A 288358-nucleotide genomic window follows, 5' to 3' on the forward strand; every position below is an offset into this window, starting at 1 on the left:
AAAAAAAATGGGCAAATACATATAAATATAGATAGTTACAGAAATAATAGTGAACCCATATTTGTGATATTGGGAGAGCTATGCAGTTTCCAGTTGGGTGAAAGGGTACACAGAACTCTGGTAGGAAAGATGTGGAACTATACCCCTGTTATCTTATGATTTTGTGAATCAATATTAAATCACTAATATAAAATTTATGCTTGGGTTAAACATAAATTGTTGTGGGTGTAATACAGAAGATATTATGTAACGGAATTTCACCTGAGATACCTACCTCTAATTTGATCATGCTTAAAAGATCAGTGTGTTGTTTTTATATTTATATTCTGTTATGCCTTCATGATCCTTATCTGCTCTTTGAAACTATTTACTTGGTTTCCTAATATCTTTACTAGTCAAATAGAGAACTGAGAATTATTGAAAATTTGAAGTCTCTTTTAGGATAGAGAGTTTTATCTAACTATCTAAATGTGTGTGTTAGGTACGCTCAAGTGATTTCATAGCTGAAGTTTGTCAAACCAGAATATAAAAGACAATCTAAAATTAACAAGTCCTGGGAAATTCCCAGGTAGTTAGGGATTTTTTTTCAGGTGGATAACTTGATTGTATGCTGTCTAACATGATTTTTGAAAGAATAATGGACAAATCTTTTCTGTGACAATCTACTCTATCAACCCACAAAACTTGAATCTACTGATAGAATTTTGTCAGTAAACAGTAATGAGCTGGTTTTACCCACAAAGGGTTTTTTCCTCCCAAACAGTTATTGCAGGTGTGTTGTCCCATATACAGTACGAAAGCAATTTTATGCTGTGTGATTAGATAAGCGTTTGAAGGTCTCTGTATCAGAAAGGAAGTATTTTGCACTATGGGCCTTAAACTAGTTAGAAACATTAATATGAAATGTGTGATTTTATCTAGAAACAGTCTCATTTATATTTAAAGTCTTATAACCTATAAACATTTAAGTGATAAATATATTGTGTCATATATTAGCATTTTGGTTTCATTGTTATTACCTATAAGAAAAGAATCTTTCATCCTGAAGCTTGTAATTCTGAAAGCATTTCACCCAGCCCTTCCCACATTGATGGAGGCTTTGGTGCTGTGTTCTCTTTCACACTCCAACTCTCTGCCTCTATCTGAAACAAACAAGAAATAAATAAATATTAAATAACAAAAATTGCTTCAAAAATTCGAATTTTTTTTTTTTTTTAACTTAGTGAGATGGAAATAATTCCTGCCTGGTATGTATACCCTTTTCACTATGGAGAGGATAAGGGCACTGTCTATGTACGCCTTCAGCTGGCCAAATCAAAGCACATGACCCTGGGGCAGGGAAATATAAACCTGCTACAGGGCAAAATGATCAGACACATAGAAATGGGTGTGAATTGAACATCCTTTGCTAAGGAAGGGGGCAGATCTCTGTGAGCTATAATACCTACCACCTACAGCTTCCCTAGAAATTACCAGAGCACTCTCCCTGGATGCCACGGAATACTTTATTTCAAATTCTTCACGTGTCCTGTTCCTTTCCTGTGCCGCTCACCTTCTACTTTGTGTGTGAATTGGTGTTGACTGCCTACACTACCTGAACTGCAAGACACACTAGTAGTACCATTTAGTTACTAGTACATGTCAGGTAATGAGAGAATCTTTAGACCATTGTATAACTTTTATATATATATATATATATATATATATATATATATATATATATATATATATATAGCAACCTTATGGAAACAGTACCACTTAAAAAAATTAAAAATATTTATTTATTCCCTTTTGCAACCCTTGTTGTTTTATTGTTGTAGTCGTTGTATAGGACAGAGAAATAGAGAGAGGAGGGGAAGACAGAAAGGGGGAGAGAAAGACACCTGCAAACCTACTTCACCACTTGTGAAGCAACTCTCCTGCAGGTGCTCAAACCGGGATCCTTATGCCGGTCCATGCGCTTTGCGCCACCTGTGCTTAACCCGTACTGCCACCGCCAGACTCCCAACAGTACCATTTTTATGTGTAATTTTATCTAAATGGCAGAAGCCCTAGTACAATGCAGACATGGCCAAAGACATCACAATGAAAGAAAACTATATGCTCCCTAACAATCATGATTGATTGCTGAGATCCTCAACAAAATCTCAGCAAACAGGATTCAATGTCATATTAAAAAGATTGCATGTCGTGCCCACATGGGACTCATCCTGGGGATGCAAGGATGGTTCAGCCTATTGTAAATCAATGAATGGAATCTACCACCTAGACGTCTGGAAAAACAGAAATCACATGTCTGTATCAATAGAAAGAGAGAAAGCTATTGACGTTATGCAAAACTCGCTTATGATTCAGAATTCCGCAGAGCGTGGCGAAGAAAAGACACACCTTAACACACAGGAAAGACCATTTACAACCAACCTAATGTCAGCCTCAGACTTATTGATGTTATTGTTCGACAGGACAGAGAGAAATGGAGAAGGGAGGGAAAGACAGCGAGGGGGAGATAAAGATAGACACCTGCAGACCTGCTTCACCACCTGTGAAGCGACTCCCCGGCGGGTGGGGAGGCTCGAACCAGTTCCTTAACGCCAGTCCTTGCGCTTTGGGCCACGTGCGCTTAACCCACTAAGCTAGCGCCTGACTCCCACCATAGTGTTTTTTTTTTAAGATGAGGAGACATCTCAAGAATAAGTTCAGACTTTTGTGAACAGGAACTTTTACCCTCACCATCACTGGTTACGGCTGGAAGGGGGTGGGGGCACATATCTTTGGTGGGGGGACTGGTGTAGAATTATACCCATTTTCTTACAATCTTCTAAGTCACTATTAAATCACTTAAAAAAAAAAAAAGAATGTTTCAGGATTTGGGCGGTAGCGCAGCGGGTTAAGCGCACATGGCCGGAAGTGCAAGGACCGGCTTAAGGATCCCAGTTTGAGCCCCCAGCTCCCCACCTGTAGGGGAGTCCTTTCACCAGGGGTGAAGCAGGTCTGCAGGTGTCTATCTTTCTCTCCCCCTCTCTGTCTTCCCCTCCTTTCTCCATTTCTCCCTGTCTTATCTAACATCGATGACATCAATAACAACAACAATAATAACTACAACAATAAAAAACAAGTGCAACAAAAGGGAAAATAAATAAATAAAAACAAATATTAAAAGAATGTTTTAGAAAGCTATAAGTATCTATGGAGATTTCAGTTGTGCCCAGCTGTGCAGTTTGTGGAGTCATCCTAGATGGAAATAATAGCCACCACATATACTTTTTCTTTCCTTTATTTTTTCCTTCTTTTCCCTCCTTTAAAAATTAATTTATTATTATTATTACTATTATTTTGCCTCAGTGGTTATCAGTGAGGCTCAGTGTCTGCCCAACTCTACCTTGCCTAGTGATCATTTCCTATAGTTGAGGATGAGAAATAGAGAGGAAGAAAGGACACAGGGAGAGACACAACAGTAACACTTCACCACTCACGAAGCTTCTCTCTGTGCAGGAGCCCAGGACTCAAGCCTGGGTCCTCCTCGCACATGGAAGGCATACACTCTGCCAAGTGAGCCACCTCTAGTACTGGCAGCTTCCCCTCTCCCTTCTCCCCTTCCCTCCCCCTTCTTCTTCCTTTCCCTTCCTCTCCCTTCCCTTCTCTTTCCTCCCCTTCCCCTCGCCTCCTCCTCCCCCTTTATTTAATTGCCTCCAGAGTCATCACTGGGGTTCAGTACAGACAATGATTTCTTTGCTCCCTGCAGCCATTTTTTCCTTTTATCTTTTTTTCCTAATTTTTTAATAGATAAGATAGAAATTGAGAGAAGATGGGGAGAGAAAGATGGATTCTGCAGCTCTACTTCAACAACAATGAAACAAGGGCAACAAAAGTGAAAAAAATGGTTTCCAGGAGCAGTGGATTCATGGTGCAGGCACTAAGCCCCAGCAATAAGCCTGGAGGCAAAAAAAAAAAAAATCTAGATCTATTTCCTCCATAACTTGAGGCCAGACCCCAAAAACCCAATACCAGTTTGGATACCAAAAATGACACTCAACAACTGGGAGAAAGTCTAAGCTCTTCAGATAAAGAAGTGACTACAAAAGCTGGATAAGGGAAAGAGACCGGCTTACTTAATGATGGTGTTTTTGGCCACTATCAGGCCACCCCATCACCCAGGGTCCTAGATAGGGAATCACTGGATTCCCAAATAGATAATATGGGTGTAGACCTCTAGTAGATCCCTCTCTCTATTATCACTGGTTACACCCATTGGGAATGTCACCATAAGCCCTGCTGCAGGCTTCTTCATGTTGTCACTGTGAAACAGCGCTCTCTGAAGGGAGGCTGAGTTAGCCTGCCCTGCCATTCGAGGAAGACTGATTCTGAAATGATTGCAGCCTAGAATGTTCCCAGCTGTGACTATGGACTGTGACTCAGTCTGACAGGGATCCAGAGGTTGTACAGGCACCTGTACTAAATATGAATAGATATGGACTCCAGGTCAGATCTTTGTGGTAAACAGTTAATTGTATTTATATATTTTCTTCAAATTTGTGAGTAACTCTCTGCCCTAATCCTGATTCCTAGTTGTATTCTCAACTCTGACACCATGTTCCCAGACAATATTTCTAGTCCACAACCCTGTTAACTATTAAGCTCAAGCTAAGATTAAGACATAGGCCCCTAGCAATATTCCTAAAATAGACTTACTAGTTCCCTTCTACTCTAAGGTTCCTATTTCCATCTGCTCTTTTCCTATTGTATGGTGCCTGCTGATTAAACATTTTGTCTTGCTTTCCAGTTTATTACATTTTAGCCACCAAGTTCCAGATGCTATTATGATTTTGTCCTGATTTCCCTGGGCAGATGACCTCACCAGTGCTTCCTGGAACCTCACCTTTCCAGAGCCCTACTCCATTAGGGAAAGATAGAAACAGGCTGGGGTGATGAATTGACTTGCCATCCTCATGTCCAGAAGAGAAGCAATTTCAGAAGTCAGAACTCCCACCTTTTGACACTCCCCCCCCCAAAAGAATTTTGGTCCATACTCCCAGAAGGATAAATAGTAGGGAAGTTTATAATGGGGGAGATGAGACACAGAACTCTGGTGATGGGAACTGTGTAGAATTACATTCCTACTATCTTACAATTTTTTAAGTCACTAGTAAAGATAAAACATAAAAAATTTTTTGATATATTTCACCAAAGTAAAGGACTTTGGTGGGGGGACTGTTCAGGTCCTGGAACATGATGATGGAGGAGGACCTAGTGGGGCGGTTAGAGTGTGATGTGGAAAAATGAGAAATGTTACACATGCACCAACTATTTAATTTTACTGTTGACTGCAAACTGTTAATCCTCACAATAAAGTAAAAAATAGCATAAAACAAAACAAACAATCAAAAAACAAAGAATGCTTGGAATCAGTTTGGGTAGGTATACAGGCTTATATATTATAGTCTGAATCTTTACAGAAAAGTTTGCTAAGCTCTGTTTGAGACTCTTATGGTTTGGCCCCAAGTGGCTGGTGTTACACAAACCATACTACTTAAATTATCTTCAGTCTATCACTATTTTTGTCTGGAAGGCCTAGTTCCATCCAAAGTTCATTTTATGAAACTTCTTGGCTGGTTTTTTATGCTTATTTATTTATTTATTCAAATATATACCAGAAACCCCTTGTGGAGTTTCACTATATCACACTAAAATTTAAGTTAGATCTGTATGAACTTAAATTAATTTGAAAAGAATTTATGATTTTACAATCTTGAGTGAGTTTATTTGGGAACACATTATTATTCTCCTATTTCTTAAAATCTGTTTTTAGGGAGTCAGGCAGTAGCTCAGTGGGTTAAGCGCAAGTGGCGCTAAGCCCAAGGATCTGTGTAAGGATCCTGGTTGGAGCCCCCGGCTTCCTACCTGTAGGGGAGTTGCTTCACAAGAGGTGAGGCAGGTCTGCAGGTGTCTTTCTTTCTCCTTCTCTGTCTTCTCCTCCTCTCTCCATTTCTCTTTGTCCTATCCAACAACGACAATAAAAACAATAATAACTACAACAATAGAATAACAAGGGCAACAAAGGGGAATAAATAAATAAATATTTAAAAATCTGTTTTAAGCATCAATAAGCCTTTTTCAAATTTTAGTATGTAAGGGTTATTTTGTTATTGTTTTATTTTATTTGCTTTCAAATATTGTGATAATCTAAATTTGTATGATTATCTCAACCCTTTTATTGCTCTTAGGAGAGTAAAACTGTCTTAATGTACTTAATACTAAGTGTTAAGTACACATTAAAAGAAGTCATAAATGAAAAAAAGGTTGAATATGTAAAGAAAATGCAGCATATACACACCATAGAATATTATTTAGTCTTGAAAAAGAATGAAAGTCTGTCATTTTCAGCAAGATAAGCAAATCTAGAATATATTATGCTAGTGAGTGAAATTAATCTGGCACAGAAAGACAAATACTACATGCAAATACCACTGGTATGAGGACTCTAAAAAATAATCACTCATAAAAGTATGGAGTAGAATGGCGATTGCTAGGAGGTTGATAGTGGAGTTGAGAAGAGGTATTTGTCAAGACACAGGGTTTCAGTTATGTGGAGTGAATTTACCCTAGAGATCCACTGTGCAGAAAAATAACTAATGTTAACAATAGATATTGTATCCTTATAAATCTGCTGAGAGGGCAGAGTTTAAGTACTTACAAAGAATAATACCAAAGAGCAGGAAATAGACTGTAGTGATGGTCAGTTTCATAGCTATGTATTCATCAAGGTGTACGTATGAAATACGTCCAGTCAAAAGTGGCTTAAAATTAGTTAAAAGGCTGTTTTGAGCACAATTTCTTTTTCTATCTTATACCAAGGCAATATAAAAACAAAAACAAATGAAAAATACCAAAAACTGCACTAAGAAAGAAGTGATGCAGAGTCCACACAAGCAAACACCAGAGCAAGTAATGTCTCTTTGACGTTATGCAACACAATCAGCAGAGGATGCTGTTGTAATTTCACAAAGCTCCCTGTCAGAGAGGTCCAGGGCTCTGACCCTTTAGTGAGGGGCAGGGAAGGAAAATGAAAGTTAGTTGTTGAGGTGGGGACTGCCTGGTGAGAAGGATTCATGCAATTTGACTTCCTGCCGGGCAAAACAGCAAGGACAGAAAAAAAGAAAAAGACTATGAAAATGCAGGGGAAATTATAAGCAGATGAGTTTTTGTCCCAAAACTGTCCTGAGTCTAAAGACAAAAATCTATGTAGTTGAGGTGCTTGTAGGCTGCTAGCTTCTTCAATATAAGATCTCATCATCACAGAGGCCGACCATTCTTGGGCTTCTATAAGTTTGTTCAGACAACTTTTGATTTACTGCTCCATTGTTTTTTGACTTTTTTGGCATGATCAAGTGTGGGCACTACCATTTGCAGCGTTCTATTCCTGGCTCAGGTGGTAGATTTCTTTCACTTATGCATGGAGATGTGACTTTGAAAATAAAAATAATGAAGTAAATCAACACAGACTTAAAAATTTTTTTTTAAATTTTTTATTTAAGAAAGGATACATTAACAAAACCATAGAATAAGAGGGGTACAATTCTGCACAATTCCCATAACCCGATCTCCATATCCCCTCCCCTCCCCTGATAGCCTTCCCATTCTCTATCTCTCTGGGAGTATGGATCCAGGGTCGTTGTGGGTTGCAGAGGGTGGAAGGTCTGGCTTCTGTAATTGCCCACCACCAGCTCTCTGTATCCCATCCCCTCCCTTGATAGCTTTCCTATTCTTTATTCCTCTGGGAGAATGGACCCAAGGTCATTGTGGGAAGCAGAAGGTGGAAGGTCTGGCTTCTGTAATTGCTTCCCCGCTGAACATGGGCGTTGACTGGTCGGCCCATACTCCCAGTCTGCCTCTCTCTTTCCCTAGTAGGGTGGGGCTCTGAGGAAGCAGAGCTCCAGGACACATTGATGGGGTCGTCTGTCCAGGGAAGTCTGGTCAGCATCTTGCGGGCATCCGGAACCTGGTGGCTGAAAAGAGAGTTAACATACAAAGCCAAACAAATTGTTGAACAATCATGGACCTAAAGACTGGAATAGTGCAGATGAGGTGTTGGGGGTATTCCCTGCATGTTCTTGTGAACTTCTGCTTTCAGGTATATATTTTTCACCTAGTTTATGGGCACGGGTGAACCTATGCTCTATCTCAGGGGACCTGGACTATATCTAGGTTTTGGGACTTTACTGGGGAGTGGAACACCTGGAATGGAATTAGAGAATACTATGAAAGGAAAGGTCTCACCTGAGTGATGGAGCTAAAGGATTGTCATTCCACACCTGAAGTCTCTGGTCACAGTCTGAAGTGAAGTGTGCTGTGGTGGCACTCCTTGCGTTGATTAGGTTGCGATCTGCAGATGCAATATTATTTGATTTGAATTGAGAGCAGCATGCAGAAAAGGGGGCCCGACCCTAAGGTTCAAGGACTGGGGGAAATATAGGCTCTATAGTGGAAATGTGAGGTTCCTGTTGTCTTAGGGTTCAAGAAGACAATGGATAGTTATTGTTACCATCACATTATTTGGTGATAGGCTTAACTTTGGAAAGTCCCTTTGATAGGGTGTGGGGTATAATACCCAGCATCTTGTATATAGCTGTGCTACTGGTTGCTTCTGTTCTCCCTGGTGTAGGCTTTTGGGAGAGACAACATATCAAAGACAGCCTATATATTAAAAAGACTCAGAACATAGACTTTTGTACAGGGCTGGAGGATACTCAAGGTGGGACAGTCATATGGCTGGGACTAACTGCCAGCTGTATGCCCCTATTTTACTAAGTGACACTGTTCCACCTCTCTGAATCTCCCATATTTTGGTCAACTTCACTGTAATGGTTTATGTATTGTAGACGTCCATGTATGCTAGCTATTATTATAAGTTATGTTCATTGACTAATTTGATTTATTATGAAATGGGAGTGAAATCACCTTGTTCAACTTGCAAGCATGAGGTTCTGGGTTCAATCCCCAGCACTGAGAATACCAGAGTGCTGTTCTGGTTCTGTCCTTTCCTTCTCTCATATTAATAAAGAAATGTCTTGTGAATGAAAACTCCTGGTAGCAGGCACAATGAGCCTTAGGCACACTGAAGTGTGAGTTTGTATTTTCAGAGTTAATATAAGATTATAAGCTAATGGATGAGGAGTTAACATAGTGGTTATCCAAAAGACCTTCATACTTGAAGGTCTGAGGTCCCGGATTTAATCCCAAGCACCCACAAAAGCCAGAGCAGAACAGTACTCTGGTTAAAAAAAAAAAACAAACAAATAAGGTACAAACCAATGAAAAAGCAATGCTTTCATGAAAAAAAAAAATGCCTATCCCCAATCCACTGACTCCAAACATGTATTTCACAAGATCTCAGGAAGACTGATTTGACTGGCAAGGCATTAAAAGATATCATCTAGTAGTTGGAAAACTTTTCTTTAAATAACCAGAAAGCACTTTGTCTTCTCTGGTGGTTCCTTTGTAGATTAAAGTCTGAGAAGTTCAGGTTAATTCATATTTTCCTCTCCAATGAGGGAGGGCAGAGTCTGATGGAGCAAGGTCTTGCAGGCATTTCTCTTCTTTTGGGCAAGTCACATACTTATAAATGCTCATTTTTGTTTGAAAACAAGCTACTCTCACCTGGAAAAGCACCTAGATCTGTGACATCTGGAATTCTGTCTGAGTGGAAAGTATCTTAATCCAGGTTTGCTTTTGCCACCATTTTATAGTTTATTATTATTATTTTTTTATTTAAGAAAGACTTAATTAACAAAACCATAGGGTAGGAGGGGTACAACTCCACACAATTCCCACCGCCCAATCTCCATATCCCACCCCCTCCCCCGATAGCTTTCCCATTCTCTATCCCTCTGGGAGCATGGACCCAGGGTCATTGAGGGTTGCAGAAGGTAGAAGGTCTGGCTTCTGTAATTGCTTCCTCGCTGAACATGGGCGTTGACTGGTCGGTCCACACTCCCAGTCTGCCTCTCTCTTTCCATAGTAGGATGGGTCTCTGGGGAAGCTGAGCTCCAGGACACATTGGTGGTGTCTTCAATCCAGGGAAGTCTGGCTGGCATCCTGATGACACCTGGAACAATAGTTTATTTTTTTATTTAAAATTTTTTTATATTTATTTATTTTCCCTTTTGTTGCCCCTTTAAAAATTGTTGTTGTAGTTATTATTGTTGTTGTTGTTGTTAGATAGGACAGAGAGAAATGCAGAGAGGAGGGGAAGACAGAGAGGGGGAGAGACCTGCTTCACCACCTGTGAAGCGACCCCCCTGCCGGTGGGAAAACAGGGGCTTGAACCAGAATCCTTAAACTGGTTCTTGCACTTGGCGCCACGTGCACTTAACCCGCTGCGCTACCACCTGACTCCCCTAGTTAATGCTTTTTAAAATTCTTAAATATGCCATAACACACTAAAACAGGAAGCTTAAACCTAAAATCAGGTTCACCAGGTCAACGGAAAACTCTTGATAACATGCAGATGGGATTCACCACAGGTGGTGAGTGGTAGTTTTACATAAAGCTCATAATCCACCTTTGAAGCCTCTGCTCTGAGATCCTGAAGCAGAGGGTGAAGAGAACTTGGGAGGCCCTGACCCCAGCCAGTGCCTCTGCAGCTGGATTGGTTACTGCTGGTAGAGGAGCTTGAAGGCGGTCTTGAGAAGAACTGGCAGTGGAATTTCCAGTCACGCTCCTTTCTTTTTGACTATTGACCCTAACTTCCACAAGTCCACAAAATGGCTGGATACATCCACTAGAGGTCATGCTTGAGTCTAGGCAAGACCTGGTTACACTGGTGCTTTGGAATTCGGGGTTCTTTAAATTCTCAAAAATTGATGAAGATCCCTAAGAAGCCTTTTGCTAAGCATTTATTTTGCACACATATGGATATGGATATTTATGCATATATATGAATGAAATGCATGTAAATTTCAATACTAAAAACGCAGTGAATTAATATATAGTGTATAATAAATATAACATGTAATTAGCACACCTATTATCAATATATAGACTATATAATTGATTGATATAATTATATATAGATTTAAAAATAATTTATTTAAAATATGTATTAATATAATGTTAAATAACTATACTAAATCATTACATATTTATATAAGTAGTTGATTCTTAAAATTATTTAGTTTTACTCTTTCTATTTTTTTTAAAAAGATTTTATTTATTTATGAATGAGAAAGATAGGAGGAGAGAGAGAAAGAACCAGACATCATTCTGGTACATGCGCTGCCGGGGATCGAACTCAGGACCTCATGCTTGAGAGTCCAGCGCTTTATTCACTGCACCACCTTCCAAACCACAATTTTCTAATTTTTACTGACTGAAGAAATGAAAGTAACATATTTTTTCATCCACATTCTCAGACATTCACCATTTAGCTTCAACTTTCCTTTTCAATACTTAACTGCCATCTCTCTACTATCTGAACTGTACAGTTAGAGTAGTTAATATTCATCATCTTTATTTTCTTACTCTCCAGTTTTTGCTCTTGTATTCTTTTGTCTCTATCTCCTCTCTTGGGTCACCTTCTGTAATCTACTAATCCTTACTGTATCAAATATTAGACTGTTAACTTTAAACATTCTAATTTGAACTTTGTTTATTCAGAAAATGTTGTCTCAAGATCAGACAACAAAACACAAGTAGAACCTGAAGTGGAGTTGGTGTATTGCACCAAAGTAAAGGACTCTGGGGTGGGTGTGGGGGGGAGAATACAGATCCAAGAAGGATGACAGAGGACCTAGTGGGGGTTGTGTTGTTATATGCAAAACTGGAAAATGTGATGCATGTACAAACTATTGTATTTACTGTCAACTGTAAAACATTAATCCCCCAATAGAGAAATTAAATGTCTCTTCAGAAATGTCTTTCTTGCTTTGCTCTTGTGGCTCTTAGATGAAATTATAATGAATACTGCTTTTTGTTATTCAGACCCATTTTATTTCCCTTTATTAAATGAAAGTTCTTTGTGGGAGCTGGGGTATAGGCAGCCCCGTCGAGTGAGTGCTTTACGAAGTAGGACATAGTGGGTTCCAGTCCAGTACAAGCATCTCAAGAGAGCTCTATGGATTACACTGGAAGTGCTTCGTGGATGACAGACAGTGCAGAAGTGTCTGCTCTGTCTGTCTGTCTCCTCTTCCTCTGAATAAAAGGAGTGAAAAAACTGGGTCTGCAGACAGCTCACTGGTCTCACCATGGGGACCAAGGCCCTTGAGCTGCACTAAAAAAAGTTCTTTGTGAAATTTTTGTGTGCTGTGAGGATTGCATTTGATGTAGCTTTCTTTCTTCTGCATGTGATGGCCAGTGTTATTTTAGATAATAAATGTAAGAATTATATTGATTTGTTGTATGGATATACAGCTATGTAAGCATTTTGAGTGAACTTTCCAAAAAGTCATACTCTCTTTATAAAGAGAGTAATACTCTCTTTATAAAGTCAGCATTTCAGCAATCCAAGAGAACTGATCTTTTTAAAAATTTATTTTCCCTTTTGTTGTCCTTTTTTTTAATGTTGTTGTAGTTATTATTATTGTTGTTATTGATGTCGTTGTTAGATAAGACAGAGTGAAATGGAGAGAGAAGGGGAAGACAGAGGGGGCAGAGACAGACACCTGTAGACCTGCTTCACTACCTGTGAAATGACTCCCCTGCAGGTGGGGAGCTGGGGGCCCGAACCGGGATCCTTAACGCTGTCCTTGTGCTTTGCAACATGTGCGCCTAACCTGCTGCGCCACTGCCTGACTCCCTGAGAACTAATCTGAAGCTGGTAATGCTCACAGGAAGTCAAAACTGATATTTTTTAAAATTTAAAGTGTCACTTAATTCTCAAGATCCTCATGTGGCAAAACATGACAAGCTAAGAAATAGAACTAAATTCTATTGTGACTTAGCTGAAGTTTATGTAGAAGTAGTTTTAGGTGAATGTTTCATGACCTTGAAAGTATACTTTGTTTAATTTTCATTTATAAAATGGAGATATTGACAAGACCATAGGATAAGAGGGGCACAATTCCACATAATTCCCACCACCAGAACTCCAAATCCCATCCCTTCCCTGGAAAATTTTCCTATTCTTTATCCCTCTGGGAGTATGGACCCAGGATCATTATGGGGTGCAGAAGATGAAAGGTCTGGCTTCTGTAATTGCTTCCCCGCTGAACATGGGCATTGGCAGGTCAATCCATGTTCCCAACCTGTTTCTCTTTCACTAGTGGGGTATGGATCTGGGGAGGCAGGGATCCAGGATACATTGGTGGGGTTGTCTGCCCAGGGAAGTCAGGTTGGCATAATGCTAGCATCTGAAACCTGGTGGCTGAAAAAGAGTTAAGATAGAAAGCAGAACAAATTGTTGACTAACCATCAACCTAAAGGCAGGAATATTGCAGGTGAAGACTTGGGGGTCTCTGTTTTGGAAAAAGCTAGTATGTCTATTTTAGGTCTATTCCAAGTGACTCATAGCTTTACTAGTTTTTGCCTGAGCCTGACAGCTAACATGCAGGCGGACCCAGGTTATTGTCTGAGGAGATGGTGTCATAGTTGGAAAAAGGACTAGAAAACTGGATCAGGGAAGAGAGTAACTCCCAAATATGGGAAAAGTCTATAAATATTGTTAACTGTAAACCCCATTGACTTGATCTGGGGCCCATACTCAGCACACGAGCTTATGTAACTTCTGCATCCCTGTAGGTCTGAGCTTGCATTCTGTGGTCACTGCTAGGATCATTCCAGCCTGCACTAATTTCAGCACCCATATTCCTTGGATGGTAGGTAGAGTATGTTGTCCAATCTCCCTTCAGAGAATGGGGCAGTCCCTACCATTGTTGATCCACATTGAGGGCAAGGTCTTATAGGGCCCCACAAAGGAGTCAATTACGTTATTCTTGATGGAGATGACCAGTGACAGTGGCAAGAGGGATCTGTTAGAGGTCTAGGCCCATCATGTCTTGTTGGAATCCCAGGATTCCCTGACTAGGGCCCCAAGTGATGGGGTGGCCTGGTAGTGATTAAAGAGTCATCATTAAAGTATGCTAATCTCTTGCCCTTATTCAGCTTTTGTAATCTTTACTTTGTCTGACAAGGTTAGTTTTGGAGTGATTGAGGGAAGTGAAATAGGAAGTAGGTGAGGAGGGTATCTAGGTCTAAGTAGAAACTATTTGATTTTATGGTGTCTTTTGAGAGGTCTTTCTACTTATTTGCTGCATTTATTGACTCACTGTAAACTATTGTGCCCTTTTGCTTTAAGATACGTATTTTCCCCTAACTTATGAATACACATGTACATATTACCTATTTCATGGGCCCTGGTCTATATCTAGGTTCTGAGGATTTGTTAAGAAGTGCACCACCCAAAATATAATTAAGGAGTCCTATGAGCTAGGAAAGGTCTTACCAGAGTAATGAAGCTAGAGGGTTGACATTCCATGCCTGATGTCTCTGGACACAGTCCAAAGTGAAACATGCCAAGCTGGTACTGGTTGCCTTGAGAAAGTATATTTTAGAAATAGGTTCTGAAAACAAGGCATATGGTTTATGGTGATTTTCTTTTTTTACTCAAACCATATAGAAAAATGCTTACAGACAATTCCCTGTTTATGTATATTTCTCCACATGCCTGAGGGACACATATACAGAGTTTCTCTATGTGTTTTGTGGTAATATCCATTAGGCTGTCAGTCTGAAAAGTACCAGTTCTAAACATATTTGAAACAATCAAATATGCCCTTAGCAACTCACAGAGAGGAAAAATGAAGTCCTCATCTTCTACATTGTTGTTTTAGTGTATCTGACTATAAGGGTTTCAGTTGTTAACTTCCAAATTTGAATTTTTAGGTAATAGAATATATTCATCCTAAACATTTGGATCATTGAAACTCTTTTCCCCTGGTTAGAACCAAGAAAAGAATGGGATGTACATGAAAATGTTCATTCAATCTAGCTGAACTTCTTTTAAAATGTCTATGTTAGGGAGTCGGGCGGTAGCATAGCGGGTTAAGTGCACATGGTGCTAAGCGCAAGGACCAGAGTAAGGATACCGGTTCGAGACCTGGCTTCCCACCTGCAGGGGAGTCGCTTCACAAGCAGTGAAGCAGGTCTGCAGGTGTCTATCTTTCTCTCCCCCTCTCTGTCCTCCCTTCCTCTCTCCATTTCTTTCTGTCCTATCTAATAACAACAATAATAATAACAATTACAACAATAAAAAACAAGGGCAACAAAAGGGAAAATAAATAAATATTTTAAAAAGTCTACGTTAATTTTCTCTTAGAGTAAATTTTTAACATTCAACAGGTCAGAATTGAAATTTCAGTGGCTTATCTTTGGCAAACTAGCGCACATTTCTGAGAAAGGATCCGCGTTTGTTTAAAATGATGAAATACTTTTAAAATTTACTTTGGGAAATTATGATCACTTTTTAAACTGCTGGTATGATTCTGATACATTTTATATGCATTAGTTTACTTAATCCTTACAACAAACATGGTGTAACTACTGTGATTTTTCCCTCTTTAAAGAAATATTGATTATTTTCTTAATTGAGGGATTACTGTTTTACATTCAACAGTAAATACAGTAGTTTGTACATGCACAACGTTTCTCAGTTAAGAAGTACTGATTTTTAAACAGCTCTTTATTTTTATTGGGACCTAATTACAATAACCTTAAGATCTTAGAGTTCAGTTAAATGGGTTTTGACAAAAGTATATATTCAGTAACCAACCCCCAACCAAGGTGAGCAATTTATTGAAATCATGATTTCAATTAATTACTTAAGGCAGCAACAGTAATTTCTGATCTCAGGTTATAATACTAGACATTCGGGTTACAGAATTCACTTTTTTTTTTTTTTAATATGGCACTGGTGAATGAATCCAGGGCTTCGTGTATATGCAACCCTTCTACGGAACCTCCCCAGTCCAACTTTTTTTTTTTTTTTAATTCTAAATACTTAAAGAAAAAAGAGCAGAGAAACTCCAAAGCATTGCTCAGTCATCTGTGGAGTTTCCTTACCCATGCATGATAAGGTATGTGTTCTTGCTGAGTCACTCCCTAGGTCTTACCCATGCATGATAAGGTAGTGTTCCTGCTGAGTCACTCCCTAGGTCTTACCCATGCATGATAAGGTGTGTGTTCCTGCTGAGTCACTCCCTAGGTCTTAACCATGCATGATAAGGTGTGTGTTCCTGCTGAGTCACTCCCTAGGTCTTACCCATGCATGATAAGGTGTGTGTTCCTGCTGAGTCACTCCCTAGGTCTTACCCATGCATGATAAGGTGTGTGTTCCTGCTGAGTCACTCCCTAGGTCTTACCCATGCATGATAAGGTGTGTGTTCCTGCTGAGTCACTCCCTAGGTCTTACCCATGCATGATAAGGTGTGTGTTCCTGCTGAGTCACTCCCTAGGTCTTACCCATGCATGATAAGGTGTGTGTTCCTGCTGAGTCACTCCCTAGGTCTTACCCATGCATGATAAGGTGTGTGTTCCTGCTGAGTCACTCCCTAGGTCTTACCCATGCATGATAAGGTGTGTGTTCCTGCTGAGTCACTCCCTAGGTCTTACCCATGCATGATAAGGTGTGTGTTCCTGCTGAGTCACTCCCTAGGTCTTAACCATGCATGATAAGGTGTGTGTTCCTGCTGAGTCACTCCCTAGGTCTTACCCATGCATGATAAGGTGTGTGTTCCTGCTGAGTCACTCCCTAGGTCTTACCCATGCATGATAAGGTGTGTGTTCCTGCTGAGTCACTCCCTAGGTCTTACCCATGCATGATAAGGTGTGTGTTCCTGCTGAGTCACTCCCTAGGTCTTACCCATGCATGATAAGGTGTGTGTTCCTGCTGAGTCACTCCCTAGGTCTTACCCATGCATGATAAGGTGTGTGTTCCTGCTGAGTCACTCCCTAGGTCTTACCCATGCATGATAAGGTGTGTGTTCCTGCTGAGTCACTCCCTAGGTCTTACCCATGCATGATAAGGTGTGTGTTCCTGCTGAGTCACTCCCTAGGTCTTACCCATGCATGATAAGGTGTGTGTTCCTGCTGAGTCACTCCCTAGGTCTTACCCATGCATGATAAGGTGTGTGTTCCTGTTGAGTCACTCCCTAGGTCTTACCCATGCATAAGGTATGTGTTCCTGCTGAGTCATTCACTGCACATGGCTCACCCTGCTGTTTACTTTCAGTTGCTTTTCAGTGCAGTCTTGCAGTTATGAGATAAAAAGCGCTCTTGGCTTTCATCTTTTCAGACTACAGTAGAATCAACGTAATGATCAACAACAAACAGAAAGCTGGAGAAAATCTTAAAATGTAGCAACTAAACAGTGTGCCAATTAGCAACTACTGGGTCAATGAAGAAATAAAAATGTTTCTGGAAATAAAGACAGAAACTATCGGAATTTGTGGGACACAGCTAAAGCAGAATTAAGAGGGAAATTCATAGTCATACAGACACACATCAGGATACAAGAAAATGTTCAAATAAACAAAATAACATCACACCTGAAAGTCCTAGAAAAGGAAGAATAAAGAAAGGCAACAAGAAGTAACAAGAAAAGAGTGAAATTACAGGTTATAGCAGAAATAAATATCACTGAAAGTAAAACAAGCAAAAACAATATAAGAGATTAATGAAATTAAGAACTGGCTCTTCAAAAGGGTAAACAAAATTGACAAAATCTTAGTTAGACTCACAAAAAAAAAAAAGAAAAAAAGGAGGAAGACAACCCAGATAGAGTTAATGAAAGGTGAGAAATCACAACATATCAGGTGCATGTGTATACATATTAAATCTAATGGGTCGGTTTAACAATTTTTTATACCATTACTTTCTATTTTCTTTTCTTCTAAGGTTGTTCAATTCTGAGAGAACTGTCTTAAATCTACTGTAAGTTTATGATTATTATTTTAAAAAAATATTTCTTAAAAAATTTTTTAAAAATCTTTATTTATTTTCTGTATAGAGACATTCAGAAATTGAGAGAAAGAGGCTGATAGAGAGGGAGAGAGACACCTGCAGCCCTGCTTCACCACTTGCGAAGCTTTCCCCCCTGCAGGTGGGGGCCAGGGGCTCGAACCTGGGTCCTTGTGCACTGTAACCAGGTGCGCCACCACCTGCCCCCTTAAAAATATTTCTTAATCTTTATTTATTTATTATTGGGTAGAGACAGAGAGGAAATGGGGAGAGAGAGAGAGACAGAGAGACACCTGCAGCCCTTACTTCACCACTTGTGAAGCTTTCCCCCTGCAGGTGGGGACTAGGGGCTTGAACTTGGGTCCATGTGCACTATAATGTGTGCACTGAACCGGGTGCACCACCACCTGGTCCCAAGTTTATTATTATTATTTTTATCAAGGTCTGCATTTATTTCTGACATTTCTGTTTTATAACTTCATCCACTTTTACAGGAAGGATATGCATGGCTTACGACTTCTAGTTAACACTTGATGCTGTTTCCTATTTGATAATTTTACCTTTAAATTCTACCTTACCTACCACTAATATTGCCATCTTTGCTTCTTTTTGTTTGTACTTGTCTGACTAAGTTTTCCCATTCTAATATGTTCATATAGTTAGTATTACTTGGATTTTAATACATTTCATCTAAAAAGTATGTGCTAATTAAAAAATCAATCTCCTAGTATCTGTTAATAGGGAATTTAATTTCTAAAAAATGTTAATTATCTTTATTTATTTATTTATTGGATAAAGATAGCCAGGATTTGAGAGGAAGGGGAGATAGGGATAGAGAGAGATAGAGAGATACCTGCAGCACTGCTTCACAACTTGTGAAACTTTCACCCTGAAGGTGGGGACTAGGGGCTTGAACCCAGGTCCTTGAGCATTGCAACCTGCGCACTTAAGCAGTTACGCCACCACTCAGCCCCAGGGGATTTAATTTTTTATTAATTTATTTATAAAATAAAAAATATCAATAATACTGCAGGATAAGAGGGTACAATTCCATATAATTCCCACCACCAGGGTTCTGCATCTCATCCCCTCTCCTGAAAGCTTTCCTATTCTTTATCCCTCTGGGAGCAAGGACCCAGGATCATTATAGGATGCAGAAGGTGGGAGGTCTGGCATCTGTAATTGCTTCTCCACTGAACATGGGTGTTAAGTAAAGCATTTGGTTTTATTTCTGCCCTCTATATTGCTGTGTATTTGACTGTGCTATTAACTTTTTTCTCCTTGCAGATTGAGAAGTTTACTCTGCTTGTGGTTAAACTCAATTCTGTTTGCTACAATAGGATAAGGTGTTACTGCTACAAAGGAAAGGATACAAAATGAATTATTTTTATTGAAAAATATCTTTAAAGGGGTAGAATGTAAATGGTGTGACTAGTGAGGATTGCAGATTCTATCAAGACTGTAGACACAGCCTTTGCCATTATCATGAATGGCTTTCTTAGTTTCCCTCACACTGAGCTGATCTGAAGATGACTAGTGAGGATTGAAGATTCTATCAGACTGTAGACACAGCCTTTGCCATTATCATGGATGGCTTTCTTAGTTTCCTTCACATTGAGCTGATCTGAAGATGGCTAGTGGGGATTGAAGATTCTATCAGACTGTAGACACAGCCTTTGCCATTATGGATGGCTTTCTTAGTTTCCCTCAAGAGCACCCTCAGCAGATTCAGACTGCAGAATGTCTGACACTTGTCCTCACCAACCGTTCTGTCAATGCCGCAGGTCTCATCTCCTTTTCTTATTCTCTTTCTTTTTCTTTCTTTCCTTCGTGGGTTCTTTGTTTCCTCAACTTATTATTTTTCACACCTCAGCTAACCTACAGGGAGAAGGGTGGTGTGCTGGTTAAGCATCTCAAAGCTTATGCTCATTATTAATAGAATGGTTTGTTTTCTTTGAACCACCTCCACTTTCTTTAAATTTGAAAAATGTCTTTATTGGGGGATTAATGGCTTACAGTCAACAGTAAAATACAATAGTTTGTACATGGGTAACATGTCTCAGTTTTCCACATAACAATTCAACTGCCACTAAGTCCTCCTCTGCCATCATGTTCCAGGACCCGAACGCTCCTCCCCACTCCAGAGTCTTTTATTTTGGTGCAATATACCAACTCCAGTCCAAGTTCTGCTTAGTGTTTTTTCCATTTTAATAAAAATTGAGCAATGATAACTTGACTGTGACTATTAATTACTTTTCTATGATATACTGTATATTTTCTGTCTTTTAAAGAAGTACGTGCCATTGTGTGTGGTGGTGATGGTGGAAGGTGGCCTGCTTGGTAGAGCACACAAGCTGAGAAGATGTGTGAGGAGCTGGTTGGAGCTCTGTGGCCTCCATGTGGGAGAGTGTATGGAGGAGAAGCTTCAGGAGCAGTGGAGCAGTGCTGCAGTGTCTTGCCCTCTATTTCCTCCTCTCTGTTCCTCTGGGTTTCTAACCTTCGTTTTTTAAGGAGAGAAAAAAAAAAAGCACAGAGCTGGGAAGGGAGGAACTATGATGGCACCAAGTCCCAGGGATAACACAAGTGGCCAAAAACCAAACAAATAAATGTAAAAGAGTATTATGGAAAGGAAGCCTATCACGGACTCAACTGGATTCAGTTAGCCTCCACTTATCAGAAGTTCATCATCAACTTCCTAATTCCAATTCAAGTGTGTTTCTTACTCACTTTGTTCCAAGATCTTATTAAAATGCTTTCTTGCATTACACTAACTTTCATATACTATGCTAAAGTAAACCCAACAGTATGTTTATATTCCCCTAATTTTGAATTCTCCTTCCAGTGATCCTCAGGGTGGTTCTATGTGTGTTGCTTTCAGTAAGCTTGCTAATTTCCATGAGGAAAATAAAAAGGAAATCCTAATCCCTCTGTGCAGCCCTCCAGATACTACACAAACTAAGAAAACATCTCAGAGGGCATCTTCTTCAACAGGCAAGGGAAGGGGGGGTGGAGTTTAGGGGCAAACAGACAACATCAGACTTTATTTCAAAGTCTCTTGTAATTTTTCATGCTCATGATCATTAAAGAAATTTAAAAAATTATCTCAAACAAAATTTTTTCAGCTTGTTCCAGTTTCTTAAAGACTTTTGTACTATGGTAGATATTATTTTTTAAAAAAATATTCTATTTATTTATTAATGAGAAAGATAGGAGGAGAGAGAAAGAACCAGACTTCACTCTGGTACATGTGCTGCCAGGGATTGAACTTGGGACTTCATGCTTAAAAGCTCAATGCTTTATCCACAGCACCATCTCTCAGACCACAGTAGAAATGATTATTAATAACGCCATAACCCTCATTCTGTCTCAGGCCCAGTACAGTCAATTGAGAATGAATGCCAGGGGGGCCGGGTGGTGGCACACCTGGTTGAGCACACCAGGTCGCGTGCACGTTACAGTGTGTAAGGACCCAGGTTCAAGCCCCCAGTCCCCATCTGCAGAGGGGAAGCTTCACAACTGGCGAATCAGGGCTGCAGGTGTCTGTCTCTCTCCCTCTCTGTTTCCCCTTTCCTCTCAATTTCTGACTGCCTCTATCCAATAAATAAATAAATATAACTTTAAAGAAAAAGAATCAATGCCAGGAAAGGCATAATCAAATGGATATCAAGAAATGTCAGCAGCATTTATAGCTTTGCCCAGGGTTCAAAACAGGACAGTTTTTTTTTTTTATACACTTCTCAGAAAATAAAAATTCACTTTTTTTTTTGCAGATTTTTTTTTAATTTAAGAAAGGATTAATTAACAAAACCATAGGGTAGGAGGGGTACAATTCCACACAATTCCCACCACCCAATCTCCATATCCCACCCCCTTCCCAGTAGCTTTCCCATTCTCTATCCCTCTGGGAGCATGGACCCAGGGTCATTGAGGGTTGCAGAAGGTAGAAGGTCTGGCTTCTGTAATTGCTTCCTGGCTGAACATGGGCTTTGACTGGTTGGTCCATACTCCCAGTCTGCCTCTCTCTTTCCCTAGTAGGGTGGGTCTCTGGGGAAGCTGAGCTCCAGGACACATTGGTGGTGTCTTCAATCCAGGGAAGCCTGGCCGGCATCCTGATGACACCTGGAACCTGGTGGCTGAAAAGAGAGTTAACATACGAAGCCAAACAAATTGTTGAGCAATCATGGACCCAAAGCTTGGAATAGTGGAGAGGAAGTGTTAGGGAGGGTACTTACTGCAAACTCTAGTGTACTTCTGCTTTCTTACTTTGGTGCCATACTCCAAACTCAGTCAATTTCTGCTTTGCGTTTCTACTTCTTTTTTTTTTTTTTTTACATGCATAACATTCCCCAGATTCCCATTTAACAATACAACCCCCACTATTTCATTCATCATTTTTCATGGACCTGTATTCTCCCCACCCACCTACCCACTCCAGAGTCTTTTACTTTGGTGTAATACTCCAATTCCATTTCAGGTATGACTTGTGTTTTCTTTTCTAATCTTGGTTTTCAACTTCTGCCTGAGAGTGAGATCATCCCATATTCATCCTTCTGTTTCTGACTTATTTCACTCAACATGATTTTTTCAAGGTCCATCCAAGATCGGCTGAAAACGGTGAAGTCACCATTTTTTACAGCTGAGTAGTATTCCATTGTGTATATATACCACAACTTGCTCAGCCACTCATCTGTTGTTGGACACCTGGGTTGCTTCCAGGTTTTGGCTATTACAAATTGTGCTGCCAAGAACAATGTGTACACAGATCTTTTTGGATCGATGTGTTGGGTTCCTTAGGATATATCCCCAGGAGGGAAATTGCAGGGTCATAGGGTAGGTCCATTTCTAGCCTTCTGAGAGTTCTCCAGACTGTTCTCCACAGAGGTTGGACCAAATGACATTCCAACCAGCAGTGCAGGAGGGTTCCTTTGACCCCACACCCTCTCCAGCATTTGCTGCTCTTACCTCTTCTGATGTGTGACATTCTCACAGGAGTGAAGTGATATCTCATTGTTGTCTTGATTTGCATTTCTCTGACAATCAGAGACTTGGAGCATTTTTTCATGTGTTTCTCGGCCTTTTGGATCTCTTCTGTGGTGAATATTCTGCCCAAGTCCTCCCCCCATTTTTGGATGGGGTTATTTGTTGTCTTGTTGTTGAGTCTGGCAAGCTCTTTATATATGTTGGTTATTAAACTCTTATCTGATGTATGGCATGTAAAGATCTTCTCCCATTCTGTGAGGGGTCTCATGATTTGGGTAGTGGTTTCTTTTGCTGTGAAGAAGCTTTTTAATTTGATGTAGTCCCATAGGTTTATACTTGCCTTAGTCTTCCTTGTAATTGGATTCGTTTCATTGAGAATGTCTTTAAAATTTATGCGGAAAAAAGTTCTTCCAATATTTTCCTCTAAGTATCTGATAGTTTCTGGTCTAACATCCAAGTCCTTGATCCACTTGGAATTTACTTTTGTATTTGGTGAAATATAGTGATTCAGTTTCATTCTTCTGCATGTTTCAACCCATTGTTTCCAACACCATTTGTTGAAGAGATTCTGCTTTCCCCATATAATAGTCTGGGCCCCTTTGTCAAAGATTAGATGTCCATACGTGTGGGGCCTCATTTCTGGGCTCTCAATTCTATTCCACTGGTCAGTGTGTCTGTTCATGTTCCAGTACCAAGCAGTTTTGATGACAATGGCTCTATAATACAGTTTGAGAACTGGCAGTGTGATGCCTCCAGTTCTGTTCTTTTTTCTCAAGATTGTTTTGGCAATTCTAGGTCTTTTCTGGTTCCAGATAAACATTTGTAGCATTTTTTCTATTCTCCTAAAAAATGTGCTTGGGATCTTGATGGGGATAGCATTAAATTTGTAGATGGCTCTGGGTAATATATTCATTTTGATGATGTTAATTCTTCCAACCCATGAACATGGAATATCTTTCCACTTCTTTGTGTCTTTTTCAATTTCTTTGAGTAGTGACTCATAATTTTCAGTATACAAGTCTTTCACTTCTTTGGTTAGGTTTACTCCTAGATATTTTATTGTTTTTGTTGCTATAGAAAAAGGAACTGATTTATGGATTTCAATTTCTTCTAACTTAGTGTTTGCATAGAGGAATGCCACTGACTTTTGAATGTTAATTTTATAGCCTGACACATTACTGTATTTCCTGATGATTTCCAAAAGCTTCTTGCTGGATTCCTTAGGTTTTTCCATGTATACTATCATGTCATCTACAAATAAGGAGAGTTTGACTTCTTCTCTTCCAATCTGTATGCCTTTAATTCCTTGCTCCTGCCTGATTGCTATGGCAAGAACTTCCAACACTATGTTGAATAGTAATGGTGAGAGTGGGCAGCCCTGTCTAGTACCTGATCTGAGTGGAAATGCTTCCAGTTTTTCACCATTGAGTATGATGTTGGCTGTAGGTTTACTATATATAGACTCCGCTATCTTCAGGAATTTTCCATCTATTCCCATTTTTTGTAGTGTTTTGATCATAAAGGGATGTTGTATTTTGTCAAAGGCTTTCTCTGCATCTATTGATATGACCATGTGGTTTTTGGTCTTGCTTTTGTTGATGTGGTGGATCACATTGATTGATTTATGTATATTAAACCAACCTTGCATGCCTGGGATAAACCCCACTTGGTCATGATGAACAATCTTTTTGATATACTGCTGTATCCAGTTGGCTAGAATTTTGTTCAATATTTTCGCATCTATGTTCATCAGAGATATTGGTCTGTAGTTTTCTTTTTTGGTTGTGTCCCTGTCTGCTTTTGGTATCAGGGTGATGTTGGCTTCATAGAAGCTGGCAGGGAGTATTCCAGTGTCTTCAATCTTCTGGAAGACTTTTAAAAGTAGAGGTATTAGTTCTTCTTTGAAAGTTTTGTAGAATTCATTTGTAAAACCATCTGGTCCAGGACTTTTATTTTGGGGAAGATTTTTGATAACTGTTTCAATTTCATTAGCTGTGATGGGCCTGTTCATGTTATCCACTTCCTCTTTACTTAGTTTTGGAAGATGGTAGGTATCTAGGAAATCATTCATTTCTTCCAGGTTCTCTAGCTTGGTGGCATACAGTTGTTCATAGAAGCCTCGCATGATATGTTGAATTTCTGCAGTGCCTATTGTGATTTCTCCTCTTTCATTTACTATCCGATTTATTTGGGTTTTCTCCCTTTTTTGTTTTGTGAATCTGGCTAAAGGTTTGTCGATTTTGTTTACTCTTTCGAAGAACCAACATTTACTTTTGTTGATCTTTTGTATGGTTTTCCTATTCTCAATGTTATTTATTTCTGCCCTAACTTTAGTAATTTCTGTCCTTCTGGTTGCTTTAGGATTCCTTTTTTGTTCTTCTTCTAGGTCTTTGAGATGTGCAATCAGGCTGTTTATTTGTGCCTTTTCTTGTTTCCTAATGTGTGCTTGAATAGCTATGAACTTCCCTCTTAGGACTGCTTTAGCTGTGTCCCAAATATTTTGATAGCTTGTGTCTTCATTTTCATTGAACTCTCGAAACATTTTGATTTCTTCCTTGATTTCCTCTTTGACCCAGAAGTTGTTAAGAAGTGTACTGTTGAGCTTCCACATTTTGGGACTGTTACTAATCTTTTGTTGATTGTTAAGTGTTAGTTTAATTCCACTGTTGTTTGAGAAGATGCTTGGGATGATTTCAGTGCTCTTGAATAGGCTGATGCTGTCTTTGTGGCCTAACATATGGTCTATCCTTGAGAATGATCCATGTGGATTTGAGTAAAATGTGTATTCCAGTTTCTTGGGATGAATGACTCTGAAAATGTCCAATAGTTCTAGTTTATCTATCTCTTCATTTAGCTCCCTTATGTCTTTACTGATTTTCTTCCTGGATGATCTGTCAAGTTGAGATAGTGGGGTGTTGAAGTCCCCTACTATGATTGTGTTACTGTTAATATATTGCTGTAGCTCTTTGAGTAGAAGTTTGATGTATTTAGATGGCTTCTCATTGGGTGCATAGATATTAATAATTGTTAAGTCCTCTTGATTGACTGATCCTCTGAGCATTAAGTAGTGTCCATTCCTATCTTTTTTAATCTTATGTATTTTAAAGTCTATCATGTCAGATATGAGAATAGCTGTTCCTGCCCTATTTTGTGGACCATTGGTTTGAATGATAGTTTTCCATCCTTTCACTTTAAGTCTGTGTTTGTCTTGTTGCGTTAGGTGAGTTTCCTGTAGACAACATATTGTTGGGTTATGATTTCTGATCCATCTTCCTACTCTGTGTCTTTTAATAGGTGAATTCAGGCCATTGACATTTATTGATATCAAAGATTGAAGATATTTTAACGCCATTCTTGTAGAGTTTTAGAGTGTTTTGATATATGTCCTATTTGTGGTGGTCAGGTTGTTTATAGGAGACCTTTCAGAACTTCCTTCAGGGCAGGCTTGGTGATGGTTGCTTCCGTTAACTGTTGCTTGTCTGAGAAGGTTTTGATGCTTCCATCTAGTCTGAATGACAGTCTAGCAGGATATAGTATTCTTGGCTGAAAGCCTTTCTCATTGAGCACTCGATAGATATCTTGCCATTCTCTTCTGGCCTGTAGTGTTTGTATGGAGAAGTCTGCTGCTAATCTTATGGGTTTTCCTTTGTAGGTGACTCTTTGTTTTTCTCTTGCAGCCTTGAGGATCCTTTCTTTATCCTTATTCCTTTCCATTCTAAGTATGACATGTCTTGGTGTCCTTAGGTCTGGTTTAATTCTGTTTGGGACCCTCTGGGCTTCTTGAATCTTTATGTCTTTGGTGTTGTCTAGACTAGAGAAATTTTCAGCTATTATGGCCTGGAGAATGTTTCCTTCCTCTCCTTCTCTTTCTTCCTCTGGTAAGCCAATAATGCATATATTGTTTCTTTTGAAGTCATCCCATAGGACTCTGTTGTTGTTTTCAACATCTCTTAATCTCTTTTTGAGATCTCTTACTTCTTTTTTAGTTGTCTCTAATTCATCCTCAATCTTGCTAATTCTGTCTTCAGCCTCATAGATTCTATTCTCTCTGCCCTCTACTGCTTTCTGGAGTTCATCTATTTTGTTGCCTTACTCTGATACTGTTTTAGCTTGTTCAGCTAGTTGCCTTCTTAGTTCATCAATTTCAGCTTTCAGCTCTCTAATAACCATGAGATAATTAGAATTTTCTTCCATTTTCTCATTTGTTGTTCCTGCATTTCTGATTACAATTTTTTCAAATTCTTTACTCACTCCTATTATTATTTCCTTAGCTAGTGTTTGGATGTTGAACTCGTTGTTTTGTGCTTCGCCCTCTGGTGGACTTTTAGCTGGACTCTTGTCCTGGTTCGAGTCTCCAATATTTTTTCTTGTTGTTTTAACCATTTTATATATTATGTTATGAGTTCCCTTTATCAGTACTTTTCAAATTATTGATCACTATTGCCTGGATTGACTTGTGTCTAAGTAATTTAATTAAAGGGTTTACCGTGGTGGAAGTTAACAGTTTTTTTTTTCAATCCCTGAGTTGAAGCTCAGTGGTGTAAAAGCCTCTTTTTTTTCTTCCCTGTAGGCTATGGGAGCCTGAGGGCTTTTAAACTATTAATAGGCTTCTTCGCTTAATCACTGACTCTTAACCAAGAGATAAAGCAGGGTGTGGCAGAGATAATCCAGTGGTTATGCAAAGAGACTTTCACAGCCCCTCAGCTATGCCAAGGAGGTATAGGTCTTCTCCTGAGTTTCCCGGTTAGATCTCTGTACCCTGGTGTCCCTCCCTGTTGCTGCTCCAGATTCTGAGGGTAGTAGCAATGGAGACTCAGAGTTGCACTTGGTGAGTCTCTGGGGAGTCCTTTCCTCCCTTCAGCGGTCCCCTTGTTGGTGGAGCTGACTGGAGGTGGTGTCTCCACTGATAAACTGCTGAATGTTAGCAGTCACTTAATCTCTCCTTAGTCCCCTCTCTCCTCTCTGTCACCAGCCACGCGTGTTTGTACTCACGGGTGATTTACTGGGTTCCTGTGGTCATTCTAGTCCTGTCTTGTTTCGGTCCGGGTGGTCTCCTTTGGTATTCCTAGTTGATCCGGGAGAGGAGAGGAGAGGAGAGGAGAGGAGAGGAGAGGAGAGGAGAGGAGAGGAGAGGAGAGGAGAGAAAGGGATCTGCTGCTCGTAGCTCCGCCTCCTGAAGTCGAATCCACAGGACAGTTTTTTGAGGTCTCAATATTTGTCTGTTTCTGTGTTTCACCAGAGGCAGCTCATAAAAGGCATGGACACGCTTAAATTATGTACAGCTGTGGATGAAACCACCCACAGAGAGTGAGGTTCTAACCAGGTGTGAGGAATTGCTTTTAGCAATTCCCAAAGGGGGTTGTAAAAGGTGAGATCTTGAACCATTCATCCTCCCTCTCTTCCCCTCAAATACCCCACCACCATCCTTCCAACTTGCCTGTTCTGCAGATTCTGACTACTTGCCTGCAGTGAAGGTCAGCTTTCTAGAATACCCTTTCTCCAACTCCACATCCCCTTGTCTTTCTGATGGTTGTAATCAAACACACACTTCTATATCCATCTGCCAAAATAAGACAGTGACCCACTGCCCGACACTCAGAGGTGTTTTTGTCCCCAGCTGTGTGTCTCATCACCAAGACCAAAGCACAGGACCCCTTCACACGCTCCCTCGCTCTCAGAGAATCGTTTTCAACTATAGGACACTCACCCTCCCATCACCCCACTAGATCTTGTTAAGCCTTGCTATTCAGTTCTCTCTCTTTTAAAAATAGTGTTATTATGTTTATTTATATATAATATATAAAATAAAAGTATATATTTATATAATAACACATTATCTCTCTCTCTCCCCCCCCCCTCTCTCTCTATATATATATATATATTTTTTTTTTTTTTTTTTAAGGTAGAGACAGAGGGACAGACAGAAGCCATAGTGCCAAAGCTTCCTTCAATGTGCTGGGAGTCAAAGTCAAACATGGGTAAGTACACATGGCAAAGCAACACATGTCCACGTGAGCAGTTTTGTCAGTCCCTAATCAGATATCTTAACACACACACAAAAAGAAACTACAATTTTATAGGCTTCCATATGATACATATATTAGACATCCCATTTGCTTTTTTTTTTTTTTTTTTTACCATTCATTTAGTTACATGTTCTAAGAATCTATATAGTGTTTCACTTGTAGTTTATTAGTTAGAACTAGGTCTTTTGGGAGTCAGGTGGTAGCACAGCAGGTTAAGTGCACATGGCGCAAAGCGCAAGGACCGGCTTAAGGATCCCAGTTCGAGCCCCCGGCTCCCCACCTGCAGGGGAGTCCCTTCACAGGTGGTGAAACAGGTCTGCAGGTGTCTATCTTTCTCTCCTCCGCTCTGTCTTCCCCTCGTCTTTCCATTTCTCTCTATCCTATCCAACAATGACGACAATAATAACTACAACAATAAAACAACAAGGGCAACAAATGGGAATAAATAAATAAATAAATATTTTTTTAAAAGAACTAGGTCTTTTTTCTTTTCTTTTTTTAAGCTTCTTCTATATTATGACAACGTGAGATAGTATACTGGTTGAAAGTCAAACACTAGGTTCAAATGTTAGCTCTGGACTCCTTAACAGAATAAGCACTTAGTGGAGCCCTGCCACAATTGTGTAATCATTGGTGAGATACTGCAGAATGTGGGTATCAAAACAAAGTGCTCCAGATATGCCTGATATTGAGAGAGAATTACAAACAAGCTTTACTTTAGTCTGAAGCTAAAAAAAGGTACAAAATAATTATTGATGGATTATTTTTTATCTTGCCTGATTTATCTGTTCATATATAGGACTTGTGATACTCTGGAACCCAACTGCTGACCCGCTTCATCCTGAGACTTTTGTATAATCCAGAGCTCTTAAGAAGTCAACTCTATTTGGTACTGATAACCAGGGGGAAAATGATTGTTCTGATGAGGTCTAGCTAAGGATTCAAGACATCATTAACTTCAAGGAAATGGAAAATGCAAATAAAGGCCTCGAGAAACTCCATGTTGTTTATGAGTGGAAGACAGATATAAAATGTTAATTAAATAAAGATCCCCTTTAGTCATTAAATTGTAGAATGTAGAAAATGCTCTGTGACATGTCCCTGCTGTTTTGTTAGAGCTGTTTTGTTTCCACTGTGCAGAAAGATGGGATAGGATTCTAAGCAAATATTTACACTATTTCAAGAAGAACTCTAAAGTCACGTGTGTGTGTGTGTGTGTGTGTGTGTGTATGTGTTTGGGAGAGTGGGGGGGCATGGATGATGTTGGAGAAGGGAAAAATTATCTCTGTCATAAATGTGTAGTAATCTAAAATGAAAGTCCATGAGAACACTTAATTAAGAAGTTATATTAAGGGTAGGTTTGAGGCTTGGTGGGTGGTCAATTAAAAGAGAAGAAAACATGAGAAACAGATAAGAAACAGAAATAAATCCACCCTCCACCAAAAAAAAAAAATTCTGGAAAGAGAAGAAAACATTAAGGAGCTAAATATACAATGAACACATTGGTGAATGGATCAGGTAAAAAAGCCTCCAGGGGAGCATGAACAAAGACATCAGTGGAATCTCCTGAGTCTCACTGCAGACACCTAGATTTCCTAAACCACACTGCAGATGCCACTGAAAATAAGATGACCAGGCTGGCTGTAGCACAGCGGGCTAAGCGCACATGGCGCGAAGCTCAAGTACTGGAGTAAGAATCCTGGTTCTAGTCCCCAGCTCCCCACCTGCAGAGGGACCCCCTCATGGGTGGTGATGCAGGTCTGCAGGTGTCTGTCTTTCTCCCCTCCTCTCTGTCTCCCCTCCTCTCTTGATTTCTCTCTGTCTCATCTAATCAACAGCAATGACAACAACAATAATAATGACAATAACAAGGGCAACAAAATGGGGAAAATAGCTTCCAGGAGCAGTGGATTCATAGTGCAGGCACCAAGCCCCAGCAGTAACCCTGGAGGCAGAAAAACAGAAAACAAACAAACAAAAAAACCCCCCCAGGTGTCATCCATTATTTTTAGCTTTACCACTTGATATTATAGATTGATTGACATACAAGTGAAGGAAAGGATGGTATAAGGATGACCTAAAAAATTCCTGGAGCCAGACCTTTAACAGATCCCTCTCTCCACTGTCACTGGTCATCTCCATCAGGAACAGCATAGTGGACCCTCTTGTGGGCCTCTACAGCACCTTGCCCCAATGTGGGTCACCATTGGTAGGGACTGCCCCATTCTCTGAGGGAGGTTGGGTCAATGCACTCTGCTACTTGAAGAAGATGGGTCCTGCAATGAGTGCGACCTGGAATGTTCCTGGTCGTGACCACAGAATACGAGCTCAGACTTACAGGGATGCAGAGGTTACACAGGCTCCTGTGCTGAATATGGGCCCCAGATTAAATCTATGGGGTTTACAGTTATATTTATATACTTATATTACATTTATATATTTACATACAGTTCTATTTATATACTGTTCCGGTATTTGGGAGCTACTCTTTTCCCTGATGCAGCTTTCCAGTCCTACCTCCAACTCTGACAACATCTCCCCAGACGATACCTTTAGCCCACCTGCATTTTAGTAGTGCGCCTCAGGCAAAAATTAATAAAGTCATGGGCCCCTTGGAATATACCTAAAATAGACCTACTAGCCTTTTCCAAAATGGAGACCCCCAAATATCATCTGCTATAGTCTTACTTTTAGGCTCCTGATTATTAAACAATTTCTCTGCTTTATATCTTAATGCTTATCAGCCACCAAGTTGCAGATGCTACCATGACTTCACTGGACAAATGACCTCACCAATGTGTCCTGGAAACCCATCTCTCCAGAGCCCTGCCCCACTAGGGAAAGAGAGAAACAGGCTGGGAGTATGGATCAACCTACTAATGCCCATGTTCAGCAGAGAAGCAATAACAGAAGCCAGACCTCCCACCTTCTGCACCCCATAATAACCCTGGGTCTATGTTCCCACAGGGATAAAGAATAGGAAATCTTCCAATGGAGAGAATGGGATACACGACTCTGGTGGTGGAAACTGTATCCCTCTTACCCTATGATCTTGTTAATTATTATTAAACCAATAAAAAAATTCCTGGAACCCAGATATATAAGAATGATCAACACACTGTAGTCAGAAAGCACAAGACCTGAGTGTGGGGTCAGAAGTTCAGTTTCCAGTACGACATATGCCAGAGCAGAGTGGTACTCTGGCTTAGCTTTCAACATCTCTCTTTCTTTCTCTCTCTCTCTCTCTCAGTAAGTCTTTTAAAATGTTTATTTATCTTGTTTTTAATGAGAGAGAGAGAGAAAGACAGAGAGAGACAGAGGGAGACAGAGGGATAGTGCCCGAGAGGAGACTAGCACTGCTTGGTGTTAGTATATGAGGTCTCAGCATGAAAGGCTCATATACAGACCACTGTGTTGTCCTCCCAGCCCTCACGAAATAAATTTTAAAAAGTAAGAATGACCAGTAATGACTAATCGAGAACATCTGGTCAGTGTTGGAATCACCAAGAATTAAGAGTTGCCTTTTAAGTCCCAGTTGAAAGAATAGATCCTATCATGACTTTGTGGTTTATAAGATCCTTTTAAAAAATTGAGTGGGTTCTTGGTCTGAAGACCAAGACCGTACCAGAAAAAATCTTTTTTGCAAAGATGACTTACAAAAATAGGAACACATGAAACATTGACCTGAAGGTTCTGGACAATGAATAGAAGACAGATCTCCTGTGAAGTTTGCGCTTACTTGGAAAAAAGAATCTGGGTGGGGAATGTGGGATATGTGGGTCGTGGTGGTGGTGGTTTCCTTCAAGTAAGTCCCCATCTTAACAATTTTTTTTTTAATCCTGGGCTATCTGTTATCCCACGAGCACACATAGGTTAAGGGTTCATGGAGAAAAACCCAGACCCTCTGGCCAGGGGACTAGCTACATATAAACACAAACACAGCATGCCAGTCTGCAGTGGAGTAGCTCACTTGGGTAGTGCGCTGTTTTGACGTGTGTATGATTCAGGTTTGTGACCAGTTCCCACTGCACTGAAGGGAGCTCCAGTGCTGTGGTTTCTTTCATTTATTTATTTATTATTTTTTTAATTTTCCCTTTTGTTGCCCTTGTAGTTATTATTGTTGTTGTTACTGATGTCGTCATTGTTGGATAGGACAGACAGAAATGGAGAGAGAAGGAGAAGACAGAAAGATGGAGAGAAAGACATCTGCAGACCTTCACCTCCCCTGCAGGTGGGTAAGCGGAGGCTCGAACCTGGATCCTTACGCTGGTCCTTGCGCTTTGCGCCATGTGCACTTAACCTGCTGCGCTACCACCCAATTCTCTAGTGCTGTGGTTTCTTTCATTCCCCCCCTTGCTTCTCAGCTCTTGATCTTGCTCTTTCCTCTGTCTAAAAACAAAACCAAACAAACGCCATGAAGAGAACAGGTAAACCTCACAAGGGGAAGAGTCTAAAAAAGGTGTCCCCCAATTCTGTTTACCACATTTTTTAAATAAATGTTTATTTGTGAGTTAATGATGATTAACAAGATTGCAAGATAACAGGGGTATAATTCCTACCACCAGAGTTCCATGTCCCACCCCCTCCATCAAAAGCTTTCCTATACTTCATCTCCCTCTGGGAGTATGGACCAAAATTCTTTTTGGTGAGCAGAAGGTGGGAGTTCTGGCCTCTGTCTTTCCCTAGGGTCCTGGAGAGATAAGATTTGGGGTCACATTGGTGAGGCCCTCTGCCCAGGGAAGTCAGGATGGAATTACAGTAGTGTCTGCAACTTGGTGACTGAAAGGCATGTCTACCATGCTTTTGACAGACTTTTGAACTATTGGATTCTGTATGAAACAAACACAAGAAGATAGCCTAGCTATAGTCAAAAGACACTGGAGCACCAGAGCTTCCTCTGGGGTTAGGCCACTTCCATGTAGTGCTGGGGGTTGAATCTGGGTGGTAGGCCTGGCAAGGCAAGAGCCCTACCAGGTGTACTATCCTTTCATGGCAAGACCCGGAATTCTTCAGGTAGGAGGCACATTACATTTGTTATGTAACGGTGGGAATACATAATTGTTCAAAAGGACGATATAGTGTTTACCACACAATGTAAGTATATAGAAAAGGGGACGATGTGCAAGAAAATGTCTTTGTGCACCTAGGAAATGACTGCACAAGGCCTCATCCTTCCATCGGTAGCTTACAACATTTGAACCTCAGTCAAGGAGCTTGAAGTGAATACATGCATGCATATGTTTGATAAGACATAAGGTGCATTGCAGAATCTCCAGGAAAGAAAAAGGGCTTGGGCAAAGTAAAAACCCTGGGCTGGGGAGTTGGGCGGTGGCGCAGCGGGCTAAGCGCACGTGGTGCAAATCGCAAGGACCGGTATAAGGATCCCGGTTGGAGCCCCCGGCTCCCCACCTGCAGGGGAGTCACTTCACAAGCAGTGAAGCAAGTCTGCAGGTATCAGTCTTTCTCTTACCCTCTCTGTCTTCCTCTCCTCTCTCCATTTCTCTCTGTCCTATCCAACAATAACGACATCAATAATAACTACAACAATAAAACAACAAGGGCAACAAAAGGAAGTAAGTAAATTAAAAAAAAAAACAAACCCTGGGCTGAGGGTGAGGATGGATGTTTGGCTTCACGGGGCAGGGGGTGGAGTGGGGTGGGACACAGTCTTTTGGTGGTGGGAATGGTGTTTATGCACACCTATTAATTTGTAGTCATATAAATCACTAATTAATATGAGAGGGGAAATTGATAGAATGTCTCAAATGTTTTAAAGCACAGGCAGTCTTTTGAATACATAGGCTGAGTCTTTGATATGTTGACTCTCTTAAAAGCTTAGACCAGGGAGAACAGAAGCAACCAGTGGCACAGCTATATACAAATAATGTCAAAGGACAAAAATTATGGTGATGTTGTGTATGATACAGCAAATCCTAACAAAGAGATTTTTCAAAGTGAACCCAATTGCCAAGTAATGTGATTATAGTAATAATTATCTATTGTCTTCTTAAACCCTAAGACAGCAGGAACTTCCTGCTTCCTCTATAGAGCCTATATTTTTCCCAGTCCTGGAACCTCTAGAGTGGGGCTCACTTTCCTGCATGCTTATCTCAATTCATATCAAATGATATTGCACCTGCTGATCCCAACCTAATCAACGTAATGAGTACCACCCCAGTATGCTTCAGACTGTGTCCAGAGATGTCAGTCATGGAATGTCAACCCTTCAGCCTCATTACTAGGGTGAGACCTTTCCTTTTACAGTATTCTCTAATTCCAATTCAGGTGGCTCACTTCCTAACAAAATCCCAAAACCTAGATATAGACCAGCTCCCGTGAAATAGAGCATAGGTTAACATGAATCCATAAATTAGGGCAAAATATATACCTGAAAGCAAAAGTATACAATAGTCTACAGTGAGCCAGCATAAAGTTCATAATGAAATAGTGTCTACTTAGACTTAGATACCCTCCTCACCTATTTCCTATTATACTTCTCTCACTTACTCCAAACCTAACCTCATCAAAGCGAGGAGTACAAAAAATGAATAAGGGCAAGAGACTGGCATACTTTAAAGATGACTCTTTAGTCACTATCAGGCCACCCCATCAGCTGGGGCCCTAGTCGGGGATTCCTGAGACTCCCAAACAGATATGATGGGCCTAGACCTCGAATTAATTCCTCTCTCCATTGTTACTGGTCATCTCTATCAGGAACAACAAAACAGACCCCTTTGTGGACCCCCATAGGACCTTGCTCTCAACTTGCATCCACAACAGTAGAGAATGTTCCATCCTCCGAAGGGAGCCTGGACAACATACACTTTGTTCCACCTGAGGAAGATGGGTCCTGATATTGGGGCAGCTTGGAATGTTCATACTGATGACCACAGAATGTGAGCTCAGATCTACAGGGGTGCAGAGGTCACATAGGCTCCTAAGCTGAATATGGGCCCCAGGTCACATCAAATCAATGGGGTTTGCAGTCAACAATATTTATACCCCTTTCCAATATTATGAAGCTACTCTCTTCCCTGATCCAGGTTTCTGGTCCTTTATGCAGCCATGACATCATATCCCCAGACAATAACTTGGATCCACCTGCATATCAGATTTCAGGCTCAGGTGAAAAAAGAAAAAGGAAAGCAAAAAACAAAGCAAACAAACAAACAAAAAACTAGTATAGCCACAGGTCCTTTAGAATATAACTAAAATATGCCTACTAGCTATCTACAAAATGGAGGACCCCCAACTCTTCATCTGTAGTATTTCAGCCTTTAGGTCCATGATTGTTCAACAACTTGTTTGGCTTTGTATATTAACTCTCTTTTCAACCACCAGGTTCCAGATGCTGGCACAATGACAACCAGACTTCCCTGGACAGACAACCCCACCAACGTGTCCTGGAGCTCCGCTTCCCCAGAGCCCTTCCCCACTAGGGAAAAAGAGATACAGACTGGGAGTATGGACCAACCTGTCAACGCCCATGTTCAGTGGGGAAGCAATTACAGAAGCTAGACCTTCCACCTTCTGCTCCCCACAATGGCCTTGGGTCCATACTCCCAGAGGGTTAAAGAATAGGAAAGCTTATCAGGGGAGGGGATGGGTTACGGAGTTCTGGTGGTGGGAATTGTGTGGAGTTGTACCCCTCTTATCCTATGGTTTAGTTCAATGATTCCTTTTTATAAATAAAAAATTTAAAAAATAAATAAAGAAAGAAAAAGGGTTTGGGGTGGTGGTGGGGAAGCTCTAGGGTGAAGTATGATTGAAAAATAATTTATAGTTGCTTCTCTCTCTGGAGATTTACTAGCCACAACTCCAAGATTCATGGCAATTTCAAGCCTATTAATATTGCCTTTCAGCAGGCATTTTTTTGAGAAAAACAATAATGAAAAATTTGGGTAATGCCCAAACTCAAGGTTATTAATTTTAAAGTCCTGACCAGCTGTTAATTACTATTAGCAATCCTTTCTTCCTAGGAGGCATGTGACTATAAATCAGGGGCGGTTAGACTGTTGCCTGAGTGAACAGGCCTTACCAGTTGCATAGCCATGTGAACTTGAATGAACATTAAAGATGCCTAAATAGTCTCCACTAGCCATCTTCTACTTTAGTGGTAAAAATAAAACCAGCTCTTCAAAGACAAGGCGAGATCATACTATGCAGGTCACACTACTTAGCAAAGTGGGATTACTAATAGGACAGTAGTAGAGAAAAGTCAACACTATAAATACACACCACACATTCAGTGAATTACTAAGCTCCATTGATTCTGATCTCCAAATGTCATTAGTATCTCTGCTTTTTTCCATATGTTTTGTGTCTTTAATTCTGACCTTCGTTGCTGTCAGATTACCAACATGCTGAGTTTGCGAGCTGTGTGCAGTTCAGGTGAGGACGTACAGTGCAACAGTTAAGAATGTGGATCCTATGTAACCTCTCTGCATCCCTGTAGGTCTGAGCTCACATTCTGTGGTCAGAGGTTACATAGGCTCCTGTGCTGAATATGGGCCCCACATCAAAAGGATGGGGTTTACAGTAACAATATTTGTTGGGCAGTATGAAAGCTTCCCCCTACTTAACCCTGCGGTCTATTTACATAACCACTAGAACCGCCCTGCCTGCAGGGCATTGGTTTAATCCTCACTGGTTAATACTCCCTTTTTGCTCCGCTCCCTCTCCTAGACACACCCTGATTTCCACCACTTTCTTTTTGCTCCACCCTCTCTACCGTCACATCCTGTTTCCACCCTACTTGGTGAGTATAAATTGGCGAGCTGCTCTTCTGATAAACACACTTGGGATTGCCTTCCGGCTTTGAGAGTCCCAGAGTCTCTCTCCTGCGACCCTAGACCAGCACGAGTTCCTGATCCCTTTCCCATCCAGCATTCTAGGTTGGCTCTAGTTGAGTTCTCTCCAACCCAGAGAGCACTTGCTCGGGAAGAAGCACCCACAGGCTATCCCGGCAAATATTCATATTTTCCATATTTGGGAGCTACTCTCTTCCCTGATCCAGCTTTCCAGTCCTTTTTCCAACTATGACACCATCTCCCCAGAAAATAACCTTGGTCCATCTGCATACTAGATGTTAGGTTCAGGCAAAAACTAGTAAAGTCATGGGCCCCTTGGAATATACCTAAAATAGACCTACTAGATTTTTTCAAAACAAAGACCCCAAATCTTCATCTGCAATATTCTTGTCTTTAAGTTCATGATTAGTCAACAATTTGTTCTGCTTTATATCTTAACTCTTTTATAGCCACCAGGTTCCAGATGCTACCACGATGCCAACCAGACTTCACTGGGCAGACAACCTCACCAATGTGTCCTGGAACCCTACCTCCCCAGACCGCTACCCATCTAGGGAAAGAGAGAGACAGGCTGGGAGTATGGATTGACCTGGTAACACCCATGTTCAGTGGGGAAGCAATTACAGAAGCCAGGCCTCCCAACTTCTGCACCCCATAATAACCCTGGGTCCATGCTACTAGATGGATAAAGAATAGGAAAGCTATCAAGGGATTGGATTGGACATGGAGTTCTGGTGGTGGGAATTATGTGGAATGTACCCCTCTTACCCTATGATCTTGTCAATACTTCCATTTTATTAAAAAAAAAAGGTTGTGAGTCATGAACTGCAGATAAACAACTGAAGAAATGTGGAGAAGTGCCATTTGAAAGTCATTTAAGTTTCTAAGATTTGAGGATTTTGCAGTCTTTATAGTACTTACAAGAAAAACATTTCATTGCACCAACTGTATAATTTAGATTGTCATTTTAATTTTTAATCTCTGAAGATTTATGAAAATAGTAATTTCAAAATTGGAAGATAGTCAGAATGGTTGAATCATTTCTATTGTGAATGGCCTACCTGAATATTTCCCAGTAAACTGTGTGCAGAAATGAGTAAATTTGGGGCAGATAAAATGGAACATCAAAACTCTTGTATGTAATGTAGCGTATCCAAGGATATCAGTCTCAGTTCCCATGGCCAGTGTCCAGAAGAACATTAATAAACCATCAAATGCACAGTGGATCTAATTTCTTACCCAACTTTAAAAGTCACCATTGACCTCTGAGTCATAAAAACATGAAGTTCATTTGAAAGTTTCCTCAGGTTATGTTCTCCCAGACTGTATTTCTAATAAGTATAGTCAGGGCAGCCAGTGTCTGTGCTAAAATGATTGAAACTTTCTGTTTAACACGTCTCAATAGTGTTAATTATTTGTATTCATTAAATCTTTTAGATAAGGATTTGTTTTATATAAATGAACATTTCTAGACTTAGTGAAGCACTGGTGGAGAATATCATTTTCAGTAAGATTTTTGTTTTGTTTTGTTATCTGGGTTTCACTGAGGCTCAGTGACTGCATGACAAATACACTGCTCCCAGTGGCCATCTCCTCTCTCTCTCTCTCTCTCTCTCTCTCCAAACTATACCAAAAATTAAGGTACTGATCTGAAATTCAAGATAAGGGGTATGGCTATGCTAAAAAAATTAAGTTATTTGTTTGAAATTCAAAATAACTGGTCCTCTTTCTAAGATAACTGCCAATTTTGAAATCGTACTTTAGAATCAAACTAGTCAGGATATGGCTCTACTATTAGGTGACTTAAAGAAGTATTCCCCGTTCTAAACTTCAATATCCCCAACCATAAGTGAAGTAGCATTTGCAACAAAAACGAGCATACAAAAATGTCAAGATCAGTGACTCCCCACCCCACCCCATTCCACAAGAACCTGCCGGGTTGTCAGAAAAGTCATGATGTAGTGTTTCTATGCAAAAGTGCCTCATGACTGTTCTTATTGAATTATCTGGAAGATTAGATAATATTATTATAATCTAGTTTATGTACAGAATACCATGTACACAGTGTATATGTATACAGCGGATAGTTCTTGGCATATATTGAAAGTTCAAGAAGATGTAACTTTTATTATTGGTTTTATTTTAGTTTATTATTAGTGATTTAATATTGATTTACAAACTTATGGAATAACAGAGGTATAATTTCACATTGTTCCCATCACCAGAGTTCTGTGTCTCCATTCCCTCCACTGGAAAGATCAGTAGTTCTCCCAACATCACACATATGGGTTGGCTATTATTTCTATTACCATATGTCTATATTTATATATATTTGCACATTTTCCCCCACAGTTATGCCAAACTATTTTTTTGCCTCCAGGGTTATTGCTGGGCTCGGTGCCTGCACCATGAATCCACTGCTCTTGGAGGCCATTTTTCCCCCTTTTGTTGCCCTTGTTGTTGTAGCCTCGTTGTGGTTATTATTATTACCATTGTTGATGTTGTTCGTTGTTGGATAGGACAGAGAGAAATGGAGAGAGGAGGGGAAGACAGAGAGGGGGAGAGAAAGATAGACACCTGCAGACCTGCTTCACCGCCTGTGAAGCGACGCCCCTGCAGGTGGGGAGCCGGGGGCTCCAACCGGAATCCGGGATCCTTACTCCCGTCCTTGCGCTTTGCGCCACATGCGCTTAACCCACTGCGCCACCACTCGACCCCCTATGCCAAACTCTTATCCAAGATGTCCTTTTTTCCCTCTTCTTTCTCTGGGTCATGATGGAATTGGAGTTCCGAGCCTTCTGGCCATCTTCCCCATGACACTTCTCCCCCTCTGGGAATATGAAGCAAAAAATTTTATGGGGTGCAGGAGGTGGGAGTTTCAGCTTCTGTAACTGCTTCTCTACTGGATATGGGTGCTGGCAGGTCTATCCATACTCCCAGCCTATTTCTGTCTTTCCCTAGTTGGGTAGAGCTCTGTGGAGGTGAGATTGTCTTCCCAGGGAGGTTAGGATGGACTTACAGTATTATCTGCAACTTGGTGACTGAAACATGATAGGATAATTGAGCAGAGCAAGGGTTTAATAAACAGGAACCAAAAAGTAGGAATGGAGTAGATGAGATTAGGGATCCCGGGCTGGAAAGAAGCGAGGAAACCCATTTTAACCATGTCCCAAGGGGCCCATAACTTTAGTCATTTCTTCCCAAGCTTGATAGCTAAACATGCAGGTGGACTAAAATATTGTCTAAAAATATAATGTTATAGATAAGAATAAGAATAGAAAGCAGGATTAGAGCAGAGTCCACCCAAACTTGAAGTATATAATGCATTAATTAACTATTTATCCTGTTTACCCCAGGGTCCATATATATATTCACACTGAGCACAGGAGCTGGTGCAACCTCTGAGTCCCTGTCAGTTTGAGCTCGCAGTTCATGGTCACAGATAGGAACATTCTAGGCTGCAGTCATGTCAGGAGTAGTCTTCCCTGAGCTATAGAGTCGGATGACCCAGCCTCCTTTTGGAGAGTGGGGCAGTTCTTACCATTGCTACTTTATAGTGAGAGTAAGATTCTTGAGAGACCCACAAGAGGTCTTATGCTGATGTTCCTGATGGAAGTGACCAGTGATGGTGGAGAGAGGGATCTATTAGAGGTCTTGGTCCATACTGTTTATGTGGGAAATCGAAGGATTTCCTGACTAGAGCCCCAAGTGATGGGGTGCTGGCCTATTGCCCTCATCCAGATTTTGTAGTTCTTTCTGTATCTGGCAAGCTTAGACTTCCTCCTAGTTGTTAAAAGTGTTGTGTGTCACTCGTCGTATGCAAGCTGGTATTATAGTTTTGGAGTCTGAACTCAAATTAGGGAGGAACTAGATCTAGGGTTTTAGTGTGGCCAAGTTAACCTTAAGTTTTTTCTGCATTTACTTATTTGATAATTATCTAATGAGATAATCACATGGATTTTGGTTTTCTTTTACTGATGTGGTGGATCACATTGCTTGATTTATGTATCTTAATCAGCCTTGCATCCCAGGGATAAATCCTACTTGGTTGTAATGTGCAATGTTTTTAATATATTCCTTTACCCGGTTGGCTAGAATTTTGTTTAGTTTTTAGCATGTATGCTCATCAGAGATACTGGTCTGTAGTTTTCTTTCTTTCTTTCTCTCTTTTTTGTTGTGTTCCTGTCTGCTTTTGGTATCAGGGTCATGTTGGCTTCATATAAGGTAAAATGGAGTATTCCCTTAATCTTTTGGAAGAGATTTTAAAGTATAGGTATTGACTCTTCCTTGAAGGTTTTGTAGAATTTATTTGTAAAACCATCTGGTCTTGGACTTTATTTTTTAATATATATATATTTTTATTTGTTTTATTTTAATGAAAGACATGTACAGAAAATCAAACAGAGAGATATCAGAGCACTGCTCAGCTCTGGTTTAAAGTGGTGCAGGGGATTGAAATTTGGAGCATCAGGTGTGAAAGTCTTTGTTTCTCTGCCTATAACTTTTATTGTTACTGCCCCTTCTGCTAAAACTACTAGTCAAAGAGTTAACACATTAAAGGGACAAATAGCAAAAGTTGCCCAATATTATCTTCTGTTCACAAGTGCCTCTTATATTTGTATCTTAAATATATGATGCCATCAGTCATCAATGTAGTAATTTAGAAACAGGTACGTCTAATAGTTTCTGATACAAGACGCCCTCTTGTGGCTGTCTGTTTCATTGCTGATTTAGGACCGAAGCAGTTTAACTCTTCATTTTAAAAGTTTAACAGCCAAATATGATCTTACAATTATTGTATAACCGTTCCCATAAAAAGTTAGCTAATCTCATTATGTTTTCCTGTGTTTCAAACATTTAAAGAAGTAAAATTTATATAGTAAAATATTTTCCACTGCAAATATTAATGGCATAAATGTATGCACCTCAGTGCCTCCTTTTACTATTTGCTTTAAAAAACATTTTTGTTGTATTATTATTTTAAAAATTTATTAGTAATTTAATATTTATTTACAGAATTATATATCAACAGGGGTATAAGTCCACACCATCTTTACCACCAGAATTCTGAATCCCCAGTCCCTCCACTGCAAGCCACAGCAGTTCTCCTGAGATTGCAGATGTGGGTTCACCATCATCTCTCCAACTGTCTACGTTTGTACATAGTTGCCCCTTTTTCTGCCAGGTTCCATCCTCTCTTCCCCTCCAAGCCACAAATAACCCTATTACTACCTCTAAATGTCCCTCCCTTTTTCTCTTTCTCTGTCCGGGCCCTGATGGAGCTGGAGTTCATAACCCTCTTATCCTCTTCCTCCTATTACTTCTCCCCCACTGGCAGTATGAGAGTATGGACCAAAGATCTTTATGGGGTGCAGAAAGTGGACGTGGGAGATGGTAGGTCGATCCATATTCTAAAAACAATTTTTGTTGAAGAAACTTTTCTTAACAAACAATACTCATTCATAATGGAAGTTATCTATTATATATCTTACATATAAGGAATGAATATACCACACAGCATCATATACCAAATTATTCATTCTTTTTTACTTTACTCTGTTTAGATAGAGACAGACAGGGAGGAGAGAGAGGGAGGGAGAAGTAGAGAGATAGAAATAGAGAACAACATTGAAATTTCCAGGGGCTGGGTGGTGGTTAAGTGCATATGTTACCATGTGCAAAGACCCAGGTTCAAGCTCCTGGTCCCCAGCTGCAGGGGGGCAGCTTCACAAGTGGTGAAGCAGTGCTTCAGGCTTTGCTCCATCTCTCCCTCTGTATCCCACTTCCCTTTTAATTTCTTTTTGTTTTATATAATTGAATAAAGTTAAATATTTTTTTTAAAAAGAAAACAACAGCAGCAACAACAACAAAAAAAACAACACTGAAATTTCCTTCAGTGGAGTGGGATCAGGCCTAAACCTGGGTCACACACAGGCAGGGTAGCAGACTATCCAAGCGAGCTCTTCTGTTCATTCTCAAGGGTATTTTCTACAAAGTAACTGCATCTACTGACAAAGCAGCAGATATAGACCACTTGCCAGTTTTACACTGCAATTTTTTTACATATATTTTTAAAAATTTAATGTAATTTGATAGGACAGAGAAAATGAGAGAACAGAGGGGGATAGAAAGACACCTGTAACCTTCTCCTCAATGTGGAACAACAATAGTGGGACTGCCTCACTTTCCGAAGGGAAGCTGAGTCAACACACACACTCTGCTACACCAGAAAGACAGGTCCTGAAGTGAGTGCAGCCTGGAATGTTCCTAGTCGTGACCACAGAATGCGAGCTCAGACCTGCAGGGATGCAGAGGTTACACAGGCTCCTGTGCTGAATATGAACCCCAGATTAGATTAAGAGGGTTTACAGTTGATGGTATTTTTATGCTTTTCCCATATTTGGGAGCTATTAGCTTTGATCCAGCTTTTCCAACTCTGAAACCATCTCCCCAGACAATACCTTTAGCCCACCTGTACATTAACTGTGCAGCTCAGGCAAAAATGAGTAAAGCCACGGGCTCCTTGGAATATACCTAAAATAGACCTACTAGCTTTTTCCAGAATGGGGCCCCTAAATCTCATCTGCTCTATTCTTTCCTGATTGTTAAACAGTTTGTTCTGCTTTATATCTTAATTCTTTTGAGCCACCAAGTTACAGATGCTACCATGATGCCAACCTGACTTCCCTATACCTTGCACCATGGTTCCTGTAACTTCTGACAGTATTGTTTCTCATCAACTTGCTCATTTTCTTTTGCTCCTAGCAGCCTTTGACCTTTTTTTTTTTTTGTCTCCAGGGTTATTGCTGGGGCTCGGTGCCTGCGCTACAAATCCACCGCTCCTGGAGGCTGTTTTTTTTTCCTTTTATTGCCCTTGTTGTTTATCATTGTTGTTATTGCTGTCATTGTTGCTGGATAGGACAGAGAGAAATTGAGAGAGGACGGGAAGACAGAGAGGGGCAGAGAAAGATGGATACCTACAGACCTGCTTCACAGCTTGTGAAGCAACCCCCCTGTAGGTGGGGAGCCGGGGTCTAGAACCAGGATCCTTGAGCTGGTACTTGCGCTTTCAGCCATGTGCTTAACCCGCTGTGCTACTGCCCAGCCCCAGGCCTCTTTTTTCAAATGTAATATTCTCAGAAAATAGGTTGAGTACGAAGTGAGTTTATCTGATGCTCTAGAGAAATTCATACAAGGGGCCAGTGAGGGTGCACCTGGCTGAGCAGACACATGACAGAGTGCAAGGAGCCTGGTACAAGCCCCCAGGTCCCCATTTGCAGGAGGGAAGCTTCACAAGTGGTGAAGCAGTTCTGCAGGTACCAACCTCCCTCTCTCCCTATGTTTCTTTTCCATTTCAGTTTCTCTCTATCCAAAAAATTTTTCTTTTCTTTTTTAATATTTTATTTATTTATTAATGAGAAAGATAGGAGGAGAGAGAGAAAGAAACAAATATCACTCTTGTACATCTGGGGATTGAACTTGGGACCTCATGTGCCGGGATAGCCTGAGGGTACTTCTTCCCGAGCTAGTGCTCTCTGGGTTGGAGAGAACTCAACTGGAGCTGATCTAGGCTGCTGCGTGGGAGAGGGATCAGGAACTCGTGCCGCACTAACTTCCGCAGGAGATACACTCTGGAACTCTCGGAGCCGGAAAGCAATTTCCAAGTGTCTTTAGTCAGAAGAGCAGCTGTTTTTATACTCTCCAAGTAGGGTGGAAACAGGATGTGATATAGAGAGGGTGGAGAGAAAAGTGACTGGTGAAAATCAGAGTGTGACAAAGAAGGGATCAGTGTGTGACAAGGAGGGGGTGGAGCAGGAGAGAATCCTATCATAGAACCACCAATGCCCTGGAGTGCTTTATGTAAAAGTGATTTATGTAAATAGACCAAAGCTTTGGATCAGTAAAATCCCTATATAGGCATATGGTTAAGCAGAAGCCAGGGGGAGACGGCAACTACCCAACACTCATGCTTGAGAATCCAACGCTTTATCTACTGTGCTACCCACCCCGAACTACAAGTTTTCTTTTTTTTTTTTTCTCTCCTCCTCCAGGGTTATTGCTGTGCTCGGTGCCTGCACCATGAATCCACCGCTCCTGGAGGCCATTTCCCCCCCTTTTGTTGCCCTTGTTGTAGCTTCATTGTGGTTATTACTATTGCCCTTGTTGACACAATTCGTTGTTGGATAGGACAGAGAGAAATGGAGAGAGGAGGGGAAGACAGAGAGGGGGAGAGAAAGACAGACACCTGCAGACCTGCTTCACCGCCTGTGAAGCGACTCCCCTGCAGGTGGGGAGCCGGGGGCTCGAACCGGGATCCTTCCGCCGGTCCCTGCGCTTTGGGCCACGTGTGCTTAACCCACTGCGCCACCGCCCGACCCCCTAAGTTTTCTTTTTTTTAAGTTCATACAAAATATTACTGATTTTAAAAGTTTCCTCTCCAAGTCATGCAGTGTTTTGGATTTTTCCCCACTGGAATAATAGTTGTACTATATAGCCTTATATTCTATTTCACAGCACAAGCTTCTGTTTAACACTGCCTTTGTTTTGACTGTGAAAATAATGGACTTTTCACTGCTCCTGTGATTTTTGTTTTGTCACTGCCAGGGCTTCACCACTCTGGGAGGACCTTTTCAGATAGAAAGAGAATGAGGAGAGAAGGGAGGAAACATCAGAGCACCGGAGTTTCCTCCAATATGGCGGGCGCTAGTCTCATGCCTGGGCCACAGACACGGCAAAGCGGGCATGCTATCTAAGTGCGCTATTTTCCTGGCCCTTCTCCCCAGATTTTGTTCTCTTTTCATGGTTCTTCTGCCATATTTCTCTGCTCCTATGATATAACATATAAAAACATATCTTTATTAAAGCAATGTTTCATCTTTTTGGATGATTTATATACCACCTCAGCAAATACATGCACTTTTCGACACAGCGTAGAATACTTGAAGTATATAAGAAAACACTACAAAGAAAATTCTGTATTTCAGTCTTTCATTGCCATGATCTGTTATGAAGTAATAATGGAGAAGTTACCAGAATCAAGGTTAAAAGGACAGGCTACTCTAAGTTGCCTTCTTTGGGACTTGAACATTGTAAGTAATCCACGATTTTCAAGATGATTTATTGAGTTGACAAGAAAACAAAATAAAACACTTCTTCAAAGTCCAAACTTATGTAAATAAAGTGTAACATTTCAGTCTTACGGCCATCTCTCTGTCTTGAATTCTTTAAACAAACCCTTTAAAGGAATTGTTTTAGCGTTTTCATCAACACAAGAAGACCTTCTAAACAAAGTGTGCACTTACTTTGAAGACCTGCTCTGAACTTGTAAAGGGATTTTTCATGGAGGAAAAACCTGGGGAGAAGGGAAGGGTTTTCTATGTGAAAAATTTGGCAGCTTTAGTGTGAAAATGATTGCTATTTAACATCTATTAGTCAATTTCATTTGAATGAATTTTGCCTTACAAGTAAACCATGTTGTCCATTTAGTACACAGTGGGAATTATTTTTCTCAGTTAGGTTTGCACTAGGGTTTAGAATGAAAATAAATAAAGGACTAAGCACACTTTCTTGCTAGCTTTTTCCCGAGGCCCTTCTCAAACTTCTGAGTTCACATAGCCCCAAGCAAATCCTAAAAGTCTCTCTAGAATTCCCTGTGGACTCACAGATCTGCCACTTGTTAGTCTATGTTTTTTGAACCATGTAGAGAGAACTCTGCCTCTTCTCTGAGAACTCCAAGAAGACAGTGCTATCTGTCTGACTGGTGGAGAAAAAAATCTGACTATATATTTTCAGGAATAAATAAAGTGGTTTTCTTTTGCACAATGAAGTTTATTTTACAAGACTAGAGCTTGATAGACCCAGATTGGTTTTGTTTATCCTGGCTCTATGGAAGGGGTCTGTGCTCTGTTTCTGATATATTTCCCCTTGTTTTCAGTTATGACAGATATCCCTTTGAATAGGGTGTATGAAAATATGCCAGCATCAAACCAAGGATATCTAACCTTATTTATGTCTCTATTCTGTCCTTAAACACAAACAGCTGTGCACACATACATCTGTCTCACGTCTGACTGAGTGCTGCTGTCCAGGACTTTGTATACACAAATAAATGTTCCCTCTTTTATGGGAAACCATGGCTGGCTCAGTAGGAGTTTTGAAACCCACACGCATTTTTCACATTGTACTTGCACAAACAAAAAAGAGAAAAAATAAGGGCAGACCAGGTTTAGAATTATTGATTTTTGTAATTTGCACAGAATGGCTTACGAATCTCTATTCTGAATCCCTGGAAAGGGTAAAGAGCATGAATGAAAAAAAATCTATTCTATCACTTGCCAACTCTTTTTAGAATCTCTGTTCTGCCTTAGAAAAGGAAAAGGTATTTGGAAGTCTTCACAGTGCAGCTTTCTCTGAGGCTTTGGGAAAATAACATATAGACCAGGTGGATGAATTGTATCACACCTTCTTGTTTCTATTGCCCTTCCCTTTTCTTCCATTCCTTTCCCTTTCTTTCTTTTCCCTTCCTTCCTTCCTTTTTTGTTTTAGCACAGTCATTTTTTAATGTATTAAATATGTATTGAGTACCTATTACATTTGTAACACTGTGTTGGGATCTCTATGGGCATCAGTGAAGAGAAGAGACAAGTCTGCTGCTCCTACAGAGCTAACAGAAGGGCCATGACGCAGAGCGTGGGCAGGTAGTTGAGCAGTGCTAAGGGTTATTTATTATGGAGAACTCCTAGGGTCCATGGGGGATCATAAACTCATCCTGGAGGGTAAGGTGCTTTCCAGAGGAATAAAAACAGGTTGTAAATCAGTGGGATAGAATCAAGAGCACAGAAATAAATCTCACAGAAGGGCAGTTAATTTATTTTGTTATCTTGGGGGCCTCACTGCTCCAGGCTGACTTCTTAAGATAGAAAGACAGAGACATAGGGAGCAAAAACAGAGAAAAAGATACCACAGTGCCAAAGATTCCATCAACATGTTAAGGGCCTGGATTGAATCTGCATATCCATGATAAAACAAGGGCACTCAGTGAGCCATGTTGCCAGCCTGGACAGCAAATTTTTGAAAAAGGAGCCAAGAACATAAAATGGAGAAAGAAAATTATCTTCAATAAATGGTGTTGGCAAAACTGGATAGCAACAGGCAGGAGGATAGAACTGTATCATTGTTTCTCATTATGCACAAAAGTCAACTCAAAATGGATTAAAAACTTGAATGTTAGATTTAATGAAAGCCATAAAATACATGAAAGAAGACAGGAGAACATTCCAAAATATTGACTTCAGTAGTTTCTTCAGGGACTTGAGTTCAACAGCAAAGAAAAAACAAGCAAAAATAAACAAATTGGATTCAATTTAACTAAAACTTTCCACACAGTGACACAAACTACCATGAAAATGAAAAGTCAAGCTAATGAATGCAAGAAAATGTTTGCATGCCAGACGTTAAAGTGCTAATATCCAATATGTGTAAAGAACTTAGAGAAATCAACAACAACAAAGCAACAGACCCACTGTAAAAGATTACAAAAAAGATCAGAAGAGAACTATGTATACCTATGTTCTTAACAGCATAATTTGTAATAGCCAAAAACTTGGAAGTAACCCAGATGCCCAATGATGGTTGAGAGGATAAGAAAGTTGTGCTATGTATATAGCACAATGGAATACAATTCAGCTGTTAAAAATTAAGTAATTTAATTTACATCATCTTGGATGGAACTTGAAGACATCATATTAAGTGAGGTAAACCAAAAAGAGAAGGGCAAATACCAAATGACTTCACTTACAAGTGGAACTGAAGTAATAGGAACAGAGAAGAAAACACAAAGCAAAAAGGTGGATTGATGTGGTGTATTGCACCAAAGCAAGGCACTCTGAGAAAGGAGACGGAAGGGAAGGGTAGAAGGAACCTTAAGGCCCTGTTGCATGATGAAAGGGGGATAGGTCATTGTACTTGGGTACAATTTCTCTGTATTACAACTGCATTGTAAGCCATTAACCCCCATTGAAAAGAAAGAAGAAGCAAGAAAACTGAGCAAACACATCACCAAAGAAGATATACAGAGACCACCTGGGACTGCAACAAGACAGGACTAGAACTACTTTGGGAACCCACCAAATCACCAGAGCAACCAGAGACAAGAACTCTGCCCAGACCTCCACCTCTACTAAGTTGAGAAACTTCTCTAAAGAACAAGAAATAGCAAAGATCACCTGAGACAGCAACAAGATGAAATTGGGACTACTTAGGGAACACACCAAGTTACTGGTGAATGAAAACATGTGTGGCTTGTGGACAGAGAGGTTCCTGGGGCTAAAGCCCATTGCTGGGCTAGCCTTGCAGGAGAGAGAGATGAGGAACTCATGGCGGCGTGGTAATACAATTCTTTATTCACACGAGAAGGCCCCAGAGTTGGTGTGAGCACAGCAGGTTAAGCCATGTGGCGCCAAACCACAATGGCTGCCTCCCACTCTGCACACCAGCCCTTCTCCAGGTTGGGATGCAGGAAAGAAAAAAGAGAGCAAAACCAGGAACAGAAGTGGGTTTCATGGGGAAAAAAAAGGAAGTGGAGAGTCAGAAACGGAAATGGCTAGGAAAGGGGGTGGAGAGAGGCAAAAGGCATGCTGGGAAGGTGGAAGCATCCTTAGCAACTGTTGCGATGGTTTTAACTGGTGGGATTAATTAACACCCTGCAGGCAGGGCGGGTCTCAAGGTAGAAAGAAGATAGATCAGGCAAAACAATGATTATGTAAATAGACCATAGTGTCAGCAATGGAGCATGGAACAGAGCAGGGGGTGGGGGGCTGGCTTTAAGGCCCAACAGCCCATTACTACTCCTGAGAGGCTGGTAACAGTCTGGTAGTTTGCAAGTTGAGGAGCCACCTCCAGTCTATTTTACCAACAAAAAGACTATTGAAGGGAGGAGAGGACTCTCCTAAGACTCACCAAATGCAACTGTGAGTCTCTATTGCTACTGCCTTCAGAGGCTGGGGCAGCAGGGTGGAGGCCCTGTGCTGACATCAGGGGGGCAGAGAACTGACCAGGAAACTCAGGAGAAGATCTACACCCTGGTGGTCTAGCAGTGGGGCTGCATAGTGGGAGCCTTTTCACACTGTTCTCCTGATGAGAACATGGTGAATAATTGCCTCAGAACTTAGACTATAAATAGGACTTGTTAAGAAACTCACAGGGCCCAGCAGTGCTGCCCAGCTTGGCAGAGCTGCTGAATTGAGCCTGGAGCTTTGGATCCTTGGGAAGTGGTAGTCTCTTTGCACAACCACTGCACTATCTCTCCCCACCTTGCTTTATCTCTTGGTCAGGAGTGAGTGATTAAGCTAAAAAACCTACTTATAGGTAAAAAGCCCTCAGGCTCCCATAGCCTACAGGGAAGAAAAAGAACAAAAGAGCTTTAACAGTCACTGTGCTTCAACTCAGGGACTGAGATAACATTGAAACAACTGTTAATTTCCACAACTGTGAGCTCTTTAAGTTCCTTACTTAGACACAAGTCAATCCATGCAAGAGTGATCAGTGGACTGAAAAGGACTGAGAAAAGGACCTCATAACACACTATAATAATGATTAAACTAAGAAGAAACATTGGAGAAATGAACCAGGACAAAAGTTGAGCTAAAAGCTCCCCAAAGGTAGAAACACAGAAGAAAGAGATCAATGTCCAAATACTAGCTGAAGAATTAGTCACAGGAGTGAGGAAAGAGTTTGAAATAATTGTTGTCAGAAATGCAGAAACAACAAATGAGACTCTGAAAGAAAGCACTAACTATCTTGAGGTAATTAGAGAGCTGAAAGCTGAAATAGCTGAGCTAAGAACACAACTAGCTGAACAAGCTAATACAATATCAGAATAGGGCAACAAAATAGTTGAGCTAAAGAAAACAATAGAGAGGAGAGAATAAATGAACTACTTCTTTCTTAGTTTTCTCTAATTCATCCTCAGTCTAGCTAATTCTGTTTTCTGCTTCATTTATTCATTTATTCTGTTTTCTGCTTCATTCAGTATCTCTTAATCTCTTTTTGAGATTAAGAGCTACTGAAAACAACAACAACAGAGACATATGGGATGACTTCAAAAGAAATAATATATGCATCATAGGCCTACCAGATGAAGAAAGAGAGGTAGGGGAAGAAAACATTCTACAGGACATAATAGATGAGAACTTCCCTAGTCTAAACAACATCAAATACATAAAGTTTCAAGAGGCACAGAGGGCCCCAAACAGAATTAACCCAGGCTTAATGACACCAAGACACATCATATTTAGAATGGAAAGGAATAAGGATAAAGAAAGTATCCTGAAGGCTGCAAGAGAAAAACCAAGAGTCACTTACCAAGGAAAACCCATAAGATTAACAGTAGATTTCTCCACATAAACACTAAAGGCCAGAGGAGAATGGCAAGATATCTATTGAGTGCTCAATGAGAAAGGTTTTCAATCAAGAGTACTGTATCCTGCTAGACTGTCAGTCAGACTAGATGGAGACATAAAAACCTTCTCAGACAAGCAACAGTTGAAAGAATTCACTATCACCAAGCCTGCCCTGAAAGGTCTCATATAAAGAGTCAAACCACCATAAATATGCCATATATCAGAACACTGTAAAAATCTACAAGAATGGCATTAAAATATCATCACTCTTTGATATTAATAAATGTCAATGGCCTGAACTAACCTATTAAAATGCACAGAGTGGGAAGATGGATCAGAAAACACAACCCAACCATATGTTGTCTGCAGGAATCCCACCTAAATCAACAAGACAAACACAAACTCAAAATGAAAGGATGGAAAACTATCATATAGGACAATGGCCCACAAAAAAGGACAGGAACAGTGATGCTCATATCTGACATGATATACCTTAAAATAGATAAAATGAAAAACAATAGGGATGGACATTACTTCATACTCAGAGGGTCAGCCAGTCAAGAAAGCTTAATGATTATCAACATCTATGCACCCAAGGAGAGGCCATCTAAATACATCAAACATGTACTGAAAGAGCTGCAGCAGTATATTAACAGCAGCACAGAAATAGTAGGGGACTTCAACACTCCACTCTCTCAACTTGACTGATCAACCAGGCAAAAAATCAATAATGAAATTAAGGAGCTAAATGAAGAGATAGATAAACTGGAACTATTGGACATTTTCAGGGTAAAAATTGACCTCACCTTTTTCATCCCATTTGGGATGGAACTTGAAGAAATCACGTTAAGTGAAATAAGTCAGAAACAGAAGGGTGAATATGGGATGATCTCATACACAGGCAGAAGTTTAAAAACAAGACCAGAAGAAAAAACAATAGCAGAATTTGGACTGGAGTTGGTATATTGCACCAAAGCAAAAGACTCTGGGATGGGGGGTGAGAAGAGAGTCCAGGTCCTGGAACATGATGGCAGAGGACCTAGTAGGGGTTGTACTGTTGTTTGGAAAAATGAGAAATGTTATGTATGTACAAACTGTTGTATTTACTGTCGACTATAAAACATTAAAACATTAATCCCCCAATAAAGAAATTATAAAAAAGAAGATATACAGATGGACAACAGGCATGTGAAAAAATATTCAATATAATTATCTATTAAAAAATATTAGTGATTACAGAGTGTTCTATAATATTATGTAGGGGTTTATAAGATTATATAGTTTCACAGTACACCCACCATCAAAATTCTGTGCCCCCTTCTTTAATCCCAGCCCCCTAACGACCTCCACACCCACAACTATAATTCTTACAAAGTCTTAGAGAGTTTGCCATTTGGCTGCTATTGTGTTTACAGGGTCATGTGTTTCAATTCTCCAGATTCTAACAGATGAATGAAACCATTGGTAGTTTGTCCTCACCTCCTTCCTTGTTTTGCTAAGCATAATAGTAAATATATTCATTTTTTTATTATTAGGGGGATGATATACAGAAAATCTGTTGATACGTGGGTACAGTTTCCTATCTCCCATCAATGTCATTCATTGTCAGAGAAATGAAAAACAGTACAACAATGAGGTATCACATCAGGACTGGGAGAATGACCTATATCAAAAAGGATAGAAAGAACAAGTCAGAAAGTGCGGATGTACACAGAAAGGAATCCTTATACACTGTTGGTAGAAATGAGAAAACAGCATGGGAGGATTGAACCTGGGACTATTGGAACTTCAGCCATGAAAGTCTTTTTACATTACCTAGTAGCAGCAGTAACATACATGTGAAAAGAACTGTGGCTGGGATGGCTTTGGGAAGAGGAAGTGCCAGGGATTGGAGAACTGGGTGAAACTTAACCCAACCATAGGCATGAGAGCCACAGAAGAGGAGAGACAGCTTAGGGGACACAGTATTCCATCTCTTCTCTGATGGATGTCTTTTATTCCTCCTTTTATCATTTTATTGGGGGTTAATGGTTTACAGTACAGTTGCTGACATGTAGGCAAAGTTTCTCATCTCCCAGTGATAGGTGTCTGCAAAACACTCTCACGCCCCCAATTTAAGTCTTTTTCCACCATCATGCACGAGGACCCCAATGTCCTTCCAGTCCCTTCCCTCCCCAGAATCCTTTGCTTTTGTGCAATATTCCTCACCTGATTCAAGTGTTTCTTTGTGTTTCCCCTTTATGTCCTTGTTCTTTAAGTTCTGCCCGTGAGCTGTCTTAGTGAGAGGTAAGGTTCTTGTAGTGGGGAGAGGGGAGGCAGAGAAATACAGTTAAGAATATCTCACACTGGCTATTTGCTCTTTTGGCAGCAAGACAGTGAAAGAAAAGTCCTGAGAGTCAAGTAAATCTGTGTCTCAAGCTTCCAGCCCTTTCCCCCAACTCCATAAATATAAAAATGCCCATGACAAACTGATTTGAGTAATAAAAATCCCAGACCTTTTGTAGTGAACAGGTTAGCAAAATAATGCTTTTCTCCCCCTTCCTACACATGATTGAGGTGCACTTTTGATTTTTATGCAGCAGGGGCAGAAGCGGACCTATTAGCACTACTTCAAGAGGCTCAAACATGTTACTCACACAGTGCTCTCACTCAAAGACCACTAGGTGCACATTTCAGTCTGAATGAATTGTTTTTGTTACATGTTGCACCGAGGGAATTAGAAATTTGGATTTTTGTTAGGTTTGCTGGGTTGGAGTTTTTAAAAATATGTTTTTTAAATTAGTTAATTATTTTTATTTTTTAGGGCTAGGAGACAGCTCACATGGCAGAATATACATTGTATCATTTATAAGGAGCCACGTGAGAATCCTGAACAGAGTCACATACAGGGATGCTTCAAGAGTGGTGGAATGGTATTACTGCTCTATCTCTTTCTCATTCTCTACCTGACTCTCTCCCCCACATCCCTCCTTTTCTCATATTGAAAGGAAAAGAGTTGACTTTCCTAGGCAAATGACCATGATGACATGTCACAGACCCTCATTTCTCCAGAACCCTATCCTACTGGGAAAGAGAGACAAGCTAGGGGTATGAATTTACCTGTCAATGTCCATGTCTGGCAGAGAAGCAGTTAAAGAATCCAGAACTCCTTCCTTCTGCACCCCAGAAAGAATTTTGGTCCATACTCTGGGGGTGGGGAGGGGGATGATAATGGATGAGGACACTTGAAACATTTGTCGCTAGGAATCTTTGTTTTCACACCATCACTGAAAGGGAAGTGGATCTAGATAACACCAGAGGAAGCACTGGATCGTGGTGCATCCCGTGAGTACCCATTCATTGAGGAAACTGACGATCCTTCCTAGCCGACTGAATCCACATGGATCCCAGTCACTTTCAAAGCCAGCAACAAGCAGCTCCTGACAGCTTTCAACCTGACACTGTTGACTGGTTACGGAAGAAGGGCAAACGCTAGAAGAAGAAGAAGAGGAAGCAGACACTGTTTTGCTCATGTGAGAGAGAAGGTAAAACCATAGACGTGAATAAAACTGGGCAACACACACACACACACACACACACACACACACACACACACACACACACACACACACACGTAGATATATAGTCAACCCATGTTTGTGACGTGGGGAGAACTATTGCTGTCTCTGCTGGAGGGGGGTGGGGACACAGAACTCTGGTGGTGAGATCATCACGGAATTATGCTGCCATTATCTCATAATTTTTGTTAATCACTATTCAATATCATGCAGGCGCCTAAACACACACACACACACACACACACACACAGTTTTTCTTTTATTTGGATGTTATCCAGAAATGAGACTATAAGATTGAGAATGTTTTTTAAAATCTTATATCATATAGACTAAAACAATAGCTGATGAAGAAATATGTCACTCATTTAGCCAGAACAGAAGGATATATGATCAGTTTGGTTGTTTGAGTCATCTTCATGTGTTTGTCTATATACAGACATGAGTACATTGTGCCCTGCTTTTCATATTTATCTATTCAGAATTACAGAATAGCCTTGTTTGATGCTGATGTTCTGTGAAATTGTTTATGTTCAACTCGAGAGCACCAAGAGCTAAATATTTGTAATAGAGAAAACTGTAAACAACTTAAATGTCTATCAGCAGGAGCAAATGAATGTAAAGCTACATGAAACTTAAAAAAAAAAACACACACATATCCCCACCCCATCATCCGAGGCCCTAGTCAGGGAGTCCTGGGATTCCCACACAGACATGATGGGCCTAGACCTCTAACAGATCCCTCTCTCCATTGTCACAGGTCATCTCCATCAGGAATAACATGGTGGGTCCTCTTTCCTCTTGTGGACCTCTATAGGACCTTGACCCCAATGTGGGTCAACATTGGTAGGGACTGCCCCATCTTCCAAAGGGAGGTTGGGTCAACATACCCTACCACTGGAGGAAGACAGGCTCTGCAATGAGTGCAGCTTAGAATGTTCCTTTCCTTCCCTTCCCTTCCCTTCCCTTCCCTTCCCTTTCCTTTCCTTTCCTTTCCTTTCCTTTCCTTTCCTTTCCTTTCCTTTCCTTTCCTTTCCTTTCCTTTCCTTTCCTTCCTTCCTTCTTTCCTTCCTTTCTTCCTTTCTCTCTCTCTTTCACTCTTTTTAAGTTTATATTTATTTATTTATTGGATAGAGACAGCCAGAAATTGAGAGGGAAAAGGTGAAAGAGATAGAGAGAGACAGAGATATACCTGCAGCTCTGCTTCACCACTTGTGAAGCTTTCCTCCCGGCAGGTGGGGACCAGGGACTCAAACCCGGGTCCTTGAGCATTGGAATGTGTGTGCTTAACCAGGTGTGCCACCACCCAGCCCCCCAGCCCCCCAGCCTAGAATGAATGTTTCTAGCTATGACCACAGAATTTGGGTTCAGACCTACAGGGATGCAGAGGAAAAACAGGCTCCTGTGCTGAATATGGGCCCCAGATCAGATCAAGGGGGTTTACAGTTAATGATATTTATATACTTTCCCCATGTTTGGAAGCTATTCTCTTCCCTGGTCCAGCTTTCTAGTCCTATTTACAACTCTGACACCATCTCCTCAGACAATACCTTTAGCCTCCCTGCATGTTAGCTGTGGGGCTCAGGCAAAAATTAGTAAAGGGGCCCCTTGGAATACACTAAAATAGACTTCCTAGCTTTTTCCAAAATGGAGACACTAAATCTCATTTGCTCTATTCTTACCTTTAGGTTCCTGATTATTAAACAATTTGTTCTGCTTTCTATCTTAATGCTTTTTCAGCCACCAAGTTGCAGATGCTACCATGACGCCAACCTGACTTCCCTGGGCAGACGACCTTACCAATGTACCTGGAACCCCTCCTCTCCAGAGCCATGCCCCACTAGGGAAAGAGACAGACAGGCTGGGAGTATGGATCGACCTACTAATGCCCATGTTCAGCAGAGAAGCAATCACAGAAGCCAGACCCTCCACCTTCTGTAACCCATAATGACCCTGGGTCCATACTCCCAGAGGGATACAGAGTAGGGATGTTGTAATGGGAGGGGGCTGGATATGAAGTCCTGGTGGAGGGAATCATGTGGAATTATACCCCTCTTATCCTATAGACTTGTCAATATTTCCATTTTATAAATAAAAAAAAACACATTTAGAGGTGGTTATGCAGAAAGACTTTCATACCTGAGGCACCAAGTGTCCTTGGTTTGGTCACCTGCACTATCAAAAGCTGGAGATGAGGAGTGTCCTGGTAAAAAACACAGATGACCTCTCTGTGTTCCCCACCCCCCTTTTCTTTTTAATTATGTGTCAGAGAGATAGTGTGATTGGTTGTGCAAGAGATTTTCATGCCTGAGGTCCTAGAGGTCCCATATTCAGTCCCTAGCAACACCCACCCGAGGTGACGAGCAGGGCTTTGTGTTGAGGGCAAAGAGGCAGAAGGAGTTCTTCTCCCATTCTTGATCTGCTTCTAATTCTGCTTCTAAAACCCCTTCTGTTTCAGTGGTTTAATCCCCCCTGCTTGACACTGTATACTATTTACATAACCACTGTTAACTAAGCACCGCCCTGCCTCCAGGGCATTGGTTTAATCCTCATTGTTTTGCACGCTTTTTCCTTCTCCCCACCCCCTATCCTACGCACATCCTCTTCGGACCTGAATCTCTGCCTCAGGATATATAAGGATAGGACTGTGATTAGAGATAACTTAGATTGCGCTGCGTTCCACTTGAATAAAGACTGAACTGCGTACCACTCAGCCATGAGTCCCTGGACGTCTCTCTCTCTCTCCCACCCACGTAGCTAGCCCGACATCCCACGGTTTTGGGTTCATCATATTTAAAATGCACAAAGAGTGGGGGGGGTTGCATGATTTCCTGGCATTTTAAAGCTTTTGTTAGGGAAGAGTCAGAGCACACTCACAGAGAAAGACAAGGGCAAAGAGGCGAACTGGCCAGGAGTCGGGCCCTTTTATGCACTTCTAAGCACCCCCCCACTTCTTTTCTAAGCCACATCCACACCTATTATAACTTCCAGGTGTTCTTGGGTTTTCTTCTTCCCTCTTGGGTTAGGGAAACCACATCCTGACTTCCTCAGGGATTCTGTACATTCTCTTCCCTTTTAGTGCTAGGGTAAAAACAAAAGTTCTTGGTCACAGAAGTTCTAGGTCTTGATGGAATTGGGGTTCATCGCCTTCTGGGCCTCACCTTCCCTCAACACTCTGGCTAACAAAAACTGGATTAATGCAATTTTTGATATATCTGGACTGTGGGTGGGTGAATGCGTAAAGATTTGCTATTGTTTATTTTGACAATTTTTCATAAATAAAAAAATCAAATGATAGTTTTCAGACATGTAAACACCAAAATACATTGAGATGTTTTTCCCCATGTCCTTCAATTATCTGAAGGAAATCTACCCATAGCTCCATTCAGTGACAGTTGGAGTCACCCATAATATTTTCTGTCCCACTTGTATCAGCATGAATCCTAGACATTAGATGGTGTTTCTATAGAGCAAATGTGTTCTATCAACTTAAATAAAAGGCATTTCATGAGAACAGACAAGTGGACAATAGCAACATAGGGCTGGCAGGCACAATTGGGTAAGAGAAGAAAAGGTCATTCATGGACCACATGTCACAAACTTTCTGTAGATCCTGCACAGTCCTGCCTGCAAAGAAGCACGTGACGGAACCTGGCTTTATAGGGTGGGCTTGAAGACTAAGACTCTTGAAAATGTGGAGTCTTTCTTGGGACCAAGTGGTGGCACATCTGTTTGAGAGCTCTCATTATAGTGCCCAAGAAACTGGATTTGAGTTCCAGCTGTCCATGGGGGGGGGGGTGCTTAATTAACAGTGAAGCAGTGGTAAAAGTGTCTGTCTTTCTCCTTCTCTACGTATTTTTATTTTTATTTTATTTTATTTATTTTATTTCTGTGAGAGATGCAGAGGAAGAGAGAGAGACAGAAACACTAGAGCACTGATCAGCTCTGGATTATAGTGGTTCAGGGGATTGAACCTAGGACTTTAGAGCCTCAGGCATGAGAGTTTGTTTGCATAACTATTATGCTATCTCCCCCACCCTTTATTTATTTTTCTTCCTATTTCTCTGTCTCTCTAAAATAAATAAATGAAAGAATATATGTTAAGAGGGAAAAAAAGAAAGCAAGAGAGAGAGAGAGAGAAAGGAAAAAAGAAATGATAGACTCCTACATGTGCAGAGATAAGACAGAGGCTATATAAGAGAAAAATAAAGGACAATAAAAAAGGTGGAATGACTTGTAGAGGCTGCCTCCTTTCACTACACTGGATGATCAATCTTTTTTTTTAAATTTTAAAAAATATTTATTTATTTTCCCTTTTGTTGCCCTTGTTATTTTATATTGTTGTAGTTACTATTGTTGTTGTTATTGATATCGTCGTTGTTGGATAGGACAGAGAGAAATGGAGAGAGGAGGGGAAGACAGAGAGGGGGAGAGACAGATAGACACCTGCAGACCTGCTTCACCACCTGTGAAGTGACTCCCTTGCAGGTGGGGAGCCGGGGGGCTCGAACCGGGATCCTTAAGCTGGTCCTTATGCTTGGAGCCACATGCACTGAACCCACTACCACCAGACTCCCCATAATCAATCTTTTTAATGAAGTGAGAGATTTCATTTTCCCTCTAAGCAGCTCTTTTTGCTGATGTTTAGGAAAAGACCTTTTAGGCTCTATCTCATCAGCATTTGGGAGACAGATAATACAAGAATGTCTCCTGAAGAGTATGTGCTATCTTACTGTGTGTCTCGTAGGTGAGATAACCCATTCTAGGTGAGAGGAAATGCAGGGCAAAAGACAAAGGTCTGACTTAGCCCACTACTGTCTAGGTAAGAAGAAACTTCCTGCGGGTTTTTTTTTTTGGTTTTTTTTTCTATGGCCACCAGGGTTATCGCTGGCACTCAGTACCAGCAATGCAGATCCACTGCTCCTGGAGGCCATTATTTTCCATTTTATTGGATAGGACAGAAAATTTGAGAAGGGAGCAGAAGATACGGAGAGGAAGAGAAAGACATCTGCAGACCTGCTTCACTGCTTATGAAGTGACCTCCCCTGCAGGTGGGGAGCTCGGGGCTCAAACCAGGATTCCTTGCACTTTGAACTGTCTGCTCTTAACCCGGTGTGCCACCTGACCCCTGGAACTTCCTTTTTCATGGCTTCCCACTGACAATGGAGCTGGAATCTAGAAGGGAAGGGAAGCAACATTGCAGGGTTTGCTTTGTAAATGCAAAGGAAACAGTATGACTCCTGTTACTATTGCTGAACCAAGAACTCCTGTAGATTTATCTGCCTTTCCCAGTTTTTATTCCACATATTACATATCCTTGAATTTTTTCTCACCCTTATTATTTTTAATATGTTATTTGTTTATTTATTCTTTGATTGCTGAGGCTTCTTTTCTATGCGATTCTCTCTCTCCCAGGAAACTCTCTCTCTTTTACTAGACTTTTATTGACTTTACTTACAGATTTTATTTTTTTCACATTGTTGAGTTTTAATTCTCTAAACAGGAAAATGAAGTTTGTTTTAAGTTTCATTCTGATTTTACAGGTTTTAGACCACATATATTTTTTAAAAATTTTATTTATAAAAAGGAGACACTGACAAAAACCATAGGTTAAGAGGGGTACAATTCCACACAATTCCCACCACCAGATATCTTTCTTACTCTTTTTTTCCAGAGTGTACTTATTTATTGATGTATGTATTTAGTCATTGTGTTTTATTGGAAAGTTAATGGTTTACAGTAGAGTATAGTTGTTGACATACGGGAACAATTTCCCACCTTGCCGTCAGAGCTGTCTGAACAACACTGTCACCCCCAACCTAACTTCTTTTCTTTTTATCCCTCTGGGAGTTTGGACCCAGTTTAGACCACATATTTAGGAAATGTTCAAATCAACTTTGAGTCATCATTTCTTTTTTTTAATATATATATATATTTATTTTTCCCTTTTGTTGCCCTTGTTTTTTATTGTTGTTGTTGTAGTTATTATTGTTGTTATTGATGTCGTCATTGTTAGATAGGCTAGAGAGAAATGGAGAGAGGATGGGAAGACAGAGAGGGGGAGAGAAGGACATCTGCACACCTGCTTCGCCACCTGTGAAGTGAACCCCCTATAGGTGGGGAGCCGGGCCGAACCAGGATCCTTAAGCTGGTCCTTGTGCTTTGTGCCACGTGAGCTTAAACTGCTGCTACTGCCTGACTCATTTCTAAAACTTACTTACATTGGGCTTTGTGAACACTTAAAACAAAAAAAGTCCAAGCCTGAGGAAATACCATAATAGTTATGCAAAAAGATTTTCATGTCTGAGGCATCATAGGACCCAGGTTCAATCCTTAGAACCACCATAAGCCAAAGCTGAGCAGTGCTCTGGTAAAAATAAATAAATAAATAAATAAATAAATAAACCAAAATCTAAGTTTAAAATTCTGTTGAGGCATATGATGCATTTATTGTCATGAATCAAGTGCCATAAAAAGAACTCATTCTAAAAGGTGCTCTCAAGCTGAAGAATGTTAAAGGATTGCAGTAATGCTTTTCATGATCCTTGCTTAAGAGGATAAGAAAAACATTTTACTAAAGGGAAAACTTCAGTGGGGGTTTGTAATGAGGAAGAGCAACTGGGCTCAGCGCTGACAACAAGGGGCAGTGTGAGTGTCTGTAGAGAGAAAAGCAGTACCAGTAAGGGAGATAGCTAAGGGGACGCTGGCTAACCTGCCTTGACAGAATTCTTGTAAAGAGCACATCAGGGTGATAAGGTACCAAGTCCCCGATTAAAACGATAGTTCCAGATGCTGCCATGATGCAGCCCCGCCCCAGTAGGGAAAGAGCCCCGCCCCACTGGGAGGGAGTATGGATCCACCCGCCAATGCAGGTCAGAGCATATCTACTAGAACTTTTTTTTTTTTTTTTGGCGTGGTGTAGGCAGAGCACACAAAATAGTTAACTCAAGACATACAGCAAAGACCCCTTTATCCTCACCCACCTAATGATATTGAAGATTACCCAGGAAAGAGGGAGTTCAACAATTTACAGGTCAAGAATAATCACAAATAGGACTAACATAATTTATTGTCACAGAAATCTTGGCACTAACAAAGGAAATAAGTGTTAAATTTCAGGAATTATACACTCCTTCTATAAGTACTTATTGAAATGTTAGCAAATGTTTAAAATGGAGATAGTGACCAGGAGCACAAAAACCTAGAGCCAGACTTCTTGGTTTAGAATCCAGGCTCCACCACTTACTCTCTGTGGGGAATCTGGAACAAATCACCCTGCTCCCAAGTTCTCACCTGCAAAATGTGAATAATAAAAATATAGCCTCCCACATATTGAAGATAATGAAATATGGATAGATTAATGCAAATTAAAGCTGGACAGTATTTTCTGCCATATTATGAGGGCTATGTTGTAGTAGTTAGTAAACATGATTCTCACTAAAATGATGACAGTGGACCAGCTATGATCATTGCCTTTATAGTGCAAGTGAAAGGCGGCTACAGTGTGGAGAACTGATGTCATCAAAGCTTAATTCTCTTTTATTTTTATTATACAATCTAATCTCAAAAGTAACTGTTGAAAATTTACTTTTCCAATTCAGAGATGAAAAAAATGGAAGCTTAGTGTGATAAAAGGATTCCAACTTGTAGGCAACAACAACAACAAAATCAAAGTTCTACTTATCTATCACATGGGACCTGGTCTATATCTAGCTTTTGAGGCTTTGTTAGGAAGTGAACCTCCTGAAATGGAATTAAGGAGTCCTATGAGAAAGGAAAGGTGTGGTATATTTACACAATGGGATACTATGCGGCTCACTTTCATTTGACTCATGAATTAGACAGCTGTAAGGACAGTTAGAAGTCGCCTTCTCTCTCATTTTCTCACTTCATGTTCACAAGTGTCAAAACCAGGTTTCTAGAAATTATGATGCAGACTCTAGATGATAGCTTACCCAGTTTAAGAAAGATGAACATCATCATTCAGTTATCTAACAAATTAGGACATTTTAGACAGGGCTGGTATTCAACTGGTAGGCACACAGAAGTCATTGAAATAAAGCCATAAGGAGAAGCACAAATACCAGACGACCACATGCATGGATGAGGTATAGAAACAAAGAAAGGGTCAACAGGGTGAAATTTTAATTATGGTCTACTGCATCTGAGCTAAGGATTCTAAGGGGAGGTGGAAAAGGGGTGGGGACCCAGTGTCCTATGGTAGAGGGTATGGCTTACTGACATCTCTCAAGGGAAGATATGAAACAGGACACCCTTGACAGCCAACACCATAAATCAACATTTCCCCCAATAAACTTACCTAACATGTAGTAAGGTTAATACCAGGATAGTGAAATGCAGAGATTCTGTACAGATGGCAAGTTATTTAAAACACTGAGTCCATATGTTGTCTGATGAGATTCATGGTGAGGCCTGGGAGTGGTACCTGCAGGTGAGGGTGACCCTCTGAAGCTACAGAGCAGCCTGAGATGAGCTGTAATGGAGACATCTGCAGTGCCCAACTGCTTTGGAGAGGCCTAGCTTTGAGAAAGTTATGACTGCACAGGATAGGAATTCACAGTGGGGTTGGGGTTGAGATGCCACTGGTCTTCATCTAGACCCTATGAGCATACCCTCACTCTAATAGTACCAAAGTACCACTGCATAGCTAATACTGTTGGCGGGAATAGATAGCAAAATGGTTATGCAGAGACTCTCATGACTGAGACTCCAAAGTCCCAGGTTCAATCCCACACTCTACCATAAGCCAAAGCTAAGCAGTGCTCTGGTAAGAAAGCAAAAGCAAAAACAAAAACAAGCGAACAAACAAAACCTACACTTTGTTTCCTATAGAATTTTCAGATGCAGGTTTTAGGAGAGAAAGAATATCTGATCACTGCAAAATATTGTTTAATTGACAGTGTAAGAGCCAATATGAAAACTGTTAACATTAAAATCACTCTCTTTTGTCTGATAATATCCTTACCTCTTTTATGCTCTCCTGTTTTTGAGAAATAGCTACAGTTCTGAGAGAGTTAAATCTCCAATAAGATTAAACAATTTTGGGGAGTCGGGCTGTAGCGCAGCGGGTTAAGCGCAGGTGGCGCAAAGCACAAGGACAGGCCTAAGGATCCCGGTTCGAACCCCGGCTCCCCACCTGCAGGGGAGTCGCTTCACAGGCAGTGAAGCAGGTCTGCAGGTGTCTATCTTTCTCTCCCCCTCTCTGTCTTCCCCTCCTCTCTCCATTTCTCTCTGTCCTATCCAACAACGACACCAACAATAATAACTACAACAATAAAACAACAAGGGCAACAAAAGGGAATAAATAAAATAAATATTTAAAAAAAAAGATTAAACAATTTTGTATACACCTGATACTACTATGTGATAGAAAAAAAGTATCATCACAAGAGCTTAGAACTAGTATTAGAGTGATCCAGTTTTCTGAACCCAGATTCGGACACTTGGTCAGGCCATGTTTCCTTCGATTCATCTAGTTCCTATTCAGGTCTACAAGAGACTGTGTTCAAAGGATAAAAACACAGCGAGAAAGCTTCCCTGCTCATGGTCCTATTGTCCAATCTAATCTGTAGAGATGGTGTCTAAATAGTCATGCTACCATTACAATGACAACAGAGGTATAAGAAGAAAGGCAAGTTTCTACTCTTTGGGAGATGGAATTAAATCAGGAGAAACTCTTAGTCCTGTCTGTGTTTATCTAGGCTTCTGCAGAAATATCTGGGAGAACATAATGGGGGGGAGATATGGGGGATGAAACCCAAGTAAGTCTCTTCCCCATGTGTCTGGTTTACCTGGGTGTGTTCCACAAAGAATTGGGGAGACATTGTGGTCAGGCATCACATACTTTATTCAGGAAAACAAAAACATGTATATGGAATGGGAAGGTCATTTGGACAAAATGCTGTGTATTGATTCAAGCTTGGCTCTTTTATTCGACCTGTCTACCTGGAATGACTTTGTCTCATTCTGGTAAGTGACCTGATTGTTCAATTGGTCCTGCCCTCCGGAAACTTTCTAAGGCCCTTGCCTTCTTCCTTTCTAGGCTATGCCTACATTTATTACTATATCCTCAGGTATCTTTTTCTTTTTTCTCTCAGTGGCAGAGCAAAAAACAGAGTCCCGGTCACAAAAGTTCTGAGTCTCAGGTAGTTCTGGTGGAACTGTGACTCATCTTGGCCCTAATGTTCCTTTAACCACCTGACTGAATAAAATTTTATTTGTCTAAATTTATGTCCCTTCAAAGTAAAACAAAGAAACAAACAAAATAAACAAAGAAATAAATAAATTGGAGTCTTTGGGACTTCCTCTGCCTGGATGTTTTGTTGAGTTTTAAAAAGTGACTTGTTTCTCCTGTTTATAAGAAGACCAGCAATGCAGTATGTGGGTATCATTTCTTCAATTAAGAAAGAAAAATCCTTGTCCTTTTGCTTCTTACTATGAGGACACATTTTGCTTCCTTGGTAGAGCCAACCTTTTTTTTTTTTCAAATGTTTTATTTATTTTTTTAATTAGTGATTTACTAATGATTAACAAGATTGTAGGATAAGAGGGGTACAATTCCTGTCACCAGAGTTCCGTATCCCATTCCCTCAATTGGAAGGGTCCCTATTCTTTACCCCTCTGGAAGCATGGACCAACCTTTTTTTAAATGCATCTCAGGTTAGATTCTGAAGATTTTTCTCAGTAGACACCTTTGGAAATAAGCTCGGGGCTGAATCACAGCGATTACAAGCTTGAGAGAAAGCAACCACATATATGGGGAGGCCTTTTAAAGCTCCAGTCAGCCCTCATTTCCTCTCACACTGGGGGGCTCTAGACTTCTACTGCCTAGGATGTAACCACAACAGAACAAAATCTCTCTTTGCGGATTTTAAAAATAAACTGTACAAATGGCATTTTAGGAGAAGGAGAATAGGAAAGCCAAGTTAAAACAAACAAACAAACAAACAAAAAAACCCAAACAATGTTTGAACTCCTTCCCGCTTTCCTTCACTCACAGACTTTCTTTTCTTTGAACTGTTATCTGGAAAGCTCATGTTACTGAAGTGCATACTGAGCTGTTCCCTCACCCTGGGTTTTGTTTTGGGACTTTCGGTGATCTGAATGTAACCATATCTGCTGTAACCTGGAATCTTTGCAAGGATAACTTGCTTCCAGGTTTCTGTAAGGGAATATACACGCGTTGTCTTGGCTCCTGTTGACAAATAAGTGACTTTTTGGAGGCTGGAAAGGTAGAGTGAGTTAGGGTAGCTGGCATTTTAGGAGAGTTTGATCAATGATTAGATGACTCAGGAGAACGAACCAGCTTACTTGATTTTTCATTTGCATAGTGGAGATGTGCACAGTGGAGATTTTCATAGTGGAGATTTTCCTACCCATCTGCATAATCTCCATTCAGCTTTCCCAATAAAGATGAAGAAGAACTACCAAACTTGAAACAATGGCTAACAGCTAAATCCATGTACAGAACGGAAATTAGAACTTAGACCACTGGGATTATTTTAATTGATAGCAAAAACTGACAAAGATACATGGAATTCAATTTTCAGATTATGTTGATTTTATAGTTATCCTTAGCTGAAGTCAGTACTCTAGAAACTTATGGAGATCCAATGATTAGGTAAAAAGTAATTAAGATAGGGGGTGGGGCAGTGGTGCACCCTGTTAAGTACACATAGTACAAAGAGCAAGGATCAGTGCAGTGATCCTAGTTCGAGCCCCTGGCTTCCCATCTGCAGGAAGGTCGATTTGCAAGTGGTGAAGCAGGTCTGCAGGTGTCTCTCTTTCTCTCTGCCTCTGTCTTCCCCTCCTCTCTCAATTTCTCTCTGTCCTATCCAAAGAATAAAAAAAAACAGCCATAGGAGCAGTGGATTTGTACATAGTGTCAGCACCGAGCCCCAGTGATAACCCTGGAGGCAATAAATAAATAAATAAATAAAATCAGATATACCTTATAGTCACATTAAGTTTGTAAGAATCTTACTGTAGTAAAAAAAAAAGATTACAATAACAAAGCATGTATATCACAGTGGAGATATATCCATGGAGTGTAGTATTGCACAATGCTAAAGCAGCTTATTAAATGATAAAAATTTAGTCAGTTGTCAGCTATTTTGCCTATATAAATATCAAAACTCTGACAAACAAATAAATAACTCTCCAAATACATAGAAAATTAGTTCTAAAATTATCAAATTATCTCATTGGGATTTTTAGGAGAACAATTACCTTAACAGTCAATCCTCCTTGAAAATTGTGTCATTTATGATGTTCTGTAGCTCTGAAACTGGGGGGTTGGAGGGACAAAAGTATTTCAATAAAACTCAACAAGGCATCCAGATAGTGCCACCTCTTGAGACTTGTATTATATTCTAACCTTCTAAAGTAATATATATCTGGGGAGTGTTATTGCCTAGCTGTGTGGTGGATTATAATCTTAGACAAATTCAAGCTTTTGTGTCTGGTGGCTCAGAATATTGTTCTCACATTTAGAGCATTTGCCTGGTGAGGAAATATGGGTTCTAAAAGACTTGACTCTTTTTCCCCCAAAAAAGAATGAATAATCCCCCCCCCCCCGTTTTATCACCTTTGTAACAATTATTGCCTTGTGATCATATAATCATCATATTGTTTCTTTAGAATTCAGTTTATTTAAATACTGATTTTTGTGCCCTTTCATCTATTTATCTACTTACTTATTTTTAATGAGACACCAGGCCTTGTCTAAATAATGTGCCTTGATGAGTTAGAGTCAATGGTTCACAGCACAACATTCTGGTGGGCCTGTGCGAGGTAACTGTGGTGTCAAAGACAAGGAACCTGCCAGACAACATGGGTTTCACTGTTGCATCTTCCTACTGGCAACTGTACGCCCGGGTGGAGTAAGCCTAGGAAAGACAGACATGGTGGTTCTTGAGTACCCAGCAACAGCTAAAGCACTAGGGTCAAACCAGGCCTGAGCAGCAGCCTGAGGTTTGAGGTGTCTAGTAACAACTCTACAACATTACCAAGTCAGCCCAGCTCTCACCATGGGCCAGTATTCATGAGTGACAGGTAGTGCCTTGGTGGCAACAGGGGTATGAGATACACTGTGGAGACAGGTCTTAATAAAGGAATCCAGGCCCTCCTTACCAGCAGGTATAGGTAGAAAGACAAACACTGAAGGCACGGCAAGCAGTGAGGCTGTTCTTGGTTCAGGAACACTTGCAGGAGCATAGTGGGCAGCAGAGTCCCGTCTAGATGCTATGATTTGGGATATCTGGGGGCACTTGCTGACTATAGGGCTGGGACTTTTCTACCAGGAACAAGCACTCTCCTTAGATAGTTCTCTTTCTCTAGCTGGCTCAGCTTTTCGCTGGGATTGGGGTAGTTTTGAGAACTCCTCAAGGATTTGTTCCTATGGGTCTATTACCATGGAAACAGATCCAACATGACATCCACCAGCTGCTCCCTGCAAGGTTTTGAGGGGAAGAGATGGTACCTGCCAGTGACTTTCATGGATTTATTTTTTTTCTTTATTATCTTTTTTATTAGATAGAGACAACCAGAAATCAAGTGGGTAAGAGGAGATACAGAGGGAGAGAGACAGAGAGATACCTGTAGCCCTGCTTCACTACTCGTAAAGCTTTTCCCCTGCAGGTGGGGACTGGGGGCTCGAACCCAGGTCCTTGGGCATTGTAACGTGCTCTCAACCAAGTGCACCACTATCCAGCCCCAGATTTAAACCCTACCTTCCCTGTTCCCAGTCAAGAGTATAGGAGTATGGTATTTAGAGGAAATCTTCTTTACTTTCTTAAGGAAAATGTGCAATTTAGAAATCTCTTCCTGGTTGTAATGGATTGCTGTGTGAAGGAGCTTCTTCCTATGGAAAAAAGGCTGCCTTTCCCCCTTACTGTCTGGATACTATCTCTCAGGACAGTTTCTGTACACTTGATTTTCCAGCTTTGTTTACTTTTGCTGTTCTCGCTGGAGGAGGTACTAACAGTTTCTCCCTATTTGGCTGCCTTGGCTCTACCTTCTCCCTGGATTAGCTTCCTACACTTTTTTTTTTTTTAACAAGAAAGAGATGAGAAAGAGGATGTATATGTATGAATCTATCATAAAATCCAAGGTTCAAATGGTTTACTCCTCAGAAGCTTAATTAACTGGGAGCAATGTGTTGGTGGAAGCAAAGAGTTGATTCAGGTGCTAACAACCGGGGAAGATGATGGACTCATATCTGAAAATAAAACAAAATAAAATAAAAGTCTTATTCTCAGGATGGAGTAGAGGGCTTATAAAGGGCACTGGACTCTTGTAAAACAACTTGCTTTAGTATCAAAAGACAAGACCAACACGTAAGAAGTCTATATGTGGAAAGCAAGATGGAGTCTCTAGTGCTTTGTCACTAAGAGATCTCAATGGTTCCTTGCTGGCATTTGGCTCTTAGCTCAAACATCATCTCACTAGTGAATGTTTCTTGACTGATCAATCCAAACTAGTGTCCCCACACCTCAAAGATCATTCAGAACCTCAGGTTGTGGCATTTTATTTTACTTTTCCTCATATCACTCAGCACCACCTGGAATTATAATGTTCATTTCTGTTTACTTTTTCTTTTCTTTTTTCACTTTCTTTTTTTTTCTGTTTACTTTTTCTACCTTCTGCACTATAATATAAACCTTCTAAGAAAACTTTTTTGTTTGGTGTCTCCAGTGTTCCAGTAATTAATGCCATATTTACATATAGCATATCATCCAAAATATATCAAATGTGTAGTTTGAGAAGAGACTTTTACATTTTAATTTCATTCAATAGGCACCTTATTAGTGCCTCATATTGGTGCTAGGCAAAATATGAAACAGATGTTATAAAAGGCAAACATTTTATCACTTTTGGCTAATTTAGTAGAAAAGTTGATCTTCCCTTCCTCCTCTCCTCATTCATGTCCATCTTTTTCTCTTGTTTCCTCTCAGAAGCCTTACAATATTAAAATAAAAAAGAAACAATGGTAAGGAGACCAGGTAGTGTGCATCTGGTTAAACGTGCTCTTTACCATTCTGGAAGACTGGGGCCCAACCCTGCTCCCCTCCTAGAGGAGTGGAAGCTTCAGGAATGGAGAAATGAGTCGGCAGGTGTTTCTCTCTCTCTCTCCTTTTCTATTTCTCCCCTCAATTTCTATCTGTTCTATCAAACAAAAAAAAAAAAGGAGAGGGATAGAGATAGAAAGAAAGAAGGAAAGGCAGAAAGAGAGAAAGAGAGAGAGAAAGAGAGAGAGAGAAAGAAAGAAGGAAGGAAAAATCGTTGCTGAGCGTGGTGACTCATCACGCAGGCATTGAACCCCAGCAATTATCCTGTTTGGGGGGGGGGAGACAATGTTGAAATGAAAAAAAGAACATGAAGTAGAGAAGTAAAATGTGTTTGTGACTTTCAAAATGTACGGCCTTCAACTAGTTTTTTTTGGCTTGGAAATGAATTTTTTTTCTACTTGAAAAACAAATAATCATTTCTGCTTTTTCCAGATGTTGTGTGAATGGCCTATAACACAGACTGTGTGTAGTACATATCTTAGCACATTACTGAGACATCAATAGTGGGAGCTTTTATTGCATTATCTCATGAAATGATCGGAGGTCAGTCATGCTCCAAGCTGGAGATTTCCTTTTAAGTGGTGCTTGCATAAGACTAGTCTTTGAGAGAGTAATTAACAACACGCAAGCATACTAAAATCCAATATGTATATATTTTTATTGTCTGATTCCTTTCCTCTGCTTAAGAATAAAAGCAAGAAATCATTGAGACTCTGGATCCAGTTGCTTCCGGGTGTGACTGCCAGGCTCCATGGCAGGCCTGGAGGCAGTAGTTTGTCAGAAAGGGCTTGGGGGAGTAACCAGGTGTAGTTCTGTCAAGAGTGCTGTGCATCACCTCCTTCATTGTCTGAGGGTGTGAGGTCAAGTGGCTGGTAAGGAGGGAGAGGCCAGAAGGTCCAAATTAAGCGGCTGGTGGTGACTCACCCAGTAGAGTGCATAAGTTACTTACTACACAGGAGGACCCCAGCTTAAGCTCCCACTTCCCACCTGCAGAGGGCGAAGTTTCAGGAGCAGTGAAGCAGTGCTGCAGGCAGGCATCTCTCTTTCTCTGGGTCCCCTTGATCTCTCACTATAAGTTAAAAAAAAAAAAAAGGCATTGAGAAGGGTGGAGTAATACATGCACCGAGACCTGGTTATAACCTTGGTGGGAAAAAAAAAAAAGAAAAATAGATAATTTCTTTTTTAAAAAAATATTTATTTACTCATTTATTTTATTTTTGCCTCCAGGGTTATTGTTGGGGCTTGGTGCCTGCACTCCAAATCCACTGTTCCTGGAAGCTTTATTTATTTATTTATTAATTTAAAAAAGGAGACATTAACAAAACCACAGGATAAGAGGGGTACAACTCCACACAATTTCCACTACCAAATCTCCATATCCCAACCTCTCCCCTGATAGCTTTCCCATTCTCTATCTCTCTGGGAGCACTGAAGATCATTGTGGGTTGCAGAAGGTGGAAGGTCTGGCTTCTGTAATTGCTTCCCCGCTGAACATGGGTGTTGACAGGTCGATCCACACTCCCAGCCTGCCTCTCTCTTTCCCTAGTGGGGCAGGGCTCTGGGGAAGCGGAGTACTGGAAGCTTTTTTTTTTTTTTTCCTTTTGTTGCCCTTGTTGTTTATCGTTGTTGTTGTTGTTATTGTTATTATTGTTGCCATTGTTGTTGGATAGGACACAGAGAAATCGAGAGAGGAGGGGAAGACAGAGAGGGGGAGACAAAGACACCTATAGAACTGCTTCACAGCCTGTGAAGCAACCCACCTGTAGGGGGGGAGCCGGGGGCTGGAAGCGGGATCTTTACGCCCATCCCTCCACTTCTCACCATGTACGCTTAACCTGCTGCGTCACCGCGGGGCTCCCCATTAGATCATTTCCATTGCAGAGGAAATGGAACTGTAACTGAGTAAACACCAATTTAATCAAATAGCCTAGAGTTGTAAGAATATATGTCTGAGGTCAAAGACCCTCCAAATATAGGCATGGTGGTCAGCAAAAACATCCTAAATATTATCACTGAGTAAGTATCCCACAGGATTAATTTGGTGCTTGGAAGATAGTTTCTTCCTAAAGCAAGTGCAGCAAGTAAATGAGTTAGGTGCTTTGGCAAAAAGGTTGAAAGTAATTTTGGTTCCATTTCTATGTGGGCTTAATCCAGCCTGTCTTTGACTGTACTCCCCCATCCAGATTCACAAGTATCATTTTGCAGAGTGCATAAGCTCACAGAGACTGAGCATGACACCAACACCCAAAGATGCCTACGTGTTTTCTACAGTCAGGCTGTGGCCTGGATGGGAGTTGCCTCTTCTGCAGAGACCAATCTGTCTTCTCATCTGCTCTCACTGGGCTTCCAGCAGGACTTGGGGTTCACTGGGACCCTGTCGTTGCTTGAAAGAACCAGAAAGAGCTGGGTTATCTCATACTGACTGACCCCTCTCAGATAATTGGTTTAACAACTAATCCAGGTCCACATGAGACAGAAACTAATTAGAGTTTAGATTGGAGTCTAGTCTCTTGGGGTACCCTACATCTATTTGGAGCAATTCCAGAAATGCGTCTTCTGTAGATTAGAGGGGGATCAATATGATTCCAGTAGAAACAAATTCCTTTAAGTTTTCTAGAATGATTCATACGCAAGTCTTTCCAAAGGCAACACAAAATGAAACACAATGAAATTAAAAAAAAAAAAAGTTACCCGGTTAAAGGAAGCTCAAAAACCACATGTCCGTATGTGTGTTGAATGGCTGAATAGACAGTCTCTTCATTTCCTATACCTGCTTAAGCACTTAAACTTTAAACTTCTGTAATGCTCACTGGACCTATAACTGCACGCGTGATATACTATATCTCCCACTAAACTGTGAGCTCTGTGAATACAGAATGAGTCTGTCTACTTTATCACCAGATCATCAGCATCTAGTACCACGTCTTGAATATGGTTATTGTGTGATAAATATTTGTTGAGTGAATGAACAAAATCCTGACTTGTTATGTCAGCTTCCTGGGGTTAGTTTGAGAATTAAATGAATTAGAGTCAATAAAGCACCTGACAAAAGTCTGACATTTAATAGGTGTCCAAGTACTGCTTCCTCTCTTGCCCTCTGATTAATAGAAGCTTGGCTCATTTGGAACCACGGGTCACAGGGATTTCTGGTCAAGCTGACAATTTCCCTAGGTCTTGGCTCTTGTGTTTCCTTCCCTTTGATCAAAAGCTTGGCTTAAGTTATTAACTACAGGGGAAGAAGATCAGAGTTCAGTTCTGCTATTTGGCACCAAGGCAGCAGTTCTTCAAGAGAACAAAGTACTAACTCAGGGCAGCTAGCTCCATAACTCATTCTAGAAATCTTTTCAAAAGAGAGAGAGAGAGAGAGAGAGAAGTCTGGCATTTTACCAACCATCCAGTTCATTCAGTCCTCTTTCTTCCCTCCTATCAGAATTCTGAATGCAAAACTCTGCCAACAATTAAGTGTTGAAACCACTCCTAAAGATTCCTAGACATGAATTAATACTGTGGGGGATGTTTAGGGAAATTTGGGAATAAGCAGTACTCTTGGATGAGTACTGAGCAATTGTTTTCTCTGTACTTGCTCTGTGCTATTCGCTGTCTGGGAAAATACTATCCCTGGATACTAGAAGAGGAATACAAAAAAAAGTGCTGTATTTTTTTATTTTAATTTTTTTAAGCTTAGGGACAGTTACTGGAAAATCAATTCTAGGGTGGACGAAGTGACAGAAGGGAAATACAAAGACCCTGGGTGTTTTCCAGGGTGGTTCCAAGCACTATGGAGTATGATCTGGAAAAATTTGAAGCCCTTTGCTAGCGGATATTAGTACAAGTGAAGACTGATGGATAAGAGAGTGCCGGGCTGTCCTTTGCAGAAAGTTAATAAAAAGAAGGAAGTGAGAGGTTGCTCATTATTTTTAATGACCCCGCTTTCCCCACCAAGGGCCTGTATCTCCCTCATCTTGACGTTCAGTTCGGCTCAACACATCAAAATCCTTTTTAGAATGATGACTTTGTTCCCAAGGGCAGAGTTCAGCCAGAGGCTCACAGTTCCTGGCTGACCGGGAGTTAGTCACAGTGCCAGTGCCAAGGTAAGAATGTAAGGATGAGTCCAGACCATTGTCTACAGCACAGAGCAACTGGGGTGGACCTGGACTTTCTTCTGAACTGGCCCACATCATTACAGGGGTGCAGCTCTCCATGCTTCCCTGTGCTTGGTGGGTGATGTACACTCCAGCCAGCTACAGTCAGCCCTCTAAGCTCATTGACACTCTGGTGAGGTCAGAAGTAATCCTGTTCATTTGGAATCATGTATGTACATATATCTTAACTTCACATTTGCCTTTGTAGTTTGCTTAGTTCGGTATGACCTGTTTGAATGTACACTTCGTGCTGTATGTATAATTAGCCTTCTCTGCCCATATTTTTGCTGCCAATGGCCTGAGAGTCCTAGACAAATTATAAAACTATGGACCATAAATTCACTAGTAAGGAGCTAAAAATGAAATAAGTATTCTTTCTATTGTACCAAAGTAAAAGACTCTGGGGTGTGTGTGTGTGGGGGGGTTTCAGGTCCTGGAACATGACGGCAGAGGATGACCTAGTGGGGGTTATTGTTATAGAAAATTGGAAAGTATGATGCACGTACAAACTATTGTGTTGTTTCGTTAAAATATATTTATCTATTTATTAATGAGAAAGATAGGAGGAGAGAGAGAGATAGAACCAGACATCACTCTAGTACATGTGCTGCCGGGGATTGAACTCAGGACCTCATGCTTGAGAATCCAATGCTTTATCCATTGTGCCACCTCTCAGACAACAAAACTATTGTGCTTTTTAATCTTCTTTTCTGCTTCTTTCTTATTTCTTTATTGGGGACTAATGTTTTACAGTTGGCAGTAAATACAATAGTTTGTACATGCATGACATTTCTCAGTTTTCCACATAACAATAAAACCCCCACTAGGTCAAATGATTGTATTTTACCATCAGCTGTAAACCATTAACCCCCCAATAAAGAAATTAAAAAAAAGAAATAAGTATTCTTTCATTTTACCATTATGTTAAAAGAAGGTGCATTCTCTTTAGGCATGTATATGTTTCACAAAGCAGGAAAAACAATGTAAGCCCACAAATGTAAAACAAAGACACACACACACACACCACACAGAATGGAAATTCCAGCCCCCAATTCTATATTGGGTATACCTGCTGTCCCTGTTAGCCTTTTTAAAAGCTGTGTTTCTCTTTCCAAATATGGACTAAACTCACACTGTGCTTTGGAAAGTCCTTTGAACTTAGTCTTGACAAGTCTACGTGTGTTTTGAAAAAGTGACAAGCTCTCCAGAGAGTGCTTGGAGATGAGTAAGTGACGCCAGGCTCTGGGTGTGGGAAGGGCTGAAGCTAGAAGCAGGGCAGCAGCATTTTCTCTGAGCTGAATGGGACTGAGTCTTTCTGACATTCTTCAGGCAACAATCATCCAAGAGTTCCCAATTTAGAAACTCAAGAATTGGAGTGATGCTTTGTTGGGTTGGCTTTCCTTTTGCTGTGAGCAAATTAAGTGGGTCCTGTTTGTCAAAAGTATTTAGGCCCCATCCCCTTCTAGCCCTTGCTAGAAGTAAAGTAAATGCTTATTCACTAGCTTTAAAGCATTTCTGGGCTTAGACATACACACACACACACACACACACACACACACACACACACACACACACACACACACACACACACACACTTTAATGTGGAGTATAATAATATTTACGTAGAACTGAGCTGGGGACTATCATGGCGGAAAAAACTCCATGCTGACAAACCATGCTATCTGGCTTGCTATTATCCAGGAGAGGAAGAACCCAGCTAGCACTATCAAAACACTACCTCATGGGTGATAAAAAGTAATGAGCCTCACTATCAAGATAGGAAATGAAGACTGAAACCAGTCAGCCGATTCAAAAATAAAAACGAACATAGTTTAGACTCCCCCAAAGCCCGGTAGAGATTCAGCTGGAGCTAATTTTATCCTCCCCCCACCACCCAAGGATTTAACTTTGTTGTCTCCTGACAACCAGCTAGTGTCCTGAGATCTATTTGGTTTGGAAGAGACAGAATTGATAAGCTCCAAGCTGAAAACTCATCAGGAAAGCAGTTTATTGGGATTACAGGAAAGATAAGAAAACGAACAAAGGAAAGCAAGCAAAGGTTCTGCTGTCATGCACAGGACTCAACACTGCGCTAGAGGAAGTGGCCAAAGTCATCTCCCCAAGGCCCTGCCAGCTCTAGCTGACTTAGAAGAAAGCAGAAGTGCCTCGCCTCAACAGAGCAGCTGCAGCTCATTCTCCTCTTTCTTCCTTTCCTTTCTTTCTTTCTTTCTTTCTTTCTTTCTTTCTTTCTTTCTTTCTTTCTTTCTTTCTTTCTTCCTTCCTTCCTTTCTCTCTCTTTCTTCCTTTCTTTCTTTCTTTCTTTCTTTTCCACCAGGGTTATTGCTGGGGGCTCAGTGCCTGCACTATGAATCCACTGCTCCTGGAGGCTGTATTTTCCCCTTTTGTTGCCCTTGTTGTTTAACATTGTTGTGATTATTATTATTGTTGTTGTTGTTATTGATATTGTTGGATAGGACAGAGACAAATGGAGAGGGGAGGAGAAGACAGAGGGGGCAGAGAAAGATAGATACCTGAAGACCTGCTTCACCACTTGTGAAGCGACTCCCCTGCAGGTGGGGAGCGGGGAGGGGGGGCTTGAACTGGGATCCTTATGCGGGTCCTTGCGCTTTGCACCGTGGGCACTTAATCCGTTGTGCCACCGCCCGACTCCGGCAGCTCCTCATTCTGGACATCAGAGGAATGAGGAATGGTGAGATGGAGTTTTGAGAATCAACAGAGAAAACCCAAGCCTGCAGGAAGCTTTCCATGGTGAGGCGGTTAATTGGTTAATTCCACTGATAACTAACCGCTGTAAGTCAGGGTTGCTAACAGATGCTCAGCTGCATCTTTCAGAAGAGAAGACTTTTTCTCTTTCAATTCCTCTCTGTCCTATCAAATGAAATAAAGGGAAAAAGAACAAAGGAAGTTGGGTGGTGGTATACCAGGTAAGCACACAAAAAAACATGTGCAAGGACCTGGGTTCGAACCCCTGCTCCCTACCTGCAATGGGGATGCTTCACAAGTGGTGAAGTAGGTCTGCAAGTCTCTCTCTCTGTTTAAAGCCATGATTTATTTATTTATTAGTAGTTCTGACTTCTTAATTTATTTTTCATTTGATAAGACAGGAGAGAAATTGAGAGGGAAAGGGAATGGAGAGTGAGAGAGGGAGAGACATAGAGACACCTACAGTATTGCTTCTCCACTTGTGACTTCCCACTTACAGGTGGGGAGCAGCGGCTTGAACCCAGGTCTTCCTGCATAGTAACACATGCACTTAACCAGGTGCACCACCACTTGTCTGTTTGTCCACCACCAGCCCCCTCTATTTCCCATCTCTCAATTTCCAAAAAAGGAAAAAATGGCCACTGGGAATGGTGGATTTGTAGTGCTGGCACCAAGTATCAGGGATAACCCTGGTTGGAAAAAAAAAAAAGCCTTTCTAGGCTTTATGATAGAGATCTACTTCCCTAGCTCTGTGTACCTATACACACATGTCTATGTTTTTGTGTGTATCTGCCACACAGTGATTTGAAGAGAGGGCAGAGCAGGGAAGAGAACTTGTTAGTGGATGAGTTCGTAGCATTCAAACAGTCCAAAACTATCAATTGTGGACTTACTGCTTTATGAGAGACAACACTAGCTAATTCAAAGTACCAGACAGGAGCCCAGCAGGGGATGCTCTGATTGAGCACACTAGGGCACATGTTCAAGTTTCTGGTCTCCCCCTGCAGGGGGAAGCTTCTTGAATAGTGAAACAGTGAAACAGTGCTGTAGGTATCTCTCTTTCTATATCTCTCCTTCCCCTCTCAATTTCTCTTTGTCTTGTCAAATGAAAGAAAGAGAGAAAGAAGGAAAGAAAGAGTAGAGAAAAAAACGTCTGTCAGGAGTGGTAGCTTCTTTTGTACAGGCACTGATTCCCCAGTGATAACCCTGCCGGTAATACAAATAAATAAATAAAAGTACTGAATAGGAAAATGTATACCAAGTGCATTTTGTTTATGTGTTTGTTTTTATGTTTTCCTTATTTAAATTTTTTAAAAACATTTTATGGGCCAGGTAGTGGTTTATAGCACAGCTGTTGACACGGAAGTTCATTTTATTATCTACTCTGAGGCCTGTCCTGAAAGTCTCTCTCTCATTGCAACCACTGATTCAAGACACTCAACTAATCTAGGAAAGAATTCACTGTGAATTAAAGATGTGCTCTCCCTATACTCAGAATCATTAAGAGGGTGAGGTCCAGCAAAATCTGTCCCGAGGGATGGATTTAGCAGTTCGTCAGTGGGTTTTCAGTTTGATGTCCTACCTATGGTGGGGATGTGGTAAGGCAGCTCAGCAGGGACAAGCTGCCTGTGGTAAACCCCCATTTGTCCAAAAAATAGCTTAAACCACTCTCCCTCATTAACCTTTTTCTTGCCCAGCCTACTGCGCTATTTCATATAGAGTACCATTTGGGGGTGGGGTGTGTGTGTCTTCAAAATAGATGTTATTATGGGGCTGGGGAAATACGATAACATGCTTTGTGGATCATCTTTTTAAAAAGATATGCAAGAATCATTGCTTAATGGTAATACAATTCCAACGGAATTACACACTATGTTCATCTATGATCTAATTTTGACCCACATGTTTGCACAGCAGATGCCAGTGTGTCCGGGGAGGGTCGGGCAAGACAGAAAAACAGATGATGTAGGTAATGAAGAAGCCAAGAATGAGAGCTGAGAAGCAAAGACGACAATAGATTTCAACTGAGAGGAAAAAAAAGGGGTGGTGGTGGTGGTGGAGGAGGGAGCTGTGCAGTGAAACTTCTTTGTGCTTTCAAGTTTCACTTCCTGAAACTGCTGTATTAGCGTGCGCCTCTCCCAAAGAGTACTGTCCTAAACTCTACTAGGAAGGACTAAATGGGAATTGCAGAAAGATCATTTTCTTCCCAGAATAATATAAAAACTTTGGCTGCCTTTTCTGGCATAAAAATGCTAACTTATTTCTCTCTTTCTCTCTCTGGTATAATATATAGTCTTTCTATGAGATAATTCTTTGGGGAAATGAACCAACATCCTTTCCCACCCTTCTATGCTGTCAGATTAGTTTACTCATTTCACAAATTTGAATTTTCTGGAAATTATCTACAGAGATGGGCCAAATAGGGAGAATCAAAGCAGTGTACCATACACAATCATTCCTGAAATCCAGACTGTCATTTTCCAACTCTTATCCATCTATAGTCAATATAGGGCTGTCTAATTTTATTCTGATAAACAGGGTCAGGTCTGGACAGTGCCTTCTGGAAAAAGGAAAAACAGATAGTAAGAACCCAGAAAGTAAAAATGCTAAATAATTTTTACCATCTCCAGTCAAGTGGAATCCATGGAGGAAGATATCTGATCTACTGGATAAAGAAATATGGATCTGAGTTCATTTGGACTTAGAATTCCATGCCACATACGAGTTTTGAAAGGTTATTTTTATTATTATTATCTGAAACTTCTTCTAAGAGGACATGCATATTTATATTCTTTGCTCTACTAAGTCCATTGGTATATAAACAGTTTGTTTCTTGTTGCTGTATATAATGCTTGTCAGTTTCCCACCAAAATGTGTCCCAGAAAGTTCCTCTCCTTATGTGAAGTGGATAATCTCTGAGCTACACCACAATCGCTGGCATGAAGTAAATCATCAAACTGTTTTCCAGTAAGAGAACATTGATAATAGAGTCATGCCCTGATTGAAGATTCATGACCAGAAAGAGCATCACATTTAATTCACAACTCATATCATTACAATGGGGGCGAGGTGGTGGCCCACGTGATTGAGCACACATACCTGCTTGTGCAAACAGCTGGACCAAGCCACTGCCAGGGAAAGGCTTCACAAACAGTGGAGCAGCGCAGTAGGCAGGTTTCTCTCTCCCTCTCTGTATTCCCCTTCCTTCTAAGTTTCTTTTTGTTCTTATCCAAAGTAAATAAATAGAAAAGGTTTTTAAAATTTGCCTGTAATTTGATGAAATTATTACTGTAAACACTAGAAACACAATGGCTATATCATATATTTAATCAATGTTAAAAGAATGGATGGGAAAATAAGAGAACATAGGTCTACAAACTATATAAAACTCTATTTTGTGAATTACCAACCAGTATTCTTTGCTACAATAAAGAAATACTTGTAGATACAATGCTGGTGATCTTAAAGCTTATCGAGAGAGAAAAGACATATGTATATAAGTAAGTTACCACTGGAAAGTTGGCATTTGAGAAAGACTACCAGTAGTAGTGTTATAAGAGTTCAAGAGGGGAAATTAAGATTGGCAAAGAGAATTAAGAAGCTTCTATAAGAATATAGTTTCTGAATGGGAGAATTTGAGAGGTTAGGGGGTAAAGAGAGGGAAAGAGGAAAAGAAGCACTTGCAGCACTGCTTCATTGTTTGAGAAGCTTCCCTCCTGCCCTGCAGATGGATATTGGTGGCTGGAACCCAGGTCACATGGTAATATGTGTGCTTTAGTAGATATGCTACTGCCCACCTTTGAGTTTCTTCTTTAGAATCTCTTCTTCTCTTTTCTTTTCTTCTCTTTTCTTTTCTTTTCTTTTCTTTTCTTTCTTCCTTCCTTTCTTTCTCTCCTGTTGTATTCTCTTTATTTTTGTAATTTTTATTTATTTTTTATTGGATAGAGACAGAAATTGAGTGGGGAGAAGGAGATAGAGAGGGAGAGATAGAGAGAGACACCTGCACCCCTGCTTCACCACTCATGAAACTTTTCCCCTGCAGGTGGGGACTAGGGATTTGAACCTGGGTTCTTGAGCACTATAATGTGAGCACTTAACCAGCTGCTCCACTGCCTGGCTCCCTGAGTTCAATTTCTAATTCCATCTATTAGACTTATCAATGCCACAGGTAAATTTGCTGAACCTTCCTGGGTATGATGATGCTGATGATAGGTTCTGCTTTATAGGATCATTGTGTAGATAATCATAGTTATGTGAAGGTTTTTTTTTGATTAAGCCACATATTAGGTAACCTCCAGCAACTGATAATCTGCTTTCTATCTACTTGACAGTTTCATAAGTGAAGTGGAATGCTGAAGTTCAGATGACATCACTAATACTATTATATAGCAAGAAATAAACACAAGGTTATCTTTGAATTTATGGTCCTAGACTCTTCAAGGTGCTAAAGCCATCTATTAAGGGCTGACTTCTCCTGTATGTAGTATGAACTGATCAGATTTTTCACAATTCCTCTATCACCCAGCAGAAGTCACAACAAAGTTTACAATGATGTTTGCAATGAGAAACTTCATTTGGCAACATCACACTTGAGAAGAATGTAAAATCCTGGTGGGCAGGAGAATGAGAGCTAAAAGGGATCTGTGGTCTGAGATTTAGAAACCTTAGAAACTTATGTTGCTCCTTACTTTTGGATGGGGTCACTTTTTTTTTGTTGTTGTTGTTGTCGTTGCTGAGTTTGGTGAGCTCTTTATATATATATATATATATATATATATATATATATATTTTTTTTTTTTGTTATTAGTCTTTTGTCTGATGTATGGCATGGTAAGATCTTCTCTAATTCTGTAAGGAGTGTCCTTATTTGGGTGGTGGTTTCTTTTGCTGTGTAGAAGCTACTCAGCTCGATGTAGTCCCCTGGTTTACTTTTGATTTAGTCTTTTTTTGCATTGGAGTTATATCATTGAAGGTGCCAAGACACAGATAAGGCAGTACTAAGAGGGAAATTCGTAGCTATACATGCACACATTAGGAAATAAAAAAAGCTCAAATAAACAACCTGAATTTACATCATAAATATTTAGAAGAAGAAGAAGAAGAACAAAGTAACCATAAAGCAATCAGAAGGACTAAAATAACTAAAATTAGGGCAGAAATAAATAACATGAAAAATTAGAGAAAATATAAAAGATCAATAAAGCTAAAGGTAAATGTTGGTTCTTCAAAAGGGTAAACAAAATTAACAAACCCTTGACCAGACTAACAAAAACCAAAAACCAAAAAGAAAACAACAAAAAAAGGGAGAAGACTCAAATAAGTAGACTTGCAAATGAAAGAGGAGATGTTAAAGCAGACACCACAGAAATCCAAAGTATCACACAAGGCTTCTATGAACAACTATATGCCACCAAACTAGAAAACCTGGAAGAAATGGACACAATGGACACACACAATCCACCAAAATGGAACAAAGAGGAACTAGAAAATATAAACAGGCTAATCACATCCAAAGAAATTGAAACAGTTACCAAGAACCTTCTCAATAATAAATTCTACAAAACCTTCAAGGAAGAGTTAATACTTCTACTTCTAAAGCTCTTCCAAAATATTAAAGACACAGAAATACTTCCTTCCAGTCTCTATGAAGCAAACATCACCCTAATACCAAAAGCAGAAATGACACAACAAAAAAATAAAACTATAGACCAATGTCTCTGATGAATATAGAAGTTAAAATATTCAGCAAAATTCTAACCAACCAGATACAGCAGTACATTAAAGAGATTGTTCATCATGACCAAGTAGGATTTATCCCAGGAGTGCAAGGTTGGTTCAGTATTGTAAAATGATAAATGTAATTCACCACACCAATAAAAGAAAATTAAAAAAATTCATATGATTATCTCACAAGATGCAATGAAAGCCTTTGACAAAATAAACAATCTCTTTATGATCAAAACAATACAAAAAAATGGAAATAAATAAAAAATTCCTTAACCTAGTGAAGTCCATATATAGCAAACCTACAGCTAACATCATGCTCATTGGAAGCATTCCCCCTCAGATCACGTACTAAACTGGGCTGTCCATTATTATCATTACTATTCAACATAGTATTGGAACATAGTGTTGGAAGTTCTTGCCATAGTACTCAGGCAGGAGCAAGGAATTAAAGGGATACAGACTGGAAGAGAAGAAATCAAATTCTCCTTATTTACAGATGATATGATAGTATGCATAGAAAAGCCTTAAGAATCCAACAGGAAGCTCTTGGAAATTATCAGGCAATATAGCAAGGTATCAGACTACAAAATTAACATATAAAAGTCAGTGGCATTCCTTTACACAAACACACACACACACACAAATCCAGAAATCAGTCCCATTCACTACAGCAACAAAATGAATAAAATATCTAAGAATAAACCCAACATAATAAGTGCAAAACTTGTATACTGAAAACTATGAGTCACTATTCAAGGAAATAGAAAAAGAGAGAAAGAAGTGGAAAGATATCCCATATTCATGGGACTGGAAGAACTAACATTATCAAAATAAATATTATTTTTTGATTTTTAAAAAATTGTTTTATATTTATTTCCTTCTGTTGTCCTTGTTTTATTGTTGTAGTTATTATTGATGTCGTTGTTGTTGGATAGGAGAGAGAGAAATGGAAAGAGGAGGGGAAGACAGAGAGGGGAAGGGAAAGATAGACACCTGCAGACTTGCAGGTGGGGAGCCGGGGTCTCAAACTGGGATCCTTATGCCCCTCCTTGCGCTTTGCACCATGTGCGCTTAACCCACTGAGTTACCACCCGACTCCCCAAAATAAATGTTCTATCCAGAGCCATATACAAACTTAATGCTATCCTCATTAAGGTCCTACTAACTTTCTTTTTAAAATTTTTATTTATAAATGAAACACTGACAAGACCATTGGATAAGAGGGGTATAATTCCACACAGTTTCCACCACTAGAACTCTGTATCCCATCCCCTCACCTGACAGCTTTCCTATTCTTTAACACTCTGGGAGTATGGACCCAGGGTCCTTATGGGGTGCAGAAGGTGAAAGGTTTGGCTTCTGTAATTGCTGCCGAACATGGACGTTGGAGGGTCGATCCATACTCCCAGCCTGTCTCCCTCTTTCCCTAGTGGGGCAGAGCTTTGGCGAAACAGGGCTGCAGGACACATTGGTGGGGTCATCTGCCCAGCGAAGTCCGGTTTACAACATGGTAGCATCTGGAACCTGGTAGCTAAAAAAGAGTTAAGGTACAAAGCAGAACAAATTGTTAATTAATCATTAAGGTTGGAATATTGCAGATGAAGATTTGGGGTTTCTATTCTGGAAAAAGGTAGTAGGTCTATTTTAGGTATATTCCAAAGTTTTTTAGAGAGAGTAGAACAAAAAGCCACAAAAGTTTACCTGGAACCAGAAAAATACCTACAATTGCCAAAACAATTATGAGAAGAATGAAGAACAGAACGGGATGCATCACACTCTCAGATCTCAAACTATACTATAGGACCATTGTAATTATAACTGCCAGTAGTGGAACAGTTCAACCAAAAAAAAAAAAAAAAAAACAAGAAAAGAAAAGACACATAGACCAGGGGAACATAACAGACCTCAGAAATGAGCCCTCACACCTACGGACATCTACTTTTTTTTTTAATGTTTTTTTTAAAAAATATTTATTTATTTTCCCTTTTGTTGCCTCTGCTGTCATTTTATTGTTGTTGTTATTGATGTCGTCGTTGTTAGATAGGACAGAGAGTAATAGAGAGAAGAGGGGAAGACAGAGAAGGGGAGAGAAAGATAGACACTTGCAGACCTGCTTCACTACCTGTGAAGCGACTCCCCTGCAGGTGGGGTGCGGGGAGCTCCAACTGGGATTTTTACACAGGTCCTTGCGCTTTGCGCTACATGCGCTTAACCCGCTGCACCCTGACTCCCTGGACATCTACTTTTTGACAAGGGGGTGTAAACTATTACGTGGAGAAAGGACAGTTGCTTCAACAAATGGTGTTGGGAAAACTGGGTTAAGATACGCCAAAGAGCAAAACTGAACCATTACATTTCACCATATACAAAAGTAAACTCTAAATGGATCAGGGACTTGGATATTAGACCAGAAACTATCAAATACTTATAGGTAAATATTGGCAGCACTCTTTTCCATCTAAATTTTCAGTTGACTATTTTAAAGTGAAAATTTTGCATAAGCTTCTTGGCTCAGCCTACAAAGTTGTGGGTGGTATATTGGTCTTTCTCTTTCTTATTAAAAAAAAAAAAAGCGTGAGTCTGGTGGTAGAGCAGCGGGTTAAGCGCAAGTGGCGCAAAGCGCAAGGACTGGCATGAAGAACCCGGTTGGAGCTCCTGGCTCTCCACCTGCAGGGGAGTCACTTCACAGGCGGTGAAGCAGATCTGCAGGTGTCTATCTTTCTCTCCCCCTCTCTGTCTTCCCCTCCTCTCTCCATTTCTCTCTGTCCTATCCAACATTGATGAATTCAACAATAATAACTACAGTAACAATAAAAACAACAAGGGCAACAAAAAGGAAATAAATAAATATTAAAATATCTTTTTTTTTAAAAAGCAAGACAATAAAAATGTGAATACCAGAATATTATTATTAGATCTAACTCTCTGAGAAGTTAGAACCTTTCTTTAGTGGAGTCCTTTCATTTTAAATAAAAAGACGTATTTTAAAGATAAAGTCTACTGGAATTCTGCGCAATCTTTTGTGCTTTAAGAAAAATATCACACCTACGGGGGCCAGGAGGTGGCGTACCTGGTTAAGCGTCCATATCACAGTGAGCAAGGACCCAGGTTCGAGCCCTTGCTGAAGCAGGGCTGCAGGTGTCACCCTCTCTCTCGCCATCTCTATCTCCCGTCTTTTCTCATTTCTCTCTGTCTCTGATAATAAATAAAAGATATTTAATAAAATATCACTTCTGCAATGATGTATAGTCTTAATTTTCCAAAGAGTAAAATTAAACAGCTTAGAAGGTGGGTTTCTTCATTTCTATGAAAATACAAGTTTTCTGAGTATAGCAGTAGCCATGTTAGAGAGACTATAAAGGGAAAGTTAATTCCTTCTCTCAATTCTAGAAGTTTTTTGTTTGTTTTTATTTTTTCCAGAGAATATACTCTTTTATTTGAGAAAGGGGTCTTCCAAACCTCATAAACATCTCTGTGACTCACTTTTCTCATCTAAAAATGAAGATAATAATTATTCCTTTCATAAAATCCTTAAAAGGAGAACTTTATGCAGGTGGGCTGAGCACTGAAGTATGCAAACTTGACCAGTAAAGTGTTGGCCCTTGCTAAGTGATTAGCAGGCAAGAAGCTCAAAAAGAGAAATTATTAGAGTATTCATAGTCTTGTGATTTGTTTTCTACTTTTAAAACAGTTAGTTACAATTGAGATCAGCTTCATTCTTTCTTCTTTCTTTCTTTCTTTCTTTCTTTCTTTCTTTCTTTCTTTCTTTCCCTCCAGAGTTACTGCTGGAACTTGGCGCCAGAACTACAAATCCACTGCTCCTGGAGGTCATCTTCCCCATTTTATTGGACAGGACAGAGAGAAATTGAGATAAGAAGGGTGATAGAAAATGGGAAAGAAAGATAGACACCTGCAGACCTGCTTCATTGTTTGTGAAGCATCCCCCCCATTCAGGTAAGGAGATGGGGGATCAAACCCAGATCCTTGTGTTTCATACTACATGCACTTAACCGGGTATACCACTGCCCAGCCCCCTAGATCAGTTTTTAACAAGTGCTTTAAGAATATCCCTACCACACAATAAAACCAGAGTCTTGTGTAATGGTAGAACTCATGGTGTCTATATGTGGGTTAGGTTTTTAGTACCAATACAAACAAATGAAGCTAGCACCTCTCCTTATTAAATGTGTTCATATGTTTTATCTCAGTGTATCTCATTTTTTTTAGCATTTATTTATTCCTTGTTGTTGCCCTTGTTTTTTTTTTTAATTGTTGTAGTTACTATTGTTGTTGTTATTGATGTCGTCATTGTTGGATAGGACAGAGAGAAATGGAGAGAGGAGGGGAAGACAGAGACGGGGAGAGAAAGACAGACACCTGCAGACCTGCTTCACCGCTTGTGAAGCGACTGCCCTGCAGGTGGGGAGCTGGGGGCTCGAACCGGGATCCTTATGCTAGTCCTTGTGCTTTGCGCCACCTGTACTTAACCTGCTGCGCTACTGCCCGACTCCCTAAATGTATCTCATTTGAGTGAAGGCAGGTGGTATTTGTTTGAATGGGGGAAAGGTCCAGCTGTATGGTGAAGGATTGGAATGGACTTTCGGTGGTGAGTTTAGTTTGTACAAATATTGATTTATACCAATGCATGTCAGAAACTTGTGCAATATAATACAATTTTACTTCAAGATTTTTAAAAAAAATTTAAATTTTTTTAAAAAAACTAAACTGTTTAGCTTATATTATTTGAGGCAACCGAGTTTATTTTCTGTTAAGAGAAAAAACTTTGATTACCAAAACTGTCTTACTTTGAAGTGGACGAGAGAGGGCGCTCATGTCCTTCACATCTAATCCTGTGTATTCTTTCAGCTGCTCATGAATGGACTTTAAGTCTCTGTGCATCTTAAAAATGAATTAGAAACATAAAACTGATATATAACATTGACACAAATACAAAGTTATAGTTTCAAAACAAGCAGGAAAATAATTCTGAGTTATATAGTTTTAATGGAATTTTGTCAAACAAGATAAAATAAGAAACATTCATCAACATCATTTTTCACAACATCATTTTCTATTAAGCTTGCTTATCATTCCATTTCAAAATAGCATTAAAATAGAACATTCAGGCCTCATCTCCGGAGGCCCTAGTCAGGGAATCCTGGGATCCCCACACAGGCTTAGATCTCTAACAGATCCCTTGCTCCACTGGCACTGGTCATCTCCATCAGGAACAACATAATGGACCCCTGTGTGGGCCCCCATAGGACCTTGCCCTCAATGTGGATCAACAATGGTAGGGAATATTCCATTCTTGGAAGGGAAGTTGGACCAAAATCCTCTACCACTCAAGGAAGCTGGGCCTAGCAATGGGTGTAGCCAAGAGCACTCCTACTCAGGACCACAGAATGTGAGCTCCTTGCTACAGGGATGCAGAGGTTATACAGGCTCCTGCACTGAATATAGGCCACTGATCAAATCGATGGGATTTACAGTTAATGGTATTTATATACTTTTCCCAGATTTTTGATCCAGTTTTCTAGTCCTATTTCCAACCCTGACACCATCTCCCCAGATAATACCTTTGGCCCACCTGCATGTTAGCTGTCAGGCTCAGGCAAAAATTACTAAAGTCATGGGCCCCTTGAAATATACCCAAAATAGACTTCCTAGCCTTTTCCAAAATGGAGATCTCACATCTCATCTACTTTATTCTTGCCTTTAGGTTCCAGATTATTAAACAATTTGTTCTTCTTTATATCTTAATGTTTTCTTCAGAACAAAGTTGTAGATACTACCATGATGCCAACCTGACTCACACAAGCAGATGACCTCATAGTGTACCCTGAAACCCCATCTCTCCCAAGACTTGTCCCACTGGGGAAAGATATTAGTAGGCTAGGGGTATGGATCCACCTGCAGCATGTTCAGCAGAGAAGCAATTACAGAAGTCCGACTTCCATGTTCTGCACCCCATAATGATCTTGGGTCCATACTCCTACTCCCAGAGAAATAAAGAATAGGAAAGCTTCCAGTGGAGGGGATGGGATATGGAACTCTGGTAGTTGGAAATGTGTGGAATTGTACCCCATGTTTCCTATGGTTTTGTTGATATTTTCTATATTTTATTTTATTTTACTGGAGCATTGCTCAGTTCTGGCTTACAGTGGTGTAGGGGGTTGAACCTGGGACTCTGGAGCCTCAGGCATGAGAGTCTCTTTGCATAACCATTATGCTGTCTACCCCTGTCCTATTTTTATTTTATAAATAAATTAAGTAAAGATATAATACTATCTGAAAAGAGTGAGGATTATTATTTGTTTATTATTGGACAGAGACAGAGAAAAATTGAGAGAGGAGGGGGAGATAGAGAGGGAGAGAGACAGAGAGACACCTGTAGCCCTGCTTCACCACTTGTGAAGCTTTCCCCCTGCAGGTGGGCACCAGTGGCTTGAAGCTGGGTCCTTATGCACTGTAATGTGTTGTGTTTAACCAGGTGTGCCACCACCTGGACCCAGGGTTTTTTTTTAACGATCCTTTTAGCTATTTCATGAGGCAGAGAGAGAAGAGAGATGACAGAGCACTACTTTGGCACGTCAGTGCTGAGACCTTAATCAGAGACCTCAGACACGGGTGATGGTGCACCTGGTTGAGTGCACGTTATAGTGTATAAGGACCTGGGTTCAAGCCCCTGCTCCCCACCTGCAGGGGGAAAGCTTTGCGAGTGGTGAAGCAATGCTGCTGGTGTCTCTCTTTCTCCCTCTCGATCACTCCCTTTCTTTTTGATTCCTGGCTGTCTCTATACAATAAATGAAGATAATAAAAAATAATAAAAAAAGAGAATTGAAATACATGAACTTGCAAAAAAGAGAAAAAGAAGGAGGAGGAGGAGATGGAAGAGGAGGCAAAGAGGAAGAAGGAAGGAGGGGGGTAGGGAGCACAAGGACAAAGGAGGATGAGGAGGGGAAGGAGTGATGACAAGAACTCAGCAGCCAAACTGTCTCAAAGATTTTGCTAGAACTATGGTGATCAACGTGTGCCTGTGTGTGTGTGTGTGGGGGGGGGGGGGTTGCACTGAATTTTGGTAGTAGGTGTCCTGTAGAACTATATCCCTTCCGTGTTATCTTGTAAACTGTTATTAAGTCATTAATACTTTTTTCATTGTCAACATTTATAACACAAAAGTATGGGGAGACCATAGCTCAGTTGCAAAGAGAGCCCTATACCTTGTGCCTTCTTTGAACCAGGCCACTGAGTTGTTTGTATACAGGGAAGGTTGGAGAATGGAGTCTGGCAGATCAGGAAGGGCACCTGGCAGGAGGAGAGACAGTCTGGCTCTGCTCTGAGTTCTTACCTCAGAGGTCTGGTGTCCTTTGCCCTCGGTGCCATTTTATTCTGTGTCTGGCCCATCTCCCTTTGATCCTAGTACTTTGCTTTTCAGTGGATGCTTGCACTTTTCTCAAAACTGTTTAGGCAAAGGGTTAAATATGAAACCCCAGTAAAAGTTTCCAGAAGGATTTTTCTGGTGGCATTCAGAAGGCAAGGAGCCTGGGGGACAGCATAGCATCCTTATCCGCGGATCAAAATGGAAGGCAGGCAGCCAGAAATAATCAGAAGCTTCAAAGGAAAAAGAGGAATCAGACATTTTGTTTCCCACTAAGATAAGGGGTTATTCATTACAGTCTTCTCCACAAGTATCTGGTACAGAGGAGTTGGAGAGCAAGCTGTAACTTTTGCTGCCTCCCTGTATTCTCACGTTTTCATGTTCTGAAAGTGCTGCCTCTTGTCATGTCAAACCCTTGAACACAGGGGCATGGCAGTGTTCCTTTAGTCGATTTCTATTCTTAATCCTGACAGAGTGCTCTGCAGTGAGGTAGATGCTTTTGCGATTTTGATCTTCCTGCTTATTGATTCCCTTAAATGGTTGTAATAGCAGCGATTACTTCTGACACATTATCAATGGGAGAACGAGGGCCTAGGACAAAAGAAGGCTAGTAGTGATGTGAAAAACCCATGTAATTATCCAGACTTACAGCACTAGGTCATGGGAAGCAGTGAGTGAGTGAGTGAGTGAGTGAGTGGGTGAGTGAGTGAGTGAGTGAAAGTGGAGGAGTGACTCAGCACTTATGGAGAGTGCTGACTGAGATTTCATCAATCACAGGAAGTCAAGAGCAGAAGAGATTTGAACACAAAGCTTTATGAAACAAGATCCTGATAACAGATTCTGTGTCCACCATCATTAAACTTTTGGTATCAGAAATGTTTTACACTCTTAAAATTATCAAGGTCCCTAACAACCTTAGGTGCTTATGTCTATCTATATTGATTATATAAGAAATTCAACAGAAAACAAACCCATCAATTTTCTTTAAAATAATGGTGAGGTATATATATATATATATATATATATATCCTCCAGGTATATCACTGAGTCTCGGTGCCTGCACTACAAATCCACTGCTCCTGGAGGCCATTTTCTCCATTTTGTTATTTGTTGTTGCTGTCGTTGGATAGGACAGAGAGAAATCAAGAGAGGAGGGGAACACACAGAGGGGGAGAGAAAAATAGACACCTTCAGACCTGCTTCACCGCCTGTGAAGAGACCTACCTGCAGGTGGGGAGCCGAGGGCTCGAACCAGGATCCTAACGCCCATCCTTGTGCTTCATGTCATGTGCACTTAACCCAGTGTGCTACAGCCCGGCCCCACTAGGCATATTTTCTTGTGCAAGAGAATTATGCTTGCTAAATTTATTTTCAGAGTGGAATTGCTTGGCAATTTTGGACATTTTTAAAATTCTTTTTTTTCTTTTTTTATGTATTTTCTCTTTTTGTCATTTTACTGGGGAAGAGCTAATGGTTTATAGTAACTTTGTTGACACGTGAGTACAGTCTCTTCTCCTCTGTGCCAGATGTCTGCAAATCACTTTCATCCCCAACTTAGGTCATTTTCTATCATCATGTAACAGGAACCCAAAACCCTTTTCACCCTTCCTTCCTTCCTTCCTTCCTTCCTTCCTTCCTTCCTTCCTTCCTTCCTTCCTCAGAGTCCTTTGCTACCTCCATGTGGATTTTTTTTAAGTTGGAACTTAACAGAGTGTAATTGTCATAACTATATCAACAGTCAATCTATTATGATCACTTTGGTTGAAGAATGTGAAGAAAAATCTGATTTCATACACAACTAGAAAAGGGAGAAGAAATTTAATAACTTTTTTAGAGAATTGTCCATATCTTTTGATCAAATCTAAAAAAGTGACATTTCCTTAAGGATGAGTTTCTGTATAGAATCTGAAACCACGTTCAAGAACAGTTTTTTATTTTGTTAACACTGACCTGTCTTCATTTAAGTGTATTTTTATGAATGTGTTGTATACTTTTGTAACACATTGGCTCACTGTTTTATGCAGTTCTCTGAACTTCCTTCCACAAGACAAGGAACTATTAAAGGCCAAAAAGAAAGTGGGGGGAGGGGATAGAAGATGACACAGCCAGTAGAACACACATGGGTGCCATGGTTGAAGACCAGGCTTCAAGCCCCTGGTCCCCACCTGTACAGAAAAGGTTTCACCAGAGGTGAAGGAATGCTGCTGGTGCCTCTCTCCCACTTTCTCTCCCTATTTTTTTCTCTGTAAGAAGTGAGAGAGAATGAAAAAGTGGCTACTGGCAGCTGTGAAGAACGAACTGTTGGCCCCAAGTTCCACTGATAAACCTGATGGCAAAAAAAAAAAAAAAAAAAGGAGCAAACAAAGAAAAATATTAAAAATATATAATAAAGACCAAAAAAAATGTACTGACATTGCCACTGAGCCCTTTGACCTAAAAGTTCTACAGGAAGAGAGTGACTGTGTGGAACACATACATCCATATTGAAACATCTTTTTTTTTTTTTTTCCTCCAGGGTTATTGCTGGGCTCGGTGCCTGCACCATGAATCCACCGCTCCTGGAGGCCATCTTTTTCCCCTTTTTGTTGCCCTTGTTGCTGTAGACTTGTTGTAGTCATTATTATTACCATTGTCGATGTTATTCGTTGTTGGATAGGACAGAGAGAAATGGAGAGAGGAGGGGAAGACAGAGGGGGAGAGAAAGATAGACACTTGCAGTCCTGCTTCACCGCCTGTGAAGCGACTCCCCTGTAGGTGGGGAGCCAGGGGCTCGAACCGGGATCCTTATGCTGGTTCTTGCGCTTTGCGCCACGTGCGCTCAACCCACTGCGCCACTGCCGGACCCCCAAAACATCTTTTTATTTAAAGTGTCAAAATAAAAAATAGTGAAATGCAAGTTGAAGATAAAGTTTTCCTCTGTTTCTGATTCTCTTTTTGGAGGGGTCTAGTTCAGGACTCTTGATGTTTGGTATGTGGAGTTTGCTCTTTTCAGGCAAAGGTAATCTTGATGATATCTTCTTATTCTTCAAGGCAAAGGTTCCACTTCTTCATAAAACAAAACAAAACAAACAAAACAAAAAAACAAGTGTTCCTGACTACCTGCATCCAAGAGCTATTGCTCAGTCCTTCCGGTATATATACCCCTACACTGATTTTATATTGCTCTTCTGCCATTTGCCATGACCCATACCCTGAGAGCTCAGCGTGTTCTGTGTCCCCCACCAGCAGGAACGCTGTAACGTGACTGCTTCCTCTCTGGAATCCTTCCTGTGTTCTCATCGTACTGACAGAGGAGATCAGTTGTCATTGATTTTGACTGATGCAACCTTTCTCCTTGGTATCTTGACTTTTCTCTTTTAAAGGACTAGTCCAGAATATGTTTTCATCATGAATCTGAAGTATACTATAGGTTACTCTACACTTTGAGCTGAAACACTTAAACTGTGCAGGATGATGGTTTTTCCATTTAAAAAAACCCAAAAAACTAAGCACAGATCCTTTTTGGTTATGCTTGGTTAGACTGAACTGATGCTCCTCCCCCCTTGAAAACATACTTTCTCGTGACATGTGAACATATATGTGACAATTGCCAGTGTCAGAGATCCAACTAAAACAGCTTAAATTGAAAGGGAAAGTGCTGGTTCCTGACTGTTACGTCTATTAAGTATTCACTTGCAGCTAAGACAAATTAAGTCCAAATCAGTTCATCAGTCCTTCCTTTTTTTTTTCCTTTTAAAATATTTTATTATTATTATTATTTATTTATTTATTTATTCCATTTTGTTGCCTTTGTTGTTTATTGTCATAGTTATTATTGTTGTTGTCGTTGCTGGATAGGACAGAGAGAAATAGAGAGAGGAGGGGAAGACAGAGAGGGGGAGAGAAAGATAGACATCTGCAGACCTGTTTCACCGCGTGTGAAGCGACTCTCCTGAAGGTGGGGAGCCGGGGGCTTGAACTGGATCCTTATGCCAGTCCTCGTGCTTTGCATTACAAGCGCTTAACCTGCTGCACTACCGCCTGACTCCCATATTTTATTATTATTTTTTTAATGAAAGAGAGATGCATATATATGGAGAGAGAGAGACCGAGAGACTGAGACCAGAGCACTGCTCAGTTCTGATTTATGATGGTGCTGGGGACTGAGCCTAGGACCTCAGAGCCTCAGCCTTTTGTATAAGCACTATGCTACCTCCCCACCCTGTGCACTGGTACTTTAGTCCTGTTCTAGGTGATGTCGGTGTGGCGCCAAAGGTGAGGATCATTTTTCATTTTGTAAATCTTAAATGATAAATAAAATTTGAACCTGCAACACTGTTTTGCCATTCGTGAAGCTTTCCCCCTGCAGGAGGGGACTGAGAGGCTTGAGCCTGGGCCCTTGCACATTGTAACATGTGATCAACCAGCTGTGCCTCCATTTATTTGGCCCTGAGGACCATTTTTCTACCTTCTTCAGTTTGTGTGCCATAGGATACGTGGATACATGGATTAGTGGCAATGAGGTGGTGGTGTTAACGTTCCTTAAATTCTAGGGTTTTTCTGTAGTCACTATCACTTTCCTTTTATGTTTTCTAAGGCTTTGAAATCTGGGGCCTGGCTGGTTCAGGAGGAATGATCTCAGTCTCTCCTGGTTTTAGCCAGTTCCTAGAGAAAGTAAACAACTCATCCACAAGAATGCTCATCAAACAATGGGGACATCACAACCCAACTACTTCCAGGTTCTCTAATCTAGCTTGAGCCACCTGCCCTGATTACTGCTGGGCCTGGTATCAGCTAGGGACAACTTCTAAGCCATTATTATTATTATTATCATTATTATTACCACCAAGAGGGTTTTCTCTGGTGCTTGGTGCCTACACAATGAATCCACCACTTCTGGTTGCCATTTTTTTTAAAAAATTGTTTTTATATTTATTTATTTATTCTCTTTTGTTGCCCTTGTCTTTTTTTTATTGTTGTTGTTCTTGATGTTGTTGTTGTTGGATAGGACAGAGAGAAATGGAGAGAGGAGGGGAAGACAGAGGGTGAGGGAAAGACAGACACCTGTAGTAGACCTGCTTCACCCCCTGTGAAGTGACTCCCCTGTATGTGGGGAGCCTGGGGCTCCAACTGGGGTCCGTATTATGCTGGTCCTTGCTCTTTGTGCCATGTGCACTTAACCAGCTGCACCACTGCCTTGACTCCCTTTTTTATTTTTTTAAATAGAGGCAGAGAGAACTTGACAGAGAAGGGGAAGACAGAGAGGGAGAAAGAGAAACTCCAGCAGCATTGCGTCACTACTTGGGAAGCTTCTCTCCTGCAGGTGGGGACTTGAGGACTTAACTTGGAAGTGTGTGCACTCTGCTGGGTGTACCACTTCCTGCACCTTCGCCTCTGTGTCTTAAATATGGTCAGAGTACTTACATGAACCCATTTTAAGTCTACTTATCTGCTTTCTCCTACCACTTTCTGTAAAATCTACAGCAAAACACCTCACCCTTGTCATATCTCTGGGGCTACCCCTTCCCACTGTGACCTACTCCCCACCTCCCCTATCCCCACTTATGAACAAATTTCCTTCCAGTGGCAACCACCTCTTGGTCTGTTGTCTTCCCTGTATGCCAACATTCCTATTAATATGCTAATATATTGAAAGTCTCCATTTAAAAGACTATAGCCCCATTGAGCAAAGTGATTGCACTTCAGATGTTCTCAGTATCCTCAGAGAGGGGTTGGCAACGTTCATTCATTCAATAAATATTTTCTTTTTTTAAAAAAAATATTTATTTTATTTATTCCCTTTTGTTGCCCTTGTTGTTTTATTGTTGTAGTTATTATTGTTGTTGTCATTGTTGGATAGGACAGAGAGAAATGGAGAGAGGAGGGGAAGACAGAGAGGAGGAGAGAAAGATAGACACCTGCAGACCTGCTTCACCGCCTGTGAAGTGACTTCCCTGCAGGTGGGGAGCCGGGGTTCGAACCGGGATCCGTATGCCGGTCCTTGTGCTTTGCGCCATCTGCGCTTAACCCGCTGTGCTACAGCCCGACTCCCTCAATAAATATTTTCTAGGTAATTCTACCAAGGGCCCTAGGATTTCAAAAGGAATTCACTGGCAAGGTCCAAATATGTATTTGGTGTGTTTTGTAATTAGTGCTAGTTCTTCCAGAAAATTAATATAGCACAATGAGCAACATTCCTTCTAAGGGGTTCTAATTAATTCTGTTCTTCTGACTACAGATCCCATTCATATTCCTTATAAACAAGAAATGACCTGGTTTGATATTTTAATAGCCTGTTAAAAACAAGTTCTCAACTGCTTTGAAAACCAACACATACACGAGGGCAAGCACTGGTTATAGCCTGGCCACCTCGCTGATACCTTTAATGGGGGCCAAAATTAGGTTAGACTTGGTCCCCTCATTAGTACCTTACTTAGGTACCTTTGATTTAGCAGTCAGACCAGGTATTAATGAGGTGACTACTTTCTGATCCACTGTGACTCTAACAAAGACACACGCTTAAAGAAGATGAAGTCATGCTGTGAAAAATCCCCCTTAGACAGCATCCTACTACACATGTATGGTTGCAATATTAAGAATAATATTAATGTCTTTTTTTTAAACCTTATCTCAGGCTTAGCATAAAGTGCTTTGTTAGCATCTTGTTATTACATGCACACAACTCTCCACAAAAGCTTGATTTTATCATCATTTGGTGGATAAAGAAACCCAAAGACAGGGAGGTTCGGCCACTGCTCCAAGGTCACACAGCAAATAACCCACAGAAATGGCCAGCCTTTCTTATTATGTGGCAACCACACCCCATTTTCTGTCCCCTCTGCCCTGACCCTGGCTTCCTGCTTTGAGAGCACTTCCCAGGAGACTTTGCTGCAAGCCTGGCCTGGAGAAGTCCTGAACTGGGGCTGTGTTTTATAAGTCTTGGGTCAAGAAATGTGTGTATGGAATGAAGCTAACTCCTCAGGGTCCACCACAACCATATGAAGATTAAACAGAATCAATGAAAGGGGTTGCTGGAGTGTGTCACATGCAGCAAGGGTCAATATTTTCCCTGCAACTTGCCTCAGTACACACACACACACACACACACACACACACACACACACACACACACACACACACACACACACTGGATCTGAACAGAAATGAGTTTCTTGCTGGGATTATGGGTTCAAAAACCATTTGAAAAACATTAGAACTTGGGGCTATGAATTAGCCGAAGAGCATGAAGGAAAGAAAAGGAGATAGAACTGCTCTTCAAGGAGAATCCTATATTTCTGGAAACAATTCTGCCTGTCTTTCTTTCTCTCATCCTTTTAAATATTTTAACTTTATGTTTCCTCTTTTTTTTTTTTTGAGGCAGAGAAAGGAGAGAGAGAGAGAGAGAAAGAGAGAGAGAGGGAGAGAGACTACAACAGCAAAGCTTCTTTTAATGTGATGGGGTCCAGGCTAAAACCTGGGCTGTGCACATGCAAAGCAGCACACTACCCAAATGAGCTATTTAACTGGCCAGACATGTCTCCCTTCCTCCTTTCTTCTCTTTCTCCTTTCCTTCCTATTTTCCCCCCTGTCTCTCTTTTTATTTCTCTCTTTCTTCCTACACATATACCTATCAACTAGTAAGGGCGGAGGGCAGGAGAACCACAGCACTTTACTGGCACATGCAATGCCAGGGATCTAACTACAGACCCCATATTTGAAAGTCTAGCTCTTTCTCCACTGAGTCACTGCTGCTTTCTTGCTGGGGGGATCTTCTGATGTGGAGCAAGGAGGTGGTGGAGAGCTGTAGAAACAGGTCAGACTTCTGTGATAGCAGGGGCCAGGCCCTGTCAGAAGAAGATGAGTCATTCATTTGTCCTTTCAAAGTGGAAAGCCTCTTGGTTTTTGTAGTCATACCACCCTGCTGATTAGCTTGGAACATTTTCAGCTCACAGGGCTGTGGAGACGTGTGACTTAGATTCTGACATGATAAACCTGAGGTCATCTGCATGGAGCTGGCTGGCCCTGAGTCCATGCTAATCCTCTCCTGGCAACAGACAAGATGTTTCCTTGTTTTTGCAGCTGCCTCTGGCTCTGGTTTGAACCAAGCCACAATCAGCTGCAGAACTGACACAGCTATCGTTTTTAATATTAACAAAACTGATACATTTCAAGAAAATGAGCAAAATGTCCTAGCTATTTTCTTTTCTTTTCTGAAGATTTCCTGATACTTGCCAAGTGGTTTCGTTTTGAGTTTCACTTTGGGAAGTCATTGGATTACTCCCATATGAAAGGGACAAAGATTGTGGTTCAGGAGATGGCACAGTGGGTGAAACCTTAGGTCCTCATGTGTGAGGTTCCAAGCTCGATCCCTGGCACTGCATTTGCCAGAGTGATGTCGTGATTCTTTTCCCTTTTGCCCTCTCTCCTGTTAACAAATGAATTTTTTTTAAGGGACAAAGCTGAAGAATTATAACCTGACATACAACCTGCAGATATAACAAGTAACTGGCACCTGTACCAGGTGCACTAGTTGGCGGCACACCTAGCTGAGCACACACATGGCCATGAACCAGGACCTGGTTTCAAGCCCCTAGTCCTACGGGGAAGGAAGGAAGCTTCATGAATGGTGAAGCATCGCTTCAGGTACATCTCTTTCTCTCTCTCTCTCTACCTCTCCCCTCTCAACTTTTTTTTTTTTTTTTGCCTCCAGGGTTATCACTGGGGCATAGTGCCAACACTACAAATCCACTGCTCCTGGCAGATAATTGTTTACTTTTAAAAAAAATTTTATTTATTTATTCCCTTTTGTTGCCCTTGTTGTTTGATTGTTGTAGTTATTATTGTTGTCGTTGTTGGATAGGACAGAGAGAAATGGAGAGAGGAGGGGAAGACAGAGAGGAGGAGAGAAAGATAGACACCTGCAGACCTGCTTCACCACCTGTGAAGCGACTCCCCTGCAGGTGGGGAGCCGGGGTTCAAACCGGGATCATTATGCCGGTCCTTGTGCTTTGCGCCACCTGCGCTTAACTCACTGCGCTACAGCCCGACTCCCTGTTTACTTTTTTTTATTGGATAGGAGAGAGAGAAATTGATAGTGGAGGGGGAGATAGAGAATGGGAGGAAAAGAGAGATACCTGCAGACCTGCTTCACTGCTTGTGAAGCATCCCTTCTGTAGGTGGGGAAGGCTCAAACTTGGGTCCTTGTGCGGGTCCTTGTGCTTTGTATTATGTGTGCTTAATCAGGTGTGACACTGCCCAGCACCTCCCATTTTCTTTCTATCCTATCAAATATTATAAAAGAAATAAGGGAAAAACAATGCCCAAATGCTTTTAAAAATTATTTATAAAACGGAAACACTGACAAAACCATAAGAGGGGTACAATGCCACACAATTCCCACCACCAGAACTTCACATCCCATCCCCTCCCTTGATAGCTTTCTTATTCTTTATCCCTCTGGGAGTATGGACCCAAGGTCAATGTGGGACTCAGAAAGTGGAAGGTCCGGCTTCTATAATTGCTTCCTGGCTGAACATGGGCATTGACAGGTTGATCCATACTCCCAGCCTGCCTCTCTCTTTCTCTAGTGGGGTGAGGTTCTGGGGAAGTGGAGCTCCAGGACATATTGGTGGGGTTGTCTATCCAGGGAAATCTGGTTGGTATCATGCTAGCATTTGGAACCCGGTGGCTGAAAAGAGAGTTAATATATAAAGCCAAACAAGTTGTTGACTAATCATGAACCTAAAGGCTGGTATAGTGCAGATGAAGAGTTGATGGAGGGGGGAGGTCCTCAGTTCTGTAGATAGCTAGTAGGCATATTTTAGTTATATTCCAAAGGGCCTGTGGCTATACTCGATTTTTTCTTTTTTTCCCTGAGCCTGAAATCTGATATGCAGGTGGATCTTAGATATTGTCTGGGGAGGTGATGCCACAGCTGGAAAAAGGACCAGAAAGCTGGATCTGGGAAGAAAGTAGCTCCCAAATATGGGAAAGGTATATAAATATTGTTGACTGCAAACCCCATCGATTTGATGTGAACTGGGTACCATATTCAGCTTAGGAGTCTATGTGGCCTCTGCACCCCTGTAGATCTGAGCTCGCATTCTGTGGTCATCAGTATGAACATTCCAAGCTGCCCCAATATCAGGACCCATCTTCCTCAGGTGTAGCATAGAGTATGTTGTCCAGGCTCCCTTCAGAGGATGGAACATTCTCTACTGTTGTTGATCCAAGTTGAGGGCAAGGTCCTATGGAGGTTCACAAATGGGTCTGTTTTGTTGTTCCTGATAGAGATGACCAGTAACAATGGAGAGAGGGATTTATTCAAGATCTAGGCCCATCATGTCTGTTTGGGAGTCTCAGGACTCCCCGATTAGGGCCCCAGCTGATGGGGTGGCCTGATAGTGACTAAAGAGTCATCTTTAAAGTATGCCAGTCTCTTGTCCTTATTCATCTTTTATAGTCCTTGCTTTGATGAGGTTAGGTTTGGAGTAAGTGAGGGAAGTATAATAGGAAATAGGTGAGGAGGGTATCTAAGTAGACACTATTTCATTATGAACTTTATGCTGACTCACTGTAGACTATTGTATACTTTTGCTTTCAGGTATATATTTTGCCCTAATTTATGGATACATGTTAACGTATGATCTATCTCACAGGACCTGGTCTATATCTAGGTTTTGGGACTTTGTTGGGAAGTGAACTACCTGCAATGGAATTAGAGAATCCTATGAAAGGAAAGGTCTTACCTGAGTAATGAGGATGAAGGGTTGACATTCCATGACTGACATCCCTGGACACAGTCTGAAGTGAAGCATACCGACGTGGTAATCGTGTTGATTATGTGGGGATCAGCAGGTGCGACATCATTTGGTATGAATTGAGAGAAGCATGCAGGAAAGTGAGCCTCACTCTAGAAGTTCCAGGACTGGGGGGAAATACAGGCTCTATAGAGGAAGTGGGAAGTTCCTGTTGTCTTAGCGTTTAAGAAGACAATAGATAATTACTGCTATAATCACATTCCTTAGGAGAGGAATTACTGGGTCATATAGATGGTCCATGTCTAGGCTTGTGAGAGTTCTACAGGCTGCTCTCCACAGAGGTTGGACCAATTTACAATCCCCCCAGCAGTGCAGAAAGGTGCATTTGTCCCCAAAGCTTCTCCAGCATTTATTGCTGCTGTCCTTTTTGATGTATGCCATTTTCACAGGGGATGTCTTTATTTGCATTTCTCTGTCAATCAGCGACATGGAGCAGTTTTTCATGTGTTTGTTAGCCTTTTGGATCTCTTCTGTAGTGAATGTTCTGTTTATATCCTCTGCCCATTTTTGGATGGGGTCATTTGGTTTTTTGTTGCTAAGTTTGCTGAGCTCTTTGTATATTTTGGTGATTAGTCTCTTGTCTGATGTATATCATGTGAAGCTCTTCTCCCATTCTGTGAGGGATCTCTTTGTTTATATGATAGTTTCTTTGGCTGTGCAGAAGCTTTTCAATCTGATGCAGTCCCATTGGTTTGTTTCTGCTTTAGTCTTCCTTGCAATTGGGTTTGTATCATCAAAAATGTCCTTGAAGTTTAGGTGGGAAAGTGTTCCACCAATGTTTTCCTCTAAATATTTGATAGTTTCTGGTCTAACATCCAGATCTTTGATCCATTTGGAGTTGATTTTTGCTTCTGGTGAGATAAAATGGTTCAGTGTCATTCTTCTATATGTTTCAACTCAGTTTTCCCAGCACCATTTATTGAAGAGAGTTTCCTTCTTCCATTTAATATTTTGGGCCCCTTTATCAAAGATTAGATGTCCAGAGGTGTGGGGGTTTAGTTCTGGGCTTTCAATTCTGTTTCACTGGTATGTGTGCCTATTTTTGTTCCAGTACCAGGCTGTTTTCATGATGATGGCTTTATAATATAGTTTGAGATCTGGGAGTGTGATGCCTCCATTTCTGTTTCTTTTCCTCAAGAAGATTGTTTTGGTGATTCTAGGTTTTTTCTGGTTCCAGATAAATGATTGTAGTTTTTATTCTATTCTCTTAAAGAAGCTTGGTGGAACTTTGATGGGTATCTAGTTAAATTTGTATATGGCTCTGGGGAGAATATTCATTATTTATTTATTTATTTAAGAAAGGAGACATTAACAAAAACAAAACCGTAGGATAGGAGGGTACAACTCCATACAATTTTGATGATATTAATTCTTCCAGTCCATGAGCATGGGATGTCTTTCCATTTCATGGTGTCAGTTTCTATTTCCTTCAGTAGTGACTCATAGTTTTCAGTATACAAGTCTTTTACTTCTTTGGTTAGTTTTATTCCCAGCTATTTTATTGATTTTGCTGCAACAGTGAATGGGAGTGATTTCTGAATGCCTTCTTCTTCAGATTTGGTGTTTGCATAAAGAAATGCCACTGATTTTTGTACATTGGTTTTGTAGCCTGACACCTTGCTATATTGCCTGATAACTTCCAGTAGTTTTCTGCTGGATTCTTTAGGTTTTTCTTTGTATACTATCATATTATCTGCAAATAGTGAGAGCTTCATGAGCGGTGAAGCAGGTCTGCAGGTGTCTATCTTTCTCCACTCCTCTCTATCTCCCTTCCACTCTCAATTTCTCTCTATCTTGTAAAGTAAAAATAGAGAGAAAAAAAATAGAAAAAATGGCCACCAGGAGCAGAGAATTCACAGTGAAGACACTGATCTAGAGTGATAGCCCCGGAAGAAAAAGAAATAGAGGAAGAGAAACAAGGAAAGAAAAGGAAAACACAAAGCAAAGCTTGAACTAAAAGAGATGTACTGCACCAAAGCTAAAGACTGGGGAGAGAGAGGCTGGAGGGGATGAAGAGGGCCTTGGACTCTTTATGTACCCTTGTGTCAACAGCTATACTGTAAACCATGAACCCTCTAATAAAATACTACTACTAATTATTATTATTGTTACTCATATGTCTTTTCTACTACTTAGTGTCTCTTATACACTTTTGATTCAGGCATTCATAATACAAATCAAGATCAGATAGAATTTAGAATCTTCTATTCTAAAATAGAATAAAACATTTGAAAGTCATGATGGCACATTTGCTACAAAGAATAAATTAAAAATATCTGACACTTCTGATATATATATATTACCAACATTTCTGGTGTCAGAATAGCTCAAGGATAGGACAACATGGGTAAGCAGTATCATCTGAGTTTTCTGCTATGGCTGCTACAGAGAACTATGGATGCTCAGGTGCATGGAAAAAGCATGACATATGTTTACTTTTTGCTGTGCTAGTTTCAACACTACATGACTTTTGAGTGGAGTATGGAAACCAGTGAACTTGTTGATGTAACACATTGTTTGAGCTAGAATTTTTAATTAAACTGAATATACTCAGGTTTTTGTTTTTTTTTTGATAGAAACAACCAGAAATCAAGAAGGGGAGATCAAGAGGGAGAGGGATGGAGAGACACCTGCAGCCCTGCTTCACCACTCATGAAGCTTTTCCCTTGCATGTGGGGGCTGGGGGCTCGAACCTGGGTCCCTGTGCACTGTAACATGTGCGCTCAACCAGGTGCGCCATCACCTGTCCCCGTACCCAGGTTTAAAAATGGTCTCTACGCATCATATGCACCATCATATACAGAGATACTCTTTGCTCAAGCAAGTTTCATAAGAGACATGTTTATAGAGGTTAGATGCTTTACTCTATACCGGAAGTTTACAAACATTAAATGATGCTGAAATATACTATTAGAGATAAAGCTTAGAAGCAATGAAATAATAAAACTAAAACCACCAAGTAGCTCTTGTGCATACTAGGAACCAATGCAAATGAAGGAAATTTAATACTGTATTTGCAAGCTAACTATGGAGCAAAATATGTTGATAACTATGTGATTCTATTTAACATTCTCATCAGTATGAAAAACAATCTAATGATATTGTCTAGGAAGGGGGAATAGCATGATGGTTCTGCAAAAAGATTCTCATGCCTGAGGCTTCAAGGTCCCAGGTTTGATTCTCCACATTACCTTAAGTCAGAGCTAAGCAATGATCTGGTAGAAAAGAAAGGAAAAGAGAAAGAGAGAGAGAAAGAAAGAAAGAAAGAAAGAAAGAAAGAGAGAGAGAGAAAGAAGGAAAGAAAGAAAGAGAGAAAGAGAGAAAGAAAGAGAGAAAGAAGGAAAGAAAGAAAGAAAGAAAGAGAGAAAGAAAGAGAGAAAGAAAGAAAGAAAGAAAGAGAGAAAGAAAGAAAGAAAGAAAGAAAGAAAGAAAGGAAAATACCTGAGCAAAGAAAGAGAGAAAGGATGGAAGAGTGGCAGCTCTGCTTCCAGTAGTGACTGAAAGCCACAGAACTCATCATTTCAATATTGTGTACATATATAATTTTATATGTACATATTATATTGTCTGTCTTTCTTGTTCTATTAATTTGTGGAGAGTTTGTCTATGTGTAAATATGAAAATGGAAGTGATCACCACAGACCCATTGTTTTATAGGAATCTTTTCCTCCCACACAGGACTTTAGAGTATGAGACTCCCTCAAGCGTGGGCCTCTCTAGCTCACAGAGGTTGACTAAGGCAGCACAGGCCGAAGCCTCTATTCTCTTCAAGATAAAGGCAACCAGGAGAAACTCCACACGGGGTCAGGACGACCGTGAAAGTGAAGTTCTATTGTCTAAACAATTTAGTGATATCAATAGTTTGAAACCAAACCTGTGATTTTATCACCCACTTATGGTAGATTGGAGGAGTGTAGACAAAGAAATAAAGATATACTGAATTTTTTACCTTATGTAAAAGTCGAATTCAACCTGTTCATGCCTGTGTTTCGTATTTATAAAAACTGGACTAAAATGATTTCATAATGCTTATATTTTATCACTAGCGGAGTTAAAAGCAATTATTATTTTCTTTGGGGCTCTGTGCCTGCATAATGATTCCACTGTTCCCATTGGCCAGTTTTTCATTTTATTTTATTTTGTTTTATTTTTCCTTTTTATCTGATAGGATAGAAAGAATGAGAGGGAAGAGGGAAGTTACAGAGGGAGAAAGACACCTGCATCCCTGCTTCACCACTTGTGAAGCTTCCCCCTGCAGGTGAGGACCAGGCACTTGAACCCAGGACCTTGAGCATTAAAGCATGTGTGCTCAACAGGGTGCACCACTCCTGACCTGACTAAAAGCAATTTTTATAGTCACCAAATTCTGTAATTTTAAAGAAATTAAACTAAAGATGATTCTTATGTTGTTTTTAGACATCTGTGTGTATTTGTGTACCCATCTATATACATGCTACTAAGAGTAGGGGAACACAAATAAAACTAAGATGTGAACAATTTTAAACATAGAACTTATGAAAGGAAATAGTAACTAATGTGACCCCTCAATTAAACAATAGGATAATCACATTAAGAAATGATATATGTTTCCAAAAAGGATATTTTCTTTTTTTAAAATTTCTTTATTGGGGAATTACTGGTTTACAGTCGGCAATAAAATACAAGTTTTTACATGCATAACGTTTCCCAGTTTTCATTCAAGCCCCCACTAGGTCCTCATCTGCCATCATGTTTCAGGACGTGAACCCTTCCCCCCACTCCAGAGTCTTGTCTCCCCACCTTTCTGTTTCCCTCTCTCTACATCTTTGGTGCAATATACCAACTACACTCCAAAAAGGATATTTTTAATACAAAGTGTTAGAGAACATTAAACAAAAACAAGACTCATCAGGGACCCAGACACAACTCACAAATGAATATAACAAGGAAAAGAGATACCAATAGCTAAAACAAACAGGTTACCAGTTTTAACCAGATCAAACAGATCTTGCTTAAAAAATATCGCATCCTAACTTTAATCGTGATCATGGAGAACATTCAGAATGTCCTGGATATTATAAAGAAGTTTATAATGGCACACAGTAATAATTTTAAAAGTTTTGATTTCACCACAGACATCGTGTTAATATTTTATTCATCTCCTACTACAATTTTCCCCATGAATCTGGGTTTGCAGCTGGATTTTCTGATTGTAGATGTTATTTATCTTTCACACTCATCTTGATTTAAACAAACTTTTTGAATGTTATGAACTAGCTGGAAAAATATAATCACTGGAAAGGCACCTCATGATTTTAATATTATGTTAATTGTATATATATAATATCGTTGTCAGTTTCTCTTGTTCTATTAATTTGTGAAGGATTTATCTATATGTAAATATGAAAAGAGATCATCAAAGATACATTCTTTTATAATAATATTTTGTTTCCACACGGGATTTTAAAGTATGGCATTAGTTAACTATAATGCACATTAAGCTTCAAAAGTATATCTTATCAAACGGGGGCACTGTAATTTCAGATTCATAGCAAAGTGTAAAAATAACTAAAGTGGCATGAGAAACAAAACAAAACCCAGCATGTGTATTTGTATTACTGTAGCATTTGTATTACTGTAGCATTTATATTCAAAAAGCTTCCTTCAGGAAACAATCTAGATACTCAGAGGCATGTTTGAACACTATGTCTGCTTCATGTCTTTCCCTGCTGAGCTGTTATTCCTGCATAAAGCCAACTGTACTTAGACTTCTATATTTATTTTTCTGTCCCTGGGTCCTGTCTGAGGCTTCTCAAGATAGTCTTTAAAGTGCACTATTTGTAGGTGTCTCTCCTATTTTGGTGGCATTAAGAGGCAAAGTTAAGATTTGGAGGAGAGCAGTATGTGGGGTTATATATGTTAAAGGTTCTGCCATCTCTCTTCTTCCCTTTGAACTTTCTTGTTTTGTAGGGAGATCTGAGAACTTCAAGGGTCTAACGGCATTTTTATTCTATGTTGGGGCCAAAGTTTTGATAATGAAAACTACTGTAAAGGGCAAAAAATATTCAGAAGGACTGTAAAGTTAGCACAATGACTATGCAAAAGAATTTAATGCCTGAGGCTCTGAGGCCCTGAGGCCCCAGGTTCAATCCCTGAAACTGCCAGAGCTGAGTTATAATCTGAACTTTATCTCTCTGTCAAATTAAAATAAATATATATTGTGAGAAAGACAGAAATACATCCCATTCTATAATTTTTATTTTCTTTCCCTTTGAACTATTTCTGCATCTCTCTCTTTTTTTTGAGAGTTCAATATTTATTTTATTAATTAATTTATTTATTTAAGAAAGGAGACATTAACAAAATCATAGGATGGGGGAGGCATACAACTCCACACAATTCCCGCTACCCAATCTCCATATCCCATCCCCTCCCCAATAGCTTTCCCATTCTCCATCCCTCTGGGAGCATGGACCCAGGGTCGTTGTGGGTTGCAGAAGGTGGAAGGTCTGGCTTCTGTAATTGCTTCCCCGCTGAACATGGACATTGACTGGTCGATCCATATTCCCAGTCTGCGTCTCTCTTTCCCTAGTAGGGTGGGTCTCTGGAGAAGCAGAGCTCCAGGACACATTGGTAGGGTCTTCAGTTCAGGGAAGCCTGGTCGGCATCCTGCTGGCATCTGGAACCTGGTGGCTGAAAAGAGAGTTAATATACAAAGCCAAAAAAATTGTTGAAGAATCATAGACCCAAAGGCTGGAATAGTACAGATGAAGTGTTGGGGGGTACTCACTGCAAACTTTAGGGTACTACTGCTTTCAGGTTTATGTTTGCCCTAGTTTATGGATACCTGTGAACATATGCTCTATCTCCTGGAACCTGGTCTATATCTAGGTTTTGGGACTTTGTTAGGAAGTGAACCACCTGGGATGGAATTAAAGAATACTATTAGAACTTTGAATATGTCATTCCACTCTCTCCTTGCCTCTAGAGTTTGTGAAGAGAAATTTGATGAAAGTCCTATAGCTCTGCCTTTGTATGTAACTTCTTTCTTTTCCCTAGCAGCCAGCAATTTTTTTTTCCTTGTCGTTGACTTTGTGCCTTGGTGTTGGTCTTTTTTTTAAATTTATAAATCTGGGTGATTCTTCTGCCTTTTGAATGAGAATGTTCTTCCTAAGTGAGGGAAATTCTCAGCTAAAATTGCTCTGAAAATGGACTCTGTGCCTTTGGCCTTGTCCTCCTCCTCAGATATACCTGTTACTCTTATATTTGATCTTTTGGTGGAGTCTGCAGTTTCACAGAGAGTTGCTTTCTGAACCATTCTTCTCCCTCATCTTTGAATTGAAAGAGTGAGCTGGCCGTATCTTCTAGGTTGGAGATTATTTCTTCTGAATGTGTGGATCTACTTCCTAAGCCTTATACCTGGGCATGGATTGCAGTTCGAGTGTATTTTACTCCCTGAAGTTCTGTTTGAAAATTGTCTTTCATGCTTCCTAACTGCTTAGTGAGTTCTGACTGAACTTCTTCTTTCAAGACTTGAAGATTCTTAGTGAACTCAGTTATAAGTGCCTCTCTTGTGTGTTTTAATTCCATAGTAACCTGCTCTTTTAATTCTTGCTTAAATTCTTGGAGAGTCCTCATGATTAGCTTTCTGTAGTAGGCCTCTGCGAGTCTCTCTAAATCTGTAATTTCTTGGATCTCCTCGGCTTCATTTCTGTCTGGCTGGTATGGCATAGTTGGCTGTTCTGTTTCTCTGCTTGTGTATTTTTTTGTGGGCTGGTTATTGATGGCCAGCAGGTGGTGCTATTGTGATCTCTAGGTTTTTTTGTTTGTATCATCTGCTGTGGGTGGGATGGGGTTGGAGGTGGTTGCTTTGGGCTGTCTTGTGGTCACAAATGCCCTGTTTTATGTTGTGTCCTTGCCTTAAATTCAGAAGGTTAAACCCTCCTGAGTCAAAGATCGATAAGTTTTAAGCCCCTGCCTCTTTTCTTGTGGCACTAGGAACGATTTACTTGCTTGCTGCACGTAGGTGAAATTGCCAAAATGGCGCAGCTCAGAACCCACTCCTCCCAGAGCTCTGATTTGACTTTGCTGTCTGTTCTTCAATCTGCGCCCCTTTTCGCCCCAACTGCACATGAGCACTGGCCGGAGGCTGCAGAACTTTCAGCTGTAGATCATGACTGCAGTTGGGTCTCTTGTATTTATTTGCTGTTTTGGGGGAGGAGAGGTGATTTCATCCCAGTTATTCCATGACCATGCCTCCTGGAAGTCAGGATACCTATTTTTCTCACAATGTTTCTTCCTTGTTAGTATTTAATGTGTTGTATTCCACAGGTGTTCACAAATTTAAAATCTGTTTTTGAATCCTCACTGTAAAGAAGATCTTTTTTTCGTGAAACCACAGTTTTTAAACTTGAGATTCTGTCACCAGTTGGATTTGAGGGGAGTGAGGGCATAGTGTGTTTGATGCCAGGAGAAAAGACATTTCTATGTTTTCTATAAACTGGCCTATAGTTTCCATAAACTGATTCTTCCCTACCTGAGTAAGAAAGTATCTTAACTTTGCTGATGTTTGTCACATCCCTCTCTGTCTCCAGGGGTTTCACTTGCCCAATGATCCACAACTATAATATGTAGAGGTTTTGCATGAAGAAATCTGAGTGGTCCTCTGTAGTGAACCTAAACAAATGTTTATGCATCTAATTTAAGGGACACTACTGAAAGCAGAATCCTCCTTCTGACCTGCCATGGTATCTTTGCTAAATGTCATTAGATTAGTTCTTTGAATTATAACTCTTCAGTCCTAATGGGAGAAACATTAGTCGAGTCAGTTAAAATACCTGTGCTGCTTAGTTAGAAGGAAAAAAGGGCAAAAGAGATAAGATAATTGTTATGCAAAAAAGACTTCTGTGCCTGAGGCTCTGTGGTCCCAGGTTCAATCCCTAGTACCACCATAAACCAGAGCTGAGCTCTGCTCACGTCTATCTCTCTTTCTCTCTCATAAAAATAAAATAAAATAAAGTAAAATATTTAACATAAAAAACACACCTAAAGTTGTCAAAAAATAAATGGAACACAACACAACACAAAGAAGGAGTCTGGGTCATTGTGAATTATTATAATTGGAATTACAAAGACAGATACTTCCTAGTGCAGCAAGTGTGATGGGCAGTGTTTTCCTTGAGAAAGTAGTGCTCAATTAATTCATTAATGCAATGTTTTGCCAGCATCCTTCTGCCAGACTCAATTCAGTGCTATGTTTATCTCTATAATAAGTTTAAAGGGTGGTTAAGTTTTTCTTCTTGTCTTCTCACTGTCTTTTTTTTTGGTTTTTCAGTTATGAGCCTCTAGCACAGTTTATCTTTATGTTCTGGTGGTTTGAAACCTCAGAAAATAGTTTGAACATAGAACAAAGCTGAACGTCTCTGGTTGTACAGATTGTAAACATTTCCACATGAAAAGACATGATGTTTGCATGTTTTGAGTTCAAGTAAGATATGTGCTGTATAATAAAATATAGTAATGTGATGTATAATAAATACCCTTGTTTATACAAACGAAATCTGAAAAGTTTGATGTATACAGAAACAGGTATTAGTTGAGCAAAAACCTTTATGTTAGTTTGTTTCTTGAACATGACTCCCTGCAGTCTGTGTACCCTAAGGGCTGGAGTCTGGCTCTCAAATAAAACCCAAAGAGAAATGTGCTCAGAAAATAAAGTTAACTTCTCTGGAGCCATCCTCAAATGTTTTGCTTTGAGTGCTACTTAACATGAGCTCAACAGAGACTTTAACCTTCTGTGAAACTGTAGCATCAATTTCTAGTTTAAAAGGGCAAATCTGAAATCACTGGCTACTAGCTCCATCCAATTTTCAGCCCTCTTTTGCTTAACCTCCAGATAAAATGTCCCAGAAATACACAGAAGAGACCTAATTGACATCAACCTATTAGAAAAAAAAATTACATCAAAAAACTTAGGTGAAATAGACGGTAATCACAAGGTCTATGTAGACTAATTATACTCCTAACCTTCAGATTCTGGTTAAAAAAGCAATCCAAAGAGAGCACAATTACATCAATCATCTGTGCAAAATGCTGAGAGCACAGTTTTGAATTTCTGTTTACACCACGGTTATCCCTGGGGTTCAGTGTTCTGCTTCCAGTGGCCATTTTTACCTCACCCCATCCTACTCCTCACCTCCCTTGGTGGGACAGTGAGAAATTGAGGAAGGGGGAGGTAGTGAGAAAAAAAGAGGTACCTGCAGCACTGCTTCACTGCTCATGAAAATTCCTCCCTGCAAGTGAGGACCTGAGGCTTGATACCAGATCCTTGTGTGTGCACAGCAACATGTGTGCTTAACTGATTACACCATCGTCTGATCCTTTTTTATTTTTTTAATTGATTGTAGTTAATCTCTAATGTGCACTGAGAATCTTTTGGAGGACATGTAAGAAAAAAAAGTGCTTTTAAATGGTCACATAGGTTGCAATTTAGAGAGTGGTTTGTAAAACAGAAAGAGTGTGTTCAGGACCAAGAGAAGGTCGTGAAGGTGATGATGGCAGCCCACAGGGACAAATCTTGGAGGAAACAAGCTGGAAAATCAGGGGCAATCAGTAGACTGTCAGTGGTGAACAAGAAAAAAAAAGAAGAAAATATTAAATACATGCTTATCTGAAGCTGTAAAGAAATTTTAAAATCTAGTTCAGAATCTCTTATTTGGAAATAACAAAAGGAGAAGAATTCTGTCAGGTAAAGAGTAAATGGGAAATTTCTTTTAATGACAGAGAATGTCAACTTAAAACCATAGCCAACCTCCTATAATATAGTCTCAAGAAACAGGGTTTGATATAAAGTATATCTTAATCCTAATATGCCAATTCAAGGACTTCATTTGCTGAAGTCAGAATTTTCCTACAAGTCCTAAAAAACTATAATAATGTAATGGTCCTCAAACAAAAGGGTGTTATGTATTCTCTTAACCATGTAGAACAGGACTGTTTTTCAAGACTGTTGCCTAGTCTCTCTTAATTCCCTCTTACTTTCTTTTCTAGCTTATACAAAATTCCTTAATGCTGGGGCTCAACTTGGTTCAGCGCACACATTATAGTGCACAAGGACCTGGGTCCAAGTCCCTGGTTCCCTACCTGCAGGGGAGAAATTTCATGCATGGTGAAGCAGTACTGCAGGTGTCTTTGTCTTTCCCGTCTTTCCCAATTTCTGTCTCTATTGAAGAAATAATAACAATAAAAAGGTAAAATTTTTTAATATCAAATGATTCCTTCCTTGTTAGTCTTTCAAGACTATGTATTTTCCATCAAAGGTTAACTCTTTTTAAGAAGATTTACTTATTTACTAGTGGTAGAGAACCAGAGAATCACACTGTCACACGGAATTCTGGAGATCCAACTTGGGGCCTCATACTTGTAATTCCCACACTTTAGGCACTGCACCATCTCAGGGGTCACATATTTAAATTTGTCTGTTTAATAAAGTCAACAAGCAGACTCAACTTCCACACTTCCTTCTTGCTAGTTATATAACTTTGATCAGCTAAATTTTCCAACTGTAAACTTCATTGTCTTAAAATAGGAACAGATGAATACTTATCTTTCAAAATCACTTTGGCATTTATGACAGAAGTATCTTATGTCCATCATCATCATCATCATCATCATCATCATCATCATCATCATCATCATCATCATCATTTTATTGCCACCAGGGTTATCACTGGGGCTTGGTGCCAGCACTAAAAATCCACTGCTCCTGGTGGTTTTTCCTTCTTCTTTTTCTTCTTCTTCTTCTTCTTCTTCCTCTTCTTCTTCTTCTTCTTCTTCTTCTTCTTCTTCTTCTTCTTCTTCTTCTTCTTCTTCTTCTTCTTCTTCTTCTTCTTCTTCTTTTCCTTCTCCTCCTCCTCCTCCTTCTTCTTCTTCTTCCTCCTCTTCCTCTTCTTCCCCTTCCTCCTCTTCCTCTTCCCCTTCTTCCTCTTCCCCTTCTTCCTCTTCCTCTCCCTCTCTCTCTCCCCCTCCTCCTCCTCCTCCTCCTTCTTCTTCTCCTTCTCCTTCTCCTCCTCCTCTTCCTCCTTCTTCTTTCTCTCTCTCTCTCTTTCTCTCCTTCCTTCCTGCCTTTTATTTTGACAGGACATAATGATATTGAGAGGGAAGGGGAGACAGAGAGGGAAAGAGAAAGATAGACACCAGCAGATCTGCTTCATTGCTCATAAAGCTTCCCCCTTGCAGGTGGGGAGTAGGCTTGGAACCCGGATCCCTGTACCTGGTGATATGTGTGCTTAACTGGGTGCACCACCACCTGGCCCCTCATGTCCTACATTATAACTAGTGACTTCTAGTTGCTCAGTAAATGATCATTATTATTTTACCATGATGCCCTTCTATCATAATATGATACTAAGAAAAGAATAACGTTAAATCAGATGAAAATAAACTTAACCACTCTCTCCTTTTCATGCCATTCCCTCAACATTTCTCCAATGATGGCTTCATTTCTTGTTAGCCTTGTTCCAGCTTATTCCAGTTTACATGGTAGGTAGCTAGCATCCTTTGATTTCCCCATTCTGTTTGAATGCCACCATCTGTCCTGTTGCTAAATCTTACTGCTTCTAATTCCAAAGAACTACTTATGTTTGTCTCTGCATCTCAACTTCCATTTTTTTATTATTTATTTATTTATTTATTTATTCCCTTTTGTTGCCCTTGTTTTTATTGTTGCAGTTATTCTTATTATCGTCATTGTTGGATAGGAAAGAGAGAAATGGAGAGAGATGGGGAAGACAGAGGGGGGAGAGAAAGAGAGACACTTGCATACCTGCTTCACTGCTTGTGAAGCAACTCCCCTGCAGGTGGGAAGCTGGGGGCTCGAACCGGGATCCTTAAGCTGGTCCTTGCGCTTTGCGCCACCTGCATTTAACCCACTGCACTACTGCCGGACTCTCAACTTCCATTTGTTTTTATGCATGTCATTACCAACTCACTGCAGTTGCCACCTAATGACAAAGCTACTTCTATTCTCCCATGATTCCTTGACAGCATCTGTTCTCCCTCCCATTTGTGGCCATGCAGCTGTGTATCATCTCCAAACTTAGAGAAGTTTCCTGACAGAGTCCAACTTTTTCTTTGAGCTTTCCCATGTTCTGTTTACATTCAACTCTTAATGTCTTATTTCTCATTATCTTCTCAGAAAACCTTCACAGCTTAAAGATACTAGTCTCCTAACCCTTCACAAATAGACTGGCAATTCTTCTATTTGAGTCTCAACTTACTTGTCCCTTCTGCCTGGTGTTCTCTTTTCACCAAAATCAAACACTGAAATCCTGTTTCTTAAGATTTAGCTAAAATACCCATTATCCTAGGGTGTTTTTCCCCCCTTAATTTCACCCATTGGATTGAATGGGATAAAAGCCTGCCTTCATCTGAGTCTATATAGCACTTTAGACTTTACAAATACTCCCTATTCTCTAGGGCTTAGCACAGTCACTACAATTGATATAATTGTTCTTCAGTTCAGGGTTATTATGAAAACTGTTAGTGCCCTAGGAAGCTAATCATTTTGTGCTTGTTCAGAAGATATTATTTAGATAAATGTTCACCATTTATCTAATTTATCTCATTTAGAGAAAAGCTTCAGTGTTAAATGGGGAATAGATTAAAAAGTGAACTAGTATTCTTTATATTGTTCATTCCCTCTAAAAATTCAATCTTGAGTTTCCCAAATCATATCCCATTCTGTGAACAAAAGCAAATATATTAAAATCACTTTAATAGGAATTCTTATTATTTATACATGTTTATTGAGCGTGTTCCTCATCCATCCTCCATATTCCAGCTGTCCATTGGAAAGTGCCTCCTGTTGGAGATCTTCCTCTTTACTAGAACTTCTAGTAGACATCATTTTAACTTAACTGGATCTGTTCTGCTGCTTTTGTGCTCTTAAGCTGTAGTGCCCTGTATGAGCTTGTGTCCTAGACTAGTGCCTATCAAAATTACTTTTACTATATTTTAACCACTGAGGAATTTTCAGGCGCTGAGCACAATCATTGCAAAAAAGATCCCAGGTTTTGGAGCAACAAAATTTGTCAGAGGTAATTGCATGTTTTTGCTTACAGCAGCTCAATCAATATCTGTTTGGGGAAAAATGTGAGTTCAGTGAGCATCTGAATAAGATAACTGAGGATAAAGAGTGATGGAGGGGAAAAGCTATTTAACTACGTACCAGTTCATCAGTCTCCCTCGGCACAGTGTGACCCAACCTTGGTCCATGCTCATCACTAGCCACGACTTTTCAGATTGATTAGTTTATCTGACAGTTAAGTTTACGTATAGGAACCATTAATAGTGTCAATGTCACATTCTGGAGGACTTTTAACATGCACACAATGCAAAATGTTTGCTTTAATTGGTGTGTTGTGGAATTTGTGGTGTGTGTGAGGATGAAAACAGTTCAGATTAATGACTTTCTCATCACCCATTTTGACAGCCCCCTTTTTTCAAAGCACTAATATTACCCACTTAAAAAGTGGATTGATGCCAATGTTCAGAGCACAACTTCTTCCTTCAGTACACCAGATGGTACTAAAAATTCAAAATATTTCCTACAACAGCTGTATCTTTGACAACAAAATTAATACCAGCAGAAATACCACTGCTATGTGAAGGGCATAATGATAAGGCTCTTTATTCTAATGTAACTAGCCATAATCCGGGATACGGTAAGAAACAAATAAGCAAGACAAACAAACAAACAAAAAGAAAACCAAACCACAATATAGCCAATGCATGCTGTATGTCAATAAGGTATTCTTTCTGCTATTAACTTCCAGAAGCTTAACCCCTAGTACATTTATCTTGAAACAGCTGCTCCTCTCTGGATGTGAATTACACCTTCCCTGGAGCAACCATTAATCCATTAGCACATTTTCACCACTACGCTTTTCCAAAGAGAATCCTATTTTTATTTTAAGCCCTGTCTTTTTTTGAAGAAATAAATCTTCTAAGGAGGATTTGACTAGAAGCTAATCTTAAGTTCTTTAAGCTAAAATAATATCATCTTCTTATTATAAAAGTTTAAAGAACTTATGAAGAAATAAAGACTGTAAAACCTGGTTTAAAATAGTTTAAATGTACAACTTGAATCCAAGAGTTTGATAAACTTATACCTGTGATTTGTGTGTAACCACAGAAATATTAAACAAATTATGGGTTTTAAAGTCAGAGACAAAATAGAAATGAGTATTAGTCTAAGTGCAAAGATGATTAATTTAATGTGCTAAAAAATGAACCCTACAAGATAAGGAACAGATAGTTACAAGGATGTAACTTTTTTACTTACTTAAGTGAGTAAACTGCCACAAGAGGTGGGTCTTCTCTCAATACATGACATTTTTAGAACCCCTGGGTTCTGACCCAAACCTCTGGAGAAACATAGTGGCAATAGTTTTAGATTGTGGAGGGCTGAATATGGAAATGCTAGTCTAAAAAAGACAGATTGGAGAATGAATCAAAGATATGAACCAGTGAAATTCAAGGACACAAACATGTTGAAAGTAAGTGAAGGGAAAAACAGACTCAGTGAAAACCATAACAAAGAGATCAGGATGACTGTATCAGAAACATGTGCTCTAAGTTAAAAAGTCATAAGAAACAAAGGAAATTCTATTTAACTAAGAGGTTTACCAAAGAAATAAGATAGACTGATGCAGACACTCAATGAGGAATATTGATGGGAGAATTAGACAGTCCTATATTAATAGTTGAAGACATTAACGTCTTAGTAGTAATAATGAATAGAACAGTAACACAAGAGGTAAGTAAATAAATAGAGTACTTAACCAACACAATAAACCAACTAGGAATAATAGTCATAAGTAGATATACTCAACAAAAACATGCACATTCATCCCAAGTACACCTGGATTATCTTCCAGGGTAGACCATGTGTTAATTCATAAGTCAGGTTGCAATTTGTTGATAAAGATTGCATACAAAATATCTTATCTCAAGTGTAACTCTGAACTTATAATGTGGTTAGTCACCTAAGTGTATGTTGGGAGTAGATAGCCTCAATAATTGTAAGTTCTTCTGGCTGTGTATGTAGTAAGAATCCATATGAAGGAAAGGGTGATGTGATGTGTTGGATTTCATCTAGTGGCTGTGTACTCCCATCCCTGGTTTATGTAACTTGAGTGTGTGATGATATCCCTTTAAAATTATGAAGAGGGACCAGGGCAATAGCTCAGCTTCAGAGCATCAGGACTTGCATACAACAACTGCCATATTCCAGAGCTGAGAGGTAGGCTAGTCTGGTCTCTTTCGCTCAGAGTATTTTAAAAATACAATGAAATAAAGTAGTGACTATGCAATAGAAGGTGCCCAGCCTAAATTTATGTTTATAGTATACAGAGACATAAGTCAACCTGCTAAGCAGTGTCTCATCAACAAGCGGAAGAAAAAAAATATGGCAGCAGATTGAAATTAGTCCTGTAAAAACAAATAACTGTATGTATGGACCGACCAGTCAACGCCCATGTTCAGCGAGGAAGCAATTACAGAAGCCAGACCTTCTACCTTCTGCAACCCTCAATGACCCTGGGTCCATGCTCCCAGAGGGATAGAGAATGGGAAAGATATCAGGGGAGGGGGTGGGATATGGAGATTGGGCGGTGGGAATTGTGTGGAGTTGTACCCCTCCTACCCTATGGTTTTGTTAATTAATCCTTTCTTAAATAAAAAAAAAACAAACAAAAAAAACAAATAACTACTTGTACTTTTTATTTCCCACTGCCTATATTTCATGGGGGCATTCCCTATAAGAACACTGAGAGGAAAAAATTTACTTGAATTTGTTTTTATTTTATTATTATATTTTGATAGAGACAGAGAGAGACTAAGAAGAGGGAGAGTAAGAAACTCTGCTTACTAATTGTGAAGCTTTACTAATTGTGAAGCTTCCCTCTAGATGTGGGGACCAGGAGCTTAAGCCAGGGCCTTTGTACATTGTGGCATGCGCAATCTACCAGGTTCACCACTGCCTGGTAGTACTTTAACTCATTTTAGAAAGATTATTTTATGATAGTTTGGCACTACCTGAAAATGGCCTATGGAAATGTCAGAAGCCTATTAGAATATGAGTATAGTAAATAATAAGGAATAAATATTCAATCTGTAAAAAAAAGTCAGATGAAATATCTTATTTTCCTCTTACAGACACCAGGAGGAGAAAAATTATCTAAATCAGGGACATACACAAATCTTCAGTCTGTGGCTAATGAATTTCTAAGGAAGACAGGAGGTACATCTCTTAGTCTTAGATGTGTCCTATGTGAGTGTCTATCAGAAAGCTCACACATGCTAACAAATTATAAGGATATTTCTGAACATCATTTCTCAGTCATTGCCAACATGTACCTAAGAAGTTCAAGGTAGAGTAGCAGTTGAGTGACAGAACTCACACACTGCAATACAGACTCAATAGAATTCCTTCTCTTGTTCTGAATCTATTTGAAAGTGATAGTCTTCTAGAAAACAGCTGGCATACCATTTTACATCTCCATGGAATGAACATTGCCTTCAAATAGAGTCTCATTTATTATATCTCTTGGTTACAAAGATCTGATAGAATCTTTTTATATTGTTTCAGGGGTGAACATATCTTGATAAAAATCTATGTTCAGGGGTCAGGTGGTAGTGCTGTGGTTAAGTGCACATGGCACGAAGTGCAAGGACTAGCATAAGGATCCCAGTTAGAGCCCCCGGCTCCCTACATGCAGGAGGGTTGCTTCACAAGTGGTGAAAAAGGTCTGCAGGTGTCTTTTTCTCCTCCTCTATGTCTTCCCCTCCTCTCTCCATTTCTCTCTATCCTAAACAACAATGTCATCAACAACAACAACAATGATAACCACAACAGTGACAAAACAACAAAGGCAACAAAAGGGCAAAAAATAGCCTCTAGGAGCAGTGGATTCATGATGCAGGCACCGAGTCCCAGAAATAACCCTGGAGGCAAAAAAAATGCATGTTCTCAAATATGTATTGATACTAAGATTTGTGTCTTCAAACACAAATGACTTGCATGACCTCAGTACAGTGAACTTGTGTTCACTCTGGTTGACTAAGCTACAGCCAACGTCACTGACATCTCCATAATTTTAAGCAACAGCGACCTGACATCAGTTCCCATCCCCTTGGAAAAACTAGTTATTTGGCTACCAGTTGACTGAAATGGATAGCTTTCTTCGTGGATAGAAGGAACTATTTCCTCTTTCTCTCACTTTTCTCTCAAATGCCATTCTACATAGGCATTTGAGAGAAATACTTCTGTCATACTTCTTTCACTGGTAGACTTCTGTCTGTGCTATCACTAGTCTACACTGCATTTTTCCTTCACTTCACAATCTCAGGTAGAAGACATACAATGAATGCCCATAAACTCACTAACCATGTTAATATTCCATTTCCTACCACATAAGCATTTGGCTTTATAGCATGATTAAGTGCTTTGTGATAGACTCTTCTGCCCCACCAGTTGGAAACAATGTATTGTGAGTTTAATATGTCTCTTATAGAAAAAAAAAAAACAACTGTTCTGAATCAATGTCCACCACAATAGTGCTGTTTGTTTTGTCAGTATAATATGGGAGTCTGATAATAAAAATGGAAATGTAGGAAATTTTTCATATAAATTCACCTACTCAGAAAATGGTTTTTGTCTTTTTATTGCCAAGATTCTTGGGCCTGTAGTTTTATTTTTTGTCAAGTGAAACAGCAATGGCACCATTGAATTGGGAGAGCAAAGTGTTTCTATTGTTTGAGATTTCCTCACACCATTGCATGAATAGTAAAAACAAAGTAATGGTGTTGGTTAGGGGACACTTACTATCACAGGATGATGTGACCGCTCTGTGCGGTGATTACTGAGGGACTATGGGCGTTCAGCTGCTCATCACTGGGCATATTTCCTTTTACTGCTGTGTCTGGCATTAGAAGCTGAAAAATGCGGTAAGAGTTAAATCTCAGTCAGCTAAATGCTTGAAATATAAAGTAGGAAAGTGAAGCCAACTATGGATCTGAGGTTTATGACAAATTATGGAAACAGTACTTACTTCGTGTGTGTGTGTGTGTGTGTAAACATGCTCTCATATAAACACATGTATTCATATGTACATAGACATAGCTATATGCTAACATATATACAAATGTGTATGTAGTTCATTTATAACATGTATGTGTGCTCACACATACACCTTCACAATTTTCCCTTCTGTTCATTATTATGTATAGGGTACATGAAAGTCATTATTAAAAAATATTTATTTATTTATTCCCTTTTGTTGCCCTTGTTGTTTTTTATTGTTGCAGTTATAATTGTTGTTGTTATTGATGTTGTCGTTGTTGGAGAGGACAGAGAGAAATGGAGAGAGGAGGGGAAGACAGAGAGGGGGAGAGAAAGACAGACACCTGAAGACCTGCTTCACCACCTGTGAAGCGACTCCCCTGCAGGTGGGGATCCAGGATCCGTACCCAGGTCCTTGAGCTTTGCGCCACGTGTGCTTAACCCACTGCGCTACCATCCGACTCCCTGAACATCATTATTTTATGCAATATAGTTACCAACACTATTTGTAATATTTTTTTTCTTTCTTTTTTTTTTTATTTAAGAAAGGATTAATTAACAAAACTATAGGGTAGGAGGGGTACAACTCCACACAATTCCCACCGCCCAATCTCAATATCCCACCTCCTCCCCCGATAGCTTTCCCATTCTCTATCCCTCTGGGAGCATGGACCCAGGGTCATTGAGGGTTGCAGAAGGTAGAAGGTCTGGCTTCTGTAATTGCTTCCTCGCTGAACATGGGCGTTGACTGGTCGGTCCATATTCCCAGTCTGCCTCTCTCTTTCCCTAGTAGGATGGGTCTCTGGGGAAGCTGAGCTCCAGGACACATTGGTGGTGTCTTCAATCCAGGGAAGTCTGGCCGGCATCCTGATGACACCTGGAACCTGGTGACTGAAAAGAGAGTTAACATACAAAGCCAAACAAATTGTTGAGCAATCATGGACCCAAAGCTTGGAAAAGTGGAGAGGAAGTATTAGGGAGGTACTCACTGCAAACTCTAGTATACTTCTGCTTTCTTACTTTGGTGCCATACTCCAAACTCAGTCAATTTCTGCTTTGCGTTTCTACTTCTTTTTTTTTTTTTTTTACATGCATAACATTCCCCAGATTCCCATTTAGCAATACAACCCCCACTATTTCATTCATCATTTTTCATGGACCTGTATTCTCCCCACCCACCCACCCACCCCAGAGTCTTTTACTTTGGTGTAATACTCCAATTCCATTTCAGGTTCGACTTGTGTTTTCTTTTCTAATCTTGTTTTTCAACTTCGGCCTGAGAGTGAGATCATCCCATATTCATCCTTCTGTTTCTGACTTATTTCACTCAACATGATTTTTTCAAGGTCCATCCAAGATCGGCTGAAAATGGTGAAGTCACCATTTTTTACAGCTGAGTAGTATTCCATTGTGTATATATACCACAACTTGCTCAGCCACTCATCTGTTGTTGGACACCTGGGTTGCTTCCAGGTTTTGGCTATTACAAATTGTGCTGCCAAGAACATATGTGTACACAGATCTTTTTGGATGGATGTGTTGGGTTCCTTAGGATATATCCCCAGGAGGGGAATTGCAGGGTCATAGGGTAGGTCCATTTCTAGCCTTCTGAGAGTTCTCCAGACTGTTCTCCACAGAGGTTGGACCCATTGACATTCCCACCAGCAGTGCAGGAGGGTTCCTTTGACCCCACATCCTCTCCAGCATTTGCTGCTGTTACCTTTTCTGATGTGTGACATTCTCACAGGAGTGAAGTGATATCTCATTGTTGTCTTGATTTGCATTTCTCTGACAATCAGAGACTTGGAGCATTTTTTCATGTGTTTCTCGGCCTTTTGGATCTCTTCTGTGGTGAATATTCTGTCCAATTCCTCCCCCCATTTTTGGATGGGGTTATTTGTTGTCTTGTTGTTGAGTCTGGTAAGCTCTTTATATATGTTGGTTATTAAACTCTTATCTGATGTATGGCATGTAAAGATCTTCTCCCATTCTGTGAGGGGTCTCTTGATTTGGGTAGTGGTTTCTTTTGCTGTGAAGAAGCTTTTTAATTTGATGTAGTCCCATAGGTTTCTACTTGCCTTAGTCTTCCTTGTAATTGGATTCGTTTCATTGAAAATGTCTTTAAAATTTATGCGGAAAAAAGTTCTTCCAATATTTTCCTCAAAGTATCTGATAGTTTCTGGTCTAACATCCAAGTCCTTGATCCACTTGGAATTTACTTTTGTATTTGGTGAAATACAGTGATTCAGCTTCATTCTTCTGCATGTTTCAACCCATTGTTTCCAACACCATTTGTTGAAGAGACTCTGCTTTCCCCATGTAATAGTCTGGGCCCCTTTGTCAAAGATTAGATGTCCATAGGTGTGGGGCCTCATTTCTGGGCTCTCAATTCTATTCCACTGGTCAGTGTGTCTGTTCATGTTCCAGTACCAAGCAGTTTTGATGACAGTGGCCCTATAATATAGTTTGAGATCTGGCAGTGTGATGCCTCCGGTTCTGTTCTTTTTTCTCAAGATTGTTTTGGCAATTCTAGGTCTTTTCTGGTTCCAGATAAACATTTGTAGCATTTGTTCTATTCTCCTAAAAAATGTGCTTGGGATCTTGATGGGGATAGCATTAAATTTGTAGATGGCTCTGGGTAATATATTCATTTTGATGATGTTAATTCTTCCAACCCATGATCATGGAATATCTTTCCACTTCTTTGTGTCTTTTTCAATTTCTTTGAGTAGTGACTCATAATTTTCAGTATACAAGTCTTTCACTTCTTTGGTTAGGTTTATTCCTAGATATTTTATTGTTTTTGTTGCTATAGAAAAAGGAACTGATTTCTGGATTTCAATTTCTTCTAACTTAGTGTTTGCATAGAGGAATGCCACTGACTTTTGAATGTTAATTTTATAGCCTGACACATTACTGTATTGCCTGATGATTTCCCAAAGCTTCTTGCTAGATTTCTTAGGTTTTTCCATGTATACTATCATGTCATCTGCAAATAAGGAGAGTTTGACTTCTTCTCTTCCAATCTGTATTCCTTTAATTCCTTGCTCCTGCCTGATTGCTATGGCAAGAACTTCCAACACTATGTTGAATAGTAATGGTGATAGTGGGCAGCCCTGTCTAGTACCTGATCTGAGGGGAAATGCTTCCAGTTTTTCCCCATTGAGTATGATGTTGGCTGTAGGTTTGCTATATATAGACTCCACTATCTTCAGGAATTTTCCATCTATTCCTATTTTTTGTAGTGTTTTGATCATAAAGGGATGTTGTATTTTGTCAAAGGCTTTCTCTGCATCTATTGATATGACCATGTGGTTTTTGGTTTTGCTTTTGTTGATGTGGTGGATCACATTGATTGATTTACGTATATTAAACCAACCTTGCATGCCTGGGATAAACCCCACTTGGTCATGATGAACAATCTTTTTGATATACTGCTGTATCCGGTTGGCTAGAATTTTGTTCAATATTTTCGCATCTATGTTCATCAGAGATATTGGTCTGTAGTTTTCTTTTTTGGTTGTGTCCCTGTCTGCTTTTGGTATCAGGGTGATGTTGGCTTCATAGAAGCTGGCAGGGAGTATTCCAGTGTCTTCAATCTTCTGGAAGACTTTTAAAAGTAGAGGTATTAGTTCTTCTTTGAAAGTTTTGTAGAATTCATTTGTAAAACCATCTGGTCCAGGACTTTTATTTTTGGGAAGATTTTTGATAACTGTTTCAATTTCATTAGCTGTGATGGGCCTGTTTATGTTATCCACTTCCTCTTTACTTAGTTTTGGAAGTTGGTAGGTATCTAGGAAATCATTCATTTCTTCCAGGTTCTCTAACTTGGTGGCATATAGTTGTTCATAGAAGCCTCGCATGATATGTTGAATTTCTGCAGTGTCTGTTGTGATATCTCCTCTTTCATTTACTATCCGATTTATTTGGGTCTTCTCCCTTTTTTGTTTTGTGAGTCTGGCTAAAGGTTTGTCGATTTTGTTTACTCTTTCGAAGAACCAACATTTACTTTCATTGATCTTTTGTATGGTTTTCCTATTCTCAATGTTATTTATTTCTGCCCTAACTTTAGTAATTTCTGTCCTTCTGGTTGCTTTAGGGTTCCTTTGTTGTTCTTCTTCTAGGTCTTTAAGATGTGCAATCAGGCTGTTTATTTGTGCCTTTTCTTGTTTCCTAATGTGTGCTTGTATAGCTATGAACTTCCCTCTTAGGACTGCTTTAGCTGTGTCCCAAATATTTTAATAGCTTGTGTCTTCATTTTCATTGAACTCTCGAAACATTTTGATTTCTTCCTTGATTTCCTCTTTGACCCAGAAGTTGTTAAGAAGTGTACTGTTGAGCTTCCACATTTTGGGACTGTTACTAATCTTTTGTTGATTGTTAAGTGTTAGTTTCATTCCACTGTGGTCTGAGAAGATGCTTGGGATGATTTCAGTGCTCTTGAATAGGCTGATGCTGTCTTTGTGGCCTAACATATGGTCTATCCTTGAGAATGATCCATGTGGATTTGAGTAAAATGTGTATTCCAGTTTCTTGGGATGAATGACTCTGAAAATGTCCAATAGTTCTAGTTTATCTATCTCTTCATTTAGCTCCCTTATGTCTTTACTGATTTTCTTCCTGGATGATCTGTCAAGTTGAGATAGTGGGGTGTTGAAGTCCCCTACTATGATTGTGTTACTGTTAATATATTGCTGTAGCTCTTTGAGTAGAAGTTTGATGTATTTAGATGTCTTCTCATTGGGTGCATAGATATTAATAATTGTTAAGTCCTCTTGATTGACTGATCCTCTGAGCATTAAGTAGTGTCCATTCCTATCTTTTTTCATCTTATCTATTTTAAAGTCTATCATGTCAGATATGAGAATAGCTGTTCCTGCCCTTTTTTGTGGGCCATTGGCTTGAATGATAGTTTTCCATCCTTTCACTTTAAGTCTGTGTTTGTCTTGTTGCGTTAGGTGAGTTTCCTGTAGACAACATATTGTTGGGTTGTGTTTTCTGATCCATCTTCCTACTCTGTGTCTTTTAATAGGTGAATTCAGGCCATTGACATTTATTGATATCAAAGATTGAAGATATTTTAACGCCATTCTTGTAGAGTTTTAGAGTGTTTTGATATATGTTCTATTTGTGGTGGTCTGGTTGTTTATAGGAAACCTTTCAGAACTTCTTTCAAGGCAGGCTTGGTGATGGTTGCTTCCTTCAACTGTTGCTTGTCTGAGAAGGTTTTTATGCTTCCATCTAGTCTGAATGACAATCTAGCAGGATATAGTATTCTTGGCTGAAAGCCTTTCTCATTGAGCACTCGATAGATATCTTGCTATTCTCTTCTGGCCTGTAGTGTTTGTATGGAGAAGTCTGCTGCTCATCTTATGGGTTTTCCTTTGTAGGTGACTCTTTGTGTTTCTCTTGAGGATCCTTTCTTTATCCTTATTCCTTTCCAATCTAAGTATGACATGTCTTGGTGTCTTTAGGTCTGGGTTAATTCTGTTTGGGACCCTCTGGGCTTCTTGAATCTTTATGTCTTTGGTGTTGTCTAGACTAGAGAAATTTTCAGCTATTATGGCCTGGAGAACGCTTTCTTCCTCCCCTTCTCTTTCTTCCTCTGGTAAGCCAATAATGCGTATATTGTTTCTTTTGAAGTCATCCCATAGGACTCTATTGTTGTTTTCAACATCTCTTAAACTCTTTTTGAGATCTCTTACTTCTTCTTTAGTTTTCTCTAATTCATCTTCAATCTTGCTAATTCTGTCTTCAGCCTCATTGATTCTATTCTCTCTGCCCTCTACTACTTTCTGGAGTTCATCTATTTTGTTGCCCTGCTCTGATACTGTTTTAGCTTGTTCAGCTAGTTGCCTTCTTAGCTCAGCAATTTCAGCTTTCAGCTCTCTAATAACCATGAGATTATTAGAATTTTCTTCCATATTCTCATTTGTTGTTCCTGCAGTTCTGATTACAATTTTTTCAAATTCTTTACTCACTCCTGTTATTATTTCCTTAGCTAATGTTTGGATGTTGAACTCGTTGTTTTGTGCTTCGCCCTCTGGAGGACTTTTAGCTGGACTCTTGTCCTGGTTCAAGTCTCCATTATTTTTTCTTGTTGTTTTAACCATTTTATATAAGTTAAGAGGTTTTTCAATCCCTGAGTTGGAGTTCAGTGGTGTAAAAGCCTTTTTTTTTCTTTCCTCTGTAGACTATGGTAGCCTGAGGGCTTTTAAACTATCAATAGGCTTCTTGGCTTAATCAATGACTCCTGACCAAGAGATAAAGCAGGGTGTGGCAGAGATAATCCAGTGGTTATGCAAAGAGACTTTCACAGCCCTTCAGCTATGCCACCGAGGTATAGGTCTTCTCCTGAGTTTCCCGGTTAGATCTCTGTGCCCTGGTGTCCTTCCCTGTTGCTGCTCCAGATTCTGAGGGTAGTAGCAATGGAGACTCAGAGTTGTACTTGGTGAGTCTCTGGGGAGTCCTTTCCTCCCTTCAGCTGTCTCCTTGTTGGTGGAGCAGACTGGAGGTGGTGTCTCCAATGACAAACTGTCGAACTGTTAGCAGTCACTTAATCTCTCCTTAGGCCCCTCTCTCCTCTCTGTCACCAGCCATGCGTGTTTGTACTCACGGGTGATTTACTGGGTTTCTGTGGTCATTCTAGTCCTGTCTTGTTTTGGTCCGGGTGGTCACCTTTGGTATTCCTAGTTGATCCGGGAGAGGAGAGGAGAGGAGAGAAAGCGATCTGCTGCTCGTAGCTCCGCCTCCGGAAGGAAGTCTCTATTTGTAATATTTTATAGTTACCAACACTATTTGTAATAATTTGTGTCCACAGCTGGGGTGATATTGAATAAGTGTCTAAAAGGAACTAAAGGGAGAACAGACACCACCTTCAAATTCAAAATATGAAATTGAATATACCCCCTAATGAGAAATTCTGGTTCTTTGCTGAGAGGGTGAAAGCTAGTGTTTTCATGTGAGTAGTAGCAGCATTGTGTTACAAAGGAGTAATTGGAAAAAAAATTGAGGAGTAAGAAAAAAGACGATCTTACTGTTGTCTTATTAAGGATATTTGAATAGCTACTTGAATGTTGACATCTATGAGGAGAGATGAGTCAGCCGCTTCTTGTGACAGAACCTGAAGGAAACACATTGCTCATTCTCTGGTGTCGATGAGCAGAGATGATGAAGCCGTGCTTGGGTCCTAGTGCTTAGTTTTGCAGTGATGTCCTGGACTTCATATTAGTACTCCCAGGCTGGGTGGACTTCCAGTGCTCAGAGCTGTTATCCTGCTGGCCTAGTCTGTGTGGGTGATTTGTCTTGGGTCCTAAGCACCAAATCTCCCTTTGGACTTGGAGCCCAGTTCTACGGGCTTCCAGCTTATTCTGTCTATCTTTGAATATCTCTTAAATAAATTGCTTCTAGTATACTGCTTTAATTTTTTATTTAAATATTTTATTTACTTATTATCAGATAGAGACAGAGAAAAATTGAGAAGGAAGACAGGGGTTAGAGGCAGAGAGACGCTGCAGCCCTGCGTCACCACCTGTGAAACTTTCCCCTGCAGGTGTGGACCAGGGACTTGAACCTGGGCCCTTGTGCAGTGTAATGTGTGTGCTTCACCAGGCACACCAACACCTGGCTTCTGCCTTTAGTACTTTAATAAGCCTGAATCAATTTTTGAGATTTCCCTTAGTACCTTGATAGGCACGCAACTCTTTTTTTTTGGGGGGGGGGCTATCTCTGGGGCTCAGTGCCTGCACTGCTCCTGGAGGCTATTTTTTCCCCCTTTTGTTGTCCTTGTTTTTTATTGTTGTTGTTGTTACTGCTGTCATTGTTGGATAGGATAGAAAGAAATTGAGAGATGAGGGGAAGATAGAGAGGGGGAGAGAAAGATAGACACCTGCAGACCTGCTTCATTGCTCATGAAACAACACCTCTGCAGGTGGTGTGCCAGGGCTCGAACCAGGATCCCTATGCTGGTCCTTGCCCTTCACACCATGTGTGCTTAACCTGCTATGCTACCATTTGACCCCTCACACAACTCTTTTTAAAACTATTTTATTTTAGGACTGGGAGAACAGCATAATGGTCCTGCAAAAAACTCTTATGCTGGAGACTCTGAGGTCCCAGGTTCAATCCCCGGCACCACCATAAGTCAGATCTGTGCAGTGCTCTGGTCTCTCTCTCTCTCTCTCTTATTTCCCTGTCATTAAAATAAAATACTTTCAGAGAGAAAGGCATATAGGGAAAAACACAGAGAGAGACCAGAGCACTGAGTATCCTTGGCTTATGGTGAGTATCCTTGGCTTATGGTGTTGTCAGGTACTGAACCTGAAACCTAATAGCTTCAGGCATTAAAGCCTTTTGCAGAACCACTATGCTTCCCCTGCTCCCTCCCCATTCACACAGATGATTTCTCCAGATATTACTAAAAAAAGATGATGCCACAAAATAATATGCTTACTTTCCATTTTTCTAGTGTAGACTTCTATTTTCTCGCCAGCTGTACAGACATATAGAATATAATATTTCTAGTTAAGCTCTATTTTGCTTTTCAGTGAAAGTTCTTCAAAGAGGAAAGTGTTTTTATAGTTCAGCTTACCCTCTCTGCATCAGAAACAAGACCCAAAGTTTAAATGCAAATAATATATTTAGTAGCACAAATTTACTTGAAGTGAAGGTATTTATTTTATTAGATTTGGCAAATACTGTATTGGCAGTCATTTTTTCCCACTTTCTTAAAGTCTTTTAATGCTTATAAAAGAGAAAAAAATGAGTAAGAGGAGATTCTACAATTTAACAACAACAGTAATAAAGTGAACCTCGTTGTTTCAGTAGGAGGGCTGAGATTACACAAGCCAAGGTCCTTCTTTCTGAGAATTTCTGGCTGAGTTTTTCTTTGACTATTGTCTAGAAATAAGTAGTAGTTCTTCCTGTTACTAATTCAGTGCTCTTGTTTCCAAGGTCACTTAGCTGTTCTCACTGGGGCCCTAGCTAGTCTGTTGTCATTGTCACTGCAAGGGTGGAAGTTGCTAACATGAACTTTGCTACTGAATTTTATCAGCCTTGGAAGGCCCTCAAAGCTGATGGTATACTGATTCTGAGACCCAGAGCAGTACCCTGATTCCATGCATAACTGTTCAGCTGAAACCATTTTCCATGAACACATAGGAACTCACCTCTCTTGAATTTTATGGATTTGTACCAGTGTCATGAGAACAGTTGGAACACTTTGCAGCTGGAGGATGCAGGTCCCTGGAGAATAACTCTAGCACACCTGCTCCCCGGAGTCCATCCCCACAATGGACACACTATAGGTTCTGTGGGGATTCAAGACTGCCCTTGAGGCTAGAAGGGATGAAGGCTTCCTGGCTTCTTGCAAAGAATAGTTTTTGATACTGGAGATTCAGGAGGGGGAAACGTGAAACACAGACAGCCTCTGAAGACAGCTGGACAGTGAGTGAAGGAGTGCTCTCCTTTCCCTAATCTTTTTTAGACTCACTCTTTGAAGAGGCTGTAACAAGCAAACGTTCTGTTGGTGCTATAGAAGTGTGACTTCTTGCTGAGCTGATAGTGGCATTTCTACATGGCACTTCTAGAAAAAGGAAGTTGACTTTACTTTAGCAGGAAAATGGGGGGTTTACATCACCAACCTGTCCCCCCCAAAAAAAAGCCTCTCTTGTTTTATTTATTAGATTCTAAATCAGTTGTCTTGATGACTTTAGTACATTAGGTAAGGAAGCAGAACTCTGGCAGGACCCTGGACTTGCAACCATGAGGAGGTCTTAAGTTTGATCCCCACCACCTCAAGTGCCAGAGTGATGTTCCGCTGCTCTCTCATAACTAAATAAACTTAAAAAATAAATACAACTGTCAAGAAAACCCCTACAGGTGAGGTTTTATTAGCTCCATAAAAGGCAGACAGGTAAAGGACTAAAATTTCCATGCAGTCACAGAGCTAAGAACAGAGTCAAAAGCCAAATGTAGGTGCATTTTACTCTAATATTTTATTTTGCATTTTACCACAATTCTTCTTCTTCTAGCGTTTGCCCTTCTTCCGTAGCCAGTCAACAGCGTCAGGTTGAAAGCTGTCAGGAGCTGCTTGTTGCTGGCTTTGAAAGTGACTGGGATCCATGTGGATTCAGTCGGCTAGGAAGGATCGTCAGTTCCCCAATGAATGGGTACTCATGGGATGCACCACGAGAAGGTCGATCCAATGCATCCCACAATTATATGCTATTTCTATTCTATCTTTGTTAGATCACTTATCTAAAAATAGTTTTACTCCATGTCTAATGGGCTTAATGCTTTTATTAATGCTTAATAAAAGAAGCAGCTAATAGTTAAGAATATATCAATCACCTTTTACCTTTTACTCTTTACAAAACACTCTACAATTATGACAGTTACTTCTGCTACTGGAATTGTTTATGTTTGAACTAGCAACCTTAGACTTTTTCTACTAGGTAATAGTGTTTTCATTCAATTTTCAAAAGTAAGATGGGAGAATAGTTTTATACAAGAGCCACTGTGTAGAGGACTGGAATGACTCACAAAGATATCTCCAAAATATGAAGGAAAAATGCACAGATTTTAGGGAAGAATCAAAACAAATTCATTGGGCATGTAGAACTTAATTTGCATGTCTGGAATTGTTTGTTCCAATATGGTTCTTCTAGGTGGCATAAGAATGTGGAAGTTTGGGCACTAGGGAGCTAGCACAATAGTTATGAAATTCTGCACTTGTACCACAACCGTAATTACTGTTGACTGTAAATCATTAGCTCCCCCCCACAAAAGAGAAAAGGTTGTCCAGAATTGTTGAGTTTCATCAACATGTAGGCTCAAATATCCCAATAAAATTTTGGTCAATAAAGTAAATTAATACCTCATAAAAGTATAATAAAGCCAAACAAGGGAAAATAGAATGTTTTCAGATAACTACAGTTACATAAATAACTGACTTCTTAGCAGTCATTATGTTGGTATCAATAGTCAAATGAATCCCACTAAAGCAATTTCGGATGAGGTTGTTAAGGGGGGATATTAAAAAGAAAATTCTAGAAATCATGCTAGACTGTAGGAAAACTAATCCTACTGATAACAGTAAATATTTAGATACATAATAATTCAATAGTAATAATGCTTAATTTGAATAATAAAATAGGATAAAAATATTTTGAAATAGTGATTTGAGCTAGCAGTTGAAGTTTATACATTATTTTCAAAAAGACATGGAACATTTTGAAAAGTAATTTATGTTCGTACATAAATTCTGCTTCACCAATTTTTAACTTATTAATAGCATACAGACCTCATTTTTTTACTTCAGTGTAATTTAATATTCAATGGACAGAGAAACAGAAAAACAAATAAGATTAGAAAAATTGTATACATCTGGAGAAAATTTAACTCACTTGAAAGGATATTAAAGTACATTTGAAACTACAGGAAAGTGAATATATCAACACCTAGAGTATAAAAGAGATCGATAGAGGAAACTTTACTCTTCTGAACACATAAATCACTGAAGAAAAGAAACAAAGGCCACAAGCATGTGTATCCTGTGTTCCCTTCATTTACATTTCAAAGTTAGGCATAATAAAATACTACACTGAGCTTATAGATAAGCGTGATATGTTTATCATTTAAACTATACACGTGTGTTTATTTGGCTTGGTACATTTTTTATGAGAAATTTTATAAACAAATAATTCCATTCATATAAGTCTTGGGTGAAATTTGAAGTAAATCTGCAGGGTAGACACTATATTTATGCACACATCCTCTTTTTTCCCTTCTTTTTCATTTGTTTCTTTATTTTATTTCTTTTTGCTTTCAGGTATAGATTTTGACCTAATTTATGGATACATATTATACATATGCAATATCTCATGGGATCTGGTCTATATCTATGTTTTGGGGCTTTGTTAGAAAGTGAACCACTCGAAATGAAATTAGAGAATCCTATGAGAAAGGAATGGTCTCACTCGAGTAGCGATGCTGAAGGGTTGACATTGCATGCCTGATGTCTCTGGACACAGTCTGAAGTGAAGCATGCTGCTGCGTCTTTATTCCTCCCTTCTTTTTTGCTTCTGTGTGCACACACAGGAATACCTTCCCAACACATCAAACACAACAGACTGAGTACCTAGTTTCAGGTGAACCCAGACTTGAGGACAAAGAAATGGAAAGAAAATACACTGAGAAGTGGTGCCGAGTGAGGGACATGTATAATTCAACCCCAAATCTTACTTATGATTCAAAAAAATATATATAAGGAAACAGAGAATTCAAAATAAAGTACAGTGAGGTAAGAATTTCTGAAGCCTCCTTCTCGTTGAGCCACCTGTTTAAATCACAATTTAAATTCTCTGTCAACCACTATTTTACTTTTCATCATTGGTTAGTTTTTCTCTCAGGTCAAGAGGACTTTCTGATTTGTTATTGCTTTTTGCTTGCTTGTTTGTTTTTACTGAGAGTTTTAAATAATTGCTGGTGCAAACTAGACAGATAATACTGGATACAAAGCAAGCACTCAATAATTTCGTTTTTGAGTTAATGAAGTTACCCTCTAATAATTTTGTTATGAAGAGAAGTAAGGTTAATAAGAGAATGAAGTCAGACTAGGACTTTTTTAAAAAGGTAAAATGAAAAGGGCCGATTCTTCAAATGGTCCCGGGAAAGAGGCACTAGCTAGAATTTGAAAAAGCTTGATTTAGAAGAGATCAACAGCAATGCAATGAGGTCTCAGAGAAGAGAAATGTAGCTGAATCTCACACAGGATAAGAACTGGCCTTTGAATAGAAGAAAGCATCCTCTGAATTAGAATAAGAAAACAAAACAGCAGATACAAAGAGTGAGGGGTGGGGTTAGGGGGGGCTGGAGAGATTAAAGTGATCTGAGGGTTGAAGGTCAAGAGTGGACTGAGAATGGGATACAGAGTCCTGGTGGGGGACTGTGTGGAGGTGTACTCCTCTTCTCCTATGGTCTTGCCAGTGTTTCCATTTTATATATAAAAAAAAAACTGAAAAGAATGTATATTGTGTTTTGCAAATGTAAATTTATATGGTGAATATTAGATTTAATTCCTGATTTTGACCTTTGAGTAAGTTCTGCTACAGGGGAAAGATAACTTAATATTTTTTTTCCCCTTGATTCTTTCAAATAGAAAGATATTCTCTAGAGTCCAGGGATTAAGTACATCAGCTAATTCATCTACTTTGCACTCAGAATTTGTTCCTAGGAGAACACAAATCTAATTATACCGGTGCCAAGCTAGAGTTGGTCTGGAGTTCATTCTTCTAATAGTAGCGATGATGTCTCATACGCAGAGCAGCATAAATGTGATTATAAAGTGTGTTCCTCAAATAGCTAAGACTCAAGAAAATCTAGATTTTTCCAATTACCACCCACCAAGACAAAAATCATAATGAAGGTTAGAAAAGTCTATTTTCATATTCAATGAAATATTGGAATGAGTTTTAAACACTCAAGATTTTATCATTATAATGATTTTCCATGCTAATCATTTCAGATTTTTAGATGGAATTTAGATTTGGTCCTGGGCTAAAATCCAAGTAAAGTCCTTGCTAGGAATTCCAAATATAAGCATTCTGTTCTAATATTTATAGGTATATATTTTATATAGTATGCATTAAAGAGACACAAGCTCAAACTTATACAGACTTTTCAAAGATTCTAAGAAAAATTTTACTGAAATAACTTACTTGTGGGGCAGGTGGTTCCTCATAATTGACTTTACAACTGAGGAACAAACACCCCGCCTCACCCCTAAAATTGGATATGGAGGCAGGTCTAAGAAGACAGAGGAGGAGAGACTTGAAAAAGGTCTAGCCTCAGGGGAAGAGATACTTTAAAGTACAAACCCATCCCAAAGAAATGTCTAAAATTACCTTCTGTATAATTTTTTTTTTACTCCAGAAATGTTAAAAAACAACAACTCAGCAACAGTTTAAAAAGCTTGTTCTTGTGGAGTCAGAAAATGAGCATGGGGAGTCGGGCAGTAGCGCAGCGGGTTAAGCGCACTTAGGGCAAAGCACACAGACCAGTTTAAGGATCCCGGTTTGCCTTAAGCCTGAGTTCTGCAGCGCTCTGGCAAAATAAATAAGTATAAATGTAAATGTAAATGTAAATATAACTAGTAGGACTAAGTATAAATATAACTAGTAGGACTCAGAGGATTGCCTTACTTCTTGATGACTGGGCTTTTGAGTTGTTTAATATCAGTAAAATTTAATATTCAGAAAAGTTATTTGTGTCATACTCATAGACAATAGTTTTTTTCAAATATCATAGTTGATTAATTTTTTAGATTTATTTTTTAAGACACTTATTTATTTATTTATTTTTAAAATTTCTTTATTGGGGAATTAATTTCTACATTTGACAGTAAATACAATTGTTTGTACATTCATAACATTTCCCAGTTTTCCATATAACAATACAACCCCCACTAGGTCCTCTATCATCCTTTTTGGATCTGTATTCTCCCCCCCCCCCCCAACCACCTCGGAGTCTTTTACTTCAGTGCAATACACCAACTCCAGTTCAGGTTCTACTTGTGTTTTCTCTTCTGATCTTGTTTTTTAATTTCTGCCTGAAAGTGAGATCATCCCATTTGATTGATTTATACTTTTGAAAAGGCATAGGTGTGAGGGACTGAATATGTAAACAAGCAGTGGTCAAACCACATGTAAAAACAGAACTTTGACTCAACCTTTAGTAGCCAGGTTAGAGAATCAACTCATTACCTACGATACCACCCCAACCATAAGTCAAACTTGTGGAATGGCAGATTGCTTTATATAGTAGCTTATCTAGAAAGTAAAACAACTCCCACAGCAATCAGCCTTAAATGGATAGGACTTGATTAATAATTGACAATTCCTTAATTTTGTCCTCAACTCCAATTCAGGACCAAGCATAGGACACACAATACAGCTCCTTAACCACCACACAGGATGCTTCACTCCTAGTTGGTCCTGTGCCATACCAACAGCTTCCAGTCAGGGCACATCTGGAGTCTGCCTTTGATTCTCTGCCAAGGTGTAAGTGACAGTGGCTGACTCTCTTGTTACAGCAAGTTTGGAATGAATGGCCTTTACTTAGTGTCATGTGATTAATCTTTTTGTTTCTTTCCATATTATACTTTTACGATTTCCACACACATTATAATTTTTGTTCTACCCAGTTCAAATAGTGCCTGCTCTTTCTTCAACAGTCTTAACACCTCAGACTTTCTATGTGAAGGTCTCTCTCCTCTCTTACCTTGCCTTTCTGGTTCATGACTACTCATTTACCCTTTTGATCTCTGTTGCATAGGCCCTTCTGTAGGGTTCCAAGTAGGTCAAATCAACTCAACCAGCTCAAATCCTCTAAACACCAAGCAGTTCTCCTTTAAAGATGCTGAAAGTACTTGGGGTGAATAATATGTATGTCACCTGCCTATATATGTTAAGTTTCCTAAAAGGCTAGGAACCTTGTATTTCACTTTTTGTTGCATTTCATGATTCTGGTTCTATGTAAAAGATGTAAGGCTGGCTACATTAGTCAGGAGGGAATTAATATCCATCTCCACAGCCATATACACACAAAATCAGAATCTGTCAGATGAGAATAGTCATTTCCTTAGGGACCAAGTTGCAAAAGAAATGTGGAAGGAACCATTTGGAACCAAAATGGAAACTCAAATGTCTCTTCTGTGACCCTGAGGTTCATTAGACCTTCATTATAATAACCTCTCCATACTAGTTGGGAGGTGACGTATCACGCACCTGAAGCTGTGACAAATTGCCTCTGAAATGGACAGCATGGCCAGAAAGGTGGAGGACCCCAAATTTTGGGACAATTCCACCTTTTCTAAGAAATTCACTCCTATTCCTGCCCCCTAATGAGTGGGAACTCATCTCTCCTAAGAAAAATCCCACCTATCCCTGATAGAACCTATATAATCTCACCCCCCACACACACATACCCAACAGTACTAGTGTTTTTAATCCCTTAATTCTTTCTGAACTCTAACAAAAACCTATTTCCTGGGTTCCAGGCACATTTTCTCTCACTTTTTCTTCTTCTTCTTTTTTTTTAGAAGAGCTGTTCCTTTATTTTATTTTATTTTATTTTTATTTATTCCCTTTTGTTGCCCTTGTTGTTTTATTATTGTAGTTATTATTGTTGTTGATGTCATCGTTGTTGGATAGGACAGAGAGAAATGGAGAGAGGAGGGGAAGACAGAGAGGGGGAGAGAAAGAGAGACACCTGCAGACCTGCTTCACTGCTTGTGAAGCAACTCCCCTACAGGTAGGGAGCCGGGGGCTTGAACCCGGATCCTTATGCCGGTCCTTGTGCTTTGTGCCACGTGCACTTAAATCCGCTGCGCTACCGCCCGACTCCCTCTCTTACTTCTTTGGACCCAGTTTTCTATAATTTCTTTCCCCTGCCTGCTCAGACAGCAACAGGTATGCAGCAAGTACCTGCTGATTTGGCAAAGATGTAGAAATAATTGACCTCAAGAGGTTCCAATATTTGAGAATTTTTTTTTTAATTCTATGAATTTAAACCCTCCCACACACTGTCCCTTTGGACACTGTCCTTGCTGTCTCAATTTAAATGTTGTAAATACATTTTTGTTAGGTACTGAATCAATTTTTAATTTCTTTTCAGACTCTGGTATAAATGGTATTTATCTTGCCCACGAATCTATACAATTTACTATATGTAATTACATGCCATTTTACTGGAAACCTTCACTTCTCAAAATAAATACTTATTTTTCTGGTCATCTTCACAAAAGAAAACACTCCATATGTACTGTTGAATGAATTACTGACCCACTACCATTGATTGGTTACTATGTTCTAAATAGATATTAATAGACCATAGTTATTATCTCATTCATAATTACAATAACTCTGTGGGTTAAAAAGCACTATTTTCTTTTTCCAGGTAAGAAAGATGAGTATGTGATAGTATCAAATGAAAAGTCAGCGTGGTCTTTGATTTTAGACTTATCTTTCTTCAAATTTATTCACATGCAATCTATACTGGATCCCATTCAGTTATTTGAAGTTCCAGTCTTGTCTTGTCTAGGATTCTCTTTACCATATTATGTAGCTACCATTTATTCCTGAAGCTATTTTTTCATTACCTACTGACACTATGTTTAGGATATATATAGAGTTAAAATACAGAATGCGGGAGTCAGGTAGTAGCGCCGTGGGTTTAGCACAGGTGGTGCAAAGCGCAAGGACTGGCCTGAGGATCCTGGTTCAAGCTCCCCACCTGCAGGGGAGTCGCTTCACAAGCAGTGAAGCAGGTCTGTAGGTGTCTATCTTTCTCTCCCCCTCTCTTGTCTTCCCCTCCTCTCTCCGTCCTATCCAACAACAATAATAACTACAACAAAGGGCAACAGGCAATAAATAAATAAATACAGAATGCTAGATCATTCTCCATATCCACATTAAAATGTTCCTTTAAATATAAGTGTTTTGTGGGGACCAGGTGGTGGTGCATCTAGTTGAGCATATGTAATATGCAATGACCAGGGTTCAAGCCTCAAGTCCCCACCTTCAGGTGAGAGAGACACTGCAGATGTCTCTCTTCCTCCCCCCTGGAAGTATCCCCCTTTCTTTTTGATTTCTTTCTTTCTCTATCCAATAAATTATATATATTGTATATAATATACATATACATTTTTGTAAATTGTACCCTTTTAAAAGCAAAATGTTATTCTATAAAAGTGTGTTTTTAACAAGTATGTATGAAAGACTACATTTTAAGTCTTGCTTTTTTTGTATTATTCATTTTTTATAATTTAGAAAGTAGAAGTTGTTGGTCAATAAATCATTCTCAGATTTATTCCCCTGTTATTGTCTCTTCTTTTTTATTCTTCATTTTCTCCCATGGTCAGAACAAAACCAAGAATCTTCTCTATATAAATATGTTTCTAGATGGTTCTATAGTAAGTTAAGGCCTTAGAGGTGATTTAACAGCATAGAACATCAAAGCTCACTGTTGACATTAATTCGATGAAATAAAGAGCAGTAATGTTTGAACTTTTCTCAGTATGCTGTTTGCAGAATGTAAAATACTCATTAAGTATAACCTAGAGTTTGTAAATTGATTTGTGTCAACACAGGAACCAAACACTACCATTTACTGCTACATGCTCTTTATTAAAACACATCACGAGATCAAAATGGCAGTTAGAACCATTTCTTTCTTTTTATATCAAGTGGAAATATGAAGCTGTTGCCTGTATTTAAGAAGGTAATAACAGGCATTTTGCATTTCTTTTCTCAGCACAATACACCAGCTAGAGCTCAGCTGGCATTTCCTGCTAAAAATAGGGCTCAGTGCAAGAAGGGGAGGAGCAGGAAAGGAAAGGCGGTTCTTTGCTCTTAGAGAAAATTACGTTTCTTGGTCTCCTTTGTCCTAAGTAAAACAAAGACCCTGTAGATTTTTTCTAATGCTTTTGAAATGATTTATTTATTATTAGAGAGAGAGAGAGAGAATGTAAGCTAGGCTATCACACAATGTAGCATAAGCGATGTCATAGATCTGGACTGAACTCTGACTTCATGCTTGCAAGTCCCATGCTCCTCTGATGAGACACATTTCCAACATACAGTAATCCTGTAGGTTTTGCATATTCTTTAAAATATGAAATAGCCAACATTGTACACACACTCTCTCTTCCTCTTTCTCAAGTATTCACTTTCTTCATATAGAAGAGTGTATATGTATATATCTTTCCATGTATACATTTTCTTATAAAACATTTGTCAAAGGCTATAAAGACATCTTTCATAGTCCTAGAATAAACTAAGCTTGTATTCTCTAGTAAAAAGAAGTGAGTACGGAATGGAGGAGTGGCATACTCAGTTATGTGCACATGTCATAGTGCATAGGGACCCAGGTTCAAGGTCTCAGCCCCCATCTGCAGCCCTTCATCAGCAGTGAAGCAGTTCTGTAGGCATCTCCCTCTCCCTCTCTCCCTTCTTCTTCCCTCTTGATTTTTCTGTCTCTATCCAATAAATAATAAATAAAAAATATTTTTAAAAGCATATTAAAAATATTAATGCTAGACAAAGTCACCTTGGCAACATTTCTCGTTATTGTCTCTTCTTTTTTATCCTTCATTTTCTCCCATGGTTAGAACAAAACCAAGAATCTGCATTCTGTGCAGAATAAAGTCTCTGGCACACACTGAGTTCTGCCCAAAAGTTAAGAATAAAAAGATGCTGTTTTCCTGTCGGCTTAATATTAGCCTTAAGTAAACTGCCATGATAAGGACTGGGTCATTCTGTCCAATGTTCATGTTTTAACATTTTCATTGTTGGGCAGAAGAAAATGAGAAAACATGGGAGGAAGGATGCAAAGGAGATATAAAATGTAAAATTCAACAACAACATTTTTTTCCAAGGCAAAGAAATATGATAAATGTCTGTCTTTTTGCTCTTTTCTGTAAATTGAACTACTTGACCACACCAGGGCTGTGACCGCCCCCTCCAAACATTAGCTTGTCTCAGATAAGTTCCCTTTCCTCCCACCCCTGACTCCCCCACCCTACTTCCTTTGTCCCTACTAGTCTCCTTCCTTTCCCTCCCTTCCTGGCATTTTTACTTAAATTTTGTTTGTTTGTTTGTTTTGCCAGTAACTCTAAACATCTTCATTTAATGCCTACTAAAAACAAGCCAACAGACCAGGTATTGGAGAGATTCTGGTTAGTGAAAACAGAAGACCCCTCTGATGTGAAAGAACTTCCTTTTAAACTAAGACAGAACAAGATACTGAGTACATGATAAATATGGTCATTTTGCACTTGGGAAGTGTTAGGAAGAAAACACAGCAAGGGCGTGGAATAGAGAGTGACTTGGCAGGTGAACGTATGGTCTGATGATGTGATCAGATTTGCAGGAAGAGTTTTACCTGAGATTACTTCCTGTGGAGGAGAAGCCTGGAGGGGGCAGTGGCACACCAGATTAAGCACAAGTACAAAGCACAAGGACCAGCGCAAGGATCCAGGTTCAAGACCCCATCTCCCCACTGGCAGAGGGGTCTCCTAACAAGCTGTGAAGCAGGTCTGCAGATGTCTACCTTTCTCTTTCTCTCTATCTTCCCCTCTCCTCTCAATTTCTCTGTCCTATCCAAAAAATAGAAATATGGCAGCAGGAGCAGTGGATTCCTAGTGCAGGCACTGAGCCTTAGTGATACCCTGGAGGGAAATAAATAAATAAGAAAAATCCGGAAGTCTTGTAGTAGCCTTTCTAGCCTTTTGGTCTTCTTGGATGCTCTTTGCATTGATTTATTAATAGCTCCAGGGCTTTTGCTCTAATGCCTCTATAATTTTCACTATTTTAGATGATCTTATAAAAAAAATCACTTATACAGGAAAACGCAATACTACAAATTATGGCAGAATAATTCATTTTCGATAACTGCTTGCCTAGAAGAAATTATTGGGGTGACTTTTGTAAGAGATTTAGTTGTAAGTATATATAATGGTGAAAATGTGGATTTTCCAACCTTTTGCCTTAAGGAAAGTTAGTTCTTGGGCAGGGTGGTGGCATGCCTGGTTGAGCACATATATTACAATGCACAATGACCCGGGTTCAAGCCCTGGTCCCCACTTGCAGCGGGGAAAGCTTCACAGGTGGTGAAGCAGTGTCGTAGGTGTCTCTGTCCATCTCTGTTTTCCCCTACCTCTCAATTTCTGGCTGTCTCTATCCAATAAATGAATAAAGATTAATTTTTTAATTAATTAATTATTTATTTATTCCTTTTGTTGCCCTTGTTGTTTTATTGTTGTAGTTATTATTGATGTCATTGTTGATGGATAGGACAGAGAGAAATGGAGAGAGGAGGGGAAGACAGAGAGGGGGAAAGAAAGACAGACACCTGCAGACCTGCTTCACTGCTTGTGAAGCGACTCCCCTGCAGGTGGGGAGCCGGGGACTCGAACCGGGATCCTTCCGCTGGTCCTTGTGCTTAGCTCCACCTGCGCTTAACATGCTGCGCTACCGCCCGACTCCCAAGATTAAAAAAATTTTAAAAATAAAAAAAAGTTAGTTCTTTTTATTTGCTGTGATTGGCTATTAGACTTTTGTTATTCAGATGAAAATGGGAGTGAGGTGGGGTGGGAAAGCCTGCAAAACCAGAACCAGAGTAGAGGCTGGTGTCCCAGCTGACCAAGTCTCTTACACATAGGTTAATATTGTGTTTGAAAATTAAACAAGTGATTTAAAAAATCAAATTGAAACAATAAAGTAAAATATTTCTGCACTATTCTTTAGTATGATTCTAAACTTTGCTATTTAATAGAGTCATCCAGAAAGTTTTTTTTTAAATGCTGCATTTCTGGGCCCAGGAGCTAGCATAATGGATATGCAAAAGAGGTTTTCATGCCTTAGACTCTAAGGTCACAGATCCAATTTCCAGTATCATTGCAAACCAGAACTGAATGGTGCTCCAATAGAGACAGAAACAAACAGCAGCAAAAGAGCAATTCTAATTGATATCGCGGTGGGGATTTAAAAGTAAATAATTTCTTAATTTATTTTCCAAGTGATTATGTGTACTTAGGACTGTGAAATAATGACCCTGAACTGTTTTTGTTTAGTTTTATGCTGATTAGACCACAGAATGAGAGCATTAAAGAAAGGGGGGCAGTTGGGGTGCGGCCAGTTGAGAGCGCATATTAATATATACAAGGATTTGGGTTTGAGCCTCTGCTCCCTGCATGCAGGGAGTGGGGGGGGGGCACTTCACAAGCAGTGAAGCATATCTGCAGGTGTCTATTTCTTTCTCTCTGTCTCCTCATCCTTTCTCAATTTCTGTCTGTCCTATTAAAAAAAAAAAAAAAAAGGAAAAATGGCCACGGGTAGTGGTGGGTTGGTAGTGCTGCACTGAGCCAGTGATAATCCTGGTGGCGATAAAATATCAAATAAACAGGTAAAAAGAGACATATAGACCCGAGAAAAGTCTGCAGAATCTTAATATTTAGACCAGTGACAAAGACAACAGTACCCATTAGATTTGGTAAAAATTATCAATGGAAATTGACATCGTGAGAATGGTTTTGTGGTTGGATGCAGAAAGCAAATTAAAAAAGACTACAAAGTAAATAAAAGTGATGATAAAGAGATAGGAAGCACTGATTTTTTTTTTTTTGGGGGGGGGTGAGGAACAGAAAAAACATCAACTGAAAGGTTATGAGTGTGTATGAGTAGAAGTCTATGTTGAAGGACAGGAGGAACCTGGAGGTACCACCCAGGAAATGAGAGTGGTGACAGGTGTGGCTGGGAAAGGTGGAGGCAGGGCTTGGATGTTACATCTAGAGCTGTGGGCGTGGCTTGGTGCTCTCAGCTGGGTGAGCCCTGGGTCAACATGTGAGTAAGAGAGCTCCAAGGGGCTTCTCTCTCTCTCTCTGTCTCTCTCTCTCTCTGCCTAGGTCACCATGTGAGTAAACTGCTTTTTGCTCTTTCTCTCACTCTCTCTACTTGTCTCTCTTCATAAGGCCAGGTAAGCACTCCATCCACATGTGAGTAAGAGCTCTGGGGGGGGGGGGGTCCTCTCTCTTTCTCTGTTTTACTCTCTCCTTTCTCTGTCTCTTTTGGCTTAACGTGTGAATGTTCTCACTTTTCCGGAATGAAGTTTAAAAGTCCTGAAAATCATGGTCTCTCCTCAATTTTTTATTGAGATAATGTGTGATGGACTTTTAAATGTTGGGAAAATAAGTGCCGGTCCATCTTCCCCCAATACATAATTATTTGTTATTATATGTATGATAAATATAACTTGGTCATTATTATAAGCTTGTGGAAAAGATTTTGTTGAAGGTACAAGTGTGATAGCAAGTAAGGCTGGAGAAGAAAAGGCTTACATAGGACCCTGAGTTCAGAAATGATAGTCCTGAATGGAAAGACAAATGTCTACTCTGACAAATATGTGAGAAAAAACACAGTTTTATTAGTAAAGTAGTAAGTTAGACCTTATCAACTAAAGATTTGCAGTGAAATATAAAGCAAGCACAGAGGACTGAGACTGAGAGGTATGACTCTTCTGACACAGCTACATCTCTATTTTTCTCTCTATCAATCAAGTGCGATGATTATTTTTGCTGAAAAATAAAGGTTAAATGATCAAGTGTATATTATGTTATACTATGGCATATATTATATTTATATCTCTGATATCATTATATTAATGTGTTACATTCTATCTAGCTCATTTCTAGATTACCAGGAAATAAACTAAAAGCATCTTCAGACTACCACATTCAGATATTAACCTTATTTCTTTTTTAAAGATTTTATTATTTATTAATGAGAAAGATAGGAGAAGAGAGAGAGAAAGAACCAGACATCACTCTGGTCCATGTGCTGTGGGGGATTTAACTCTGGACCTCATGCTTGAGTGTCCAGTGCTTCATCCACTGCACCACCTCCCAGACTAAATGTTAACCTTATTTAAGAAGGGATGTTGAAATTGGAGATATGGATCAACTGGCCAACATCCATGTCTAGCGGAGAAGCAATTTCAGAAGCCAGAAATCCTTCCTTCTGTGTACCAGAAAATAATTTTGGTCCATACTCCCACAGAGAGAAATGCTAGGGAAGATGATGAGAGGGCTCTGAGCCCCAGTTCCACTGGGATACGGACCTTTGTGACCAGGAGCCAGCCTTTGTTTCTGCCACATCACTGAGAGGTAAGAGAATCTGGAGAACACCTGAGGAAGCCAGGATATGTTTCCTTTATGTGAGAAAGAAGAGGAAAAAGCAAGCACACCCAGGAGATGTCATACATGTAGGCAGGAGTTGCTTAGAAAGAAAATAAAGGCGGGGCCTCAGAAGTGGATAAAGATGGGCATCAACTTCCACATGGGGCATCCATCTTTGCCCAAATGGCCGATGTTCCTCTTTGGTTCTTTTTATTTTCCTGATTAAAATATTGGGTGGTGGTGGGGGGAACCCTATGAAGAATACTTAGAGTTAGGGGGGAGAAACCCTTAACAATGGAATGAAAATCATTGATTTGAGCAATAAAAATATAAAAAATAAAATAATAGGACATATAATTAATGGAGTACTAGTCAGCAGTTGAAAGAAGACTATCACATGTCTTTGGGACTAAGTAGATTGGAACTGGCAGTGTTTATGTTTACTGAAGTAAGGAAGGAAGTGAAGGACAACTATGGGATGATTTCATTCATATGTAGAAAATAGAACACATAGGTCAGGCAGTAGTGCAGCAGATTAAGCTCAAGGACCTGCATGAGGATCCTGGTTCTAGCCCCCGGGTCCCCACCTGCAGGGGGGTCGCTTCACAAGTGGTGAAGCAGGTCTGCAGGTCTCTATCTTTCTCTCCTCCTTTCTGTCTTCCCCTCCTCTCTCCATTTTCTCTCTGTCCTATCCAACAAGGGCGACATCAATAACAACAACAATAACTATAAGCACAATAATAAAAAAGGGCAACAAAGGGAAAATAAATTAATAAATATTAAAAAAAATAGAACACATGAACTTGAAAAAAGGAAAAAATATGTATAGTTAACCCATATCTGTGAGGTCATGAAGGCGCAGAACTTTGATAATGGGAATGATGTGGAATTATACTCTTACTATCTAATAATCTTGTGATTATTATTAAATTACAAATATATATATATATATATATTTGATTCTAACAGCAAATGCAAGTCAAACAAACCCTACCATTTTTTTCTCTTTGTAATTCAATCATTGAACCACTGCACTGTTCACTGACAACAAAGAGAACACAAAGCAAGTTAACTAATGGATAAGCATCAAAACACATTTTGGAGGATAATAAGACACATCTGATTCTGCTAGCATATATTATTAAGTATTTATTACTGCTAGTATTTTTCCTTATGGTGTTGCATCAGTGTTTAGCCAAAATGATGCCAGATAGCATTAAGAAACCAATAGCTCATTATGTGAAAATAATGACATATACATCACATAGGAACTGACCAAGCTCCAACAGTTATTAAAGCACCCCAAAATTCTGTAATTGCTTCCCCGCTGAACATGGGCGTTGACAGGTTGATCCATACTCCTAGCCTGTCTCTCTCTTTCCCTAGTGGGGCAGGGCTCTGCGGTAGCAGGTCTCCAGGACACATTGGTGGGGTCGTCTGCCCAGGGAGGTCCGGTTGGCATCATGGTATCATCTGGAACCTGGTGGCTGAAAGAAGAGTTAACATATAAAACCAAACAAATTGTTGACAAATCATGAACCTAAAGGCTGATTCTTAGAGGTGATTAGGTTGTATCTACTTGAAATAAATTCATATTTGAAAGCCTTTTCAGGGAAGGTAGAATAGCTCATCTGGTAAGATACCTGATTTTCTGTGAGAGTGACCTAGGGTTGAGCCCCCTCACACACCACATGGGAGTTCTACAGCATCAGAGGATGCTTCATTACTGTGATCTCTCTCTCTCTCTCCCTCTCCCTCTCCCTCTCCCTCTCTCTCTCTCTCTCTCTCTCTCTCTCTCTCATTTTCCCCTTTCTATGTCTCTGTTTGAAAACATTAGCCTGAAGAAGTGAAGCTTCAGGTATGACAAAATAAATAAATTGATCAATTTTAAGTCTGTATGAAAACATTGATAGTTGAGTGGAGACATAGGATAGATTATGATATTACAAAGCAAATATCTGTGGTTTATATCACATGAACAGTTTGAATGAAAGAATATTGATCAGCAGCTCTGACTGTTCCTAGAGGGTTGCAAAATCAAAATAAATATTTATAACTATTCTGAACAATTTTTATTATTCATTGTAGATAGGGCAGTAATAGCCACAGTTTCACACCAAATTATTTACGGTATATGGGTTATCAAACAACTTTATTTTGGGCAATAACTTTTCATTTATTTACATTGAGCTTACAAAAATTTTCAAAGATTTTTGGTTATCTCAGTGCTATGGATTTATGCTTTAAGATATTCCCACCCCAAACTCATTGATAAATAAAAAATGATAAATACTGGAACCAAATAAAAAGATTACAACTATCCTTAAAGCTAAAATCTCTGAGATCCAGAAACAAATTGCATAGAGAAATATCTGGAACAACTGGACTCCAGGACTACCAGAGCTTAGATCCCGAATTTCTACAGGTTGACAAGGACAAAAAAAAAAAGGAAGGAAGAAAGAAAATAAAAGAAAAGAAAAGAAAAGAAAAAGCATCAAGTTCAAGGGAAGTAGAACCAAATTCATGGCAGGGAACTTCATCTGGAATAGATAGGAGAATACTGTGACTGGTGCCTGGGGCTGTGGTTTTTGAAAGGCACTGGCAAGAACAGAAGTCACTACACCAGCAGGATCTGGGCCAAAGCACCTGCTAACTCAATGATTAAAGGTGCTGGTCTCTCAGTGTCACCATACATAGAGACACATGGGTGGGAACAGATGGGGATGAGTGAGCAGTGGTTGTTGGGTAGTATGCCACCTCCCCCTGGCTTCTGCTTAACCATATGCCTATATAGGGATTTACTGATCCAAAGCTTTGGTCTATTTACATAAATCACTTTTACATTTACATAAAGCACTCCCTCCAGGGCATTGGTGGTTCAGTGATAGGATTCTCACCTGTTCCGCCCCCTCCTTGTCACACTCTGATTTTCACCAGTCACTTTTCTCTCCACCCTCTCTATATCACATCCTGTTTCCACCCTACTTGGAGAGTATAAAAACAGCTGCTCTTCTGATTAAAGAAACTTGGAAGTTGCTTTCCGGCTCCGAGAGTTCCAGAGTGTATCTCCTGTGGAAGTTAGTGCGGCACGAGTTCCTGATCCCTCTCCCACGCAGCAGCCTAAATCGGCTCCAGTTGAGTTCTCTCCAAGCCAGAGAGCACTAGCTCGGGAAGAAGTACCCTCAGGCTATCCCGGCATCTGGCGCCTGGAACAGGGACACGTAAGCAGCAGATTTACAAGAAGACATCCTAGATAAGTACACACCTTTGGGGTATCTGCAATATTGTGTTAAGGCACTGTGATTTTTTTCTTTCTTATTGTTTCCCTGAGATCTCTCCACCATGGAAAATCTTTTCCAAATTCTGCATTCTTTTTCCAGTATACAATATTTATATATCTGGGACATTTTTCTCGGGGCTTCACCTTATATCCTGTTGATCATCATAGCAGCTTTTAAGGGATATATAGGGCAACCTCTCAAAAGGCTTAAGGACCTAGAGGCTGAGGTCCAAGAGATAAAGGAAGTGATCATAGAACTTAACCAGCACCTTAAAAACAAGAAGAAGCAAAGGCCTGTCGTGATCTTGACCCACCCTAATTCCTCTGCATCTTGCCCTGAGGCCCCTATTTTGGCATCTTGCCCTGAGGCCCATATTTTGGCAGACACGTGTCCGAATTCTCCTTTGGACTCCACAGCCACTTCTTCGGCCACCCCCATTTTGGCAGACACGTGTCCGGAACCTCCTGCTGCTTCCACGGCTGCTTCTTCGCCCACCCCTGTTTTGACAGACACATGTCCGAATTCTCCTGTAGCCTCCAAAACCACTTCTTCGGCCACTTGTCCAGAAGCTTCCACTTCGGTGACTCCTCCTACCGCTATACACTTATCAGAGCAAGTCCACACATTTCCGGTCAATGTTGCCCCCAATAGACAAAAACCTCAGGCCTGGTATCCATATTCCGCCACAGACCTGAAGGAACTACGCCAGGCTATCAAGGATGACGGTGTTCATGCCCCATGGACCAGGTCCATTTTACAAGACCTGCTTCAGAACCTTAATACCCCCCAAGATTGGAGGGATGTGACTCGTGCTACGCTCCCAGGCTCCCTCTTCCTGCAATGGGAGGCATTCTTTCACGACGAATGCTTACAACAATCGTGGAAAAATATTCAAAATCAGCCAGAGGGTAATTTTGATGCATTGTTTGGAACAGGCTAATTAGAAACAGGGATTCAACAGGCGGAAGCCAAGTTTCCACTGGGGTATTTTGATCAAGTACGCCTGTGTGCATTAAAAGCATGGGAGCGATTAACACCACCCATGGGAGCAGCCTCAGCCCCCATTCTCTCCCTGCAACAAGAACCTGATGAATCCCTCGCTAAATTCATTGCCAGGGTCCAGTCGAGTTTGGAAAGGAAGATTTATAATCCTGACGCTCATTTTCTCCTCCTGCGATCCATAGTCTGGGGTGGAATGCATCCGCATTTTCGACAGGCCTATATCACTCTTAAAAACGAACACCCAGATACTTGGATTATAGCTACACAGGATCTCAGATCACGCTCTTTTCAAGGACCTATGTTACAGGCCTATGCAGCTACCTTACATAAGCAAAAAGGGGCTTGCTTTCAGTGCGGTCGCGAAGGGCATTGGCGTAACCAATGTCCAAAAATAGACCGCGACCCCGCCTCCAGTCAGGGCGACCCCACATCCAGTCAGGGCAACCCCGCCTACAGACAGGGAATCAGAGACCACGAATGCCTTGTCCCAGATGCCAGAAAGGATTTCACTGGAGGAGAGATTGTTGGTCAAGGTTCCATAGGAACGGCATGCCTCTACCAAATGTAAACAGGGATTTAAACTAGGTATGGGGCTTCCCTTAGCCCCGCCCCCAAGAGGGAAGGAAGCAGGTCGCCCGCTTGGTGCTGTGCCCTTCTTCCACAAACAGAAGCCCAGCTTGGGACCCAATCCGTCGCTACACCCACCACGCCAAGTAACAATAACAGAGGGTGAGCAGAAGGAGGAACCCGCAGTATGTGGGAACTTCCAGCATAGAAATAACCGGCTGGAGCAAGAGAACAGCTCGAATTCAGAGCCTGAGATTTTATGGACCACCCCTGTTTTAGAAAGGGGTCACCCAACTATGACAGTAAAGATTGGTAATATTCCTTTTAAGTGTTTGATTGACACGGGAGCAGATAAGACAATATTAAGACAAGCAGAGGTTCCCCAGAGTTGGGAACTCCTCCCAGGACCACGCTTACATGGTGTTGGAAGATTGACTCAGGCATTCCGCACATGAGATTCCCTTGTGTGGGAAGATCCAGAAGGGACTACCGGACGCTTTCAACCTTTAATAGCTGATATAAGCACCAATTTATTGGGAAGAGACTTGCTGGAATCTTTAGATGTAGTGATATCCTCAGACACCTCTGCAGGACACCACACTCACTCCTGTGAGACTGCTAGACCCAACCAGCACCCCCAATACTAACTGCCACTGTTCGTAACAGAACTCCCCGCTTAGATTGGCTTTCTAATGAGCCTGTCTGGGTGGAACAGTGGCCTTTGCCTAGGGAGAAGCTAGAAATTTTAAAAGAACTCGTCCTAGAGCAGTTATCTTTGGGACACATTCGTCATTCTCGGAGCCCATGGAATACTCCAGTCTTTGTGATTAAAAAGCGCTCAGGAAAATGGCGCCTCCTCCAAGATCTTCATGCAGTTAATAAAACCATGCAGGTTTGGGGCTCCCCCCAAAGGGGTTTGCCTCTTGCTTCCGCAATTCCCACAGGAATTCCAATCATAGCTATTGATATACAGGATTTTTTTCCCCCTATTCCCTTACACCCACAAGATTATAAACGTTTTGCTTTCTCTGTTCCTTCTATTAATAATGCCAGCCCTGCTGATAGATTTGAATGGGTGGTACTGCCCCAGGGCATGGCTAATAGTCCTACTATTTGTCAAGAGGTTGTTAAATCTGCCCTTTTTCCATATACTCATAAGGGCCTTAAGGTTTTTCATTATATGGATGACGTGTTAATATGGGGAGAATTAGATACAGATCTCTCCTCCCTACGTGATTTTCTAATCCCTGCCTTAAAGAGAAGTGGACTTAATGTAGCTCCTGAGAAGATACAGCTAATCCCTCCAATATTTTTCTTAGGCTCAGAGATTTCCCTAATGCAGATTCGTCCTTTAAAATCTTGTGTTACATTTCCTTCTAATCTCACTCTTGCTTCTTTACAAAGTTTTCTTGGAAATTTGAATTGGCTTAGGCAGTATCTTTATCTGCCTACGAGCTGCCTGCAACCACTGTTCAATCTGTTAAAAGGAAACAAACAGCCCTCCTCAAAGCGTATGTTAACCCCCGAAGCCTCCTTGGCACTGGAAAAAGTTAACCAGGCTCTCCAGGACATGCACCTCGTTCAGTTCTCCCCCTCCTCTCCAGTAAATCTTCTAATCTTTAACTCCACCCCCACGGTAGTGGGGGAATTGTGGCAGAAACATAGCGTTCTCGAATGGCTTCATACACCAGTAGGCGGAGCTCCAAGACTCCTTACTGAGATTGATGCCTTAGCATTTATGGTTCGCCAAGGAAGAAACAGATCGGTTCAGGTCTTAGGAAGGGAACCAGATTCAATCATTCTTCCCTTTTCTCTCACAGATACAGAATGGCTCATACGCCACCATTCTCGTTTTGCCATAAGTTTAATGGGTTTTCCAGGACAATTAGATAATCATTTTCCCTCTAATAATTTGATAGCTTCTTTACCTCTGTTGCCTCTACTAGTACCTAAACTTTTCTCTCGAGATCCCATCCCCTCTGCTCCTACAGTGTTCACTGATGGTGGAAAAAAGGGAGCTGCTGCCCTTATATATTATCCAGACCAGCAATACCCCAAACCTCTCTTTACTGAACTTCCTGATAATTCCCCTCAGTACAAAGAACTTTATGCTATTTTCCTTGCATTAAAAGCTGTACCAGAATCCTTCAACCTTTTTTCTGACAGTGTGTATACTGTTAACTTACTTCCATGGCTTGCTCGATCTTATGTAAGAATTGATGACAACCCACTTTCTCCTCTTTTAATTCAAATAGCCTCTATGCTCTGTTCTCGAACCCAACCACTGTATGTTCAGCACCTACATTCCCACAGCCCTCTTCCTGGTCCCCTGTCTGAAGGGAATGCTGCAGCCAACCACCTTGCCTCCACAGGAATTCTCCTAGCCTCTGTCTCTAATCCTGCTGACTTTCATTCCCTAACCCATGTTAATCTTAAAGGTCTTCAAGCTTGATTTCCTGATATTCCTCTGCCACAGTTAAAACGTATTCTTGCTACATGTTCTTCCTGTGCAGGTCTAATCAAAACACCTGCTATTCAGACTCTGGGGGTTAATCCTCGAGGTTTAAAAGCCAATGCTCTTTGGCAAATTGATGTTACCCACATACCTAACTTTGGCAAACAAAAATATGTGTTCGTCTCAATTGATACCTTCTCTAAGTTTATGTGGGCTACAGCTCAGACTGGAGAAAACTCAAAAAAGCTTATAAGCCATATGCTCTCCTGTTTTGTTGTAATGGGCTTACCTCTTCAACTTAAAACAGATAATGGACCTGCTTTTACCAGCAAACAATTTAAAGATTTTTGTTCCCTCTGGAACATTACTCATACTACAGGCATTCCGTATAATCCACAGGGACAAGGCATTGTTGAGGGGGCCCATCATACTCTTAAGGCTCAATTAAATAAAGAAAAAGGGGAAATGTACCCCCTAATATCCAGCTGGCAAAAGCCTTAACTACATTAAATCTCTTTAATATTTACAAAAACTCCGACCAACCTCCTATAATTCTTCATTGGCAAACACCACCCACCCTCCCAGCTGTTAAAGTCAAATGGAAAGACCCACTTGATAAAATTTGGAAAGGACCTGACCCCCTGTTGACTATGGGGAGGGGTTTTGCATGTATTTTTCCACAAAATTACTCCAAGCCTGTTTGGGTTCCTGCCCGCCATGTCCAGCAATACCCACATGATGGCGCTGATATCCCTGAAGAACAAGAAACACTGCAAGAAGACTGGCTGCAAGAGGACTGGCTACAGGATGCACCCCAGGATCCATAATACAGCATGGCAGAATCAAAAAAAAATCTGATTCACAGAACTTTCCCCCCCCCGAATGAATGTCTTATGCTATGACTGGCCAGTTGTGTTTTGTGAGTGAGTGAAAAAAAAAAATTGAGTGAGTTGAGTGACCAAAATTTTTGTATGACCCATTGTGCTCAGAGTACTCTGAAAGTTAACTGACTTTATATCAAACGGCTGGACGCAGCCATGGTTTCTGGAGACGTCCAGAAACAGTCCAAAAATTGTTCATTCCCCCTTTTGATTTCTTTTTTAAGTCTTGATATCAATATGAAATGTTTAGTCTTAAACTGTGTGAGTACAGATGGTTCAACTATGACAGTAGATCTAAATTCACATTTGAAATGATATGTCTTATTTACAAGTTTTTCTTCTCCTGTGTGTTATAAACTATATGTTTAATATGCGTGTTTCAAGTTTGGTAAACATTAACTTAACAGTTAAATTGTAACTTTGAAGCTACATTTTTACAAGAAGAGGTAATATCAATTCATTTAAGTAACTGAGTGTTTAAGATAAAACTCTAAATATTCAATGTGACAATTCATCTTCTCCTAAGTTAAAATACAAATCATCTATACAGGACATTTTTGGAGGGCCCCCAAAAATGTCCTGTAAGCTATCTTGTGGAAATTAATCCACAACAAATTTGGCATCAATCCTATATTGTAAATGTACCAAAAAAAAAAATTGTCACTAAAATGTGTTAACTCTAGTAACCTCAGTTTGCTTAAAAACCCAATGTAAAAATAGTTAAGAATCAATATATGTGACTTAAATTCAGTATGAAAATTTTGCTATATAAAGACTGCTACATGAGGTCACATAAGATGACCTTTACACGAAATTATAAAGATACCTAAACCAATTATAATCATTGAGTTATCAATTGTAGTAAACTTCTAATTTGTTACAAAGTTTTTTCATAAGTAATTGACTACAGCTATGACAAGCCTTCGCATAAAGGAGCATCTGCTCATATAGAATCCCCAGAAATCCATCTTGGACCCCTGACCTCTGACATCACCCACAATTACAGCCATCCCCCGAAACCCATGATGTGACCTGACACGATCTGGAGAACCTGATTCACAGACTCCAAAGGACAAGACTTTCCTACTGCCTTTCTCTCAACCATCGGTGTCTGCTCTTCCTGCTTCTGTTTTGCCCACCGTGTTTTGGCGGTTCCAGGTCACTCTCTACAGAGAAGAAAAGTTCCAGTGGCCGTCCTCCTCCATCAAGATAGATGTGTGGCATTTATTTCCTGGCCGTTGACATTGGACTGATGCTTCTATAGAACTTGCTGGACACTCCTTTTATACTGCTGGACTTCTTGAAGAATGACTGTAGCAGTTCTTAGAACTTTCCGCCAGCTGACTCGGGATTTTGCAATGCCAGATCACCCCTCTAGCCCCTCGGCTTATCAGGCCCCCACTCCTCCACCCATCAGGCTCACTCTGTCTCTTGCTACTCTTACTTATCCCTCCCTGTCTTGTGCTAGTTCTTTTTGAAGACACTTAAACACTATCATTCTGCTTTCTTCCCAACAGGTTTCTGTTCACCCCTACACTGCTATTCCCCTGACAGGGATGAAGCCTTTTACAGACATTGACCCAGTTATATATGGCCATTAAGTAAGAGGAAGATGTTGGGGAATTGTGAGGATATGGTTGAGCTTGGAAGGGCTTGAGCCTGAGGGGTGTGTCAATCCTGTTAGTCTCTCTCTCCACGGAGAGGTTGAGCAAGGAGGGACAGTAGAACCCCAAAAAGGTGTGCCTCTTATCAGTCTCCCTTTCTCACAAAGTGCCCCGCACTCCTGATACTATGGCAAATAGTTAAAAAGAAAGGGGGAGATGTTGGGTAGTATGCCACCTCCCCCTGGCTTCTGCTTAACCATATGCCTATATAGGGATTTACTGATCCAAAGCTTTGGTCTATTTACATAAATCACTTTTACATTTACATAAAGCACTCCCTCCAGGGCATTGGTGGTTCAATGATAGGATTCTCACCTGTTCCGCCCCCTCCTTGTCACACTCTGATTTTCACCAGTCACTTTTCTCTCCACCCTCTCTATATCACATCCTGTTTCCACCCTACTTGGAGAGTATAAAAACAGCTGCTCTTCTGATTAAAGAAACTTGGAAATTGCTTTCCAGCTCCGAGAGTTCCAGAGTGTATCTCCTGTGGAAGTTAGTGCAGCACGAGTTCCTGATCCCTCTCCCACGCAGCAGCCTAGATTGGCTCCAGTTGAGTTCTCTCCAAGTCAGAGAGCACTAGCTCGGGAAGAAGTACCCTCAGGCTATCCTGGCAAGTGGTAAGTTATTTTCCCTTATAAGCACAAAAATAAGCCTTTCAGTCATAGACACAATCATACAGTAACAAAGAGATGCAAGAGCATCAATGGAAAGTTAGAGTCACTTATGGACAAATGCAAATAACAAACATGAAACTCATTTTATAAAATGTAAAGAAAGGAAAATAGTTATAAAAACAAATTTTAGAATATAGTTATAAAGTTATAAATTGAGGTCCAATGAATATGAAAAATGACTAGTTAGCAACACTCAGAATGAAAAGTAAAGCTACGAGGGGGCAGGTGGTGGTGTTCCTGGTTGAGCGCACTTGTTACAGACAGTGCACATTGACCCAGGTTCGAGCCCCACGTCCCCACCTGCAGGGGGTGGGGGAAAACTTTATGAATGATGAAGCAGTACTGCAGGCATGTTTCTCCCTCACTATCTCTCCCTTCCCTCTCAATTTTTGGCTGTCTCTAGCCAATAAATAAATGAAGATAATAGTACAAAAAAATTAAAGCTACATATAAAGAACTTGAGAGATAGCAGTTCTAGACTGAGACATATCAAGGGAAAAGTGTGATAGTATTTAAAATTCAACCAAAAATAAACTAAGAGAGATAATAAGAAAAACAAGAAAGTCGTGGGTGGGGGTGGCGGTGGGAAGGAGTCTAGATAAAAGGCTTCAGTGTAGCTCTAAAAATAGTTTCAGAAGTAAAGAATAAAGGAAATTGTGAAGAAACCGTCAAAGAAATAAAGACTGAGAATTTCCAGAGCCAAAAGAAACAACAACAAAAAAACACACTAACATAATACAGTAAGAGTGGGGAAGGATGATCAGATCTGTAGCCAGGCACATCATAATGAAACTGCAGGACATCAAGCAAGAACCCACCTGGACCGCCAGTTTATCCCTGTCCTGCTGTCCTCTGCTTGGCTTTATCCACAGAAGAGGTTCAGCTAGGCCCTCTCCTGAACCTCACTCTGGGATGGCCATCTGGAAATGAAGAAACTGCACAAGGCCTGAGCCCAGAAGATTTGAAAATTTCTGTGTGTGTTCAGGGAGAGCAAGCATTTATAAAACCACTGGGATGGGTAGAGCAAGGTGATGGACTTTGACCACGAAGTTTTCTTTCTCTCTCTTTCTTTCTTTTTCTTCTCATTTTTTCTTCTTCTCCAAACCAGAGCACTGTTCAGCTCTGGCTCATAGTGGTGCTGGGGATTGAACCTCAAACTTCAGAGTCTCAGGCATGAAAGTCTATTATGCTGTCTCTTCAGCCCCTTCCAGTCTTTTTTAACTCTCTGCACTTAGCCTCAAAGATTTGCCAGTTACTCTTTAGGCTTTTCTATCCAGCACTAGGTCATGATTCTTTACATGCCTGACTGAATATATATATAGTGCATGGAAGATTGCACTAAATGTTTCTGGGAATTCTGCAAATTAGAGATAATCAGATACTTCTCTCTTATCCTCGTGGCATCTGTTTCTACATGGCAACCAAGCAAAGTCACTGAAGTTCTTTGCTGTCATTCATTTGAGAAATGGAGGTGTGGCACCATGGACAGGCTGTTTTTTTTTGTTGTTTTTTTGTTGATGGTTAATGGTTGACACAACTTAGGATGTTTCTCTGTCTGATGACATTGCAGAATATAGGATCTTTTTTTTTTTTTTTAAAAAGTATTTCATTTATTTTTGCCTTCGGGGTTATTTCTGGGGCTTGGTGCCTGCACTATGAATCCACTGCTCCTGGAGGCTATTTTTCCCTTTTTGTTGCCCTTGTTGTAGTTGTTATTGTTGTCATAGCTATTGGATAGGACAGAGAGAAATGGAGAGAGGAGAGGAAGACAGAGAGGGGGAAAGAAAGATAGACACCTGCAGACCTGCTTCACTGCTTGAGAAGTGACCCCCTGTAGGTGGGGATCCTTATGTTGGCTCTTGCACTTTGCGCCACCTGCACTTAACCTGCTGCACTACCACCCAGCCCTCAATATTTTATTTATTAACGAGAAAGATTGGAGGAGAGAAAGAAACAGACATCACCTTGGTACATGTGCTGCTGGGGATCAAACTTGTGACCTGTGACGTCTTGCCTAGTGTCCAATGCTTTATGCACTGCGCCATCTCCCGGACTACCAGAGCATAGGATCTTGAGTACCTGGTTTCTCTACAGAACTGTGCCCTGACTATTGGCTCGTACATTTATATGTATAGTTCGAGACAGCTTATTTCAAGTTGATTTCTTTGACAATTCATGGCTGGTTTTTTTTTTTTTTTTGGTCATGAATATAATTTTTTAAAAATTTATTTATAAAATAAAAAATAGAAAATATTGACAAAACCATAGGATAAGAGGGGTAAAATTCCACACAATTCCCACCACCTGAGTTCCATATCCCATCCCTTCCACTGGAAGCTTTCCTATTCTTTATCTCTCTGGGAACATGGACTCAGGATCATTATGGGGTGCAGAAGGTGGAAGGTCTGGCTTCTGTAATTGCTTCCCTACTGAACATGGGCATTGGCAAGTTAATCCATACTCCCAGCGTGTCCCTATCTTTCCCTAGAGGGGTGGGGGTAGGGGCTCTGAGGAGGTGGGGTTCTAGGGTGCATTGGTGTAGTCATCTGTCAGGGCTGTTTTAATAGTCCTTAGTAATGTGATGGTGAATTCTGAAGAGAGGGGAACTATTCTATAGTCCTAAGATTTGTCTTTTTTGCATCTTTGTCTCTGGACCTAACACATTTCTGTTTTTTTCTCCCTATTCAGGTGGTATAGGGTGACTAGGGTTGGCTGCAGTTGGCTGTTTGTCTTCCCCAATCAATTAGGCTCTGATACACCCTCAGCTACAATGTTGTACTAGCTTCTTTCCCTGAGGGCAAACTTTGTTAAAAGCAGAATACTCTAGCAGACTACAAAATGGTTCCTTTTCTGCCCTCTCCTCATCTTCCCTTGCTGGATCTTGGAAGACAGCTTAATGCTTAAGCTCAAGTGTTTCATGCCTGAGGCTATAAGGTTTCAAGTTCAATCCCAGGCATCACTGGAAGCCTGAGCTGAACTTTACTAGGGTTTGAAAAACAAACCCTTTTACTTGGTGGGAGCAAGTAGTGATATCTGTCTCTGAATATTTTCATCTGATATTCACTATGGGAATCTAATGAAGCACCCTCTTACAGTCTTGTGGGACCATCTCTATATGTCAGCTCCCTGACAGTCTTTCTTTCATCATATTTTTATTTTTTTGAAATTTTATTAGCAACTTGGTATTAATCCACAAAATTATAACAGGTCTAATTCTACACTGTTCCCACCACTGGAGTTCTGTGTCCATCCCCTCCACTGGAAGCTACAGTGGTTTCCCCAAGGTCATAGATATGGGTCCCCCTGGAACCTTCAACTCTCAGTTTGCCTGTATTTGGCTTCCAGCAATTTGTCCCCTACTCTTCACGATTGCCTGCTCAGCACTAGCTCCTGAGGTAGCTGTTCCAGAGCCTCTGCTCCTCATGTCAGGATTCTGTATTTGCCTGATTTGATTTTTCAGTCTATTGGGCAACAGTTTTCTCTGCACCATCTCCTCTCACATAGATCCAAGAAGATTTGACTTTTCACTCTGTTCAGATTTTTTACTCCTCTTTAAGAGAAAGTGCTGATTTCCAACGGCATCACACAAAGAACTGGAAACCAACGTAGGTTTGTTTTCATTCCCAAGAAGAGTGAGTGTTATCTAAGTAAAAATATATAAGCCAGGCAGCAAGGGGAGGAGTTGAAAGAGGAGAGTTTTGTGGCCAGGTGGTGGCACAGCTAGTAAAGCAGCAAGCCACCATTCACGAAGCCCTGGGCTTGAGTCCCTGCCCTGTCTGCTGGTGTGGAGGGAAGCTTTACGAGTGGTGTGGCAGGCTGCTAATGTCTCTTTTCCTCTCTCCCTCTCTCATTCTACTTCTCTCAGCCTATGTAATGATTTAAAAGAAAAGGAAAATACAGCCTCCTGGAGTGGTAGATTTGTGTAGGCCTAGAGTCTCAGCAATAACCCTCATGGCATAATAAATAGAAATGAGAGGCTTGAAGTGGTAAATCATTTCAGAATCATTTCTCTCTCTTATTTTTCTTTTTCTTTTTTTTTTTTTTTTTAATATTTGTTTCCTTTTGTTGCCCTTATTGTTTTATTACTGTAGTTATGGGACGCATTGGATCGACCTTCCCGTGGTGCATCTCGTGAGTACCCATTCATTGGGGAAACTGACGATCCTTCCTAGCCGACTGAATCCACATGGATCCCAGTCACTTTCAAAGCCATCAACAAGCAGCTCCTGCCAGCTTTCAAGCTGTTGGTCCTGCTCTTCGAGTCCTCCAACTTAATGTTGAGGGGCTGTCCTTTGCCAAACGCATTCTTATTGGTCAATTGGCGATTCAGCATCAGGCAGATGTTATCTGCCTACAAGAAACACATATAGCAGTCGATGAAGCTGCTCGATTCACCATCAGTGGATTCGATTTAATATGCTATAATCTCCATCCTAAACATGGCCAAGCCATCTACGCCAAATCGTGTCTTGCGGACGTTTACCATACGGCCTCTTCGACCTTCTATGACTCCATTACTATTGGAACTATTCAGCTCGTCAAAGTATATAAGCCTCCCAGTGCCTCATGGGATAACGAGGTCCTGTGTCGTTTTCGACAGGTTAGGTTGTTTTCTCCGGGCTGGCTTCACGGGCGGGTAACAGACGACCAGGGACTCATAGTTGAGCTGTAGGCAGTATCTCTTTATTCATGCAGGACTCAGCACAATCTAAGCCGAGCTAAGCTAAACTCAAGGTAAAGTACTCTAAAACTCACAATGCTGTCTTTATATATACTTGCCAAGTAGGGTGGAAACAGGGTGTGACATAGAGAGGGTGGAGAGAAAAGTGACTGGTGACAATCAGAGTGTGACAAGGAGAGGATCAGGGTGTGACAAGGAGGGGGGGTGGAGCAAAAACATATCATGAAACAGTGGGGATTGAACCAATGCCCTGGAGGGAGGTACTTGTTAACAGCGGTTATATAAATAGAATGAAGTGGTTATGTAAATAGAATAGTGTTAAGCAGGGGGGATTTAAACCAAATGAAACAGAAGGGGTCTCATGCATACCAACAATTCCCCCTTTCTTTTTAACTAATGGCCATTGCGGGGTGAACAGAAATGTATATTGTACAGGCGTTTTTAAAAGAACTGGCATATGACATGGAAAACAAAATAGGCGAGCAGCAATAACCAGCGTGATGCCAAGTGGAGCTTTTCTTGCCTCAAAGGGCAAGGCCTAGCAGGCGAAAGGGCATCACCCAATCTGGTCCCCTATGCCTACACTGAACTTCTCTGTTCCAGTCTCTTGGAAACAGAGCTGGCAGTCAGCTGAAGTAAAGAACAAACACCTCATCACAGACCCCTGCAAGCGTCAACTCAGCTTTGAACTAGCACGTTATGATTGGGCCCTCCTCAATCGCTATCGAACAGGCCATGGCCCGTGCGCGGCTATGTTCCATCGCTGGGGAGCCAGAGACGACCCGAACTGCCCCTGTGGCTACAGACAATGACCTGCCGGGATAGCCTGAGGGTACTTCTTCCCGAGCTAGTGCTCTCTGGCTTGGAGAGAACTCAACTGGAGCCGATTTAGGCTGCTGCGTGGGAAAGGGATCAGGAACTCGTGCCGCACTAACTTCCGCAGGAGATACACTTTGGAACTCTCGGAGCCGGAAAGCAATTTCCAAGTTTCTTTAATCAGAAGAGCAGCTGTTTTTATACTCTCCAAGTAGGGTGGAAACAGGATGTGATATAGAGAGGGTGGAGAGAAAAGTGACTGGTGAAAATCAGAGTGTGACAAGGAGGGGGCGGAACAGGTGAGAATCCTATCATTGAACCACCAATGCCCTGGAGGGAGTGCTTTATGTAAATGTAAAAGTGATTTATGTAAATAGACCAAAGCTTTGGATCAGTAAATCCCTATATAGGCATATGGTTAAGCAGAAGCCAGGGGGAGGTGGCATACTACCCAACAATGACCCACATAGTCAACGACTGCCACCTCTCCAGATTCACAGGAGGTCTCGAAACTTTACATCAGGCTCAACCTGATGCTGTTGACTGGCTACGGAAGAAGGGCAAACGCTAGAAGAAGAAGAAGAACTGTAGTTATTGTTGTCATCGTTGGTTGTTGGATAGGACAGAGAGGAATGGAGAGAGGAGGGGAAGACAGAGAGGGGGAGAGAAAGACAGACACCTGCAGACCTGCTTCACCGCTTGTGAGGTGACTTTACTGCAGGTGGGGAGCTGGGGGCTCGAACCGGGATCCTTACACTGTTCCTTGCACTTTGCACCACTTGTGTTTAGCCTGCTGTGTTACCACCTGATTACTCATTTTTTTCTTTTTAAAATTTTTTTATTGGGGGATTAGTCGTTTGTGCATGCATGACATTTACCAGTTTTCCACATAACAATACAACCCGCACTAGGTCCTCTGCCATTCTGTTGCAGAACCTGAACCCTCCCCCCACCCACCCCAGAGACTTTTACTTTGGTGCAATACACCAACTCCAGTCCAAGTTCTGCTTAGTGTTTTCCCTTTTGATCTTGTTTATCAACTTCTGCCTTTAAGTGAGATCATCCCATATTCATCCTTCTGTTTATGATTTATCTCACTTAACACGATTCATTCAAGCTCCATCCAGGATGAGGTAAAGAAGATGAAATCACCATGTTTAATAGTTGAGTAGTATCTAGAATCATCTCTGAGTGGAAAGATAGACAGTTAAGGCAGATTTAGCTCAGTTTCTATTATGGGGAGCATTGATATTCCAGAAGTCAGTGAAGGGAAATAGAAACTTCCCTCTTGATTTCCAATTTCATAGAAGAGTGATGAGTGATAATGACTTCTGTAAAATTAGGGAAAAAAAGTTTTATGGCCAAATATAATTGGAAACTGCTGGGAGAAATAAAATGAGAGATCAATATAATAGAGTTTATCAGACCCTTTGGTAAGCCAGAAGGTCTGAATTTGCTCTGTAAATCTAGATGAGTGTTCAAAATATGGGGTGCTTGGGTTTTTAGCCTACTTAGAATTGAAAGGGAGATTGCCTTACAAGTTGCCAGTGAAATGGTCCACAGCACACGCTTTGGAAGAAAAGGTTCTTTACATTTATCTAGCTGAACGTTTATACTGGGTTCTCTGACAGGTCTCTGGGGACACAGAGTAAAGTAAGCAAAATTATTCTCCAGACACTATAAAACTCCCCGCAAACTGCCCACCCATGAGGAATAAAGGGCACGGCAGCCAAGGTGGAGGCTTACATATGCCAGACTGCACTGAGGCTCAATCACTCATTTGTCCATCTCACCTTCCAGTTCCCTTTGCCTTCGCTGAGTAGGATGGAGTGCTTTCCACAGCTATAAAGGCCACTTGTTAAAGGGCTGGTCATTTTTCACTTGTTTTATAGTTTCAGGAACCTTCTAAGAGTGTGACTCTGGGCAATTCTAGAATCCAGGAGTGAGCCATCCATTACTGGGGGTTTCAATAACATCCTGGGCTGTTATTATACAGAGCTCATACGGGATGGATCTGTTCCTCTGACTTGAGTCCAGTGAGAGGCATTCCTTGAATAAGCAACGGAAAGACTCTTGGAAGAGGCATTACTAGATAGAACAGAACTTCTGATTTGTTCGCTTCATGGAAATGGTATATTCTGCAAGAACAGTGGCAGCCTTTGATAACGAGAGAGAAATAGACTTGGCTAGAGTCACATTCTTTAAGAAAGACAGCTCATATGATCTCCCCAGTCTGTGCCTCCTGGTGACAAATATAAAGGTCCCCAAATCCTTGTGGAACCAGAGCTGGGTGGAGGTGTCTTTTTAAATAGAAATCTTCATATAGGTGGCTGGCAAAGAGCCCACCTGGACAGAGTACCTGCTTTGCCCTGCATTCGACACATGTTTGGGCTTGGTTCCCACAGCACGGGAGGAAGCGTCTGTATTGGGATGTCTTTCCCTCTCTGTGTCTGGCTCTGTCTCTGTCTAAAAAAAGGCATCCCAGAATGACAAAAAAAGTCTTGGTGACAACAACAAAAGCTTTATAGGGAAAAAGAATTACACAAAAATCGTTAAAACCACAAAGAAGAGTAAAATCAGTGCCCACTGCTTAGGTGGACATAAAATTTGTCCAGTGTTGTTTTTGACGGGCTATGTTGTTTTCGCCGGGCTGGCTTCACAGGCGGGTAACAGACGACCAGGGACTCATGGTTGAGCTGTAGGCAGTATCTCTTTATTCATGCAGGACGCAGCCCAATCTAAGCCGAGCTAAGCTAAACTCAAGTACCCTAAAACTCACAATGCTGTCTTTATATATACTTGCCAAGTAGGGTGGAAACAGGATGTGACATAGAGAGGGTGGAGAGAAAAGTGACTGGTGAAAATCAGAGTGTGACAAGGAGGGGGGCGGAGCAGGCGAGAATCCTATCACTGAACCACCAATGCCCTGGAGGGAGGGTGGTGCTTGTTAACAGTGGTTATGTAAATAGAATAGTGTTAAGCAGGGGGGATTTAAACCAAATGAAACAGAAGGGGTCTCATGCATACCAACAGTCCAGAAATTGCAAAGAGAAAAGTGGACAGGTAAGGGGGTGGTGGTGGTGAACTGGTTGATGCACATATTCTGGTATGTAAGGACATATTCTAGTATGTAAGGACACCGCTCTGAGCCCCCGTTCCCCACCTGTAGGAGAAAGACTTTAAGAATGGTGAAGCAAGTCTGCAGGTGTCTATCTTTCTCTAACCCTTTCTATCTTCCCTCCCCTCTCAGTTTCTCTGTCCATCAAGTAAAATAGAAAAAAAAAAAAAAGACCCCTGGTAGCAGTGATTAGTACTGCCAGCACTAAGCCCCAATGATAATCTTGGTGGCAATCCAAAATTAAAAAAAAAAAAAAAGTGTCCTGGAGCCCCACTTCCCCAGAGTCCTGCCCCACTAGGGAAAGAGAGAGACAGGCTGGGAATATAAATTGACCTGCCAATGCCCATGTTCATCAGGGAAACAATTACAGAAGCCAGCCCTTCCACCTTCTGCACCCCATAATGTCTCTTGGTTCATACTCCCAGAGGGATAAAGAATAGGGAAGCTATCAGGGGAGGGGAGGGGATGATATGGAGATCTGGTGGTGAGAATTGTGTGGAGTTGTACCCCTCTTATACTATGTTTTTGTCAGTGTTTCCTTTTTATAAATAAAAATTAAAAAATATGTGGAGAATTACATGATGATAATCCACTACTTATACAAAACACTCATTATAGATTTATAAACACTTTCAATGCCTGAATGCATTTTGTTTTTTTCTTTCCTTCCTTTCTTCCATAACCTCTCTCTCTTGCATTCTTTTGACCACCAGGGTTATCACTGGGCTTGGCACCTTCACAATGAATTCACCACTTCTGGTGGCCATTTTTTTCCCCTTTTACTTGGGAGGTCAGAAAAATTGAGAAGAAAGAGGGAAATAGAGGAGAGAGAAAGACACCTGCAGCCCTGCTTCACTGTTCATGAACTTTCCTCCCCACACTCCCCCTGCAGGTGGAAATTAGAGATTTGAACCTGTGCCTTTGTGCATGGGAAATTTTTAATTGAACTGAATTTTTATTTACTTATTTGTTTCCTTTTGTTATCCTTGTTTTATTGTTGTAGTTATCATTGTTGTTGTTATTGATGTCATTATTGTTAGATAGGACAGAGAGAAATGGAGAGAGAAGGGGAAGACAGAGGGGGAGAGAAAGACAGACACCTGCAGACCTGCTTCACCCCCTGTGAAGCAACTCCCCTGCAGATGGGGAGGCGGGGGCTCGAACCGGGATCCTTACACTGAACCTTGCGCTTTGCTGTGCATGGGAAAATTTATACTTTATATTTATACTTTATATCTAAGCCAGAGGTACCACTGCTTACCCCCCTGCCTACCTGTATACATTTATCCTTACAAAACCTCCCCTCCTCTAAATAGAGAGAGATAGCCTTAAAGCCTAGACACACAGGCAGCAGACATGATAAATGGCTGGTAGAACTTATGCTGCATATGGAGTGTTCACTATGCCATGAAAAATTGCTCCGATTCTTTTCAGTCAAGTCATGCATGTGCATCTGTGCTAGCTTTCCTTAGAGGACCTCTGTATCCTCCAGGGACCAAGTCTGTGCTGTTAGAAAAGCCCCGGAAAGTCGGTTCATTGGAGACTTCTTTTTAGTCTAAGATTTTTCTAGAGGTTCGGCTACAGTGCGGGGTCTGGAACCATCAGCTATTGAATTGCTATTGGTAGACAGTTTCCAAAGAAACATGTCACATGAAGTATGTGCAACCAAACAGGATATGAACTGATACAAAAGTGGGGAGGATAAAGGAAGGAAATGTGGGAGGAGGAGAAGGGGGAAAAGGAAGACGGGGGGGGGGGGGGAAGGAAGACAGAAAATTCAGAGAAGGAGTGATGATGTTCATGTAAGAGTTAGAGGTCAGCCAGTTGAAGATGCTACTATGATTCCACCCTTACTTCCCGGAACCCCGCCTTCAGAGCCCCACCCCACTAGGAGAGAGAGAAACGGGCTAGGGGTATGGATTGACTTGTCAATGTCCTTTTCCAGTAAAGAAGCAATTACAGATGCCAGACCTTCCACCTTTTGCTCCCCATAAAGAATTTTGGTCCATAGTCCCAGAGGAATAAAGAACAGGGAAGCTTCCAATGGAACTCTGGTGGTGGGAATTCTATGGAAGTGTATCTCCTGTTATCTTACAATCTTGTTAATTATTATTAAAAAATAAAAATAATAAAAATTTGAATAAAAGAGATCAGAAAAGGCCTGACAGAGAGTATCTTGCTTCAAGAGGATGAAGTTAGAAAAACATTTGAATACATCTATATTTTCTTCAGGTTTGTGAAATTCAGCATGTGTCCAGAAAAAAAAAAATTCACCACCTTGAGTAAGGAATGACTGGTCTAAATCAACTGTGAATGACACATTGCTAATTATCAGGAATGAGGTACAGAAATAGCTAGATTTGGAGCAAAAAGAGGAAGAGTGAGTATTCCCCTAGGAAGACTGTTGTTCATATTCAGGTAATATGTTCTAATAGCCTAGTCTTGGTCACCATATACTCCTAAGATTAAATGGAAAATTCTTAGTGATCTATTAACTCATGCTTTTGAATTTTTGAGTTCAATAATTGGAATATGGAAGCACATTAATTTCCTAATTTTTTTAGAGAAAATAAACTCTTATTATAGCGTGAATAGCATTATAGGTCTGCACAATTCCTATTAAAATACCCAATTGTAAGTCATCAGTCACGTGTCCAATTTTTTTTTACTTGAAAAGCTTTACTCTGCAGTTTAAAGTTAGCAAACTATGTCTGTCATTAAAGTAGACTTTAAATTCATTTGTTTTCCCCCTAAGGTAAAATTAATTAGAGCAGATTCTAAGGAAAAATAGGAGTGTGGAATATTGGAACTGCAAGGAGCCGTTTCATATTTTAAGAAACAAGCATGTGGCCTCTTAGACCTCATTGTGCGTTGTAGAATAGCTAATAAAAGCTGGGAAATAATTTGAACCAGAAATCATAACAGTTTTGTAGTAACTGCTTCTCTGCTTTTTGTCACTGTTATTCTTCTTCTTGTTACTGTTGCTTTTAATTTGCATCTGTGCCCCATCTGTTCTATGATGTTCCATATAACTTCTGACTTTTGATGTATAGACATTCTGGATTGGGTTCTGACATATTTAATCAGATTTGTCATTCAAATACTTACAAGAAATAATTTGGTTTTACTTGTACGATGTTGGAAAAGTCAAAATCTTCTGACAGACTTGCTGTCTTAATTGATTCTGAAAATCAGAACAGAGCACTAACTGACCACACAAAATTCTTAGCTTGAGTATGTGGAGGTAGAATAATGATTATGCAAAATGACTTTCAGGCCTGAGGCTTCCAAGCCCCAGGTTCAGTCTCCAAGCAGGATGAATAGTTCTCTGGTAACAAAAAGAAACAAAACAAAATAATCCTTAGCTTGATAACAAATGTAACTCAATTAATATTAGACCATTTTTATTTTCCAACATTACTAGAGATAGTTTATGAGCAGGAAAAAAAATTGTTTGACTTCCCTAATACCCATATCCCACAAAAGTTAATAGCCTTCACAGTTGTCCTTAACCTTCTGAAAATGACAAATGGGATGGCTATGTTGAGAGGCACAACACAGTCTGTGTACACGCTCTTCCACACCAGCTTCTGTTTTCAGGATGGAACCCGGAGAGCCTCAGACAACACCAGATGTTTGCGGATTCTTCAAACATGCTATTTGGTGACTGATTTATGCACTCTATTTACCCCACACTAATGTAAAAACAGGCCAAAGTCAGTCTCACATTTTAATTTAAGATAGCTTTTATGTATTTTCCAGTAGTGCTTTTTATAAGCAACGCTATATATCATTTCGAATTCTTCATTTTTTATTTTTAAGATGAAGAGTAAGAGAGGCAGAGAAAGAGAGAGGGTAAGAGTGAAAGAGACCACAGCATTGACACTTCCTTCAATGCAGTAGGGGCTGCACTTGAACCTGGGTGGGAATGTATATAAAACATACAAATGAAAACGTTCTGTGTAGACAAGAAATTGATTTAATTTTTTCTTACAATATCTTTATGGCATAAATTTTAATAAAGATTATTATTTGTAACTAACCTAGAGAATTATCTTGAGATAGTACTACAAGTGAAATTTAACAGAACCTCACAAAATTACATCAACCTAGCAAAAATTATTCCTTTTGTCTATCACATATGTCTAGCATTCATTGTATGTGTTAGAAATGATGAGAATTATTTTGGTAACAGAAATGTGGCTAAGATCTATGGCAACTGTTTGCTATAGGACAAGACATGCGCAAAGCATACTTATCCAAATTCCTTTTTTTTTTTTTTCCAATTTTTATTTATTCCCTTTTGTTGCCCTTGTTGGTTTATTGTTATAGTTATTATTGTTGTTGTTATTTATGTTGTTGTTGTTGGATGGGACAAAGAGAAATGGAGAGAGGAGGGGAAGACAGAGAGGGAGAGAGAAAGACAGACACCTGCAGACTTGCTTCACTGCCTGTGAAGCGACTCTCCCCTGCAGGTGGGGAGCCAGGAGCTCTAACCGGGATCCTTACACTGGTCCTTGAACTTCGTGCCACCTGCGCTTAACCCACTGCACTACTGCCCGACTCCCACTTACCCATATTTCTAACTCAAAAACATGGGAGACTGAAAATAACACAAACATTTGAATTCATCACATATATTTTTCCTTTCTGATATTCAGAATGGTCATCTGTGAAGAAAGTTTCACTTTCCTCAAAGAGTTAAAGGATAATTAATTACATGAGCTTGATGAAATTTTAAAGGCCCAATGAGATATGAGTATGTTCTCAATTATGAGACTTTTATTTGTTTGTTCATTTGTTTGCTACAAGTTTGTTCCTGGGACTGGTTACCTGTATGATTCCACCATTCCTGACAGCTATTTGTTCTCTCTTTCTTTCTTTTTTATTTTTAAAAATGGAGATGAAAGAGAAGGAAAGAAGCTAAGAGGGGAAAGAAAGACAAAGAGAAGGCTCAACTCTTACAGTATCATTCCACTGCTCACGAAGCTTCCCTGATGAGGACTAGGAGCTTGAACCAGGGTCCTCATGTGGAGAAACACCTGTGCTCTACTGGGGAAGCCACCACCTGACCCTTTGGACAGGAATTTTTGTTGTCAACTTCGTTATGTCAGCTTCTCTCCTTCCACGCACAGAGACATGGCAATAGAAAAGGCACGAAGTTAAATGCTAGGGTATGAAATTTGCAGTTTTAATCAACAGGCAGCAAGAGACCATTAAAAATGTTTCAGGATCACCTCATAAATGTGTCCCGGAACCCCACCTCCCCAGAACCCCACCTCCCCAGAACCCTTCCCCACCAGGGAAAGATAGAAACAGGCTGGAGGTATGGATTAACCTGCCAACACCTATGCCCAGAGGAGAAGCAAGTATAGAATCTAGACCTTCCACCTTCAGCACCCCATAAAGATCTTTGGTCCCTACTGTCAGAGAGATAAAGAATAGGAAAGCTTCCAATGGAGGGAATGGGATATGGAACTCTGGTGGTGGGAACTGTATGGAATTGTACCCCTCTTATCAAAATAAGAAAACACAAATCAGAACTTGGACTGGGTTTAAATGATGGCAGAGGAGGACATGGAGGAAGTTGAATTGCTATGTGGAAAACTGAGAAATGTCGCACATGTATGAACTACTGTATTTTTTTTTCCTGCAGGGTTATTGCTGGGCTTAGTGCCTGCACCATGAATCCACCACTTCTGGAGGCCATTTTCTCCCCCTTTTGTTGCCCTTGTTGTTGTAGCCTCGTTGTGGTTATTATTATTGCCATTGTTGATGTTGTTTGTTTTTGGATAGGACAGAGAGAAATGGAGAGAGGAGGGGAAGACAGAGAGGGGGAGAGAAAGATAGACACCTGCAGACCTGCTTCACCGCCAGTGAAGCGACTTCCCTGCAGGTGGGGAGCCTGGGGCTCTAACAGGGATCCTCACGCCGGTCCCTGCACTTGCCACATGCGCTGAACCCACTGCGCCACCGCCCGACCCCGAACTACTGTATTTTACTGTTGACTATAAACCATTAATTCCCCAATAAAGGAAAAATAAATATGATACAAATTAATATATCCCCCTAGGAAAAGAGGTGGAGCACATGGCTCCATGAGTGAGACAGCAGGCACCACACAAAAGACAGTTTTGCTGTTTCCTTTGACTTCCTTGGAGCAATCTCCATTGCCAAAATGGAAAATGAAGAAAGTTTAAGTGCTGGAGGTGCTCAGATATTGTTTCCATGACAATGAAAGATATTATCGCCCACTGAGTTGAGCCTAGACATTTGTAGCTGCACAGCTGCCTCGCTAATTACTCTCCTAATGTGACAGAAAGACATGTAGACTGTAATTTTGATGTACAGTGGGCTTGTGAACATAGCATTAGCACAGAACTGCACGGGTCCCTGGATTAGTCAGAGAGCAAGGCTGAATTAACTGTGGAGGGACAACTGAGCCAGCAGAAGTGTGTTCTATTAGCGGAATGGCAGAACGTGCAATTGAGGAGCGGGAAGCTCTGGGCTTTCTCTCTGTGGCAGTGTCTAAACATAATTAATCAGTTGCTTCGCACGGTAAGTGACACTAATTAGCAGCACTCTAATTGCCACGTATGGAGTACTGTTACTCCATTCTAAGTGCTCTGCGGAGGAGCGGTGTGAGCTCTTTAATACATTATCACAGATTTTCATGTAATTACAGTCCTTTCCAATGGAGCGAAAGGAAAATATTATAGGGGATTTCATCAGGAATAAATAAATAACTTGTATTACCATTATGAAGCAATAAAGTGATCAAGCCCTTCCTTATTATTAGTTTGTAAGGGATTAGAACTTGTACAGACTTGTAACTGCCAGGACACTAAATTGAAAATATGCCCTTTGTTCACTATTGCTATGTTCTGGCTAGATGATTTTCTCTCCCAGAGGAAATTATTTTAACTTTTTCTAAAAATACATCAGTTATCTGGAATCAGATACATAGAACTGACTTAGTTTGATAAATGCAGAGGAAAGCAACACTGATTTCTAATTCAACTTCACCTTTTGATTCTTTTTTTTTTTTTTTTTTTGCTTGATTTCTTTATCCTATATTTTCCTCTTTATGGAAAATGAAATAATTATTTTACATATTTGGTATTATTCTTCATGCTTAATCATCGGAGTTGGCTAAGTAATGCTTGAACTACTTCCCAGAAACTTCTTCCAAGCATACAAAATTCATTCTAGAAATGGTTCTACAAAATTATTTTCTTTTTTTTTTTAAGCTTAATTTACTTTTTTTTTTTTTTTTTTTTTAACCAGAGCACTGCTCAGCTCTGGCTTATGGTGGTGCAGGGGATTGAATCAGGGACTTTGGAGCTTCAGGCATGAGAGTCTCTTTGCATAACCATTATGCTATCTACTCCTGCCCTACAAAATTAATTTCAAGCTATGAATGAAAAGAGAAAATATTCTTTGAGTTTAAATCTTCTTGAGTTTAAATCTTATATATGTAAAGAAAGACAAATAGCAAGAGGAAATAGGCAAATTTCTGAACACAAGTATTAGAATTGAGAGCAAAAGTTTAAGAGCAAAAGTTTAAGCTTGCATAACATATATGATTTATAATTCCTTCTCTTTTGACTACTTTATCCTTAAGATTTTAATTGTCCTTGTTTTGCATGGATTCTATTTCCTCTGCTTTTGAGTAATTATTTTTCGGTTAGGTTGTATGAGTTTTGTTGAAGAATTCTTTAGTTGTCTCTTCTGGGATTTTCTTTCTATTGTGGTTGCTTTGATTCTGGTGCTCAGCACGTCTTTTTCATTCCTTTTATCTTTTTTCTTTTCTTTCTTTTTTTTTTTTCTTTTAAGAGAACTGCCTCTTCTCTTATTAACTAAATAATTCTGTAGGTTTTAAGAACTTTTACTCAGTGCTGATGTTTATGTTAAGTACAAACTTCATGTAACTTAAGAACTTACTACATGGTCTTGCATGAGGCTACGTCTCTGTAATGGTTTCCTAAAGTTTGTTTACTGAGCATGTTGATTTATCTTTCTTCATAAAAAGTACAAATTATGAAACCTTCAAATTTATTGTTTTAGTTTTTGGAAGAAAAGATGAAACCCCATTTAGAAAGGGTAGTACTTTTAGCAGCTTCTCTTCCTACTATTGATAACATACTTCAACAAAAATAAATTTTATTTTCCCTTTTAGTATCTACTTTTGTTTCCAAATGTGTTGTCTGCCCTGTTGGCTTGACAGACCCATTTCCAACTGTTCACACTGATAGGATTCATTGAATGTGTTTGCACCAGTCTTTCTAAAGAGACACAGAGTTAACACTGGTGCAAAGTAAAACATGCTGGCTGCTTCATCTACCGCACTCCTGTCTTTCTCCATTGTACCTGTTCCTGTTTCCAAACACCTTTTTCATGATCCACTACAATGGAAACTGCATGTTATATTTTAAAACATTAATACAGATGATGGCAAGGAGGAAGTGAAATACGGCCCTAATCGTTAGTGTATTGATTTTGGCATGTCACTTAACTTCAGCCTCTTGCACTGAAATAAGCCAATAACTGTGTGAATTGGATACTTTTCTAGGATAAAACCAACTCCAAGACAGTGAGAAAATTGAAATATTTTTTAACTGAGATAGCATTATAACATTATACACATTTCAGATATACCTCACCAAAACTCAGCATGTATATATGCTACATTAATAGCACCCTAAAATTCTGACATATATGGTATTAGAGGAAAGAAACTACTGAATTAAATAAAACATATATAAACTTTTAGACTTTAGGACCAATTAGCAGTAACCCTAAAGGTAGAAGGAAGGAGTGGGTGAGCTGGAACAAAGGGAACGACTGTTTGGTGAAGAATAGAAACACTCTGTTTAATGGGAGGAGGGGAAAAAAAAGAAAAATTTCATGGAGAAACCCACATAAATCAGCAGACCCAGGTAGTTTTGTAGGTTTTACAGGCTAATTCAACTAACACTTTCAAAAACAGATAGCTCAGTGTTGTTTTAAGTGTTTCATGACAAAAATAAAAAAGGAAAATGCCTCCAAGCTGAAAAACAACTTAAGATATTAGAGATAGTCAACATCTTTATTAGGATTTTTCAGAAATTCTCAGTAAAATGGGACCCAAATAAATATAATAGGCATGATGAAATATACATTTCCTTATACTTTTCATCAAAATGAGAAACAAGGCAAGAATGTATACTCTCATCTCTATTATTTAACATTTTATGGGAAATAATAGCCAAGGGATTAGAAAAAGGTAGCAAAGTTTATAGGAGAAGATTAAACACTATTTAGATACATATATGCAAATACATATGTATCTATACACATATGACTACAAAGATTTATTTAAGACAATTCTATAATTGTTTAAAGGAACTACTCTCCTCTCTGATCCAGCTTTCTAGTTCTATTTCCAACTCTGAGACTATCTCCCCAGACAATACCTTTAGCCCACCTGCATGTTAGCTGTCAGGCTCAGGTAAAAATTAGTAAAGTCATGAGCCCCTTGGAATATATCTAAAATAAACCTACAAACTTTTTCCAAAATGGAGACCCCAAATCACACCTGCTATATTCTTACTTTTAGGTTCCTGCTTATTAAACAATTTGTTTTGCTTTATATCTAAATGCTTTTCAGCCACCAAGTTGCAGATGCTACCATGATGCCAACCTGATTTCCTTGCACACTCACCCTCACCAATGTACTATGGAACCCTGCCTCCCCAGAGCCCTGTCCCACTAGGGAAAGATAGAAACAGGCTGGGAGTAAGGATTGACCTGCCAATGCCCATGTCCAGTGGAGAAGCAATTACAGAAGCCAGACCTTCCACCTTCTGCACCCCATAATGATCCTGGGTCCATATTCCCAGAGAGATAAAAAATAGGAAAGCTTCCAATGAAGGGGATGGTATGAGCAACTCTGGTGGTGGGAACTGTGTGGAACTGTACCACTCTAAGCCTATGGTCTTTTTGACCATTATTAAATCAATAAAAATAAAAAAGAAATTAATTCAAAAATAATACAAACTTAGAAAACCAGTGAAGAAAAAAATAAAGTGAAACGTAATATGTTATTTGACCATATATACAAACAATAAAAATCTTCCAAATAATGAAAGGGCGTACTACTTCATTTTCAAAAAAGCAAATGTTCTGGACTTGTACTGCACACCAGTGTGAACATACTGTGTGTGTCAATGGAACAGATGTTGTACTGTTTGCGACAGCAAAAAATATGCTAGAATGACAACGTTGGAAAAATATCACCTTTATATATGAAAATAAATTTAAAATGTTATTAAAGGACATGGGAGTAAATCTGTAAAGTTAGTAAAACCAGTGCTTTGACTTTATGCAGCTGTCATTTCCTTGTAGACGGCTTTATACATTCAAGTCATCTATAGAATTTGACACCTTTAGACCACTTTTTGAGGTGTAATTGATAAATATACTGTGTATCACCATTTTTTTCCTGCTTCATTTTTTTCCTGATAGAGAAAGATAGATAGATAGATAGATAGATAGAGAGAGAGAGAGAGATTATGCTGAAGAGACCACAGGACCCACATTCTCATCAATGTTGTGGGGGCTGGGCTATAAACAATTCTCAACAAATTAAGTATAGGAAGAAAATACCTTGACATACTAAGTGTAGCATATGACAGTCCACAGCTAACAATACAGTGATAAAGTGAAGTTTTCCCAAGATTAGAAACAAGACAAGAATGGGGTCTAACAGGGGTGTTGAAAGGGATGAGAAGATCCTCATGATTTTACATCAAATATTTATTTAAAGAATTTATTTATTCATGAGAAAGATAGGAGGAGGAGAGAGAAAGAACCAGACATCACTCTGGTACATGTGCTGCCAGGGATTGAACTAGGGACCTCAGGGTTGAGAATCCAGTGCTTTATCCACTGCACAATCTCCCGGACCATTGATATCAAATATTTAATCTATGAATTTACATTTAAAAATACAAGATGTCGACAGTCTGTAAAGAATATTATATTTAGTAGAAAGAATTTTATTCTCTGCGTAATGAAACTCTATGTGGGCATGCATGAAACAAACAATTCTTTTGAAAACTCCTTTTTATTTCAGAGAGAAATAAAACAGAGAGACAGAGAGAGGGAGCAATACCAAAGCAACTTCCCCACCACCTGATTGAGAGCACATGTTGCAGTGCACAAGGATCCATGTTCGAGCCCCTGGTCTCCACCTACAGGGGAAAAGCTTTATGAGCAGTGGAGCAGTGCTGCAGGCGTCTCTCTGTTTCTCTTCCTCTCCATCTCCCATTTCCCTCTTGATAACTGTCTCTATCCAACAAAGAGAGATAAAGAGTTTTACAAAAGAATATGAAGTAGGTAGATACATATATATTAAAAGCAGAACCAGAGCCTTGAACAGGTGAAGGATTTTTTTTTTTTAATGGTTGAGTGCATTGTGTATGTTTCCTTTTGAACTTTGTTATGCTTCTGCTTCAAAAAGTAGATAATGAAGCAATTAACATTGTCAGACACCTAAAATAGAAGAGGGAATGGAACAGGGAAAGGATGATTTGATCAGGAGCACCGGGACTCCCCTGATGCACTATTCCAGGGCTCTGGGGCAATATTTTTTAAAAATTCCTTTTACTTAAGAGAGAAATAAAACAGAGAGACATAGAGAGCGAGAGACATCAAAGCACTACTCCACCATCTGTGGAGCTTCCCCTGGTACTCTGGTACCAGGCACCAAAACCCAGGGCTTCCCACATGGCAACTCAGTCACCCACCCTACTTGGGAGTTTGGGACATTTTTAGTTCTGACATGAAAAACAATAATAGCAAGAGCCTCTGGGTGAGTTAAATTGGTTTCATCAAAGAATTTACATTTTCTGGTAGTGACAACCTCCTAGTGAGTAAAGGCCTCTTGGCAAAGTATCTCCTATCTCCCTCTCCTAAAGACCAACTAAGGAAATACAAGAAGTTTCTGGAATAGTTGGCAGTTCCCACTTCATGACTGTCTAATATTCCAGTTATAACATCACTGCTTCTGGAGGGCTGGGTGGTAACACACCAAGTTGAGCCCCACACATTACAGTACACACAGACCCCCATTTAAGTCTTCAGTCCCCACCTGCAGAGTGGAGGCTTCATGAGCATTGAAGCAGTGTCACAGGTGCCTATCTTATTTCTCTCCTTTCTGTCTCTTCCTTCCCTTTTAACTTCTTTCTGTCTCTATCCAAAAACAGATAGGTAAACGAATCGATGAATAGATACAATTTTAATCAAACACTGCTGTCTCTAGCTATGCACAAGTGACAGCTCTGTGTCCTTGGCTGCTCTGTCCTCTGCAGATCTGCAGGAAGGGAAAAGGTTCATAGGGACCTTCCTTCTGTGGAGAATGGGAAGGCTCCCAATAAACACATTTTGAAAACAGAAAGACGGAAACTTGCCTGGGACCTTATTAGTTCTAGAATCTTCTCACACATAGCTTCCCCCTACTTTGATGCTATGGTATTGGGGATCCAGAACCGAGATGCAGTCTGTCAACAGATACAGGTCATGATAGTGAAGAAAGTAGAAATGTCATGGCATTGGCCTACCTGCAAGAAATGGGGAAGAGCCATCTCCATTCTCAGAAAGAACAGCGCTGTGCTATGTGTTTGTCTGCTTCCTATGAGCTATGAAATACCAGCTGGTAAATTGCTCTAAGCTGACTGGTTGAGGGTGGGATCAGATGAGCCCAATTAACTGACAATTATGACAGTCCAGATTTCACTCCTATGCTCAGGCAGCTGTATTAAATCTGAATTACCAGGTAGCGACACACTCTGTACCGGCACCAGAGAAGACAATGAGGAAGTGCAGACCTTGATGTATCTGGTAAGGAGGAAATGTCCAAAACCTGTGGTGGATATCAGTCAGAGGTGGGGGCACAGAGCTTTGGTGGTGGGTGGTGGGTGAACTATACCCCTATTATCTTACAATCTTATAAATATCTCATAATCAAGTTTACAAAATAAATAAGAGGCCGGGTGATGCACCTGGTAGAGTACACATACCACAATACGGAAGGACCTGAGTTCAAGCCCTGCAGAGGGAAGTTTCACAAGTGGTCAAGCACTGCTTCAGGTGTTGTTCTTTCTTGCTCTCTTCCCTCTCAATTTCTATCTCTATCCTAAAAAAAAGTACAATAAAATATTTTTAAAAGATACAAATTAAGTATATTTTAAAAAAGAGAGAATAAAAGACACCCTTGGAGGCTGAAAGTGCTCAGAGGTTTTCACTTCCTCTACGTGATGAGGATATGTACAAGGGACCCAGCAAGCACTGACTGCTTTTGTCTAGTCACCTAAACAATGACAGAAAGTGGGGGGAGTTCTTGATTTCCTTTCTTGCTCTCTCTTTTTTCTTTTTTTTTTTTTTGTTGCCCTTTTGTAGTTGCTATTGTTATTATTGTCATAGCTGTTGTTGGATAGGACAGAGAGAAATGGAGACAGGAGGGGAAGACAGAGAGGGGGAGAGAAAGACAGACACCTGCAGACCTGCTTCACTGCTTGAGAATCCACCCCCTGCAGGTGGGGAGCCTGGGGCTCAAACCAGGATCCTTATGCCTGTCCTTGCTCTTTGTACCATGTGCGCTTAACCTGCTGAGTTACCGCCCAGCTCCTCTCTCTCTTTCTCTCATTCTTTCTTTCTTTCTTTCTCTTTCTTTCTTTCTTTCTTTCTTTCTTTCTTTCTTCAAATGTTCATTTTTCTCATCCATGAAACCTGTATCCAGATTCTGGAGTTACATATTTCCTTCTCATCTCTCTTTAATATTTTATTTTATTGAGAGAGAGAGAGAGAGAGAGAGAGAGAATGGGAGAGCACTGCTCAGCTCTGACTTATGGTGGTACTGGGGATTGAAACTGGGGCCTCAGAGCCTCAGAGCCTCAGGCATGAGAGTCGTTTTTGCATAACCATTATACTGACTCCCGGAAGCCCTCCTTTTCATCACTTGTTACATTGTCATTGGGGCTGCTTGATATGGTCCGCATCTTACTGTTAGAGAGTGTCTGAGAGACATTCATCAAAAATTCTAGCTGCACTTTCCCCAAGGATAGATAGCGATGTTATCCCCACCAGCCTTGTAAGAGAAAGATGATGTCATACACACACACACACACACACACACACACACACACACACACACACACACACACACACATCTGCAGGTCACAGGACTGGCTCTCACTCAAAGCAAAGAGTGACCATGAACCTGGAAGCACCAGGCTTCTCCAGGATAGCAGACAGCAAGCTGTGAGAGCCATCCTGAAATCAGATGCAAAGGAAGATGTCCTGAACTTTTCATTTCCGGTTGGCTGGATTGCTTTGAAGGGGAGTGAACTCTGACCTGAAGCAGCTCCAGAAACCAGAGCAGTGCCCCGCTGTTTGGGCTCTGATAATTCAGCCATCAGTCATGACTCCCACACACAACTGGGTGTCTTTGATGACTCACTTTTCTCTCCACCAGGAGGTAGGCCTTCCAGGACTATGCTTTCCTTTCCTTCACTCTGCCTCATAGCATCTGGGAAAAAAAAAATCCAAACGAACAAAAACAAAACAAAACACTATGCTAGAAGAGTTTCACTTAAAAAAAAAATCTAATAAGTAAAGCTTTACTCTCTAGCTCAAACCGCCTTTCCTGTTAAATTTTTAAAAAATAATATTTTATTCATTTTCCATACAGAGAGAAAACAGAGAAGGAAGGGGGGAAGATAGAGAAAGAGGGGACTGGGCGGTGGGGCGCCGAGTTAGGCACACATGGTGCTAAGCAAAGAGGTCCTGGTTTGAGCCCTGGGCTCCCCACCAGCAGGGAGGTCGCTTCAAGGGTGGTGAAGCATATCTGCAGATATCTTTCTCTTCCCCTCTCTGTCTTATCTCCTCTCTCAATTTCTCTCTGTCCTATCCGATAAAAAATGGCGGAAATGGTCTCTGGGAGCAGTGGATTGGTAGCACTGGCACCACTGAGCCCCAGCAGTAACCCTGGAGGGAAAGGGAAAGGGGAGGGGGAGGGGAGAGGGGAGAGGGGGGAGGGGGAGGGGTGGGGGAGGGGGAGGGGTGGGGGAGAGGGAGGGGAGGGTGGGGGAGGGGGAGAGGGAGAGGCCTGCAGTGCTGTAAGCTTGCAGTGCTGTAAGAGATGCTCTCCCTCTGCAGGTGATGGCTAGGGCTTGAGCTGGGGTCCTTGTGCACTGTAACAGATGAGCTTTCTCAGTTGCCTGTTGCCCAGACCACCTCCCTTCTTTGCTCTTGACCATTGTCAAGACTTTTCTCCCAGCCAATCCACTATTGAACCAAGACAAAGAAGGCATTTCCTGGGTGGCAAAAGCTGTGAATGATCTAGAAAAAGGGACTTGAAGTTGCTTTTCTCTTCTATTCTTTTTCTTCTCTTCTCTCTTTGCTTTGGAGCACAACATAAGAAAACATGGTTTTGGGGGCAGGGAGATAGCACAACAGTTATGAATAAACTTTCATGCCTGTAACTCCAAAGTCTTAAGTTCAGTCCCAAGCGTCACCATAAACCAGAGCTGAGCAGTGCTCTGGTCTCTTCCTCTTTCTTATTCTCATTAAAATAAAATAAATATTTTTAAAAATAGGCTTGTTTGTTAAAACAACAACAACAAGTTAGTAAAATATTTTTAACATTAAATGCCAAACCAATTTTTCTTTTTTTTAATATTTATTTTATTTATTTATTCCCTTTTGTTGCCCTTGTTGTTTTATTGTTGTAGTTATTATTGTTGTTGTCGTTGTTGGATAGGACAGAGAGAAATGGAGAGAGGAAGGGAAGACAGAGAGGAGGAGAAAAAGATAGACACCTGCAGACCTGCTTCACAGTCTGTGAAGCGACTGCCCTGCAGGTGGGAAGCCGGGGTTCGAACCGGGATCCTTATGCCGGTCCTTGTGCTTTGTGCCACCTGTGCTTAACCCGCTGTGCTCCAGCCCGACTCCCTTCAAACCAATTTTTCTATGTAGCCTTGTTGGGGACTGCAGTACTGGAAGTGAGGACAGAGCTCTACTTTGGAAAGAATCCGCAAGCTGTCCATTTCTTTCCACAAACATTGTTTCCTAAAAATTCTAACTGTCTCCTGCTGGGAGAAATGAATCTTCAACCAGACAAGTAGGGTCCTTCTAGGAGACCCATTGTCCATAAATTATTTCAAATCAGAATAGGGATAATTCCTCTACGATAGCTACATTGCTCCCTTTTTCCAGTTTTTGTTTCCTTCCACTGTTATTAAAAAGTGAATATTGAATATAGAAAATCAGAGAATGTGAAGCCCATGTGTGAAAATTACATTCCACCTAGTACATCATCTTCCTGTTTAACTCTGAAATGTATAAAATACATCTAGTGTTTTATTTTTTATTATTTTTTAATTATTATGATTATTATTTACCAGAGCACTGCTCAGCTCTGGCTTATGGTGGTGCAGGGGATTGACTCTGGGACTTTGGAGTCAGGAATGAGAGTCTCTTTGCATAACCATTATGTTATCTACCCCTGCCTTAGGTATTAGGTATAGTATCTTATTACCATGCTGACTTTCCATGTGAATTTCATTTTTCTTGACAGTTGGCAAGAAAAATTACTACATTTATCTAAGTGAAGAATTTCAGTTTCTCAAGATGTAGGCTTTATGTATCTTTACAAAGATAAAAAAAACTCTACACTCTCTCTGTCTCTCTCCCTCTCTATCTCCCCCACCCTCTCGATTTCTGGCTGTCTCTATCCAATAAATAAATAAATAAATAAAAACCTCTACAAATACCATATACTGTGTCTTTGATACCAATAAATACCAATGCTGTGTCTTTGACCACTTAGTAGGCATAACTGTTTAGAAGATTCTTCTCCAAATGAAATACTAGCCTTCATGTGACAGGCTATTATATAAGTTTCAGTATTAACATATTGCTATAGAATTAAACAGATTTAACACATCTTCTCTCATCATGTGATGTATTTTTATGTTTACCCAATAAAAATAGTCCCCTGCAGTGGAAAGGTTATGCCTTTTGCTTCCATCTCTTTATATTATAAAGGACTGGATAAAGTGTTGAGTAGTAGAAATTAAATGCAAAACTACAGAACCTTACTCAAATCAGAATTCTACTCCTCACCACTGTTCAAGTTCCTACCCTATAACATAGGTACATTTGTCTATTGCACAGGGCTGATGAGGCAATTATGGGAAAGGGCTTTGTGAACTGTAAAGTCCTTTATAAATATTTAGTTGACCTTCAAAAGGTGAGCAGCAGTCAGTTAGATGAAAGATTCAGAGAAGAAGAAGGGGGTCTGGTCTGGGCAGCCCATGAAACAGAGGGAAGCAACCAGCCTCAGCTCCCAGCCGTCATGTTTTCTGGCCAGTTCCTTCTGCACTGAGTGTGATGATTACCCTGCTCCTCTGACCTCTACTGAAATCATACCTCCTTGTCTCCGCGGGTCAAAGCTCCCAGCAGGTTACTCTTGGTTAGTCTCATCCTCCCAGCATGGTGTCAGACTCAGGGCATGGTGACCATCTGTGCCTCCTTCTTGCCCCTTCATCCTCAGACCTCATCAGTGCTCCTGCCCATATGACTGCAGTTTCTTTCCATTCTCCCAATTACCATTTCAGCCCAGGATCTCACTCCTCAGTACAGAGAAGGGGCAACAGTGAGTATGAATTCAGCACTTAGGAGAATTCAGTCAGGCAAAATTGATACCTCTGTGTGTCTGGGACAATAGCAGTCACTCTTTGCATTTTGTGTGGTTACTGGATTCACACTCAATGAGAGGAGACATTTATTATAAATGGCTATAATATGGTACAAAAAGCTCCAGGGGAAATTGAAGCACCAGGAGAGAAGCAGCTTTCACTACAAGGACCAAAGGATCAGGGAAGAGTAGAGAAGATGCCTACATAGAAAAACACAAAACAAAACAAAAAAACAAAAACAAAACAAACAAACAAACCTCTGTCAGAAGAATGGGTGCTGATGGAGAGGGGATCTCAGCCCAAGGGGGAACACAAGACCACGGCACAGCACCGCAGGTAGAAACACACACTGGTGTGGGCATATATGAAGCACAGCAGTTCAGTGCTCCTGCAGGTCTCCGTTCCCAGCAGGGCATGAACTGTCTGGTGATATTCAGTCATGAGTAGTAAGAAAAATGGTCACCCATGGAGAATCTTTGTAGATGGATGGCAAAGAAAGGGTACTGACTGGGAAAATGTGACATGACAGTTTGAGCACTAACAAGTCTTGCATCCACAGTTTCATCAGGCTGGGTTGTTCATTTTATTTCAGGAAGAGAAAGAGAGAGGGAAAGATCATAGAACCGGAGCTATCCACTCATTCATGTCAATGAGTCAAGATTCTGAATTTTTAGTAATCTATTTATTAATTTATTAATTTATTTTTTTTTAATTTTTTTTTTACATTTTTAAAAATATTTTATTTTATTTATTCCCTTTTGTTGCCCTTGCTGTTTTATTGTTGTAGTTATTATTATTGTTGTTGTCATCGTTGTTGGATAGGACAGAGAAAAATGGAGAGAGGAGGGGAAGACAGAGAGGAGGAGAGATAGACACCTGCAGACCTGCTTCACCGCCTGTGAAGCGACTCCCCTGCAGGTGGGGAGCCGGGGTTCGAACCGGGATCCTTATGCCGGTCCTTGTGCTTTGCGCCACCTGCGTTTATTAATTTATTTACTATTGAAACATTCACTCCATACAATACAATGCACAGACTTCAGGGATACAGGTCAATCAGTTTCATTATATAGTACCAAATATCATTAAGTAAAAATGTAGTGAATTTTCCTTTGTTCCAGAAAGTTCCTCTATGTTCCTTTTCATCAGTTGACACCATCAATAGCATTTTTGGATGTTTCATCAGTACAGATTAGTGTTTATTTGTTAAAAATGCCTCTTAATTATTGAGTTGAATACCACAAATTGCATATTCTTTTTCTTGTTTGTCAGTATTAGAACTGTTTCCAGTTTGGGCTTATTATGAATAAATTGCTGTGAATATTCTTGATTCCCATTGGATCAGTACAAAGATATATACTTTCTTTATCATAGTATTTAACTTTACAGTAAGCTATTAGGAGCCTGAGGGGTGGTTCACCTGATAGAGTGTCACTTTACAATGAACTGGTAAATACTGTTCCCGTGCAGTCACCAAACTGGTCCCCAGAAGGGTCCAACTATAGCCTATAACTATAAACTATAATCACCTTATATAAGTCCAATAATTATTTTCCAAAGAATCCGCCTCCAGATATCACTCCACTGGGGGCAAGGGCTTCAATAAATGAGCTTTGGGAAAACAAACTTTCAGTTTATATTTTATTAAATACGCCATTGTGATTTTAATTAGTATTTCCTTGGTGGTTAATAATAAAAAATTACCTGATAGGTTTATTGGAAGTTCCTTTATTTTCTCTTATAAAGTAAGCTTTCCTGGTTTCTGCCCTTTTAAAAAAATTTTTATTTATAAAATGGAAACACCTACAAGACTATAGGATAAGAGGGGGGGGTACAATTTCACACAATTCCCACCACCAGAACTCCATATCCCTCCTTTGATAGCTTTCCTATTCTTTATCCCTCTGGGAGTATGGACCCAGGGTCATTATGGGGTGCAGAAGGTGGGAGGTCTGGCTTCTGTAATGGCTTCCCTGCTGAACATGGGTGTTGACAGGTTGATCCATGCTCCTAGTCTGTCTCTCTCTTTCCCTAGTGGGGCAGAGTTCTAGAAAATCAGGGTTCCAGGACACATTAGTGGGGTCGTCTGCCCAGGGAGGTCCAGTTTGCATCATGGAATCATTTGGAACCTAGTGGCTGAAAAAGAGTTAAGATATAAACAGAACAAATTGTTGACTAATCAAGAACCCTAAAGGCAAAAATATTGCAGATAAAGATTTGTGGTCTCCGTTTTGAAGATAGCTAGTAGGTCTATTTTAGGTATATTCCAAGGGGTCTATGACTTTACTAGTTTTTACCTTAGCCTAACATCTGATGTGCAGGTGGACCCAAATTATTGTCTGGGGGAGATAATGTCATGGGTGGAAAAAGGGCTAGAAAGCTGGACCAGGGAAGAAAGCAGCTCCCAAATATGGGAAAAGTGTGTTGACTATAAGCCCCATTGATTTTATCTGGGGTCCATAAGTCAGCACAGGAGACTATGCAACCTCTGCATTCCTGTAGGTCCGAGCTCACATTCTGTGGTTACAAATAGGAACGTTCCAGGTTGCACCAATTTCAGGACCCATCTTCCTTGGGTGGTAGGTAGAATATGTTATCCAACCTCCCTTTGGAGTATGGAACATTCTCTACTATTGTTGATCCACACTGAGGGCAAGGTCCTACGGGGACCCACAAAGGGGTCCATTATGTTGTTCCTGATAGAGATGACCAGTGACAGTGGAGAGAGGGATCTGTTCGAGGTCTAGGCCCATCATATCTGTGTGGGAATCCCAGCACTTCCTGACTAGGGCCCCAGGTGATGGGATGGCCTGGTATTGACTTAAGAGTCATCATTAAAGTATGCCAGTTTCTTGCCCTTATTCAGCTTTTGTAGCCTTTACTTTGATACGGTTAGCTCTGGAGTGAGTGAGGGAAGTGTAGTAGGAAGTAGGTGAGGAGGGTATCTAGGTCTAAGTAGAAACTATTTCATTAGGTACTTTATGGTGTCCTTTTTAGGTCTTTCTACTTGCTTGCTGCATTTGTTGACTGACTACAAACTGTTGTGCACTATTGTTTTCAAGTATATATTTTGCCCTAATTTATGGATACATGTGAACATAAGCCCTATCTCATGGGACCTGGCCTATATCTAGGTTTGGGGGTTTTATTAGGAAGTGAACCGCCTGAAATAGAATTAAGGAGTCCTGTGAGCTAGGAAAGGATTCACCCGAGTAATGAGGCTGAAGCGTTGACATCTGTCCATTTTTTTTACATTGAAGTTTTTATATCACTGCAGACATGAGTTCTTTATAGATGTTATATAACAATCTTTGTCAAAATCTGTTTTAAAGGTATTTTCTCCCAATCTTGAAGAAATTTAAATTTTCATTTGTTTTCTGACTGCTGCTCCTTTATGTGCCTGCACATAGTCTAAGAAGATTCTGGGGTGGGACAAGATTACAAAGATAGCTTTGTATTTAATCTTTAAAAAGCTTTGAGATTTCTTTAGCAGTTCCAAGACACTGCCTGTCCTACTTTGCTTGATGGTTTTTTAAAATCATGCATAGATGTGAAAATATGTTTAATTTTTTGCATCTATTAAGCTAAATGACACCATTTTTTTCCTGGTGGTATGAATAGCAATGCTGATTTATATCTGAATACTAAAAGCATATATGTACACATACATTATTAACCATAATTTCGAACATTTTTTCTTTTACTTCTAAGTTCTTAGGGATATTCATCTCTTTCTTTTCCTATAACGTCTATATCAAAGCTTTTATTGTGTCAAAAGATGATGATTTTTGAAGTAGATTGGAAAGATATTTTTTTGCTTTCCAATTTTGTAAAATTTTTGTAGAAGATTAATATTTTATTTTCCTTAAGTAAGATAGAATTCACAATGGAAGTGTCTGATCTTAGAGCTTTATTGTAAGAAGATTTTTATTGTGAATTCAGTTTCTTTAATATAGACCTTCTCAGTTTTTCTGCTTTATTTCATATCTTCTTTTTTTTATACTACACCAAATTCTTCAATAAATGCATATATTTCACCTACCTTGTTGAGTTTATTGCCATAGCTTATCATAATATATTTTAATTGTATTTTTATTTGTAGACTCAGAAATGCTGTTTCATTTCTCATCTCTGGTGTTTGCTATGACAGTTATCCTGAATTAGTCTTAAGAGATGTTTATTAATACTATTAGCATTTCCAAAAAGGCAAACTGGAACTTTGCTGGCTTTCTGTTTCACTGATCTCCACTCTGATACTTGTTTCCTTTCTTTTATGTACTTGGAATACATTTGCTTTTCTCAATACAATGAGTGTTTTCCTCATGGATTAATATAAACTGTTTATATACTAAACACATAAATCTCAATCCACTGTGATTATTTTACTCAGATATTTCTTTTTGATTATATTTTCCATTATACTGTTTATTTGTAAATTTTATTTTGATTTTTTTCTTGCATCAAATTTGTTTCATGTTAGTAATATAGATACTATTACACAAATATTTGCATATAAATCATACATGTATATATACTTATAGTGGAAAATGTTTAATAGGCCACAGGCCATAGACTATTTTGAAAGGACTGTAGTTTCCACAAATTAAACTAAATTTTCACTTAGAATATATCTGAGAGGATGTTTGGAATGACAGTCTCAAGGGTTCATGTTAATATCCATAATAGACAGTGTGTGTGTAGGGTGAGAGGGAGAGAGACAGAAAGAGAGGGAGAGGGAGAGGCTTGATATGTTAATTGGTTTTGCTATAGCTGCTACTACAATAGTTAAGAATATTTAAACAACCTGACTTCCCTGGGCAGATGACCTCACCAATGTACCCTGGAACCCCACGTCTCCAGAGTCCTGCCCAACTAGGGAAAGACAGAAACAGGCTGGGAGTATGAATAGACCTGCCAATGCCCATGTCAGCAGAGAAGCAATTACAGAAGCCAGACCTTCCACCTTCTGCACCCCATAATGATCCTCTGTCCATGTTCCCCAAGGGATAAAGAATAGGAAAACTTCCAATGGAGGGGATGGGATAGGAACTCTAGTGGTGGGAACTGTGTGGAATTGTACCCCTCTTATCCTATGGTCCTGTCAATTATTATTAAATGAATAAAAATTATTTAAACAAAAAGCGATCACTTCCTAGTGAAATTGGACAAAAAAAAAAAAAAAAAAAAAAAGAGCTGACTTTACCATCATTGTGCTTTAGAATACTTTACAAATGTAAGATAGACTGGCTTTGCTTGCAAAGAAATACCCCAGAAGTGGTTTTTTGACACTTCAGTTTCCTATTGATCTCACTAGAAGAAATGCAAAATAAGCCAAGTCTGCTGTCATTGGTCTCCACAGGGCTTTACAGCCAAGGAATAAATAATTAACACGTTAAAATTATTCATTGCTAACATTCCATTATGAGCCATAAATATCAGTCGAAACTTGTTGATTGGACCCTGGCAGAAATGGACCAAATTGTCATTTAGTTAGTAGAAAATTGTCCATGTGCTAATAAAGATCATCTAGAATGTCAGATGAGAGGAGTGGGAGGGGCTGGAGTGGGAGTGAAGCTGTAAGGCCAAAGTGGGCTTGACCAGCAAATTGTAGCACTGACAGGGTCGAGGAATTACTATAGTAAGATCACTCATTAAACACTGCACCCTAATCCATGTATCTTATCCACTGCTGTTTGATCATAAACCATTCACCTTGACCCTAGCAAGCATTGTTACAGCAAGCTGTCTCCTGGAGGAGGCTGCTAATGACACATGATACTCAACACTTAGGGAATTCAGAGGAGGATGTGCTGCTCTTTGGATTCACAATTTAATTGGAACACAGCAGTACTTAACCTTGAAACAGCACACCTTACACACGGCCACATCAACATCTGTGATCAATCAGATTGGAGAAATTAATTCAGTAGTTTGCAAACTAATTTGAGTGAGTCAAAACCCTGGGTTTTTTTTTTTGAAACATATAGTAAGAGCTTTTTAGCTTTTATGGGTTTGCTTTTCCCTGTCCCCCAAGTTCTAGGTTAACAATTGGATTCAGTAGTAAAATACTGAGGAGTAGCAACTTAGAGAAATTCATGAGTGTTTTGTATTCAGATGCAGACACCTTTTATTTTTATTGGGGAATTAATGATTCACATTTGACAGTAAATACAATAGTTCATACCTGCATAGCATTTCCACATAACAATACAACCCCCACGAGGTCCTCCTCTGCCATCATGTTCCAGGACCTGAACCCTCCCTCCACCCCAGAGTCTTTTTTTTAAATTTCTTTATTGGGGAATCAATGTTTTACATTTGACAGTAAATACAATAGTTTGCACATGCATAACATTTCCCAGTTTTCCATATAACAATACAACCCCCACTAGGTCCTCTGTCATCCATTTTTGGATCTGTATTCTCCCCACCCATCCACCCCAGAGACTTTTACTTTGGTGCAATACGCCAATTCCAGGTTAGGTTCTACTTGTGTTTTCTCTTCTGATCTTGTTTTTCAACTTCTGTCTGAGAGTGAGATCATCCCATACTCATCCTTCTGTTTCTGACTTATTCCACTTAACATGAGTTTTTCAAGGTCCATCCAAGATCGGCTGAAAATGGCGAAGTCACCATTTTTTATAACTGAGTAGTATTCATATATATATATATGAGCTGAGTAGTATTCATACATGCATATATATATATATATATATATATATATATATATATATATATATATATATAAGAGCTGAGTAGTATTCAAATATATATGTATGAGTAGTATTCATATATCTCTATCTATATCTATATCTATATCTATATCTATATCTATATCTATATCTATATCTATATCTATATCTATATCTATATCTATATCTATATATACCACAACTTGCTCAGCCACTCATCTGTTGTTGAATACCTGGGTTGCTCCCAGGTTTTGGCTATTACAAATTGTGCTTCTAAGAACATATGTGTACACAGATCTTTTTGGATGGGTGTTTTGGGTTCCTTAGGATATATCCCCAGGAGAGGAATTGCAGGATCATAGGGTAGGTCCATTTCTAGCCTTCTGAGAGTTCTCCAGACTGTTCTCCTCAGGGGTTGGACCAACTGACATTCCCACCAGCAGTATAGGAGGGCTCTTTTGACCCCCCCACAACCTTTCCAGCATTTGCTGCTGTTACCTTTTCTGATGTTTGACATTCTCACAGGAGTGAAGTGGTATCTCATTACTGTCTTTATTTGCATTTTTCTGACAGTCAAGGACTTGGAGCATTTTTTCATGTGTTTCTCAACCTTTTGGATCTCTTCTGTGGTGAATATTCTGTCCATGTCCTCTCCCCACTTTTGGATGGGGTTATTTGTTTTGGATGGGGTTATTTGTTTTCTTGTTGTTGGGTTTTCTTGTTGTTGGGTTCTTGTTGTTTTCTTGTTGTTGGTAAGCTCTTTATATATTTTGGATACATGTTACATTAGCCTGTTGCAGACATCTTTTAAACCATTGATTAATCCATGTATTCACTCTGTCTGGGCTATACGATGGCACTGCACAAGTGGCTGGAGATCATAGGATAAACATAAGGATAGAAAGGAAACACAAAGTAAAACCAGGACTGGGTTTTGCATATTGCAACAAAGCAGGAGACTCTGGAGAAGGAAGGCAGGAGAGGGACAGGGTGGGGCTTCGGGGTCTTGGAGCATGGTGGCAGAAAAGGACCGAAACTTGAGGCAAGAGTAGTTTTCAGTAGTTATCATGGAGAAATGAGAAACTGTACCTGTGTCAACATCTATACTGTAAACTGTTGACCATCTCAATAAATGATAAAAGAAAAACAAGAACATAAAAAGGTACCATTTCTGTTCTCATGAAGTTTAAAGGTTTGTAAGAACATAGGCATAGGTGAAATAATTTTAATTAGATGTTGAAATACATGCTCTGAAAGAAGGGCATGAGGATGGGAGTGTGGTGGTAGCTCAGTGGGTTAAGTGCACGTGGGGCAAAGTGCAAGCATAGGCTAAAGGATCCCGGTTTGAGCCCCCGGCTCCCCACCTGTAGGGAGGTCGGTCACTTCACAGGTGGTGGAGCAGGTCTGCAGGTGTCTATCTTTCTCTCCCCTCTCTGTCTTCCCCTCCTCTCTCCATTTCTCTCTGTCCTACCCAACAACAGCGACATCAGTAACAACAACAATAATAACTTCAACAACAAAACAACAAGGGCAACAAAAGGGAATAAATAAATAAATATTTTAAAAATGTGTGTAAGAAACGATTGAGGTGTTAGGAGAGCACCAACAAAGGCTGGGTAGACTGGGGAGGACAAAGAATCTCTGGGAAAGTGATCTCTTGAGTTGAAGTCAGCTGGAAAGAGAAAAGGGTGGAGGAAGCTGGAGACAGCGCTTTGATAGGGGAAAGGGGCTCTACACAGAGGCGATATGGCCAAAGGAAGCCCAAAGCTATGCCTTGACTTACTGGTGGATTTTAAAACCTTTCCACTAGACCCTACTGATGTCACAGTGAGCACTGGAGGCTGGTGTGTGGTGTATGCATGTGAGGTCCTGGGTTCATTTCCCAGAATAATAATAATAATAAAATAATAATAAAATAAAGCTTCAGTTTCATATGGTTTTGCAAGTAAAAGTGAACAAACCTGTGAAGAAGACTTAGTGCTATTCTGTAAAAGTCACTTCAGAAAAAAAGAAAGAAAACGGTAAAGGCTACCTACCAAATTTTATCTGGGTAGAATAATCTTATGCAGTGAGATAAAAGCATAAACACGGGGAGTTTGGGCGGTAGCATGGGTGGGGGGGCGTAGCCGCAGGTGGCACAAAGCACAAGGACCTCGCCTAAGGATCCCGGTTCAAGCCCCCGGTTCCCCACCTGTGGGGGAGTCGCTTCACAAGCAGTGAAGCAGGTCTGCAGGTGTCTGTCTTTCTCTCCCCCTCTGTCTTTCCCTCCTCTCTCCATTTCTTTCTGTCCTATCCAACAATGACATCAATAGTAACTACAAAAAAATAAAGCATAAACACAGGGGGGGAGAGAGCCTAATGGTTTCAGGCCTGAGGTTCTGAGGTCCCAGGTTCACTCCTCCACACACACCCTTCTAACACTGTAAGCCAGCTGAGCAGTGCTCTATTTAAAAAAAAAGGAAATTTACACTTCTTGAATGACAACTGGGAAATTCCATCAACCCAAAAGGCAAACAAGCAGAATTGTATCAATTGCTAGCAGTGTAGAACTTCCTAAAATTAAATATGTAGAGCTGGGAGATGTCTCTATAAAAGCAGTTTTAAAATGTCAATAGAAACTAAGGTGTGTCTCTGTTACTAAAATTCAAACACTAGTGGCCCAGGAGTTGGCACAGTGGATAAAGCTTTAGACTCTCAAGCATGGGGTCACAATTAGATTTCTTACATTTCTTGGGCCCCAGTGATGCTCTGGTTGTTTCTCTCCCCCTCCTTTCTCATTAAATAAATCATAAAGAAATACAGAAATCTGTTCTTAGGCAGAGAGGAGCAGCCTTGCCCTCCACTTTAGGACACAGTGTATTTTTTTTCCTATTTAAAAAATACTTACTATTTCTAAGAAATTGTCATTTTTAGTAATGTATTAAAAATTTATGCCCATTGTTAAAATTCAAACATGTTAGCAATTTGAAACCTTTAGTACTGAGATTGAAGGAATGTATATTCAGAACTGAGGTCTATGCATCACAAAATTTGATACATTTACATTCGATCTATTTTACCCCTCTCATATTGATTAAACAGTGATTTATAAGCCTATAAATTGGGACTTGGGCGGTGGCACAGTGGGTTAAGCGTACATGGCGTGAAACATGGGTACAGGCACAGGATCCTAATTCCAGCCCCAGACCCCCCACCTATTGGGGGTTGCTTCACAAGCGATGAAGTGGGTCTGCAGGTGTCTTTCTCTTCCCTTCTCTGTCTTCTCCTCCTCTCTTACTTTCTCTCTGTCCTACCCAACAACAATGGCAACAACAATAATAATGATGACGATAAACAACAAGGGCAAAAAAGGGGAAAAAATAACCTCCCAGAGCCGTGGATTAGTAGTGCAGGCACCGAGCCCCAGCAATAACCCTGGAGGGAAAAAAAAAAGACTGTAAGTTCATAGGACTGTATATTAACACCACTTATGCCACCAAAGGTCTGTGTCCCTACTCCCAACCCCCTACAGTGAAGCTGAACACCTACCCTCACCCTCCACCCAGAGATTTTTTACTTTGGTGCAATATTCCAAACTCAGTCAGATTCTGCTTTGCGTATCCCTTTCTGTTCTTCTTTCTCAACTTCTGTTTATGAGTGGGATCATCCCACACTCGTCTTTGTCTTTCTGACTTATCTCACTAACATAATTCCTTCTAGCTCAATCCAAGATGGGTCAGAGAAGGTGGGTTCATTGTTCTTAATAGCTAAGTAGTATTCCATTGAGTACATATACCATAGTTTTTTTAGCCATTCATCTGTTGTTGGGCACCTGGGTTGCTTCCAGGTTTTGGCTACTTTTTTATGAATTGTGCTGCTATGAACATAGAAGCAAGGTGTCACTATATAAGATACAGCTAATGTAAATAGCATTTAATGGCATAAAACATGGTGAGGTCTTGTATGATACAAAGAAGACTAAGGCAAGCATAAACCTAGGAGATTACATCAAATTAAAAAGCTTCTGCACAGCTAAAGAAACCAGTACCCAAACCAAGAGACCCCTCACAGAATGAGAGAAGATCTTTACATGTCATACATCAGACAAGAAGCTAATAACCAAAATATATAAAGAACTTACCAAACTCAACAACAAAAAAACAAATAACCCCATCCAAAAGTGGGGAGAGGATATGGACAGAATATTCACCACAAAAAGAAATCCAAAAGGTCAAGAGACACATGAAAAAATGCTCCAAGTCTTTGATTGACAGAGAAATGTAAATAAAAACAACAATGAGATATCACTTCACTCCTGTGAGAATGTCAGAAACGGTAACAGCAGCAAATGCTGGAAAGGTTGTGGGGGGGGGGGTCAAAGGAACCCTCCTGCACTGCTGATGGGAATGTCAATTGGTTCAACCCCTGTGGAGAACAGTCTGGAGAACTCTCAGAAGGCTAGCAATGGACCTACCCTATGACCCTGCAATTCCTCTCCTGGGGATATATCCTAAGCAACCCAACACACCCATCCAAAAAGATCTGTGTACACATATGTTCATAGCAGCACAATTTGTGATAGCCAAAACCTGGGAGCAACCCAGGCATTCAACAACAGATAAGTGGATGAGCAAGTTGTGGTCTGTATACACAATGGATACTACTCAGCTATAAAAAATGGTGACTTCATAGTTTTTAGTCGATCTTGGATGGATCTTGAAAAATTCATGTTAAATGAAATAAGTCAGAAACAGAAAGATGAATATGGGATGATTTCAGTCTCAGGCAGAAGTTGAAAAACAAGATCAGAAGAGAAAACACAAGTAGAACCTGAACTGTCATTGGCATATTGCACCAAAGTAAAAGTCTCTGGGGCGAGTGGGTGGGTGGGGAGAATACAGGTCCAAAAAGGATGACAGAGGACCTAGTGGGGGTTGTATTGTTATATGGGAAACTGGGGAATGTTATGCATGTACAAACTATTATACTTACTGTTGAATATAAAACATTAATTCCCCAATAATTAAAAAAAAAGAAATAATAGTCAACCCATATCTGTGACCTTGGGAGAAGTACTGCAGTTTCCAATGGGGAGAATAAGGACATAGAACTCTAGTGGTGGGAGCAATGTGGAATTGTACCCATATTATCTAATAATTTTGTAAATCAATATTAAATCACTAATAAAGAATAAAAATTAAAAAAATTACTATTCATTGGATAGAGAGAGAACTCAAGGGAGAAGGGGGAGAGTGGGAGAGGAAAAGAGAAAGAGAGACATTTACAGCAATGCTTCACCATTTGTGATGCTTTCCCCCTGCAGGTGGGGACCCGGTCCTTGTATGTTTTAACATGTGCACCACTGCCCAACCTCGGACACAGTGGGTTTTAATGACTATTGTTTTCAAGGTTTTGTTCCACATTATCTCTTCTGTGACCTGAGAAATATCACTTGCTGCCATTTTCTCAGTCTGATGCCAATGCAGATAAAACCAGTTTCTTGCAGGCACTCAGCTGTTGCCAGCTAACCTTACTCATGCTCTGTGGTTACATCTTTGATGCCTCTGCTCCCTCCCCCTGCAGTCCAGGAGATGCAGTTGATATCTTAATTGCTGTTATCTGGCAGGGAAAGTGCACACCTGTTGACAGATTGGCTCCAAAGATCTTTAAAAGGAAACGTTTCAAGAAAGACACAATCCTTTTCAGACCTATGCCACCCTGGGCAGGCAGCTGAATGGGAGGTCCAATTGCCCAACTTGAAAGGATACATTTCCAAAGAGCATAGGTGCATGCCACTGTCCTTGTCCCTGACATCTGCCCATCACCTGCTCAGAGCATATTAGAGCAGGGGATCCCAAAGAGACATGCCAGAAGTCATCTCTTGGGACAAGACTTCCAGTTTTTGAATCACACCTGGATTTGTGTGCTAGCCAAGAGACATTGGAGATTTTCCACCTTAGCACGTAACCTCTTATTGATAAATCCCTGCTTAACTGGACACACATTGTCAACAGGCAGGCCAGCTTAACAGGGATCCCCTGTGAAAAGTCTTTCATAAGAACGTATTTCATAAGAAATAGGCTTGCGGGCTCTTCTAGATGGAATTCTACTGCAGTTCCCTTCTAATCCTATATCCCGGGTTTGTACATGGAAGCTTCTTCGGGCCTCAGGAGGATTCCTGCATTCTCCAATTCCAACTTCAGGTGTTTATCTTCTTTTGGTTTGTCTTGGTTTTCCCAAACTCTGACTTGGCCAGCTTTCCCTCCGTGTGTTCAGTGTGGCGGTGATTTTTTTCATATGTTCCTTGTGCTTACTTCAACTTGGCATTTGTTCCTATCATTCCCATATGTCAACAGGAAGCTTTGAATTCAGCTGTCTTACAGAGGCTGACCCTAGATAACCATGGTTTTGTACCAAGAAAATTGCTGGAGAAAAAAAAAATCACTGTTCGAATGAACTTGTTAATTCCCAAATACTCATTTCCCATGGATTCTTAATCCTGGATGAGTGAAACCTGAGAAAACTCTCTTTCCCTATAGGCCCTGATGGCAAAGATTCCTATTTCTCAGACGTTTATTGTCTTTTCTGTTCAGCTCTGACTCTTCTGCAGAGCAAAAGCTGCCGAGTGCTTCATAAACACCACCAGCTTCAAGTGGAAGCATATGTGAGTCAGAAGCCTTTATCACCAAATTACACAGATCAGCTTCTCAACACTCTTTTTGTATGTTAGTGGATCGCAGAGCCAGCTTTACTTATTCCTTTCCTCTTTATTAAGGACGACTGCTCCACTGTTTGAACACATCAAAGAAGGCTTCAAAATGCCCTGCTCTTTAAGAAAATGATTCAAGGAAAAAGCACCAAGATTCTCTGCTCAGAGTCAATGATCAATTCATCACCACCATTTGTGCAAAGGGAAAAAAGTCTCCTTACTCGTGGACAACAAGGGAGAGGTGGCCTTATGTTTCTCAAATCATTCCCACCCCACTGCTTCATGGCTGGATGTTTTATTTATTTTTAAAAAATTATTACTTTTTTTTGATAGGACAGAGAAAATTGAGAGGGAGCAGGAGCCAGAGAAGGAGACAGTTGACTGTTTCCTTTTGGGAAAATATGAGGACATGGCTGTTCTTAACTCCTTTGGCTGGGAGGCAGGGTTACAGATCAAGTGCTTTCCTCAAGTCCTTAGCTTGTGACTATAGTCCTCTTTCCACAAAGGACTGTGGCAGTCCTAAGTGAGGGCATTTCTCCTGAAGAACTTTTTTTTTTTTACCTTCAGGGTTATCACTGGGGCTTCAAATACCCTGCTCCTGGAGGCTATTTTTTCCCTTTTGTTGCCCTTGTTTTTTTATTGTTGTTGTTATTATTGTTGCCACTGATGTTGTTGTTTGATAGAATGGAAAAATAGAAGGAGGAGGGGAAGACAGAGAGAGGGAGGGAAAGATATACACCTACAGACCTGAAGCGAAGCCCCTGCAGGTGGGGAGCCAGGGTCTCAAACCCGGATCCTTATGCTGGTCCTGGCGATTAACCCGCCATGGTACCGCCCGGTCCCCTCCTAAAGAACTTAAAAAATTTTTTTTTAAAATATTTATTTATTTGTTTGTTTTCCCTTTTGTTGCCCTTGTTTTTCATTGTTGTTGTAGTTATTATTGTTGTCATTGTTGGATAGGACAGAGAGAAATGGAGAAAGGAGGGGAAGACAGAGAGGGGGAAAGAAAGACACCTGCAGACCTGCTTCACAGTTTGTGAAGCGACTCCCCTACAGGTGTGGAACCGGGGGCTTGAACCTGGATCCTTACGCTGGGGTCCTTGCGCTTTGCGCCACGTGCGCTTAACCTGTTACCCACCCGACTCCCCTGAAGAACTGTAACCTGTTCTTGTGCTGATACAATATTCTTGCTTTACTGGTGAAAAGAACCCATTATTTGAGTATAAAAATACATTACTCTTACCAACGATCCCTGGAAAACTGGTTTTAGATCCCACAAAAGACAGAAGACAAGCAGTCTTGCTGGTATTCCACCAGTGATAGCAGTGCATTTATTTGCTTGATGGATGCAGAGCACTAAGATGGCTTCCGGACAGGGTAAGAGAACATCTGTCTGGAAAACAAAGGAGTCACATTTTGTGATGCTTCAGTGGTTGGCGCTCTCTCATCACTTTTCAGGTGGTAACATCTTTCTGTTAAGTAGTCATTTCATTATTTTTAGTAGCCATGTAGATAAATTGATACCAGACTTGGTATAAATCACTTCCTAAATCCCCTGTGTTCCTAATCACTTTCCTGTTAAGGAGACACAATACTGTTTCCATTTGGCAACACACCTGACACCTATGGAGATGACTAAACCAAAAGCCCAAGTATTATGATATGGCTTTAACCTGGTCTGTCACTGCAGCACTTCAACTTAATTGAAGTGCTTATAAACAGTGGCGATTTTGTTTAAGGATGTTTTGCTTGCCTATTATTATTATTATTATTATTATTATTATTTTAGAGGAATGTGGGGAGACAATGAAAGAGACCACAGCAGCAAAGCTTCCTTTATTGTGATGAGGGCCACGCCTGAACCAGGGTAGTGTGCATGACAAAGCAGTGCACTACCTAAATGCCTACTTCACTGGTCCAGTTGCCTCTATTTAAAAAAAAATTCTTTATTGCATATAGAAATAAATGGAGAGGGAAGGGGGAAAGAGAGATGCCTGGAATGCTTTACTGGTTTTGAAACTTCCCCTCTACTGGTGGGGACTTGGGTTTGAACTTGGGTCCTTGGGCATGGTAATGTGTGCACCATCGCCAGTCCCTAGGTGCGTCTTTTTAAACAGGGCTTTTTGCAGTACATTTCAGTTTGTTGTTGTTGTTGTTGTTGCTATGTTTTTCCCTCCCATGGTCAGGGGGCCATTTTTATTTCACCATGTTAGCTTGTTAGTTCATTGACAATAGCAGAAAAGAAACCCACCTGCCCTCCTTTGAGCTTTCTGTATTGCTTATGAGCAGTTCCTGAGATTGACCTGCTTCTTAACACAGACGACATGTAGACCACAGCCAGACGAGAGAGGTGGCAAGCTGAGCTAGATGCAGCCTTTCCCAGTGGGCAGTCTTCATTTCAGGGGCTGCTGAAGAACTCACTGCAGAGTTTTCATTTTTCAACTGTTTGTTAGAATCGCATACCAAATCAAATTTAATTAGTTATATTCATCCGGCAGATGGTACAAGAGTCTTTTTTTCTTCTTCTTCTTCCCAGTATACATTCTTTTACTTAATTGAGTAATGCATTGCATATGATCTCTTTAACAAATTTCAGAAATCATTCTCTCTGAACAGGCCTGCACATGATTTGGATGCAGGCCCAAACAGGCTAAAAGTGATTTAATACTTTTGCCCCTCATAGAATATTATGTAAATGAGAGTCTGCCCTGGGTGACTTAGTCTAATGGCTGCTTCCACGTAAATTACATCTGCATCTGGGAGGAAGAAAGAGGTGGGAGTGAACTGAAATTATATGGGAACAGAGTTTCTGAAAGTTTGAAAGCAGAATGTGACACAAAGAGAGTTCCGTTGAAATAGATCCAATTCCTTTCACACTGAGAGCATTCAATGTCCATGATTAGTTGTTGAAATCAAGTCCTTGGTCACATGTAATAGAAATCCCTCCACAACACTATCATTTCCCTCTCCAGAAAAACTGACTCACCTGCATGCTAGAATTTGAACAGAGGGTTTGGAATCTCAATTATTACCTACATCTTATCTGAGACACACACATACAATTTTTTTTAGAGGGTATGGGACGGAATGGAATAGTTCATTCTTGGTAGGTCTTGCATGGATGACTTTTCTTACTGCTCAGGTCTCAGAAGAGTTTTGGAATGGGCTAAAATCAGAAAAGGTTTCAAAGACTTAGGGATGAACTAAAGGTGGCTAAGATACTACTTAGCCATCATTTGGAACATTTGTCCATCATCATTGTTCTCTGGCCAGAAGATCGTGAGAAGAAAGTCAAGAGCAACAAGCACGAAATCTCCTATTGTGCTATTTAAAAATCCTCCCTGGGGGCTGGGGAGATAGTATAATGCTTATGCCTGAGCTTCTGAAATCTCAGTCCCCAACACCACTAGAGATCAGAGCTGAGCAGTGCTCTATTCAGTCAGTCAGTCTCTCTCTCTCTCATGCTAAAATAAATAAAAATATTCCCAAAACCAAGAAATCCATTTGTAATAGGAAGGGGACTGTGATTTTGGTACAAAAAGCATGAAAGGAATCATATGCTCTAGGTGTTGGGAATGGCCGTTTTGCATAGGAAGAGCCACACAACTGGCTAAAACTATCCCTACCACCTTAGATAAAGCCATGGGCCTCTGTTCTTAGACACCCACCTTCCCTGGGGCTAGAGAACCAACTGAGAAGAATCCACAGCATGGATATGCTCTGACCAACTATAAACGAGTGGGACTTGGGGGGTGGGCAAGACTGAAGCAGTGTTTTACATCCTGCTGAGTTCCCTCCTAAAGGGAATGTCTGAAGGTGGGCTGGATAGCTCACTTGGATAGTGCACTGTTTTGCCATGTCCATGACCCAGATTCGAGCCCAGCCCCCATGTAATTGAAAATGCTTTGGTCTCTTTCACTCTCCCTCTCTCTGCCTTCTCTGTCTCTGTCTATACTACTGCTACTACTGCTACTGTGAAGATGAAGAAGGAGGAGGAGCAGCAAGAGAAGGACTAGTGGTTCCACATGAACCCTATTCCCTACCTCATTATTACCCTGTCTTACCTCTACACATTGCTCTGTTAATAACTTCCTTTCTGCAAACTTACTAGTGTTTCTTTATAAAGTATCTTTTCTCTAGAACCAACAAAGAGCCACTTTCTGATGAGAGCATGCACCAGTTTCCCAAGTGACTTGCAAAACAGTCCCAATTTGAGAGACAGAACATGCACTAATGCGCAGTGCATGAATAAACTATTCCCTTTGCACCATCAGATGGAATTCGGGGTCCTGTTTCACTCCTGGATCTAGGCACCAGAAAAGCTCTGTCATAGTTTCATTTCTGGCCTGAGCAGTGTGTCACTGCTTTAGGTATTTGCTCACATGATCCTCTAGGGAATTCAGAGCAGCCTGAATTTCCCCAGCTTTGTCAACAAAATGATGCATCAATGGCAGGAGAAAATTCTTCTTTTTTTTAGCAAATTATTGCAAAGATGATGTATTCTGCTCACAAATAGCACAGGAAGCAGAATTACTCTGCCCCATTACCCATTAGAGACATTAGTAACTGATCATGTCATGTGAAATGTATCACACTTGCCATTCTTAGTTTAATCCTTTTACTACACTGATAAGGAAATGAAGGCAAAAATAGTGTCACAGAATTTTTTTACTCAGTCACAGAAATATGTAATAACCAGGCTAAGAATAAGCATCTCACCTGTTAGCCAGATGTTTCCTCCACCAGACTATGTCCCCAGCTGAGTGAAAGAAGGTAGGTGTAGCCTATGCCTGTCACCCAAGAAAACAGGGTCCAGATTTCTAGCTCAGTCTTTCTGAATTTGTTTTATCGAATGAGAACATTCAAGGGAGGGTAGAACTGTTGCTTTGTCATGGTCATAATCCAGGTTCAAGCCTAGTTCCCACAGCACTGAGGGAAGCTCTGATTCTGTGGTATCTTTCTCTCTCTATTCAACAAAGTTAGCTCAGAGCAGTGAAGTCCCTCTGATAACAAATAAATAAATAATAAGGGAGTCGGGTGACAGCACAGTGGGTTAAGCACAGGTGGCGCAAAGCGCGCAAGGACCGGCATAAGGATCTGGGTTCAAGTCCCTGGCTCCCAACCTGCAGGGGAGTCGCTCTACAGGCAGTGAAGCAGGTCTGCAGGTGTCTATCTTTCTCTCCCCCTCTCTGTCTTCCCTTCCTCTTTCCATTTATCTCTATCCTATCCAACAACAAAGACATCAATAATAACAATAATAATAACTACAACAGTAAAAAAACATGGGCAAGAAAAGGGAATAAATAAATAAATATTTTAAAAAACAATAAAATTTAAAAAGTCAAATTGAAACAAATGGGAAAAGAAACAACGTTAAGTATAAAGAAAGCAACTCACACTAAGCTAACATGACGACCTCTTCCTCTTTTTTAAAAGCTTTATTTTATTTTATTTTTTATATTTATTTATTTATTATTTATTTTTCCCTTTTGTTGCCCTTGTTGATTTTTATTGTTGTAGTTATTATTGCTGTTGTTGTTGTCATCGTTGTTGGGTAGGACAGAGAGAAATGGAAAGAGCAGGGGAAGACAGAGGGGGAGAGAAAGATAGATACCTACAGAATTTTATATATTATATATTATTTACTTTATATATTATAAATATTGTATATTTATATAATACATATAATATAATTTATATAATATATATTATAAATACATATATTATAATATATACTAAATATATTGGAAAATATATTGGTAATGGCACAAGTAATCAACTAGTGAACAGTCTTCACATTATAGCAGGGTTTTTTGTATGTATTATACAAGAAAATGGCAGATTTTTTTTTCTGTATATATGTTATAGTTTGATATACTTCCAAAAGGTATTATTTGGGGTAAGATGAAAAAAATCCAAAACACCAAACTGATGAATATGCATATATATAATATTATCTATGTAAATTGAAGTACAAGTATACAAAATCAACATACATTTTATTTTAAATAATCAAACAGGATGATGTACATTGAAGGGTTTTAGAGGTTTTTTTTCTGTGGTGGGTCATAAAAGAGTAGGGAATGGATATATAAAAAAGGAAGAAGGGGGAGTCGGGCTGTAGCGCAGCAGGTTAAGCGCAGGTGGCGCACAAGGACCGGCATAAGGATCCCGGTTCGAGCCCCGGCTCCCCATCTGCAGGGGAGTCGCTTCACAGGCGGTGAAGCAGGTCTGCAGGTGTCTATCTTTCTCTCCCCTCTCTCTCTGTCTTCCCCTCCTCTCTCCATTTCTCTCTGTCCTATCCAACAACGACAACAACAATAATAACTACAACAATCAAACAACAAGGGCAACAAAAGGGAATAAATAAATAAAATAAATATTTAAAAAATAATAATAAATTAAAAAAAATAAAAAAGGAAGAAGGAAGGCAGGAAGGAAAGAGAGAAAGAGAAGGAGGAATGAACAGGATGAAGAGATGGGGAGGAGGAAGGAAGGGAAAATAGAAGGAGAGAGGAAGGAAAGTTTGTCTCCCTAAGAAAAATGATAATTCATACTTATAAAGTGCACTTTTTTCTTTTGCTCTCTATCTCTTTTTTTATGGTAGTTCTGGGAATTAAACTTGATATAATGAAATTTTGAATGTGAAATACTAAGTGTCAGACGTTCTTACTTTCTCAGACATAAATTAATGCCTACTTACATTTCTCTGTATGCTATATCCCCCCATCTAGATTTTCTGCTAACATTCTCCCCATTAACAATAAAAGTAAAAAAATGAAGAAACTATTGAATTTGTCTTGAACAAATTAGAGGAGACATATATTTTCACAGAATCAGGTTACATATTACTATTCCTTAAAAATTATCTAAGAGAAAGCAAGAGGTATCTTTGAAGAAACACATTTGTACAGTCTTTAAAAGAAATCAAACTCTCTAGTGATAGGCTTCTATAATGGCAAGGCACTATTATATTACAATGGTTTTCACTGCTAGGCAGGTTATAAATATTCAGTATAGTGCCAATGTAAATTTGAGTTCCATTACATCTCATGCCTGGCAATACAGATGTTTCCATCTTTGATTCCAAGGTAGTTTATGTAGATGTCCCTCAACTGCTATAATTCTTTCTAGTCAAATACAAATACCTCATGTTTGTTAAAATGAAATTTGCTTAGTGGTGCAAGAGGTAACGTTTCCACTGTCCTTTGTGGTCACTGATAATTAAAAACTAAAATTTTTTCAAGATGATACTTCCAGCATTATTTCCTCACACCCACACATACACTTATTAATTCACTTTAGGACATCGCCCCGCCAGATATCCGTCGGGATGCGGCATCATCTAAGTTCATTTCCCGCGTCTACGCTCGACCGGACCTGCCAATATACGCGGATATCTTCACCCACCCTGTCCAACGCTTGACGTCTCATCACCCAATCTGGTCCCCTACACCTACACTGAACTTCTCTGTTCCAGTATCTTGGAAACAGAGCTGGCAGTCAGCTGAGGTAAAGAACAAACACCTCATCACAGACCCCTGCAAGCGTCAACCCGGCTTTGACCTGGCACGTTATGATTGGGCCCTCCTCCATCGCTATCGAACAGGCCATGGCCGGTGCGCCGCTATGTTCCATCGCTGGGGAGCCAGAGACGACCTGAACTGCCCCTGCAGCTCCAGACAGACTATGACCCACATAGTCAACGACTGCCACCTCTCCAGATTCAAAGGAGGTCTCGAAACTTTACATCAGGCTCAACCTGACGCTGTGGACTGGCTACGGAAGAAGGGCAAACGCTAGAAGAAGAAGAAGGACATCTCATGATTTTATATGAGCTCGAAATCTTAGAAATTGCAGATGTATGAACATCACACACGGGATTCCGGCGGTAGCGCAGTGGGTTATGTGCACATGGCACAAAGCGCAAGGACCAGTATAATTATCTTGGTTCGAGCCTCCGGCTTCCCACCTGCAGGGGAGTCGCTTCACAAGCAGTGATGCAGGTCTGCGGTGTCTATCTTTCTCTCCCCCTCTCTGTCTTCCCTTCCTCCCTCCATTTCTCTCTGTACTATCCAGCAATGACGACAACAATATAACAAAGGCAACAAAAGGGAATAAATAAATATTAAAAAAAAAAACCAACACACACACACACTGTTTTATGTGTATGTCTGGCAAAATTTTCTCTTTGGTATTTGCCTCCTATTGTACATATATCTTCAAAATTTTTTTGCACTTTTTTTTTTTGATATTTGATATATACATTGAAAATGTCACCAAAAGCTCCAAAATTAATTAGTTGTTCATCTTTGAACCTGATAAATCCGGTTTATTCCACCAAATCACATAATTCAGGAAATTCCACATTTTAGAAAATTCTTTAAATTCTTTCTAGAAAAATAAGATAAGAACATATAAAGTCACCCTGGAAAAAACAACTTTATCTTTTGTAAGAAGGCTTCCTAGCACTCTGGGAAGAAGTGTCTCTCTCTCTCTCTCTTTTTTTTTCTTTTTCATTTTGTTTTGTTTTTAACCAGAGCACTGCTCTGCTCTGGTTTCTGGTGGTACAGGGGCTGAACCTGGGATTTTGGAACTTCAGGCATGAGAGAGTCTCTTTACATAACCATCATGCTATCTAGCCCCACCCTTTGTTTTGCTTTCTTGCTACTAAGATTATCTGCTGGAGCTTGGAGCTGGCATGACTCCATGACTCCAATATTCCTACCAGTCTTTTTTTTGTTGTTGTTTTATTTTTCTTTTTAGATTTGACAGAATGCAAGACAGAGGCAAGTACAGAGGGAGAGAGGGAGAAGAAGAGATGCCCGCAGCACTGCTCCGCTACTCATAAAGCACAGGGAGACTGGGAACTTGAACCTAGGTCCTGGTATGCTGTAATGTGTGAACTCTACCCAGTGTACAGCCACCCAGCCCCACGGAAGAAATCTTTAACAGCAATGTGTTTCCCACACCTTGTAAATTTATTAGACTTTGGTTAGACTGTTCTCTTATAGGAATATTGTAGTTTATCACAGAAATTAGTTTCTCTCAAGACAAAACAATAGTAATAATAATAATAATAAAACATTATTAGAGAAATTTCAATGATGTGGACACTTTCCCATGAAGACAATAAGAAAGACAGGTGAGAAGCAGATCTAATATCTGACCCTCAGCAATCCTTTTCATCACTGCGCATGCGCATTTGGTCTGGGTGGCAAAGCCGGGGGACATGCTCGATGTTATGAGGGTGGTGTGCTCTTAAGCCATTATGTAAAGTTGAGTGCTAATTTATTCTCTATCTACAGAACCCGATTTACATCATGATTATTTGTTATGCTCTAAAGATAGATAATTATTCTCACCTTTTCCCTCCCTTAATTCAGCTTTTTAGCACCATTTCTGGAATCTGCATGGATGATTATGCCATTAGAAAAATGCAGTTTCTGGGAGCAGTTTATACAATTTTCAAGTTAAAATGCACAGAATAGGTGTCACTATTAGAACATAGAGTTGCTTTGTTTGTTTTATTTACCGTAAGTGCTGTCAACATTAACTGACGGTAAATAGACCATCGGTACCAAACTCTGGTACAGAGGATGGTGTCTGAGTGACATACAATCTCACAAACACTCCCTGCAGAAAAAGTTAAGCATCACTGTGTGAAATTCCTTTCCAAAATCAATTTCCATTCTCTGAAACTGTGAATAACCTATCAAGCACTCTTCTTTCGCAGACGAGTAATTAGGGAAAGGAAAAGCGGATATACATGTCGTGTTTTCTATTTTTACCATTCATTGGAAAACACGGGCAAACTCATTAATTTAGATGAAAGGAACATTTTCATGCTATTGTTGATTTTCAAAGGAAACTCAAAACCTCATTTAAATTCAAAAGGCAGTAGCATAAAGAGTTTCAACCTTCATATTCATAAGTATAATTTTATTGCCTTATCTACTATGAGTGTGTTGGTTTTTTTTTTCTTGATCCTTACATATCATTTTTCAGGGAACATGATTTGCTGTGGTATTTACTTTGAGAGAATACATGATGTGTGTTCATAAGATTTAGTAGGGGTAGTGTTCACATGTTTTGAGAACAATGTACTATCATGTTAAGAGCATTGGTTCTGAAGTAAAAATGCCAGTTAGAATCTTGACTCCAGTGTATTGAGCTATATTATTTGAGGCAATGAAGTTAATGTCTCTGGATTGCCATTCCTTTATTCACACATGGAATAAAATAATATTTAGATTAAGTTGTATTATAAGGGGACTGAGTTAATTTGTGAAAACAGACTTGTACTTGTCATAGTAAATATTTCTCAGTAAATATGAGTTATATTCTTTTTTTTTTTTGCCTCCAGGGTTATCACTGCACTACCAATCCACTGCTCCTGGAGGCCATTTTTCCAGTTTTGTTGCCCTTGTTGTTGGGCTTGTTGTAGTTGTTATTGTTGTCATAGCTGTTGTTGTTGTTTGATAGGTCAGAGAGAAATCCAGAGAGGAGGGGATGACAGAGAGGAGGAGAGAAAGACATCTGCAGACCTGCTTCACCGCTTGCAAAACGACCCCCTGCAGGTGGGGAACTGGGGGCTCGAACTGGGGTCCTTAAGCTGGCCCTTGCACTTCGTGTCATGTGCGCTTAACCTGCTGCACTACTGTCCAACTCCTGTGAGTTATATTCTTACTGTCTATACATTTGTTACTTTTTATTTCCTATAATATTCAAATAGAGGCAGAAAGTTGGAATGAGTTTTTAGAGAGTTGACTGTTTCCTTTTGGGAAAATATGAGGAACAAGTTGAATGTAGGATCTTGAGTATAAACAATTCACAAAGAAAAAAGGGAAAAAAAACACATACATGGTAAATTCAAGCCCGAAGAAGAAATGAACAGAAATGAAGAGAAATGGGGTGGGAAGTACCAGGATGATGGCTACTCTGATGAATGCCTCTCCAGATTTGGCTCAATGACTGCCACAGCACCGTTCCAGCATCTATGGGACTTCCTAGGTGCTCTCTAAGGTGCTCAGCTGGGGCACCAGGGTTCAAACCCAGGACCTCACACACAGCAAGACTTGCTGTGCCTTATTCACTGACCTGTTTTGGTCTCTGCTCTGAGATCTTTGACCAACCTCAGCCCATCAGCTATGACTGATAACAAGCCCGTCTGCATTAATTAGGTGGGAGAGACTTCCCTGACCCTGGGCTAGACCCAGGACCATTAACCAAATCAAGAGGGTCAATAGTGAACCACATGTGACCTGCTCTGTTCCAGCCCTGAAGGCAAACTGGTGCTGTTTACACATTTTAAATATTTCCTTGTCATCTTCTTCTTTTCTTAGTCTGTGGGAAGTCAACCCTACTTATCTCAGTTAGCTAAGCAACTGCTAGAGAAATTTTGAGGCCTCTGTATTTCTGATTGCACAGCTCTGTTACTGTTGTCTGTTTTGTGGTAGACTTTCTCTCTCTTGCCTCTCCCCCCACCTCTCAGGGTTTCACCACTCCAGTCCAACTTCTTCAAGCAGAAAAAAAAAGAAGCAGGAGAGAAAAACACCAGAGCGCTGAAACTTCCCCCAATGTAGTAGAGGTGTCTTGAACCTGAGTCTCACGCATGACAAAGCCGCTGCAGTACCCCTGTGTGAGATCTTGCCAGTCTAAGTATACATTTTTATGGTAAATGTGTGCAATATTGGAATCCGTCTAGTTTGGGGAATGAGCCTATTGCTAGGAAAAGATACGAAGGCAATATATGAACCCATTTGTTAAAGAAGTATTAAATAATATTGCCTGTATCTCACTGAACAATGAATCTTAGAAACTTCTTATGCAACACTAATAATGAAATATTGTGTTCTTTAAAGTGAAAATTTTAGGGGGCCCGGGTGATAGCACAGCTGGTTAAGTGCACATGGCACGAAGCACAAGGACCAGCATAAGGATCCTAGTTCGAGCCCCTGGTTCCCCACCTGCAAGGGAGTCACTTCACAAGTAGTGAAGCAGGTCTGCAGGTGTCTGTCTTTCTCTCCCCCTCTCTGTCATCTCTTCTCTTGATTTCTCTCTGTCCTATCCAACAACAACAGCTATAACAACAATGACAGTAGCAACAACAAGGGCAACCAAAAATGGGGAAAATGACCTCCAGAAGCAGTGTATTTGTGGTGAAGTCACAAAGCCTCAGCGATAACCCTGGAGGGGGGAAAAGTGAATATTTTAGAACAGAATGAATAATAATTCAAAGGGCAAGCCTTAAACATGAAAGATATAATTAAATATCTTCACAAGCATTCCTGTTTTGATGAAATATTTTATAATGAAACATAACAACATAGATTATAAAATGCAAAGTCACATCATTTTCAAATGATGTTTTTTTAAGTTAGGTATGTCACTTCATTTGACTCATTAAAAGAATTATATTTTATTTCAACACTATGTGAATATTGAATTAGTCTGTCTTTACACCTATTCATCATTTTCTAACTATTTTCTTTGCTTTTTCTCTGAATGACTCACTCTTATCAGTAGATAATCTGTGTCAATATTATCTGATTAAGGATGGAAAGTGAATCAATTCTGCTTATAACATACCAAATAGTAGTGAGCCAAGTCATGAGCATAGCAACTAATCATTTTGGCCCTGACTGAACTAGTGAATGCCACTGGTCAGTATGTTGTAGTAACTCCCTGTGAATTCACCTCAGCTATGTTGCTGACAGTAAGCTCGACGGAGTTGTCACTGTTTTCCATTCAAACTATACATTATAGGACCTGTTCTTTGTATAACAACTGGAGCAGTTCTGGACCCTTGCACACACATGATTTTATCATTTCTAGACCATTTTTAAATTTTTTTTCTATTTCATATAAGTATAGACACACCCTAGCACTGAAGCTTACACTACAGTTGTCTCCTGACTCGGGAGTGTAACTATCTGGTTGATTGAAGAATATCAGAACTTGAGGCTAGAAGATGACTTACCTGGTAGGGTTTGTACTTTGGTATGCATCATGCACGCTGCCTGAGTCAGGGTGCTGGTACCAGGTGGGGGTGCTTGGTGCTGTGGGGGATACTCCAGCATTATACTGCCTCTCTTGCTCTCTGTCTGCAGTCAAAAGAATGAAAATGATAGGGCAGGTCTGGTGAAAACTGATGTCACCAAAAAATAATGTATTCAACTTAGGGACTGGGTTTTGCATATTCTTGACTGACTTATAGTACAATCTAATGTAGAAATAAGAACCATTCCCTAGATTTAAAAGGGACAGAAGATTGTTGGACCTCTCAAGTATCTGCTGATTTTTCCCTGTCCTGGGTTAGTTGTACAGATTGAAAATATTTTTCAGTGGCCATAAGATTTGACATTATAAGATCTGTACTTTAGCCCAGCTGGCAGAGTGTAGGACTTACATGCCTGAGGCTTCCAGTTCAATCCCTGACACCCCATGTGACTTCTCTGTCTCTCCCCAATAAGAAATTATTTTTATACATATCTTATACTGAATAAATAGCATGGATATTTTACTCCAGAATAAGACATAACATTTAATTCCACTGGTATTTGCATGATAATCTTTAGTAATGATGGACTAAGTTCAACCTAACAGGATGTATAGTGTTCCATCAAAATTTTGTCTTCAATACCAGATAATTTAATTCATATGTGTAATATAGAATATGTATAATATAGAGTATTAAAACAGGTGAACTTAGAGAAAACAAAAGTCAGGTTATCGCTAAGATCTTAGGAGGGCTATGGTGGTTATCAGGGGGGGAGTGGGAGCACAGAACTTTGGTGGTGGGAGTAGTGTGGAACCTACTGTCTTATAATCGTGTATGTCACTAGTGAATAACTATTAAAAAACATTTTTAAATAGTATTTTTTTAAGTATTTATTTATTCCCCTTTGTTGCCCTTGTTGTTTTATTGTTGTAGTTATTAATGTCGTCGTTGTTGGATAGGACAGAGAAAAATGGAGAAAGAAGGGGAAGACAGGGAGGTGGAGAGAAAGATAGACACCGGCAGACCTGCTTCACTGCCTGTGGCCTGTGAAGCGACTCCCCTGCAGGTGGGAAGCTGGGGGCTCTCGAGAGCCAGATTCCTTTATGCAGTTCTTGTGCTTTGCCCCACATGCGCTTCACCTGCTGCACTACCGCCTGACTCCCTAAAAAACATTTTAACCGTGCCTGGCTGAAGTAGTACAGTCAGTGCAGTAGTTCTGAAGGCTCCTGGGAAAAATCATAATTTTAAGCAAAGTTTGTTTTTGAACAGGCTGGGTAGTGGTGCATCTGGTAGATAGCACACATTGAAGGACCCAGGTTCAAGTCCCTGCTCCCCATCTGCAGGAAGAGGTTTTGTGAGTGATGGAGCCATACTGTTCTCTCTCTCTTTCTCTCTCTCTATCTCTCTCTCTTTCCTCTCAATTTCTTTCTCTACACATTGTTTTTTAAGTTTGTCTTTGACTAAGGTGCATTGGCAAGTGATGTTTCCTTAATTGTGATTATGCTTCGCTAGTTATGGTAGCTAGTCCTGTTAATATCATCATACCTGTTCCTTGATTTGTGGTCACTGGTGTGTGTTTGTGAGGCTGCCTTGTTGACTTGTTAGTAGCCAGACAAGAGTGCTTGCTTCTAGAGATCCTAAGTAGATCTACCCTGTTGAATGAATTTCATAAGCTCTATAACACCAACTGCATCAGTCAACACTGAGTGATGCCCACACCTGGTCCACTATGGTAGACAGAAGTAGAGGTAACTGTGGAGGACCAGAACTGTGATGAAGACATACTGGTCTCCTCATTCTGTTGTATTGTCATCTGTGCTTGAATTAAATGGGACATTTGATTAGAATGTGGAATAAGATCATTGATGTGTTAAAACTGTGGCTACCTTATTCCTGTTTGTACTTTGGGAGCAGAGGAGGTGCTGGCGAGACTGCTTTGTTGCAGTATAGACAATATAGTTCTCCCAAACCCAAGGCCAGTCAGATTCAAACACAAACCATGTTCAAGAACAGAGAAATTCAGTCTTGAAGCTAAGTGTCCAAGTCAGAGAACAGCCCAAAGACACCAAATTCAAATGAGAGGCAACAGCAGAAAGGGCTCAAAAAATGGACATATTAAAAAATGGACAAGGGAGTAGGGGTGGGGGCAGGTGCTGGGTTTACCTGGTTGAGAGCGTGTGTTACAATGTGCAGGATCTGGGATCAAGCCCTGGTCCCACATGCTGGGGGAAATTTCACAAATAGTGGAACAGTGTTTTAGATGTCTTTTTCTCTCTGACTCTTTTCCTATTATCTCTTTTACTGTATCTCCCAGTTTTATAAAAAAAATAAGACACTAGGGAAAGATAGAAATAGGCTGGGGGTATGGATCAACCTGCCAATACCCATGTCCAGCAGAGAAGCAGTTACAGAAGCCAGACTTCCCACCTTCTGCACCCTATCAAGAATTTTAGTCCATATTCTTATAGAGGCAAATATTAGGGGAAGATGACCACAGGGCTCTGAACTCCAGTTCCATCAGGACCCATAGAGAGAAGAGGGGAAAAAAAGAGTCTACCTGTGAAAACTGATAAATTAGAAAAGTATTACCTTGAAATTAATGAAAGTAGATTTATCTATAAGTTAAAAAATTAATAAATAAAAAAAAGAAAAGGAAAAAAATGACCATAAGGAGAGGTGATGTTTTAGTACAAGCATTGAACACTAGCAATAATCATGGTGAACAAAAAAAAAAAGAGTAACTTAAGGATTATTCACATGCTGGCAAGGAGTTGATAGCATATTTTAACTTAGAGCACATATCTGCTAGAGATAATGACAATATATGAAAGAGTGGAGACAAGTTTCAGGTCAAAAGTGTCAGTGGGGGAAAGACACTAAGTTTCAAATGTTGATTATGCAGGAGCCTGGTTAAGTGCTCACATTATAGTGACCAAGGACATAGGTTTAAACCCTTGGTCCCCACCTGCAGGGGGAAAGCTTCCCGAATGGTGAAGTAGGGCTGCAGGCGTCTCTCCCTCCCTTCCCTCTCAATTTCTCTCTGTCTCTATCCAATAATAAACATATATATATATAAAACAATAATAAATAAAATATTGATTATGCTATAAATAAAGAGCACTAGACATCAAACTAGAAGATCCCATTTATAGCCTTCCACTTTACCTTTTATTCTAGTTGTGAATGTAGATACTTTCAAAGGTGTTTGTACTCCACTGTTGTTAACTCTAAATTCAAAATAATAAACTAACTGCTTTTGTATTGTGAGAATAAACTAGGATAATGTGTAATATAGCAGTGCTCAACAAATAATTTGTCATATCTTTATTAGACAAATTGGGAAATTGTGTTTTCTATTTTTTGGTGAGAAATTACTTTGTGTTTATTGTATGTATTTATTATACAGTCTTGAATTGTTTGTTTTTTAACATGCAACAGCAGAAGTATTAAGCAGATACATCACTTTCATCAATTACCAAAACAAAATGTTTCTGTAATACAGTAAAAATAAAATTTGACCCAGTATTATTGACTCTTCCATCATCATACCCCTTATTTCTGCCCAGTAGTTCTCAGTGGTAAGCTATAGAATTAGTAGGTGAGCTTCTGAAAAGTATCCATGCCCAGGTACACGAATTCCTCTCTGTGAAGGAGACTCAGGCAGGCATCAGTATTTTTTGAAGGCCCCCACCCAGGCATTTTCAGTATACGATGAGGGTGACAACTATACTTAGGGACAACTAAACCATTAACCAGAGTTATAACCTACATAATGTTAGCTGAGCTGGCCTCCCAGACTTATCTCAGCAATGTTTTATTGTAAAAAAAAAAAATCATCACCAGAAAAAAAAATCAGAAAAATCAAGTTTAAATTCCTTGAAGTTTGAGAAATGTTATACTAATCTAATGTTCCCAAACCTAATGAGGCATCCAAGCTTGACAAATTCTTCTGATTTTAAGTGGAAACTGCTTTCCTTTTTCTTCCTTATGAAGGGGCTTGGAAAAATACCAATGTTTCATAGAGTTTATGACAAAACTCTCTAGTAAAAAAATCAGCCACATTGTTGCAAAGAAAGTATGTATATTTCAATTATACATACTTTTTTTTTCTATAGAAATATGACATTTTTTGAGTACTCTTATGCCAAACAATGGTCATATCCAGCTTCTCCTTTTTATCTTCTACACAGAATTACAAGGTTTTATTCTATCTTTTGATATTAGGATGTGAAAATAGCTACCTGTCTATAATCTATAATCATAATACACATATGCCATCACCAGAGGGTTACTCTGGTCTTCCAACACTAGCTAACGTTGGACAGTGAAAAACACACTCACCACTTCCCAGAAAATTTGAAATAAGCCAAAGAATGCCCTTCCTGCATAAATCTGAGTTCCTAGGTCAGCACTACTGAAAGTTGGCCTGTAGTTGCTTGTGGTCTGAGAACTGTTCATTGTCATTCTAAGTGAAGAAATTAACGTAAGCATTCGCAAGTCTTACAGTCATCTGACCAAGTACTTTTATATCTGCTAATTCTAATAATAAATTATAATAGTAAAAGTAGCCTTGAATCTACTTAATCTTATTTCTCTTGTAATTCAGTTTCAGCACATTATACCAAAAACGTGAGTCAGTGTCAGATTGAAAACAAAAAAATAAAACACATCTTTCACCAGATTATTCTAGAAATATGACTCTAATCTACCTCAGCAGGAAATTCTATAATGTCGAATATTTCAATTGTGATTTTAAAACAAAATAAGAGGAAGATAAAATTATGTATCTTTTATACAATTATATTATATAAATATAATCAATGTCATTCCACTATATCAATATAATTACATCATATTGGTATATTACATGAAGTTATAATTCCAGCATGCTGCTCTCCAGCTTCAGAGAAACCCTGGTGGCAATAAAAAATAAATTATTTTTAAAATCTTGATTATTCTTATTTTTAAAATTTAAATGTCCTGGATGCAAAGAAAGATTTAGTTTGAGGGGCTGGAATGTAGCTCATGTGGTAGAGAACATGCTTTTCCATGCTCACTACCTGGATTCAAGCCCTGTCGCCACCTGAGAGTTCCACAGCACCAAAGGTAACTTTGGGGAGGTGGCATCTATCTCTCTGTCTCTGTCTGGAATTTAAAAATGAAAAAATCCACACATGAGAGCCTAAATCGCACATGCATTAAGTCCCCAGTGCATCCAGAATAAAGAATGAGAGAGAGAGAGATAGAGAGAGAAAGGATTAAAATTAAAGTGTAACATACATATGATTTTTTTTTTTGTTTTGGTAGAGGGAAAGAGAAATTATGTGGGGAAGAAAGGAGAAACAGAGAGGGAGAGAGAGACCCTGCAACACTGCTTCACCATTTGTGAAGCTTCCCCTCTGCAGGTGGAGACTGGGAGACCTGGCTCCTTGTGCGTGGTAATGTGTGCACTCTACTGGGTATGCCAGCACCTGGCCTCATGTATTACCTTTATGACCTGATCCTTAACTATTTACTATTTTTAGTTCTAGCCTGTTATTCCTTGAATTCTTGGGCTCAAACTACAGTCACCAGCAAACACATTGTCATTGTTTATCTGCTTCACATGATCTTTGCAATCCCAGAGATGCAGAGAGTAGAAGGATGCCCTGATTCATCTCTCTCTCTCTCATCATATTTCCCCCTTCTCAACAAATAAAATAAAAATAAATCTTTGAAAATGAAATCTTGCCAAACTTCAGTGAGAAGTGTCGTTAGATATCTGATACAAGTGAACAGAAGTAGAAATATATTGATTATTCAAAGTAAAGATGAATTGGCCTGCTAATTCCCCCAGAAGGAATTTTTTCCCATTGAAACTGATGCAGAGCACACTGGATTGAAAGCACTGAGCATTTCATCATGTGCCAAATGACTATGTATTTTTTATATATTATATTATGGACAGATTGGGTTAACTTGGAGTTTTTGTTTAGTTGGTATTGCATAAACCAGCAGAATACAGGAAAAGTGACATTATGTGACTTTTGAAGTTAGTTTAACAAAGACCACATAGCTTATGTCCGATTCTCTTGGAATGTTTGTTTCTGGGACATCACTCCTATCTCTCTCTCTCTCTCTCTCTCTCTCTCTCTCTCTCGGAAGACACCTCTATGATCCCAGACAGCTTTTAGATAGGTGCTCTTAAATAAAACCAGGGTGTTTGCTGGGCCTAGGTGCCTACATGACATATCCACTGCTCCCAACAGCCATCCTTTCCTTTCCTTTCCTTTCCTTTCCTTTCCTTTCCTTTCCTTTCCTTTCCTTTCCTTTCCTTTCCTTTCCTTTCCTTTCCTTTCCTTTCCTTTCCTTTCCTTTCCTATAGAATTGAGAGAAACTGCAAGGGAAGTGGAGCTAGAGAGAGAAAGAAGAGAGGGGAAAATAGACTTTGTAGCTTTTTCCAGCATGGAGACCCCAAATTTCATCTGCTATACTCTTATCTTTAGGTTCCTGATTATTAAACAACTTGTTCTGCCTTAAACCTTAATTCTCTTCAGCCTCCAAGTTGCAGATGCTACCATGACACCAATCTGGCTTCTCTGGGCAGATGACCTCACCAATATGTCCTGGAATCCCACCTTCCCAGAGCCCTACAGTCCTATTAATTTGTAGTCATATAAATCACTATTTAATTAATATAAGAGGGGAAAATTGATTTGATTGTACATCTCAAACTTTTTAAAGCACAGACTGAGTCTTTTTAATACATAGGCTGAGTCTTTGATATGTTGACTCTCTCAAAAGCATAGACCAGGGAGAACAGAAGCACAGCTTCTGTGGCACAGCTATATACAAATAATGTTAAAGGACATAAATTATGGTGATGTTGTGTATGATATGGCAAATCCTAACAAAGGGGTTTTTCAAAGTTAACCCAATTACAAAATAATGTGATTATAACAATAACTATAATCTTCTTGAACCCTAGGACAGCAGGAGCCTCACATTTCCTCTATATTTCTCCCAGTCCTGGAACCTCTCAGGTGGGGCTCACTTTCCTGCATGCTTCTCTCATCATACCAAATGATATTGCATCTGCGGATCCCAACCTAATCAACGCAATGAGTACCACCTCAGCATGCTTCACTTCAGACTGTATCCAGAGACTTCAGGTGTGGAATGTAAACCTTTCCGCTTCATTACTTGGGTGAGACCTTTCCTTTCACAGTATTCTCTAATTCCATTCCAGGAGGTTCACTTCCTAACAAAGTCCTAAGATCTAGATATAGACCGGGTCCCATGAGATAGGGCATATGTTCACATGTATCCATAAACTGGGGCAAAACATATACCTGAAACAAAATACACAATAGTCTGCAGTGAGTCAGAATAAATTTCCTAATGAAATAGGATCTAATTAGACTTAGATACCTTCCTCACCTACTTCCTATTACAGTTCACTCACTCACTCCAAAGCTAACCTTATCAAAGCAAGGACTGCAAAAGCTGAATAAGGGCAAGACACTGGCATACTTTAACGATGACTCTTTAGTCACTATCAGGCCACCCCATCAGCTGGGGCACTATTCGGGGAGTCCTGAGATTCCCAAACAGACATGATGGACCTAGACCTCAAATAAATCCCTCTCTCCATTGTTCCCAGTCATCTCTATCAGGAACAACAAAATAGACCCCTTTGTGGGCCCCCCATAGGACCTTGTCCTCAACTTGGATCAACAATGCTACAGAATGTTCCATCCTTTGAAGGGAGGATGGACAAAATACTCTATGCTACACCAGAGGAAGATGGGTCGATATTGGGGCAGCTTGGAACGTTCCTACTCATGACCACAGAATGTGAGCTCAGATCTAAAGGGATGCAGAGGTCACATAGGCTCCTAAGCTGAATATGAGCCCCAGATCACATCAAATCGATGGGGTTACAGTCAATAATATTCATACACCTTTTCCATATTAGGGAGCTACTCTCTTCCCTAATCCATCTTTCTTTCCAGCCATAACATCATCTCCCCAGACAATAACTTGGATCCACCTGCATATCAGATTTCAGGCTAAAAAAAAAAACTAACTAGTATAGCCACAGGCCCTTTGGAATGTAACTAAAATATGACTACTAGCTATCTACAAAATGGAGGACCCCCCCAACTCTTCATCTGCTCTATTCCAGCCTTTAAGTCCATGATTGTTCAATATTTGTTTGGCTTTGTATGTTAATTTTCTTTTCAACCACCAGGTTCCAGATGCTAGCATGATGCCAACCAGACTTCCCTGGACAGAGGACCCCATCAATGTGTCCTGGAACTCTGCTTCCCCAGAGTCCCACCCTACTAGGGAAAGAGAGAGGCAGGCTGGGAGTATGGATTGACCTGTCAATGGCCATGTTCAGCAGAGAAGCAATTACAGAAGCCAGACCTTCCACCTTCTGCTTCCCACAATGACCTTGGGTCCATTCTCCCAGTGGAATAAAGAGTAGGAAAGCAATCAGGGGAGGGGATGGGATACAGAGAGCTGGTGGTGGGAACTGTGTGGAGTTGTACCCATATTATCCTATGGTTTTGTCAATGTCTCCTTTTTATAAATAAAAAAAAGAATGTGTTCAACCAGAGCACTGATCCATGAACATTCTAGGATAAGAAGTGAGCTCTAAGTATTTACAAATTTTTTTCTTCCAGAAGCACATACAACTCTACCTTCACCTCTACTTCTTACCACCAGACCTTTGATAACCACTGTTAATTAAGCACCACCCTCCCTCCAGGGCATTGGTGTTTCAGTGGTAGAATTCTTGCCTGCTCCACCCCCTCTCCTTGTCACACCCTGGTTTTCACCAATATCTTTTTGCTCCACCCTCCCTACGTCACATCCTGTTTACTCCCTACTTGGCCAGTATATTTATAGGGACAGGTAGTTTAGTTTAGCTTAGCTTGGCTTAGATTGTGCTGCGTCCTGCATGAATAAAGAGATACTGCATACAGCTCAGCCATGAGTCCCTGGTCATCTGTCTCCCATCAGTGAAGCTCAGCCCAACATTTTATAATATAAGGGAGCTTCTTATTGTTTAATTACAATATTCTCCTACCTGTAAAACTTCTTAGAGAGTTGAGTTGTTATGATAATAAATTATTATTTTTTTTTCATGAAAATTAGTAAAAATACTTTTCATGTAAGGACTTATCACTCAGTAGCAAAATTTTGTGGAATAAATAATGGTTGTTAAATATGGATTAGGTATATTTTAGAAGCCTGACCAACCAGTTTTGAGATTACTTTTTCTAGTGTATGAAGGAGAAAGAGGTAGAAGCAGGAGAACTCATTAGGAAACTTCACTACTTATATAGTATATAGATGATGAAGGCTTGGAGGAAGGTGGTGGAGGTGGAAATCGTAAGTAAGGACTAGATTCTGTATATATTGTGAAAATAGCACCATCAAGTTTTTCTGGGCTAGATACAAGGTGTGTGAGGAAAAAAGAAAGAATAAAGTAGCTTCAAGTTCAAAAATATCTAATGTTATATAAAAGGTAAACTTGAATTGGTACTGGGATCAAGTGTTTTTTGATATCCATTTTTCTGCTGCTTCAAAAGAAATCATTTTTGATAGTCACTTTGTGATGAGAAAACTGGAAGTATTTTTTGGTTACTGTGAAAAGAAGGTATTTATTAGCCTTCTTGGAGAACTTAAAATATATCTTCTGGAACACTGAGGACCTACAGCTGCTTTTAGGACACTCACCATTTTAAATTCTTAACCAGTTATTACTGAGTTCAGAGAAAAAACATTATGATGTTCTTGAGGATTTTCTAGTTGACTCAAAATAACACCATATGGAAAATACATTCAACTGGGAATTGAACCAGTTTTTTTCTTTCAGCAAAATCACTACTTGGAATAAGTCATAAACTCTGTAAGATCCAGACTCCTCATCTCTAAGGGGACTGAGTGAGTAAGAATTATTTTGTTGATATAAATCTTAAAGCTCACACAGCTCTCTTCCTGAAGTCTGCTCTAGTTTCTGGGCTTACAGAAATAATGCAGGATTTCATCTTCCTGGTTAATCTCAAGATCCTGAAGAGATAAAAGGTGATTTCTGTTGCTAATTAAAAAACTAGGGAAACATGTATTTTAATAATATTCAAAGTTCTCCTATATCTCAATCTTTGATATTACAAAATACTTTCAAAGTAAATGAGGTATTGCTTTTTTATATATATATACACATATTTATTTGATATGATTTTAAAAATATGTATTTTTTTTCTCCTCCAGGGTTATTGCTGGGCTCGGTGCCTGCACCATGAATCCACCGCTCCTGGAGGCCATTTTTCCCCCTTTTTGTTGCCCTAGTTGTTGCAGCCTCGTTGCAGTTATTATTGCCATTGTTGATGTTGCTTTGTTGTTGGATAGGACAGAGAGAAATGGAGAGAGGAGGGGAAGACAGAGAGAGAGGGGGAGAGAAAGATAGACACCTGCAGACCTGCTTCACCGCCTGTGAAGCGACTCCCCTGCAGGTGGGGAGCCGGGGGCTCGAACCGGGATCCTTACGCAGGTCCCTGCGCTTTGCGTCACGTGCGCTTAACCCACTGCGCCACCGCCCGACCCCCTAAAAATGTATTTTTAAAAAATTTATTTTTTTCCCTTTTGTTGCTCTTGTTTATCATCATTGTTGTTGTTATTGATGTCATCGTTGTTGGATAGGACAGAGAGAAATGGAGAGAGGAGGGGAAGACAGAGAGGGGGAGAGAATGATAGACACCTGCAGACCTGCTTCACTGCCTGTGAAGTGAACTCCCTGCAGGTAGGGAGTCAGGGGCTGGAACCGGGATCCTTACTCTAGTCTTGCGCTTTGCTCCATGTACACTTAACAAAATATGTATTTTTAATTAGAAAGATACAGAGGGGGAGAGAGAGAAATTGCTGCTTAGTTCTGGCTTATGGCAGTGCTGGGGGTTGAACTTGGGACTTTAGCATCTCAGGCAAGAAGGAATTGTTGCGTAACCATTGTGCTATCTCCCAGACCTTTCCTTACTTTTTTTTTTTTTGGCCACCATGATTATTGCTGCAGCTCAGTGTCTACATAATGAATCCATAGCTCCTAGCAGCCATTTTCCCTCTTTCTTTCTTCCTTCCATTCCCTCTCTCTCTCTCTTTCTTTTAAATTTATTTTTTCTCTTTTAATTTATTTTCTGTGTATACTGGAGTCTATGCATCAAAAATTACAGATATTTAATCTATTTTCTCCTCTCCTATTGATTAAATAGTGATTTATAGGACTATAAGTTAATAAGAGTGTGTATTAAGACCTTTGATGGTGGAAATGATGTTAATATACACTCCTATTAACTTTTCCTGTCTGTTTATTGATAGAAACAGAAAGAATTTGAAAGGGAAGGTATATATTTGTGGCATTGCTTCACTGCTTTTGAAACTTGGCCCTTGCAGGTGGGTACTCAGAGCCTGATTCTGGCTTTTTGCTCATGGTGAAGTAAACGCTCTACATGGTGTACCACTAGGCAGTAGAATTAAAACTAAGTGTATGTTTATATCCTTCCAATAACTAATCCAATGGCCACCAGGGATAGTGGATTTATGTAGGCGCTAAGCTCCAGGGAGAAAGTAGGCAGTAAATAAATAAATAAAAACATTAATTACAAGTAGAAGGTGATTTTGATTTCAAAATATAATGAGCACTCACTGTCTTGTGGCATGAGAAATACTATATCAACTAAGACTCCAGTGACACATGAAGTCAGTAAATTCACGTTCTTAAAAATGGGTTCAGAAGGAGATAGTATAAATATAAGCTAAAATAAGGTTAAAAACTAAGCAAATGAGCCTACAGAGAGGAGAACTTGCAAAGAAAATGAACATATCTAGAATTATCTATTCAAGCAGAAGTATCTGGGTCATTTTGAAATACAGCTGTGAGAAAGAATTTCTCCTATGTCTTAGGAGTAGTAAAAGATATTGCTAATAGGGGGAAAAATTACACAAAGCCTAAAAAGGCTTTTGTCTGTTTTCTGGAAGTAAGTAAGACTGATATGGACGTTGACTTCACATTCTTACTTGTTACTTAATGACAGACATGTTGGCTGTACAGAGACTCAGCCAATTAAACCTAGAAAATTTTGTATTTAAAAAACTAGTTAACTCTAACTGGGCAAGTACTTGAGAGGCAAATCAGTCCCTATCTCAGACTTGAAAGAACCATTATGTCACAAATGATGATTATTTATTCTTTATCAGGGACCTCCACTGGTGGTAGCAGACCGTTTAAGTTAGATTCAAACACGGTCATCAGTGAAGCCCAGAAACATTCATTAAGGCAGATAAAAAAATCTGTTTCCTGGGAGAACAAATGAGACATCCACATGGAATGGTGTAGGGGGAGAAAAACTGACTCCCACATGACTTTCTGTCATGGCATTATGGAAGACTCTACAGTACTGTGTTGTATTTGCCATTTCTGTGTAATTAATTCCTTGTTCCACAACTCAGTATTTTAGTGCTAATTCCTTGACTGGGCTTCGTGGGGATACAACCACTTTTGGAATTCAGTGTTTAATTTTCCCCGTTCCCACCTGATTATGTAACTTTAGGCAAGGAAACAGTGGTGGACAGAAACTCAAGAACTTTCTTCCATGCTAAGTGAAAAATAGGGAGGAAAAAAAATCTCTTTTATGTAATGTATTTTTATTAGTGATTTTCATAGTGATTTATAGGGTTACATAGACAATAAGGGTATAGTTCCACATCACTCCCACCACCAAAGTTCTGTGCCCCCAGATCATCTTCCTGCCCTCATGGATAAACATCATAGTTCTCCCTGGATCTTAGAGACAGATTGACTACTTTTTTTTTCCTTTTTCAAATTCATGTACTTCAATTATCTATTTTCCAGGAATAGGTGAAACCATCTGGTAGTTGTTTTTCACAGGCAGAGGCATCCTTAAAACATTTTTCATGTTACAGGAAATTTCCTACTCAGCAGAGAAAATGTTAGACACACACATTCACCTATAAAATATGATTAATCACTCAGTAATAGATAGGATGAGCACTAAATTATACAAGCACATGAAGATTGAGTGTGCAAGTTATAGGGTGACAATGGAGATATTTTTGTGACATTTTTCAGTATTAAAAGATATGGAGGGGTCTTCATCATTTTGAGATTTAGGAAAGAAAGTGACCTGAGTGAAAAGCAGATAAACCAAATATTTTTTATAAAAAGATGTCAGTGTAGTCCTATTGATTTATTTTTGCTTTTGTTTTCTTTGCTGTTGGATTTCAATCTATGAAGAACTTTTTGAGAGGGTCAGCTGGTGTTGCACTGGGTTAAGTGCCCATAGTATTAAGTGCAAGAACACGCTCAAGGATTCTGGTTCGATCTCCTGGCTTCCCACCTTCAGGGGTGTCACTTCACAAGCAGTGAAGCGAGTCTACAAGTGTTTATCTTTCTCTCTCCCTCTTTACCCTCCCTTGTCCCTCTCAATTTATTTTTTCTATCCAAAAAAAGAAAAAAAAAGAAAAAAGTTGTTGCAGGAGCAGTGGATTTGTAGTGCAGGGACCAACCCCAGTGATAACCCTGGAGTCAAAAAAAAAAAAATAATAATAAAATCTTTTTGAAGCATAGGTCATGAAGTGTCCTGCCAATGTTTTCTTCTAAGTATTTGATAGCTTCCGGTCTAATATCAGTGTGTTTGATTCCCTGGAGTTGACTTTTGTGTTTGATGACATGTGGTGGCCCAGGTTCATTCATTTGCATACTTCAACCCAGTTTTTTCCAGTATCATCTGTTGAAGAGACTCTCCTTTTTTTCCATTTAATGTTTTGGTCCCTTTGTGGAAAATGAGTTGCCCACAAACATGGGGACTTAATTCTAGACTTTCAATTAGGTTCCACTGACCTGTGTGTCTGTTTTTGGTTCCAGTACCATTATGTTTTGATTATAGTAGTTCTGTGGTATAGTTCGAGGTCAGGAAATGTGATGCCTCCAGTCTTCTTCTTTTCCTCAAGATTGGTTTCACAACCCTAGGGATTTTTTGATTGCAGATAAATTTTTGTAGCTTTCTTTCTACCTCTGAAGAAATTTGGTGATATCTTGGTGGGGATAGCATAAAAATCTTTATGTGGCTCTATGTAGGGTAGTCATTTTGATGATGTTAATCCTTCCACGAGTATGGAATATCTTTAAATTTCTTTGTATCTCTATTTCCTTGGAGAATGATTCATAGTTTCCAGCAGACAAGTCCTTCACATCCTTTGTTAACTTTACACCTAAATATTTGATGGTTTTTGCTTCTGTAGCAAAGGGGATGGATTTCTGGATGCATGTTTCTAATTTAGCGTTTGCATAGAGGAACACCACTGATTTTTGTATATTGATTGTGTAGCCTGCTGCTTTACTGTTGTCGTGAGCAAGGTATAAGAGTAAGGACTCACTTGGAGAGCGTGTCGGGGTTAAGCAATAATTCTTTACTTATTTCAGATGCTAGAGAAAGGTCACACAATTCACACAACACACAGTCAACCCGATACCCCTCCTTACCAGTAGTTGTTCACAGGTACGGTTCACGACGTAGTCACCAGCTGCTGTGTTGCCGGACTGGAGGTCCTTGTCTGCTGGTGCGACCAGTTTAAAGAGGGTCTCTGGATGCTGGGGAAGTGGTTACTTAGTCTAGCCGAGTGTGCTTAAGTCTTTAGCAGCACTGACAGCATCCTGGTCAGTAACAGTGAAGGTGCTTTATCCAGCTGGTTTCTGAGCCTCTATTTATACTAGCTTGCCTTTGGTTTTAAGGTTACATCTCCATTGGCCAATCAGGTTCTGGTTGACATCTTATCCTAGTATACATATGTCTCTGTCTTATCACACTATGCAGGTGCACCATGGTTACTATGGTTATTAGGGCTACATGTTTACTACAACTGTATTGTTCAATAATTAAAAAAAATTTTGATTATCTTTATTTATTGGATAGAGACAGGCAGACATCAAGAGGGAAGGGTGAGATAGAAATAGAGACAGAGAAACACCTGCTTCACCACTAGTGAACCTTTCCCTCTGCAGTTGGGGATAAGGGGCTTGAACCTGGGTCCTTGCACACTGTAACATGCACTCAGCTAGATGCTTACTACCTGGCCCTCCTTGTTCAATAATTTCCAGGAGTTTTTACTGGAATCTTTAGTGTTTTCTATATATATCATCTGCAAATAGTGACAGTTTCACTTTTTCATGTCTAATCTGAATGCTTTAACTCTTTTCTCTTGTCTGATTTCTATGGCTAGGACTTCCAACACTACTTCAGACTGAAAAGCTTCTGCATAGCAGAGGGCATCACCAAACTAATAGAAACACATTCTACAGTGTGAGGGAAGATTGAATTTTTTTTTTTTTTTTTGCCTCCAGTGTTACTTCTGGAGAAAAATCAAGAAGGGAGGGAAAGACTGAGAGAGGGAGAAAAAGACACCTTCAGATCTGTTTCACCACTTGTGAAGTGACCCCCGGTAGGTGAGCAGCTGGGGGCTCGAACCAGGATCCTTATTCTGGTCCATGTGCTTCCTGGCATGTGCGCTTAACTGACCGTGCTACAGTGTGGCCCCCTGAGAGAAGGTCTTTATACAACATCAGTCAGATAAGGGTCTAATAACCAAAATTCATAAAGAGATCAGCAAACAACACCAAGAAAACAGACAATCCCATAAGAAAATGGGAAGAGGATATAAATACAAATCTCACAGAAGGAGAGAGCCAGCTGGTCAGAACAGACACATGAGAAAATGCTCAAAGTCACTGATGATCAGAGAAATACAAATAAAGTTAACAATGTGATATCACTTTACACCTGTGAGCATGTCATATATTAGGAAAGACAGTCAGAACAAATGTTGGAGGGGATGTGTAGAAAAAAGGACACTCCCCTTCTGCTGGTGGGAGTGTAGAGTGATCAAATTCTTATTGAAGACAGTCTAGAGATAGACCAGCCATATGACCCAGAAGTATCTTTCTTAGGGAATTATCCAAAGAAAACACCTATCGGAAGCACAATTTGTAATCAACAACACTTGGAAACAATCCAGATGTATAATGACAGATGAGTGGCTAAAAAACAAACAAACAAAAAAAAAACTGTGGTATATATACATCATGAGATAATATTCAGCTGTTAAAAATTATGAAGTTACCTCCTTTGCATCATCTTGGACAAAATTGGAAGACATCATGTTAAGTGAAATAAGCCAAAAAGAGGACAAATACCAAATGAACTCACTTATAAGTGGGACCTAATAATTAGGAGCAGAAGGAAGAAAACAAAATAAAACATGAACTGGGCATAATGTACTGCATCAAAGCAAGGAACTCTGGGGAAAGCAGAGGGGTGGGCTAGGGAGGAAGGGACGAGTACTGCAGGGACTGAGTACATAATGAAATTATATGCATGCGACAATGAAGGCACTGTAAACCATTAATCTCCTCAATAAAAAACTAAGAGAGAGATAGAGAAAGAGAGAGAAATGGTAAACATGAAACAGATTGCCTGCTTTCTATGAGCCATAAAAAACATTTTAGATGGAATGCAAACCATTCCCCCAGTCCTTCCCTTCTGTAGCTCCTTAAGAAGAATGCAAGGTCTGGTCATCAAAATAACACCAACCCTTCTGATTTCCAGTTAGTAGTCAGACAAGATGATTTAGAATGTTCACCATCTCTTTTATTACTTGGCAGCTTCAGGGTCTCTGATTTAAGCTATGAAGAATCCCTTTGAAAGCAAAACATCTCTTCCAAATGGATAATTAGACTATTACTAAGGACAAACTATCCAACATCCAAAGCACAGTCCCTCAGAAGTCACGCAACAGGCAGCCTTCTTCCCGGATGAAAAGCATGCTTCACATCATAGGTCACAGCAACAAGTGAAGGGATGTGAAATAATGACTTACAAGTTTGGGTCCAAGAATCATGGCTCGAACTGTAATAAAAAGTGACGAGTTTCAGAAAAGAAAAAAAAAAACCAAAACAGGCAAATATGCTAATTACAGTTAGCATTCAAACTGATGCTTGGAAGCTGGTCTCCCCATTCTCTGATTAAGAGTCATTAATCATTTTTGTAGGCTACTCTTATTCCAAGAGCTCCTCAGCAGCAGAATCGAGGCCATTGCAGCTAACAGGATTAGAAATGTAGGCTGGAGGGAGCCAATGGCAAGCCCAGATGGTAATAATTACAGTAAGACTACCCTCTCAATTACAAGATTACCTGCTCCAAAGGTCAAAACATGCAATTTTCTTTAAGCACAAAACAGAACCCAGTGACTTATTCATCACCACACAAAGCCCATATTTACTGCACTCATTGATTGGATAAAAATAAAATAATGGTGCTCATAACTTTTTTTAGTTGGCTACTAAGTTTTCCATAGTGGACCATTTTTTCAAAAGACAGTAGTGAGTGATCAGAATGCACCAATTTTCAGCTCAGTATTTCTAAGCTCACCATAATTAAGGACTTTCATGTCACCAATTCAGATGATAGGTTAATACAATAGTTTAGATATTCCCAGGACTTAATTAAACTGGTTTTTTTTTTTTTTACATCAAATCATTTTGGGGAATGACAGTATATAAAGGCTTCTTGAATTTATTTTTTCCATTAATAAATTTAATTGAATGTTTAACATAAAGCAGTATAAATTCAAGACATAAACCATGTTCATTGGATACAATTGTAGTATGATTGCATTGTGGTAACACTTAGCACCTTTGTCACACCACATAAATATTTTAAAAAAGCTTTAAATTATCTATATCTATTGGATGTAGACAGCTAGAAATTGAGAGGGAAAGGGGAGGTGGAGAGGGAGAGAAACAGAGAGACAACTGTAGCACTGCTTCACTACTCACAGTTTTCCCCTGGAAGTGGACCCGGGGCTTGAACCCAGGTCCTTGCTCATTGTGACATGTATGCTCAAGCAGATGAGCCACCACCCAGGCCCTCATGCCACATAATTACCATTTCTGATTTCTGGTGGGAATTATAACAATCAAGTCCCTTGACAAGTTTGATGAATAAAAATACAGTGTTCAGCTAGAGAAGTCTCGTTCAGCCTCTTAGAGCACAGGACTTCTGTCCTCAGAAGTCATCTGTTCAGTCCCTGGTGCTGCCATATGCCAGACTTGCGAAGTGCTCTGATGGTTCTGTCTCTGTCATAACACACACACACACACACACACACACACACACACACTAAATAAAAATTAAATATTTTATAGCCTAGGATTGACGCAATGACTAGAACACTGGATTTAAAAGCATGCATTTGAGGGAGTCAGGAGGTGGCACAGCAGGTAAAGCACTGGTGGTGCAAAGGTGCAAGGACTGACATAAGGATCCCGGTTGGAGCCCTTGGCTCCCCACCTGCAGGGGAGTCACTTCACAGGCAGTGAAGCAGGTCTGCAGGTGTCTATCTTTCTCTCCCCCTCTCTGTCTTCCCCTCCTCTCTCCATTTCTCTGTCCTATCCAACAACGACAACATCAATAACTACAACAATAACTACAACAATAAAACAACAAGGGCAACAAAAGGGAATAAATTTTTTTTTTAAATTAAAAATTTTTTTAAAAATTAAAAAAAGCATGTGTTTGAGAGTTTGATCACTTGTACCATGTCAATGCTCTAGTTATTCTCTCGCTCTCTCTCTAATAAATAAATCCCTGAAATAAATAAACACTTTTTTTAACATAATTTCTCTATTTAATTATTTACTTAAGTAATTTCAGGTCAAGAGAATCTAATCAACATTATACTATTTACTTCCTTCTGAAGCAATCTACTCTCTGTGGATGTAGAGACATGCATTTTCTAAAAACATTTATTAGCCCCACCTGCAGGGAGGTCACTTCATAAGTAGTGAAGCAGGTCTGCAGGTGTCTATCTTTCTCTCCCTTTCTGTCTTCCCCTCCTCTCACCATTTCTCTCTATCCTATCCAACAACAATGACATCAATAACAACAGCAATAATAAACACAACAATGACAAAACAACAAGGACAACAAAAGGGGAAAAATAGCCTCCAGGAAGAGTGGATTCATGGTGTACGCACTGAATCCCAGCAATAACCCTGGAGGCAATAAAAACAAACAAAAACATTATTAGTGATTTAATATTTACTTGCAAAATTATAACAGGGGTATAATTCCACACCTTTCCCACCGCCAGAGTTCTGTGTCCCTATTCTATTCATTGGAAACGGCAGTAGTTCTCCCAGGATCACAGATATAAATTGACGATTATATATATATATATATATGCGCCCTTTTTCCTTTGGTCCTGCCTTCTCTTCCTTTCTAAGTCACACCTACTACTTCAGCGTGTCCTTCTCCTTCTCCTCCTCTTCCTCCTTCTCCTCCTCCTCCTCCTCCTTCTCCTCCTTCTTCTTCTCCTTCTTCTTCTTTTTTCTCTTCTCTCTCCAGGTTTTGATGGAACTGAAGTTCAGATTTCTCTGGTCATATTCCCCTGACATTTGTCCCTCTGGAGTATGGACCAGAATTCTTTATGGGGAGCAGAAAGTGGAAGGTCTGGCTTCTATAACTGCATCTCCACTGGACATGGACTTTGACAGGTCAGTTCATACCCCCACATGTTTTTATCTTTTCCACTTGGGTAGGGCTCTGGAGAGGTGAGGTTAACAGGCACATTAGTGAGGTCATCTGCCCAGGGAGTTCAGGATGAAATCGTAGTAGCGTTTGCAACTTAGTGGCTGAAAGGCAGTAAGATATAAAGAAGGACAAAATGTTTAATGAACTGGAACCATATAGTAGAAATAGAGCTAATGAGAACAGGGATTTTTAGGGTAGGGGAAAGGTAGGAAGTCTACTTTAGGTAGACTTGTTCTTAGGGACCCATGACTGTAAAAATTTTTGCTGGCTCTCGATAGCTAACCTGTAGGTGGGCTAAAAAATATTGTCTGGGGAGATAGTATCAGAATTGAGAATACAACTAGAAATCTGGATCAGGGCAGAGAGCAGCTCCCAAACTTGAAGAAAATATATAAATACCATTAGCTGTTTACCACGTTGATTTGACCCAGGGCCCGTATATATTCATATTTAGCAGAGGAGCCTGTATAACTTCCAGGTTCCTGTCAGTCTGTGTTTGCAGTCCATGGTCATAGCTGGGAGCATTCTAGGCTTTTCTCATTTTAGGACCAGTTTTCTTTGAATAGCAGAATAGGTGACTCAGCCTCCCTTCAGAGAGTGGGGCAGCTGTACAGTGAGGGCAAAATGCCTCAGCAGAGTGTTAAAGAAGAGGCTCTAGGCCTCATTCAATGTCTTCAGAGGTGAAGAGTTTATCCTGTATAAGTGGTTGAATTCTTGAATAGGCCCGCAAGAGGGCTTATGATGATATTCCTGATAGAAGTGACCAGTGATGGTGGAGAGGGGGTTCTATTAGAGATCGAGGCCCATCGTATCTATGTGGGAATCCAATGATTCCCTAACTAGGGCCCCAATTGATGGAGTGGCCTGGTATTGACCAAAAAGAGCCACCATTAAGCGAACCAGTCTCTTTACCTTATCCAGGTTTTGTAGTCCTTTCTTATTTGAGAAGCTGAGGCTTTCTCCCTGCTGTTAAAACAGTGAGTGTCATTTGTTGTATCCAAACCAGTATTAGTTTTATGGGGTCCTGGCCTCAAGTTAAGGAGAAAATACAACTAGGATTTAAGAGTGGTTTAAGCTAACCTTGAGTTTTACTGCATTTTTGGTGATTCTAGTAAAGGTTGTCACAGAGACAATAATTGTCCTTTAGTTGATAAATAATTATTACCAGTATATCTTTTGGCCAACTGTACACAGTGTTTCTTTTAAAGATTGTCAAGGAGCGATAATAATGCTGATGCTGTCAAAAGAGATTAAGAGATGTATCTTTTGTATAATTAGTTGAGAAGATAAAGTGATTGAGGGAAGTGAAGTAGGGGTAGGAAAGGAGGGTGTCTAAGGATAAGTAAAAAATACTTGATTAGAAATTTTTTTGTGCCTTCTTTGGGCCTTTCTACTAGGTTGTTGAGCTAAACAGTTGTAAATCTAATCAAAAGGGCCTATTAAGCACTTTTATTTTGAGGTATGTAGTTGCACCTAGCTTATGGATATATGTATACATGTTTCTAACCCTCCTAAGCCCCAGCCTATATCTAGAATCTGCAACTTTACTAGAGAAAGCACCATCTGAAGTGGGATTAGGTTTTACCAGATTATTGAGGTTGGAAGGTTGGCCTCTCAGGCTTGGCATCTCTGGATACAACCCAACATAAAAAGACAATGTTAGCATAATGCGGCATGGTAGCACTGGTTGGATTTGTTTAATTGAAGTCAGTAAAGATAGTATAATAGGGTAAGGGATCAAAAGGAGAGGCATCAAGAAATATAAGCAAAGTCATAAAGGTTCTGGGATTGGGAGCAATACAGATTTTTGAAGAGAATGGGGAAGGTTCCTTCTAGTCTTGGGATTTAAAAAAAGGCAATAGATAATTATTATTATAACCAAGTTAGTTGGGAGCTTGTTTTTCTTCAAAAATGCCATGGTTGGTATTTACCTTACTATACTTGACCTCACCATGCTTTATGCCATTTAGTGATAACTACTAACAACAATATCTTAGTGATGGGACCAAATGATCCTGACCTAGCTGGTCTAAGGTTGTAGGCTACAACATATATGTAACAACAAACAGATACCTTTCTCCACTGTCACTGGTTATCTCCATCAGGAACAACATAACAGACCCCTTTATGGGGTCCAACAGGACCTTGCCCCCAATGTGGATCAACAATGGTAGAGATTACACCATTCTCTGAATGGAGGTTGGACCAAAATACTCTACCACTTGAGGAAAATGGGTCTAGCAATGGGTGCACCCTAGAATGCTTCTAGCTATGATCACAGAATTCAAGCTCAGACCTGCAGGGATGCAGATGTTACACAGGCTCCCACACAGAATATAGGCCCCAGATCAAATCAGTGGGGTTTAAAGTTAACAACATTTATATAATTTTCCAATATTTGGGAGCTACTTTCTTTCCTGATTCAGCTTTCTAGCCCAGTTTTCAACTCTGACACCATCTCCCCAGACAATACCTGCACATTAGCTGTTGGGAGCAGGCAAAAATTAGCAAAGTCATGGGCCCCTTGGAATATAACTAAAAATAAAACCTATTAGACTTTTCTAAAGTAGAGACCCCAAATCTCATCTGTTATACTCTTGCCTTTAGGTTCCTGATTATGAAGCAATTTGTTCTTTATATCTAAATGCTTTTTCAGACACTAAGTTGTAGATGCTACCATGATGTCAACCTGACTTCCCTGAGCAGATGACCTCACCAACTTACTCTGGAGCCCTACCTCTCCAGAGCTCTGCCCCACTAGGGAAAGATAGAAACAGGCCGAAAGTATGGACCAACCTACCAACTCCCATGTTCAGTGGAGAAGCAATTACAGAAGCCAGACCTTCCACTTTCTGCACCCCATAATGATCCTGGGTCCATGCTCCCAGAGAGACAAAGAATAGGAAAGGTTTCAGGGAAGGGATGGTGGGAACTGTGTGGAGTTGTATGCCTCTTATCCTATGGTCTTTATCTTATGGTCAATATTTTTTATTTTATAAATAAAATTAAAACAAGCAAAAAAAACCTTATATTTTGAATTGCCTAAGCAACTTAAGTCCAAGGTCTCAGATTAAAATGTGGGCAGTTATAGAACTTGAAATGTTCAATGTATTTTCCCAGGCTTATTAAATAATAGTGATTTATAAGAGTATAAGTTAATGAAAATACAGTTTCACACTGTTCCCACCACCCAAGGACTGTTCCCCCACCTCCCCAGAGTCCTTTACTTGGGTGCAAAATACCAAACCCAGTTCAAGTACTACAATGTTTTCCCCTTTCTATTCTTATTTCTCTGCTTTTGTCTATGAGCTAGATCATCCCATACTCATCCTTCTCTTTCTGGTTTATCTCACTTAACATGAAAAATATTTTAAACAAATAAATTAATAGAATAAAATATCCTTACCTATTTGCATGAGTATGCAATAGTTGATTTTACTAGTTGCAAACAAATACTCTTAGTCTCTCCTTCTCCCCTTTGCACCTGATGACTAATATTTTACTCTCTCTTTTTAATTTTTAACAACTTTCTTTTTATAGATGGAGTTAGTGTTTTATAGTGAAGTCATTGACATATTCATACAATTTCATTAACCTCTGTTTTTATAAGCCTAATATTCAAATTTCATGTATAAGTGTTATCACATAGCAGTAGACTTTGTCCAATTTTGGTTGCTTATAGGAGCTTTGCATCCTCAAGGTTAATTCATATAGTCACGAATGAAAATAGTTATTTATTTCTCCTGATAAAATAAATAACTAATAAAATAGTTATTTATTTCACACACACACACACACACACACACACACACACACACACACACACCCCACCGCCACCACCACCACCACCACCATTTGTTTTAATTCATCATCCATTGGTAGGTTAGGCACATGAGTTGTTACCCTCTCTTTACTATCGTGAATAATGCTGCCATCAATATGGGGGTATATTTTATCATTTCCTTTGAAAATATTTGCAAAAGTAGAATTTCTGGATTATTTGATAATTTTCTCTAAGTTTTTGAAGGTCCTCTCTGTTATTCTGTATAGTGTCTGAATTGACTTACATGTTCACCAACATTGTACAAGAGATCCTTTTTTTGTACACCTACACCCTGGCCAACATTTGTTAACACTTGTCCTGTTGTTAATAGCCTTTCTAGCAGGTGTGTGGTGTGAGCTCATTGTGGTTCTGGTGGGTTACAGGAAAACTCTCTCACTGAATCACTGTAAAAAACATCCTTTCTCACTGTACCTGTTCCTCCTGCACTGGATTAAGTGGAGACCTGGCCGAAATCCACATTCTGATTTCACAGAAATGTGTTCAATACCAGCACAAATCCAGGCAAAGCAAGTCCCCGATATAAAAATAAATTTCACTTAGAAAATCTACTAAAAAGTTGTGAAATTATTTAGAAATATTTAGATAAATTAAAAGATTATATTTAACATATGTCTAAGACGTGTGTGTGCCATGCACTAATATGGCAGTGCCATTTGTACTAAACAGAACTACAAGTTAGAATGCTATTTCTGGGACAGTTCTAGTCTAAAATTGGGATGCCTATGGTCCTTGAACAGAGGTCCATGTGGCAGAACCAGCCTCCCTCCTTATCAGAATGACTAACTCCTTGAGGTTGTGCAGTTTGTAGCATAGACATTTTCTCTCTCCAGAGTCTTCCCAAGGGATACCTATTTCTTTTTTATTAAAAAAAAAAAAAAAAGCTTGACTGGAATGATAGTCCATAAGGATGATGTGCTTTCTCTGTTATACACAAAACCCAGGTTTGAACCTGGCCCCCAGTACACTGAGGGAAGCTGCAATGCTTTGGTGTCTTTTCCTCTCTCTTGCCTGCTGATAAAAAAATATATATATCAGTCACTGGCTCATTTGCATTGTCTTTTATTTGTATTCACTGAGACATGAGATAACTTGGTTTTTCAAATCAATACAAAGTATTCAAAAGGAATAGACCTCAGTGGAACCAGGAATTATCACAGGGCAGAACCCCCACTGCCAGGAAGTCTCCTGCGTTTTCTGGAATCAAGTCACTGTCTACAAACTTGTTATCAGCCAGCAGAAGAAAGAAATTTGATCAATTGTGAGATTCCTAGTAGCCATAGTACAATAATAAACTACATGCTTAAGGGCACAGAGTTAATCTTGAAATATTTTGTTTTCTCTGTAGAGTGAGAGGTTTGTAACACAGGGGCTTGAAACCAGGGTCTCACACACTAAGTTGTGTGCTCTACTGGGTGAGCTACCTCCTGGCCCTATAGTGAGAACTTGGTATCATGCAACGGGCTGTACTGTTTTGCTGAGGGGAGCTTGCAAGGTTGTCTCTAGTGATAGGTGAAAGTGTCGTAACAAAGTTTGTTGCTTTCTAAAATGTGTAATTTCAAGATTGTCTGGCTAACCCAAGGGGGAGAGCTGTGAGTTTCCAGATGATAGAGTATTTCTCCAGGACATTCTCCACAAATATTATTTCTTTCAGCTGATTTTTAGAAGGGATTCGGTAGCTGTGAGTAGCTGGGAAACAGCTGTGTTCTCTGGTTCACTGGCTTTCAAAGCTGCTATGTGGGTAGGGTTGATATTCTCCTCGAAAGACTAGGAAAACAAACAAGTATGAGCCCTGAGTGGAAGACCACCATAGAGGTAATTTATGGTGAGTTAGGTGAATAAATAAGCAGGACAAAACCACCCTCAGAAAGTCACATTAGGATGATTCTAACAGAAACAGGTAAACTATCAAGAATACAGGCATGAGTCCCAAAGAAGTAACTCAATACTTTATGCCAGGAAATATAAAAAAGCAAAATATTCCTAAATTTATGTTTTCAAATTCATATATATATATATATATATATATATATATATATAACAGTTACCCTTGAATTTTAATGAAAATATTTATGGAATGTACTGCCTGATACCAGAATTATTCAATGGAGTGCATAAGTGCATAGAATATAATCTCAGCTGTTAGGTTAATGGATACTAAAGATATATTTCTTAAGTTTTATTTATTTATTAATTTATTTTTATTTGATAGAGCAGGAAAAATAAATTGAAATGGGCAAGGGAGATAGAGAGACATCCGTAGCACTGTTCCAATTCTTGTGAAGCTTCCCCCCTGCAGATGGAGACCGGGGTCCTCACACATGGTGATGAGTGCTTAACCCAGAGCACCACCACCCGGTCCCACAAATTGTAAAATGTTTTTAAAATGATTTTAAAATGTTGGAAATGACCTCAAAGATTACTGGGGATCCTGCTCTTACTTCTATTCTGAATTTTACAGGTATACAGCTAGTCAAGGCAAGTATACATGGTTTGGAATATTAGTATAAGTCATGAAACATAAGCATTACTAATATCAATTTACTTAACCTCTTCCTAAAAAAAACACAGGGTGGACAAAAATCTCTGTGGTAGATAAAAGATGGCCCAACATCCTATGCTTTCCTTCCTACTGAGAGGTACTCGAATTATCTCTCCTTCAATCTTCCTCAGTCCTAGCTGCTTGTTTAATCAGCAAAATGCAGTGGAAAGGACACTTTCCACTTCTACTGGGTCTTCTACAGCACTTGCTTTTAAAACCCTGTAAAAAAAAAGCCTAACTACTATGAAAAACCTCTACTCTGAGGAAACACAAGCTAGTCATGTGACAGAGTAAGTAATATCGGCTGACTCCATCACCTCTTGCCTCAGTCACCTCAGTATAGAAACCAAGCACACAGACTAAATAATCCTGGATCCTTCAGTGCAGACGCCTAGTCCTGGTTAATGCCACATGGAACAAAATAACCACCTAGCTGGGCCCTGCCTGAGCCCCTTGCTCTCAAAACTCCTATTATATAATAATATGATTTTTTTTAAGTGTTAAGTTAACAAGTTTTGGGCTAATGTTGAAAGATAATTGGAACATCTTAACCCCAGATGTTGTGATTCAAATATATGTAACTTTATGAGCATGAAGCAATACTTCAAATACGACAGAACCAAATGTCTTTTGCCTTTTCACTTGCACCATGAACACTTATTCTAAACAACTAAGACAAAGGATCTAGACTACATATAACAGTGCAAAGTGGAGCGTGGTTGGGTTCTAACCCTCAAGTAGCTTTCTCTCTAGTGGCGCCAACAGACAAGCTATGCAGTCCCCACCCCACTTTGATGAGAATGAAAAGTGGCCTGAAGTGGTGAAGTTGTGCATGCATGAGACTGACTTCACACACACACACACACGCACACGCACACGCACACGCACATGCACACGCACACACACACACACACACACGCACGCACACACACATACACACACACAGAGACAAAACAGTCCCCAAATTTCCCATTATTGTTTCTAATAGTATTTCACTATTACTGGAGACACAATTTAAAGTGTTGTAATTCTTTCACATTTATAGAATCTTATTTCATATGCTGGGGATTTTTCTCACATGCTTGAGAAGATTTTTTTCTGAGTGGAGTGTCCCAGAAAATTATACCATCTCTAGCTGGTTTGTAGTGTTTGTCAAGCTTCATTCCCTTGGTAAGCTTCTGCTGACTTGTTTCATCCCTTATTGGAAGTGGAATATTCAAGTCTCCAGCTACTAATGCTCAATATTCTATTTCTCTCTTTAATTTGATCAGATTTTATTTAATGTATTTTAGGATACTGGATAATACAGCTATTACATAATGACTCGAAGATTAACGAATTTATTATTTAACAATTTTCATATTTTTATCCTTAGAAACAATTTTGTATATGTTTAGTTACCCAATAACAGTATAATAATTCCCATTTTAGTTACCCAATAACAGTATAATAATTCCCATTTTCCTGTGGCCTTGTTTGGCTTCTGATTGGGTTATCTAGTTTGTTCACACATACTTTTCATACTGATTTGTTGAAACTTATATTTCTCATTTTATTTTTTAATCTGTGTATGCTTCACATTTCTGTTCTTTTTCTTGCCTCCTTTACTTCTTTCTTTTTGATTGATTTCATTAATAAATTCGGTGCATTAATTTCACTTCATTATTCATTATATTTTTAAATTATTTTCATAGTGGTTGTTTTCTGTTTACAGTATACATATAGACTTAGCAGAATAAAATTCAGATTTATACTAGCCTACTATTAGTGAAGTATAGAAAGAAGCTCCTCTATAGTGGCAGTGCTTCCCTCTTCTCATGAATCGATTAGTGACGCACATGAAGGTGATACAAACTATAAAGAACACAATACATTTTATTCCTATTACTTTAGCATATGTCTGAGGGAGTTGAGAGCAAATATTTTAGAATTATTTTAGTTTTATTTATTTAGTGATTTTTTTCCCCCAATAAACTTTGAGTTTCTTTTGTAGTGGTTGTATTAGGACTTAAAATATGTGTCTCAATTTACCAGATTTAAACTACTGATTGCCAATAAAACCTAGAAATATTATTTATCTAAAGGTTATATTCTATTCTCGCCCTCTGTGCTACATTTGTCATACTATTATGTTCTATACATAATATATATGACATCATAATATAATAATAACATAGTCGTATTATAATAATGACTTTGTGTCTTTTCAGGAAGCTAAAAAAAGGAAAGCAATTATATGTCTATAGAGATTGCTGTGTTAACCTTCTAATTTACCACTTCCAGCTCTCTTTATCTTCCTGTAGATCTGAGTTAGAACTAGTTTCATTTTATCACTGCAACATAGCTTTGTTTCCGTCCACTGCCTTTTTTCAGTATTTTATCAGCTTAGTAGAATAATCACATGCATGTTGTTTTATATACTGGCTGAAAAAACAAGAGAAGAAAGACTGCTCAGTATAATATCTTTAATATTTATCAACTGGACTGGTGCTAGCCCACCTCGCCAACTTTTTTCCCCCTCAGTGTATGCTCCGCTCTGGTGTATGGTGGAGCTGGGGGATTGAATTTAGGAACTTTGGTGCCTTTGGCAGGAAAATTTTGTTTGACCATTACGTTATCTCCTCAGAGCCCTGAGTCAACTTTGCACTGGGGGTGGCTACAGCTCTACAGCATCTCCTGGTGCTATGGCTCTCCTATGTAGTGTCAGGGCAAGGTACTCCCCTCCTGGGTACGATAGCTTCCAATCCCACTACCTGCATACCTATTTTAAAATATTTATTTAATTTATATATATATTAATATCTATATGTTTATTAATTTTTATATGAATAGTTAAATTAATATATATAATTCTGGATAGAGGCAGAGAAATTAAGGAGGGTGGAGCATATCTTGATATAAAGGGAGAAAGAATTAGAGCTACCTGGCAACATTGCTCTACCACTTGTGAAGCTTCTGGCATGCAGAAGGGGGCTAGAAGCTTAACCCCTGTCCTCGTGCATGGTAACTTGTGCACTCTACCAGGTACACCACCGCCCAGCCCCCTATTTCAGAGTATTGTCTGAGATTTCTTGTCTTAAGCCTGATGAATTTCTACTAGTGAGTTTTGGAAGACAGTTCAGGTAGCAAGACATTTCCTGGATTTCTGTACATGAGAACGTCTTTTTGCCTCATCTTGCAACATACTTTTTTGCTTGACATAAAAAATTTAATTTGTAATATTTTCTTTCTTACACTTGAATGTATCATCTGGCTGATTTTAAATCCCATTTTTCTTAAAGGATGATTTTTCTGTTTTTGAGGGTGGATCTGTTTTCTTTTGTTATTTTCATAAATTTCTTTTTGCCTTTGTATTAGACGATTTTGACTTACATGTAGACATAAGTGCCCTTTGTGTTCATCCTATTTGGTGTTTGTTGAGCTGCACAAAATGTAGACTAATATTCTTTTAAATATTTATTTTTTCCCTTTTGTTGCCCTTGTTGTTTTACTGTTGTAATTTTGATTGTTGTTGTCACTGATGCCGTCACTGTTGGATAGGACAGAGAGAAATGGAGAGAGGAGGGGAAGACAGAGAGGAGGAGAGAAAGACAGACACCTGCAGACCTGCTTCACCGCTTGTGAAGCACTCCCCTGCAGGTGGGAAGCCCAGGGTTCAAACTGGGATCCTTACACTGGTCCTTGCTCTTTGTGCCATATGCGCTTAACCCGCTGCACTACTGCCTAACTCCCCAGACTAACATTTTTTAAAACAAATTTGGGAGGTGTCAGCCATTTTGTGAATAGTTTTCTACTTCCTTCTTTTTATTTATTTATTTTTTTATAAAACAAAAACAAAACCATAGGATAAGGGGGTACAACCATAAAACAAAACCATAGGATAAGAGGGGTACAACTCCACACAGTTCCCACCATCAGAACTCTTGTGTCTCATCCCCTCCCCTGATAGCTTTTCTATTCTTTATCCCTCTGGGAGGGAATATGGACCCAAGGTCATTGTGGGCTGCAGAAGGTGGAAGGTCTGGCTTCTGTAATTGCTTCCCTGCTGAACATGGACATTGACAGGTCGATCCGTACCTGCCTCTTTCTTGGGGCAGGGCTCTGGGGAGGTGGGGCTCCAGGACACATTGGTGGGGTTGTCTGTCCCAGGAAGTCTGGTTGGCAACATACAAAGCCAATCAAGTTTTTGACTAATCATGAATCTAAAGGCTGGATTAGTGCAGGTGAAGAGTTGGGGGGGGGGGGTCTCTATTTTGTAGATAGCTAATAAGCCTATTTTATATTCCAAAGGGCCCATGACTATACTAGTTTTTTTCCCCCTGAGCCTGAAATCTGATATGCTGGTGGATCCAAGTTCTTGTCTTCAGAGATGATGTCATGGCTGCATAAAGGAGCAGAAAGCTGGACCGGGGAAGAGAGTAGCTCCTTAATGTGGGAAAGGGATATGAATATTGTTGACTGCAAACCCCATCGATTTGATATGATCTGGGGCCCGTATTCAGCATAGGAGCCTATGTGACCTCTGCATCCCTGTAGATCTGAGCTCACATTCTGTGGTCATCAGTAGGAATGTTCCAAGTTGCCCCAATTTCAGGACCCATCTTCCTTGGGTGAAGCAAAGAGTATGTTGTCCATCCTCCCTTCTGAGGATGGAACATTCTCTACTGTTGTTGATCCAAGTTGAGGGCAAGGTCCTATGGGGGGCCCACAAAGTGGTCTATTGTGTTTTTCCTGATAGAGATTACTGGTAATATTGGGGAGAGGGATTTATTTGAGGTCTAGGCCCATCATGTCTTTTGGGGAACCTCAGAACTCCCCGACTAGGGTCCCAGCTGATGGGGTGGCCTGATAGGGACTAAAGAGTCATTGTTAAAGTATGCCAGTCTTTTACCCTTATTCAGCTTTTGTAGTCCTTGCTTTGATAAGGTTACATTTGGAGTGAGTGAGGGAAGTATAATAGGAAATAGGTGAGGAGAGTATCTGAGTCTACATAGACACTGTTTCATTATGAACTTTATACTGACTCACTGCAGACTATTGTGTACTTTTGCTTTCAGGTATATATTTTGCCCTAATTTATGGATACAGGTGAACATATGCTCTATCTCATGGGACCTGATATATATTCTTTTTAAAACGTCCTTGGAGGGGTGGGAGATATAGGGAAGTACTGCAGTATATGCTTCTCATATCCGTAGCTGTGGGCTAGCTCACCAAACCAAAACAAAAGAAAATTACAAGATGTTTTCCGGTGATTCTAGAATATGTTTTGGTCCCCCACATTTCTCTGAGGCTCTGCTGGTTTTTCTTCATTCTATTTCCCTCTGTTCGTCAGATGGCATAATCTCTACTGATGTCTTCAACTTTATTGACTTTTTTTCTCTTGTTAATTCGAAACCACAATTGAGTCCTACTTGCGAGTTCTTATTTTCCCACCAGTTTATATACTCTGCACATCTAAAATTCCAGGGAGTACTTTAACAGTATTTTCCCTCTCTCTATTGATACTCAGTATTTGACAAGCCATCATCACATTTTTCTTTAATTCTTTTGGAGTGCTTTCCTTTATAGTAATTTGAACTTAAAGCAATTGTTTTAAAATCTTTGTTAAGTTCAGCCTTTGGGCCCTTTTACATGTTACTAGTGTGCATGTGTGTGTGTGTTCCCTTGTAGGATTCAGACTTCTCTGGATGATTTCAGCAGATTCTATTTGCATCCCACTGCCTTTTCTCTAATGTCGCCCCTCAGCTGGCATTGATCAGGCATGCACACAAGTACCCTGACGTCTCTCTTGCTCTGGAATATGGATGGTTTGAGGAGCTTGTGGTTTCTCCCTGGTTTTCATGGGAAGATTCCAACTAGTGTGCTTGGAGTGCTATCATTAATCAGTCATTAATCTTTAAGAACTTTTGGGTGATTGATAATAGTGTTTAGCTTTTTACTTTTTCTCTGAAAATACCCAAGGGCATTAATCACTCCACAGTCTGAACAAATTAATGTCAGGCTTGTTGTTGCAGGGAGAGTCTTTGAGGTCAGCTATTTTTTGTTTGTTTGTTTTGGTATTGGTCATATCTCAAGAGATTTTTAGATTCTACTTTTGTGATTCTCTTTACTAAATCTTAGTTAACTTACCATATCATATGTTCCTAACACAGCAATCAGTCTTCTCTCAACTGCTCACCAATAGAATGTCCTCTCCTCTCCCCAGAATAATTAATTTGCACTTGCTCATCATCTGTTCCAAATAAGCCCAGCTATAAAGCCCTCTGTGCTTTCAGCCTACATCCCTCCCTATGAAGCTCTTCTATAACTGTTGGCTATAGGATGGTGCCAGTAACCCCTGGCCTTTCTCTGTCAGTGTGGAGCCTTTGCTCTAGGAACAAACTGGGGTGAGGACAAGCTCTCAGTACAACTGGATGTTTGTTTGCACGAGAGTGTCCCAGATTTTAGTGCTTGCCTGAACAGTTTCTGCATCACAGAATGGAGAATGAGAAATGCTAGTGGCTTACCACCATCACTAAGAGAAGATATAATGGTAGATGAGGAATGGGAGAGGGAAAGGGTGATTCCATCTTGGTTGTGTAAACTCAATATAGAAGTTGTATTGCATTGAGCTAAGTGTGTGTGTGTGTGTGTGTGTGTGTGTGTGTGTGTGTGTGTGTGTGTGTGTGTACGTGTGTGTGTGTGTGATGGGCAGGGAGTAAATAGTGACTCAGCTGACAGACTCTTACTTTTCTAGCTGAGATTTAATAGATTTTCTTATTTATTTATTTATTTATTTATTTATTTATTTGGATAGAGACAGCCAGAAATTGAGAGGGAAGGGAGTGATAGAGAGGGAGCGAGACAGAGAGATATCTGAAGCCCTGTTTCACCACTTGTGAAGCTATCCTCCTGCAGGTGAGGGCCGGAGTCTCGAACCCAGGTCCTTGCATACTGTAATATGTGCTACCACCTGGCCCCTTAATAGATCTTCTTAAATAAATATTTCAACATTTTCTGTGTGACCTAGGGCCACTTTCCAGGGACATTAAATGGCTGTGTTATCTGACTTTTTAAAAACCAATTATAGCTGCTTCACCAAGGAAAGATCTTCACAAAGTGTGTCCAGAGGTGTCTTTCACCCACCACTTCTTATTACTGAAATCACAGACAATTCACATTCCATTTTCACAAAGAGACCAGACCAGTCCATAGGAAAATAGGGAAAGAAATAAAAAGGTTCAATATTTGAGTTGCATTAGTTTTTATTTTAGAACCAGCGTGCAAGGTTTTGGCTTAATTTAAATACTAAAGAATGAAAGAGTGGAGCAAAAGCTGTGATCAGAAGGAATCTTCAAGTCTGGGTATCTGAAAATGATATAGGGAATCTAAGTCATCTTTTTATACACACAATCTGCCAAAGATGGAATGGGAACAGAGTGATCGGTAAAGCTTCTATATGATTTACTACTAGCAGAGAAACAAGGGTTGGCAGTCCATCTCTGAAATAGCAGCTCCATCAGTGTGTCTTTCACCTTTCTGTTTGTTACATCATCATTACTACAAGTCTCTCACACTCATGGCTTAACTCCAAGATAGTTAAAAGAATAAGGGAGCAGCAAGAGAAGAACTAGCAAGGATGTGACAGATAAAACCATCTTTAGAAATATCTAACAGATACTTTTCATCTCTCTTTGATCATAGTCATATCAGATTGCTAGTTACTAAAGGAGATGAAAATGTGTGTGCATGTGTGTTTGTGTGTACCAAGATAATCATCCCCCTGTTGATAACGAAAAAGAGAGTTAGTGAGTATTGGTTGGAAAACTAAACTGTCAGCTACAGCAAAGCTGTGGAGAAATGGAAACAACCTACAGACTTCTGCTAGGAGTGTAAAGCCACTTGACACAATGATTCTAAAGACTAGTTTCACTCAGCTACAAAAGCTGGGGAAGGATGTGACAAGTAGGATCAACTAGGGTGTCTTATGTCAACATGGACAACAAGTATCAAATGTAATTTTGCAAGCAAAAGAAACCAAGTTACAAAGTAATATGTTACTTTTCCGTGTGCATGCCCCAGGTTCCAACCTAGCCCCAAACTGCAGTGATGGAAGTTTTTGTGCTATCATCTCTTTATTATTTTTTATTTTTTATTTATAAAAAGGAAACATTGACTAAACCATAGGATAAGAGGGGTACAACTTCACACAATTCCCACCACCAGAATTCTGTATCACATCCCTTCCCCTGATAGCTTTCCTACTCTTTAACCCTCTGGGTTATATATGTATTAAATATATATATGCATTAAACTATTTTGACCAAGTTTCAAATGTTATATTGAAATTGTGGAATAATGCCACATACATTATTTTAAAATCTATATAATAAACGGAAATATAAAAATGAAGGCAGAGCCAATTTTTGTTTCTTGCTTCCAGAACTATCATCGATGCTTGGTGCCTACACTATGAATTCACTGCTCCTGGAGACCATTCCCCCCCCATTTTTGTTGCACTTGTTGTATTTATTGTTATTGTTGCCATTGTTGTTATTGTTGGATAGGACAGAGAGAAATCGAGAGAGGAGGGGAAGACAGAGAGGGTAAGAGAAAGACTGATACCTGCAGACTTGCTTCACTGCTTGTGAAGTGACCCCTCTGCAGGTGGGAAGCCGGGGCTCGAACCAGGATCCTTACACAAGTCCATGTGCTTTGTGCCATATACACTTAACCCTCTGTGCCCAGCCCCTAGAGCCAATTTTTAAAAAAGTAAAACACACTGTTTTAAGGGGATAACTTCCTTAACTAAGGACCTCTGTTCTTGCCATTAAACTGTTCTACCTCCTTATCACAGAGGAAGCTGTGTTTTAAAACAGTGTAATAGAAAGTCACACAGTCCCCTGTTCTCAAAGCAGTGATGCTTATTCTGTTGACCTGGAGGCTACGTGTCCTTGTAGCACTTGAGATTCCTCGTTACCTGTTTCCTTATCTGTGAAATCACAGGAAAAACTCCTCTCATTTTAGAATTGCCATGAAGATTTGAGATACTAATTTTTATTGATATAGTCAAGTCTGGTTTTATTAAGTGCATAGTAAGTCAAATTCTCTGGTGCATAAATTAGTTCCTCAGGTTTTCTTTACCCTAAAATGGATTAATAAATAAAATGGAAGCAGAGCTGTTTGTTGAATAAATTTAAAACTGAGGGATCAGGATTTTAAAGCATTCTTACAACACTTGAAAAGTGTATCCTTGGGGGTCAGGCGGTGGCGCAGTGGGTTAAGCGCATGTGGCGCAGAGCAAGGACCGGACTAAGGATCCCGGTTGGAGACCCCGGCTCCCCAACTGCAGGGGAGTCGCTTCAGAGGCGGTGAAGCCGGTCTGCAGGTGTCTATCTTTCTCTCCCCCTCTCTGTCTTCCCCTCCTCTCTCCATTTCTCTCTGTGCTATCCAAGAATGAACAACATCAACAATGGCAATGATAATAACCCCAATGAGGCTACAACAACAAGGGCAACAAAAAGGGGGAAAAGATGGCCTTCAGGAGTGGTGGATTCATGGTGCAGGCACCGAGCCCAGCAATAACCCTGGAGGAAAAAAAAAGTGTATCCTTCTTCAACAAAGAGAGAAAATGATATACGTCTTTAAGTGTGTGGCATAGCTTTTAACTGTATATATATATATATAGTTACATATTCAAACACATTGTTTACATTCTTGAAATTATAAGATATATTTTGCAAATCTAGGGTTCAAATTACAGGAAAATTATTGTTCTTCATATGTCTTATAAGCAATGTTTTATGGATCTTAACTCCTCTAAAAGATACTAACAGCCACGTTGTAGTGAGAAGTCAATTTTTTAAACTATTTATTTATTTATTTATTTATTTATTTTTGCCTCCAGGGTTATTGCTGGGGCTCACTGCCTGCACTACAAAGCCACTGCTCCTGGAAGCTTTTTCCCATTTTGTTGCCTTTTTTATCATTGTTGTTGTTATTATTATTATTGTTATTGCTGCCTTTGTTGTTGGATAGGACAGAGAGAAATTAAGAGAGAAGAAGACAGGGGAAGACAGAGATGGAGAGAGGAAGATAGACACCTGCAGACCTGCTCCACAACCTTTGAAGTTACCCGCTTGCAGGTAGGGAGCCCAGGGCTCGAACAGGGACACTTATGTTGGTCCTTGTGCTTCACAGCCACATGCACTTAACCTGCTGTGCTAACTACCCCCCCCCACCCGTCAATTATTTTAAAGTATTTTATTTATTTTATTTTTGAGAGAGATACAGGGAGAGAAAGACACAGAGAGAAACACCAGAGCCCTGCACAGCTCTGGCTTAAGTGGTGTAGGGGATTGAACCTGGGACTTCGGAGCCTCAGGCATGAGAATCTCTTTGCATAACCATTATGTTATCTATCCCTGCCCATATTTTAAAGAATTTTGAAAAGAGATGCAATTATAAACTTACACAATGGACAAGAGCCACTTGGACCAAGAGTTAATGTTAGAATTTTATGTGTTGCATGATAAAACATCATATTTCTTTTTTATTATTTTATCAGTGATTTAATATTGATTTACAAAATTACATTTCAACAGGGGTCTATTTCCACATCATTCCCACCACCAGATTTCTGAATTCCTGGTCTCCCCACTGCAAGTCATCACAGTGTTCTTCAGGTTGCAACTTTGGTTGCATCATCTCTACAACTATCTGCCTACATATGCACATAATTGCTCCCTTTTCTTCCAGGTCCAGTCCTCTCTTCCCCTCCAAGCCAATCAGGACACCTTTACTACATCCAGATGTCCCTCTCCTTTTCCTCCTCTCTCTCTGGGTATTGGTGGAGCCAGAATTCAGAGCCCTCTTATCTTCTTCCTTCTGTCACTTCTCCCCCATTGGAAGTATGGATCAAGATAGTTTTGGGGGTGCAAAAGGTAGGAGTTCTGGCTTCTGTAACTGCTTATTTATTTATTTACTTACTTATTTATTCATTTTTCCTATTCAGATCCTGAATGGGTTAGAGAAGGTGGGAAAGGCTGTCTTCTTTACTCAGCCTCCTAGTTTAAGTGGTATATAATACTTCCAGACTCACCACCACATGAGGCCCACTCCCAAAATGATGTTTAACCTGCACCGCTCTGAGACCAGGTCAGGATAGCACAGAAGATTAGCCCTCTTACTGTCCAACCTCCCGTGGTTAGTCTTGTGTGGTGTTAGAATATGTGTTCTGGTAATTCTAGAATGTTTTCTGGTGCCCCACATTTCTCTGATGCTCCGTTGGTTTTTCTTTGTCTATTTCCCTCTGTTCATCAGATGGCATAATCTTTATTGATTTGTCTTCAACTTTATTGACTTTTTTCTCTTGTCAATTCAAAACCACAATTGAACCCTACTTGTGAGTTCTTACTGTGCTAGCCTGACCTGTAAAGGCTTACACAAAAGGCATCCTGCTATATGTGTTGCTTTTTTCCCCTTTATTTATTTATTTTCCCTTTTGTTACCCTTGTTGTTGAGGTTATTATTATTGTTGTTATTACTGTCATTGTTGTTGGATGAGACAGAGAGACATGGAAAGAGGAGGGGAAGACAGAGAGGGGAGAGAAAGATAAACACCTTCAGACCTGCTTCACTGCCCGTGAATTGATCCCCCTGCAGGTGGGGATCTGGGGATCCTGATGCTGGTCCTTGCCCTCCATGCCACGTGTGCTTAACCTGCTGCGTTACTGCCCGACTCCCTGTTTTCCTTTTTAAAATAGAGGTAGAGAAACAGAGAGAGTGAAAGAAATGATAGCACAAAAACGTGCATCAGTGCAGTGTGGGGCCAGGTTGGAACCTGCGGCATGCACACGGAAAAGTAACATATTATTTTGTAACTTGCAATTATATTTGGTATTTGTTGTCCATGTTGACATAAGTCACCCTAGTTGATTCTACAGAGCCTCTGAGTCTCCTAGATGTATTTCTTAGCAGAAGAATGCTGAGAATGTTTGAATGGGGAAAAATAATAAAAAGACAATAAAATAATGACTTTTGAAAGTATAGAAAAGCTTACAGGGAAATGGAAATCAACCATTCTTCAACATACTGGAAAAATCACAAAAAGAGAAAGAAAGCTTTTCATGGATAGTTTAAAGATATACTCTTACTGTTTTTTGGGGTCAGCAAAATAGTTCACTTGGTTAGTGCGCTACTTTGGCACGTGTGTGACCCAGGTTAGACCCCAATGTCCACCGACCGTTTTGAAGGGAACTTTTGGCGCTGTGGTCTCTTTCATTGTCCCTCTGCCTCTGCCTTCTCTGTCTTGATAGACTACTACTACTACCACTATGACGACTACTAATAATAATTTAAGCTTTTTTAAATAGTCTTTTATTAGAACATTATTGTGGAATTGTTCCCAAGTGGAAACACATTGAACCCACACAAAGAGGTTACAGTTTGTTCTTTTACCTTTTTTTTCCCTTCAGTGAAACACCGGCATCTTATAAACCTGGTTTGTGACTGTCCTTGCCTCATATATCTCTTTTTCCAAACGTTAATCATGTAGCCTGGAAGGTGGCACAGTGGATAAAACATGGGATTCTCAAGCATCAGGTTCCAAGTTCCTGCCCCAGCATTGCTTGTAGCAGGGTGATACCTCGGTGTTCTTTCTCTCTCTCTCTCATAATGAATAAGTAAACAAATAAGTACATACATTTAAAAATATAAATCTCATCTAGATACCATTATTATGTTTTTATAGTGGATTGGGGTATGTTGCTATACTCACTTGAGTGAGTAACGGGCTGCGTATTATGAGCCCTCACTGTACGGTCTCTGGCAAGGGAACAGTTAGGATAACCTGAATGCCCCCATTCAGTCTCCCTGGAAGGAACCATAGCCAAGGGTGTGTCTAACCACAATGACAGCAAAAGCCTTCCAAGGACTACAAGAGGAAATGCCAGGCTCACTCTCTCAGCTCAGTTTCAAGCAGCTTCAGTGGAGAGGTATTTTCAAAAGATTTTAGAGCTATTCATGCAGTTTTTCCTCCAGCAATCGGACATCAGGTGTCCCAGATCTATGAAGGTGATATGAAGTGTAGTATCAGAGAAAATTCTTGGTCAAACATTTCCTAAAAGCATTGCTACCAAAAGTCAAATATTATCCAGTGAAGACAATCCCTTTGCAGGGCAGAAAAACTGTTTTCAATTAGTGTAAACAGAAGAGCTTTTATGCCTCTTTTTATACCTCAGTCTGAATGCAGTAGACTTAACTGAACATAGACAATATATGTCATGTCTCTAACACTTTCCCACACGCGAAGGGAGACATTTGGTGTGTGTATTAAATATTACACATGCCGTATTGGACCACAGGGCATCACACTTAGATACTGATCCCTCAATTCACGGTTGTTCATTTTTCTTAATTGGTTTGTGTTGCCCCAAATATTTTATGCTATAAGGTATGAGTCAGTAGACAAAATATTCAACATTATTTTGGGTTCTTAAAAAATTCAGCCAATTTTAGGTGATTGATTCAAACCTGAGATGGCATTAAAATAGCAAGAAGTCTTTTTTAACAGAGGGTGGGGGTAGATAGCATAATGGTTATGCAAAGAGATTCTCAAGCCTGAGGCTTTGAAGTCCCAGATCAATCTTCATCCCACTCTGCTCCCACCTTCTGCCACCCGGAACCATCACAAGCCAGAGCTGGTCAGTGCTCCAGCAAAAATCAATCAATAAATAACAGGGCAGACAGGCAGTGGGCCTCTCAGCTGAACGCACATGTCACCCTGTACAAGATGGCTGGGTAAAGAGCTGGCCTCCACCTGCAAGGGGGTTAGAGATGAAGTGCTGCAGGTGTCTCGCTCTCTGTCTCTCTACCCCACTTCCCTCTTGATCTCTCTCTATTTTATCCAATATAAGAACACTAAACTAAACTAAAGCATTAAATAGTAAAGCAAAAACACCAACAAGGGCTGGAAAAATAACTCACTGTTTTCCATGTTAAGGGCCCAGCACCTAATACATTAGAGGAAGATTTGGTACTGTGACATCTCTCTTTCTCTCTTTCTCTCTCTCTCCTTCTTTGTGTCTTTGCCAGTCTCTGTATCTGGAAAAGTCATCCCAGAATCATCAAGTCCTTGTGATGACAAAAACAGAAACAGAAAACCAGAAAGAGCTAAAGGTGGAGGGTGGTATCAGGTAACACTTATTAAATGTTCGTTCACTCCGTAGTACACCCATGTTGTGTTTGAGTACTTGGAAAATGAGCAGGAAACAGTTGACACACAAACCCCGCCCCCCAACTCACATTCTCATGACAACTATTTGGGTTGGATGTTTACTGGGGTGCATGGCCTCTGGGCTCTTCCACATTCAGATTCTTGCTCCCCCATCCCCACCCCGCCTCCAGTCTCACCGATTCCATGATGATCTTGTCCTTAGCTTCAGCATACCAAAGCCTTGCTCACTTAACTATTGTGCTAGCTCTTGTCAGACCCCTTTGCTCAAAACTATCTTCTAGGTCTCATTACTGCAGAATTATGCATGGAGATTTAAGTCAAGCATCCTCACCTCCTCAATTCGCTTTCCATTTCTCTTCTTCCATGGCAGGGTATCTGACTAAAATAAATTAGTGCTGCTCCTGCAGGAGTTTCTCATGGCTATCTTTGCATAATTCGACATTGTTTTGAACCACAAGCTTTTCAGATTGTTACTCATTTCTAAGCTTCTTCTTTCAGCAACAAAATTCAAAACGGGTCTTGGAAGATGGCTGATGGAGGGAGGTGTTTGCCTTGCCACGAGCATGATCCAGGTAGGAGCTCTAGGACCAAATGGCAGTGCCTGCCACAGAGCTGGCAGAAGCTCCTGGGAGAAGTTGCCCCAAGTCTCTCTTAGGGAAAAATCATCCTGGGAGTGATGTATAAGACCCTCACTCCAGAAAGAAGAGTAAACCAATAAAAACCTAATAGGATCAATGAATGGATTAATGACCTCATGTTAGAAAATATCTAACAATAATTACTCTAATCTGGATGTATTCAATCAATTAGTGCATTTAAGCCCAATTCCCAATGTCAACACATTTATAGGTACAGTCTGTGGGACACTGTTAAGTAGAGTTCTCATAAGTCACTGACAATACCCTGATACCAATAGGACAGAGGGAGGGAGGGAGAGAGAGGGAGAGAGAGAGGAAGGGAGAGAGAGAGGGAGAGAGAGGGGTAGAGAGTGAGAGAGGAAAGGAGAGAGAGGGAGAGAGAGGAAGGGAGAGAGATGGGTAGAGAGAGAGAGGAAAGGAGAGAGAGGGAGAGAGAGAGGGAGAGAGAGGAAGGGAGAGAGAGGGAGAGAGAGAGAGGGAGATAGAGAGGGAGAGAGAGAGGAAGGGAGAGAGAGGAAGGGAGAGAGAGAGGGAGAGAGAGGGAGGGAGAGAGGGGGGAGAGAGAGAGAGGGAGAGAGAGGAAGGGAGAGAGAGGGAGAGAGAGGGAGGGAGGGGGGAGAGAGAGAGAGGGAGAGAGAGGAAGGGAGAGAGAGAGAGGGAGAGAGAGGGAGGGAGAGGGGGGGAGAGAGATAGGGAGAGAGAGGAAGGGAGAGAGAGAGGGAGAGAGAGGGAGGGAGAGAGAGAAAGAGGAAGGGAGAGAGAGAGGAAGGGAGAGAGAGAGGGAGAGAGAGGGAGGGAGAGAGAGAAAGAGGAAGGGAGAGAGAGAGGAAGGGAGAGAGAGAGGGAGAGAGAGAGAGGGAGAGAGAGAGGGAGAGAGAGAGAGGGAGAGAGAGAGGAAGGAAGGGAGAGAGAGAGGAAGGAAGGGAGAGAGAGAGGGGGAGAGAGAGGGAGAGAGAGAGGAAGAGAGAGAGAGAGGGAGGGAGGGAGAGAGTAAAGGAGAGAGAGGGAGGGAGAGAGAGGAAGAGAGAGAGGAAGGAAGGGAGAGAGAGAGGGGGAGAGAGAGGGAGAGAGAGAGGAAGAGAGAGGGAGAGAGAGAGGAAGAGAGAGAGGGAGGGAGGGAGAGAGTAAAGGAGAGAGAGGGAGGGAGAGGAAGGAAGGGAGAGAGAGAGGGAGAGAGAGAGAGTAAGAGAGAGGGAGGGAGGGAGGGAGGGAGAGGGAGGAAGGTAGGGAGGCAGTGAAAGACGACAGAATCAAACTTCCTTCAGTGTGCTGGGGACTGGGCTCAGACTTGGGACATGTACATGGGGAAGCTGCCCACTTTGCCAGTGAGCTGTTTCACAGGCCCAGTGAAGACTGAGTGCAAAGGGGAGCAGGCAGTGCACATCTGGTTAAGTGCTCACATTACAGTGTGTGAGGACCCAGGTTCAAGCCTCCACTCCCCATCTGTGGGGGTGGTGGTGGTGGTGGTGTAAGCTTCATGAGTGGTGACGCAGGGCTGCAAGTTTCTCTCTGTCTCTCCCTATCTATCTCCCTTTTACCTCTGAATTTCTGGTTGTCTCTATGCAATAAATAAAGTTTTAAAAATGTGTGCAAAGATAGTATCTGTGGGCCCAGGCAATGGGTCTCACTGATGCTGAATCTGCAAGCACTGTGACCTTAGACTTCCAACCTCCAGAACAATGATGAGTAATACATGTCTATTATTTATAAACAACCCAGTCTAAAGTATCTTGTTGAACTTCATATAAACTGTGTACTTTACTAGACAGCCTGCCCAATCTAAGACAGTAATTTGAGGGACAAAACAAGGTTTCTGATGTTGGGTTACAATCTGCAGGACACTGTTGATATATTAGCCTATGTTTCACAGGAACAAAATGTATGATTCAGTTAAAAAAAAAAAAGTCTGACTCAAGGGGAAAGTCCAGAGCTCTAGTTACCCTACATTGGTTCCTGTGACTTTACTGTATATCTCCTTCCAGAATAAAGACTTCTCTGGCATCATTTTTCAGTAGCAGGAAATTGTGACATGATATATTTAAATAAACAAATCTGTGTACACCAGGTTTAAGTTGAGTCTGGAGAAGTTTCACAGAAAACTATGCTTCCTTTAAAAAAAATTTTCTTTTTTCTGTGACCTTGAAGGCTACCTCAAGTCTGGACATACATCCAGAGATTTGACAGAACTGTTTACAAATTCAAGTGATTTTATTGATTACACAGTGGAAAAAAATTTTTGGAGTTACTCTTATATTGTCATTGGCTTTAGTGAGTTTGAGAGTTTTTGTTTGATCTTCATTCAATCTTAGGAGAAACTTGGAAATTGCAGACAAAAGCAATTCAAATTTATGCAGAGTTTGACAGCAAGTTAATTACTTGAACTATGCAAAACTTAGTTTTGAGAAAATAATGCTGGCATTTTTTTTTTTGAGTCTTGTATGTTATGAATGTACTTATCCCAAGGCATATGCAAGCTATCTGTCAACTCACTGGCCCATTTTGAAGACATGTCCACTTAAGAGAAAAGATTGGATTTCAAAGAGACTTATGAGGCACAGAGAAAAGACGACAAGTACTTTGCCCTTTACCCTTGAAATGTATGCAGAACCCCGCACTAGAGTTGAACTCAGAATAACTGAACTCCCAAGCACCATACTTGTTAAAATAGATACAGACACTAATCCAAACAGGCAGGGTGGTCTCTTCTCAAATATTCACATTCCATCCACAGCCACAGACATACTCAAATCAAAGCACTCCTTTAACACAGAAGCACGGGAGATGGCCATAGGTTTGTTCACAGTGCCCAGACCTCCAAGTGCATGTCCTTTGGCCAAATAAAATGTACTGATTTGAGATTTATTTAAACAAATCTTCCTGGTGTGAATCTAGTTGAATGAGGGGAGAGTGGCCTAATTACATAGATACTGTGAGAGAGGGGGGGTTCTTTTAAAATAATTTTCCTTTTGCACAAAGACATAGATAAGAATACTTATGCTGATTATGATAAAAGGGAGAAATATGAGATCATAGAAATATGAAGTAATAGCCAGAGAAGGCTGAGCCTCTGTGAGTTAGAAAATGGATCGAAAGAAAGTACCAGGGCATCAAAGACCAACTTCTGACTTTAATATCTGTCTGGTGTGGGACTTGGGATCTACAGTTTATAAGGTCAAAGATACCGAAAGTAGGAGTAAAGGTCCTGGGGGAAATGTCTTCTTCTTTTTTTTTTTTTTTTAATATTTATTTGTTTGTTTTATTAGAGAGACAGAAAGGAATGGAGAGGGAAGAGAGAGAGAGAGAGAGGGAGAAGGAGAGACATCTGTAGTACTGCTTCACCACTCATGAAGCTCCCCTCCCTGCAGGTGGTGGTTGGGGGCTTGAACCCTGGTCCTTGCATGTGGTGATGTGATTTGGGTGTGCCACTGCCCAGCCCCCAAGGGCAGTGTTTTCTTGCTCCTCACCCTGTCTCCTCAGATGAGTCACACATTCCCTCTGAAAGTTCATTTGTTTTTGAATTCTCAATGTGGCACACAAAGTAAGTCAGGAATCATTTGCTTGCGATTAACACACACCCACTTAGTAAGTTGAAAGAAATGATATTAGAGAAACTCAGGAAAATAAAGCACTTACAGTGTGCTGGGATACTTCAGGGTCAAGTATGTAATACTCAAAAGACATCAGACAGCCACTCTGTCTCTCTGCCCCTGTAGTCACAAATCATTGCTGAGTCTCTGTGATGATGTCATGCTTTGAACATATTTTCTTGGAAAGGCTCTTGAGTCTTAGCTTTTCTATAAATGAAGATTTCAGTGACCTTGGCACCAACTCAGAGTTCAACGCAAGGTCACTTATTGTCTAGCTCAATAGCCACAGCAAACTGATTCAATGGATTAACTCCCAATTTCTGGGGTGGGGGTAGTGAGGGTGATGGATACCAATTTGAATGGGATTTTCACCCTAGCTTCTACTAGAGAGCAGGAGGGAGTTTCTTGTAGATGTCTACATTTCAGGGTGAGGTTTTGCAGTGGCTGTTTGTGGGAGATAAATTATTTTAGAGCACTTTGTGAGAATGGAGACACATTCACTAGGAAAAACTGAATTAATATGGCAGAGACAGACGGGGGGAAAAAGGCTTAGTTAAATCTTGTAAATAAGTTTCACCCAGTTTTCCTCATTCTTTAGGCAGATGGCTTGAATTCTTTTTTTTAAATATTTATTTTATTTATTTCTTCTTTTTTGTTGCCTTTGTTGTTTTATTGTTGTAGTTATATTGTTGTCGGATAGGACAGAGAGAAATGGAGAGAGGAAGGGAAGACAGAGAGGGGGAAAGAAAGACAAACACCTGCAGACATGCTTCACCGCTTGTGAAGTGACTCCCCTGCAGGTGGGGAGCCGGGGGCTCCAGGATCCTTAACACCTGTCCTTGCGCTTTGCGTCATGTGCACTTAACCCACTGCACTACAGCCTAACTCCCAGCTGGTTTGAATTCTAAACACTACAAAGAAAATGTGCATGGCCCTACCAGCAGCAATGGAGTGTCATTTCATTGTAAGTTCCAAAATACTTATAGACCAAATATTTTCCAAAACTTGGTTTTATACACAGTTTAGATATAAGATAATCCAGAACTTAAGAAATAAGAACCGAAAGGGAAAACAAAAAGTAAAACTTGAACTAGGGGTGGTGTTTTGTACCAAAGCAAAGGACTCTTGAGAAGGAGTGTAGCAGAGCTGAAGCTGGGGGAGGTGGGGGTGGTGGGCTGGGGGGGAGAGTGTGTGTATCTTTGGATTCCTAGAGCATGATGGTGGAAAAGGATTTAAGTTGGAGTGAGTGTTTTGCAGACACCTAGCATGCTGAAATGAGAAATTTTTTAAAATTTTATTTATAAAGTGAAAATATTGACAAGAACCATAGGATAGGAGGGGCACAATTCCACACAATTCTCACAACCAGATCTCTGTATCCTGCCCCCCCCCCCATAGCTTTCCTATTCTTTATCCCTCTAGGTGTATGGACCCAGGATCATTATGGGGTGCGGAAGGTAGAAGGTCTGGCTTTTGTAATTGCTTTTCCAATGGGCATTGGCAGGTCAATCCATACTCCCAGCCTGTTTCTATCTTTCCCTAGTGGGACAGGGCTCTGGGGAGATGAGGTTCCAGGTCACATTGGTGAGGTCCTATGCACAGGGAGGTCAGGTTGGCTTCATGGTAGCAACTGCAACTTGGTGGCAGAGTAATGAAGCTGGAGGGTTGACAGTCCATGCCTGAAATCTCTGGACACAATCCCAAGTAAAACATATTGAGGTGGTGCTGGTTGCATTGATTAGGTTGAGATCAGAAGATGTGGTATCAATTGGTATGAACTGAGAGAAGCATGCAGGAAAGTGAGCCCCACCCCAGAGGTTCCAGGACTGGGAGAAATATGGGTCTTATAGAGATGGTGAAATTTCCTACTGTCTTGGGGTTTAAGAAGGCAATAGATGGGAGAGTCGGGCTGTAGTGCAGCGGGCTAAGCACAGGTGGCGCAAAGCACAAGGACCGGCATAAAGATCCCTGTTCGAACCCCAGCTCCCCACCTGCAGGGGAGTCGCTTCACAGGCGGTGAAGCAGGTCTGCAGGTGTTTATCTTTCTCTCCTCTCTGTCTTCCCCTCCCTCTCTCCATTTCTCTCTGTCCTATCCAACAACGACAACAACAATAATAACTACAACAATAAAACAACAAGGGCAACAAAAGGGAATCAATAAATAAAATAAATATTAAAAAAAATTAAAAATAAAGAAGGCAATAGATTTATTTATTTATTGTTATAACCAAATACGAAATTTTACCCATGCATCAACAACAGTATTGTAAACCATTAACCCTTCAATTAATATATACATACCTATATGTATATATTTACATATCTATGACATGCAATGGCTAAGAAGAGATTTGACACTGAATTGTGTCATCTAAAGAAATAAATTGCAGGAAGAGAAAATCAATTTAAAAATCAGAATCTTCCTATATTGTGTCCTTTGGGACAAAGTGAATGGAACTGGCAGTGATTATGCTTAGAGAAGAAAAGAAGGAAGTGATGGACAGCTGCTAGAGGGGTTCACTCATACATGGGACATAGACAATTCAAGCACATGAACTTCGGGAACTAAGTATATATATGACCCACATCTGTGACACTGGGAGGACTATGAGGGTTTCCACTGAAGGAGTGTGGGGGGGGGGGGTTGGAAGCACAAAACTGAGATGGTTCAAATGATGTGGAATTATACCGCTATGGTTGTCTAATCTTGTAAATCAGTATTGACTCACTAGTGAAAATATATTTAAAATAATAAAACTCAGGATCTTCCAAATAATTTTTAATAAGGAAAATTTTAGAATACCCAAGGTAGAAAATTAATAGGGATTAAGAGGAGTGTGCTAAAGCATCTGGTATGTCTGATACACACACACACACAGAGAGAGAGAGAGAGAGAGAGAGAGAGAGAGAGAGAATCAGATTTTAAGTATTGTTGAATTACCCCCAGGAACCTTTCTAAGGTCAAGATGAAAAGCCTCTTCATTCAATTTCTTCTCTCTTCTGAATTAAACATTTCCCAGCTCCTTTGGCCTAAATCTCAAGCTGTTATACTTTGTGTTAATTCAGTTTCCTTGATAATCAATCATCCATCCATCCATCCATCCATCCACCCATCTATCCATCCATCCATCCATCCATCCATCCATCCATCCATCCATCCATCCACCCATCCATCCATCCACCCATCCACCCATCCATTCATTCTATGCTAATTAATTCCTCACTTCTCTTGTTGCTTTCTTGACTTTATTTTTTCTGTAATTCTGACTCCATATTTTATGCTTTTACTTAAATTCCATTTTAAGAGCTGAGCAGTACTCTGGTGTCTATATCTCTCAATAAAATTACATAAATTATGGGAGTTGGGCGGTAGCGCAGCGGGTTAAGCACATGTGGTGCGCAGAAGCGCAAGGGCCGGTTTAAGGATCCTGGTTCAAGCCCCCGGCTCCTCACCTGTAGGGGAGTCGCTTCACAATCGGTGAAGCAGGTCTGCAGGTGTCTTTCTCTCCCCCTCTCTGTCTTCCCCTCCTCTCTCCATTTCTCTCTGTCCTATCCAACAATAACGACATCAATAACCACAACAATGTTAAACAACAAGGGCAAAGAAAAAATTTAATAAAAAATTACATAAATTATATATACATTTTATATTATAATGTAATGTGTTATTATAAAATAAACATAATTTAAAAAATGGTCTACTTGATTCTGCAACCTGAGTCAGAGTTTATGTTTTTCTATTTTAAATTCATATTCTCTTAATTCATAGTCTTACCATAAGTTATAATTATGAAACTGTATCTTCATAACTTTTAGAAAACTTTATCTGTCCAGTACATTTTAAATTATGTGAAGTCAGGTCACAAAAAGCTGCCCAGCATCACTTGCTACCTGGAAAGTGCAGAGCCAAGTGACATTGGTATGTCACCTGACTCTGATAAGGTGGCCTATGTAACAAACAGAAACAGAAAGAAAGAAAGGGGTGGGATGGCCTGGCAGTGGTAGAGAAAGAACTCTGGCACAATAGTGGTGGTAATGTAAACTGTTGTATTATCTGTGGAAAACAGTTGAGAGGTTCTTCAAAACATAAACACGGATCTGCCATATGACCCAACAGTCCCCCTTCCTAAAGCTCTTTATCTTAAAATGGTAGTGTCTTCCATATTGCCTCTACACTTCTGTCTTTGACTCTTCAGTCTGTATTCATTCATTCATTCATTTCCCTTACATCTTCCTACTTTGTCATCTCCATGTCACTGCTATTATTCTTTTGCAAATTAAAAAAATACTAATTTTAATGATAGAAAGTGAAATGGCGAGAAAAAGAAACAGAGAGAGACCAGAGCACAGCTCAGCTCTTGTTTACAGTGGTGCTGGGAATTGAGTCTGCCACTTGGAGCCTCAGATATGAAATCTTTTTTGCAAAACCATTATGCTGCCTCCCCAATCCTCTGTTACAGATGTTCATATCCAAAAATTGATCACCAAGACACTTTTTTCACTCAATATCCATTCTTATCTTTCCCTATTAAAATGATAATTTTGGGAGTTGGGCGGTAGCACAGTGAGTTAAGCGCACATGGTGCAAAGCACAAGACTGGCAACTACTAAAGCAGTATGATGAGTCGGGCGACCCAGATGTGGCTGACCATCTCATTGCCTCCCTGGATGCAGCACGCCAAGCCCGCTGGCAACAACTCACGGAAAGTCTGAACTTCACCCACTCAAGTAGGAAGGCCTGGAAGCTTCTTCACAGACTGGGTGCCGGTAGCCAACCCCCTCCCATCTCCCATCCTCCCGTATCTCCAAACTCAGTGGCCAGTCACCTAACTCAAGTTGGACATGCTAAGATCGACCCAGTCTGGAAAAGAGAAATTTCCCATGAGTGGTCATCCCACTTCCGGTAATCTTGTCCATCTCCAAAAATCTTTCCCTTTACACTGTCTGAATTAGAAGACGCTTTGAAGAGGGTTAAACCGGGAACAGCTGCTGGCTATGATAACATCACCCCAGAACTCATTCATAACCTGGGCCCCACGGCAAAGAAGTGGCTCGCTTCATTCCTGTCCCACATCTTGGAATCTGAGTCTATGCCCAAAGTTTGGCGTCGTGCGAAGATCATAGCGGTTTTGAAACCAAAGAAAGACCCAACACTGGCTGCCAGCTATAGACCAATTTCTCTCCTCTCCGTGTGTTACAAACTCCTTGAGAGGCTGCTTCTGTCACGTATTTCTCATCTTACAGAGAAATTCCTATCACCCGCCCAGGCTGGTTTCTGCCCAGGAAGATCTACCTGTGAACAAGCCCTGGCCCTCTCAACTTACATTGAAAATGGATTCCAGAAGAATTTAAAGATGGGTGCTGTCTTTGTTGATCTCACAGCAGCCTATGACACGGTCTGGCACCATGGTCTCCTAGTCAAGATCTCAAGATGCCTGCCTCTATGGGTGGCCAACACTATATCGTTTCTTCTCCAAAACAGAAGATTCTGGGTACATCTGGGTGACAAGTCTAGCAGATGGAGACTTGTCTCAAGTGGCCTCCCCCAGGGCTCTGTTCTGGCTCCTACACTATTTAATATTTACATCAATGACCTCCCAGAAACTTCTTCAAGGAAGTTCATCTACGCCGATGACATCTGCTGTGCAACTCAGGCATCCAAGTTCGACATCCTCGAGGAAACACTCATGAAAGACATGTCTCTGATATCTGATTACTGTAAAAAATGGCGACTAATCCCTAGCACTGCAAAAATGGTATCATCTGTTTTCCATCTACACCATGCCTCGGCCTCGCGTGAGCTTAATGTGCATCTTGGCGATACGAGAATCCGGCATGAAGCCCAGCCAGTCTATCTTGGCGTTACTCTCGATCGCACTCTGTCATTTCACAAACATCTCATAAAAACCGCAGCAAAGGTGGGCACGAGGAATAACATCATTGCAAGACTGGCCAGCTCCTCATGGGGCGCGAGCGCTTCCACACTACAATCATCATCTCTGGCATTATGCTATTCCACTGCAGAATACTGTGCCCCAGTATGGTTCCATAGCCCCCATGTCCACTTGGTCGATTCCAAATTATATTCCTCCATGAGGATCATTTCTGGAACCATCCGTTCCACCCCGGTTCCATGGCTGCCAGTTCTTAGCAACATCGCCCCGCCAGATATTCGTCGGGATGCGGCATCATCTACATTCATTTCCCACGTCTACACTCGACCGGACCTGCCAATATATGCAGATATCTTTGCCCACCCTGTCCAACGCTTGACGTCTCGTCACCCAATCTGGTCCCCTACGCCTACACTGAACTTCTCTGTTCCAGTCTCTTGGAAACAGAGCTGGCAGTCAGCTGAGGTAAAGAACAAACACCTCATCACAGACCCCTGCAAGCGTCCACCCGGCTTTGACCTAGCACGTTATGATTGGACCCTCCTCAATCGCTATCGAACAGGCCATGGCCGGTGCGCCGCTATGTTCCATCGCTGGGGAGCCAGAGATGACCCGAACTGTCCCTGCGGCTACAGACAGACTATGACCCACATAGTCAACGACTGCCACCTCTCCAGATTCAAAGGAGGTCTCGAAACTTTACATCAGGCTCAACCTGATGCTGTTGACTGGCTACAGAAGAAGGGCAAAGGCTAGAAGAAGAAGAAGGCATAAGGCTCCCCACCTGCAGGGGAGTCACTTCACAGGCAGTGAAGCAGGTCTGCCAGTGTCTTTCTCTCCCCCTCTCTGTCTTCCCTGTCCTCTCTCCATTTCTCTCCGTCCTATCTAACAATGACAACAATAACAACAACAACTACAACAATAAAACAACAATAAAATGGAATAAATAAATAAATATTTAAAAATAAAATAAAATGGTAATTTTATTCTGTAGCACAAGACACCCAATAAGAGATAACTTTAGGTCTGGGGTTGGTCATCTTCTTGGCTCAGAGGTATAGAAGTGAAGGTGTTAAGTGGAAGTATTTGATAGATATTGTTTGTCTTTCTTAGAGACAAGGAGGCAGTAAAAGAGAGAGAGACAGAGACCACAGCACCAAAACTTTCTTCACTGAAGTAGGGGAGGGGTTCAAACCTGGGATGTGCATATGGCAAAGTAGCACGGTACGCAGGTGAGCTGTTTCTCTAGCCCTTATATAGGTTTCTAATGAATACTTTTGAAATATACAGAAGCTGATTCATATGGGAGAAAGGGTTTTGGTTCTCAGTCTCTCTTCCTTCTGTATGGAATATAGCCATTTGGACCATTAGCTAATCTCAAGAATATGTTAAAAAATAAACTTATTATTTGTGCAAGTCAATAATTTTTTAAAATGTCTTTTTATGTACAGAAAAAAATCCTAATTGAATCAACATGTTAGACGATATTACGTGATTCTAAGTGTGTAGACAGTTATTGGTCTAGGCATCTGCTGTCAATTGTATACCCTTTGGTAGGGATGAAAGAAAGATTATCACCAGCATTTGATGTTGCTGACAGTTTTGTTAAACAAAATTTTATTTGGTGATGTCCATCTCCAGGAAAAAAAGGGTACTGTACATCTAACTTCAAATGTGGGTCCATTCTTAAATAAACATTGCTTGACTTAAGTTCTTCCTTATAACTATCTAGTTTAATAGTAGAGCTTTTTCTTTTTATTGTCAAATTTATTGCTTCTATTTTTTTAAATACATTTATTTATTTTTTGCCACCAGGGTCATCGCTGGGGCTCAGTGCCTACACTACAAATCCACCACTCTGGGTGGTTATATTTTTCTCACTTTTGATTTATTTTATTTGATAAGATAGGGAGAAATTGAGATGATAGAGAGAGAGAGACAGACAGAGAGGATGGCATTTGCAGTCCTGCTTCACTGTTGTAATTGACAAAGTATAAGGACTTTGCAGTTGTGTGGCTGGGAGTGGATTTAAACAATCAAAGCTTTATTCCAGTAGTGCAGTATTACAGGATAGTTTATTTTAGGGACAAAAAATAAGCAATTATCGGCAGAGATAGAGGTTACTCATTATCGCTGTAGAGGAGAGTCTTAAGAGTTTACCAGCTAGCTGAGTTAAATGTGTTCAGTTCTTCTGCCAGAAGCAGCCTGGCATGTCCTGGGAAGCCCAGCTGGGATCTGTGTGAGCCGAAGAAGTATTATTGGGGTGGGGGTGGGGGTGTCTCTGCTTAAGACAGTTCCAATGTACCCACAATCCTTTGTGGGTTTGCATCAGTTCATACTAAGCTGATAACAGTTGTATGCTCATTACATCCGTTGGCCCTAGCCAATTATATTCCAAAGCCCACGCTATCTCACAACACTTCACCACTTGTGAAGCTTCTCTCCTGCAAGTGAGGATGGTGGCTTGAACCTGAGTCCTTGCACATGGAAATATGTGTGCCACCACCCAGCCCCTATTTATTTATTTTGATGACAGAGATGTAGAGAGAAAGACCAGAGTACTGTTCAGCTCTGGTTTATGGTGGGGCTAGGGATTGAACCTGGCACCCCAGAGCCTCAGGCATAAAAGTCTCTTTTCATAACTATTATGCTATTTTCCCAGGTTACCCATTTTATAGAAGAAACTGAGCTCAAGAGAATTATTAACACTGTAATTCACTGCTTAAATACAGACCCTGGAGCTGGGTCACATAGACTAGAATTCTGTCCACTCTTGCTGTTAGCTCAATGACTTCCTCTACTTACTGCACCTGCTTTCATAGTGCCATTTCTGAGAGCTGAATGACAGTGCCTGGCATCGGTCTGTACATCATATATATTGACACCAACCCTTTCTATGATGTTTTCCATTCTTTCTGTGCTTCCTCTCTGAGACTGGTTAGAAGTAGAAAACTGAGAATAAGAACTAAGATGGCTAAGCTTCAATGAGTACATAGGGTGACAATTATGGAAGCCAGCATCCTGTCTAAAATATAAAGCCTGGATTTAGTACCCATGACAGGAGTTGAAGACTGCTGGGGGCAATACAAGAGCTCTCAGCTCCTAAAAAATGGGTGTTGTGGGGCTGGTGCTGAACATGGCTGAATACACATGTTACGACACTCAAGGACCTGGGTTCAAATCACCCTGTCCCTATTTGCAGGGAAGAAAGTGCCATGAGTGGTGAAAGAGTGTGCTAAGTGTCTCTCTTTCCCTCTCTATATCCCTCTTTCCTCTCCATTTCTCTGTCTATATCCTATAATTAGTTCCCTCTCCCTCTCAGTCTCTCTGTATGTACTATAATTAATTACTTTTTTAAACTCTTGAACACAAAATAACTAAAATGAGCACTGTAAGAGCAAATGATAGATGATTCCCATTTGAAAATTTTCCAAAGGGTCACCATTTTTGAATCACAACTTTTTAGATTAAAACTAGGAGATAAAGGGCTGGACCCAGGTCCAGGTGGTGCGTTGGGTTAAGCACAGAAAGTAAGAAACAGGAAATAATAGAAGTTTGTGTGATGACCCTAATTTTGAATTTAAATGTACATAAAACTCACCTCTGTTTTTTTTGAATGGTGTATGGACCAGCATTTAGAAACCCAAATGTCAAATGTATAGATAGCACCCAAATGGCTAATTCTTTGAGAAACAAAATAGATAATTTTATACAACCAAATTTCGTGTGGAATCTAAAGTCTTCATTTCCACTTGGTCCATAAACATTCCCTAAGAAGTATAGAAATGCTGGTAACAGGACTTTCATATCACTGAAGGTTTGTTTAGAGATGTCAGGTGATAGCTAATCCATTTCTATGTTACAAGCTTTGAGGTGTATCTCTAGCTTTAGTTAGGAATTTGAAACACTGCAAGAGATTTGTATGAGCCAGGATCAGACAAAGGAAGACAATGCTGTGTTATTGTTATCTCCTAATGCTCAGGAGATTCTATTATGCTTCTGTCAGTCAAAATAAGCTGAAGCACCAAGTGCTTTTCACATGTGGATTATCTTTCCATCACCAGAGATAAAAGAATGTTGGTGCTGTTACTTTTACTAAACCTTTCACATGATGGATTTCCCATAATTTTCTGTGGATAAGCAATGAACACATGAGAAAAGGCAGAATGCTGATCCAGGGAAATAAATAACCTCTTTCTACACTGAGCTTAAAATATGACTAGATGAACAAGTCATGATTAAGAAGATAAAATGAAGAACATGCTTTTTTTTTTAAGCTAAGAGGAAATAACATTTTCTCTAGTTTATGAGATGCTACAAACTTGTTCAAAGAAAGCCTGTGAAATAAAATATGCTTTGGAGAAAAGTGTTGATTATTTTTCATACTTACAGGCCCAGTATTAATTCTATGTAAGATCCTGTCTTCAAACTTTGATGGATGGCGTTTCTGTACAAGGGCTGTCCTCTGCATTAGTTTTCTTTTATTGGAGAGCGATTGCTTGCATTTTCCTAGAAGTTCTCTTACTTTAATTGTCCTACAAGCATCAATTCAGTAAAAACAATATAAAAAAAGACCTCTGCTTTTCATACAGGTGACTCATGTTCAAGCCTGGCCTCCACAATGGAGGAAGCTTTAGCACTTTGGTGTCATCATCTCTCTTTCCATGTTCCTGTCTCTCCTTTCTACCTGAAAAGAAGTCTAAATGAGATAGGGAGATGGCCAAAAAACAAACAAAAAGTTTAAATAGCAATATATCACTAGATAACAAACCTAGCAGGACTTTCAAGGATCCTTTTTAATAACATTAGCAATCATTTCCATACTGCTGTGTTAGAGTCCTTCTATGTAAGTCAACAATCATATGAGGTCAGGTTGCTATCTTTTTGTTTGTTTCATTTTTTTTTTTCACGTTGCTACTTTATACCATAAAGAAAGTCTCAGAGCCTATGAAGGATTCAGTAAATGCCATGTAATCATTCAGCTAATAACTAGGCAAAGCTAGATTGTTGTTATTACAAACAGAGTTAAGGAGAGATACAGAGAAAGACCACAGCACTAAAGCTTCCTTCAGTTGGTGGGAGGCAGGCTCAAATTTGAGTAACACACATGAAAGCAACACAATATTCAACAGAGATATTTTGCCAGCCCAAGGTCCAGGATTTGAATACAATTCTAACCAGAGTTCCTTGGAAAACCCACACTGTGCTCTTCTTCTACATGTCCCCTTGATTTTTGAAGAGTGTGGCTTTAACAAAATGTGTTTGTTGATTTTTATGAAAACTAGAGAATGAGTGAAAGAATAGAACAATGTTGTCACCTCTGGCATATGCCAGTGTTGAGGACTGAAACTGTGACCCCGGGCCCTCAGGCATGCACTGAGCTATCTCTCTGCTCCACCTTCATTTTCTGTATTATGGAGTTATAAATAATTATAACTCCAGAACCAGGAGTTGAGGGGTGGGAGAAGACTGTAACTCCAAAGTCTAATACAACTTATTTGTTTATTTGTTTGTTTTTCATTAGAGATACAGTACTGACTGACAAAATTGTGGGAGAACAGCAGTATAATTCCTTACAGTCCAGTTCCCACCACCAGAGTTCCATTTCCCCTTTTCTCCCTTAGAAGTTTCCCTTTTCATTATCCCTCATTTGGAGTATGGACCAAAGATCTTTATGGGGTGCAGAAGGTGGAAGGTCTGGCTTCTGTAATGGCTCTTCCACTTCTTCTTCTTCTAGCGTTTGCCCTTCTTCCGTAGCCAGTCAACAGCATCAGGTTGAGCCTGATGTAAAGTTTCGAGACCTCCTTTGAATCTGGAGAGGTGGCAGTCATTGACTATGTGGGTCATAGTCTGTCTGGAGCCGCAGGGGCAGTTCAGGTCGTCTCTGGCTCCCCAGCGATGGAACATAGCGGCGCACCGGCCATGGTCTGTTCGATAGCGATGGAGGAGGGCCCAATCATAACGTGCCAGGTCAAAGCCGGGTGGAGGCTCGCAGGGGTCTGTGATGAGGTGTTTGTTCTTTACCTCAGCTGACTGCCAACTCTGTTTCCAAGAGACTGGAACAGAGAAGTTCAGTGTAGGCGTAGGGGACCAGATTGGGTGACGAGACGTCAAGCGTTGGACAGGGTGGGCGAAGATATCTGCGTATGTTGGCAGGTCCAGTTGAGCGTAGACGTGGGAAATGAACTTAGACGATGCCGCATCCTGACGAATATCTGGCGGGGCGATGTTGCTAAGAACTGGCAGCCATGGAACCGGGGTGGAACGGATGGTTCCAGAAATGATCCTCATGGAGGAATATAATTTGGAATCGACCAAGTGGACATGGGGGCTATGGAACCATACTGGGGCACAGTATTCTGCAGTGGAATAGCATAATGCCAGAGATGATGATTGTAGTGTGGAAGCGCTCGCGCCCCATGAGGAGCTGGCCAGTCTTGCAATGATGTTATTCATCGCGCCCACCTTTGCTGCAGTTTTTATGAGATGTTTGTGAAATGACAGAGTGCGATCGAGAGTAACGCCAAGATAGACTGGCTGGGCTTCATGCCGGATTCTCGTATCGCCAAGCTGCACATTAAGCTCACGCGAGGCCGAGGCATGGTGTAGATGGAAAACAGATGATACTGTTTTTGCAGTGCTAGGGATTAGTCACCATTTTTTACAGTAATCAGATATCAGAGACATGTCTTTCGTGAGTGTTTCCTCGAGTATGTCGAACTTGGATGCCTGAGTTGCCCACTGAACATGGGTGTTGACAGGTCCATACTCCCAGCCTGTTTCTATTTTTCCCTAGTGGGGCAGGGCTCTGAAGAGGTGAGATTCCAGGACACATGGGTGAGGTCGTCTGCCCAGGGAAGTCACATCTGCAATTTGGTGGCTGAAAAGCATCAAGATGTGAACTCTATGTTCAGGTCTAGAATATTTTCATACATCAGTTAATCACCAAGACTCATGAAAGAGGACCACAAGGCTCAGAAATCGATGTGCTATGCCAGGCTTTTTATTATTTTGCCATAGTCTGCTTTTAGTCCAGCTGTGAAGACATTATTTTTACGTATTTTTTCCCACAGATTTAGAGGGTAAAACTCAGGCCAGTAGAATAGTTCACTTAGATACTGCCTTACTTTGTCATGCAAATGACCCAGGTTGGAACCTGGCCCCCACAGCACTGCAGAAAGCTTCAGTGCTTCCCTCTGGGCTCTCCCTCTGTTTCTATTTAAAATAATAATAGTAATGATAGTAAATACAATATAAATAAAGATGAATTTTTAAAATATCTTACTAAATGTGGCAAGCATATGTGTATGTTTAAAATAGCCTAGCACATGATGAGTATACAACAAATAATTGCTAAAGATGAAGGAGTCATACCTGAAATACTGAACCCAGATTTTCTAACTTAAAAAAAACCTGATTTCAAGGCCTGGCATTGGTGCAGCGGGATAATTGCACATATTATGAAGTGAAAGGACCTGCCCAAGGATCCTGGTTCCAGCCCTGGATTCCCTACCTGCAGGGGCATCGCTTTACTAGAGGTAAAGCAGGTCTGCAGGCATCTCTCTGTGTCTCTTCCTCTCTATCTTCTCCTCCCCTCTCAATTTTGCTCTGTCCTAACCAATAATAATAATAATAATAATAAAAATGGCCGCCAGGAACAGTGGATTCATAGTGCTGGCACTGGGCCCTAGCAATAACCCTGTAGGCAAACAAACACCTGATTTTGTTTTATCCCTATAAGCTGAACTAAACAGAAAGAATTGGATATTAAAAATAATAATCTGTTAATTTTCATTATCTTTTGTATTCCTTATTATAACCATGCTTTCAGATAGAGAAGATGCCTTCAGCAAAATCACCCCCACACGCATATATCTGTATTCCATACACAGAATACACACGTCACACACAACTACATACAAACATACCTATGAGAAAAGATGAGGGCTTAATCTTTTGTTTTTATGGAAAAATACTGGGCAATTCCAAGCAATCTTTCCAGATTTATGACACAGATGTGAGTTAATCCATGGGAGCATCACGAGCTAAATCACTTGGTTACTAAAACACTTGAAATCACAGACATAAAAACTTAAATGACCGCTTGGCCATTCTGTTCCCCACAAAAAATGCACTCAAAGTTAGCAGCTAAATAATTATGTGGAGGTTTTGTTAAGGGTTAACCTACACCGAGTGATATATGCATAATTACCAGGAAGATGGAATGCATCCATTTACTTAAAAGCTTAAAATGCTCTCCATGTGAGTAGGAATATCTAGACTATTATAAAAGTTTGATGTGTAGAAGTCTAGGAAGAGGAAAATGGAAAAATCTCATCTGGGGTAGAAAATGGAATGTGTATTTCTTGGGTTTTGTTGGTTCCTTAAACCCTTATTTTTGAAGATTCCATCTAAAAAAGAGCTCTCCACCAAAAAAAAAGTTTTACAAACTGACATGCTCAGGAAAAGAGTGAGGGATAGGCGTAAACCCACAGGCCAACATGAGAGAAAAATCTAGATTGCAGGCAAGCAGCACTACTTTGTGAGCAGTTCTTCCTACAGGCCTGCCCTGGTACGGTCTAATCAAAGAAGCTGTGAGTGCTCCTTCATTTCATGAGTAAATAAATGGTTTTACAAATTGTCCAAGACACACAAAACTCACACCATTACAATTCTTCCCTTTTTCACCTTCCTTTTTCTTTCTTCCTGCCTCCCCCCCATCCTTCCTTTCACTCTTCCTCTCTTTGTTTTCCCACTCCATCCTTCTCTCCCTTCCTTCATTTTTAATAGAGACAGAGAGGTTTAGAGGCAGATAAAAAGTAAAAGAGACCAGCACAGTGAAGTGCCCTTCAGTGAGGTGGGGACCAGTTTGGAGCCTGGATCGGGCATATGACAAAGCAGTGCACTGTCTGTGAGCCTATTTTGCTGGTTCTGAAGTTCTTCTTCTGTATGAAATAATTTTCTTTCCCTAAATTGTTCACTGACATCCAGAAACACAATCCTATGAATGTACTGATAATTTTAGCTAGCTCTTCCCTGCTGAGACTGGAGTCAGGAGAAATAAGTGATGGGTCTGGTAGGAAATCAAAGCCAGAAGAAAAATAAATCTTAGTGAGATTACGTTTATAGAAAAAATAGTTCCTTTGTTAATTGAAAAAAAAAGGGGGGGGCTAGCAAGTTCTCTTACTTTGCCATAAAAGCTTAGGGCCGTGTACTTGAGAGCACGAAGAACAAAAGATTATTAGGGAAAAAGCTTAGCATAAAGATAGAAAGGTCTATCTTTTTCTCTCTTTCTCTATCCCCTCACCCTCTCTCAATTTTTCTCTAGACTATCAAATAAATAAATAAATAGCTATTGGGCGTAGTGTAGTAGATACTTAGTGCTGGCATTAAACCCCTACATTAACCCTTAAGGTGAAAAAAAGAAAGAGAGGTAGAAAGAAAGAAAGAAAGAAAGAAAGAAAGAAGGCATTAAATAATGACTATTTAGAACTATTGAAAACACACAAGTCAGTTTTATTATTCTGAAGTTCAGACATTCCACATCTGTCTTCTCTGACCAAAGTGAAATAACCACATCTGAACTCTTAAGCATTATATTGCCTCCCCAAATTATTTACTCAGTCATATGATTGAGAAACCAAAGAAATCCAGAGCCATTATACACCACTGGCTTTTGTAAATCTGCTCGATGACAAGAAATCACCCTAAATGACTGTTCACCAAATCTTATTAGTTTTATGCTATAAAATAGTTCTCCCATGCAAGCTCTCCAATCCAGTCTTAGCGCCACTACCAGGTCAGACCTTCCTCATCTCACCTCTGAATCACTTGGACAAGCATCATGTTCTGTTCTTGCTCTTTCACCGGTTTTATTTCATCCCATTACTTCCTGGATACCATTGGTAGGTAAATTAATAGAACCACTTTCTTCTGCTGAGGATCTCATTGTCTCTCCATTGCCTCAAGGGAAAGTTCTTTCTTCCTTTTGAGATAATACTGGTTTACACTGCTGTACATGCTTTAGGTGAATCATTTCTCTGCTTTCCAGATTATGTATTGACACAGAATGCCCATCAAGGGTTCCATCCCTGCTTTGCTTTGTCCCCCCTCCCCCGAGTCCCATGAGCCCCTTGGTCTCTGCCCTCAGTCACCTCACTCCTATGTCAGACCTTAGGGATTATTTTTGACTGGCATTGTCTGTTCCTTTGTTGTTGTTTTGAGTCTCACACACTAGTGAGATCATCTGGTGTTTGACCTTCTCCTTCTGACTTATTTTGCTTGGCAGGACCCCCTCTAGAGACCCTATCACACTGTTGATGGGAACACAGATTATCCCAGTTCCTATGGAAAACAGTACTGGGATGCCTCCAGATATTAACAAGAGGCCTATTGTGCACTCCATCCATTCCTCTCCTAGCTACCTACCTGAAGAGCGTCACCACTGTTTATCACAGCACTATTTATAATAGTCAACATCTGGAAACAACCCAAGCACCCAAAGGCAGATGGGTGGATTAAAAAGGTGGTATATGTACTCAGAGGAATAGTACTCAGTCATACGAAAGCTTGAGAAAGGTTCTAATTTTTAATAGTGTACTTGTGGCCCTTACCTTTGATTTGAGCCCCCTCATTGCAACCTCTCTCCATCCAGACTTCCATTCAGAATGCATCTGGCTTCTTGATGCCTTGTCATCTGTTCCAACTTGTATTTGGATGCCTTTATTCACAGCCATTCTGACTCCAGTAGCATTCCCTACATTTTCTTTTTTCTTTTTTTTTTTTTTTTTTTTAGCTGTAGGCAGTATCTCTTTATTCATGCAGGATGAAGCACAATCTAAGCTGAGCTAAGCTAAACTAAACTAAAGTACCCCTCATTCCCTACATTTTCTATCTAGCAAATTATTTTTTTGTCTCTAGTGACACCCTTGAAATATTACTTCCTTCATGTTTCCCAGTGTCTTCACAAGTCTTGCTTGGTTCAGCTAAATTTTCCAATAATATATGCTACATTGTACCAATGAGTCATACATATAGGTGTATATATATATATATATATATATATATATATATATACACATTTATATATGTTCCAGTTATATGTCCTTTCTTCTACTGGCTAATTTCTTCAAGAAATAATTTTACCCACTATAAGACCAGTTTTAGAGTATGATTTTTATTTATTTATTTGATAGAGACAGGAATTGAGAGGGAAGGGAAGGGGGAGATAGAGTTGAAATGAGAAAGAGACTGCAGCACTGCTTCACTGCTCGTGAAGCTTTCCCCCCTTGCAAGTGGGAATGAGGGCTTGAACTTGGGTCGTTGTGCACTGTTTGCAACACATACTCTCATCAGGGTGTGCCACCACCCAGGTCCTTTGGAGTATAATCTTAACAATCTGCTTTGTCACATTATTCACCTTCTTTCTTGTTCAAATGATACCACCCCTTTGGCATTATTAGCATATTTATTTAAAGATGAGGAAATGAACATTTGGAGAAAGTAAGTTTGAGCTGATCATTTTCAGCTTGTAAATGGTGGGGCCATACTTTCCACACAGACCTGAGTGATTTCAAAGACCACAAGCACCGAGGGGAGGAGTCAAAGTCAGTGGGGGAAAGCCTTCATTTCTACATCTGCTGTGACTATTAGAATACAGAAGGCACTTGACAAATATTCTCAAATAACTAGAGGAAGCAGGGACTAGGTGAAACATAGGCAGATGTAATGTACTTCATTTTACATTCTATGTGCTCTCTGGAAAACTGTGTGCATTGGCCCACACATGTTTTAGAGAGCAAGTAATATCCTCAAGGTACTGCCACATTTCTCTAGACATCCCCCCCTGTGACGAATTGTCTTGCAAAGTCTGTTTTCAAGCTGTATATGAATTTTCACACAGTGGGATTGCATCAAGTGAGGGGTAGCTGTGTGGATAGAGTGACATCATGCTCCCGCTATGCGTCTCCAGTGAAGGAACTTCCCATCCCATCCAGCCAGTGAGGCTGAGGAATCTATCCCACAACACTGGGGCCCACCCAAGGAAAGGGAGTTTGGAGCTTGGAGTAGGTCCAAGGAGGAGCAATGAAAATGATTAAATGACTGGAAATTTGTCTTACTCAAGAAAGGTCATATGAACTGGACCTATTTAGTAAAGTGCTAAGAAGGGACAAGCCTACTAATGTATTTCAAGAATGGGAAAAGCAACAGAGGTAAGCAGCTGTTTCTGATTTTTACTTAGGATGGTAAAGACACAGGACAATAGATTTCAAATGCAGATAGAGATCTATGTCAGTTTGTATGGTCTTTACACTACAGTAGTCTTCCCTATATGCCCGTGTGATATTCTAATTTCCTCTCTCCGTTTCACTTAATCTCATTAATAAATGAATACATATTTAAAATAAAAACCCAAAATGTTGTTGAAATAAAATGATAGACTCTCACTATGCCCCAAGTTATCTTTTTTGAAAACATTTGTGAGAAGAGCTAACTTCTACAGAAATGCACTGTGCCCAGATTGAACCAGACAGAGCTCAAGGTTCAAGGATGTGGTTCGAAAAACAGGCTCTAGATGCAGTCAGCTGAGCTGTTCACTTCAAAAAGAAAACCTATATCCAGAAAACTTGGCTTTTTGCAAAGTGTGTTTTTCCCCCTCTCATTTTAAACAAATGAAATCCACATCTTGCACAAATCCATTATTGTGGAAAATCTATCAGCTAGCTGGTGAAATATTTTTTTGGCACAAAACATTATGGAACCAAGAGCAGTTGCACTGATGATTTATGAACAATTATCTGGAGAATGACACACTAATAATGCTAAAGAGGAGAGTGCTTAGGACTAGAATACAAGAAATGCAAGGCCTGTGGGGTAACTAGTCTGACTGTCTACCTTCTTATCTCTGGATAGTCGTGCTGGTGTGGATAACAAGACAGTTTATGCTACTCAGAGGCACCCAGAACACCATCTCTGGCCTTTTCACAGACAAAATCTGTGAGCTGGAACTGACAGTAATGGTTTGCATCCAGCAGAGCCTTGTGAAAGTCTTAGGGGGTTAGTTTCTATTGTATCGTGTTACTGTTGCATTGCTCTAATGTAGTATTAATGTGATACAGATGTATTAATTTATTATGGCACCAGAGATATTGACATGTACTGGCAAAAGAATTGTGTGGGGAGAGCTATCCACGTCTGCTGAAACATCCTCAGAGAGGCGAATGAAATCACTTCTCAGAAAGAAGCCCACTTCACAGAGAGCAACCACATTGTCTAGACTTCCTAAATTGGTGGTATGGGAAAAATGCTGAAAGTAGATAATTGAATCAAAATGGCACATACCTGCTATTGGGGTCGCCAGGAAAAACATCTAAATAATGCTAACTCTAGATGCCTGTGCTGCAAAGTGTGGTTTCCCTCTGTTTTCTCTCTAGAGACTATTGTTTTTAGGTCTCTTCTTCAGTGGGAAAAATTCAATTTAGAAAGGCGTCTTCACCAAACAAGGAATTCTTTGTTCAGACTGGCTACTGACATTCCAAACAAACTCACACTCCAGATAAGATAATCCTCTCAGAAAACTCAGACACTTTTTTTTTTTTTTCCATTTTTCCTCCTCTCCCATCATCAACTTGCCAACATTAAAGGCAGGGCTCATTTTTTGACACAGTGTGTGGGATGCAACTTCAACTTCAAGAAGATCACCAGCAGACTGAGGTCTGGCCAGTCTTGTGTTACCTCCTGATTATACATGTGCTGTCAGACATTAGTGGAAGCCACGAAGTGAGTTGCTCTGGTGGATGACAAGTGAAATAAGACCCTTCATTATTCACTGTCCTGTAAGAGGTGTAGTGAAAAGCAGCACCCCCACACACAAAAATTAACTGATGGAAATTATGAAGTATCTGTACCTTCCAACCAAAGATGCCTTCCTCTGAGCATTGTAAGCAGTCACTTTATCAGATTGTAACTTTTTTTTTTCTTAGACCATTGTTCAACTGTGGCATATGATGATGCTGGGGAATGAACTTGGAACCCTGAAGCCTCAGGCATGAGAATATTTCACATAACCATTCTGCTATCTCTCCAGCCCTCTAATTGTGACTTAAATGGTAAAACAGAAGGCACTGTTGTATCTTCTTCAGTTCCTAGACAGGCTCACTTCTCTGCTCTCTTCCTAAGATGACCACTCTTGCTAATGGTACCATTGCAGTCTGCTTCATGCCCTGAGGAAAGGACCATTTATGAGGTGAATTATTAAAAGCATGTCGTTTTTCATCTGGGTCTCAATTTAGTACTTGAAATGTAATCATTTGGATTTGGTTGGAATGAATTTGCAAAAGAAAAGTAAAAGTCTTTTCATAGAAGCTACTTCCCATGTTTATGAATAACATATTTGGTGAGATTTAAAAAAATTTTTTTTAAAGACCAAATCCTCAGAAAGAGAAGAGAAGAGGGGAGAGAGAGAGAGAGAGAGAGAGAGAGAGAGAGTGGAGATTATATGGTGACCTGAGTAGTAGTGTTCTGGACTCACAAGCGTGAGTTTGGTCTCTGGCCCTGTGTGTTTGGAATGCTGCTATGGCCATGCAAATTCACTCTTTCAAACTAAATATTCTTCTTCTTCTTTTTAAATATTTATTCCCTTTTGTTGCCCTTGTTTTATTGTTGTAGTTATTATTGTTGTTGTTATTGATGTTGTCTTTGTTAGATAGGACAGAGAGAAATGGAGAGAGGAGGGGAAGACAGAGAGGGGAAGAGAAAGATAGACATCTGCAGACCTGCTTCACCACCTGTGAAGGGACTCCTCTGCAGATGGGAAGCTGGGGGCTAGAACTGGGATCCTTATGCCAGTCCTTGTGCTTTGTGCCACCTGTGCTTAACCCACTGTGCTGCAGCCTGACTCCCCAAACTAAATATTCTATTTAATTATTTTTTTAATGAGAAACACACACACACACACACACACACACACACACACACACACACACACACACACAGAGGAAGAGGGAGAGGGAGAGAGGAAGACTAGAGCACTGCTCATTTCTGGCTTATGGTGGTGTTGGGGATTGAATCTGGGACCTCAGAGCCTTAGACCAGAAAGACATTCATATCATCACTATGTTATTTCCCCAGATCCTAAAAGTAGTGTCTTGAAAAAATTATGTGAATAGCTTCCCCCCTAAATTCTATAAAGTTGGCTGTTTATATTTCTCATAAAAGGACAGTTGATTGCAGAATGGTCTCTGCATGTTAAATGCAGTCTCCAAGGTGAGTGTGGATAACACTGAGATGAGAAAGATGATGAAGGCTTTAACTTGTCCCTTTGATTAATGATACATTTTCCATGGTTCTTTGTTAGAAGGAAAGGTCTTCCAGTCTTAATTTAGGCTACCAAAAAATGAGATGCAAATATCTCTCTACTTTTATCAACAATGGTTGAATGATTCTGGCCACATGTCTGGCTCTATACTCTCAGACAAGTGTGCATTAATCAAACACCTACTTTGGATACAATGGTGACATCTACGTCTGTAACATTTCCTTTTCCACTAGGAATGCGCAGTGATTTTAGGAAGGGTTTTAGGCATGCCTGCTAAACTCTAAAACAGAATGGGAGCATCAAATGCAAAAACAAACAAACAAAACAAAGTAAACACAACTCTTTGTAATTCAGAAATTACATATAAAAGGAGGAATGAACTCAAGAGTTCAGGTTTGAGGGATTCTTTCTGGCATAAAATGAATCAAATTTGTAAATAACTTGGGATTATTTGTAAGAAACTTAGAGGAGTATATACTGACTTCTAGATTGAAAGAATGGTGACAAATGTGATGACTACAGGGTGAGGAATCTGTTTGTGGAATGAGAACTAGGTTGAAAAACACCATGAGTTCAGCTTCAAAGTAGTAACATAAGATAAGGTAAAAATAAGAGAAAATGCTAAGAGCCCAGACAGAGGTCTGATCATAAAGAGTCATTAAGTCGAATGAGACTCCTCTTATGGTGGAGAGTGAGGAGATAGCATAATGGCTACACAAAAGACTTTTCATGCCAGAGGCTCTGAAGTCCCAGGTTCAATTCCCTGCACCACCATAAGAGGAGTCAACAAACAATGAAGAACCCTGACCAGGTTAGAAGCAGGAAAGTAACTCAAATCAGGTCTGCATTTCAGATACAGCACTAGGACCCAGACTATTTCAAAGGCAATGTAGGTCCAGTGATATAGTGATATATATATATTTTTTGATATAGTGATATTAATAGAGCTAATGAGTAGTGTGCTGCTTTGCCATGTGTGCAACCCAGGTTCAAGCCTCACCCCCACTTCATTAAAGGTAACACCAATGCTGTGGCCTCCTACAGTTAGTATCTCTTTCTCTCTCCCACTCTATCTTTAATTAAAAAAATAGATTTAAAAATAATGGAAGGCAATATAATAGGTAGGGTCAGCCAGGACTTAAGGAAAGCAGAAATTTGGCTAGTGAAACATTCCAGATGCACACTTGTGATGAAATGCACCAGGAGGATGTAAGAAAAGATTGAGAAATAATCAGGAGATACCATTTGCAAGACTGGCCGTTGATGATTATATGCGGGGGCTGAGAGAAAGGAAGTGGTTCAGAGTGACTCCTGATTTCTGGCTCCAGTAAAAAGGTGAACTGTGTTGAAATTAATTAGCATCGGAAGCATCACCTGAAGTAAGAGTGGGTTTGGAGAGAAAGGAAAAACTAAGATCCGCTCTGAGCACGTTTTATTTGAACTTGATGAATAAGACATCTTAGAAGACAGAACTAGGAAACTGTTAAAACATATGAGTCTGACACTCACGGGAGGTATAAGACCTACAGATCAAGACTTCAGATCACCAGGAAACAGTAGTGGGAGAGTTTATCCAGGCACAATCCAGCTAGAGAGAGTGACAGAAGGTCAGAGTCAGAATTCCAGGGGACAACTGGAATTTGAGAATGCAAAAAGAGAAGTAGCATTATATGGACAATTAAGAAGAAGAAGAAGGTCAAGGAACTGAGAGTCAACAAGAATAGCTGCATAGCATAGATATTAGTATAGTAAAGATGTTTTTCTCTTTCTTAAATTTCTTTATCGGGGGATTAATGGTTTATAGTCAATAGTAAAACACAATAGTTTGCATATGCGTAACATTTCTCAGTTCTCCACATAACAATTCAACCCCTACTAGGTCTTCCTCTGCCATCATGTTCCAGGTCCTGAATCCCCACCCCTACCCTCACCCCAGGGTCTTTTACTGTGGTGCAATACACCAACTCCAGTCTAACTGCTGCTCTGTGCTTTCCCTTCTGTTCTTCCTTTTCAACTTCTGTGAGTGAGATCAGCCCATATTCATCCTTCTCTTTCTGGTTTATCTCACTTCACATGATTCCTTCAAGCTCCATCCAAGATGAGGTGAAGACGGTAATTCACCCTTTTTTAATAACTGAGTACATTCCATTGTGTGTATATATATATTTCACAATTTACGACTGAAAATATCAGTGTTGCAAAATTTTCTAGTAAAATAGAACTGTAAGAGCACAGAAGAGTTATTATCAATGTGCCCCTCCCTTCCAGTTGTCATAACCAAACTAAGTAGTACATGTTATTACTAAGTTAAAACACACTTTCCCCAGGTCTCTTTCTCCTCATCCCAACCTTTTGCCTTGACCATCTATCTGTAGGTAGTCTATTCTGTGACCTTGTTTTTAATTCTAGAATCTTCTCATAAACTTCACCTAGTGAATTCATCATAAATCTATCCCATGTCTCGTCCTTGTCCATGGCTCTATAGTCACTTCATATTTTCCATACATTCAACCATAATGCCAAGTACAAACAGCTTCCTACCTTTCTACACTTTTCCCCAATACTTGACATTGCCACTAAAGGTGTTTCAGACCTACTGACTTTACCTTGACTGAAGTGTACATAATCTGGCCATATGTGTTGGACCCATGTCTTGGGATGCACCCACTGGTTTTTACTGGGTTTGAGTCTACAGAAAAGTCAAATCTGGATGTGTTCTCATTACATTATCATTCCTGTCCTTCTGATATTCCAAATGCCCCAGACCAATATCATAGCTTCGAAGGATGAATTTGGGATGTGGCAGATGATTCAAACAGATGTCCTAGATAAACCACTTGATGTGTGTGAAGAAAGTGCAGTGTTTGAGTTAAGGTGCAGAGCTAGATTTAAGGTATGATTTGGATTGAGACTATCTTAACCACAATGAGAATTTTTCTAAATATATGGTGACAACAACAATCCTGTAAATTGATGTTTTCTCAATAAAGTAACACTAAAGTTGGAAAAAGGGAAGAAATCTGTAAGAAAATGCCAAAAATTATAATTGTTCTTGATGAACAGACTAAAGAGGATTTTTGGTAACTCTTTAAAGAACAACTAGGTCTAAGATAAAGAAGGACCCCAAGAATAAAGAGAATATGAACAATGAAATCAAAGAATAATTGGCAGAATGAAGTGAATAAGAATAAGGACAGGGAAAAGATTTTTTAATAAAATCAAAAAAAGGTCATTGCTTCAAGAGAAACAAAGCTAGACAATAAGAGACTTCTGAGAGGTAAGATTAAAATAAAGAGTCGGGGAGAGATAGTATAGTGATTATGCAAAAGTCTTTCATGTCTGAGGCTTTAAGTCCCAGTTTAAGTCCCTGACACCACCATAAGCCAGAGTTGAGCAGTGCTCTGGTGAAAAAAAAAAAAAATTGATTAGAATGACAGTAGAGGAACTGTTGCTGGGGAGATAGCATAGTAGTTATGCAAATCATTTTCATGCCTGATACTCTGAGGTTCAATTCCCAATACCACTATAGGCCAGAAATGAGCAGCTCTCTAGTGAAAATAAATAAATAAAATAATAACATAAACATTTTAAGTAGAAGTGTTTAATTCATGTTTAATTTGTATTTAATTCATTTAATTCACATGCACACATGAAGAAATAAATTTGGGACCATGTTCAAAAAGTGCTTGATTGGTATACAGAAAAAAAATAGCCAGTAAGCAAAGGTCTGTATTTACTGAGTTTTACTTTTACCTTTTACATCTCATGGTGTGCAATACATTAGTTGAGTGAATAAAGATTGCTTCCTTCCTTTATTTCTTTTCTTTCCTTTTCTTCTTCTTCTTCTTCTTCTTCTTCTTCTTCTTCTTCTTCTTCTTCTTCTTCTTCTTCTCCTCCTCCTCCTCCTCCTCCTCCTCCTCCTCCTCCTCCTCCTCCTCCTCCTCCTTCTGCTTTCTAAAATGTAGAATTATATGTCTGCAAGCTGAGATACAGTGAAGATAGTGGATCTGTTAAAGAAAAAACTGATAATCTTAATAATAACATCTGGGTGAGAGAAGGACATGAGGGAATATGTATTAGGGTCTGCAAAAAGATTCAAACATGATGCTCTTTTCTCCCTAAGATTGTAGGCTATTATGATGTTTTTGGGAGATGCAAGGAAAGCATTTCTGTGAAACTGAAAGCTCAGGCTGAATGACGATGGTTTCCAGTCTTAGGACAACTTGAGAGCAATAGCAGTATCTCCAGTAGTCACTGACTCTGAATATTTTGTTTGTACTTTAAAAACAATTGGTGGTGTCAAAAGAAAAACAAACAAAACCCACAACAAACAAATAAGGGCAGGGAGGGTAACTGAAAAAGGTTATCCGGGACTGAAATTTGACAAGTTGGACAGCAAGGCCAACAAAAGAAGTTGACTGTACTCGCAAAGCTGGACCAGAGGGGGCCCAGTGGAGGCACACCTGCTTGAGTGCACATGTTACTATATACAAAGACCCAGTAAGAGGCCCTGTGCCCCATTCGTAAAAGGGAAGCTTTACAAGTGGTGAAGCAGGTCTGTAGGCCTGCAGGTAGCTCTCTTTCCCCCTTTCTATCCCCTCCCCTCAATTTCTCTCTGTCCCATTAAAAAGAAAAAAAAAAACACCAGAAAGGTGAAACAAGACTGACTGACTGTGCTCATAAAGATCCCAAGGACACTTAATATATTGTGGGCTGAATAGGGAAAGATGCAAGTAGAAAAGAATGTGGTTGAGGTGGGAAGGCAGTGAATTAAAGATCTCAGAAAGAACAATGTTGACTTATGTTGATTAAGTTCCAGTGGTAGGTCAGGAAGCAATGAGGTCATTTGAGTCAGGAGTGGAAAGAAATCAGATCAAGGAAAATTCAGGGTGAAAAGTATACGAACTGAATCTGCTGAGGCGGATTGTAGAGAATACATAGAATGAAAGTTTTTGCACCACACTGCTTCAAGAACCTGAAATGAATGCGAGGGTATGGTAGACAGTAGCAGAGACAATATAAGGATGATCACAAAGAAGGAAGGGAGGAAGGAAGGAAGGAAGGAAGGAAGGAAGGAAGGAAGAAAGGAAGGAAGAAAGGAAGGAAGGTGAGAAGGCAGGCTATTTAAGTGATAAAATATTGAGGACAATTCAGAAGGCAAGTTTCTTTCATTCTAACTATTAGCATCTAAAGTACAAACATGCAAAAGTAAAGTGACATAACACATCAGATGGTGGTGCACCTGGTTGAACACACATGTCACAGTGCACAAGGGGCCGGGTTTGAGCCCTGAGCTCCCACCTGTAGAGGGGAAGCTTCATGAGTGGTGAAGCAGGGCTGCAGGTGTCTCTGTCTCTCTCCCTCTCTGTCTCCCTCCTTGTCAATTTCTGGCTGTCTCTATCCAACAAGAAAATAAAGATAATTAAAAAAAATCAAAATAAATAAAGTGACATAAAATGAAACAACATACATCTTATTGGTTTGCATTATACTTGTTCACGTGACTGTTTTACTGATAAAGAAATAGCAAACAAAAGTTCATTCTTATTATACTATTGGTGCCAGTGGAAGGTGGAACCTCCATGAGAAAGGATAATAGGAATTGTGATTCTTAGAACACTGCTTCTACTTGGTGCTTAACAGGCATATATATCTATATATCTATATATCTATATATCTATATATCTATATCTATATCTATATCTATATCTATATCTATATCTATATCTATATCTATATCTATATCTATATCTATATCTATATCTATATCTATATCTATCTATATCTTAAATGGAATAGGGAGGCCGTGATATTCCCCTCGATACAATGGAGTAGAGGAGCTAAAGGAAAAACAGTCTGCTTTCACAGACACAAAGAAGTAGGCACAGATGCAGACATGAAAGTAGATTGCACAATGCCAGCTCCAGACTCCACCACATGCATGGAATGTCTCTGTGGTGGGGTTTCCATAAACTATCTAACTTAGCCAAGCATTTGGAGTATGCTGGTGCTGGTATCTATCCAGATATGGGTTGCCTGAGAAGAATCTAGGACTAGGACCTAGTGGAGGAAGGAATGACTCTGAACAGTTCTTTTTGACAGCCTTGGAGAAGTCTGTATTACTCAATTTGCACAAGAGTTATTGTTATAATAGAGCCTCAGAGCATTCTGGTAGCAAGCATTTAGAAAAAAAGCTTCAGTTTCAGTTGAACAGAAGCTATAATTAAAAGAATCTGGCTGTATATGTAGTAATCTTAACATATATGGTGCCAAATTTATGTCTTTAACCCAGAAAAATTAAACATGACCAAAAAATCAATTATTTTGTTTATCTTATTTTATTTTACAAAAGCATTGCTCAGCTCTGGCTTATTTACAATGGTGCTGGGGACTGAACCTGGTACCTTTGGTGACTCAATCATGAAAGTCTTTTTACATAACCATTATGCTATCTTTCCAGCCCTCAATTACATTTTATCATATACTTAATTTCAAATTGAAGTGACAAATTATGAAAACAGTCACAGTAGTTTTTTTAATTTCTTATAAATTATCTTTATTTATTTATAGGATAAAGACACCCAGAAATTGAGAGGGGAGGGGGAGATAGAGAAAGAGAGATACAGAGACAGAGAGACATCTGAAGCCCTGCCTCACCACTGGCAAAGCTTTCCCTCTGCAGGTGGGGACTGGAGGATCGAATCTGGATCCTTGCACATCGTAAAATGTGTATTCAACTAGGTGTGCCGCCACCCGGCCTCATAATAGATTATATATATGAGAGGCCAAGGAAGAAAAAAAAAGCCATGATGCATATTTAATCCTATTTAACTGAATTGTCTTCTGGTTTGCTTGACCTAATTGAGAGTAAAAGTAGCTGCCTAACTGTTGTACTATGAATGTGGTGTGTGCAAATGCACTTTATAGCTGAATGCAGTGGTAGAGGTGGTTTTCTGTATGGACTTGGGGGTGGGTAATTCAACAGACAGGCACTAGAAGACTTTTCTTTTATGTCTCAAATACAATATGACCTGAACTATGAAGTTAACCAGTCACAATTCTTTGCAAAGGTCCGCTGATTTCAACTGATTTCATGTTCTTGCCACAAAGTACTCTTGGTCTAAAATGAAGTGTGTGTGTGTGTGTGTGTGTGTGTATCAGGCACTAAATCCACTATTATTTCATGCCAAATATTTACTTCAATTTTAAAATAATTAACATAATCTTGGATTTTTTCTTTAAATGCTTAGACTAAAGGAATATATGCTCAAAACAAAAATCTAGGCAGTTAAAGAACTTGAAATATCCACTCTATTCTTCCCCTGACATATGAAATTAATAGTGATTTATAAGATTAGAAGTTATCTTTTTGACTTAGTTCACTTAACATAATTCCTTCTAGCTCTGTCCAAGATGGGTCAGAGAAGGTGGGTTCATTGTTCTTGATAGCTGCATAGTATTCCATTGTGTATATATACCACAGATTTCTCAGCCACTCATCTGTTGTTGGGCACCTGATCCCACTCATCAACAGAAGCTGACTAAGAAGATCTGAAAGGGAAACTAAAAGCAGGACCTGATCAAATTGTAAGTAGGGCACCAAAGTAAAAACCCAGTGGTGAGGGGTAGGCATGTAGCTTCCTGGGCCAGTGGGGGGTGGGAGTGGGCGGGAGGGATGGGTCACAGTCCTTTGGTGGTGGGAATGGTGTTTATGTACACTCCTAGCAAAATGTAGACATATAAATCAGTAGCTAATTAATATGAGAGGGGGAAATCAATTGTATGTCTCAAAGTTTCTCAAAAGACAAACTGAAGCTTTTTAATATATAGGCTATGTATTTGATATGCGGACTCTCTCAAAAGCCTAGACCAAGTAGATTAGAAGCTTCCAATAGCACAGCTATATACAAGATACTGGGTACTGTCCAGCAAACCATAACAAAGGGACTTTTCAAAGTTAACCCAATTAACAAATAATGTGATGATAATATTAACTATTGAGTGTCTTTTTGAACCCTAAGATAGCAGGAACCTCACATCTTCACTATAGAGCCCCTACTTCCCCCAGTCCTGGAACCCTTGGATAGGGCCCACTTTCCCGTATGCATCTCCCAATCCAAACCAAATAACATTGCATCTGCCGATCACAACCTAACCAAAGCAACGATTGCTACCTCAACATGCTTCACCTCAGAATGTATCCAGAGACTTCACGTGTGGAATGACAACCCTTCAGCTTCATTACTCGGGTGAGACCTTTCCTTTAATAGTACACTCTAATTTCATCTCAGGTAGTTCACTTTCTAACAAAGTCCCATAACCTAGATATACACCAGTTTCTGTGAGAGAGAGCTTATGTGCACACGTATCCATAAACTACTGCAAAATATATACCTGAAAGCAGGACTACACTAGAGTTTGCAGTGAGTACCTCCCTAACACTTCCTCTCCACTATTCCAAGCTTGGGATCCATGATTGCTCAACAAACTGTTTGGCTTCATATGTTAACTCTCTTTTCAATCACCAGGTTCCAGATGCCACCAGGATGCTGGCTAGGCTTCCCTGGATTGAAGACCCCACCAATGTGTCCTGGAGCTCAGCTTCCCCAGAGTCACACCCTACTAGGGAAAGAGAGAGGCAGACTGGGGGTATGGACCGACCAGTCAATGCCCATGTTCAGCGGGGAAGCAATTACAGAAGCCAGACCTTCTACCTTCTGCATCCCTCAACGACCCTGGGTCCATGCTCCCAGAGGGATAGAGAATGGGAAAGCTATCAGGGGAGGGGGTGGGTTATGGGGATTGGGTGTTGGGAATTGTGTGGAGTTGTACCCCTCCTACCTTATGCTTTTGTTCACTAATCCTTTCTTAAATAAAAAATTTAAAAAAAAAAGATTAGAAGTTAATAAAAGGATAGTTTCACACTGCTACCACCAACAGAGGTCTATGTCCCTACTCCCATTCCCCTACAAATCCACTTTCCCTTCCCCCAGGTCTTTTTACTTTGGTGCAATACATTAAACCCAGTCCAAGTTCTGCTTTGTGTTTCCCTTTCTGCTCTTATTTCTCATCTTATGCCTATGAGTGGGATCATTCCATATTCATCCTTCTCTTTCTGACTTAACATGATATCCAAATGATTTTTAAAAGAGTAAGATGAGTTTGTCAAGGAGAAGAATAAAGATAATGTTGCCTATGCATTTCTTTGGATGAAATGGAGATCATTCCTATGTCTTGTGGATCAACTAGAGAGAATCAGTAACACAACTGCTTATCATAAAGGCAGTGAGGCCAAGGCTATCTCAAATTGTTAAAGATAACTGGACATCAGTGGAGACTAAACTTAAGACCAAGACCTCCATAGCACTCTCCATTAATGTCAAAACAAAACAACACACAGTGCCAGTTAAGTCCTACTTGACTGTGCAACCTTCTCTAAAGAGTTCCAGACATGTTCCTTCTTTTCAAACAGAATATGAAGGTAGACACTGAAAGTTAAACAGCTAGTTAAATGTGGGGCAATATGATTTGCTCTGCTGCATCTAACTTTGCAGCACTTTGTGTCTCATAACTTGTATAACAGAGAGAGATTCTTCCTCAAATATTGAAATAACAGAAAAAGGCAAACATAGAAATACTTGACAGACAGGAAACCAATAAATATTCTCTTCTATTTTATAAAGTTATCAAGTTTCATATTTTTCTTGAAAGATGACACTAGTCAGTAGCTACCACAATACTTTACAGAAATTATAGAACCCAAGAAATATATATTCTTTGTATAAGCAAATATCTATAGTAAAAATGAATTTTTGAGAGCTCCTGAAATAGAATAACAAAGAAGTTTAGTAACACTATTTTTGTGTAGAATTTGAGAAACCAGGGAGAACTATTTAGGGAACTAATACATACCAAGGTTTAGTTACCAAAAACTCAAGTCTAAGACGCACAATTTAGAATGCCATTAGCCAGTATAGTTGTGTAATAATGGGTCAGAGATACTTAGCTGATGCCATATAATATTTCCTGGTTCTAACTTTGGTCTCTGTGTCCACTTATCTAGCCAAATTCAGCTGTTCTAGTTCCAGAACAGGTGTGAGATGACTTAATCTTCATAGCAGTTCCTCTTGAGGGCTCTCACTGCTTTTGCTTAAGCCATAATACCATCAAGGAGACAGACTGAGAGGAAATGGAAGGAAGAAGAGTTTTCTCCTCCGTTGCTACTGTTTCACTTGGCAGGGCACTACCAAGGAGACCTAGATACGTACCACTTAAAGCTTAAATACTATAGCTCACTCTACCAGAGAGCAGTTTAAACACAAAAGCCCAAGCAGATCATTCTCCTTTATGCAGTGACTCATCTAGGATGATAAATATAGTGTGCCTCCCACACGCACAAAAACAGATGTGGTGGATACGGTGTCTGTAGGCACAGTGCTTTGAAAAAGCTGTGCGAGAGATTCAGTTCCTAAAATAAGGCTTCATATTTCCACAGAATTTTCTTCCAAAGGGCTCACAGCACTGGGAACAGGAGTGAGAGAAAGTGTGTCAGGTCAAGGAACTGACATGAGATGTTTGCTGAGCATGCAGCCAAAAACAACTGCACTAGACTCTTGACAAGACCTGAGAGCTTTCCTCTGGCAAGGATAGAGACATGTCCTCCTGGGGTGGCTTCTCTTGGGTCTGCTAAATGCACTCAAGACTATAGATAAGAGGATATCTGCAGTGTGTACCCATCTTCAACTGTTAGCTCAGTGTCACCAGTTCTTACAAAATCTGTAACTTTGAAGAAAAGAAATTGTATTCATTAGTGTCTTCTCATCTTTTCTATCTTACATTTATACAACACAGTGGAAGAAGAAATGCTTTCCTGACTGTCTACACAAACTGAAGCCTTTAAGGTAACTTTCAAGAATCAGTCCAAGGATTCTCCATCTGCCAGGATTCTCAGTCACAACTGCCTCTGTTGGATTTTCTGCCAACATTAAGACAGGGGTAACTCTTCCCAGGCATTCAGGCTCAGACCTTGGATGTCCTATTATAAAGTCAAATCTGCCACTATCAGTAGTCATATCAAGGCCTTGGGAATTGGCCCTTCCCAGGGAATATAAAGAAATACCAACACAGTTTTAATCTAACAACAGAGTCTGAAACACTGGCTTCTACACCATAAAAACTGGTCAGAATTCTGTTCTAGTCACCTCCACTCCCCAGCCCCCCAGCCCCATGCACTGTTAACTCTGCCTTGCTTTTCAAATAGCCAAATCTAAACCAGGATGGAGAAGCTGCTTTGTGAATTTCCATTTCGAAAATTGTCTGGAGAATTGCATGGTGATGCTTCTACTTAGCTGTATATCAATAATTTAGCATTTTCTAGTGCAGTGCTCCAAACTATTTTGGTTATGGCCCAAAGGATGCATGTTAACATACTTATATGCACATAATGTACAAATAATGCAGAGCTAGGGGCTGGCACAGGCATGACTTTACTGCTACTGGGATGAGTTGTTCAGAGGTGGGAGAGAGAGAGAGAGAGAGAGAGAGAGAGAGAGAGAGAGAGACCAGCATGTGAGATTCATTCCCCTGTGCCATGGTGCTCTATTCTTGAACCTGGGTTACATGCATGGCAAGGTACTCACCCTACCCAGTGAGCCATCTTTCTTTCTGCTCTGCAAAACTAAAATAATTTTTAAAGTCAAAAAGTTGAAAAAAAAGCATATTTAATATTTGTTAGTTGCAGTGGTTTTACACTTAAATGTATGAAGAAAATATATAGCATTGCTAGGTTCCTTGTTAACAAAAGTGGATGTATTTTAAATAGGCTTTCCTGTTTGTTTGCTCTTTTAATTTTTTTTTACTAGACTCATATCATGTTGTTACTTTCTTTACCTACCTGAAGAGTAGCTTGTATTTGGAGAAGAACTATCAAGTCAGCCATTTCTTTCTTTCTTTCTTTTTATTTCTTTATTGGGGCATTAATGTTTTACAGTCAACAGTAAATACAGTAGTTTATAAGTCAGCCATTTCTTTGTAGCCCCCAAATGCTTGCTCTAGGGCAGGGGTGGGTAATATAATGATTATGTAAAGAGATTCTCATATCTGAGGCCCCAAAGTCCCAGGTTCAATACCCTGCATGACTGTAAGGCAAAATTGAGTAATAGTCTGGGAAAAAACCAACAAACAAAACCTTGCTCTATTGTCATCCTTAATTTAAGTTTACTTTGTAACACAGGATATCAGGCAGGGGCATGAAACTGCACCCCTAATGTGCCCAGTCTTATGAACAAATAATACTTCAGGAAAAAGTCAAAGTTGGTTGGGGGAAAAGGAAATATTATAAAGCTATGTATCTACTTTGCTAAGAACATCTTGCTAAGACCTGGACAATAAAATCACTGAATCCTTTGATGAATGCACACTTCCAAGCACAATGCACAGCAAGAATTTGAAAGGAAAAGTACAAGTGAGGACATGCTCTCCAGCTTCCCCCTCTGAAGTCTCCCCACACATAGGTTCTGCATGTGTGGAAAGTGTCTATTTGATGCTGTGGAGAGAATACCCTTGCCATTCCATGTGGCCAGCTGGGAGAGCCTCACCAGCAAGAGGTTGAAACAAGTCCCAGAGATGAAGGAGATACTTATGATGGGCACACTAGCAAAAGAACCCTTCCAAATCACTAAGGAAAGAAGACAACATGGCAACTGAAATAAAAAAGGGAGGGCAAAGGACTTGAAAGGCCAAAGATTCAAACAAGAGGAGGATGCCTCAATAGTTACCAAGCATTTGAAAGACACTTCAAATAACTTGGAGGAAGTACCAATCTTTTTTTTAAAGGGCAAAAGTAGTCTTGGGATTATTGTCAAGACACTGTAGGATATTAACACACAAGATTGTCTCCTGTAGCATTCTTGGGTCTGTTTTTGAAAGAGTAATTTATTAGTTTATTTAGTGGGGGGGAGAGGGAGAGAGAGAGAGAGAGACTAAAGTACCACTTAGTGAAAAGTGTTACTGAAGACTGGTGAAATGGTTCACATGTGAGGGAGCCAGGTTCAAGTCCAGGCCCCAGGGCACTGGAAGAAGCTTCAGTGCTGTGTGCTTGCTCCATGCCCCAAAGTGTTACTGAGTATCAAACCCAGGGCCCTCCACATGCATGGACTTCTCTCTTTCCACTGAGTCACTTCCCTGGTCTCAAGTCTCTATCAGTGACATGGGTGTGCTCACTTAGGGAAAGTCAGTCTCTCTCTAGATCTCTCACTGTTCACTTTTCTGTATGAACATTACTCTTAAAAATGGACCCTAATGAAGCCCCAAAGTGGAGTAGTTTCTTGTATCTCCTCTTTGTGATACAAAGAAATCACATTGAGGGATGGAGCCAAGATGTTGACTTGGAAACAACACCTGGCATGAGCTCCAACAAAAAGTAGCTTACAACTGGGACTCTCTGGAGAAGGTAGGATAACTAGTGCATTCTTGAAAGGGTGGATAAGGGGTGGTCAGGGTGATACCAAAAAAGTGTCCTATAACCCACTCTTGGGCAGGCAAACAGAGGCCAAATGGACAAAGAAAGGAAAATCTTTGGCTTCTGATTTCACCATCCCCCCCACCCCAGAAAGGCTGGCCTTCTGCTCCTAGCAGGCTTCCAGCAGAGCTATTTTCATTACCAAGATTCCTGACACAGAGTTTCATTCCAGTGCTTTTTCTTTTTTTATTTTTCTTCTCTCTCTCTCTCTTTCTCTCTCTCTCCCCCTCCCTCTGTAGGTGGCTGGAGTTATATTTGAGTGACAAAATACCTGAACAATTAGAGCCTCAGCCTTGCCTGGGAAAGACTACGTGGAGTTGTTTATTTTTTTTACTTCTTATAATTGGTAGTCTTTGCTCAGGCTGCATGCAGCCAATCTGGAGAAGTCCAAGCTTCAGACTGACTTTTAGGGTTTTTTAATCTATGTTAATTTATTATTACTATTATTATATATGCATGTCCCTTTTCCCTCCTCTTTGGGTTGACCAAAATTAACTCTGTTACCTTTTACCATTGATAGGGAACTGGGTGTCCTATACATTGTGAGAGAAAGTTGTTTCTCTCTCCCTCTTCCTTCCACCCTCCTTTTTATCTCCTCCTAGCTAATATATATATATACTTTCACTGCTCTTTATTTTCTTCTTCTTTTGCTTTAATCATTTGTGAAGTATTTTGTGGAAAAATCTGACTCAGAGTGAACTATATGTGTGTGTGTGTGTGTGTGTGTTTTCTACTTTCCTTTCTCCTCTTGCTATCCATACAACTTATACTGGACAGTAGATTTGCATAACTCTCTATTCTTGCTTTCTCTTTTTTTCCTTTCTCTTTCTTTTTCCTTTGGTTCTGTTTGCTATTTTTTCTTAGGCTGGAGGTGTTGTTTGGCTAACTGGTATTGGTTGAACTGCATCAATCCTTGCTTCAGTTGCTGTTGTTGTAATTTCTGAAGTTTGTGATGGCATTAGTAAAAAGTATTTAGTATAGCCTGGCTAGTATTCAAAACACAACAAATGAAGAATGACAGAAGAATAAAAACCACATCAATAAAAAAAATGGTTAAATCAATAGCAAATAAAACTGTTACCTCAATGAATCAGGACAGAAGCCCAGAAGAAACTCCAAATCAGTCAGAAGTAACCATAGTTAAGAAAAGTATGCAAGCAATAATAAACCTAATAATCACAGAAATGACAACTATGGAGGAAAGGGATATAAGAATTAGGGAAACAACAGATGAGACCCTCAAGGAAAATACTATCTACCTTGAAGTAATTAGAGAACTGAAAGCTGAAATAGTGAGCCTAAAAGGCCAGTTAGCAGAACAAGCTTATACTATAACAGAACTGATGAAAGAAGCTGAGGGAAGAGAATGCAGAGTAGCAGAAGCAGAAAACAGAATTAGCCAAACAGTGTATGAGGTAGAAAAAAACTAAGAACGAGGTAAAAGACTAAAAACAAGATTGAAAACAACAACAGAGACA

The 288358-nt window shown here is 40.1% G+C and overlaps 1 protein-coding gene and 1 long non-coding RNA gene across 5 annotated transcripts in view; both read left to right on the forward strand.

Moving 5' to 3' along the window:
* The window catches only part of ADAMTS20 (ADAM metallopeptidase with thrombospondin type 1 motif 20), a 139839-nt gene extending 138701 nt beyond the window's left edge, over positions 1-1138 (forward strand). For all 4 annotated transcript variants that reach the window (XR_009550014.1, XM_060191745.1, XM_060191746.1 and 1 more), the window contains one exon: positions 1-1138. This exon is cut by the window's left edge and continues 888 nt beyond it. The gene's annotated coding sequence lies outside the window, so the exon portion shown is untranslated.
* Positions 1139-74953: 73815 nt separating this feature from the next.
* On the forward strand, positions 74954-216298 carry LOC132538732 (uncharacterized). Its single transcript, XR_009550085.1, has 3 exons — positions 74954-75115; positions 214680-214824; positions 215907-216298. It is a non-coding gene; the product is annotated as an uncharacterized LOC132538732 (long non-coding RNA).
* The last annotated feature ends 72060 nt before the right edge of the window (positions 216299-288358 follow it).

Source organism: Erinaceus europaeus, chromosome 5 (assembly GCF_950295315.1).
Source record: "Erinaceus europaeus chromosome 5, mEriEur2.1, whole genome shotgun sequence".
NCBI classification, from domain to species: domain Eukaryota; kingdom Metazoa; phylum Chordata; class Mammalia; order Eulipotyphla; family Erinaceidae; genus Erinaceus; species Erinaceus europaeus.